Consider the following 288,358-nt stretch of genomic DNA (forward strand, 5'->3'; position numbering starts at 1 on the left):
TTCTTCGCTCAGACAGGACGGAGTTAAAGGAGCAGCTGCTTCGGGGGCTCTGGCTCACTCAGGCCGGGGGCAGGGAGGGGTACGGAGTGCAGGGCGAGCCTGCGGTGGCAGAGGCTGGCGTGACGTTGCACCAGCCTGTGGCGTGCCATGCGTTCTCCCAGGGAAGTTGTCCCTGGATCCCGGGAACCTGGCAGTGGTGGGCTGCACAGGCTCCCGGGAGGGACGGTGTGGAGAGTGACCTGTGCTCGCACACAGGCTTCTTGGTGGCGGCAGCAGCAGCCTTAGCGTCTCATGCCCGTCTCTGGGGTCTGCGCTTTTAGCTGTGGCTCCCACCCGTCTCTGGAGCTCCTTTAAGCAGCGCTCTTAATCCCCTCTCCTGGCGCACCAGGAAACAAAGAGGGAAGGAAAAGTCTCTTGCATCTTCGACAGGTCCAGACTTTTCCCCGGACTCTCCCCCGGCTAGCCGTGGTGCACTAACCCCCTTCAGGCTGTGTTCACGACGCCAACCCCAGTCTTCTGCCTGCGATCAGACCAAAGCCCGAGCCTCAGCTCCCAGCCCCACCCGACCTGGAGGGTGAGCAGACAAGCCTCTCGGGCTGGTGAGTGCCGGTCGGCCCTGAAACTCTGTGTGGAAATCTCTCCACTTTGCCCTCAGCACCCCTGTTGCTGTGCTCTCCTCCGGGGTTCCGAAGCTTCCCACCTCCGCCGCCCGCAGTCTCCGCCCGCAAAGGGGCTTCCTAATGTGTGGAAACCTTTCCTCCTTCACAGCTCCCTCCCACTGGTGCAAGTCCCGTTCCTATTCATTTGTCTCTGTTTATTCTTTTTTCTTTTGCCCTACTCAGGTACGTGGGGAGTTTCTTTCCTTTTGGGAGGTCTGAGGTCTTCTGCCAGTGTTCAGTAGGTGTTCTGTAGGAGTTGTTCCACATGTAGATGTATTTCTGATGTTTCTGTGGGGAGGAAGGTGATCTCCGCGTCTTACTCCTCCACCATCTTCTCTCGAAAAATATTATTATTTTTTTTAATAAATGATGTCACAGAGCTTGGTCTTTTGGTTTTGGTTTTGTTTTTTTTACTTAGTGAAATAATTTTGAGAATCATCTATATTGTTTGTGTCAAAAGTTCACTCTTCTTTTAAATTCAGATATAATTGATATATAATATCATGTAAGTATAAAGTGTACAGAGTGTTTATTTGACACATTTGTATATTGCAATGTGATTACCACTATAGCATTAGCTAACACCTCCTTCAGGTTATATAATTATTATTTTATTTTGTGGTGAGAATATGTAAGATCTATTTTCTTAGCAACTTTGTGGTGTATAATGTAGTACTCTTGACCATAACCACAATGCTCTTCATTAGATCTCCAGAACTTATTTATCTTCTGATTGCAAGTATGTATGCTTTGACTAACATATTCCCACTTTCCCCACCCCCCAGCCCTTGATAACATCATTCTACTCTCTTGTTTCTAAACGTTCAGCTTTTGTAGATTCTATATATAAGTGATGTCATACAGTATTTGTCTTTCTCTGTGTGACTGATTTCATTTAGCATAATGCCCTTAAGTTTTATCCATGTTGTTGCAAATGGCAGAAAATACTTCTTTCTTATAGCTGAATAATATTTCATTGTGTGTGTACACATCTGTGTGTACCCACATCTTTGTTATCCAATCATCCATTGACAGACAGTTATGTTGTTTCCATATCTTGTTTATACAACTCAATGACAAAAGACAAAAATCTGATTAAAGCACTGCACTAGAACTGAACAGACATTTCTCCAATGAAGACATACAAATGGCCAACAGGTACATGAAAAGATGCTCAACATCACTAACAATCAGGGAAATGCAAATCAAAACCAAAATGAGATATCATCTCTAACCTGTTAGAATGGCTATCATCAAAAAGAGGAGAGATAACAAGTATTGGCAAGAATGTGGATAACAAGGAAGCCTTGTGCACTTGCTATTAGTGGGAATGTAAATTGATACAACCACTGTGGAAAATAGTGTACAGGTTCTTCAGAAAACTAAAAATAAAACTACCTTATGATCCAGAAATTTCACTTCTGGTTATATATCCAAAGGAAATGAGAATGGTATTGAAAAGATATCTGCACTCCCATGTTTATTGCAGCATTATTCACAATTGTTCATTTCTTTTACCAGTAGCTAAACTAGTGGTTGTCTTAAGACCAGACAAAGCAGATTTCAGAGCAGAGTTTTGTCAGGGTTTATCAGAGTTTCAACACTCCACAAAACTGCAGCAGCAAACACATTCTTTTAAAATTTAAAAGGAACATTTGCCTAATAGATCATATTCTGGGTCATAAAGCAAGTTTCAATAAATTGAAAATTATTCAAGTTATACAAAATGCATTTTTAAACATAATTTGTTCTTTCATTCACCTGTTGATATACAATTTAAAAATCACAAATATTTCTCAATTTATAAGGTATAGGATATTTAAAAATCTGGATAATTGATAAAAAAGCTAATGTGAAATCCCCAAGAAACATGGATTATTATAAAAGTGTCTTTAGATCAGTGACTTATGAATAACCTCTTTTAAATAGGAGGAGATAGAATAGAGATAATAAAAAAGTAGGCAATTCTCTCCTTTTAAAAGTTACTGATTTTCTATTTAAAAGTAACCAGTTTTTCATACATTCATAGAATGAAGAATTAGACTTTGTTCCTTACCACTTTGGAGTGAAAACAAGGTAGGTGATTATCCAAATCAATTTTACTTGAGGCTGATAAATTTTTGTCCAATTTTTAAATAACAGTGTTTTAATGTATGTTCTATAATGTTGTTCCTTATATTTATTATATATACATATTTTATTTCTTATACTTAAATATATCATAATCAAGTATATTTTTAAACCATGTAGTGATTCTAATAATGTTGTTTTATCACCAAGTCCAGTGTCTATATGGAGAGTATATTAAACCAGTTATATTCTGAGATTAATTTTAAACTTTATTAATCTATATTGTTTGTTTATAGGTGATGCTTAATGAAAAATAAATGAATAAGAGTTGACTGATCTAAATTAGAATCTGGTGTCTGCCACTTTCCAGATTTACAAACCGAGAAAATTCATTCATCCTTCTGCTTATCAGAATTTTAGTTCTAAATGTAATGGGAATGAATGATTAATTATATAGTATATATATATATTATTATTATTATTTATTTTTTCTATTACATGATTTCCTAATTGTAGAACCTCTATCTATTGCAGTTTTAATATTTTGAGGCATTTCACTGCTCGGGTAGAATCTCTTCTATTTGTTGCTGCTAATAAATCATATCTCTTGGTGAAATTCTCTCTCATAGTGACAGGTGGTTACACGATTTGGAAGCTGTTGTCATATTAACAAAAGTTATGTGAGCAAAGGCTTGATAAATAATTGCACATTGGAACCTGTGCTCCCGAAAAACTGCCTTTTGAAAGCCATTCACCATACTCTAAAGACCTTTGTATTTTACTACAGAATGACTTGAGGTCATGTGATGAAAAACCCAGAGGATAAGAGGCCATTCACTGTCCACATTCCAGTTTCTCCCAAGCTTCCAGCTGACTGCAACTGTCCGACTGATCTCCAGACATCAACAAGGCAAAACAAAACAAAACAAAAAACCAAAAACGTCAAATTGAGCAAAGTCAACACACAAAATCATGATAAAATAAAGTGTGGCATTATATTTTGCAATAGTTTGTCACATAGACTGGTGGGCAGAATAATGGTCCCTAAAGTATGCCCAGGTTCTAATCTCTAACACCTACAAATATATTGACTTACATTAACAAAAAGACTTTGCAGACTTAATTAAGAAACATGAGAAGGGGAGATTATGTTGGTTTATTCACATGGACCCAATGAGGCAGAGAGTGTGAATCAGAGAAGGAAGTATGTTGACAGAAGCAGAGGTCCGAGTGATGCAATTACTGGCTTTGCAGATGGAAAGGGACAATAATTCAGGGAATGTGGGCAGCCTTTGTGCTATGGACTGAACTTTTGCATCCCCCCAAAATTCATGTGTTAAAACCTAATCCCCAATGGTATTTGGAGATGAGGCCTTTGGGAGATAATTAGAGTTAGATTAGATCATGAGGGTGGGACCATCATAATGAGATTAATGTCCTTTTAAAAAAAGGATGAGAAATAAGAACTAACTCTCTCCCTCTCTCTCTCTGATTCTTCACCAAGGAAAGATCATGTGAGGACATTACTAGGAAGAAGGTCCTTTCCAACCATGCTGACACCTTGTTCTCAGACTTCTGTTAGGGAACTGTTGACCAAAACCAGCCACCTTGGCCAGGACCACTTGCCTGAGTTGTCTCACAACAGGAGGTGCCAATAAGGAACATGGTGTTGACCCAAAAGCTAACCAGGAGAATTCGGGAGGGGCCAAAAGAGGGAGGAGATGGCCAACCTCCCAGAGTCCTTCTTGCTGGAATCCATCTTGGCAGAGAGATGTGCATGCCACTAGGAAGGACACTGAGTCATGCTGGGTCAAGCAAGGTGATTGGCCAGAGAAAAGCCGGACACTAACCCCATTGCCATAAAATCTGAGACTGTGAGCCATGTGGCAGAGAAGTTCTCCTGGGTTCCCTAACCCTGCTGCTCTCCGCCTGGGCACCCCTTTAGTAAGGTGGATGGACCTAGAGACTGTCATGCAGAGTGAAGTAAGTCAGAAAGAGAAAAACAAATACCGGATGCTAACACATATATATGGAATCTAAAAAACTAAAAATATAGAAAATGGTTCTTAAGAACCTAGGGGCAGGACAGGGAAAAAGATGCAGATGTAGATAATGGACTTGAGGTCATGGGGTTTGGTAAGTGTAAGCTGGGATGAAGTGAGAGAGTGGCATGGACATATATACACTACCAAATGTAAAATAGCTAGTGGGAAGAAGCCGCATAGTACAGGGAGATCAGCTCGATGCTTTGTGTCCACCTAGAGGGGTGGGATAGGGAGGGTGGGAGGGAGATGTAAGAGGGAGGGGATATGGGGATATATGTATACGTATAGCTGATTCATTTTGTTATACAGCAGTAAGTAACACAACATTGTAAAGCAATTATACTCCAATAAAGATGTTAAAAAATAATACATAACATAAAGACAAACATCAAAGTCAGGGTATTACTAGTAAAACATAGTCTTGAGATGCAAAATCAAATCAAATGTGTCCTTTGTTCAGGTATCAGTAATTTAATGAAGTGCCTTGTAAAGTTTCTTAACTGGACAAATAAGCTTTTAAGAATCTTAAGGGAATTTACAATTCATCCCATTTCGTACCCCTATATAGAGAGGGAACTGTCTCAAAGAGATTTGAAAGTGTGAATTTTGTCTAATGTGGTGGATTACAATTTAACACATACAAAACTCACACTGTTTTTAAAGGACTTGTATCAGCTTGAACTCAATGGGCTTAGTTTAAATGAAAATAGATTTCTAGGTACTAAATACATCTGGTCATGAAGCAGGCCAAAAAATTTACTCATAACCACACATCATTTTCTACATAAAAGCAAAGGAATCAAAAGTCACCCTAAGAGTCACTGAGAAGAATAATTTTAGTAACCACTTCCATGGAGTAGAACCAGATCTAAATTGTGGAAAATCCCCTATAGTGAAGGAAGGGGGAACTACATTTCTTCCTGGACTTACCATGAGGTTAGATCCTAATAAACCTATTGTTAAGTATCACAAATTGAAAATGCATTTAATACACTTAACCTACAAAACATCATAGCTTAGCCTAGCCTACCTTAAATACGCTCAGAATATTTACATGAGCCTACACTTGGCAAAGTCATGTAACACAAAGCCTATTTGATAATAAAGTGTTGAGTATTTTATGTAATTTATTGAATACTGTACCGAAAGTGAAAAACAGAACAGTTGTATGGGTACAGAATGATTGTAAGTGTATTCGTGTGTACCCTCATGATCCTGTGGCTGAGTGTGAGCTGTGGCTCCTGCAGCTGTCCAGCATCACCTGAGAGGATTGTATTGCATATTGCTAGCCGGGGCAAAGATAAAATTCGGAATTGGAAGTACAGTAGATACTGAATGCCTATCACTTTTGAACCACCATAAGGTCAAAAAATCCTAAGTCAAACAGTAGTAAGTTGGAGACTGTCAGTAGTAAGTCTTAATTGGCTGGACTTCAGAGTTTCTACAGAGAAGAAATTGTCAAATGCCCTCATTTCCTCCCTCCTTAATTTTTGAATGGCAGCGTCTATTGGTCTATTGTTATTTTCCTGCCCCTGTCTCACAACTCTCTGTAGGGTTTTCTGGGAGCAGTTGTCTTTTTCTTGTCTAGGTTTCAGCACTAAAAAGGTGCTCTTTAGGTATATAGCTTGAGGAACCTTATCAGAAGCTGGAATTCATTTAGTTGAATAAATTCTGAAATTTAAACCTGACCCTGATAACATGATGAGATAAGGTTTTGGAAGTCTTGGGAAGGGGTGAGTGAATTTTGCATGTGGAAAAGACGTGAAGCATTAGGAAACAAAAGGAGGATAGTTCCATACTATATAACAGCTGGTATTCAACAAATCATACTCTTGTTTACAACTCCTATGCTCACACTTTGATGATGTGTTTATTCACATAACTTTATTTAACCAGTTGGACATTGCAAGTGTGATGATAAAAGTCTTGGTAAGTATGTACACATCGGAGCTTCCATTTATAAGATTCCCTCTTAGAAGCCAGTAGTCACATAAATGAGCTCCACTACACTACATGGAACAAAATAATTGTCAAACTAAGTCAAGGTAGCACACATAGTCATGACAAATATTACACTGTTGATGTTTTATGCCATTACATTTGGGTTTGATTTGTTATTCAGCAATAGGTAACTGAAACAAAAATAGAAGTAATAAAATGGATAGCCATTCTTTCTACTTTTTCAGGCTCAAATTTAGCCTATTAAATAATTTATGAAGTTATATATTATGAAACCATTGACTTTACTTATGGTTTGTCTCTAAAGGATATGAAATAGCTGCCTAACACAGTGCTGAAATATGGCAGGTATAGAGATAATCATAGCTACCATTCTTTTGGCATTTTGTGTGGTAGACACTGCCTAAAGAACTTCATAAACATTATCTCAATAAATCCTTACATAGGGGCTTCCCTGGTGGCGCAGTGGTTGAGAGTCCCCCTGCCGATGCAGGGGACACGGGTTCGTGCCCTGGTCCAGGAAGATCCCACATGCCACAGAGCGGCTGGACCCATGAGCCATGGCCGCTGAGCCTGCGTGTCCGGAGCCGTGGTGGGAGAGGCCACAACAGTGAGAGGCCTGCGTACCGCAAAAAAAAAAAAAAATTACAAAAAAATAAATCAATAAAAATAAATCCTTACATCGGCTCTTGGAGATAAATATTACTCACTTTAGAATCATTATTTTATTGATGAGAAAGTCAAATTCTAAACTTGTATATAAATTGCTCAAGTTCAGAGCTAGCAATAGGTAGTAGGAATTGGTGTGTGAGCCTGGGTGTATTCTAATTCCAATATCTAGGTTCTTACCTATTTCCTAGTATTACTTCAATGATCCCAGTTCTATTCCCACTGCAATTTTGTGGGCAATTCTTCCTTCATGTTTTTCTTTCTTTTTTTTTTTTCTTTCCTGGTGAGTAAAAATGTGAATTTCTTGGTTTCTGAGTTAGTGAAAGTTGCATTTATGCTTTTAAGAGAGTGTTTTCATTAGAATTGGAAGGGGAGCTTCACATAATCAAAATTGATGATAAAGCTTCTGCAACCCCCCTTGAGTGATCTTGAGTATGTATTTTACAAAGTTTGGGTCCTTGCTTACAAATAAGATGATTGTTTTCTTCTCCCAGTCAATGCCTCCAAGTATAAAGAAAATTACAACTTCCATCTAAAACTCTCCATTTATAAATGACCCTTCCATGAGAATTTGTAATGACTTGATCTCCAGATGTGATAGTATACAAATGTTTTGGATTGATTTTGGTAATCATTTTTTCTTCTATATATTCTTTCTTCAATCTTGCCAGTCAGTTTCAGACATTGATTAAACTGATCCATTAGGGAATGTGAAAATTGGAGATGGAAGAGGAGACGTTGATATGAACTGAATCATCAAGTTAATCTTTTTCCAAACACTAACATGCCTTAATACTAGAAACATCTGCCTTGATAGCCTGCTGGCTTAATAAAAAGTCACAGTAAATTAAATTTTGATTAAATTTTATATTATTCTAATACAGTTGTCTCTCCCAACTTAAGTTACCCAGGTAAGTTGTAATACTCAAATGTATATATTTTGTTTTGGAGAACAAAGCTATGCCAAGGATAAGTATGTATACAAGACACTGCACATAGAGAATATTATTTTTATTTTGAGAACATTCTAAGTTGTGTATTGAAAAAAAAATCTTTCAAAAAAAAAAGAAATTTAAAAACAAATTTAAAGTGCTGACTCCATGTATGACATGAATCTTAGGAGACATACATTCATTACTTGCACCACAAGTAAAGAAGATTTATGGAGGCAGTGGCTTGGGTTAGAAAGAAATAGAAGAAACTCTAAAATATTGATATTAACAGGATTAACTAGTCAATTCTCTTCATGTATCAACGATTTGGTTTTGGTCTATTTCTCATGACATAGTTTGCATTTTATTACAGCTATTCTTTCATTAAATATGATACTAAGAGAACAAACACAAAATATATCTGTCCCCATTTTTCACCCTTCAAAGCTTAGTTGTTATTTTTATTCTATATGTATATGTATTTTGGGCAATTTGTAAACCTTATATTGAAAATCGCCCCCTTGTAAAAATTCGGCTTTTTTTTTCATTTTAAGAATGAGTTAAATTTACACTGGTTATAAAAGTAAAAAGAAAGAAAACACTTTGTAAAAACTTATGAGATGTTATTAGCTTCTCTTCTCTTTTAACTCACAAAATCCTAAAAGAAGATAATCTATATGAGAAATAAAATTCCAACATGAACTAGAAGTGAATACTGGTTTATCATTAAAAGTGTGTCTTAAAAAAAATAATAAATACACATTAAAAAAAAAAGTGTGTCTTTTAGGGCTTCCCTGGTGGCGCAGTGGTTGAGAGTCCTCCTGCTGATGCAGGGGACACGGGTTCGTGTCCTGGTCCGGGAAGATCCCACATGCCGTGGAGTGGCTGGGCCCGTGAGCCATGGCCGCTGAGCCTGCGTGTCCGGAGCCTGTGCTCCGCGACGGGAGAGGCCACAGCAGTGAGAGGCCCGCGTACCGCAAAAAACAAAAACAAAAGTGGTTCTTTTAACCCAGTGCGTATCAAATTTTTGTGTACGTCAGAATTACCAGAAAGGTTTATTAAAAGAGACCCTGGGCGCTTCTCCCAGATTATTTGGATTTACTAGGTCCGTGATTGGGTCCAGAAGCTGACATTTCTAACAAGTTCCCAGGTGGTGCTGATGCTGCTCATCTGGGGGCCACGTTCTGAGAACCACTGCTCTTACCAACTGTTTATTCATTAAATTCTCTGACTGGGCACAGTGTACTGTAGAAGCCAAAATACTGTGACTCAGGGTGAGGCAAGATGACATAAAGCATTCTCTTCTTTTGACTATATAGAGATAGGTTTGGCTTTTTTTTTTTTAAATACAAAATATTTGTCAAGTCATAAGCTCTCTCACTGCAGGGATATTATTCAAAATAAATATAAATGCAACACTTTATTAAAGTAAAAGTATTTTTACTATTAATATACAAATGGCAAAGAGTGACAATTTTGATATACTGTAAGCCATACTTTCAATGTCTCTCATAAATACAAAACTTCAACATTTGCAGTATAATTTTTACAGTTTAGACATATATATACAGCATTTCATAGGAACATACTCTATTGAAACAATAAGAAAACTTCGTGGTAGCTAACTTAAGAATATAGAATTTGAATGGCATATATAAGTTAAAGAAAATAAAAGGCAGCATGTTTTAATGTATACTGAACACAGCATAGAATTCACATACCAAAAAAATAAGATTTTATTTTTAATCTTTATTTCTAAGTTCACAGATACCTAACAGAGTTTAGAGGCAAATGCTAAACCATGAACATTCCTTTAAGAATTGGAACAGATATGTTTCCTCTTAACAGTACCATTTATTTTACACGATGCTTGTTGTTCTTTAAAAAAAAAAAAAAATCCTACTTGCAAAACTGAATCATGGGTTCTATCTATGTTAACCCTCTCCTCTGGATTTCTCCTTTGGGTCAGTATAATTGGCCTTAATTTTTATCTACACAATCTTCTTTGTCCCTGCTCCAACACTTCTCATACTAAGATCCTTCTTACCTACTCCAAATGGTCTGCTTGCCTTTCCGGATTCTTTCAGTTATTTGCTCCTCTATTCTCCTATGCCTGGTTGTGATTTGAAATGCTCCAACAGTCATTGCTTTGCTTATTCTTTTCCAAGGAAGGCTAAAACCAGATGCTAAAAGATATACATTTTAATTTTGGAAAACAATTAAAATAAGTGGTAATATTAAATTTGTATGGGCAATCTTTATATTAATTATGAACATCATGTGATCAAAATTCTGAAAATATTATTAAAAAATTAAAGTGGTGGTACCAATTAATGTAGTTAAGGTATTGATAAAATCCTATAGTGAATAATAAACTATTTTTCTAAGAATATTAAATATGTTATCAAATAAATATTAAGCATTGCATATAATATGAATCTATGAGGAGAAATTATTAGCACTCTGTATAATGTTGTTAAATAGCTGCATCGACATGGGAAAATGCAATTTTTAAAAAAGGAGAAGAGGGACTTGGAAGGAAATTATATTTGTTCAGCAACTACTGCATCTAGGCTCAGTTACACATGTAGTCATTGCATCTCAGAACATTATTAAGCCTGTGAGTAGACTTTTTTGAGAGATTTTCATTTCAGGATTGAAGCACTTCATTTCTGTGACCTTCCACAGTTGAATTTTGGCATATGCTAACACATACATATGTGATTTCAGTGTGAAAGACAATGCAATAATGCTTCAAAAGTTAATAAGAAGATTCAAATCTTTTCTCTCTAAAGATAAGTAATGCAAACCATCTCATTTAAAAAATGTATTTTCATCTACTCATAAAGTCTGTTGAATAAGCACTTGGAGGGATTGAAGTTGAGCATTTACATTATTCTCTGTGAAAAAGAATATTGCAAATTTAATAAGTAATTGTAATATGCTATTCCACTATTTCCTAAAATTAAGAAATGGAGATTATTCTTCCTATTACTTCAGTTGTAGATATTTTCATCAGTGTATCTTATCATCAACAATGGAGGATGTTTTATGATCCCCAATCAAATACAGAAGAGGAATAATGTAGACTCAAGTGACACCACAATAATTTACCTTATTTTAAAAAGTGTCTGTTGTCTTTGTCTTACAACTAGTAAAACTCAATTTCAACAATATCTAGAATGTATTTATTGTCTAGAACAACAGGAACAAATTAAGTATATTTTGTGTGTGCATTAAAAGAATTGCTTTGCCATAAGTGGAAATAAGTTACACAGTATTTGTTTCATTGAGATTTTGTATTGAAGGTGAAGTAGTCTGAACTGAGCTTATTCACTAACTGTAAATAAGAGAGTATCATAAAAGTGTCATAGATATAAGCAAAGTATATCAAGAAAGATTGCAGTATTTTTTTCTTTTAATAAAGCAGAATGTCATGCTAATCCAAAGGCACAAATACATCTTAAATATTTAAAATAAGAAGCATAAACTTAAGGTGTGAGTATAAAGTTCCAATTAATTGTTGGCACTCAAATAATTTGATTAATAAAAACTTTCTGTTTATATAAATGTTTAATTCAAAGATCAAGGTTCATGTAAACTTTGCTGGATCAAATAGTCTTTGAAAAAATGTTTTTATAGGTATTAATAGTAAAAACTGAAGTAAAACTCGAGAAACATTACATTAATGTTAGACATTAGTATCAATAGAATGGCCATAAATCAACCCATGAAAATAATAAATGAAAATTCTTACATTTCTTTGCAGACCATTGTAAAATATGTTGATACATTAATTTGTGCCAGTTTTAAAAACAACATACTGCTAAAATGCTGATATTTTTGTTCCCTCTTATATTTTATTGAATATAGATTGTCATTGCCTAATTGCACATAACCTATCAAGAAATACCAATATTTTCAGTGATATCTTTGCTTCTTTGTTTAAAGTAGCATAGGGTTCTGATTATTTAACATTACTTATATTCAGTTCAATATTTTGACATTTTATACTAATGTTTAAGTGTACTCTTAGACAGTAAAAATAGCATTTATACAGTTGTATGGATATGTTTAGTCTAGAATAAGAATGAAAAATAAGAAACAGATCATTTTAGTTCTACTCATATTTTACAATTTAATACACGCCAGCTCTAATTTGGAAACTTTTATAAGTAGAGTCATTTGGAGCATTCCATTGAAATGTAAAAAGAAAAAAAAGATGTTTATCACAGTATTGCCTTGCTCTTGCGGGGCCTAGAGTTCAAGGACAAGAGATAAGGACCACTCAGACAATTGAAACAGTGCATTTGAAACAGTCTGTTTACAGTTAGTTCCAGATTATCTGTTAACTTCAGATCATTACTCCACATTAGTGGCAAGAAATTTAACAGCATACATATGTATATATATGTGTATATATATGTATATATATATACATGAAATATTTAATTAAACTGCTTTACATAGAAAGCCCAAAGAAATGCGAGAAACAGAACTTTCACATTGAGGGAAAAACAATCTTTGTTTTTTATTATGATTTCTCTGCTTTTGAAGTATAGTGTGGATATAACAATAGTAAACATGCTAAATTGCTTTCTCAGTTTTCCTAATTCTTTTACCATAATTACTTTAAAACCTCGTAGCCCTATCCAGGAAAAATTAGTGTCCATGCCTATTGCTTCATGGACACTTTGCTAAGCTTGGTTACTCTGCACAAACCAATTCAAGTATTTTGATTAGTTTTAACACATCCATGCAAAGGAGAAAAAACAGTAAAATAAAGCAAACAAATGATCGGACAAACATAACTTAAACAGCAACAGTCAAATCCATCAAAAGACCAGTTGGATAATTCCTATGTAAATTCCTAGGTAGGCACAGGAATTTTTTTCTTCAGAATATTCCTGAAAATATAGCAAGGAGAGATTCCTACATCATATAACCCTGTAAATTATGGCAAGGACACTGTAGAGATTTAGTGTCTGAACGTGCAGATGGGCAGGTTCTGTCCTCTGATAACCATAGTTTTGGAGAATGAGTTAGTTGTCTCTCCTTGGTTGACAGTTTCAAGTACTTTGTAAATAAAAGTGTTCATGAGTGACATTAATATTACATTTAATATTTGTCAAATAATCTCCATAGAGAGATACCCTAAATCAGGCCACTCTGCACTGTTAAGACTTTCCTCCAATGTTCTATTGGTCTGCGTTCCATAACCAGTGCATGTTTGAGCTACGATACCACCTGAAACAAGAAGTTATGAATGTGATGGGGCCTAAAGAAACCTTTGGCTCTCTAGGGTAAGAAATAATCTAAAACCTGCTCCCAATTGGTATGTATATTTATAACCATACATTTTTTTTTTACCTTACATATAAGTGAAAATCATGTTTCAGCCTTTTACCTCTGGGAGCTTGCATAGCTTGGAAGTTAATAAATATTTTATTCTGATATATATTACTAATAAGTGACATTAGAAAGTTTGTGTTGAATAGTTCAGGAATTTCTTCAACCCAAGTTGTTTATAAAAATCTTAAAATGACTTCTAGCTACAACATCCAGAATAAAAATAGATAGTGGCAATTCAATTGTTTATCATTGACACTTTTATGGCAATGTCTAAATGTCAATTTCTCCGTAATTTAACCACTAAGGATTTTAATTCCCATTAGACAGTTACATATAAGGATTGACCTATAACACTGGGAAAATGATTTTTTAAACAAAGATTATCTAAAACAATGGGCAAAAATGTATCTGAGGATATGATTCAAAGTATTTGAACATTAAAGACTCATTTATTGATAAAATTATTTTAAAGAGTAAAAGGTAATCACATATTTATAAGTATATCAAGACAACATTGATATTGTTCCCATTTCAATTTATTTGAAGCTGAGGGCAGAAATCAATATTATTTTCACTTGCAATACATTTTCTTTGTGTGTGATCCATTGTGAGTGAATATGGCATATATAAGAGATAGAGATTTATGGAATCTTTCTAATCTAATTTTACACACAACTAATATTCATTTAAATGGGTAACAATTTTGATCTGGCACTTCAGCCTATTAAAAATTCAACTTTGAAGTAGCATTGTAATTATAACTTAAAAAGAGTTTTCCAAAGTTTCTCTCAATATTTAACATCTGCTAAAGATAACTGGCTCCTTCAAGCCTAAGTTCCCTGAAATTCTCTGGATGAAGAGTGTAACCTTTATTAAGTATTTTCATCTTAAACTGAAATCCACTTTAATAATCTATTTGCCCAAGATTGGATTAAAAAACATGCAGGGCTTTCTTATATATTTAGCTCACAAAGATTTTGTTTTCTTTGTTTTTTCTTAAACCCCTACTTGTGGAGAGGTTGTGTTATCAAATATAGTTCTTAAGAAATAGAGCACTTTATCCATATAATAAATTGCAGTACTTCAATCATAGAGTCAAATTGATACCAAAGAATTGGTGCCGGTCAGGTCTCTATATTGAAATTCATAACAAAAGAAACAACAACAGCAACAACACAACAACAAAAGGAAATGGACCATGGGCAGGAGCATTTGATCATATGTATATGTGTACAAGCTATTCCAAGCTAGAAGTTTCCCAAGAAATTAAGGTCAATGGAATAGTTTTGGTCATAGGGTCACTGCAATCTAAATGCTCTTTGTAGCATTCGTTGTTAAAGACTCTGTGATCTTGGTGTTATGCTTTGATGTCGTCTTCTTTTGATTGAATGATGTCGTTAGAAACCTTAATTTCTATAGTTTCTGGATTTAGGACTTCTTTCCCATTTTCTTCTTTTAAAGGCAATTTTCTGAAAGAGAATAAAAAATAAACAATTGGCTGAGGCACTTTAAGTGGTATCTCTTAACATTTAAGTTATTGTTTTGTAGAAGAAAATAGAGTACCATTATTAGAATGAAAAAAATAAGATTTGTTAAATATGAAATTGACAGAAATATAATCTAAAAGATAATAATACAATATTGTCTACTGTGAAAATGTGATGTAATGAATAATAATGAATGAAACAATATATTTTTAGGTTTGGATGCACCAAATTGTTCATTATAGGGTGGCTTTGGTTTAATAACCCTCTGATGTATTAAAAATATAATGAAGTGTTTTGGAATATGAAAAAGCCAAAATAATTTTATATGTTAACTAGCTGATTTACTAGTACTCCGTTTTTTTAAGTAAAAACAATCAACAGATGCTGCCATATCTGTTACATAAAATTCAAAAGCTGGGTGAATTAGTAATATTCTTTGGAACTTAATGCAAATAGATATATTTCAGGACTTTTCCACTTTTTTATATTTATTATATATGTTTCTTTAATTGGTCTCTTCACTATTGTTTTTTCTTGATACTTTTGTAATATTTATAGCAATTTGTTGAGAGTTTCCAATTGTAGCCTATGAAGCAATAACAACCTTTGTTTCTTAATATTAAGATAGTTTACAAATCATACTATGATGACAATAAATCAAGATTTCGAGTTTTTTCTACCAGCCTAAACTCAATGCTTTATTATTACATCTTGTGCATATGGCTTTGAAGGCAGTATTTCCTCCTTTGACAAAATAATTTTTTCACATCAAAAAAATTAAGTTACAAATAGAATTCTAATTCACCTCTGTGACTGCAGCCTCACCATTTTATGGAGTAGTGAATGCTACTATGCTAGTTCCTCTGGGGTTTATTTGTAATTTCTTTTATGTTTCTGAATGAGAAGAGAAAGCCATGTCTTCTGAAAGTCAAATTTATTATGTGAAAACTAACCAATCAAAAGTAAGTTATATCATTGCTGGAGTGAAGTAACATCTACTTTGTACCTACTAGGGCAGGCTCTCTTTTATGTTTATTGTAAGTAGTGCATTCAGAGTTCTTTTCTCCCATTCCCAAATACTGAAAACATTGATAATAAAGGATTATAAAAACAATGGGTTATTTCTAGCAGCAAAGTATACAGAAATTTAGAGCTTGAATGGGAGGTTAGCATAATGCTTAATATATCTCTTACTCACAAAACTATGTATTAAATTTGTAATTAACCAGTGCTTTCAACTAATTCTTGGATGGTGTATTTTTGCATATATACTTATTCACTATTTATATTTATGTTAAATTGTATTTTTAAAGATTACTGTTAATGCTATTATTTTTATGTTGAGTATTCTTTTCTTTAATTGAGAACCAGAGTAGTTATTAAATCATCTTGTTTTGGTTTGGTTTGGTTTGGTTTGGTTTCAAAATACGGCCCATTCTATGTAAGGGCATTTTTTTAACTAGTCTTCATACACACCATTATATCGTAGTCAGTGTTAATTAATAGATAGGAATTGTTTTGCTGTGTAATATTTTACTTCATTGAAAAGACTTCTGATTTCCAAAGGGAAGTGTATAGATGTGTTTATTTCACACTATTTCTATTTTAGACTGTCATATTCATATTCAAATCAATAACTAATTTTCTGACACATTTTTATTTCAGTAAAAATCAATCACATTTTGCAAGTATCACTTTCTTAAACAATAAGATTAGTGTAGGAAAATCCAACTTTTTGACATGTTTGCATCATTTTGATATTTTTACATAAACTTATGGGTATATGTGTGAACAGGAGATTTTTCTCTGATGATACAAAATCTTCATGTGAAATATCTCAATAGAAAATGGATTTTAGATATTCACATGTACTTTCATTGAAGAAGAAACAACATTGTTTTTAAAATGATGTTATTTGTCAATATGTGCTACAAATAATGACAATGTGTTCATCATTTTACAAATACTTATCCAAGAATAATTAAGCATTTCAGGATACATACTCAGGTTCTGTTAGTGGTGTGGTTTCATTTGGCTCATTTACTGGGCTCCCATCTTCATGATTAGTAATTCTTTCATCCTCTGTTCTCATCTCCACTATTGGTTCTTTTGATCCATCTTTCCTAGAAAAATAAAGAAAAAAAAAACCTTACCTATGAAATGTAAAAAAAGATGCATTATGGAACATGGTTAAAATCTCTACAAAATCTCGCTACCCATGGATTCTGACCCAGCTTGGTCAGAATAAGAATACCACTAAGAATATTTTTTCCATTTAAATTCATCTAGCCATATATTGTTCAGAAAAAATAGAAAGAAGAAATTCCATTTTGTCTAGAATTCTTTTCCTCATCAAAATTTTGTTAAATATTTCACAAAAGTAGTTCAAATTTTCAATTTGTTTATGCAGTTTCTTTTGGAAAATAAATTAAAATTATTTCATTAAATAAAAGTTATGATATGAAGTAGCTTCTTCCACCTAATTAGCCATACACATACACATTTAAATATATATTTTTATTTTAAAAATAAAATGATGCTATTTTAAAAATAACATCAAATAAAAACATGTTTTATTTGAAAAATAACATTGCTTCTATATCAAAATTTGGAAGATAAAATTTATATAAGATACTTTATACATGTTTATATAAGATACTTTTAGTTTCAAATGTCTCTGAATTTATATGATTTTAACTATAATGTAACCATTGACATGTTTAATATATTTAGGTTTTTAAGAAAATAGTTTAAAAAGAATAATATTGTAACATATATGCATTATTATTTTCACTTATAATTTCTTATCCATGTCATTTTGTTAGATGTCTAAAATCTAAAATTAAGTGTAATTTATAATTTTGAGTAGAAATTTTACTACAAGGTTTTGTAGCACAAAAAAATAAACAAAAGAAAGAAAAACAAGGAAGCCATTTGCTGATGATAAAGAATGAACTGAGATATAAGGGTTGAGAATGATGTACTCATCATACAGATTTCAAATATGGCACACGAAAAAAAATTAAGAAGGAATGGGTGTTTTCAACTACCCAGGAATATAGTCTTACCATACAATCCCACGGTTGTGCCCTATGTATTTACCCAAATGAGCTGAAAACTTATATCCACAAAAAAATCTGTGCATGAATCTGTACAGAAGTTCTATTCATAATTGCCAAAAGTTGGAACAAACTGAGATGTCTTTCAACAGGTAAATGGATAAGCAAACTGTGGTACATCCATACAGTTGAATATTACTCAGCAATAAAGAGAAGTGAACTATTAAGCCAAAGAAAGACATAGAAGAACTTTAAATGCATATTGCTAAGATAAATAAGCCAGTCTGAAAAGGTTACATACTGTGTAATTCCAACTAAATGACATTCTGGAAAAAAACAAAACAAAACTATAGAGACAGTAGAAAGATCAGTGGTTGTCAGGGGTTCAGGATGAGGGAGTGAGAGCAGGACATAATGGTGAAGCGCTGGTCATATTAGGGCAGTGAGCGTATCCTATTTGATACTGTAGTGGTTTCATCATCATATGATGATGGAATTAGTTCTTTAAAGTCAAGTAAACTAGGATTACATTTAAAATAATGCAAACAAAAAAAACCCAACAATGGCTCAAATATTTAACAGACCTCACAAATGCTGAGACCTAAAAAGAAAAATATTAAGGCTAATAAAACACTTTGATCAGGTGGCAGGTTGTTGCTTTTGTTTGAGTATGTAGGTACCTCACATAAACACATAAAATTTTGAAGAAAATCTAGAAGTGAAGAACTCTTTTTACACCTTTAAAATTCAAATGTCTGTTGGAGTTGGTGGTTCAAACATATTTAACAACATCCTCTGTTTTGGGGCTCCAAGGAAGCAAGATCTATATAATAGTAGAGATGATGAAGAAGCAATTCACCATTAGATTTTAGTTTTTTGTGTTTTTTTTTCTTGGTTGTTTGCTGTTGTTATTCTTCAATTGATTCTTTTAAAACATTCTTCATGATACCAATGCTCTTGATGACATAGTGGATGATACTGTTTGAAAAGCATGGCTATTGGTGATTCAAAACATCATCAAGATGAGCAGAAAAGTGATTCAAAAACCAGATTATATTTTTAATTATTTTAATAACAGGTACAGATCTGTGATGAAATGAAACAGAATGCAAAGATAGAAAAGATAGTGAATTTGGATTTTAATTGTATACTTTCTTACCAAAAATAAACGGATAAGCAAAGAACTTTAAACTAGAAAGGATAAAATAAACATTATCAAAAAGAAATGAAGGAGTAACATGAGAAAATTGTGAGTTGTCCTAAAATCTTTTTTTTGGTTTTAATGATCTTTTTTGATTTTTAGCTTGCTAGCATACAGTACAGAATAATACAAAAGGGTAGAAAGGGAAAAGTGGCTCTCCCTTCCACTATCTGTAGGATATTTAGTTATCTATCAGAGAGACAATTACTCTTGCAAATTTTTGCCTTGTTTCCAAGAGATACTGTAGGCATATGCCAGCATGTATGTGTGAAAGTGAATTATTTTTAAACAAAGGATAGCATACTAACTGTGTGTAATTTTGCCTTTTCAGTTTACACTAGGTATTAGCTGGAAGCCATAAAAGAGCATTTAGAGCTGCCTCAATCTTTTTCATGGTGCATATTTTCCCATTGTATATATTCACCACGACGTATTTGAAGTCTTTAACTGACAAACATTTAGGTTGTTTCCAACTTTTCCTATTACAATAAATACTATCTGAAGCACACATATAACCTACATGAGTCTAATTCCTATTCTGTATAAATTACACTTAATTATTCTTCTAGTGATATCAGAATAATTACCAATATGGAATTATAAAGAGTGACAAAGCAATATTTTGTTTAAATTGGCATAAAATGTATGCTAAAATTTATAGAAAATTTTACAATTTATAAACTGGTAAACATAGAAATTCTGGCCAGATTTCTAGAACTGATTATTAAGCAGAAAATGATGACAAGTGTAGCAGAGCAGTTGAGAGGATGTGTCCTAGGACCAACCTGGCTGGCTCTCCCAACTCCCTGCATAAACATTTCTGGCTTGGTTAGTAAAACAGAGAAGCTAAAGATACCAAACTAATTTCTGCTGTGTCCTTAGAATAGTGCCTTACATACATGCAGTACTCAATCATTGTTAACTGTCATCACCATCCTAGGAGGGCAAGGAGGATTTATGTTAGGAAATATACTACTAAAACTTGCAACTTGAACAAATTAAATAAGAGCAAAGTGAAAATATCTTGATGCAAACTGAGAAAGAATATTTTATACAGTTGATCAATTCTTAAATGAAAATGTAAAGTTCATATAAATAATGGCATCACTAGCATAATCCAAACTTTGGGATAGATTGGGGAAAATATTTGCAACAAATGCAACATCAAATGATTAAGGGTCACATTATATAATCAACAAGTGAAAGAAAAGTCAAACGACTCTATGAAAATGTGTAAAAAATATGAACAGGAAATTCCAAGAAGAATAAAGTGACCAAAAGAAAATCATAAAACAAATAAGCTCAGACTCAACCCTGATTAGAAAAATGCAAATTTTAAATGATATTTTTCACTTATTGTATTGAAAAATAAACTGATAATAGTCAGTGTTTGAGAAGCACTGTAGGAAATATATGTTTTGTGATTATTTGGGATGAGAATTGGGAAATACATATTCGTACATTTACAACAGGATTGATGTAAAAATGAAGTTCAAAACAGCATAATATACTTTAATATTATAAAGATATTGAAAGTCTTATCTAAACTTTAATAATAGAGAAGTGGAAAAATACACTATGATATATAATATTACGGAATACTGCTTATTTATTTTAAAAAAGAATCAGAAATTCATGTACTGAAATGGGACATTTTGAAGCTGCATTGTTATGTGAGAAAAATTGCACACACACACACATACATATATACATATGTACATATAAAAATCAGTGTGTGTATGTGTGAGGGGAGGTGTATGTTTGTGTGGTGTGTGAAGTCAGATGTAATTCTTACCTTTGCTTCTCTAGCTTTTTTCATGATTTTTTCTTTATTTTTGAATTTCTGTAGTTTGAAAATTATATGCTTAGGTGTAGTTTTTTTGCTTAATTTAGATTTTTATCCTTCTTGGTATCTTCTGAACTTCCTGGATCTGTGGTTTCATGTCTGATATTAGTTTGGGGATGTTCTTAGTTATTATTGTTTCAAATATTTCTCCTGTTCCTTTCTTTCTTTCTTTCTTCTTCTGGTATTCCTATTTTGCATATGTTTAGCCTTTTGTAGTTGTCCTACAGAATTAGGTATTCTGTTTTCTTTTTTTTTTCAGTCTTTTTTTTGTTTGCTTTTTAGTTTTGACTTTTCTAAGATCTTCTCAAGATTCTTTCCACAGCCATGTCTAGTCTTGCTAATAAGCTGATCAAAGGGATTTTTCGTTTCTGTTATGGTGTTTTTGATCTCTAGCATTTATTTCAGATTCTTTCTTAGAATTTTCACCTCTGCTTACATTTCCCATCCCTTATTCCATGCTGTTTACTTTATCCATCAGAGTTCTTACCATAAAAAAATATATATATATTGGTCTGATGATTTCAACATCCCTGCCTTATCGAATCTGGTTCTGATGATTGCTCTGTCTCTTCAAACTGATTTTTGCCTTCAGTATGCCTTGTAAGTTTTTTCTTGATAGTGGGACATGATGTACTGGCTAGAAGGAACTGTTAAATATAGGTCTTTAGTAATGAGGTGGTAAATTATGGTGTAAAGAGGATACATTCCATAGTCCCATGATTCAGTCTCTGTCTTTTAGTGAGTCTGTGCCCCCGGACTGTGAACTTCATAATTTTTTCTCATTTTTTTCCCCTTTAAGTGGAACAGGATGGTTAGAGTGGACTTGATCTGGGTAATTCCCTTCTCCCATGTGGCAGTAAAGGGGGCCAGAGCTATGTATCCCTCTTTATGCATGCTAAAAAGCCATTTACAGACACACACACACACACACACACACACACACACACACACTTGACTAGTTACTTCCTATTCTTTTTTATATTTTAGTTCTTTCACAACTTGCTCAGCTAAGTCTGATTAAGTAAATTCATTCTTTTTTGAAAAGTAGTATTTACAACAGAAATTTCTTATTTATCTATTTGATTGTTTTTTAATCGAAATGTGTTTCCCATCACAGTAACTAGTTGATGGCAAGGACTAGTTTGCTTCCTCACAGTTGTATCTCTGGAGCTTAGATAGTGCCTGGTTATCTAGGTGTTCAATAAATATTTGCTATTGCAAATTAATGCTTGGGTAAATAAGAGTATACATAAAGTTTGGTAAAATAGTAATCTTTAACCATTTTATAACATAAACTATGAGAATTCAAGATAAATGCTAATTTACATTGAAAGCCAAATAATGGAATATTCTAGGACTTTACACAATGCCATCCTGTATGCCATTGACTTTAATTTCTCTTTTTTTCTGCAATATAACGATCTTTAAATAAGAATGCTCTAAGTGTTTAGTTAATGTGTTTTGTAAGAAATCTACATAGTCTTATAACTTGTGATAACATGAAAGGACTAGTCTTAGAATGCTTGGGGTCATATTTAGAAGCTAGTATATATCCAATTAATCAAATCAATTATGCCCTATTTTTCATTGAGGTTTTATTTTATTTTTTCCAATTTGAATAATGAATTTTTGAAAAAGAGTTGAAAACTGTTTTCCTAAGGCAGAGGAAATTGTGATTTAAAAACCTATGATGGACAACAAGCATGGAATGAACCATGTGTTTTCATCTTTCCAAGTCTTTAAGGTTAATTAAACTTGGCAGGAATTACAAACAAAAGTGTTGGTGGATAAATTACCAATTAATAAAGTCAAATAAAAACAAACAGCAGAACTTAGATGTACCTCATTATTTTGCACATGGTCATCAACATCCCTGTAATTAATTAAGACAAAAAAGTGAAGGTCCTTTTTGATTTCTCTCTTTCTTTCACCCCAAAGTTGAATCAGTCAGCAGTACTTGACTCTACCTCATCTATATTTGGGTGCTATACACTTTTATATGCCTATAGTACTACAGGCTTGGTACAGAAGGCCATCATTTTCTACCTGGAATATTTCAAGATTTTCCTACCCAGTCTCCCTCATTCCAAATCTTTCCTTTTCACCTACCAACCTTCCAGTTATCCTTCTTCACAAGTAGCTAAATAAACCGTTAAAAAAACTTTTAGTTGCTTTCTATTTTAAAAATATTTCCTTACTTTGACCAAGAAGATTTAATACTTTTGTACTCAGATAATTCTCCCACCTGATTGGTACCACTCTCTTTCCCTGCCTCATTCTACTCAGATCCATTTTGCCTTTAAGTAACAAGCTCATTCCTGACTTAATGGCTTTTGTATTTATTGTTACATTGCTTAGAATGTTCCTCTCCTTGATCATTATATTTCTGGCTCTTTATCACTCACTCTTCTGCCTAAGTTTCATCTCCCTGGAGAAGTCTTTAATGACCCAACCTCTAGTAACAATTGTCATTCTGTTTTTCATTTTTCTTAGTGCTTATCACTACCAGACATTTTCAATTTTAGTGTTGATTATCTGTCTTCTTACATTGAAACAAGAATTCCATGTGAACAAAATTCTTGTTTGTTTTATTCACCACTTTATCATTGTATAGAAGTGCTGGTTACCTAGTATTTATTCCATTGAGTTAATAGCAAAGCAACAATGAAGATATATAAAATTCAGTTTTGAGTCAATGTGTGCATATATATATCATATGTATATATGTATAATTATGTTATATAGTACATTGTTTTCTTGATATGTGAAAAAGTAACTAAAACTAAATTTGGTGATATGTTTATTTAGTTAACAAGACAATTTAAAAATACAGCAAGTTATTAGGAAGTACAATATGTTTCTATGAGGAAAGCAAGAGATATTGAATAGTGAATTGTTTCCACTATATTCACTATGTCATACATTAATATCTCTTTCAAGTATGAAGTAGAGCCTAATTTCTGTTTGTTTTTGCTATGTGCTGTGTCCAACAAGTAAGCAGGTGACATTTTGATTGTAATATTTAATGTAATTTTTAAATTGAAAATGTATACTCTTTAAGTTATTATCCCATGAAGTGAAAATATTCCTTACAGGATATCCATGAAAAATGGTCATAGACAAATTGCCTAGAAAGATTGAAATGGGCTTTGGAGAAACAAAACAAAACAAAAAACAATATAAAAACAAAACAAAACAATGTGGCCATGCAAAATGGATTCTCCTATATCCCTAAGCCTAGAAAATAATGTATGAGACTGTACATGCCTAAATATATGTATCAAAAATGAATAGAAATGACTCAACAATAAAATGAAATGAATTGCTGACACATAGAATATCATGAATGAATTCTAAAACATTATGCTGAGTGAAAGAAGGCAGACACAAAAAAGTACACATTGTAGGAAACTATATCAAGCTTTATAAGAGCTAAAAATTATCTATGATAAAAGAAATCAGATTATTAGTTGCCTGGGGCAGGGGGAGTTTCCTGGAGTAGTGTGGGTTGTCTGCATAGGAACATGAGAGAACTTTTGAAGATGATGCTAATATGGAAAGCTTTTTGCATTTCACTCTAAGTTTTGCATGAAGAAAACATAAATTTTGAGCTCTTTGTAGTGATATACAAAGAGTCTAACATTACTTTGATGCAGATGTCTGATACTCACAGATATGCAGCTTTTCCTTCTTCAAGTTCTTTACTTTTACCACTGGAGCCACTTTTCTTCCCACACATTCTCCTGGTGATGCACATCAATAACCCACATTGTCGAATAAAGAAGCAGCTGACGTCTGTTACCACAAGAATTAACAAGAGTGCAGCGACTCCCAGACCAATGACCGCTCCAAGCCCAAGACCATTAAAAAGTGTGTCTTAAAAATAAAAGAAAATAATTTTATTAAACCCCAAATTAGAAAATATTATACAGTTATTTAAAAAAAGAAATCATCTTATCCAAGAAATATTCAACTTAAGAGACAGGAAAAAATATCTTCATTAGCATACTTCAATTTCATGATTTCTGGGAGCTATTTTCTGGTTTTCAATGTTTTAAGCAACTGACATGTTAAGGATTTGAAATATTTCTTACAAACTTTCTTTAGAAGAAACACCCTAAGTAACTCTTCTTTCCAATATACTTCTTGATTACCTTTGGGGAAGATAATGAATATTTTATCATAACCCTAACTATACTCTACCAGAAAGTCAGAGCCATTAATAGATCATCACTTTGTTAAAAGAAAAAATATAGTTAAAACTCCTGTAAGAGAAGTGTTAAATAAATGCTCTATATGGAATCATTTTAGTTTTAAGATTTGGGCTTGCAAATGATGCTGGAGCACTTTGCTTTGACAGAGAATGCTCTTTAAAATATCTGGCTAGAAATATTTTAAAAATCATCATTTCAGAATAAATGGTTTACTTGTATTTTTCCAGTTAATATTTTAACAAATTATATTAGACTAGAAGCAAACTTTTACAGAGTTGTGGTAATTATGACCTTTCTGAAGTCATATCGTGGAAAGGTAGGGGAAGATGGGAGCCACTTTTCTGTGACATATGGTTGCAGGAAATTACAAGAGCCATGGAATTCATGAAACAGGTGATGGAGAATAGGGTGGAATAGGCTGACTGACAGAGTAAAAATGGCAAGAGTGGCTAGTACAGCAAAAATGAATCAAACTTTATATGCCTGTAGTCGAATATGAGGGTAGATTACACAGCTATAACAATGTAGATAGGAAAGTGAGCACAATGGAAAGACACAGGATTAAACTGGTGACTGGTGATACTGTGTTATCTAGAGGGAAAAAAGAGAATTATATGACAATTTTATAGAATTGTTCAAAATGATCAACATGATCATGTTAAAATTTGCCTATGTAACATAAAATTATAATTATCATTTTTAATCATAAAATATAATTTTCACTCAGCATCATAATCACATGCTCAGTCTGTGAGTGGTGTGCAATGCAAGTGACAGATACAGGGAGAGATGCAAATTTGAGTTTTGAGAAAACCACTTCTGAAAAACATGCATATGTAAAACAAAGATTTTGTAAGTTATATTTTTAAAGTTAGGTCCAATATATTTTAATCATGACTGAAGAAATTGTGATCCAAAGGAACTGATATAACTGTCCTTATGTTGAATCTTCCACTAACAGGCCAGTCTTGAATAGGCCACACCTGTCTGAATCCTAGTTTATTTTTCTGAGTCTAATGTCTAAACTTATTTTATTTTTTCCAGGAAATGCATGTTATTTATATTTCTTAACACTCTCAGAGCTTGCAGGTAGATTAATAAAAATCATTCTATTTGTTACATGGTGCCTGGCACTTACACAAGCAGCTTTGTTCTTCACGTGTGCTAGAACACACATATTCTACAGTGTCCCCATGATGTTGCACATAAGAACTCTTTAAGCACTGAATCAAAAAACTTGGAACTCACATGCCCAAGAAAAGCGTGATTTTGATTATAATTATTTTATTTCTGATAATGAGAAACAGGTGATAAACACATGACAGTGGTGGAGGAAAAAAAATTTTCATGCCATTTTCAGAATCTCCTTCCCCTATCAAAGTTTAACATGCTATTTAGATGCTTTCAGTGTAGAAAAATTGCCTAGCTCATATCCAGAGAAATTGTTAGCTTCCACACAACTGTTATCACATGAACCCATATTAAGGAAAAACTAGAGAAACAAAAATATTTTTCAGCCATGGAAATTTAGTATCTTTTTTTATGCAAAGTTCCAATATACAAATGGACAATGAGATTCTAAATATTATTTAATAATTTTCAAAGATGTATCTATATACATAATTTAAAAAAATCTAGTGCCTCATGCTATAAAAATAATATATCAAGCACACCAGGATTTCTTTTAGTGATTTAAGAAATCATTTTATGCATTTTCTTCCATTATCCTTTTTCAAATATAAATGATTCTCATTTGAATATACTATTACAATATAATGAAGACAACTCAGCTATGAGATATCTTTGTTTATATGTAAAGCAAAAATATGTTTTACAGTGTTCATAAGTAATTATTTTGGATGTACTTCACATGATTCAACAACCAAAGCTCAGACAAGAATAGTAGAAAAATACATCTCCATTTGAGCTTTAGTCCATCTGGATATATTAACTCAAACGACATTTGAACGTTAATCACTTCTTTCTTACTTCATTTAGGTTCCTCTCACATGCAGACATAGTTCTAGACAATAAATCCCACAACTCAGTTATGATATATCTGGCCCAATATATAAATCCCCATTTACCCTTTTAAAATGTGAAGACTCTTGCTTTGTATTTAAATGCACTGGATCTGGTGTCAGAAAATCCTGGTTCCATCACTTACTCCTATATGTCCTTGGTTGAGTCATTTAACTTTTCTCTAAGGCTGAGATGCCTCTTTATTGAAATGGGGACATTTAGGAAAACAACCACCACAAACTAAGTCATGAGGTTGTTGGAAAGATTTTTGTGAATATAATAATAACACCTCAAACACTTTTGCCCAACACTAAGTAAAAATTTAAAGAGTATTATTATTATTACTATATTATTATTATTATTATTATTATTACAAAATTCTAGTGAAATGAGATTTTGGTGAAAAAAATAGACCATTTAAAGTTAAATTAGTCCAGTAAATATATTTCTTCATCAGCAACTTTCAGAATCTCTTGTTAAGCATTGATTATTCTCCTGAGAAAAAGATAATTTTTTAAAAAAATGACTTAGCTTTAGCTAGTTAGCTTTTAAATGATAAATATTTTATTTGTGACTTTTTTAGCATTAAACCAGTATATTGATCTTCTCCATTCCCAAGTTAGAAAAAGCTCTTAGAAACATTATATTTGTAAAGCACCTTATAGTAAGGGAATATTGACGCTAAAATAGCTATTACTTTTTTCTAGAGAAACAATATTATACCTTCTTAACAATCTTAACAAGATTACAATCTTGGAAGATTACTAGAAGTTATTTTTTATGAAAAACCAAATATATTTTTGTCATTGCATAGAATAGGCATGGACGTCAAATAGATTTATGTTATAAATATTTAATTATGTTTTCTTTTGAAAGATTTAAAGGAAAATATTTCAGCTTAAGAATGTATTTAAATGCTCACACATTCTCATATCCCATGAAAGTAGGCTATAATATAAAAGCTAAATTTTCTGTTCTTTTTTTTCTTTTGACACCAATTTAATCTATTGTGAAAGTTCACTTATTTGTCTTTGGACTTTTCACAAAGTCATAATCATGTGTAACATTACATCACTAGGATTTGGGGACTAACAATAATTTAATTCCTCAATAACATACAAAAAATCTTTCTTTAAATTATGGTTTTAATAACTTAACAAATTGGAACTGAGCATAGCAATCATTTAAAGGATTTTATTTATTTAATTTATTTATTTTTAAAGGATTTTAAATTAATCTTTTCAGTTTCCCAGAATACTTACACGTGTGTTTTATGATATAATTTTTATTAAACTCCATTACCTAAACAAAAATATTTTTAGGTCTATCTTCTAGATAAGAAAAATGATATCCAGAGAGTACAGTGACCTAAGTCACAAGATAACCCTTAATACCCTTAATATTAGATCTGTACAAATGAAGACTATTTAGCTTCCGGTTCTATATAAATATATTGGCCTCACAACATGGCTTCTGGGATCTTAGTTCCCTAACCAGGAGTTGAACCTGGACCACAGGAGTGAAAGCACCAAGTCCTAACCACTAGACCACCAGGGAATTCCCCGGTTTTATACCTGTGTTCAAGTCAACATTTTGTACTGGATACTCAGCTTCAAATAATCAAAATATAGAAATAAAATTAAGTGACTAAATTAAAATGTATAATTTGCTTGCATAAAAATGTCAATATCCATTTTTTTCCCATACAACTAGTGGAAAAACAACTATTTAAATGAGGTATAATTATGCAACTAATTATTTCTTGCTTTTATGTATTTTTCTTGAATTCTTATTTTCAGCTTCTATTTTAGTGATCTTTTGCATTGCTCTTTTGAAAAGGGATTTCATATTAGAATTGAATAAGAATAAATAATTTAGGAATCAAAAATTTAAACATCTATTTTTAGGTACAGATGTTATTATTGAAAACAAATATGAGAATCAGTCTAAATGTGTTTTTACAATCTCCCTCCAAGCTGTACCTCTCACACCGTGAAATTTAAAAATTGGCTAACTAAACCAGTATGTATCCCCAGAGCTTTATGTACTTGCAATTTAACAGTCATCAAAATATAAAATCAAAGCAAGAAAATAAGAAAAAAAACTTCATTTCAAATCCGTCGTATGCACGTGTTTTCATGTTTCTGTTGTAGAAATTAACTCATTGCTAAAACACTACATTAATTTCCCATTAAATATACTATGCTTATATTAGTTTTTCAAAAACCACTACAATTTAAAAAGTAGCATTGCTTTCTGACTCCATAAGTAGTTCAGTTTTTTACTTAACTCTTTTTCTATAGTTTGAGAATTACTTTTAGATGTGGAAAGTTGTGATAAAGATATGGAGAAAAAACTTTTTTCTTAATTTAAAGTGTCCTAAAATGGAGATTTGTTTGTTGCTTCCAAAATAGTGGTAGTTATTTTCATAAGCGATATTGCTAAATACAGTGAGTTTAAGTGTATTAAAGATAAAAAGAAAAGCCCTTTTTGGTGTTCATCATGACATTAACTAGATACTATACCCTTCCACAATAGAGGTAGGTCTATTTGTCTCCTGTTTATACATTCTTCCTTCATTCGGCCTAGTGTAACATATTTTCAAATATCAAATGATTTCTGGAAAATCTAGGTATAAATCTATACACACGTATGGTTCATCCTATGTGGAAAGATGAAGCAGATGGCTTCCTGCATTTGAGCTCCATCTAAGCAGTGATGGTCAGCCATTCAACTACTTTAAAATCAAACATCTGGGTTATCTAAAGACTTTTGTGTCTACACAGTTTCATTATTTTTTTTAAAGGACTATTTATTCACTTAGGCTTCACAAACATTTACTGAGTGCTACAAAATTAGTGCAGTATTAGAGGGGTTTCCTGATACGTACTAAAATAAGTTAAAAATTAACATACATCTTTGGGCTTATCATACAGCTATTTAAGTCCCATTTTACTTATGAAGCATAAATTCCCCAAATTTAATTTCATTCATTGGATTCCCCAAAACACAACAAAGGAATAAAAGGGTAAGATTTTTAGATTAAGAAGGGCCTAGATTTAATAGTAAGAGCTTCTAAAATTATGGTAATCTCCATGCACTATAAAAGGTATGCTCTAGAGTAATACATACTTTTAAAAGAAAATGCATTGCACTAATTTAAAAACCAACTAAAGATTTCACAGTTTCTTGTTGTGTTATGTTAGACAGCTGTTTTCCAAAATCACTTGCCACTTACATACTTGCAAATTATCTTAAATTGATAAGTTAATGTTCTGTGATATTTTTCCTAGGAACACTCAAATCAACAAAGAATAGGAAAATATAATAAAAAGAGCCAAAGTGTAGAAATGAGACTAGGGTCTAGACTATGTCAACAGAAAAAAAAATTTTTTTTAAAGCTTTAAAATTTTGATAAACTTTACAGCTTTAAAAACAGTGGGGATAGTGAAAATGAAGTATAATCACAATATTCCCCCAGCATAGATGAAGCTGCAGGCTTTACAATCCTTGACATAATCCACTTGTCAAGAAAGAAAATACTATTTTCCAACCCTGAGGAGCTGTGTAGAGAAAAGTCACATTTATAAGACTTTCTATTTCCTACGGGGGATACCTGACCTGCTAAACATTACCTAAATTAGGTATGATTTGCCTTTAGGATTGATAGATTTCTCTCAGTTATACTAAATGAGGAATCAGCTATATTCATAGAAGTGTCATATTTATGTATTTTAGGTTTTTAGAAAAATGATTCCAAGTATCTACTTTTATATATTTGAAACAACATGACTTTCAAATCACTTCTGCAGGTGTAATCACAAGTAGAAAAAACAAAGAAAACTTTGATTCAAGCATGTTATAAAATTCACTATTAAAGAGGGAAATGTTGAAAACTGCTGTTATAACAAACTGAGCACAATGTCCCACTCTTTCCATTTCTCCACGTACCACATTTTTCTTCTATGTCATGACCATGGGTCTCCAGCATTTATAGTGACTGCTGTTAATCCCTGAATTGATGGATCCATTCCATTTTTTTAACATCTTTATTAGAGTATAATTGCTTTACATTGTTGTGTTAGTTTCTGCTGTATAAAAAAGTGAATCAGCTATACGTATACTTATATCCCCATATCCCCTCCCTCTTGTGTCTCCCTCCCACCCTCCCTATCCCATCCCTCTAGGTGGTCACAAATCACCGAGCTGATCTCTGTGCTAGGATCCATTCAATTTTCATTCATATTTAACATGTTTGTTTGAAACAAATGTTTGAACTTCTGAGGTTTCCAATGTCTGGTCAATGCCCCTTTAATTGTATTAAATGGAAAGAAGGAGAAAATCATGGCAAACTGTATCAGCAAGGATGATTATATCATTTTCCATTAATCCAAAATGTTTAAAAAATTCAAACAACAAACTCAAGAGCAACTATGATTGGAGTTTATATTCTTCCTCCAATCCGAGCTCCTTTTTTTTATTGCTTCTCCACATACATCCAGAGAAAAATTGAGTCTCTCCTCCTATGATATATGTTTTTCTTTTAAAAGTATTTTACAATGTATCAATCCTTTGAAAAAGATGCAATGTACAATTACAAAACATAAAAAAAATAAATTAAAATGATATAAAATAAATATTGATTGAAATTCTAATATTTTTTATCTCTACCATGGTATTGCTCACTCATTTTGTGGCCTACACACTACAATCGGTTATATCGAAATCATAATTATAATTTTATTCCATTTCATTACTGATGAAATGTGGATAACAATTCCCATGTATCCTAGCTAAAATATTCTTTGAGAATCATATATGAAGGGTACTTTGGGAATTCCAAGACACTGTACATATATTACTTTATGCTCACTTTGTTTATAGCTACCTCTCATTACTCATCATTTGTTTATAGTATCTTCTTTTAAAAAATTAGAACTTCTTTTACCCAAAACCTTCTTAGATTTTAGCAAGTATAAATATTTGAATATTGCTAGCATACATGAACTAGGATGCATAAAATAACTGTAAATACATGTTTATATTTTACAAGTGTTTTTTCTTGTTTTTGATAAACACACTTCTTTAAGGCCTAAGGTTTAAGTATATTTTCATTCTTCTAGTTTTAGATGTGCATTCCACTGTGACCAGAACTCAAGAAGACTTTAGTTTAATATCATTCTTTTTTTTTTTTTTTTTTTTGCTGTACGCGGGCCTCTCACTGTTGTGGCCTCTCCCGTTGCAGAGCACAGGCTCCGGACGCGCAGGCCCAGCGGTCATGGCTCACGGGCCCAGCTGCTCCGTGGAATGTGGGATCTTCCTGGACCGGGGCACAAATCCGTGTCCCCTGCATCGGCAGGCGGACTCTCAACCACTGCGCCACCAGGGAAGCCCCATTCTTTTTTAATTTATTAATTATTCATATTGTAACTTATTTTTTGGTCCCTCCCTTACTTCTACATGTCAAATTAAAATCTTTTTTTTTTTTAAACTTTGAAAGACTGATGTTAAAATGAATGACAGAAAGATAATTATTCATAATGCTCTTATTGTCTCTGACAGGTGACATTGACTTTTGCTCAGTTCGGGGAAAAGAATATCTATACATATATTTTGGTATTCTTTTCTTCTGTAATTCATTTTGTCCTCTTTAGCTCACCATTAATTTTTAGTTTTTTGGTTATCTTTATTGTTATTTTTATTGTGGTGGCTATTTTGCACAATATTTTAGGAACATTCATCTTCATTTTAGTAAAAATTAAGATTAAAACTCTCAAAAGATTATTACAGAGTGGATCAAAGTCTTCTTCCTAAATTAAGACTGTACTTTCTTTGTGTTCAAATCTTTTACTCTGAAATATCGGTTTCCTTTTGGACAATTCATAGTATTTATGAGATAAAGCATATACATCATTCAGCTTTCTGACAAAATGCACTTATTAGCAAATTTTTAAGTGCATTTATGTTCATTTTATTCAGATATTTAATTGCTTACTGAACTAGCTGTATGAAAACTGTGGGTACAATGTGTAATCTCACATGTTTTTCAGTGAACAATTTAAAGAAAAAAGTACATAATGTGAGTAAATCTGTGATGGCTGTGAAGAGTATTGTCATCAGTGAAGAGAAAACTGCAGGATCTTTTATAAAGGATTGCATTTTGGGAAAAGAATATTGGAATTTTAAAATGAAAAAATATTTTATTTTATTTTTATTTATTTCTTTATTGGCTGTGTTGTGTCTTCATTGCTGCGAGCGGGCTTCTCATTGCGGTGGCTTCTCTTGTTGTGGAGCACGGACTCTAGGCGTGCGGGCTTCAGTAGTTGTGGCTCGCGGGCTCTAGAGCGCAGGCTCAGTAGTTGTGGCGCACGGGCTTAGTTGCTCCGCGGCATGTGGGATCTTCCCAGACACAGGCTCGAACCTGTGTCTTCTACATTGGCAGGTGGATTCTTAACCACTGTGCCACCAGGGAAGCCCTAAAATGAAAAATCTTAAAAAATATATTAAAAACCAAAACTGTTAGAACCTTGAGAAAAGTACATACTTATATGTAATTACACCAATTTATAAGTGCTTTGTGACCTGTCTGAGGGATTTTTAGTTTTTAGTGTCACACAGAGGTAATTAGCTGTGTTTTAAATGAACATGTATTGCGTTCATTGGAGCTCTTTCTATATCTCGAAACAAATTATAAAAGCCATGCTGGAGATTAATACTTATGTGGAAGTTCATTGTGATTTTCTAGCTTTCTGGTTCTTTGATAAAACTCTTTGTAGTATCCACACATTCACTTAGGAATTTAAAATTTTTAGATTTCAAAAGATATAAGTAAAATTCACCAATAATTTTTCAACATTACTCAAATATATCAATAAACCTTGTGCTATTGTTTAGATATGTTTAAAATCTTCAGGCTATTTTTGGTACATCTTCAAAGGGTGGTCATGTCTTTTCTGTGTGTACTCAGTTAAACAATATTGATGTAGACAGTTTATTGCTTACTTCCAAATTTCTTTTCATACAACCCTATTATTTGGGGATGGGGTGAAGATTGCATTTTACTTCACCTATTCCTTACTACTGTGTCTCTATTCTCTAGTCATTTTGATCTTTTTGTCAAAATGATTTTACATGTATAACTAATTTTTTAATATAAAACCAATGTGAATCCAAAATTTCCCTTCAAGTCACTTCTCCCTACTAAGAGGTATTCTTTGGAAGAAATGGGGTCAGGAGGTAGCACTGATAAACCAGACTTTTTTTAAAACTAAATATCTGATTTGGGGGAAGAAAAAGTAGCTAAGTGAGGAAAATTGGTTTAGTAATGGAAAGGGAATCATAAACATGTTTATAATATAACTGACATTAATAACTGTAAAACCGTATACTTTTTTTCTAAAAGTGTCTTTTTCTATAGATGTTTGTTTACAAAGGTGGAATTATAAGTTAAATATCTTTTCAAAATATCATCTAGTCCTTTATATTACAAAAGTGATCTTTTTGCCCAGGGATAAATTGGTCAAAGACATATAATCACCCTTCAATTTATCACAATGTAATTAAACAACTTTGTCAAGCAGTTGTGAGAATAAAATAAGAAGAAGGAAAAGGACTCTCTTCTCTGGGAGTTCTTAATGTATTGAGAAGGGTGAGTAAGACATGTACAGTCGAATGCTTTCCTAGTGGTGAAAAATAATGTGACCTGAGCAAATAGGTGGAAGAAGCATATAATTTGATAGTTAGTGGTCAAGGAAGGCATGACAGAGAAGATAAATTCTAAGATGATGTTGAAGAATAAGAAGCTTTCTGTCTGATGATGAGTCCCTTTCAGCCAGAACATGATGTGAGCAAAGATGGAGATGTATGAGATAATACAGTATATTTTGAAATTAACAGATATTTATGGATATTAGAGATGATATTGGGGGTAACTGGTGGAGGATGTTGATTAAGTGATAAATTGTTAGGTTAAAAAGAATGGACTCTGCAATTGAATAAACAAATAAATAAATCAACAGAAACAAAATAAATAAACACCACTTAAAAAAAAACCTAACTGTGATCTTTTTCTAAAAGACGGTAGGGAGTTGCTAGAGATACATAGGGAAATAGAGCCTGTTTCAATGGTTAGGAGGGGGCTGGTAGAGGCCTGGGCTATGGCTGTAAAATATCTGTCCAGGGCTTCCCTGGTGGCGCAGTGGTTGAGAGCCCGCCTGCCGATGCAGGGGGCACGGGTTTGCGCCCCGGTGCGGGAAGATCCCACATGCCGCGGAGTGGCTGGGCCCGTGAGCCATGGCCGCTGAGCCTGTGTGTCCGGAGCCTGTGCTCCGCAACGGGAGAGACCGCAACAGTGAGAGGCCCGCGTACCGCAAAAAAAAAAAAAAAAAAAAAATCTATCTATATATCTATCTATATATCTGTCCAGTCTTCCCTGTCTCTGATTCCATACCCATTTCCATAATACATGTAGACATGTCAATTCCTGCTTGATGTTTAGATTTAAGAAACTAGGAAATAGACTCAGTCTCTTATATGTGATTAGTGACTGAATTAACATTAGATAATTTATGTCTATAAATATATTTCAAAAATAGACACTGTATAATACTATAAATTTATATAAAATATATTCATAATTAGTATAATGATTTTATATACTTCTAAATGGAATAACATTTCAAGTGGTTCATAATTTTCACCGTTAGTTGTTTTTTTTTTAATGTCCACTCAATCCCCCTTAAGGTTTTAGTATCTATCTTTTTAAAACAATTCCTTGTAAAAAGTGAATAATCTAGAATATGAAATTATTATTCTTCCATGGGAATATTGATGGGACCTTGTCAAACGTCAGTATGAGGTAAAGTAACATAGTTTAATGTAAGAAAGGAAATTAAATAAAATAAACTGTGTTATTTAAAAAAAAAGTTGGCTAAAAAGAAATAGTATTGTAGATAACAGCACTTTTTTGATAAATGTTTCGAATAACTGAAAACTTAGAAATGAACGTTTTTAATAATTGTTACAAATCTGGTGCAACTATAAATTGTGGGAAATTGTGAAATATCTATAGTCCTTGTGCAGCAGAATATCTAGGCTTTTGTCTACACTGACATTTCAAATTGCTAAGTATGTTGGAATGGAGAACACTTGTCACAAAACCCTGTCAGAATAATGGGATAAAGAGGTATAAAATACTTTTATATGTGATACTTATTCAAACTGATACATTTGAAGTTTATTCTCACCTCACTAACTGTATACTTTCTCCATATGCAGTTTAAATCTTATGGTATATGTTCAATTTGCTATGGTGGAATTGATTCAGTTATTTCCCATAAGATAATGAAATTTTTACTGGTTAGTAGGAAAGGGAGCATCTTAGATTGAAGTGAATATGATCAAAACAGATATTGGCCAGTGTTAAAAAACTGAGTAGTTTAAGTTTTAGGTCCTTGTTTCAACCATTAACTGGCCAATTTCATTTTTTCCTGTTAATGTTAAAAGGCTATTCCATATATTTTAAAAAAAGGAAATTAAACTTTCTCTGCACAAACAGAAAATACTTTTTTTCTTAAAGACTATATTACAAAATTGAATTACACCCATATAAGATTAAACTACAACTGATATTTTACAAAGTGCTTGTTGAAATTCCAAACTGTTAACCTATTTATAAAATTCTTAAATATACATACCTGTGAATTTTATAAATGTATAAGACAGTAAATGGAAAATGTGAACAAATATATGGATGGTATTATTTTCTAAGGAATTTATAACATATTAGGTTTACAAAATTTCTGTTTTTACACACTCACTTTATTGTGTCTTAGAAACTTCAATTTCTGCATTGGGGTTTAATACAAAATTAAATTACATTATTAAAACTAAACATTCTAAACATGTAGGGCCACTTATATATTATTACCCACTGCAACTGAATGAATATATTGTATACCATCAACCATAAAATAGAAATGTAGATTTTCACTTAAGAAAAATAGAGGCAAGATATTATTCATTTGGTGAATGGATAAAACATGAGACATCCGGGCAATGGAATATCATTCAATGCTAAAAAGAAATGAGCCATAACATCATGAGAAGACATGGAGGAATTTTAAGGCATATTACTAAGTGAAACAAGCCAATCTGAAAAGACTACTTACTGTATGATTCCAACTATATGACACTGTGGAAAAAGCAAAATTATGAAGACAGTTATAAAGATCAGAGGTTGCCAGAGATTAGGAGAGAGGGAGAGGTAAAGAGGCAGGCAGAGCACAGAGGATTTTTAGGGCATCGGAACTATTTTGTATTACTCTATAATGGTGGATGAATGTCATTATACATTCATCAAAACCCACAGAATGTGCAACACCAAGAGTGAACCTTAATACAAATTATGAACTCTGGGTAAAAATGGTGTGTCAATGTAGATTCATTGATGGTAACAAATGTACCATTATGCATTTTAATAATGTGGGAGGCTATGCATACATCAGGAGTGGAAGTATATAAGAACTCTGTACATTCCTCTCTATTTTGGTGCACACTTGGAACTGCTCGAAAAAATAGAGCATATTTTAGAGCAGAAAAGAAACCAAAGTTAGTATCTTTAAAATCTTCATGGGACTGGCTAACGTGTCTGAATCAACTGAGAGTGTCCATAAGTACAATATTCATAAGTACTAAAAAAAGATGACATATTAAGTTATGAATAACATACAGGCAAGTCAATTATTTTCAGCTACCTGTTTTTGTGGGAAGAAATCCACCAATGAACCATACTGGACCCTGCTGTAGAGAAATATTTCTATTTCCTTAAGTAAACCTTCCTTCATGTCTGAGCCATTTGATGGAACAGTAAGTCTCAGGATAGCATATGAAAATCCAATAAATTGTTTTCTGTTTTCCACCAATAAGCACCAAGAAGTAGAATATTTTTCCTGTCATTTTTCAAGAGCATCAGTGAGTTTTGCATTTAATCTTCCATGTAACATATATATCCAGTTTAGCTGTGGTGAAATTATATAGAAACAACAGCAAATTGAAGTTTGTCATTCAGAGATTCTTCAAAACAGAAATGCTAATTTGAAGAGATAATTTTTAGTTTTGTTTTAATCACATTTAAACAGAAGAAAAGGGTACATTTTAATATGACTTTTAAAATAATTTAATATTTCTCTTTGTATTAATAAATGAGAAATCAGTAGAGAAGCAAGCATATAGCCACTATGCAAATTATGTATTGAAGCTGTTTATTATGATTTCTTAAAATGTATAGATGCTGAAATGGAAATTTTTATTTTGTTTTTTATTAGATAGTAACTAAAATATTATTTTATATTAATTAAATATTTATTTCTACAAAAATATAAATAAAGTCATTTTATAAAGTGTTTTCAGGCAATGTGTAAAAATAAGAAAATAGTAAAATTTAACTTGATATTCTTTTAAGGCTATAAACTCACTGTGAGTTTATTACACTGATCTTGGGAATGCAGCTATATGTACAAGTTGACCTGAGAACCATAATAGCTGCTTAAGAGAAGTACCATGACTACTCAAAGGAATGGTAGTTGGTGAATACACAGCCTTTCCTTTGCCACAAAGTTTTTTTTCTATTGTTCAATCAAGAAGAAATCAAAGAAACTAGATTAAAGATATAAGACCTTATAAGTGATAGACAAGAGATTTAGGTATGCCTTCTTTGATTTGGTGTAATTTGATAAAACAAACATATGAGGAACACTGAGGGTGTAAGTTCCTTGACTGTGTCAATGACTAGTCATTCTTCTTCTCTAATCCTCAGATTGTTGATATAATAAAATAATGGTGTTTGATTAGAATATTAGAATACATTTTCTCAAATCTCTTTAGTTTCCTCACAGTGGCCCCAAACAACAAAGTAATATAAAGCTAACAAAGTAATATAATACGGTGACAGTCACCATGAAAATTTCCAACAATCCCCAGATAGTTCCCATTTGATACCATATCATTGTTAAGGAGCTTCAGAAAAAATAAATACAAGAACAACAGAAAAAATCAGCTTACCTTTCTCTCTCCCCCAATATATAAAACTTCTGTAACTAATGTATCAATTGAAAGAAGTTCAATATTATAACAACATATAGATATTATATGAAAATTTTCACTTTGAAATGTATGCAAACATTTTTAATGAGTGCTATATATATTAAGACATGCATTTGGGAGAGGGCTGTTCTGGAGTAAGGAAGATTAAGTGTGCCTTAAAATAATGCAAATCTTGAAAACGAATATATTCCCTTTTGTAATTTCTACACTATTTAATTTTTAACTGGCAATGCAACACTTAACTGTGTTTGTAAAAAAGAAATATATATTCATGTCTAAACCACCAGTTTTATTTCATTTTATAAAAAATAACTGAATAATTTACTTATTAAAGAATTATCATTGGAGGGACATCCCTGGCAGTCCAGTGGTTAAGACTTTACCTTCCACTGCAGGGGGTCCGGGTTCGATCCCTGGTCAGGGAGCTAAGATCCCACATGCCTCAGGGCGAAAAAAAAACAAAACATAAAACAGAAGCAATATTGTAACAAATTAAATAAAGACTTTAAAAATGGTCCACATCAAAAAAATCTTAAGATAAAAAAGAATTATCATTTGGACCCAGGTTCAGCGCTAAAACACACAAACACAAAGTAATATGATGTTTTATAGAGGGCACTGGAACTCCGTTCTGTGACTTCACTATGTAAATCCCTCAACCTCTTTAGGCCTCACTTTTCTCATCTAAAATATGAGAGAAATGCTACTTCATAGTAAATGAAATATTGCACTTAAGGCATCCCATACAGTGTATATCACAGTACATGTTAAGAAATAGAAGCTGCTCTGTTTTCATATTATTATTATTTGTAAACTTCCAAAGCCATTTTTGTTTCATACTTTGGCTGTGGATGAACTGAGAACTTTAATGATCTTCTACAACTTTATTCTCATGGTGCTCAAACTGAATTATAGCAATATGTTAACCAAAGGAATTGGAGAAAATCACTTTAAGGATTTATGTCTGCTTTCATAAATTTTTGCTGGCAAACGAGACTACTCTCCAATTATTACATTATTTAAATGATTACACTAATGTGTTTTATTAAGATATCATCTGATTATTATGGTCTCCACTAGTAATAAAAGTTTCTAAGAAGAACTTAGAACTAGTTTACTACAAAAGTAACAGTATTTGGTATTTTTCCTAAATTATTTTTCCAGTATGAGCCGGCTGATGATTTATTATTTAAACCAAAAGAGAAATCACTCAATGATCATATGTTTATTACATCGAGATATTGAATCTGATCAAGTTAGAAATGAAAACACACAAGACAGAAAACGTTTATACCAGTAATAAAGAAAACACATATAACAAAGGTTTTCCTCAGTTTTCTTTATTACAACAATGAAGACACAGAAATACAGAAAATAAAATGACATTTAATATACTATGAAACGCATGCATAGGATTACACATAGTGCTGGATATTATGTCAGGGATTTTAAATAAGAGATGATACTGAGGACAATACATATATAACATACATTTTATTTCAAGAAAATAAGCTATGATGAAAACAAATGCAATTAAAATGATCAGCAATAGTCACTTTAAAACAGAAGTGTTACACATAAAATCAATGTAAGATGTGAGATAAAAATATTCTTGAAAGAAATTCATGAATTATGGATGTTCTTTAAAACAGTAATTTTTAATTGCTTGCTTTTAGGGAAAAAAAAGGATTTGCTGGAGATTTATTTTGTAGTCCCATTTAGTACATAGATAAAATAAAATAAATATGGTATAATTTAAAATTATGCTACCTCTGAATATTATGCAATATTTGCAATGTAACTATATTTCTATTACTTAAAATGGAGTGATAAATGAATTTAATTTGAACATACACAAATTAAGAAACTTTGCAATATATCTAGGTTTAATACAACCAACATTAGATTCGTTCACACAAAATTTAATTACACTTGAGTGAGCATATCTTTAAAAAGTAGGTCAAATAATAGTCTACTAACAAAGACATGAGGACATCTTTTGCAGTTCAAATCACCTCAGATATACTAAAAGAACTTTTGAAAATATGTGCTTTCCTTGGATATTTTGTTTTTCAATTTTGCTGAATAGTAGCTAAAAATTGATGTTATAGAAAAATACACTCTTTCTGTAATATTTAGGGACAAGTATTTCAGGCTTCCAATTAGTTAATAGCCATGAAGGAAGGGAGGATGACTATAAGAGATGTTTATCTGGTTCATAATCTTAGGTAAGATAAAGAAACTAAAGGTATTTGGAAAACAAAGAATTGATATTATGCTCCCATCTCTGCTTTATTTCAGAACAATTAAATTAGATTTATATTTACTGAATCCATTCCCTTACATAAATATTGAGATGCTGCTTACTTTTATAATCTTTATGTATTATAACAAGTTTTTAAGCACCATGTAGTAAAGAGAGATACTACCACTTTTAAACATTAAAAATGTTAACTCTAGAAAAATACTCTAGTTTAGATGGTGATTTGGAAAATAATATGTTAATTAGATATTAAATTTTTTTTCTTTAGTTAAGACCTAAAATTTATTCTGTTAATATTTTCTGAATTCTAAGATTATCTATCGAGTGTTGATAGTGATTAAATAATACTCCTTTTTAAAAATGACATAATCAGCCAATTTAGATATAGTTTTTACCAATTTCAATTTATATTGAAATTATTTCAGCGCTATTTGTAGGATATTCATATCACTAATCATTTGAAATATATAAATTTAAGCTACTCATTCAACACATTAGCCTTGTGGAAGGATTTGTGACATATATACATATCACAAATTCTGAAATTTAACAATTTAACAGAGATTAACAGAAAAAGAAGAAATGCATTGTATTTATTCATGACCAGAAATTGAGAGGGAGGAAGAGAAAGAGGGAGGATGGGGGAATGAGAGTGGGAGGGAGAGATATTAGGAAGAAACAATTGGAAGGAAGAATGAAAGGGTATAAAATCAAGTAAGAGAAAGCCTACTTAATTTGTACTTATTCAAAAGCGGTTTAAAGGATATTACATTGTGCCCCACAGATTTGAACCATAATAAAATACATAAAATGACACATTTAAGTATGAACTTCGTGATCCTGTATCTTTATTCATTGAGTGAAATCCTAATGCATAAGGGCTAAAAAATATATAAATGACAATATTTAATTTAGGTAGTGTCATAACAGCTTATTTATTTAAAGCTCTTAATGCTGCTAATATCATAAGCAAAAACAAATGGGTGGAGATTTTCAGATAATTTTACATGACTAGAAATATTTCTTAGTTAACTACTACTACTATAAACTGAAAATATTATATATAATATTAGCTATTTTTGAAAGCTAGGTCCAAACACACTTACCTATTGTATTGGTGACGTAAATATCCATCTTGAATTACTAAAATGATTTGTAATCTAAAATGATTTGTAATCTAAAAATTTTATTCCTTCATTCTTAGTGTAGGTGTACCATATGAATAAATAAAATACTTTTCATGTATCTGAAAGTACTCATCCAGATCCAAAAGTACCTTGCCTAATTCTCCCTTGCATATTCTATTTTGTTCAATATAAATGAATAACCATAAATCCAACTGTCCAGACTTGAAAACATTGTGGAATTTTCCTTATTTAAGTTTTAATTTAAGTTAAATATAATTAATGGGAATTCTTAAATAGAAAATGTTTGAGTTGTGTAATGATTTCCAAATTAACCCAAATTGTATAGCCTATGAACTACTATGCATAGTTGTAATTTTAATTATTAATTTTAAAAGAAATGCTGAATACTTAAAAAGTCAAAATTATCTGCAATAAAATTATTTGTGCAATTATATGTTTTATGTAATTGACATATATAATGTTAATCAAATGTCTAAGATTTATTTATTTATTTAAAATTGTTAAACAATTGAGATATTTTAGGCTAAGAAAAAAAAAGAAAAAAATTTTTTAAGAAAAATGAAGCAAGTCTTTAAGTGTTTCAACCTTGTTCTTGTCTACCAGTAATTGATGCACATATGTACACTTGCATAATAGTTTGGGAAAGAGTATGGGTATAGAGTTTATAAAATCTACTTATTCCCAATGAATAATAGCATTAGGACAGAAAAATAAAAATGACAATTTACTTAAAGTTCTTCCATGTAAGAAAAAATTTCATAGGAAAAAGATTTTACTACTACCTCCTAGTCTTAATCTGTTAGGATATCTAAAATGTGGTTTGATGGGCCTTATAGCTATATGATAAATAATTAGAGCTTGAATTGGAGTAGAGAGACATGTAAGGCTGAAGGATAAATGGAGAAAAGAAGATAGACTTCAAAAAATTGGGAGAAGAAAAAAGGAGATTTCAGGTTTACATAAAAAAATTAATCATGATGCTTCACATGCAGATAATGGCGATTATGCATAAGCAAATCAACCTAACTTTACAACTGGTATAATATGGTCAAAACAAACTTTTAAAATGATTTTAACATTGGCTGATAAGATATACACATCAATAAACATAGGTACATATTTATGATTATACACAATGAATAACAAAACTCACCTTACACACAAATTCATATTTATACATTTCAGACACAGAATTTTATTTAAAAATCCACTGGATGAAAAAGAATTTTGGGGTGATACTAGGGAGAATTTTTATGTCTTGCTTATCAGTCACATTTACTTAAACCTACAGCAGACATTAATTAGACAAAAACGTGCTGTCAGTTAGACTTTATGGTTGCATATAACAAGAGTAAAGCTCAAGTAATAAAAGAGATAATTCAGCAACACTTACATATTATCAAGATATAAAAAAAATCCAAGAAGGTAATTTACAATCTCTAAGGTTTCATTTTATGAAATGCAATAGCTGAATTGTTTATAGTTTTGTGCTTTCCTATTTCTTATAGACGTAAGACAAAGCACAGAGTCGATTATTTTATGTCTGAGAATTTTTTAAACTTTATGCATATCTTAGAACTGTAAAATAACTGTTAATCTAAGAATAAACATTTAGCCAAAGGATAAATAGTTCATTAATTTTAGGATTAATATCTTGATCTGTACTTAGATGTTTAAAAAATCTAAATGAACCACTCATTAAGTGTAAATCATTCTGCTAAGATATGAGAATTTCAATTTTAGGTTCTTTTCTGAACTGTCCAAATGTCAGTCTAGGTATCATGCAAACCAGACTGAGTGTTCTTCTTATCACTGGTGACTTTGAGTTACAGAATATAAAATTTCAAATAAAAATCAACTTTGTTATCTTACTAAAGACATATTACATGTTCTTCAAAAAAGCATTTTGTAATCATGAACTAAATCAAGATAATTTCTATGACTTTCTCACGGAAATATTTACAATTTATTGGAGAGATCCAGTCAGGTTATAATGAATGGGAAAAATTGTTCATGGAAGTGTTATTGGAACTCCTTTCTTTCCCAGCACTTGTTACATGTTACTAATCAACATATCTACAAGTCTTATCCAAACTCATGGAATATGATATGCAATCATGGATGTAGTATGCAATTATAATTAGTTATTCAATAAACAGAACATTGGCTCTTTTAATTTTAAAAATCAAACATTCCCAATAAATAGGTTAAATCCCCACACTGCAAAATTGGAATTGGGAAATCCCTTTGTCTCAGCAGGGGAGAAAGAAGTGTGTTTAATCTGTGGATGGGGTCACTTCTGCATTCTACAGGTCTGTTACTAGCTCAGAAGAAAAAAGTACAGCAGTAGACAGCAAAGAGTATGGAAAAGATAAATTACAGAAAACAGACTACCGAAGGCAGGTCTATCTTTAGACGTTACGTGATAGGATCCTGTAGGTATTTTTTAAAGACAGAGAATACTTTCATGCAACAAAACAAATTGATTTTGGTGAATGAATCTCAAAGCCCAGAAACCAATAATTTGATTTACCATGTAAGCTACAGTCACTCTTGTTAATATATATATAACTCTGATTGCCTGCTAATTGTCCTGAGTGAGTAGTAAGAATCACTTGCTAGCATGTGGCTGGGAGTAGAAAGCACAAAACACTCTTTTCTCATTTTGCGATGAATGAAAATGTGAAAACAAAAATCATTATTTATGTTACTCCCTCAAATCCAGAGGAATCTCCTCTGAGAGCTGGAATCTAGTAACACCTCCTTCTCATCTCAATTTCCTCTTCTTGAAAGTAGTAGCTAAAATATTTATTTCTCTCTCTGATCCTTGCAAAGAAATTGACTCAGGTGTCCAGGAAAAGGTAATAAATAAGTATACATATTGTTAGAACATGAATACTTGATGCCACCTCAAAACACAATTCCAATCTAGTGCACAGGGTGCAACTTTTTAAACATATTCAAACTTAATTTTTATTTATTTTGGGGCAACTTCAGAAGATATTTTCACTTAATGAAAAAAAAGTTTGGATTTTTAAAAATTGGTTTTCAAATTGAAGAAAAAGAGCTCCGTTTCACTTTTATTCCTTATGACATTTTAAGTCAAGAAAATAAGGCAGCACAATAGGATACACATCTAATATAATAAAAGTTATCAGGTTTATATTTTATATAAATGGTAAACAATGAAATATTATAAATGTTTATAAAGTTGGAAACTTACATTTAAAAGAATAACAATCCAAAACAATATAAAAGATCCATAATTCTATGTAACAAAATTTCTACTTATACAGTGTATGGCCATGGATATTGAGTTATATTTGTAAAATAATCAAATGAAAGATTATATATAGCAAACGCTTGAGTTCCAAATAAAAGTGACATGATATTTAATAAGCTCAACTTTAGAAATTAAAGAAAAATTTAGAATGAAACAAGTTACGCTGTGAGCTAGTATTTGGAAGAAACAATCCTGGTTCAGTTTCCTTCTGTGATTTTCTGACAAATACTTTAAAGGTCAACAATTTGGGGAAGGGAAAAAAGGCTAACTATTCATGGGTAAGGATAGGTGCATAATTAGTTGGACCTTAGAAAATATTTTATTATAATTTTAGATTAGCCTTGTAAATTTGCAGGGAATAAAAGGAAATAGATGATTTAGCAACATTAAAACACGCAAGACAAACTTATGGCTATAATGAAAGATAACCCAGCAGCATTCCGCTGCCATGACTGGCTTCCATTTTCACCTTTATTCGCTTCACAGCATTTATCTGCATGATGAAAATTATTTTTGAAAGTAGAACAAGAATAAAATAATTAAGGAATAAAGAATAGAGTTACAAACATGAAAATAAAGGAAAAGAAAAAAGTGACAGTAGGAAAGAAAAAAAGAGAAAATAATTAATACAAGATGTACACAAAGCCATTACTAATTACTTACAAAAAATTATTTTGATACAAGACAAAGAATTTTAAAAATCTAGTATAAGACACTTCTAAATAGTTGTCACATATTAAAAACATAACTCAGTTCTATCATTGATTACTTAAATGTGAACATCTTAAATATTTTTTAATGAAGATACAACTTATTAGAGAAAGGTCACCAGTCATTCCACTGTGCTACTGATAAATTCACACTGTTACTTAAATATGAGCTCATCATATTCTGCAATGTTTGCTGCTAGATTTTTTCTGCTATCGTATTTTCCTATAAAACATATTAATAAAAGTAGTTATAGTTTTAATAATGAATGAAGTACCAAGAAATATAATTGAAAATGATAAGTTCACACAGTGAAAATTTTCAAAAGAATAAAAGCAAGGAACATTAACTCAACTGGCCATAGGTATACTCTAGACATACGTTATCGTTGCTCATTTAAAATAATTTTGAGAAACAACGATCATGAAAATAATTTACAGAAATTTACTTTCGCATTATGTACTAAACCAAATAAATATTGTTTTGCATGTATCATTAGTATTTAGATTTGACTGAGATTTTCAGATAGTTAAAATGAAGTTTTTCCCAATTAACTGAACTTCAATTTCACCATTGTTTTAGAATTTCTTTAATTTAAATTCTAAAACAATCATAACCTTAAGAAAGCATTTTAGTATTTGCCATGCACTTGAATGTTTTGTTTTCCATTCATGTTGAGTTATTTGGAGATGAAAGGGTATACTAGTCTTGCTGGAACTAGACTTGAATGTTATCAAAATAATTTTACTCTACTGTTCATTATAAGTATAATCAAAAAAGTCCATTAAAATAAAAATTAACTGAAAAAATTTAGCAATATATTTATTGGTGGTGATCTATGTCACTTCTTGGTATGGAAGCAATTATTTTCCATCAAATTATATTGAGAATCTATGTTAAAATTAGGCATGTTTTCAATTCATAGTAACAAGGGAAGACAAAGGAAGCAATTTATGAAGGGTTTTGTTTTGTTTTGTTTTTGGTTAAAACAAACAATATTAAACATGTCCTAAAGCCAAAAGAAATGGTGAAACTATTTTTCAGAGTCATTTTATCTCCAAGAATTTTTTAAAGCATTAGATTATACTCATTCTACCAAGTTAGGAATATTTTTAGTCATTAAAATTACAGAACAAATCAATAAATATCATTTTAACAGCCACTAGTTCCATAGATGGTTTTGTAATCAGTTTTACAAGAATTAATTTGTCATCACTACCCAATATTTTCATTGTTTATAAAATAAAATGAGATGGAATTATGCTGTATGAATATTCCAAAAGAGAACATAACTGTGATTTTGCACACTCTGTTTCTATGTGAATCAAGGAACACCACTTTCAAAATAAACACATTTAATAAGTGAAGAAAGGAAAATATTATTAATCATAAAATAGTTTTCACATCAGAATCATGAACTATGGAGAAATGCGGTATCCACTAAGATACGCACATAGAAAAGCCATTATTATCAATAGAATATATGACATATGAATGTAAGGTAAGCCTATTGTTAAAAAATAGTCCCTCAGTCCAACAAATAAATGTACTCTAGATTTAGCTTGCTGCTTTACTCAAAGAGTTAAATATATCTGAATGCACATAAGTAATGGGTTTTTAAATTCAAAGTCTGTAAACTTTATTTGGACAGTTTACAATGCATGCTATTTAAAACATAAATTAAAATGAAATTAACTTGTAAACTCCATATATTCTCCAAATTAAATAAGGCTTAAGAGTTGCTAGTTTATTATACATAACTTATTTAAAATATGTTTGAATTTATAATGTGTATTTTAAAATGGAATAAGAAATTATATAACTATAAGAGTAATTATGATGAAGGCATATGAAGATTATTTTGCCGATACATAATTTTAACTCTATAGTATTTTGTGGGTTTAAAGGCTCCCAAATTCACTGTCAACTATCGCAGCTTCTAAAATTGTCCCAAGAATCTTCCCAGAGCTAAATCAAACAATTCTTGAACTATAAGGGCACGTCTTTGATCTGGCTTTCCATGAGACCTTAGCAGTCTCTGGATTCAGTCACAGTAAATTAGACATTATTCTGTGACATTTTTATAGATAAAATAAATATTTTATCTTTCCTTTTTCCAGTAAGATGCTCTGGTTTTGTGTCATCTGTACAGTTTAGAGGGGATGAATTCTATCTCCTACCTTTTCAGATAGCTTTGTCTGTACATCTGTATGTCTGACTTTTCCTTGACTGCTTGATCTGTTTCATCAGCTGTGAAACACGTGCTAGCCTTTTTCATCATAAAAGTCCTTCTAACACTATTTTTCCCCCTCTGCTCACTTTCATACAGAGCTTCTTGAAAGCATAAATTAACATGGACTCTAAACCTGCTAACCTCCCATACAATCCTCAGCTCATTCCTACCTAATTTCTCTCCCAAGCACTTCAGCAGAGCTGTATGTAATAAACACATTTCACATCTCTTTCAGTTGAGTTGTTGACCACTCAGCAGCGTCTGAAGGGGCAAATGTGATTGATAAATTTCTTCTGGAAATATGACTGTCTTTTAACTTACAAGATACTACAGTCTTGTGTTTTTCCAGGAACTCTAGTCTCATTGGGGGAGGGAGGGGTTTCCTCATCCTGTATAACATGGTTATACAGGACATGGTTCTTAACACTCTATTCTTCAGTAACTCAAGAAGCACCACTTGAACATTAATGCTGTGCCAGTCACCCTTCTAAGTACTGGTATTGGGTACTGGGAAACATCTATGAGTATCACAGACATCAACTATTTCTCATAGAGCTTAGACATTACTCACTGTGTGGTTTTATCCCCACCCAGGCTTTAAATATCAATTATCTGTTAAGGCTGAAAATATCATAATGTATACTTCCAAGCCATGGCTGTCTTCTCATCTCCATACACACATATCTAACATCTATTTGACATTTCAAACCTAACAAATACCAAACCAATTTATGTTTGACCCTTACTCTCCAAATCCTGCTCTGTTTATAAGATTCTTCATCGTGAGAAAGTCATCAATATCTACTGAATCAATTCTGTTACACAGGCAGGTTAATCTACATCTACAATGTGTCTGGAATTTATGCATTGCTTTCTTTTTCTACTGTTATCACATTTTTTCAAGCATTCATGCTCATCCATCTCTTGCTTCTATCCCGATGAGCAAGATTAATCTGTCTGTAATGTCTATCGATTCATATAATTTCCCTGCTTCAAATGATTTCTTATGACTTTCAGGATCTGTTTTAAAATTATTTACATGGTTTTTAGAAGACCTTGGATTGGTTGGGTCACAGATCTCTCGGTATCCTTACTTTTGTTCACACACCTCCAGGTTCTCTCCCAGCCATCTTTCTCCTGGTTCTTAAAGCAAATCAAATTCCTTCTTCTTTCAGAGACGTCTTCCATATAAGACACTTTCCCTGGAAGTCTTCTTCCTTACAAGTTTCTTTCAGAAAGTCACTTTCCAAGGGAATCCTTTCTCAAGCCTCACCTACCCCTAAAAGTTAGGTATACTTGCCAAAGGCTCTCATGGCAGCACACTGCACCAGCATATCTCTTAGTTGTAATTACTTTGTGGATATTCTAACTCTTGATTAATGTCTATCTTCCCTACTAGATTGTATAGTCTTTCAGTGCAAGAACCAGTTCTGTACTTTTCACAGATAATTTCTCTGCACTCATCACAGTACTTTCCACAAAGCAAGACCCCAGTGAATAACTGAAATGAATGAATGAATAAATCTTAATATTGCAGAACCAGAAGAAAATAGCTTAGGGATTAGGAAATGCAAGAGAAGTTAAATGACAAGAGCAAAGTTGAAACTAGAAACCATTTTCCTTCTAAGCACTGTCCACAAACTAACTTTCCAAAACTGAAACAAAATATTTTTATAGTAAATGCATCATAGCATACTTTAGTTATTTTTGTGCCTATATATATATATATATATATATATTCTTCATATATATGTTCTTCATATATATTCTATCTTTAGTTATCTTTCGGTTTATACTTACTATTGGTTTTATTAACAACAGTTTCTTATAAAAACAGCATAACAGGGACTCTGGGAGTATAATGTAAAGTAACATGCCTGAAATCTATTTTTTTTACAGTTTGCATTTTATCTGTAAAATATAACTAAAATATTGCTTTCCATTTCAAAAAATATTCATTTTTATCTTGATAAAAATAATTATTCCCTCCAAGTGTATGAACTAAATTAAAGATGTAGGAGAATGTTGTAAATAGTGCTGCAATGAACATTGTGGTACATGTCTCTTCAGCAACATAGCACAGGGAGATCAGCGCGGTGCTCTGTGACGACCTAGAGGGGTGGGATAGGGAGGGTGGGAGGGAGGCTCAAGAGAGAGGGGATATGGGGATATATGTATGCATATGGTTGATTCACTCTGGTGTACAGAAACTAACACAACGTTGTGAAGCAATTATACTCCAATAAAGATCTATTTTAAAAAAAAAGATGTAGGAGGATGAAGTTTGCTCTTGCAATCCTCCTTTGAAGATTCTGACTCAGATTAAAAATCATATTTATATCATGTTCCTGATATCTGCAGAGAGGATAATTACTACAAACATAATGCGTTATAATTGTAGAAGCATTTATTGATGTTTAAAACTCACAGAAACAATGAACTTAATAGTTCATTCAACCGTTCTTTTTATTAGGTGTATCATCTTGTAAGGACATGGGATTTGTCATACGATTTAAAGTAGCTCTGACCTTGAACAAATACTTTAGCCTCTCAAAACTGTATCTGTAAAATGAGGATAACTCTTTGTTGCTCAACTCAGATTCAAGAATAAAATGAGACAATAAGTGCAGAAGTACTTTGTAAATTATAAAAAGTGCCAGTACAATATGATACCCAGCTATCCATATTATTTCTAGATACTTCCAACTTCCTAATTTCAAATTATAATTGGAAGCACTTATTAATTAATACTAGCAATACAAAGCCATGATATAAATTACTTTTAAACCATAAAACCAATAGTAATTACTTTTTTATAGAAAGATTAATTGTATAAAGTTGCTCTCAATTAAAAGATGATGTATAACAAAGTCATACTAATGAAATTAATATTAATTTGAAATTACAAGAGGATTAAATAGCATGACTGAACTGACAAAATTTTTTCATCTCAAAAATATTATGTAATACTGATACTCTATTATAATATGACTTAAATAAATCATGTTTATGAATATGCAGCTCTGATGTCTCTATATATAAAGAGTATATGTGTATATATACATGTATGTATAAATTTTAAATTTAAAAATTTTAAATATGTAAAGGAATGATGAATGTTAAAATATGACCAATATGACAACTCATTAACAGAGTTAATTGACTATGAATCAGGACAAATTCTTGCATCTTCACCTCTATAGCCTGTATCTGAAAAAATTTTAATATCCCTCCTGTAGACTTTGACAATATCAGTAGCATAAAATAATGTAAGCACTATCCCTAATAAAGGTAGCCACCAGTGCGCTGTGACCACCAATAATGAGTGTCCTACAACTTTTTGAGCTTCTTTGAAACTCTATTCATAGTTCTTTCTGCAGGTGTATCTGTGGTTGTTACTGCCTCATTGTGTGAGAGATTTTATCTTTCCAAACTCAACTTGCTTAGTCAGGCATGAAGGGGCTCATTTTCCCAGAAGTGGAGGACCAGGCCCCATGTGTTTGGCAGAGAAGTTTTCTCCTTTTGCAAAAGTTTTTTCTGGGCTCAACGAATATTTTTCATGTTGATTTTCAACAGTTTCTCTTATCCTCCATCCTCCCCCTCTGCTCATTCTCTCTCTACCACCTCAACCACTAAAGTTGTCAAAGTGCATTTACAAATGAACCAATCTTTTATGGCAAGAGCAACTGAGAAATCTTTATTAAGACATGTAAATAATCATGATTAGAACCTAGAATTTATACTTCCTTTATAAAATTATGTTTTCAATATTAAGAAAAAATCCAGAGGGGTTATAAAAGATACTGTCATAATTATTTTCAGCCTAAGAAAGCATATAGTTTGCTTACCTTTAATAATGTTGGGTTTTGGTGGCATGCTGAACTCATAGACTGTTGGTTCTGAATATCCCAATCTATTGGCAGCTGTAATTTGAACTTCATACCCCATTGTCCACTGTAGATGCTCTAAAATAATGTGGTCTTTATTTCCCTGCACTTTTTTCTCTAGCCACTGGTCTTCTTTATCTTTCTGTAAAGGCAATACAAATATATTTTGTAAATACCCATACACTAAAGTTGTGATCTTTAAAAAAAATAATTTATCTTGAAATGGAGCAAGTGGGTTTATTAAATCGAAAAAAGGCTATTATCTCATCCACTGGGATAAATGAAGTTTTATATAGATGAAGTTATTTCTAAGATTTTTCCACAAAAAATGTAATTGTTTTTAAATTAGCTGGAGTGATAATTCATAATGAATCCTTGATGATTCAAATGATAATTCACCTCCATAAAGATTTTTAAAAATTTCACATATATCAGTTTGCTGTTTAGCCACTTTGTTGATTATTAATAATCATGTGAACAGGGAAAACAAAATATTATATATAAAAAAAGCTTAACATACCCATTAAAATAATTTCCAGAGACTATTGTTTAATGTTTGGGGCAGGGCAGGCAGTGGGTAGTAAAGTGTCTTACAAATAAAGTCTGGATTTTTAAAATAGATTTAAATTTCCATTATCATTTTTTATTACTATGATGTTTTGGACCTATAATGAAGCAACATACAAGAAAAATTATTACCTATTAAACAAGTTATTAACATAAGAAAATAAAATATGTTACCTTATCCTGAACATTCTATGCTTAAATCCAGTGTCTTTTTCTAAAATAAATGTTTTGGACAACATGCTATTTGAATAACCCCTTTAAAAAACATACTATGACTACAGTTACAAATAATTGAAATAATTTTATGGATTAAACTATCCTAAGCAATGTGAACATTCAGCTGAGCCATATTTTAACCATTTAAAGTTTAAATGGTAACCTCTGCCTGTGTCCCTCATCTCTGTTACAGAAATGAGGGTAGCAGCTGCCTCTGTTAGCTTTCATCAGGAAACAAAGAGGAAAACTGAGTAAATTGTATATTCCAAGGCATTAAGAATCATAACCACTTAACAAATGACAGCTATTATTAAAAAGAAACTATTTCCATAATAACTATACAGAAATGAAATGATATTTTCTCTGAAATCACATATCTAATAATCCATCACTGCCATTGAAAATCTCAATTTCCCAGAGGTGTAATTATAAATAAATTGTAACCTGGAAATAGTGATAGACATATAGATATATAGACAGATCAATAGATCGATTAGTCAATCTTTTTTTAACCTCAGAGCTCAGCCCAGTATTACGTTATGTTGAGCCAATATTTTACAATGTTTATTTGACTAGAAAGAATAATAATGTTTTCCACATTTATAGTGAAAAATGAGGATTTGTTATCTAAAATCAAATTGTGGAAGTTAAATTCATGGTTGCATTAAATTGATGGTACTACAAATATTAAGTATCTTTCAAAAGGATATAAGACCACATTACAGTTCTGGTACCATACTGTGATTCTTTTTTCTGACTTAATTGGTTCCATAGAACTTTTATTACAGAGGAAGTCGGCTGGCCTCTTTTGTTGCTTCATCTAAAACTGGAGATACTACCCCCTCCAAGTGTTTCAGACAAGCACTTAAAATTATCATATAAACAAGAGGCAAATTCCCTTGCTTTCTGAAACTTATAAACTGACTAATTTATTAGACTGGGCTGGTGTCCAGTGTTATGAAGTGTACTGAAAAGCCATTGGAAAACAACAGTTTGGACCAGAAACCTTGTAACTTGTCTAAGTCATTAAATGACTAGTAAAGTTAAGAAAGGAATCTAGGTGTGTTTTTGAATTGCTTAGAATAGCTGTGTCATTAGCCAGGATTGTCCCAACATCCGCTTTCTTCATCAGTTCATTCATCAATTATTCAGTCTTTAGTGGATAGTGAGACTGTTCTAGAACTATGAACACAAAAGTGAATAAAACATGTACAAATCCTTATTTTGGAGTTTACAAACCAACACAGAAGGAAGACATGAGTTCTTTGAAAAACAAGAGGGTGTTTTGGGAGCATATAATAGGGAGAACTAATAGAGTCCAGGAATCAGGAAGGTTTTCTCTGGGGAAGTAATGTCAACTTTGTTGGAAATAAGAAACTCCAGTACCATTTTTCTTTTCATTCATCCTCACCTAGTGAATGAAGATGTGATTCCTTCACAGAAGTTTTGATCCAAAAAAATAGGCAAAATGACTGAAAACCTCAGAAAGATGCACAATCACTGGGAGATGTAAAAACAGACACTGTATGTGTATTGTTTTAAGTACATATAAAAGCACTTCATAGGCATTGACCAAAAGAAATAAAAAGCTTACAAAAATCTCCACTGAAGGGCTTCCCTGGTGGCGCAGTGGTTGAGAGTCTGCCTACCGATGCAGGGGACACGGGTTCGTACCCCGGTCCGGGAAGATCCCATATGCCGCGGAGTGGCTGGGCCCGTGAGCCATGGCCGCTGAGCCTGTGCGTCCGGAGCCTGTGCTCCGCAATGGGAGAGGCCACAACAGTGAGAGGCCCGCGTACCGCAAAAAAAAAAAAAAAAAAAATCTCCACTGAAAAGTAATTTTAGATCATATATGATATATGACATATATACACATACATATAAACAGTAAAATACATATATAAATCGTTGATATATTGTAAATTGTATATAGACACATATGCAGAAAGGAGGAGATAAGGAGTAGGAAGACTGAATGATCAGATAAGGACAAAGTTACACAAAGAAGTAGAGAGTTGCCCCTGTGGATGTCCCCTTACCTCAATAATTAAGTATAAGTTCTAATTTATTATCAAATGCTTGGTGAAAGTGAATATTTGTGTGGAAATCCAGAATTGAGTTTTGCTTTGGATCTGAGTGGAGATGTGGATGAAAGAGCCAGAAATAAGCCAACAGCTGATATCTGGGTTACCCTAGGATACAATTTATTATTCAGAGGGACAAAGAGACTTCACGTCCTTTAGGTTATTCTCCAAAAATACTATTTCTGAGAATTGAGCATTTGAAGTGAAACTTCCTGACAAGCCCAAGGCATGCAGATAGTCTCTTGTGAATGTCCAGTCACTTAACTTTCAATTGTTGAAGCTCTTAGCCTGATAAATTAAAAGCCCCTCCATCATTTTAGGTAGTTGGACTGATGGCATAAGGAACCAAAAGGAGTTCTAATAATTTCCCCAATTTGAATCAATTTCATTTTCCATTCACCATTAGACAAGGAGGCTTTTTAATCCCTTAATTGCTATTCGTAGGGAATAGGGGAAAAAAATAAAGTGGGTGTTACCAAATACTTTCCTAGGCATTAAAATCTCATTTATGCATTTGTAGAGTGCCTAATTTACAGAACTTAAGTGCTGAGGGAACAATTTAAGATAATCAAGTTGCAAAAAGTTCCCCTAGGTAATTTAATGAGATGATTTGCTGAATACGGCTATTATTAATAAGCCAGTTAAATGTTGAAGGGCAGCTACTGCAAAAAAATATGGTCATTTTGCTTTGATATAGTTTCTTCTAAGCAATCCTTTTTGTCAAAACATAGATAGCAGGGCCATATGACCATTAAGGGGATCCTTAAAAGTTATTCTAAAATCATAATATCAGCATATAGGAAAATATTTGCTATCAGCTGTATAGAGAGAAGAGTGGAGGAGAGATGGAGAGGGTTTCGGTTTGCTTATCTGTAGATGACTCCTTGACTGCTTTTATTCATAATAAGAAAATATCTACTAACTTTCTTTTCAAAGTCTCAGGATATACATGGTCAACATCATCTTAAGTAAAAACTGAATAATTATAAAAAGAGAGGACAATAGAGGAGGTGAGCTTGTATTAACCTGATTAATTTTAAAGTTGCTGTGATTGCACTGTGTTACGATTTAAGATTGTGTGTTCCCATGCAAGCTGCCTGGACTTCCAGTAGCCTGGTTCAGCTATTCACTACTTGTATGACCTTACAGAAGGCCCCAGAATTCTCTAAAGCTCTGTTTGCTACTCTGAATATGAGAGGTGATTTAGCAATCTGGATAATTTACACACACACACACACACACACACACACTCTGCTGTGATTGGGAAAATGCAAGGTTTGGAGTTTTTAGGAGAGTTTCAAATTCTAATCTCTTTTTTAATGTTATTATAGTTGATTCAAACTGCCTTTGTTCCAGGTCCTGAAGCTTGGCAAAATTTTGTAAACTGGACCCTACTTTATCGATTCCTACTCTCCATCACCGAGGTACTTCTTTAGGGAAAAATAAGATCTAATTTTTCCTATTCATCACCTTCTGTGTTCTCACATCCCATGAAAATTCACACAGTGCAAGTGTTTTCCCTTGCATTTATTAATTCTTGTATTTATTAATCTAGATACAGGATCATTTATAATTGCATAACGTAGACTAACTCATTTATTGTCATCGATGCATTTATTCATTCAGACAACAATTAGTCTATTTGATGCTAACAATATAAGGATGAATAAAAATCATCATTTTCACTAACAGCAAAGAAAAAAATACCAAAATGTTTAGTACCCTTTAATGTCCATAGCTATTCAATGTTGGAAAATATTTCAAAACTTAAACTGATGGCTTTAAAGAAATGTCAATATACACACCTAGACATAATTAAATGAGAAAAAAGTTATTAATAAACTATTAATAATTTATTAGAAAATAAGTTCCCTCAACAACAAAACCTCAATTCTACTTATTTATTATTTTAATACCCTTTTCAAAATATACTTTTCTTTTTCTATGTCCATTGAGATACAACTTTCCAGACTTTGAGTCAGGCTTAAGAAGGTCAATTATGACCTAGAAACACATGCTAGAGCAGTGTTTCTAGTCCCTATAGTATATTCCTCAAAATTGATGTTAGGTCACTAATTTTATTTAACCCTTCTTAGCTGAGGAAATTTATTTAATGTACCAACACTAAGTGATAGTTATGATCCGATACCTATCATCAAATTTGAGAGAAGACAGTGAAAAACTAATGGAAGCATGTAGAAAACTATTTATTAAATTATACAGAGTTCTTTTGACATTACAATATGAAGTAGGTAAAAATATTCTGTACATAGAATAACTGCTTTAATTTTTTCTATACACGTTATGAGATTAATGTTTATCTTTATTCTCCAAATACATTGTTTAATCTTGACTTATTAGAGATGTTAATTTTCACAATGGGTCCATGGAGGCATCTAATTCTGCTTTTATTACTCTAGTTCTGTTCTAATAGATTCTGTCTTCTTAATAGGCCACTGAACAAAGTTGTGTGCTCTATCTACTACAAGATAACAGAATAATGTGTTTCCTGATTCATAATCTATAGGAAGTTAAACATTCTCTATATTACAATATGATTAGTCTTCCTTTTCCAGTGAAATGCAGGTTTAAATATTCAGATTCAATGTCTGCTATAAATCAACACTCACATAAGGAATATATTATCTCAATTTTGTTTCCTAGCTTATAAAACATATAGTCCTGTGCACAGGGGAGTTGAAAGGTAGGGTCAAAGAAGCAATCAACTAAAACTCATAAGAGTGTTCCTTACTTTCCAAATGTACCTATTTTATTTCTATAGAGGTTATCCAACTAAAAAATGCATTGCATATAGCTAAATAAAATTTTAAGTTGCTCAGCTGCACTTTACTCCACTGTGGAATTCATGCAGTTTGAGGAACTAATAGATGAAGTAGCTCGGAATCATACAAAGAACAGTAATAAGTTATTTTTGAAATAGTTATTTTCAATTACAAGTGCAAATATCAAGGTAAATGCAGCTATAAATATTTAGCAACTGAATCTTGAACATGAAAGTTTTTAATGTGAAGAAGTAACCTGTTTAGAAAGAAAATGTGGAGAAAATTATTCCTCCCCAAGATGGGCTGTTGTTTGACCACATAAATATAACTTTATACTGAATCTTGGAATTTGCAAATTGGGCCTGCAGATCATGATATTTGCAGGATGGAGGAGGTGATAAAGGGAGAGAAAGAAAAACATAGGAATATGGAGATGATTTTAGTGTATTGGAGTACAAGGCATACCACTAAATGATATGGTAAAGATAAACTGGATCAGAATGGTTGTATTTGGAGGCACAGGTCCTAGACGATTAAGATGGGACAGTGAATGAGGAGTCAATACAATCTCCACAGGCAAATTTCAATTCAGCCCTTACTACTGCAAAAGCGTTTCTGCTATAAAGTCTCATGTTTTGTTCCCCATCCCCACAGGTGACCAAGTCACCCCAATTCTGTAAGGTTCAGTTTGTCCATTAAAAAATGTGAAAAAAAATCACTTTATGTATGATTATATATTTTTTTCTTTTTTTTCTTCCAAGAGTTAGCAATACCTTCCTTGAAATACAAAGGATATGAGGAATTACTTTTACAAATCTTACCGTAGAAGCCCAAAGTTCTACTAATAAAACAGTGTTCCCTGCTAAAATGCTAATAAGCTTTAGAGCAGTAACCCAGTAATTGATTATCCATCAATTATAGCTATGTTTGAATTATGCAACCCATCATTTTCATTACGATATTTAAAATGAGATTCGCTAGTAATTTTTGTAGTTAGATAAAGCTGGCTCTTGGAAATTAAGAGGAGAGGGTTGGCAAGACAGAAATAAGATGGAATTGGGGAGAAACTAAAACTTTCTTTTATTGGTAGAGTAAACACAGATATTGAGTAAATAGGCAAAAGCAGGGCATTGCTAACATTAGGCTGGTTGGGGGCGGGGTGGGGGGAAGAAAGGCAAAATAATGGAAGATAGAGATTTACTGAAAACAAAACTTTTTCGTTTTCAAGTTTTAATCTGAGGCAGAGCCACATTAGCTACATGTAAAGGTAAAATATATTGATGACCTATCTAAATCTGAATCACTCAAAATTTTCTAATCTTATTATAATTAACACTTATCTGTAACACTTTACTATCTGTGTCCTTGTATGTTTCACACATAACTTCTCATAGAAGACTAATTCTAATACACATTAAGGAAACCAAAGTAAACTTGGTCAGCATTTTAAACAGCAATTTATGTTTTCAAATATACATATATTTCCCCTTGAATGTCTATTTCCATTTCATGAATCTAATTGGCTCTAAACAGATGTAGTGATACTCCAGTGAACATTTCCATTTCAACAATGACTGGGACCACTATTTGCAATGGAGTGAGTGGCGGTGGGAGAAGCTAAACATACTGTAATGGGTGGTTCTGGATGGGCCACTGTTATGCCACCCAAAGTGCCAATAATGTGCCTTTTTAGATACATAGGATTCATGACAGGTGCACTGTTATGGACTAAATTGTGTACACCCTCACAAATTCATATGTTAAAGTCCTAATCTCCCATGTGATTCTATTAGGAGATGTAGCCTTTAAAGAGGTAATTATGGTTACAAGAGGTCCTTAGGATGGAGCCCTAATCCAAGAGGACTTGTATTTTCATAAGACGAGGAAGAAATACCGGAGATGTGTGTGCACAGACAAAAGGTCATGTGAGGACACAGCAAGAAGGTAGCCATCCACAAGCCAAGGAGAGAGGCCTTGGGAAAAACTAAACCTGCTGAAACTTTGATCTTGGTCTTCCAGACTCCAGAACTGTGAGAAAACACATTTGTGTTGTTAAAGCCACTTGGTCTGTGGCATTTTGTTATGGCAGCCCTAGCAGACTAAGACAGCCTTTATAATGCTAAAGGTAATTACTTTAATGGTATGTTGAAGACTCCATTGTTTAGCTGACCCAACTCCCAACTATAACACCTTTATTTTAGTGGTGGTCATGAGACATATTCTATCTAATGAGACATAATTCTAATTCTGCTTGGTGGAGTTTTTGAAAAATGTGTATGGTATTGCTGGAAAAACAGATAAATTAAGCTTAAACAGCCTATTGCTTATTTTGTTCTTTTTGCTCTCTTCATATTCTAAAGGTAGATGTGAGGGCAACATCTTAGGAACACAAGATAATCTATATGAAGACAAAAGCCAACATGCTAAGGATGAAAGAACATCAGGAAAAACAATTTGGACACCTGACTGTATAGCTGAACAAAGTCACAGCATTCCTACGTATGCAGGCTGTATTAATAAAACTCACTAATAGATGAAGAAAAGATACAATTTGAAAGAATAAATATTTGCTATCATCAATTGAAATGAGTGATTCTGGTTAAACTCAATATAACATTTGTGTTATTTCCAATATCAACTCTTCAAAAGGCCAAGACAAGCACAGCTTTTAGTTTTAGTTAGAAATTATACATATAGAGAGTATATTAAGCATATTTTTACAACTGGTCATTGAATCTCAGGGTTCACCATGGGATTTTATTGAGGTTACATACAAATTCTTACCATTCATCTGGATTTAGTACCATACATTTTTCTGGGTGCAACTGTAGGCCACAATCTGCATTCAAGTTGTTTTCTCCCAGTTTAATTCACACTAATTTGATTTAAGTGTGTGACCCTTACAGAGAGACTCTTTCCCTTCCAAAGAGTTTCCAGATGGTCAAATAAGAATGGCCAAGAAACCTGGCTTGACTACTGAAACACCATCAGATTTATAGAGAGACAAGTGATCCTTTCAGAGTTGTTTTGGAAGGGAGGCATGAAGCCTCCATAGCAGATTAGCCATAAAACACACACAGCTGTTCATCATCCCCAGCTTGAAACCTGCAACAAAGAGGGGTCCTGGGAAGGGATATCAGTTGGAAATGTAAAAGACTGAACTGGTGTCTAAAATTAATTGTTGACGTGTGCTACTCAAAATTAGACTCCTTTTTACTATCCCTCAGAATTGAGATGTTTGGATACTACGTATAAAATAGACAACTGATGGAAACATACTGTACAGCACAGGGAACTCTACCTAATGCACTGTGGTAACCTAAATGGAAGAGAAGTCCAAAAGGGAGGGGATATCTGTATGTGTATGGCTGATTCATTTTGTTGTGCAGTAGAGGCTAACACAACATTGTAAAGCAACCATACTCCAATAAAAATTATTTAAAAAAAATGAAAATATTTAGATGTTTGAATTTAAGAGCAACAACATTATAATTTAGAAAATTGTGGATTTGTGGGAAAATAGTTAAAATTCATCTATGTACTATTAAGGAGCAATTACACTATTTTCTAAAATATAATAAACTTGGAAAGTATTAATAAGTGTTCAGTAAACATAAACATGAAATTGATACATTATGGGCCTAATCATAAACATTAGTAAAATAGAAGGTAAAAAAAATAAATTAAAAATAAAATGATCCCTAAATTTCCAAGGTTTGCCTGATGTGGAGAAAAAAAATAAGGAATATTTTTCAATCTGTTTTGTGAGGCCACCATTACATTGACACTATAAAACAACCAAACACACAAAAGTAATCAAGCCAACTGGAAGCCAGAAAAAATTTTAAATTCGGTGTTACATTTCAAAAATTGCAAGAAATGAGTAGGTGTTGGAATACAAAAAGATGTATGTGAATTAAAAATGATAGCTGCACATAATTTTGTCACGGAAACAAATTTAAGGGAATTTATTAAATGTATTAAAGTGAATTTTGAAAGGATGGAAAAGGAAAAAAAATAAAATAAATAGAATTGACACAGTATTATGGAGATAATCATAATCATTAGTAAATAAACTTTACAAAGTTTAATTAAAATTGTCTTTCACTTTTAACATATTCCATAGTAGACACAAATACTCAATGGTTCTTATGGCAAAGTTGTTAACAGAAATCACTTCTAGTGGACTTTGAAGTCATTTTCAGATGAAGGCAAAATCTATCAGGTGACTTTCTTCATCACTCTGCAACTAGAGGACATCCTTCATCCCCTGCATAGAAGACAAGTCCCAAGGCAGCTTTGAGCTGTCCAAAATCACATATTAGTGCTAATTAAACTTGAAGAAATCTATTCCCTCTTTCTCAAGTTAAATGTGGCCATTCTTTTTAAAATGTTGATTAAGGTGATTTATTTTATAAAATCCATATTAAATAATAAATATATTTTGATTTAATAATAATTTAATAATTCATGAAAATGAATAATAAAGTAAATTTGAGATGTGATTTGTTTATCCTACCTACAGTAACTAAAGTTGAGAAGATAGCTTAGCTTGAAGTTACCAAAATCAAGCATAGTGGAAGGTGAAATATACTGCTAACCTTGTCAGAAAACAGGGAAAGTGATATCTCATTGCTGAAATGTTGCTAAGTTTAGAAATCACAAGATGAAAACCATAGCATTATTTTGATTATCTACGCTTAGATTTTACAAAAAACAAACAAACAAGCAAACATTCTACAACATATAATGATGAATTTCAGCAATGGAAAATTAGCATTTGAATTCCTATGAAAACACTTTGTCATTGTTGTTACCTAATATGCATTCACTTCTGATATATCTATGAATTCAATGCAAATTTAATGCAACTTGAAAACACTATGCAAAGTGATAATAAACAGGGTACTTACACTTCTATATTTCACAATGTATTCCAAAATAGGGGCCCCTCCATCATCTTGTTTGGTGATACTGAGTTTAAAGCTCTTCCCACTGCTTGGCTGTCCATGTATCGACGGAGGACTTGGTTCACCTATATATGCAATACAACATTCTTGATATTTGCACAGACCTCATATATGTAGAGAAACTGAATTTTAATTAAAAAAACACTGTCATGTAATCAAAATGTATGATGTTATCCTGGGTTTATCACTTCCTATTTGCCCTTTATTGTGATATAAACTCCATCCTCTTTTTACCCATCCAAGAAATAGAAACATTCATAAATCTGGAAGTATCATGCCAAAATTGTGAAAACTCAGAACTAAATATAATGTTTATATTGCAAATGCTCTGAGAATAGAACTCATTACATTACACAAGTGTACAACTTTATTTCTTATATTAATAGTCTACTATCTTTTTTCTAATGTAAGTAGTTTGTAAACATTTTGTAAATATTTATGAATATAAACATATTGTCATCAAACTATATAAAATATATACCTACCAGGAACTACAATAGCTTAGCAATTAGTTATCTGCTTTAATAAACAGATTTTAGCTAGATGCAGATTTTAATAAAGAAATTTTGTAGTATCCAATCCATAGGCGGGTTTCAAATCTGTCTTTTTTCTTTTTTTTTTAAATTCTAGTTTCATGAAAATACTTCCTTTTAGTGTTATTATTCATATGGAGATGGTCTTATAATAAAGATGTTTGTAATATTTTTAATATGAACAGGGATCTACTGAAGTGGAAGACTTTTCTATATGAAGGGTGCCATCACTGCTTGGCAACTTGGAATGGGAATTCTCTGTCCTGTGTCACGTATGTGATGTCCTTGGGCATGCACTGGCATCCTTTGCCTCTGTTTCCTCCAATTCCCTATGGATATGGATATGATAAGGTAACACTAAGAAACTTTTAGTAGACATGATCTAATTTGCAAGGTTCCAGAAAACTGTAGTACCTGGCCTACTCAGAGGAATGCCAAGACAGACAAACTAAACAGAATATAGTGGAGAGGACGGCATGCCTCCCAAACTAGAGAATCTGGGGTTTTTCTCAGCAGATTACCTTTATTTCCAATACAGTGTTGATAAACTTAAGCAAGTGGGTATTTTATTTGAGAAAAGGCAAATCATTAAAGAAATATGACAATTGAGAGTGCTGGCATGCAAATAAATAGTAAAATAGCCTTGTATATATAGTACAACCATATAGAAGTAAGGTAAATGGAGAAATTATACAGTGATTGTTCATTAAAGTTAATTAAATTAGTGTGAAGGTATTATGACATGACATGATTTACATGCAACATAATATATTTTCCATAAATGAATTAAAACTACTCCACAAAACAGTACAATAATGCCTTAAAGTAATTCAATAAGAGAATATGAGAAAAACTATGAAGAGTGGTGCTGCTGAGGACTACAAGCAGTGAAGGGATAGATCTCCATTTAAATAAGGCAAAGTTGTTCTAGAATCATTTTAGTCTGAAAGTAGGATTATGAGTCAAGATGTACTTGCAGTCATCCTGGTGATAATAATAAAGAGGAACTGAAAAAGACACTGGCATCAGGAACGGAGACAAGAGAACACATCTGACATTTTACGATAACCAACAGAAAAGTACTGGTCACAAATTAGGATAAGATAATTATTGCTGCCAATTTTCCTGCCCTAATATAAGTATATGATAGACAGGGTTATGTATAGATTATATAATGGTGTTTGTTTAGTCACACTCAAGTTTTCTCACATTTTAAAACAATTTATTCAACATAAAGGAAATCTATACTGTTTTAAGTCTGTCTAACTTCATGTAAATGCAGTTGACTTCACTCCAAAAGAGGATAGTAACAAGAAGGAGGCTGCAATAGTTATTCTTCTGCAGTCACCACTGCAATGGATTAATTTACTAGTACCTTTTTCTCACACTTAGGGTCTACGTAATTCATGGAATAAAGGCAATGGTCATGCTTCAGCAAAAGACTAGAACATTAAACATGTCTACTCTCTCACAGAATATAGTCTGAGCACTACAATTTAATTAATCTGACTGAATAAGTAGGACACCTTCCTGATTGGACAATTTCCTGAGAGCAATTTTACTGTATATATTGCAGTGCACTTTTCTGTTTCCCTTGCTCCAGCACAATGTTACTTTTTATAAATCTGAGATGCCACCATCTTCAGAAACCACTTCAACAAGGACATAATTCACTTCCTCAAAGTGTTGAAATGTCTCCCTGCATTTTAAAATTCCACTTAAATTTGCAAGTGAAGAGCATAGCAACAAAGAGCAAAACAGAGAAGATTACTTACGAACTGGTAATGTTTGGAAAATTTCTATTTTACTGTAGTCTCCTTGTCCTTTTCCATTTACAGCTGCAACTCTGATTTCATAAGTTGTATTTGGTTCCAGGTTGCTCAAAACAACAATTGCTAAAAGAAAAAAAAATAGGCCTATGATTAATGCATTTTAATAAGTAAAACAAATCAAACTATTACAAAGCTGAGTGAACAATATCACTGTAAATCTTTCCATGAAATACCTGAAAAAAATAAGAAATACACATAAGAAGAGAATGATTTGTGAACAATCCTCTTCTTCATCTCTATTTTAGCTTTCTACCCACATGCAGTAACTTTCAAAGATAAAAATTAGTAGCTCCTTTTGTGATACTTACAACTCACAAAGTAGAAAGTAAAATATTTTCTTTCATCTTTTTAATATTCAATTTTTAAAAAAGGATTTAAATAAAGCATCTTTACAGAATGCATTCTCAAATACTTTGCCTACTCAAAACAGATGATTTCTACAGAAGTTAATGGAGATATAGAATTCAATATCTAGAAGTCTGGCCTCCAGTATAAGGTGTTTGAGTCACATCAAAGATGTGTCACTAAGTTGACTACTATAATAGTGGATCATTTGTTCAATAATCTCAAATCAAATCAAATCATTTTTAACACTAGCTTGGAGCTTGTCATCTCTTGTATTTTCTCTCTGAATTTCTTCTCAATTATATACCATACCAAGCCTGGATTCAATATGACACAAAGGAGAAGAAAGAATCTGAAAAAGTACAGGGATATAAAAGTTTATTAGAAACATCTCTTGGGAGTATCAGCCCCTTTAATTTGCCAGAAAGTTTTAAATACAATTGCAGATTTCAAAATTTTGCATCTTTACAAATTCCTATGGTGGAGCTAAAAAAATTCCATAGTTGCTTCTATCCTTACTGTTTTTGCTAAAAAGGGCAAAAATTAACTAGTGGAAATGGCAATGCCTTGATGAACAATCAAAAGGAAGTTATGTCTGGCTTACAAAATAACTTAAAGTCAGATGATCAATTCATAATAGAAGACATAATCAATCATAAAATAAAAGATTAAACCATAAGTAACCAGGATCACATTTGTAGGACTATTGATTAACATGAACAATGACTGAAGACGATACACAGTCAATAAAATTCCAATATAATTTATTAACATGTTTCTGATAATTAATATATATTCACTAAATAACATTTTTCATTTTATGTTGAATGAATATACTTAATGAATTTGTTTTGATACTTCCTTGTGCTCCCTTCTTTTCCCTAATATTATCATATATACCAGATAAATATTAATGGCAAAAATACAGTTCAGATATCAACCAGACCTTATTTAATGCAGTACAGATGTTTCAAAATCATTAGAAAGGATACATTTCCAATTAGTGAAATTTATGCTTGCATTTCTCAGTTTCTCTACCTTGTAAGAAAACTGAACTTGCTTTTGAGAGTGCATGGCCTTGTCAAGCCTCAGATGAAAACACATGGTGTCAAAGCTAAGGAGGCCAACTGGGGAAAAATGGATTGGCAGGGAAATACAACTGATTAGAAGCTGCAAGGTAAATCAGAAAATTAAGACTTGAATTCAATTAGTTCTGACAAGCTAACAACCTGGGAGCTTTTTCAGGAAATCCAAACCCAGTTGTCCTGGAGTCAGTGAAATACATAATATCAGCCCAAGAAAAAGAAGACTACAATGGAGAGACCGTTAGTGGACAGATGACACTGGTCATGAAGATTATGGAAAGGGAGAGGGAATAAAACTAAGAGTTAGGCAGCTAAAATGCTAAGAAGTTGGAATCCTATTGACCTTATGAGAGAAAGCTTCCACTCAAGGTCAGCATACAAAGGAATTCAAGAGTTAAAAATTCATCATATTTTATCATTTAATCAGTTAATAAATATAGCAAATTTAAAGCCAAAGTGAGCTAGAGCTGCAGAAATTAATGCCTTATAAAAGTGTGTTTATTCTTCAGGGCTTGTAACAAAAATGCTTGGGCCGTTGGACAATCAATACTGTCATGGAGTAGTTTGTATCTGATTATCCTATTCTTTACCCTAATGAAGAATGACTTGATGTAGCATGGACATATGAGAGACTCCAGCAGGAAGTAACCAGACTGCAATAACCTTTGTAATAAGACATTTAGTGATGCAGACTTTAGACTCATGAAAGAAGTCATGTGGCTCTGGGCCAGATTCCACCACTGACTGAGATTCAACCAGGTCTTAGGACTGAGGTGGTCTCTCAACTTCTAAAAAGACACTTTTATTAAATGTAATAGAAACGAAGTATAAAAATAAGTTTAAAGAAGGTATAGATAAAAAATTGTGATTCATGAAATAATCACCCCTGTATATCAATTATTTATGCAAGTGGGGATATTATCTACAGACTGTGAAATAATACAAAATAATGGATCATCTAAAATTTATTCATCTTTAACTTTCTGTTTAATGGAAAAATATTTTATGTTTACAGGCAAAATAGTCTTAGTGATATTTATAAATCTTAACATTTACACAGATAATCTATACAGAGAGTCTCTACAAGAATATATGAGAGTTTGCCATAGATGCTTTTACTGCTACAGATAACTTTGGTATGTGACATGCCTCTCCATATTCTATGATGTAAAGATGCAGCTGTTACCATCATTTTAATATTATGAGATAGACTGTAACTCAGCTGTGTGGAACTAGTAATGCTTAGATTCAATTGTTTGTCTTTATGTAATCAAACAAGAAAAGCAACAGAATTTAAAGCACACAATTTTAATTGTAAATAAAATTCTTCATTTCATCAGAAGTGTGGAGATCAGACTGTTCATCTTTTTAGGTTAAAAATGCATAAAAATAGAGCTATCAAAGTATCAGAGCAGATCAAATCAGGGAAAATTGAGGAAATTACTTGGATTAAACAATTAAAACAACACACACACACACAACACAAGGCAAAGCAACTCCATATTTTACTTGAATTATCTGAGTGATTCTAGACAAACCTCTTTCTGGCTTGGGTTGCCAGCATTCCTCTTTCTCTAACATTTCATAGGGATTGTGAGTTTTGGGTGTCCCTCTACCTCTGGCAAGGGGAAACCTATTTCTTTAATTGCGTTCTGATCAAGTCAGAGATGATTTTCCCCATGTTTCCTCTTATTTTTCTGTTCTGTGTCAAGACTCTCCTCTTTACTGACTGAGTTTCACAGCAGGGCAGTTTGCCGAGGAGAGGAGAAAAGAGGGCAAAATGATGACGGAGCTGTTATGACAACATTGGGCTAAAACACTTAAATGTAAAGTGGATGAGGGAGGCCTTATAGAGGACCTTCCAAATTATAGGGGAGAGGTGTGGAAATAAGCCTATTAATGCCAGTTTTACAAAATGATATACAAGAAATCAGTCTGTTTTTGAGTTCTGACTCTAAAGGTTTTGGTACAATAACCCTTGTTATGAGGCTTATTAACATTGTGTGAACATAAAGATTACTGTGTGAAATAGAAACAACTCCATAAATTGGGACTAATTTAAAGAGAGGGAAAGGAAAAGATTCAGGGGAGGCAAAGCCTACGTCTGTAATTTGGCTTGCCTTTCTTTAATGAGAGGATGTATACATGAAATCATCCATAATTTACTGGCATATTACCAAACATAGGGTTTCTGAATACACAAGGTAGGGCTTAAAAGCAAACCACCACTTGAAATTCAAATGCTGTGTACTCTATAATAGAGCACCTCAAATTATGAAGTTAGTTAATGAAAGACGTTCTTTCCCCAAGTGTGTCCATACAATAGAACAACAGAACCACAAACTAAGGTGTGGGAATGGGTTCTTTCTCTACAATTTATTAGAAATTCAAACTCAAAAATTAGGTGAAAGTAGGTCTAGATTACAAACCATTAAAAGTTCTTTAAGGACAAACGGCATACATTAAGGTCTTTCATAGTTATATTCAGTCAGCATGATTTGGAAACCATACTGCAATTCTGAAAATTATAAACAATCATGAATTTTTCTTTGACATGGCAACAGGGACAGGTTCTATAAAAAAGCTAATTTCCCTCACTAATATAATGTTTCTGCTTGATTTAAATATAATTGAGTTTCATAAATGGCCATTTTGTCACCTGGCTATAAATGTAAAAAGTACAGCAAAATACTGAAATGCATAAAAACAATGACATTTTAACTGGCAAATGAAAGGGAAATAGGAACTTTTTAAATATTATTTTTACAAGTATGGAAATGATATTACTAGAGAGAAAAATCTGAAGTTGTATTCTCTCTTTAAGAAGGGAATCAAACTTTATTAAAAGAAGTTGAACAAAATAAGTTTAGTTTGTTCAGATAATGAATTATAAATTCCTCCCTTTGGCTGTCAAGGGAAGCAGAGGCTACAGAATATTTACAACCCTTGGAGCAAAATAAATTACATATTTACAAACTAATTATGCTGAGCAAAGGTCTAAAGTGAGATTAAATTTAGCCATGTTTTCTTAACTCTCTTAAACCCCAGATGTCTCCATGCATTTTTCCTGTCAATCAATGTAGGGAGATAAGGACTCCCTCGATGTAGAAGTGTTGTATCATCCACCTAAAATGGTACTGTTCAGGTTGTCAAGAACTGTGAAACATGTCAGATAGCTATGGGAAAACACAAAGCTTGGCTAGGATAGAACTGATCATTCAAAATTACACTTGTTGCTAATCTCCTTAGATAAATCTGAAAACATAATGGAATCCCTGAAGTTTCTCACCTGAGATTCAGCTTTTGTTCTCTAAACAATTAAAACAAGACAAAAAAAAGCTTTCTCTTTGAGGGAGAGAATTCTGACTCCTTTCCGCAGAAGTTTGCAATAGGCTTGAAAAAAAATAAAAGTAATTTTTTACCTTTTTATCCCTAATGTAGAATTTTTTAGTACTTTGACTCCAGTTATTCTTTACATACATAAGAATGACTTCAGGGATAGTTTCATTATTAATGAAAAGTGTTTTTACGTTTTCTTAAGCGGTTTATGTAAATAACCATCTCAGTTCAATTGAATTTTCATTTATTTTTGAAAATACAAATTTTTATTTTTGTACAAATTATACTATGTTTCAAGATTCCATTAGTTGCAAAAGAACATGATCTCACCTTTTTAAAAGTACCTTGGAGACATTTATGGATCATAATATAGAACTTGTATAAATATATATTATAAAATAAATAACATTTGTGGATATATTTTTATAATAAATAATTCATATGAATATATACTTTGATGAACAGGAGAAAGAAAAATTAACCACATGATTATGTGCTGTTTGCGTGGGGCTTTTATTCAATGTATTGATGACACTATTTTAAAATCACAGCTCATCATTTCTGAATCTTCATAATTATTTCTTTACTATATTTCTTTTTATGTTCTTTTTCAACATGAGTATAAACTATGTATAAAAACAATATGGTCATTTAACAATTGAGTTTTAACTGATGCAAGATTTTACACAGAAGTACTTGTTGTCCCTTGAAATTAAATGGCTTCTTCTTGAAATATACTCTCTTTGTAAAAACCTTGATTTGAAAACAGAAATGTTCCATCAAAATTATTTTCATAAACTAATCATACTTTTTAAATTTAAAATATGATATTTATTATCACATAGAAATTATTCATCTAAGGGGAGTTCAATTGATTTTTTTTTAAGATCCACTTAGTATGTAAAATATGAGAGATATATAATTACCAAAAATTTTCTTCTATAGTCTAAAACAATAGGTTTTTATAAAATACCCATGAAATCTCTTGATGATTAAAAGTAATCAGAATATTATTTTTCACTCACAAATATGCTAATTTCTCCAAATGTCTATACGAACAACATTCTTTTTTACGTTATAAGCTTTTTTGTTTTTTTTTCGGCAGGGAGCATAAGTTAAGCTTTTGTAATTAAATACTCCTCTCTGTACCATGGCTATAAAAACTCTAAGCCTCATTTTAGTTATTTAACCTCTTAATAATATTTATAAATATTTTTTCTGTTATTGATATGTCCCCTATTTTTGTATTTGAATGCTTCACTGTGAGAAGATTTTATTGTAAGAATCTTATGAGCAGAACATACATCATACATATCATATATATTATCTCCAATCCTCTCAAAGCCTAGATATTTCAAATGCAGAATGAGAAGTCAATAAAGAGTTTTTGAGTTGACATTTTTAAAAAATATGCAAAACAAAAGATCATTTAAAAAACTGATCGGGGGGGACCTTCAGTATGGCAGAGGAGTAAGATGTGGAGATCACCTTCCTCCCCAGAAATACATCTACATGTGGAACAACTCCTACAGAACACCTACTGAACACTGGCAGAAGACCTCCAACTTCCCAAAAGGCAAGAAACTCCCCAAGTACCTGGGTAGGGCAAAAGAAAAAAGAAAAAACAGAGACAAAAGAATATGGACAGGACCTGCACCTCTGAGAGGGAGCTGTGAAGGAGGAAAAGTTTCCACACACTAGGAAGCCCCTTAACTGGTGGAGACGGGGGGTGTTGGTGGGGAAGCTTTGGAGCCACGGAGGAGAACGTAACAACAGGGGTGCAGAGGGCAAAGCAGAGAGATTCCTAGACAGAGGATCAGAGCTGACCAGCACTCACCAGCCTGAGAGGCTTGTCTGCTCAGCCGCTGGGGTGGGTGGGTGCTGGGAGCTGAGGCTCAGGCTTCAGAGGTCAGATCCCAGGGAGAGGACTGTGGTTGCCTACGTGAAGACAGCCTGAGGGGGTGAGTGTGCCACATATAGCCCGCAGGCAGTCCAGGAAAAGGTCTGGACCTGCCTAAGAGTCAAGAGACCATGGTTTCGGGGTGCACGAGGAGAGGGGATTCCTTCCCTCTCTGCCCACAGAAGGCAGAGCACCATCTGAAGGAGCTTCAGAGACGGACATAAGCCACGGCTATCAGCCCAGACCCCAGAGATGGGCATGAAACGCTAAGGCTGCTGCCACTGCCACCAAGATTCCTGTGTGCAAGCACTGGTCACTATCCACACACCCCTACCCCTGGGAGCCTGTGCAGCTCACCCCTGCCAGGGTCCTGTGATCCAGGGACAACTTCCCCAGGAGAATACACAGCATGCCTCAGGCTGTTGCAACGCCACACTGGCCTCTACCACATTGGCTCATGCTGCATTCAGTACCCCTCCCTACCCCTGGCCTGAGTGAGCCAGAGACCCCTAATCAGTCACTGCTTTACCCCCTCCTGTCTGGGTGGACAACAGATGCCTGAGGGCAGCCTACATGCAGAGGCGGGACCAAAGCCAAAGTTGAACACCAGTAGCTGTGCAAACAAAGAAGAGAAATGGAAATTTCTCCTTGCAGCCTCAGGAGCAGTAGATTAAATCCCACAATCAACTTGCTGTACCCTGCATCTGTGGAATACCTGAAGAGACAATGAATAGTCCCAAAATTGAGGCGGTGGACTTTGGGAGCAACGGTAGACTTGGAGTTTGCTGTCTGTGACTGATTTGTTTCTGATTTTTATGTATATCTTAGTTTAGTTTTTAGAGCTTGTTATTACTGGTGGATTTGTTTATTGGTTTGGTTGCTCTCTTCTTTTTTATTTTATTTTAATTGGAACATACATATCGATAATTACCTTAAATGTAAATGGATTAAGCGCTCCAACCAAAAGAAAGAGACAGGCAGAATGGATACAAAAACAAGACCTGTACATATGCTATCTACAAGAGACTCACTTCAGACCTAGGGACACATACAGACTGAAAATGAGAGGATGGAAAAAGATATTCCATGTAAGTGGAAATCAAAAGAAAGCTGGAGTAGCAATTCTCATATCAGACAAAATAGACTTTAAAATAAAGACTATTACAAGAGACAAAGAAGGACACTACATAATGATCAAGGGATCAATCCAAGAAGAAGATATAACAATTGTAAATATTTACGCACCCAACATAGGAGCACCTCAATACATAAGGCAAATGCTAACAGCCATAAAAGGGGAAATCGACAGTAACACCATCATACTAGGGGACTTTAACACCACACTTTCACCAATGGACAGATCATCCAAAATGAAAATAAACAAGAAAACACAAGCTTTAAATGACACATTAGACAAATGGACTTAATTGATATTTATAGAACATTCCATCCAAAAACAACAATACACTTTCTTCTCAAGTGCTCATGGAACATTCTCCAGGATAGAGTATATCTTGGGTGACAAATCAAGCCATGGTAAATTTAAGAAATTTGAAATTGTATCAACTATCCTTTCCAACCACAATCCTGTAAGACTAGATATCAATTACAGGAAAAAAACTGTAAAAAATACAAACACATAGAGGCTAAACAATACAATACTGAAAAACCAAGAGCTCACTGATGAAATCAAAGAGGAAATCAAAAAATATTTAGAAACAAATGACAACAAAAACACGACAAACCAAAACCTATGGGGTGCAGCAAAAGCAGTTCTAAGAGGGAAGTTTAGAGCAATACAATCCTACCTCAAGAAACAGGAAACATCTCAAATAAACAATCTAATCTTACACCTAAAGCAATTAGAAAAAGAACAAAAATATCCCAAAGTTAGCAGAAGGAAAGAAAACATAAAGTTCAGATCAGAAATAAATGAAAAAGAAATGAAGGAAACGATAGCAAAGATCAGTAAAACTGAAAGCTGGTTCTTGGAGAAGATAAACAAAATTGATAAACCATTAGCCAGACTCATCAAGAAAAAAAGGGAGAAGACTCAAATCAACAGAATTAGAAATGAAAAAGAAGGAACAACTGACACTGCAGAAATACAAAAGATCATGATAGATTACTACAAGCAACTATATGCCAATAAAATGGACAACCTAGAAAAAATGGATGAATTCTTAGAAAAGCACAACCTTCTGAAACTGGACCAGGAAGAAATAGAAAATATAAACAGACCAAACACAAGCACTGAAATTCAAACTGTGATGAAAAATCTTCCAACAACAAGAAGTCCAGGAACAGATGGCTTCAAAAACAAATTCTATCAAACTTCTAGAGGAGAGCTAACACCTATCCTTCTCAAACTCTTCCAAAATATAGAAGAGTTTTGAAGAGTTTGGTATCACCCTGATACCAAAACCATATAAAGATGTCACAAAAAAAGAAAACAACAGGCCAATATCACTGATGAACATAGATGTAAAAATCCTCAACAAAATACTAGCAGACAGAATCCAACAGCACATTAAAAGGATCATACACCATGATCAAGTGGGGTTTATCCTAGGAGCACAGGGATTCTTCAATGTACAAAAATCAATCAATGTGAAACACATATTAAGAAAATGAAGGATAAAAAACAATATGATAATCTCAATAGATGCAGAAAAAGCTTTCGACAAAATTCAACACAGATTTATGATAAAATCTCTCCAGAAAGTAGGCATAGAGGGAACCTACCTCAACATAATTAAGGCCATGTATGACAAATCCACAGACATCATTCTTAGTGAGAAAAACTGAAACCATTTCCTCTAGGATCAGGAACAAGACAGGGTTGCCCACTCTCACCACTATTATTAAAATAGTTTTGGAAGTTTTAGCCACAGCAACCAGAGAAGAAAAAGAAATCAAAGGAATGCAAATTGGAAAAGAAGAAGTATAACTGTTACTCTTTGCAGATAACATGGTACTATACACAGAGAATCCTAAGGATGCTACCAGAAAACCAGTAGAGCTAATCAGTGAATTTGGTAAAGTAGCAAAATACAAAATTAATGCACAGAAATCTCCTGCATTCCTATACATTAACGGCAAAAAATCTGAAAGAGAAATTAAGGAAACACTCCCATTTGCCACTGCAACAAAAACAATAAAATTCCTAGGAATAAACCTACCTAAGGAGACAAAAGACTTGTATGCAGAAAACTATACGACACTGATAAAAGAAATTAAAGACAATACAAACAGATGGAGAGATATACCATGTTCCTGGATTGGAAGAATCAACATTTTGAAAATGACTATACTACCCAAAGCAATCTACAGATTGAATGAAATCCCTATCAAACTACCAATGTCATTTTTCACAGAACTAAAACAAAGAATTTCACAATTTGTATGGAAACACAAAAGACTCCAAATAGCCAAAGCAATCTTGAGAAAGAAAAGTGGAGCTTGAGGAATCAGGCTCCCTGACTTCAGACTATACTACAAAGGTACAGTAATCAAGATTGTAGGCTACTGGCCAAAAACCGGAAATATAGATCAATGGAACAGGATAGAAAGCCCAGAGATAAACCCACACACATATGGTCACCTTATCTTTGATAAAGGAGGCAAGAATATACAGTGGAGAAAAGACAACCTCTTCAATAAATGGTGCTGGGAAAACTGGACAGCTAAATGTAAAAAAAAAGAAATTAGAACACTTCCTAACACCATACAGAGAAAATAAACTCAAAATGGATTAAAGGCCTAAATGTAAGGCCAGACACTATACATCTCTTAGAGGAAAACATAGGCAGCACACTCTATGATGTAAATCACAGCAAGATCCTTTTTGACGCACCTCCTAGAGAAATGGAAATAAAAACAAAAATAAACAAATGGGACCTAATGAAACTTAAAAGCCTTTGCACAGCAAAGGAAACCATAAATAAGACAAAAGACAACCCTCAGAGTGGGAGAAAATATTTGTAAATGAAGCAACTGACAAAGGATTAATCTCCAAAAATATACAAGCAGCTCATGCAGCTAAATATCAAAAAAACAAACAACCCAATCCAAAAACGGGCAGAAGACCTAAATAGACATTTCTCCAAAGAAGATATACAGATTGCCAACAAACATGAAAGGATGCTCAACATCACTAATCATTAGAGAGATGCAAATCAATACTACAATGAGGTATCAACTCACACTGGTCAGAATGGCCATCATCAAAAAATCTACCAATAATAAATGCTGAAGAGGGTGTGGAGGAAAAGGAACCCTCCTGCACTGTTGGTGGAAATGTAAATTGATACAGCCACTATGGAGAACAGTCTGGACGTTCCTTAAAAAATTAAAAATAGGACTACCCTATGACCCAGTAATACCAGTACTGGGCATATACCCTGAGAAAACCACAATTCAAAAAGTCATGTACCACATTGTTCATTGCAGCATTATTTACAATAGCCAGGACATGGAATCAACCTAAGTTTCCATCAACAGATGAATGGATAAAGAAGATGTGACACCTATATACAGTGGAATATTACTCAGCCAAAAAATGAACGAAATTGGGTCATTTGTTGAGACGTGGATGGACCTAGAGTGTGTCATACAGAGTGAAGTAAGTCAGAAAGAGAAAAACAAATACCGTATGCTAACACATATATATGGAATCTAAAAAAATATATATGGTCCTGAAGAACCTAGTGGCAGGGCAGGAATAAAGATGCTGACGTAGAGTATGGACTTGAGGACACAGGGAGGGAAAGGGTAAGCTGGGACGAAGTAAGAGAGTAGCACTGACATTTATACACTACCAAATGTAAAATAGATAGCTAGTTGGACGCAGCTGCATAGCACAGGGAGATCAGCTCAGTCCTTTGTGCCCACCTAGAGGGGTGGGATAGGGAGGGTGGGAGGGAGACACAAGAAGGAAGGGATATGGGGATATATGTATACACATAGCTGATTCACTTTGTTATACAGCAGAAACTAACTCAACATTGTAAAGCAATTATACTCCAATAAAAATGTTAAAAAGAAAGAAAAAAGTGATCCAATAAAGGACACTTGCTAAATCTACAGTTGTTATCCTTTATCATTAATTTATTGACTCTTTTCTTGTGTTGCTGAATAATTAAAGCACATTTTACTTCTCCAAGTAAAACTTTTTGCCTGTGCAAAAAATCCACCATTCAATTCCCATTTGATGGTGTGTCACTGAATACTTAGACTTGACCAGTTTGGGTGTACTCTACATTTCATAGATAAATAAATGGAGGCTCATAAGATCAACCAGCCAATAAATGCAAAGCTTGGATTCTATCTTAAAGTTAAATCTTTGTATTGTCCCACACTTGTATCCCAGCCTGTAAAACCAGAGTACGGAAAATCACTTGTAAGCAAGGAATCTAAAAAGTCCTCATAAGACTGAACATGAGAAAAATGTATTCTCTCTTCTCAAAGACATTAATTACATATAAAAATAAAAACTATAATAAAAATGATAATTCTGTATATACTTTTCAAGATTTAACCTAAGCTTTTAGAGGGCACAACCTCTTTCTTAGAATATTTTACTTATTCCTGTATTCCTGGATTCTCATCAGAATGAACAATGTAAATCCATGCTGATGATCTTCATAAATTCTCGTCACTATAAGCTGGATACAACTCAGTGATTTTTTTCTTTATAGTTCACAGGAGCACATTATATTTACAGCAAGATGCAATAATGAGAATTCAGAGCAAATCAGATTAAACAGTCTGATTTTATTAAGAGTTCTGATTCTGGGCTTCCCTGGTGGCACAGTGGTTGAGAGTCCACCTGCCTATGTAGGGGACACGGGTTCATGCCCCGGTCCGGGAAGATCCCACATGCCATGGAGCGGCTGGGCCCGTGAGCCATGGCTGCTGAGTCTGCGCGTCCGGAGCCTGTGCTCCGCAACGGGAGAGGCCACTGCAGTGAGAGGCCCGCGTACTGCAAAACAACCAAAACCAAAAACAAAAAAACAAACAAAAAAAAGAGGTCTGATTCTTAAGCCTTTCACTTTAGAAAAGAGACATTTACCAGACACTTCTGCCTATTGCGCATTTTGGCCAATTTATTCTTTCATTTTTATGTATTTTTAAATACTAAATTAAAAAGTTTATTTTATGTATCTCATTAAAGGTTCCTAGCCACATTTCCAAATAAAGAGGAATGAACTGGTCTTGCTGTATCATTTATGTTCTCTGTTACACCAAACCATACAGACAGTCCAGAAATTCCCTTACAATGCAAGTAAGATTCTGAACTAGTGCAGCAAGTGCCACTTGCAGTTTTTTTCCCCAGAGTTTTTTTTTCTAAACTTTTTTCTTTCTCCATTTTCAAGGAATTTACATACTATTTAACTCATATTTAACACTCAAAATTTCTCCTAGAGGGCCATATTTTTCTCTGTAGTGAACCCAGACAGCTCCTTTAGTTCTAATCAATTGCTTCCTATTTTTCAATGAATTTCAGGATGTGGAAACATTCTACTTTCTCTAGGTATCTGGGAGCGTGTATGTTCCTTTCTATATCTTGTTGTTTAAGTGTTTCAAATATATTAATATGAATGCTTGCCATTTATATTTTAGGTGTTTTCAGATCCCTAAAATCTAGTGACAGATATTTTATTTGTAAATAATATATTCAGCATTCAACACAAATATTACATTATATTTCTATATAGCTATTTTGAAAGGTATTAAGATCTTTTGACTTAGAGCATTTTAAAATATGTTTTTTTTGGAGAATTTAAATTATGAAGCAGATAATTCCATGGTTAAACATCCATGTGCATAATTCACTTTCTTATGAATACTTCCTACAAACTGAAAATGCTCATCTGAACAATTCCACTGGAATCCATCATAAAAATTGTTTTAAAAAATAATCTGAATCTTAACTTTTAAAGCACAAAGAAAGATTGTCTATATGTTAAAGTTTCAATGAATATTAAGAAATGCAAATGTTAAGGGAGGATTCTAGGAAAGAGGTGGAGTCAGAAGCACCAGGAATCTGTCTCCCCACCTAGACAACAATTGTACTGGAAGAATCTGTTTGATGAAGATAGTTTGGAATTCTGGACACTATTAAAGTCCTGAAACTTCTAGAAGAAGACATGGACAGTAAATTATGGTAAATTTTGGTCATTTCAGGTGTCAGCAGCTACCATCCCCACCTCAGCCAAGTAGTAGCTGTACATGTGTTCCTGGAGCAACTTGTACACAGCTTGTGGGAGCCAGGGTGGGTAAAAAGCACCCTGTCTTGAAAATATTGGGATCTTGCTCTGATCTTTGGTTGTTGCCTTTGATCACAGAGGTGGGGAGCTTTTGATCACAGAAGTGGGCAGCCACTGTTGTTGCAATTCCCCACATTTGTTGCTGCCCCTTCTCCTCTGGCTGAAATGACTCCCTGGTGATTTAGAAGCCTGGCACACTGAAAAGACCTTAGGTTTACATCTTGGCACAGACCCAACCTACAACAATAATTTTTAAAAAATCAAAATAACCAATAACAATAAGAGTTAACCAGGGGGAAGAAGGAGAATCTGATTTCCAGAGTTACCACATTATTACATTCAAATGTCCAGTTTTCAACATAAAATCACAAGGCTTGCAAAGAAACAGGGAAACATGGTCCATTTAAAGGAAATCAGCAGAAATTGTCCCTGAAAAAGACCTCATGGCAGATATACTAGACAAAGACATTGAAACAACTGTGTTAGACATGCTTAAATAACTACAGAAAGATGTGGACAAAGTCAAGAAAACAATGTATGACCAAAATGGAAATACCAATAAAGAGAGAAAACCTAAAAAGAAACCAAAACATAATTCTGAAGCTTAAAACTCAGTAACTGAAATGAAAGATTCATCAGATGGATTCACAGGCAGATATGAAAGAGCAGAAGAAAGAATCAATGAATTTAAAGATAAGACAATGGAAATCCTTGAATTAGAGGGAGAGAAACGAAAGATTGAAGACAAGTAAACAGAGCCCACTGTCCCAGGGACCAGTGGACATGGACACAACCAAGTGGACAAATAGCACACTGTAAGAGTTCCAGAAAGAAAACTGAGAGAAAGAGACAGAGAATACTGGAGAAATAACTCCTGAAAATTTCAGTCATGAGTATTAACATTCAAGAAGCTCAATGAATTTCATGGCAAAGGAACTCAAAGAAGGTCACACCAAGACACATTATAATCAAATTTTCAAAACACAAAGAAAAAGAGAGAATCTTCAAAGCAGCAAGAAAGAAGTGACTCATCACATATAGGGGATCCTCAATAACATCATCAGCGTATTTCTCATCAGAAACTTTAGAGAACAAAAGGCAGTGGAATAATTTATTTAAAGCACTGAAAGGAAAAAAACTGTCCTGTATCTGGCAAACCTGTCTATCAAAAATGAGGGAGAAATTAAGACATTCCAGATAAACAAAAGTTGAGGAAGTTTGTTACCACTAGACTTGCCTGAAAAAAATACTCAAGGGAGTCCTGCAAGATGAAATGAAAGGACACTAGACAGTAACTAAAGCCATATGAACAAATACAGTTCTCAGTGAAGATAAATACATGCACAATTATAAAATAGTACTACTGTAGCAATGGTTTGTAACTGCACTGATTGTTTTTGACATTAAGAGACTATTACATTCAGAAATATTTTTCTAATAGCTAGTATTATTGTGACTTTTTTTCTGTAACTCCAAATTTTGTTTTCTACACAATTTAACAGACTAATGTGTTTAAAATAATTATCCCAGTTCATGTTTGGGCACACAATGTATAAAGATGTAAAGTTGTGATATCAACAATCAAAAGAATGGGGATGGAGCTGTAAAGGAACTGAGTGTTTGTACATTATTGAAGTTAAGCTGGTATGAATTCAAATTAGACTGTTACAATTTTAGAATAAGTGAAATCCCATGGTAACCAAAAACTAAAATAGCTATAGGATAAACATAAAAGGAAATGCAAAAGGAATTTAAATATCTCGGTACAAAAAGAAATTGACTAAACACAAAAGAAGACAACAATGCAGAAAATGAGGACCAAAAACAGCTATAAGGCATATAGAAAACAAATAGAAAAATGATAGAAGTAACTCCTTATTGGTAATTACTTTAAATGTAAAGGGATCAAACTCTCCAATGAAATGACAGAGTAGGCAGAATGACTAAAATCATATTATCCAACTTTAAGCTGTCTCTAGGGAATCACTTTAGATTCAAAGACTAAACAGAGACTAGGTTGACAGTGAAGGGATGGAAAAAGATTATCAATGCAAATAATAACCAAAAGAGAGCAGGGATGGCTATATTAATATCAGACAAAATAGACTTTAAGTCCAAAAATGTTACAAGAGAAAAAGAATGACATTATGCACTAATAAAATTTACAATACAGCAAGAAGATGTAACTATTATAAACATTTACATACTACTGAAATATCATCATATGTGAAACAAAAACTGACAGAAATGAAGGGAACAATAGTTTTAAAATAAGAGTTGGAGACTTCAATACACTACTCAATAATGGAATAATCAAACAGATGATAAGTAAGGAAATAGAGGACTTAAACAACAAAATAAACCAACTAGATCTAACAGGCATATATAGAACACTACCTCAAAACAACAGCAAAACATTTTCAAGTGCAATGGGGCATGTTTCAAGATAGACCATATGTCAGGCCACAAATTAAGACTTAAGAAATTTAAAAAGACAAACAGCATGCAGAGTACCTTCTATGACCATAATGAGATGATGTTAGAAATTGGTAACAGAGAAAACCTCAAAAATTCACAAAATAGTGGAAATTAAACATCACATTCTGAAAACCAAGGAGTTAAAAAAGAAATCATAAGGGCAGCTAGAAAATACTTAGAGATGAATGTAAATGAAAACAACATATACCAAAAACATAGGGAAAGCAGAGCTAAGGGGGAAATTTATAGCTCTAAATGCTTACATTTAAAAAAAACAGGGAAGATGTCAAATCAACAACCTAGCTTTACAACAAAAGGAATAAGAAAAAGAACTGACTAAACTCAAAGCTAGCAGAATTAAGGAAATAATAAAGATTAGAAGAGAGATAAATGAAACAGCGAATAGAAAAACAACAGAGAAAATTAATGATATCAAAATTGGTTCTTCAAAAAGATCAACAGGGCTTCCCTGGTGGTGCAGTGGTTGAGAGTCCGCCTGCCAATGCAGGGGACACGGGTTCGTGCCCCAGTCCAGGAGGGTCCCACATGCCGCGGAGCGGCTCGGCCCGTGGGCCATGGCCACTGAGCCTGCGCGTCCGGAGCCTGTGCTCCGCAATGGGAGGGGCCCCAGCAGTGAGAGGCCCACGTACCACACACAAAAAAAAGATCAACAAAGTTGAAAAACCTTTAGCTACATAGACTATGGCTAAAAGTAGTTGAAAAATAAGATTAAAAATGAAAGTGGAGACATTACTACTGATTCTACAGAAATAAAACAGATTATAAGAGAGTACTATGAACAACTGTATGTCAACCAATTGGATAACCTAGATGAAATGGACAAATTCCTAGAAACACAAAATCTACCAAGGCTAAATCATGAAGTAATAGAATTAAAATACTTATAGCTAGTAAGAAAATTGAGTCCGAAACACAAAATATTTCATGGCAAAGGAAAAGCTGTGAACTCAATGGCTTCACTGATAAATTTATATTTAAAGAAGGACTAATACCAATTTTTTGGTAAATTTTCTTTAAAAAGAGCAGGAAACACTTCATAACTAATTCTATGAGGCCAGCGTTAATCTAATATCAAAACCAGACAGATATTGGGACTTCCCTGGTGGTCCAGTGGTAAAGACTCCATGTTTCCACTGCACGGGGCAAGGGTTCAATCCCTGGTTTGGGGAACAGATCCCACATGCGGCATGGCATGGCCAAAAAAAAACACCACAAAACAGAAAATCAGACAGATACTATCAAAATAAAACTACAAACCACTATTCTTTATGAACATTGATGCAATAATCCTCAACAAAATACTAACAAATCAAATTCAGCAGCGTATTAAAAGGAATATATAAAATGACCCAGCAGAATTCATTCCTGGAATGCAAGCATGTTTCAACACACAAAAATTAATCAATGTAGTGCACCATAATTATAGGATGAAGGAAAAAAACCCCACCATGATCATCTCAATTGATGTAGAAAAATCATTTGACAAAATTCAACACTCTCTCATGATAAAAATACTCAAAAACTAGGAATGGAAAGAAACTACCTCAACGTAATAAAAGCCATATGTTAAAAACCTACAGTGAATCATCCTCAATGATAAAAGATTGAAATATTTCCTCTAAAATCAGGAGGCATAAGGCAAGGATGCCTGCTTTCACCATGTCTGTTTAACACAGTTCTGGGAGTTCTAGCTAGAGCAATTAGGCAAGAAAAGTTCTTTCTATGTGTTTCTGTGTCACAACAGGAACCAGCTGTGGAAATTAAGATCTCTGGCAAAATACTCCAGATTGAGGCAGCTTTACGGAATACATTCATTTTTCTGTCTTGTGAAAAATACGCTGTCCATTGACATGTCCAATTGCACAAGCATGATCTTTTACCTAAGGAGATCTCCTTTCTTCTTTAATGTTAGGTGAGCCAGTTGCAGCAGCACATGTCATAAGTGTTTGGATAATGCCTTTTGGTATGAAGAGTGGGCAGAAAATTAGGAATAATTATGACTGCTTTTTAGAGGAAGATAATTATCTCTATTTTCTCAATAGTCTACTTAAGTCTAAACTTAAAAATGCTACAATATGTATTTTAAAAATTTTAGTAGATGGCATGAAGGTTTATTAATATAAACAGAATTAGGTTTTATAAGACAGATAATTAGGTTATAATTACATAACATTAATTCCCAGAAAAGCTTGTGGAATCTCTGGAGACTCCAAAGAAAGAAGAAAACAACCAACTTGCTTAGGTGGTTTTATTTAATTTAGCTTGGTTATGGTGATAATTCACAGATGTTTGGAAACAGTTAATAACATAATTTTATTTTAGCATAAGCAAAGTTCGTAATTAAGTGGTACATTAATTCATCTTAGGTGATACAGAATATTCAAAGGTCTATACAATATGGTACACAGGTTCTCAGATGTGCAGTCAAGATGGAGAGATACGACTCATATCTTAATACTTATATTATGAGGTGATCACTGGAAAAGACTGATATAAGCAATATTTACTAAAGAGTTGCAAAAGAATGTAAAATATTTCTACAAAAAATAATCAAATAAATTGTTACAAAGAAGCTCAAATTTATATTGGGCCTTGAAGGATGGATAAAAAAGAGTAGAAGGAGTAACAGAAACTCAAGCATGGCCATAAGAAAGTAGAATGCACATTTGGCACAATGAGTGGACTGGTTTTGATGTGCCAAGTGTTTTTTTAAGGGAACATTTTGAGATAAAGAAGCAAAGACACATGAAGCACACACATACACACGAACACATAATACATATTTGCATATACATATATGTATACTTAGTATTGCCACTCATTTATTAAATGTGATTATTTGAATCATAATTTATATCATTCAATTGGAGAAAGAGAATTATTTTTCAGCTTACCTTTATGCATACTAATGGCTGATCTTTTATATTTCTTGGAATATGAGAATCCTATTTTAAATATCACTGCTGTATACAATAGTGATTTTTAAAAAAGGGCAGGAGCAAAAATCAAAGCAGTACATTAGTAGTTTAAAATGTTTACCAGACCTTAATATGTAGAAAAAGGAGCACATGAGGTGGCAACAGTAGGAAAAAGTAAGAGCATTATCTCCATGGTACACACATGATACTAAAGAGCTGAGAACCAGAGTGGTACCAGTCTCTGAAACCACTTCTGATCATGCCAGTCCACGGTGTTCATCCTCCCCTTGGAAGATGGTACTACTGAAGAAGGCATTAGAACATTTCCAATGAAAGAAACTTGAGCCATTTAGTCTATAAAGGAAAAGCTCTATACTCTCTTTAAGCTCTGAGTATATTTATATACAATAATAGAGAAAATAGTGTTCATAATAATAAATTTTAATAATATAAAATAAAATAATTTTTAATATAGTTAAATATTGTTGGACATGATTTCAAAAATTTTAGGGGAACAAAATTTAAATATGTCTTCTAAAGATCCCTATCATTTAAATTCACTATACAAATAATCATGATGGTTAGCCCATAGGGATTTCTCACTGAAATTAAGAAGAATTTGTAAGCTATATTCTAGCAAAGATCTTATTTACACTAAACACTAAAGTGTCCAGAAGAGTGTATTTTTCAGCAGTGAAATGGGTTCTAATGTTTTAAAGTGTCTAGGATCTATGAATACTTTCATCCACCTGTGGATTAAATTCCTATAAGGCACTCATGAAATATTCATGTTTCTTTTCTCACTCCTCACAAGCATCTTCCCTATATAAATTAATTTCATTTCTTCATAACCTTTATATCTGTGATTCATAAAATTATAACCACACAGAAAGGCTCATTTATTTTACTAAAATTTTTTTAAATTATTTGTATAAAAGCTCTGTCATTACAGCAGAGACAAGGCTGAGTACAGAATTTTGTATGAATTTGTGTCTTCATCTTGATATATGTGAGGAAGTTTCCAGCAGACAAGTAATTTTACTTAATACTGCTATTTCACACAATTTTCCCCTTAGTTTAGTTCCCTCTATACTTTTTTCTACATAATTTAAATTCATTAAGATTTCAATTATATATGTTTGTAATTTAGTTCGGGTTCTTTTTATGGGCGCACTGGAAACAGTCCAAGATATTCTTGTTTTGAATTTTAACATACAGACCTCTTTCCCCTACATGCAAATTCTAACAGATTTCCTTTAACTTAAAATGTGAAATGACTGTGGATTACATTTTTCTTCCTTTTTTTGCAATTCATAAGAGTTTATTGCACTTGTATTTAACTTAGATGATTTTTGCAGTCAATTTCTCTTTTGCCTTTCACCATGTGAAATATAGCCATTTAGAAATGATAGCCAATTTTATTTAGGCATATTTATGTTGGAAATAGTATAATCATAAAAATATTTATTGTAAAGAACCTTAAAAAAGCATTGGAGCTTATTAAGTTTTAAAAATCTGTAGCAGCTTAGAGCTGACACTAAATAATGATTATTTTAAATTATTTCTAAAATTGTGAAATTGAATAGTATGACGTGTGGAGGGAAATCCAGTTTCACTCAGGCAACTATAAGTAACATGGATTCAAAAAAACATTGGAATAAAAATCTTAAAGTGTAATTTGAAATGATGTTAAAATATCTTTTAGCTATTGGGAAACTACAAGATTTCTAAAAACCCACAAAAAACAGAAAACAAGCAAGCAAACCAGAACACCCTTTTAGACCTATTTCATCACAAGTGGTAGGCAAAGAAGTTTGTTGAGAAATGATATATTACATGAAGTAGCTATCACAGATTCATGTCATTGGATCACATGAATTCTTTAAACATTGTTTATGAAAGATATCTGCTAATAAATCACAAAAGAAAATGTATAGCAATATATGTTTTGAGAACACACATAAAAGAAAAAACACAAAGATAAGAGAAAAAGAAAAAAAGAAAATTCATTTTTTATAGTTAAACCACTCTGTGTGTGTGGTTTGAAAGGAGGGCAGACAGAAAAGACCTAAAAGTATCATCATGTTATATGCAGTGATATCTTCTGAGGTGCATTTCCAAAAAAAATTAAAAAGGAAGTTTTTAAGTAACATAAAGACATATCGATTATTTCTTTATTTTTAGTGGCACCATAACACAACATAGAAAACTCCCCATAAATTTAGGAAAGTCACAACTTAGATAACATCATAACATGGCAAAATGCATGTGAAGAAATATTTGTGTGGGCTTACTCTAGTTAAAGTTTGATACTCATTCTCATTATTTTTACTCTATATTTTATTTTATTTTATTTTAATTTATTTATTTTTTTGCGGTACACGGGCCTCTCTCTGTTGTGGCCTCTCCTGTTGCGGAGCACAGGCTCTGGACGCGCAGGCTCAGCAGCCATGGCTCACGGGCCCAGCCGCTCCGCGGCATGTGGGATCTTCCCGGACCGGGGCACGAACCTGCGTCCCCTGCATCAGCAGGTGGACTCTCAACCACTGCGCCACCAGGGAAGCCCTACTCTATATTTTAAATAATCACTGGCCTTCTTTTTAAATACTAACAAAAGCAAAATGTTTCATACTCAACAATGATCAAGGAAGAAATTTTATAGGCAATAACTTTCACAAAATGTTTCCATTAACAATTACTTTCTTTCTGAGTTTTGTAATTCAGATTAAAAGAAGCCCAATCCTGTATATTTTCATTAAAAAATTAATTGACAATTAATAAAAATATGACCTCTTACATTATTATGGACTCCGTTTAGAGATGTAGCACCGTACATATACAACATGTTCCTCAATTACCAATGAAGAATCCAAGAGCTATTGAATAACCTGAAATCTATTGCATAACTAGTGGGGTCCTAAACAATAAAATTTTAGGTGGATATCAAATAGCATGCTTCCCATTATAGAATTGGTTGGATCAAATTACTTTATGGATTCTAATAGGTTCTTTTATGCAATGCAGAAATATCTACCAATAAGCAGAGCTGCCATATTGAATAATACTGACCTCATAATAAATGTAAATAGCTCTTCTTGTAGTTGTATATGATACAATATATGCAACCTTACACTGTGTCCATAGCAAATGGCCTTTGTTATTCTGGTTCTTGTTGAGAAAAACTGTCAAGTTTTGAAGTTTAAGCTTATATTCAAAATTTCCTCTGAGTATGCATATGACACTAGCCAGTTTCCAAGATAATTGTGATATTTTTTCCTCACTAGCCACACAATAAAGCAGGGAATTTAGCTTATTATAGGTACTAATCATTAGTCAGTAAGAAACATTGATATGCTCATTTTTCTAAAGGGGAATTGTCAATATTATAACCATCAATATATTAATGAATTAATTTTAATATAATATTGTCTGTGCTTTAAAACTTGAAAAAGCCCAAATGTAAAAAATATTACACAAAAACAATAAATATCTGTATATAAAGATGAGATGGCAAGTGGAGGTAAACTGATTAGACCTACAGAACTCAGGAAAGTCTCAGAAATTATAAGTCCAAAACATGGGAACAAAGAAATGGATGATCACCAAACATTTGAACAACTGTACTTTCACGTTCTTGTCTCAGATTTAAGGGAAGATGAATTCCTCTCTCTCAACAGAAGATGAAAAGTTTATTAACTAGATAAAATGAACCAAGGAAGCTTAGACTATGGGGTTATAAATATGAGGGAGTTTGGAGCTGATGAGCTGGCAAAAATTTGTGGGATACCATCTAACATAAACTGCTTTTCCACAAAGCTCCAGTAGTCAAATATGTAGATAATAACTAAAAATCCTCAAAAAAGATATCTACAAACAGCTGACGTTTCACAGACCTTTGTTTATGGGGAATCATAAACCCATCTGATCACAAAGCTTGAGAAGCCCTGCCCTTGCAAACAGGGCCTAGTGGTGTTTTTTTCTCTTTGAGGTATACACATCCAGACAAGGATCACCAAATATTTGAGAAAAGTTTCCAATATGAATGACAGAGAATAAAATCAATAACAATAATAACAACAAAATAAGTCTAGGAAAAAAATTAGGGAACAGAAACAACTTTGAAAACAGACTATAATTACAATTAACAGAGAGAGAATATATAGTACTCATGAAATACGAAATGATCAGAGAATGAAAGATTTAGAAATTTTAAAATTGACAGAAAAATTGAAAAATATAAATGTTAAAATGAAAAAAAAATATAGTAGAGTAGCACTAATCTTCAACCTATTTCAATTTAAACTTCTATTCAAAATCAGTTTGCTGATCTATCAGACACAGGCATGTATTATATAAATCCAAACACACACTTCAAAACAATCTTGGAAAAGATGCTTATTGAATACTACTTTTCAAAAAAAAAATGAAAATGGCTTTCTCTACCATATAAATTGATTTTTTTCTTTCAAATTTTAATTAAACAGATCCTTTGCTAAAATTAAAGCCTGGATAAAAAGTTTGGAATTATATGTAATAATGAAGCATGCTCATAATTTTTTGTGTTTTTTTTTGTGGTACGCGGGCCTCTCACTGTTGTGGCCTCTCCCGTTGCGGAGCACAGGCTCCGGGCACGCAGGCTCAGCGTCCATGGCTCACGGGCCCAAGCCTCTCCGCGGCATGTGGGATCTTCCCAGACCGGGGCACGAACCCGTGTCCCCTGCATCGGCAGGTGGACTCTCAACCACTGCGCCACCAGGGAAGCCCGCATGCTCATAATTTTAACTATAGTGTTTACAAACTAAATACTATAATGTTAAAATTATATCTAAAATTTAAATATACACACTGAAATTGCATCCTGCAAAGCCACATTGAAGGTTCAGTGGAACTACACAATGACAGGACTAAAAAATCCAACTGTGTATTTATTTCCAAATTGTAATCAATAACTACATCCCTTTATTAGTGAAAATGGCAAGAATTTGGAAAAATAAAAGTTTCAATGGAATTTTATTTAGATAATGCTCTTATTTTCAAATAAAGGTTATCTCCCTTATTTTCAGGAACAAAGGAAAATTCTACTATAAGCTTAGACCCAAATAAAGCAGAGCATATAATAATTTTGGTAGACATGGAAGGACTTCTATGTGTGATTCTAGCTGGCTAACCATTTCACAAATCAAAAGAAAGAGATTATGCTATTTGAGAGAACTGTTTTATGTTCTGTTAAAAAGAACTTGATATTTTAAAGTCTTAATTTTTCATTTTGAGTTTGAAGACTGAAAAATGAGTAGCTGTTTTGCAAGATTATGATTTTCTCTTCATTTGTGCCCAATGAGGTGTATAGACACACTTACAAAATGTTAAATGATATGGTAATGAATGTCATGTAGCCCTCCCAGCCAAACAGTGCTACACCTGTAAAACATGATTTTCACTCAAAATTAAATGTCAGAATGACTCACATTCTATATTTGAATAGTTTAAGTTTTTGATTTATGATTTATTCACAATTATCTATGCTTTGAAAATTAGTTTTGTGTCACATCAGTGATTGGGATGGTCAGTAACGCGTCAGCTAAATCTTGGAGAATATAATAATAGGTCTAGGCTTCAACTGACCCCTAAGCCTAGGACCAGGTGCAGAGTGAGCAAGTGTAATTCATAGGAAATTAATTAGTGAGTCATTTAGAATCAGAATCTACTAACAGGAAAATTATGATGCTAAAATTTTTCTGCTGAATGACATTACAATCAAGTAAGAACTGATATTTATTTCTATGTCACGATATCAGCAATTAGAAGCAGATACATGAACAGTATATAATGAATTACAGATATTTATGAACAAGGAAAAGTAACTAAACATCCACTAAACTAACGTAAATTAGAAAAACATAAAGCCACTCTGAGGGCAAAAAAAAACGTAGTAGCTGAAACGTTCATGACCATATGCACGTGTCTTTTCATAGATAAACCTAAATCTATCTTTTAACAAATGCCTAAAAGGCAATGAGTATAATTATGTTTTAAAAAGCTCTTAAAGTTTAAGATGAATGATTAGCACAAACTATAAAACAAATACACAAAATTAGCATTTTTTTCACTATTTAAAAATATATGAGTGCCTTAAAATATATCTTCAGAGTTTCAGCATAGGGTTACTTACACAGCCAGAGAAACAAGCTTTCTAAGTACAATTACAGATTATACATATCATTTTCAAAAGCCTGTTTAAATGTACATATTATCTCACAGAAAAGAAAGGCAAACTCTAAACTATCAAAATTGAAGTGGACGGGGAGATATGAAACTAGAGGAGTGGCCATGGAACTGCATTTCTATCAATTTGGCAGTCCTGTTGAAAACATCACTGGTATTCAGATAACTGGGAGCTTTCACACAGGCTGATTTTGAATATCATCACTGGGGAAAGAAGATATGAGAGAGATTTGAGGATGGGACTCCTGCATGGAGCCAGGAACGTCTGAGTTCTTGGATGAAACTCAAAGTGTGAGCTAGAACACACACACACACACACACACACACACAGAGAAGACTACTGGCAACTACAATTTGTCTGGCTTGGCCTTGAACCAAATCCTAGTTTGATTGGGCGGGGTGAGGTGGGTAGATAAATATTTGTTTGACAATCAGTAACTATAAACCTGCTCTCATAGTACTCTCATAGAATACCTCAAATCAAGAAATTAATTTAGGGTGCTCTGGTGCTTCCAGCTTTGTAATGCTCCAGGGTAATTTCCAGAGGCAAACAGATATCTTCTGTGGAAGAATACACCCAAACCTAAGGCCTTGCAGGATTCCCAGTAAAGAAGATAAGCAAAATAAGAGATCACAACCTAAAGCCATAAAATATACTAGTAAATAAGCCACTCTGAGTGAGAGTCTGCTGAAACAAGCCAATGAACTAATAGAAATTATGTAAATTAAAATGTGATCATTGAATTAAAAACTTAATAAGAGGTTGAATGGCAGATTAAACATAAGTGAACAAAGAATGAGTGAGCTAGTAGACAGAGCTGAATAGCATAATAAAAGAATGAAACATAATAAAATATATGTAAGGAGATATGGTATTCTAAGCTTTCAAATAACAAGTTTAGCATGTTACTTAGATTTTCAGAATAAAGGAATAGAGAATGGGAGAAGAGAATATTCAAGAAGGTAATGATATAATATTTTCCACAGCTGATGAAAGATAGGGATTTTCAGATTCAGAAATCAAACTGAACCCCAAGCAGAACAAATACAGAAATCCACATTAAGACATGTACTATTTATTAAAAAAATGACAACTAACAGCAGACTTCAAAACAGTAACAACGGAAGCCGGAAGAGAATAAAATATTCTCCTTAGATTACAAAAGGAAAGTAACTATAAAGTTTGATTGTATACTCAGCTGAACTGTAATTTGAAAACAAAGTTGAAATAAGAACATTTTTAATATAAATCTTTTGAGAATGAATGAAAGCTATGGATCTCCCCTCCAGAATATGTATATATGGACAATTACAAAGTTGAATACAATTTTTGAGATTCTCACTATCTCTGAAGCCTGTTCTCTGCTTCAGTTCATATAACTTTCACCCTTAAATCAAGCTACACCAGAGAGGGTGTACTTGGGCCACATTCTCTAGCTCCTTTATAATAATGTTTTTAGTAAATTACCCTGATTCTTATGTCTGTAATGCATTGAAGCACAAAGGAAATAAGCTACTATGTAATTATTTTTGTCTCAGTTGATATCCTTTTGAAATCATCAATTACTACATCATACAGTCTCACAACTCACACACACACAATATTTATCATATATTTTCTGGACTTTACTGTCATTCCGTAGTCTAGTCAACCATCCATATATGGGGTGGAATGAACAAACATGCTTAAAATGTCTGCCTTGTTTTTCCTCCCTTTCCTTCCCTTCAGCTTTATTCTTTTCTAATAATAAACTTTCAAATAACAGTGATATTTCACCTTTCTAATTCATATTTAACTCTGTCAGGCAAATTACCCCTTAAATTATCTATAAAACTACCTCCCATTAGCTATCGAAAACACATCACAACAATCACACACACACACACATACACACATATATATAACTGATATTCTACAAGGCAGTAATTTGTGTTCCACTTTCTCAACTCTTAACTGAGTGAAAGATACAAAGTCCATAATAGTTAATAGTGTAAGCTTTGGAACCAGATTTCCTATCTGGGTTTGAATTTTAGTTTCAATATTATTCATCCATATGACGTTAGGGGTAAGACACTACACATTATAGTCTCAGTTTTCTCCTTTATATGGATTGCCCTCAGCTTTATTCTCTGTAAAACAGAATATATTGATACTACCAAATTCTTCAGTTTGTTGACTATTGACTTTATTTTCAGTTCTCACCAAAATGATTGCAAAAGAGTGAATATTTGGGACTGAATTGTATTCCTTCCCCCCCAAATTTATATGTTGAAGCCCTAATGTGATCCTTTTGGAGGTGGGGCCTTTGGGAGGTAATTAGGTTTAGATGAGGTTATGAGGGTGGAGAAATTAGTGTTCTTATAACAAGAGGACTAGAAAGCTGAGCACGCTGCACACTTTCTCTCTCTTTCTCTGTCTCCCTCTCTCTTCTCTGTCTGGACATGGTGAGAAGGTGGCCACCTGCAGGCCAGAGAGAGGGTCCTCCTAGGAATCAAACCATATGGCACCTTGACCTTGGACTTCCAAGTCTCCAGAACTGTGGGAAATAAGTATCTGTTGTTTAATCCACCTGATCTAAGACATTTTGTTACAGCAGCCTAAACTAAGACAGAAATGTTAGTTACCTTTAATGTTACATTAATTGCCTGATCACTGATATTTTGCCTCAGCAAGGAGGAACAACATGATCATTTTAGAAGACTATCTATATACAGTGTGAGGTGGAATGAATATATTTTCAGAGTAATTTCACTCAAAACATCATCGACAAATCTTCTTGTACTAAATGAGAATTTGCTCGCTTATTAATATAAACCAATTTTGTTTCTCAAGTCAGCTAATAAATGACTTGGAAATATCCTAGAAAACATTTTGAGGGCAAAGGAACCATATTTAAATGTTCTGATGATTTATTTGACAGAAATATCTTTCAATAGAAAAAATTGAGAAATAGTGCTAAATAAATGAAAATCATAAATTCTTAGTTTTGTGTATACACATATTCATAACTATATACAGATACCTGCATTGCAGAATTTATTATACCTCACAATTCAAACTTCAACAAGATTTTGATCTATGAAATTAGATCAGCTTTTGGAATTTTATTTAAAATAGATACATAATAAAGAGGATATTATAGTAAATATGGAGATGTCAGCTAAGATTCCCATTTGCTGCCTAGCTGGGGATAATTCAGGCTGTAGACGGTTAGGGTCTGTCTCAGGTGCAAAAAGCTGTCTCTAACACAGTTGTACTGTTCCCGGAGAAGCTTGCACCTGAGTAAAGAAAGAAGCAAGGGTATAAAGGACTGGCCATTTTAGCCTAAGGTGGACATTATACAGAATGTAATACTCCTCATTCCAGACTTCCTTGATGGGTGGGCTGAGGCATTATCATGCCTCCAGTACAGTCCAACTTCCCTCCTGCCTGATCAAAGCCCTAATTCCTTTTACAAGATACCCTGCAGTCCAAACTAAATCTCTGTGTCTGCTACTGGATAATAAAATATGGAACAGTTGATACCAAAAGTAGAGGTCTCTGATGAGGCAGGAGATTTGATAGGGTATTCATCAGTGAGTTTGATGCATTAGACTTTTGAGATGTACAGAGGAAAATGGAGTTTAGGCACTAAATGGTGCACAAGGCTGCCATGCCAGCGTTGAACTGGGACCGCAGCAAAAAAGGGCACTGCAACAGGTCCAAGCAGTGGTTCAAGTTGCCCTGCCACTTGGGCCATATGACTGATGCAGTGAACCTAACGTTGTTTGATGTATTAGGATGGGAAGAAATATTCTGTGGCATTTGTGGTCATTCCCAGGGGAGAATCACAATGAAGTCTCCAGGTTTCATGAGCAAGGTAATACCATATTCTGTGCAGAATTATATACCTTTTAAAAAAATTCCTGGCATGTAATTGAGCAAGAAGAAATGACCGGCTAAGGGATCACAATCAGACCACATGGCCGTGTAACTGGAGCTGCCCATCAAGACCTGCCTACTGACCCACTACATCTTAAGGTCATGTTGCTCAATAACCATTTATTATAAGTGAAGTGGTCCATCCAAGATGGACAATGTTGCCTTGAGAGATCCTCATCCAGTTGACTGAGGTTTTGTGGAGCCTGCACTGCAGTTCAATTACTCCATTTTCCCAGCTTTGTTTCTCCCCTCTTCTTTCAAAGATGTCTATCCCTAATAAATACCTTGCTTCTTCTGTAGACACAAATGTATTGAAAGGGGGATATATAACAGATTCACCTTACAGAGACTCAATAATAAGGTGCTATAAAATAACCCTTTCCCTTCTCCCACCTCTACCAAATTTCATCATTCCCTCTACCCTCTGCTCTCGTATATTTTGGCACTTGAAATACTGAAATGAATGGGCATACTAGTTCCACTCATGGAATTTATAAGCTAGGAGAAAAGATAAATCAGAGATTTGTAGTATAAGAAGTAGAATATGATATAATGTAATATATTAAAATATAAATACAATATAATGTAAGAAATATGTTGTTGCTTGCTGGAGACTCATTCTGGGGGAAGAGAGAATTTTAGTGTGAAAGCACTTCCAAGAAGGACTGATTGTGAGAGCACATTGTAGGTTGGCCAGGGTAAAAGGGTAATTCTAGGCATTGTTAAAAGGACATAAGCCTGTCTGGTTGGAAAAATGTGAGCAAGGTTGAAGTATAACTTTTAAAGGAAACCGTAGTGACTCAATGAAAATATGTGTGCTTAAGGTAGAAAGTTTAAATCTAAACTATGTTATATATTCTAACATTCAAATTATTGATGTAAATTTTACAGAAAACATGACTATGATTATGCATTCCATATTTTATATTTCTATCAACATAAAGCATTTGTTATTCTGATCTATATCTCTTTATGTTATTCTATATCTTTACTATATCTTTACAAAAATGGTACATCTCTTTGCTAAAGGAAGAGCAAATGCCAGACACACATTTTCTAGATTGTTAGGATTGGTTCCAGTGGGATTGTCCAGCTTGTCCCTGGCTACCCTTTGCATTTATGTTTTTCTCTTAGTTACATATTTACATTCCTGCCTGTTAACCAAATACTAGGGCTACAAGATGAAACACTTAAAGATTTGAGTTTTTATACATGAAATGAGATCACCTTATCATTTGAGATATACAGTGTAAATTCAACATTAAATTAGATTACTAAAGTGCACTTAATCTCAAGTCCAGCAACAGAAAGTTGTGTGGAAATGCGTGGGCCTGCTTCTGCTGTCTTGGAATTTTCAACTGCAATAATTCATAAAGAGAAGAAAGAGATGGAAAATACTAAGCAATTGAGAAAATGTTAGGCATCCCCCGCAGAGTTGAATAAGAAGAGGCTGAACTGTCTCTGGAACCTCAGTCCCAACATTCCAACCCCCAAGCTCACTGCATCACACTCTGTATAAGCAGAAGATGACACGGAGAAGAATATCATTCCATTGGAGTAGTGCACCTTCCTCCTAGGAGAGGTCTCTCTTCCTTTCTGGCAGGTGAGGATAACACAAACGGATGAATAGATCCATTGGATTTGTCAGCAAAAAGTGGAGGTGGAGGGACTTTGGTATTTCAATCCTCATTTGGAATTCTTGTTTTTACAGAACATTAATCTGTCTTCTGGAAGAGGAAACCTGTGAGGCAGTCTAGGTTCTTATATTTCAGCTTAATAAGGATGTGGAACTTTTCCTCAGGTCAAATGGATACTCCATAAAGTTGATGGACTATAGTTACACTCAGGGCGAAACCTACTGAGACAAGGGCGAGGAGGTCAAGCTGAGCAGTGTTCCATCTGAGGACACTCTCTCTCCAAAAAGTCTTCTGGTGTGCTTGCACCCCACACATGCATTCTCAGGAGACAGGTATTTAGATGTGGTCTCACAGAGAGCACAGGTGTCAGGCACAGCCTGAGGAGAATTACAGCACCAGAAAAATAAGAGGTATTTGACTCCTTTTTTCTCTCCGAGAGAAGATGTAGTTCATGCCACCTTCCCACTCTCAGCTCCCCAGGATAAGATCCAGCTGTATGGGGGCCAGAGAAAATATGAGTGCTAAATTGGACTTTATAAGTTTTAAGTTTTGCGGGATTTAACTGAATGTATTTGTACTTGAAGAGGACCATAAATCTATAGTGTCTGCTAAAGATGTTAAATAACAGAAAAGGAGATTTCCCCCAAAATGATGAAATGAGTAATTGGATTAAAAAATTGTGTTTGTACTACACTGAGTTGAAATCATGTTTGGTTACATGATTGTAACCTGATTCAAGGAACTTATTAACATATCTTTGAAAGGAGAGTAAGCTGCGAAAAAGAAAAAAAATGTATCAGTGCAGATATTTCCCTCATGTAAAGGGGAGAAAGCTCCAGCCACGGGACTTAAAGTATTTTGGTCTTATTGGCAAGCTTTAAGCTGTCCCAGTCTGAAGCCATTAAATGCCATATTCATGTGACTTCTCTTTCTGACATTAGAGACTCACCAAACACACTTCGGACACATTTTCTTTCCTACGTAATATACACACGTACTCATTGTATAGACTCTGAATGTCTCATTTCTGGGATAGTGATTTCTCACAGTAAATCACCAAATGTTCTTTGCTATTATATACCACTGTTATAAGCATGGGAATTTGCCTCTGAGCGATGTATACATGGGGTACAAAATCAGGTTTATGAACTTGAAGAACTTGGCCAGTCCAAAGCCATGATAAATTCTCCATGGTGTTGCAACTTTGTAAGAAGTCTTGGGAAAATCTATTCACCTCCTCCCTCTAACCCAGGGTGGAGGGGCAGGGTGTGGCAGTACTATTCTGCCGAGTGTAATTTCTATCCTGTTCAGACCTCACATTCCGTTTCTTCATGTCTGTGATGGAGTGCCCACTATCAATATTCTCTACTGTCAGAAATATCTTCTCTTTCTGTCTCTCGCCTTTCACCCTCTCTTGTTTTCTCTTTCTTAAAAAAATATGACTCCTACATCTAGGATAATCATTTCTTTTACTAGCGTCCTTGAACTCACTCATTCATTCTTTTCTGCATGACCTTTATGCATCTTCTCTCCTGAATCACATAGCATGTACACAAAGAACATTAACTATCCAGAATTTCTCATCATTAAAAGCAGTGGTAAGAGCTGACCTGTTTGGGGGCATTATTTGAAGAATGTGTAAATGATTCATGATTGATTGACAAAATTCCCAACACTTCTATCAAAAACCTATAGCTACTCTTAGTCAAAACTGAACAAGCAGGTGCCAACACAGGTGAGCCTCAAATGATTTTATCTGTTCTGTCTCCATTGTCCACTAGGACAATTCTTCCCAGGAGGGCTCATGCCTTTTATAGAACCTTCACACTACATGTTAGGGTCAAGGCAGAGCCAGCAAAGGAGGAACACTCTGCAGCAGTACTTTCCTCACTATTTTATACTGTCGTTTTGGGCCATGTATTGCTTTTACTATACAATATAAGCATTTTATTTCCATTCAAGGAAACAAGCTCATAAGTGTGTGTGCAATTAACAGAGTCCAACTCTGGTAATTCAGTATTATTCCCTAATTTAGTTTCTTCTAATAATGGAGAAAAAAGTCACATATTCACATGATGAAATTCTACATAAGTGAAAAGAACTGTTGCAAAGTGTTCTAACTTCTCATAGCTAGCTAATTCTATTATTCAAAATCTTATGACACGCAGTAAAAATTTGAGTTTTCAAAACATAATTTTGAAGGAGATTTTCTTACGCAAGGTCAATTTTTATAGATGGCTTCATGAGTATATATACAAGGCATACATTTTACAGTATGACTTTCACACCTACTTATGAAAGAAATATTATTAATAAATAGAAAACACACACTTGATAATATTCAGCCATCAAATGTAACATGTCAGCAATTTGTTTTCAAACACCCAAGTTTTAAATACTAACTTTTCCCCTGGAATTAAACTTTGGTGATTTTGCTAAACTTTTTTTTTTTTTTTTTAATTTTATTTTTGGCCGAGCCGAAAGGCTTACAGGATCTTAGTTCCCTGACCAGGGAGTGAACCCAGGCCCATGGCAGTGAAAGTGCCAAGTCCAAACCACTGGACTGCCAGGGAATTCCCAAAACTCTTTAATCTTTACTAAAGATGGAAACTTTTCTACTCTTTATTAAAGTATTCTTAAGAAGAATAAGACAGTGGGAACGTCTTTCCAATCCTATCTCATGAAAAGAAAGAAAAGTAGCATGTTGAAGGAAACTAAAAAGCTAATCACACAGGTATGTTGGAGATCAGCTTGAATTAACCAACACACTCTGAAATCATTGACTCACTTTGAACTCCATGGGAGCGTACTATTTTCCAGGTTTCTGATGCCACTTCTTTAACATCCACTTGATAGTGATTAATAGGCACACCTCCATGGGAGTCCGGCTTGCTGAAAGAAACCTTGGCTGTGGTCTGTGACAGCTCTATAATCTTCACTCCATAGGGATTGGATGGCACATCTACAAAGGAATAAAAACAAAGGAAATATAACCCAGGTAATGTGGATGGCCATTATTAAGACTTATGGTGCTCTGAGCACTAGGAATAAAAGACAATTGCTGCCTATATCACTTAATATATTTGAAACACAAAGCTTGCATAAACCGCTGAATGATCTCTTCAAATTGCAAGAAGGTATATATTAGTCAATCTTTATTACTATAGAAAATAAAGAGTAAAATATTCAATATCAAATTTCATTTATTGGGAGAATAATTTTACTTCTGCCTTTACTATACAATATAAGCATTTTATTTCCATTCAAGGAAACAATCTCATGAGTGTGCATGTGTGAGTGTGTGTGTGTGTGTTTGTGTGTGTGAGAGAGAACATGCAGGCACAATTAAAGTATAAGAATAGATTTTACTGAATCATTAGCATAAAGAATTATCTTTTGTGAAAATGTGAGATTTACTTCCATTTTGTTTATTAAAATTATATTAATAACTTGGTGGCAAGTGTTAAGTTTAGATAAATTGTCATTATGAAGTAAATAAAACTGTAAACTATCTTTTAAAATTTTATTTAAGTATCAGTTAATTAAAATAAAGTTAGATATTTAAGTTTAATCCCTGTATTTAAAGGAGACAGCTACAAAATTCTTCTTCTATGTGTTTTTGTATTAATCCATTACTCACATTATTTCAAACTCAAGAAGATATCCTGGGTGAAATTTCATTTTATTTTCTAGTACACAAAGCTTTATAAAGAATCATCTGAAAGGTCGAACAGGCAACAGGAGAAAATAAGAGGGAAAAAAGTCTTGATAAGGAAATCGATGAAACCTTTGCTCTGGAAACATGAGTAATTAGAGGCATGTTAAACATTAAAGGAATTTCTCTCGGTCCTTTCTGTCTCTCAATCTCTCTCTCATTTTTTTCAATATCACATTTGAAGAAAATCATAAAGATTGGAAATTTACACTTAGTTTATGTAAATTATATGCATGTGTTATATAAATATGTGAATAAAATATATAGTTCCATCTCTGGAATTAGCTCTACAAAAACAAAAATAAAAAAAACACTTGATTGAAAATAATGCAGTAAACGTAAATTTTTGTTCTGATATAACCAAACATTCATATAAAAATCTCTAATGGCTGTCAAAAGTCAAATGTGCCTTATTTGCTAAAGTTAAAAGAGAGCACTGTAGGTCAAATAAAAATACGCCTTATGAATGGTACTGGGCAAGAGCCAAGAAGGCAGGTTTATGGCCTTTTAGATATTAATATTGTAAAGAAATGCAACAGTGTACAGTTCAGCTCTAATTAGTAACTGTAAATTATTTGGAGATCCTATGAAGTGCATTATGCTGTAACTCTAAGGTTCAGAAATAAATGTGCAGAATACTGATGCATCCCAAAGTCATATTGCTATTAAAATCTTATCTGGAAGTAAACATTTTAAATTATCTTAATAATTTATTTAAGTTGTCATAAACATGATCATAGTTTTAAAAAGTTTCTTTAATCCCTGGGTTATAACTATAGGTTCTTTTCATCTGTAGGTTTGATCTAAAGTTTGAAGAGGAGGAAAAGACACACACACATTGATTGTTCTGAATAACACTACCAATTCCTCACCTCATGCTGAGTGACTCTCTAATGTCAACTAGGTCTAGGTTGGACATCACAGCAATGATAACCTTTAGTTTGAGGATACACTTCAAAAGGAAAGGTTTTAAGTACTAGGGAATGAGAAAGAAATGTGATTCTTCTGGGCTTTTACTTTTGACCATATGGCATGTATAGGGTTCTGGGTTCTTACCCTCAGGGCAGAAGTATACACCATTTGCTAAGCTGTACACCCTGACATGGTACACCAACCAGGTTTTTATTCATAGCACAAAAGTACCATCACCAAAATATAAGCCAGTGGGCATCTTTTTCTAGCCATATAGTCTATTTTCAGACCTGTTGACTCTTACCTTGGTTTTTCATTTACATTTATTTTTTATTGGCCTCTTCTTTCTGTTACCTGACTAAAAAGCAAAGTGTGCTTATGATTTGCAACTCTAAACTCTTCCTAAATATTTGTTTCCATTCTGATTTTACATGTCCAACCACCCACTGACTACTAAATTATGAATTTCTTGTAGAAAGGGACAAAATACTTGATATACACAATTTATACATGCATGCATACATACATATATACATATATGTATCATTGAAAATACTGATAGACTATACTCAGTCCTCAGGAAATACATGATGTATTAAATATTTCAGTAATTAAAAACAGTACACAAAGGTATAGAGTATGTCCAAGTGAATAGTGCCTGATGTAGAACCAACATCTCTAATTCTTCTCTCCACTTTCTCAATTGTTTTGTAATCACATTCATCCTTGACTCTACCTCCGATATACATCAAAATTAGTCACAAAGTTATTTTCATCTTTCCTGCATTATAATTCTTATATCCATCTTTTCCTTCCTGTTTCTACTGTTAACTCCCAAGCCCAGGCCCTATCTGCTTCTACCTGCAATGCCATTATTGGCTCTCAGCTTCCTTTTCTATGGACAGCCCACCAAATTTCAAACCATATGGCAGGTAATGCAAAATCAATTTTTCTAAAGTACCATTCTGATCACGTCACTTCCCTGAGGAAGATATTCAGGAGCTTCCTCCTCTTTACAACAGCAAACTTAGACTTCAGTCTGGCTTTCAAGATCCTGAAATATCTAAGCTCACTGGGTGTATGCAAGCATATTGTAAAAGATAATCAAACGCAGTCCAGTGTTTCAAATAGGGCTTGTGGATGTGAATTCCATATGCAGTGCTCCCATCATTGTTAGCATATTTTTCTAAATTACATCGTAGCACCTTTCATCTTAATAATTAATGAATGCCACCTATCCCTGAAAGAATAAATAGGACAATGATGCAAACACATATTTATTTACTCTTCCTTTTCACCTCGACCGGTACCAATATAGGGTTCGATGAAGAGCCTGGATATATATAATCAGAATCTATGGATCCAAAGTCTGGTCTTGCTACTTTTGTCAACTTCAGCCTTGGACAAGTCTCTTAATCTTTTCAATCATCAGTATTTTTCTCCCTAAAATAGAGATTAGAATAATATCCACTGCTAGGATGCTATGAGTATTAAATAATGAAGAACACATAAAACAGAACTTGAAATATACTAAGCACTTAGTAAATATTAGTCATCATAGTCTTTGCTATCCTTCTCTGGTAACCATTCTCTTACTATCACTTTATTTTGTATTCATTGGCATCTATCAATATTTTAGTCAAATGGTAGGTAAAATATACAATACTGAGGTTCAGCTTAGAAATATCTGCTGTGTATAATAGCAAAGACTTGGTGTCACGGTCTAAGAGTCAGATAGGAACAGTCTCTGGAGTTGCTGTATGATTCTAGGCAAATTAAACTTATTGGGTACCAGTTTTCTTATAAGCAAAATGTCAAGTTGCTGTTGTAAGGGTGAGTTGATGGATATACATCAAAGGACATTTACAAATATTATTCTCAGTTACCCTTTCTTTAAAATGACTCTCAGGGTCTAAATAACATTGATAAGCATTTTGATATTTAAACATATGCCTAAGTCATAGTTTGATCAAAGTATAAATGAGAAAACTTATAAAAAGTCTGCCTTGGTAATTACTTTATATTGTAACAGGTAAAGGAACAATAAGAGGAGTTGCTCCTCTGACTTTAATTCTGATAAAATAAAAGAATACAATTAAATAAAAAAGAACTAATAAGTAAAGTAAAAGTACAAGAAACTTTATGAAAAAGGAAGAGGGCAATAAGCAGATATATGCATAGATGTTTGGAAATAAAGTGAAAATAATACATCAAATATTATGTTCCCCCATCTAACAAAAAAAAGCATCCCAAAGTGAAGATGCCCCTATAAGGCAAAATTCTGAAAGCATATGCCCAAAGATATTCATGTAGAAGAAAAGAAAGAGAGTTGAAGAATATAATGCACCTGCAAAAGATATCTTGGATGAGTAAATATTTTAAGTTGAAAAATTTCAAATTGAAGATGAATCATGGGATTACAAAACAGTATTTCCTCAGGATTCAGGATAAGGTGAGAGTCAAAAATGTTGAATACAACAGCAATATAAAAGATGATTTGTGGATGTGTATGCATGTGTGTGTATTTTAAATCTTTAAACTCTCTTCCTCAACTGTGTCCTCAATTATCAGAGAATAAATAGACCTTGATATCAAAAGTGAAAAACAGAAATCATCAAGTAAGTTCACTCAAATTGTATTCTATCACTTTTGGATTAATGGAAGTACACTCTCCTCTTTCCCAAGACCAAATCCTCCATCTCTGAATGGCGTTACTTTTACTTTTTTCTTCTGCAGAACACTGCATCACCAGGTAGCTCTTCTCTTCCCTTTTTTTTCTCTTTTGGAGTTTCAGTCTCTCTTTCTTCTCTGCCTTATTACCATGAACTATAAAAATCTCCCAAATGACAAGCTCTTCTTTTGTTTCCCTGTCACACTGCTTGAATAGATTGTTCCTAATTTCTGTCCCAACATCTTTACTTCTGGAACTTTGGTTTACTAGAATGCTGGGAAGCTGGCAACTAAGGTAGGGTTCAGAGTCACTGACTCAGCTCTTTCCCCACAGGTGAGGATGTGGTCTTGCTAAACTTAGATCAATAGGAACAGTTTGATATTTGTCAGCCTTTGTAAGTGAAAGTACTGAAGTGAATATTTTTCTAGAATGGTGTTTGAAACCTTACCTTAAATATTTTCTAATGATACTCCACATACGTTTCCATCATCTTTGCTACTCCCCTTTATCATAAGAAATGGAAGGCTAAAATCTTTATTTCCCAGGTTCACTTGTTGCTATGGTTGTTAGAACCATGGAGGCACTTAGGATGAGCTGCACATCTTAGTGGTTTAACATGCTGAAAGAGTGTGTGTGACATCCCTACTCTTCTGAGGAGGTGCCCGTGGACAAAGAGACCTACAGATGTGGATGATGGAAGCAGCTGGACTCCCTATTCCACAGTCTAATCACACAGTTCCTGGTGCTGGTGGCTGTGATATCAGCAGCAGGGCAGCTTGGCTGCAGGGCTTTCTGACCTCTGATTAGCAGTTGCAGACTTGATCTTGCACCTCACTTGAGGTATATTATGACCTTGAAGCCAGAAGATTGGTAGCTATCTCGTGCCTTCCCTTTTCCCTGCTTCTCAAACGACTTCATAACCACCCAATTCTCTATATTAAATTATTTTCTCCTAGGTTTGTTCATCAGTCTCCACCTGATAAAAAGTCTCAAATATTAAGGGAATTATCATATAAAGAATTGAGCTTCCTAGATTTAGCAAGACCCAACATGCAGAGTGTAGCTATCAACTGCATGCACCTCAGGGATGATGCTGAGATGGGTTCCATCTGCTTCTGCTCTGAGCAGCCACCTTATTTCCAATAAATTTTATATATTTTTTCCTATTTCAATTGTGAGCTTAATCTAATGTTATAGCCAATCTGTAGCACATCTGAGGCCCTGCAAATTCCTCACTTCATTACCCAAATGCCAAATCAAATCATTATCCTATTGATCTTTTAACAGAATTTGATCACATATGTTTAAAATTTTCTCCTCGCAGGTAGTTACACTAACTCTCTAAATAATTATTTTCAATTTTATTTGTTCATATACTTAAAAATCCATCAATTAAACTGAGGTACTCCAGGGATCTGTCCTTGATTACATCATTTACCTCTTATACTCTCCATTTAATCCAAGGTATTAATTATTAATGATTTCCTCAATTATACCCAAGTCTTGACCCTTGTCAAAATTCATGGAGTCCCATGTCCCATTATTAATTGTGCATTTCAACTATGATTCATAGGCAAATCAAATGAAACACACTGAATCCTTTATACATTCAATAATTCATGTAAATCTTCTGTATGCCAGGCAATTTTCTATGTTCTGGGATAAAAATTGAGACAGCCATCACTTCTCTTATAGAGATTACATGCTAACTACATAAAAATAATTGTAATGTATAAATTATTTTATACAAACACTGTGGTCAAAATTAAGCAGACAAGTGAGATAGTTTAGGTGGGGATGGGAGCAGAATTGGAGTGTTGTAATTTTGAATTTTGTGGACAGAAATCTCTTTGTTAAAAAAGTAATATTTGATCAAGGACTTAAAGGATAAGAAAACAACTCATATGAAACTGCTACGAAGAGAAAATTGTAAGTACAAAGATGAAATGTGCCTTGAGGGTTTAAAGAAGGGGGGCAGTCTGTGGAGAGCAAGATGACCAAGGTGTGGGGAAAGGAGATGGAATTCAGAGAAGGCCACTGGGGGTGGAGTGAAGAGAAACCTTGTGAAGCATGATAGGTCTTTATAATCACTATGGCTTCATCTCTGAACAAAATAGGAAGCCACTGGAATGCTTTCAGCAGAAGAGGATTATGCCTTAATTACTTAACTATTTGTTTAATAATAAGAAGCCCTTGAGATCTTTTATTTAGGCTATACTCCAGGGGGGGCATAAGCCAAATGGGAAAGCCAGTTTAGGACTTTATGCAAAAATATACATTAAAAACAAAACCAAACCAAACCAACAAAAACAGCTAGAGTACAGAATATAGAATATAGAAATTTCATGAGAATAGTAAGACCCTGTAAACACCTTGTTGGTAAAAGAGTCAATAAGACTTGCTAAAGTGTTGGGTGTATGGTCTGATTAAAAAAGTTGATCAACGATGACTGTGAGTCTCTTGACCTGAACAACTGGAGACAGTTGCCACTTACTGAGATAGGAAAGAATGCCAAAGGAAGATATGTAGAGGTGAATACAGATTAGCTTTTGATATCTGGACATTTGGAGATTTGCGTTGGCTCTAGAACATCTTTGTGGAGAGGGAATTAAGCTTGATATAAAAGTATAGAATTCAGGGAAAATATCCAAGCTGATGACATATTTTGGAGTTTTAGAGTATAGGTGGTATTTAAATCATAAAAATTAGAATAACAAAGGTGTGAGTGTAGATAAAATAAAAGAGACCCCCAAACTGAAGTACAGTGATTTTTAAAGTTCAGAGAAATATGGAACTACTAGGAATGAACACCAAAAAGAGCCCGATGAGGAAGAAGAAAAACCAGGAAAGCATGGTGACATGACTGCTATGTTGTGGGTTAGGGAGATGACTCAAGGAGAAAGACACACTCAATTGTGTAATTTGCTGCTAGATGAAGAAGTATGAGGATTGAGAATTGACCACTGGATCGAGCATAAGAAGGTCAGTGGATACCTTGATAATAGTAGGTTTTACAGAGCAGTGGAGGTAAAAACAAGACTGAAAGTGTTTGTGACAGAATGAGAGGAAAGTAATTAGGTGCAGCAAATATAGTCAATTATTTTGTGAACTTATTAACAGAAATGATGCAGAAGTGGAGAAATGATGCAGTAGCCAGAAGGATTCATAAGGTCACAATAATTTTATTTAAGACAGAAGGAATTATTTTCCACTCTAGAATAAGAAAGAAAGAAAGGAAGGAAGGAAGGAGGGAAGGAAGGAAGGAAGGAAGGAAGAAAGGAAGGAAGGAAGAAAAGGACTTCCTTGGTGGTTCAGTGGTTAAGAATCTGCCTGCAAACGCAGGGGACATGGGTTTGAGTCCTGATCTGGGAAGATACCACATGCTGCAGAGCAACTAAGCCTGTGCGCCACAACTACTGAGCGTGCGCTCTAGAGCCCGTGAGCCACAACTACTGAGCCCATACACCACAACTACTGAGTCCATGTACCTAGAGCCCATGCTCTACAACAAGAGAAAACATTGCAATGGGAAGCCTTTGCACTGCAACAAAGAGTAGTCCCCGCTCGCCGTAACTAGAGAAACCCCACGCGCAGCTACGAAGACCCAACACAGTCAAAGATAGGTAGATAGATAGATAGATAGATAGATAAATTTATTTTTTAAAAAAGAAAGAAATAAAGGGAGGGAGGGAGAAAAAAAGAGAAAAACAGAAAAGAAAAGAAAAGAAAGAAAAAAAGGCTTATTTTTTTATATTGACATTCACCAGAGCAAAAGAAAAGCAATCCATTTCCCTAATTATATATATATATATATATATATATATATATATATATATAATATATACTCTCTCTCTCTCTCTCTCTCTCTCTCTATATATATATATATATATACATATACATTTATATATTAGGCTATTTAGAGAAAGATAGAAATAGAAACATAGAAATCAAGATAGTTGTTTCATGATAAGTGGATCATGTTGCTTTATGACTAAAACTCCAAACTTCCCTTGCTGTATATATGATGTAACAGAATGTAAACATGATGAATGTTTTTAAGGAGATCCATAATTTGTTTTCTTACTGACTTTCTATTCATATCACCACCACTGACCCACCCACAAGATATGCCATCCAGTCCTCCATTAAATGCTCATGCCTTTTCCCATCTTGATTCTTTCCATCTTTCTACTACTTCTTCACTGGATCTGTTTCTACTCCTTCAGATTCAGTTAAAAAGTCAATACCTGTTTGAAGCTTTCCCCAAGAATTACAATCATAATTTCATTTTGTGTTCCTAAGCATTTGATTCACACTTCTATTGCAACTCATATCTTTTATACTATAGCTTACTTGGAAAATCAGTTGCTAAGTATTATTCATCTTTGTATTCCCAAGATCTAAACCAGTGCTTAGCACCTACCAGAATCACACTTTATGTATGCTGAGTGAGTAGATTAACAAGTGATTCAGAATTGATACAAGCATGGATCCCTAAAAATAATATCTAGTTATATTAGTTTAATTTTTTTCAGAGGAGTATGGGAATGAGGAAATTAAAAGGATGTCATAAATAGTATTTGAAGACAAATAAAAGCTTGCCTTACAATATAGGAAAAAAAGAGAAAGATGTAGATTTTCCAGACTAGATCATAAAACTGATCATGTAGAAGAAATCTAGTTTTGTATTCAGTTGAAGAAAGTGTGTTTTCAAGTGAACTACTTTTAACCTGCTTTCAAGTTTTACAGAACAAGGGTCTGGATAAAATGCTGTCCAGGTACAAGGGCAAGTAGATTGACTATAAGTCCATATCTACAGAATTCTGTTCAATTGATCCAGTTTAACCTGTAAGATGGTCTCTATTCACAAAAATGACTTGTATAGGCTTATCCATGACCTAGGTGAAAAAAAAGATGACTGCTTCATGATATTTGTGAATTAAATCAATCTAAGAAAGAGAACAAAAATACTGGATTTGACAGGGTCTCAGTAGTTTAAAATGATGAGTTCAAATAGGCATGATTAAATTTAATAGGGGTAAGTACAGAGTCCTGAACTGAGGTTAAAAAAAGGAATCAATTGTGAAACATAGCAGAGGAGACCTCATTTAATAGCAGTTTGTGTGAAAAAGATGTAGGAAAAAACACTGGAAGGAAAAATGTGGCAAAGTCAAATGAAATTTTATATTACTTAATAAAATACAGTGTTCAGAATAAACAAGGTCATTATCTCATTATCAGATTTTACTGTGCATTCATCTGTGATGTCCAGATCTGGGTATTATATCTAAAGAGACCTCAACAATATGGATTATTGTTTATAGTTTATTTCTTATACCCATAAGAAAAGTGACAAATATAAACTATAATTTGACTGTAATAGTAAGTCACTAACACTTGTCGAGCACACACCGTGTGCTAGTGCTTTGGCTGCATTTCCTCACTTAGTCCTCGCAATGGTCTTCTCAGGTAGATCTTGGAGAGGCTTCCGTGGCATGCTGAAACCCCCTTCAGATCCAAGGCTCCCTTTCCCCAGTGCTGGAAGTGTTAACTGCTGACAGCTTACAGCAGAGTCCCTCCCCTGAAACTGCCCAGGAGAAGGTAACTTGATCAGAAAAGGGTGTCAATTAATAAAGCAAAGGTGAGATCTCCATATTAAAGTTTACTATGAAAAGTTTACAGTTAAAAACTAAGTATAGCAATGATGAAATGAATTAAGAAAGTTAAGAAAATTATGCATAAAATCATTTGATGAGGTTGAAAAGATAAAGTCTTTCAGGAAAAGCTCTTTAAAATCCACATGTACATATACAGAATGTCTTGTCAGATTATGATCTATTGGAAGTAGAAATCTATAAAGAAGAAATGATAATTGTTATATGGTTGCAATTTCATTTATCCTTATGTGTTCTACATTTTTAATTTGCTCCAAGATAGGCATTTAAATTAAAAAAAAAACAAAGTATGCTTCCTAGCTAGGAAGTCACCAGGAGGTACATTTTTTAAAATTTCATGATGAAATCCTTAAATAAATTCTCTTTCTGTCTCAGTCTCTATCTAATTTTATTTTTATTTGCATGTTGATAAAACATTAATTTAACAAAATTAGTTATCAGTCACATGTAAAAAATGTTGTGTTTCCCATAAAATTATAGAAAAAAATGTATTTATTTCAGTTTTCTGAAGATGAGAACTAGACCAGAGAGGACTGGACCAATCTTTGCCAATGAATATGAAGCCAGAGTTTAATAGAAGGGTTTTTGTGATTTAATCAAAGCACAGTGAAATATCTCTTATTTAAAAAAAAATCATTCTAGAAATGAACAATCATAGGTTCCTTGGTATTACTTTTGTGAAAATGTAAAAACAAATATGGGGTTAAAGAATAGGACTTGACCCATTAAGGTCATACGTAGGAAATGGTACCATAAAAAGAAATGCTGCCCTCTGGAGCACTTTGATCTAGCCAATATTTTAGTCTACTCATTATTTAAATTGTTATAATGATAGATATAACAACAAATGTGTTTTTACATATTTTTTCCTAATTTGTGAATGCAACTTTCTTCTATAAAATAGGTATAAATATCACATGTAATTCATTGAACTACTATGACAATTATGAAGATGAGTACTCATGATTCAATTTAGCTAATCATTTCTATCTCTTCTTACTATAACTTTATATAGCTGTTCTTTCCCAACAGAGATAATGGCAAAATAAGTGGGAGGCATGGAGGTGAATTATGCAGCTCATGAGTATGAGTGGCATCCATATGCCTATTTCTATACCCTGTTATATTTTCACTGTTACTGAAGACTGTATCTCCATTGTTAAGAACAATGCTATCATCATACTTATTAAGAGATTTAAAAGAAATGTCTAAATAAATTGCTATATTTTAGAGTGAAAATTATACCTGCATATTTTAAAACATTAGTAGTGTGTGAATAAATGATTATTTAATATGAAAAATGCTCTTCTTAATATTTTGAAGCAACTTACAGGATCATATATCAAAGTATGTATGCACATATGAAAAAGATGCGGCTATTTATTAAGATAGTCACCTGTGTTCACAAGTTATGTTGCTTTTCTAAAGCGGCTCTATCTTATGCATATTTGTTTATTGGCCTTAGTTTCTTTCCTTTTTATTCTTTTTCCTTTTAAAATAAATGTATATTTATAAAAAAAAAATTGCAAGAATAGTGCATGGAACTTTTCCTTTTAATCTGAACTATTTAAAGTAAGTTGACATGATGCTAGCTTTAGCATTTACTTTCTGCAACACATCCTCCTACATAAGATCTATGAAATAATTAAATTGCCATCTAATCGAAAGATCACAACCAAATTTTACCCTTATTCCAATAATGTCCTTTATAACAAAAGGATGTATGCATGGAATTTATTTGTTATGTGTCTTTTCCTTAATCATTCCTTGCTTTTCATGGCTTTGACACTTTGAAGGCTAGTTATTTTGTAGATGGTACCTCAATTTGGATTTGTCTTATATTTCCTCACACTATATTCTGATTATGCATTTTTGGCAAGAATATCACAGCTGTTATTCTGTGTTCTTCCCATTGCCTCTTTTTGATAGTATGAAAGTTTAATTTTCTCATTGCTAATGATATTAACTTTGATCACTTAATCAAAATGGGATCTGCTAGTTTTATCAGCCGTAAAGTTACTATTTTTCCCTTTGTAATTAACTAATAATTTGGGAGTAGGTATTTTAAGACTATATTGATTTTTTTCTCATCTAACTCTCACAACCTCTTTACCAACCATTGATGTTCCTTAGCTGAATTAATGTATATTCTGATGTTTGTTAAAGTTGGATAATGGATGTTTCTAACATACAGCCATCCTTTTTTTAAAAAAAAAAAAAATTCTTTCTTTATGGCTCAACACATTATTCCAGGCTTATCTTGTACTTCTCTGTCCCACTCCTAGAATCAGCCAATTTTACAAACAGCCCTGGTTACTCCCAGTGAAGAAGGGTACTTAGAAACCAAGATCTATCTGCCAAGTGTGCTCTTTCGTTATTGGGATGTTGTAGCTCCCAAATCATCTCAGTGTGTAGAATTTGCTCAGAAATTGTTTTCTAAATCACATTCCTGACAAAGGAAGCTCCTTGTAGAAGTGGCTGAACACACACACACATGCACACACACACACACACCACCTTCACTTCTTTTCTCGATTCATCTATGTACATAAAACCAGAGTACCCCCAATAACCAATCATCAGCCCAGGGTCATTCTAATTTTTGCCTTTTCCCTATCTCTTCTCCAAAGGTGAAATAGCTATATTAGCTATATTAGCCATGCTAACCCTACCAACTTTGCAGAAATGAATCATCCATCACTGCCCCCACTCCTTTATTTAAAACTGTCCTTACTCTGATCAGGTTCTAATACTCCTCTCTGGGTTGCTGTTTCTGTTTTAAAACAGGCACATCCTTTTCACACAGCCATGGCTCCAACACTGAACCACTGAAGACCCCTTAACTCCATTTCACTCCCTTCAGGATCTAGCACCCTATGCCAGGCTGCTGTGCCCTACCCCATTCACATACAAATGCCTACCTTGCTCAGAGGTATGACAATTATTCAGGAGGGAAAAAAGGAAGGAAAGAAGGAAGAAAGGAGGGAAGAAAAAAATATTTTTGATGCAAAATAATTTAAAATGTAGCTTTTCCTTTTTTCACTGACTATGTAGTACAAAATTTCATGCTAAATTTTGCCTGTTTTAATTTATTGCTCTTTGGGAACAAAGTAATATGTTACAGTGTAAAATAAAATAAGTCAAATAAGATTGACCTTTTACTAGGTGAAATAGGCCAATGACATATTGAATGGTGGTGTTAACATATATTTTGAAATATTTAAATTTCTATATGTTTCTCATAATATTTCATTTAAAATCACATTATACTTTTAGTGTTTCAATTCTGTAGGAAAGGTTTAATTTTATAAGCATTAAATAAAGTAGTCTCCTCAAAGGAATCATATTCATAAATACTGATATCTAAACGTATGTTTCCCACCTAAGATACAGTGTCTAATTCATTTTTATATCTTCATAACAATTTCAGTTGAATATATATTTTCTGAAACAAAATTTTAGCCTGTATTAGTCACAAAATTTTGGAATATGAGGATAATTGCAGTATTTGAGAAATATTTCCAATAACATAATAACTCTTATCTTGAATGAACATTTTCTGTTTTTTATTATGGTGGGAAAGAGGGAAACTCACTAATTTCAAATCTTCATTAGAAAGATATGTATAAAATATATTTTTTAATGAAAAATACTACTGTAAGTAATGTGAGATATGAAGGTACATAGACATTAGTATTTCCTTGAATTTAATAAGATTGTTTAAATATCAACAGTATAATGTTCTATTTTTCATATTTTCTTAGAATTATGAACTCTCAAAAACTGAAAAAATATATTTGGTCATTTATCAAGTTTTACCTTATAGAAAACTGGGTCATATACATTGCCTCATAAAAAAAGGCAATATATAACAGTACATCAGTATTAATATAATTATACATAAATATATATAGTAATATAATAATCATATGTCTAGTTATTATTTATAAAAAGTTCATACTAATTAAAAGAACATTGCCTAATTTACTAAGGCTTGGAATTAATATGAGTAATGAATTCTTCTCACCATTACAGTTGATACTTCAATTTACTGTCAATGAATTTGATGTGATTTAACATGTTTCATTTTCCTAGAATTTAATTTGCTTGTATTATGGTTTATTCAGATGCCTAAATGTGTAGCATCTACTTCCAATGACTTTCACTGAGATTAGTTTTCTAATGACTTCCTGGCAGACAGTGCACAGTGGTTTATTTCCTTCCTTATTTCATCCCTCCAGCCTCCTTTCCCTTCTATCTTTACCTCTCATCTTAACTTTTTCCTTCTTGTTTCCTTCCCTAAAACCCTTTCACACAATCTTTCTCTCCCTTTTCCCCCAGTGTAGTAAAATAAAACTTGAATTGGAGTATAGCAGGTTTTCCAGTTACATAATAATTTGATTATTATTAGCTTTGTAAACTTTTAAAGTTCCCTTTTGATCTTTACAACTAATGACTTATTTTGAGATATATTTACAAATCAAAAGAAATAAATATCATTCATAACAATATAAAAGAATAGCTACATATGTGAACTCTGAAAAAGTTTTAAAATATTTTCATGGAAGTTATTTATTCTATCAAAACATAAGATTACAGTAATTTTCTGATATTTCTTGACCTGGACTTAGAAGACAATAGATCACATTTTTGCATCATCTGAACTTTGCAAAGCATAAAAATGGATACTTCCAGATTCCTAATCAGTCTTGTAAAACATAATGGCAAATTCTATAACTATATGTGCTTGTATATATTCACATAAATATAAATAAAAACATATCAGGATTTCTAGTTAAAGTAAATTTTAATCTACATGATATTATTTTTATATCTTTAAGCTTTAAGGGAAGAACTGGAATGCTTTTATATATACAAAATGAAACACTTCAGTAAGTTACATAACTCTAAATTTTCTATTTAGCTTAAAAATAAGGTTACTATTTGTTCTTTCAAATTTAGAATTTTAAAATAGATTAATTTCATTTTCTCTAAAGATATCTTTTGATTTTATTTTTTGACAAGATTCTTACTTTACATGAAATGTAATTTGATGTCTTAAGACATACGTTTCCTACTTTTTTAATAGATGTGTCATATATAAAGTTAGGGGAATTAGAATCAGGGTTAAAATTAATCTTGAAGTCCTCACTATATATCAGATACAACTGTTCTAAATTTTTAAGCAGCAGTTCTTTGTTTCTAATAATAACCTGTATCAGGATTATCAAAATGTAAATGCTATTTGCTTCCAGAAATATTTTATGAATTCTCAGAAATTACTGTGCTATACTTACCAGCCAAAGCAAGAATATATTCTTGAAATCTTGTTCCTATACGGTTAGTGGCTGTGCAATTATATCGTCCAAAGTCATTGTCAGATGTAGGTGCAATCTAAAATAATTATAATAATAAAAATTCACAATTTTAAAACAATATCACAGAAATTTTAAAATAGCCTCTAGCATGCCTTACCATCTTTACACATATTCAATTATTCACAACTCCCTGCCGTAACTCTTTTTTCTGTCCTTTCAAGATGTAATCCATGGATCTGTACTACCCATAGGTCCAGGTAAATTATAGTCTACCAATTTATTAAGTAAATGCCAGTATTTTGTTACATATATTGAATAGAAAAATCATTAGATATTTACCTATGAAAGTTCAGAAAGTAGTACACAGTTTGGAAAATATGTATTCTGTAATTGCTACAGACCTGACTTTGAAAATAGGAATCTTGTACTAAAAGCATTGTTAACTCTTTGTTTTCTAGGTTGTAGCCTAAGATCAGGCAGATTTAAAGTTAAGAAAGGCTCGAAATATGTCAGCTTTCTCTTCCTCTTATGACTTTATTGAACATAAAATACTAACAAAAGACGAGGACCCATTGAAAAGAAAAATCTTTCCAGGAAGGCATTTTGCAAGGAAATATTGCCCTTGTGTAGCAATTCCTGTAGATAGGCACATTATCTTGATATCTAATAACAGTATCTTGCCTCCATTTCTGTTCAATTCCTATAATTCTCTTTCAGTTTAGGTGGAAAATAGCTGACCTCAGTCCTTACACATTTGAAATCCATAATTAAGTTAACATTCTGGGATTCTATTGCTGAATGGTGGGACCAACCCTGTAATTATAATGTACCGAAATTCTGAAGTATCAATTCAGAAAAGAGATTTGATGATAGTAAAGATATAATTTTCAATCCCAGTTACTATTATTAAGAGAGAATATGCTTACAACAAGAGTTGCTGTTAATTTCAAGTCTGTCCCCAAAGGGAGAAATGGTTTTGTGATAATGGGAGGGTATTAACTAAAAGTGCAATTTTGAGGTCCATTGAAGATGATAATTCTGAAAGAGTACAAAAAAGCTGTGTCATTCATCTTCTAGTCAGCTGTCCATCTAGGAATAGATCATACGTTTAAGGACTAGAGGCTTTAACAGCTCTTATATAAGTACTTCTAAGTGACTAAAATATTCATTTTTCATACATTCAGGTTTTAATAAATTAGGTTAATTTAACTCTAAAATAATTTTACTACTGAGAAATGAATTTGACCAAAAAAATGTCTTTATTCTACAGGCATATGAGAAAGTCATTTGTATACCCCATAGGGAAGAATGTGTACTGAATCACTGCAACGCAAAGACACGATGGCCGTGACAAAGAATCCTGACTATTGCACAGCTCCTCAAGATTAATGAAGTAACGTAAATATACGTATTTTAACTGGAATAAAACTTTAAAAAGCTCAATTCAGTTGTTTTTCTGTTCTTGGGAGTTTGCCTATCAAAAGATAAAAGCTTTATAATTCTACCTGAAATAATTTCTTTATCGTGTTTTATGATTAACAAATACAGAAAACACCCCTAGTAGCACAGACTATTAAAAACACACAGATCTAGACACCTGGGCCAACTCATGTGCCCTGCAGTATATCTGGTGTATTCTAGGAAAGCAGTAAAGTCCAATAGTGGTTGTACACCCAATTCCAGCACAGTGAAATAATAGATAATTTTATCAAAATAATATACAACAAAGATACATAATATATATTTATTTTAAATATTTAAGTGTTTAAAATATGCAAATTATTGTTGATATTTATCTAATAAGTGCTAGAAACATCTACTTATGATACCATTTATTCATATTTTAATTGCAGTCAAAATAATTCAAGTTTACTTCAGATGTTGGGCTTTGATAGAATATAGCAGAATAACAAATGTGGTTTTGAACACCAAAATATAAACTGAGAGTACAACGTTAATAAAGGAGTTTGCAAGTCTTCTTCCTAAACCTTCAAAAACTTGATTTCCTCTTTCTGTATATTCCATGGTGAGAAAATCATTTATTTAACAGTTAGCATCTTTACTCAGGGCAAGGAACAATACAGATGATCCAGAGCAGAATATTATTCCAATCAACCTATTAGAAACCTCCTGCATCAAATTTTGTTCATATATTGAAAAGTTGTCCTCTTACCTCAAGGGAGTGCCTAGGCAAAACAAATGAACAAATTTGGATATCCTTTAGAAATGCATTTATTGGCAATAACCCAAAGGATTTATAGACTGTTTTGTTACTTTCAAAAAATCGCAAATTAAAAAATGAGTATATGTATTTAATCAAAGAACCTCAGTTTTCTGCTATGGTTAAATACCTAAAATTTCAATTGAATCTGGCCAAAGTCTTTGTGAAATTGAGCTCCCTGTCAATTTGCCAATAGTTCTTCTAATACAGATACAAAAAAACAAACAAACCAAAAAATAAAAAATAAAAAAATTGAAATTGAAATAGCTTTAGACAAAGTGGCTTAATTACCAAACAGTCAGCTATCCAAACATTTGGGGGAAGTGATAGCTAAATCATTCTATCAACTAAATGTTTCACTAAGTCCATTTATTGGGTGGAAGTGTTAATATGGCACCAATGTGAATACCTTTAAGTTAATGTGGTATGGATCTCAAATGTTATTCGAAAACATGCATCTTTAAAATTTATATATATTGAATTAGTAGAGAAAATGTAGCATCTTTTTAGCTAAAAAGGTTGTTTGAGGAAGATTCCTAATTGTTATGAAAGCATCATAAATTGGGAGGCTTGATGATCATTGTCATAGACTTATATAAACTTTGGAAATTGATATACACACACGTAATCTGCAATTATTAAATTAAAGGTATTGTATTCAAACAGAATTTAAAGGCCAGGCACTTGGCAGTATAAAAACAATTATCTACAATCTTAATGTAAAATAATAAAATAAAATGAGGCAATGAACAAGTAAATCTGGTTTATTTAGGAACATGTAAATATGTAGCCAGTAGATAGCATTTATATATACCAGTCTAAGGAGCAGGAAGGTGTAACCACAGACTCAGTGTCCAGTAGCAACACTGAAATTAAACATTTGGCCCTCAATAACTGACAAATTACTCATTCTTTCTCCCTATATTTTTCCTGATATAATTGTGTTTTTTTTCCAAAAATAAATTCATGAAAAATAGTGGCTTTTGCTATATACCCATATTACTATATAAGTAGTGAGACATTAACCATTAACAAACCATAATCCAAATGCATAAAATTTCCCTCGAGTAAGTAAACATGAAATATATACAATAGGGTATATGTATATTATAGGATAGAAATATATATTATATATTAAGATACTAAGATATTTAAACATGTTCTAAAATAGTAGATAACTGCTAAAGTAATACAATTTGTTGATATGTACATGAAGACTTACCTCTAATATTATTTTTCTCCCTGCACTATATGTCTTTAAATTAGTGGTGTTTTTAGCTGGCAAGACTAATTTCTCTCTTCTCCAATGGACTGATGCTGGTGGATTAGATTTCACATCACAGCTTATATTGATTGGATTTCCTTCCCAAGAGTAATAAATTGTTTGGTTTGATATGAACTTGGGAGCATCTGTAAAGCAATATAATATAACATTACAGACCTTTTATTTAAGAGAGTCATTTAATTAGTATAAACAATAGTAATCATTACTGACTACAAAAAGAAGCCACAGCAATTCTAATTTCATATATTTACTATGTGATATCAGAAATAATGAAAATATATCATTTGACTGTTTCATCAAATCATTTTAACATTAATATAAAAATATTCAGTCAGCCAATTATTAAAATATGAAATATTGACACTCAGAGTTGTTTGATTTTAATAATCTGACAAAAATTTCCATGAAGTAAATTAATGGCTCTCTACATATGTGAAATATATTTCTGAAACAACTCATAAAGTGAGAGTTTAGGATAAAACAAAATTTGTGGTCTTGTGTCATTTTTTTAACTTTGTCCTAGTCATATAATTTCTTCTATAAAATATTTTAAGGCAGATATAAAATCTAAATTGAAATGGCAATATCACAACTAAACAACAAATATTTTCCTGAAATGTCATTTCCAGTTTTTAATAACCAGGTATGTTTAATTTAATTTGAATATTAATCAGCTTCTATAATGCTGTGTCAACTGTCAGGCCCCTACACCAGACCTCTGTAATGATAGGTAAGAGAAAATAGAAAATACATTATAAATGCATTATATCATTTTATTGAAGAAACCTAATTTTGAAGACACAGAGACGGTTTTTAGTCGTGTTCCATTCAAGAACTATGACATAGCCCAAATGCCAAGCAACCATAACTTCTCTGAGTCTCAATATCTTGACTGTATAATTGAGAGGATTCATTTTACAAATTTCTACATAACATACTCTTAAGTGGTAGCTAAAACGTTGCTGGTATTTATACTGATTATTGTTGCTACTAATATTAACTATTTAAAATTTAATATCCCTCATAAGTTATCAATTTCAAACTGCCTAAATTAAACCTATTGTTTTACTACTCAAATTACTTAAAGATGATCTTCTACTAATTTTGTTATATCAACAGATTATATATCAGATACGTAATATAAGAATTATAATCTCCAGTACAAACGCACAAATAATTATTTAAATATTATTGTCCTATACATGTTTTACTGTATTTTTTAAATGCCAATCTCACATAGAAGCATGAAATATTCATTGAATGCTTTCTATATGACAATAAGCTTATACATTTTATTTCATTTCATCTTTTTCATGACTTTGTGAGGAAGGTGTTACTTTGTCATAAGCATGAGGGATCCGGAGTAAGAGCTATCAAGCTTTTTCTAGTACAAAGTTGTAGGCGTGGTATGTGAATCTGGGGCAATTTTAACTAGGGTCCATTAAATTTCTATTCAACCCAGGAATATTATAATATTCACTACTAGCAATGTGTTGGTGATGCGGACTTTATCATACATTATTGAGGAGAATATATTTGGGACAATTCCTCAGGAACACAAAAGCCTTAAAAAAACTTTGTAATCTTGATTTTGCAAACTAGTCTTAGATATCTCTCCAGAGAAATAAGTAGAAATACTATCAAATGTTAATATAAAGGACTTTTAGCACATTGTTATTTTAATAACAAAATCTCAAAACAACTTAATGTCCCACAAAAGAGGATCAGATAAATAGTGACACATATTGGCACTTAAGTGTGCTAATATTACACAGATGTATCTGCTTATGGTTTTCCCTTAGCTGCAATGTGTCTGTCCTTCCCTTTACCTGGCTGCGTTCAAAACTAAGCTCCACGCTAACTTAACGCAGCCTTTCCACAACCTTCAATTGTGGGTTAGTTCCCTTACTTTGTGTTCCCACAGATCCTATATTCTCCCTCAGCATGGTCATAGAAATTGGAATGATCTATTGATATATGATTGTTTCTCCACCAAATGATCTGAATCTTATGGTTTTAACAGATAAAGAAGATATGGTATATTGGAGTGGGGTCCCTGCCAGCTCCAACGCCACCCTTGCCTCGAGTCGTTTAACCCACCTGTTAGCAATCCCACTACTGGGCATATACCCTGAGAAAACCAATATTCAAAAAGAGTCATGTACCAAAATGTTCATTGCAGCTCTATTTACAATAGCCCGGAGATGGAAACAACCTAAGTGTCCATCATTGGATGAATGGATAAAGAAGATGTGGAATATATATACAACGGAATATTACTCAGCCATAAAATGAAACAAAATTGAACTATTTGTAATGAGGTGGATAGACCTAGAGTCTGTCATACAGAGTGAAGTAAGTCAGAAAGAGAAAGACAAATACCATATGCTAACACATATATATGGAATTAAAGAAAAAAAAATGTCATGAAGAACCTAGGGTTAAGACAGGAATAAAGACACAGACCTATCAGAGAATGGACTTGAGGATATGGGGAGGGGGAAGGGTAAGCTGTGACAAAGCGAGAGAGAGGCATGGACATATGTACACTACCAAACGTAAAATAGATAGCTAGTGGGAAGCAGCCACATAGCACAGGGAGATTAGCTGGGTGCTTTGTGACCGCCTGGAGGGGTGGGATAGGGAGGGTGGGAGGGAGGGAGACGCAAGAGGGAAGAGATATGGGAACATATTTATAGGTATAACTGATTCACTTTGTTATAAAGCAGAAACTAACACACCATTGTAAAGCACTTATACTCTAAAAACAATGTAAAAAAAAAAAAAAAAAAAGAGGTCCCTTCAGGAGTTCTGGCCGCTGACTAACGGCCCGACCCCAGCCGGGACCTCCTGGTAAGACTATAACTAGTGATGTTTGTACAACCAAAGACTCTATTTTGTGCTTTAAGGAGAATAAAATTGACTATGTTTTTTTTTAAAAAAAAGAAGATATGGTATTGATATATATATATATATATATATATATATATATATATATATATATATACAAAATGAAATGTAACTCAGCCATAAAAAAATGAAATCTTGCCATTTGTGACATGTATGAACCTAGAGGGTAGTATGCTAAGTGATGTAAGTCAGACAGAAAAAGACAATTGCCATATGACTTCACTTACATGTGAAATCTGAGAAACAAAACAAATAAACAAACATAACAAAACAGAAACAGACTCATAGATACAGAGAAAAAAATTTCAGTTGCCATGGGGAAGGAGATTAAGAGGAACAAACTTCAAGTTATAAAATGAATAAGTCTCAAGAATGTAATGTGTGTATAGATGGCCTGAGGAATATAGACAGTAGTAATAATCTAGTAGTAATTTTTATGGTGATAATTAGACTTATCCTGGTGATCTTCTCCTGATGTGTAAAAATATCAAATCACTATGTTGTACAGCTGAAACTAATGAAATATTGTAAGTCAATTATACTTTAATAAAATAAGATTTGTCTTGGTCACAATTATATACCTGATGGCTTACACAATGTAAGATGCTTACTTGGTTCTCTAAAACTGTACATTAAATTTACTGGATATTAAACTGTCAGTTAATTTTTAATTCAGTAGTTCAGTTAAATTGAACAGAAGGTATTTTCAAGGAGAAAAGGAAAGAAAAAACTTTTTCAAGACCTGGGAAGATTAAGTGCAAAACCTAAGAATGTATAACTAATTAGGGTGCAACCGTAAGAGAAGCCAAACTTCCCGATATTCAAAGTCAAAAGTTAAGCTATATCTATATCCATTTCTAGCTCTAGCTCTATCTATAAGATATTTTATTACTGCTTAATCTATATGAACTATAACCTCTTTAGCATTATAATATGCTAGAGAGAGGTTTATAAATAATGTATTTGCATGTAATATATATACCTCAATATGAAAATCACACACATTAATGTAACTATTAATACCTGACTCACAGTCTACTCTGTCCGCAATATAGCATCTGTGTGTATGTGTATTATATTATTATAACTTAACCATAAACTTAGGGCATAATTTGGCTTTTCTGAAAAGCAAGCAATTGCCACTAATTGCTTGCCTGATGATCTCAGTGGGAATTTAATTTGGAATTACTGATGCTGCATGCAAACGTGCTACAGGCAAAACATGCTATACTGAAAGCTACATTTAAAAATGTATTTGAGGTGTGAGGCAGGAAAGTACTGATAACTCCTCTCTACAATAAAACAGAAACTAAATTCTTGTACATTGTATGCTTTGTAAATATCAAACCAGTAGCAAGGCAGCCGTAGTCACTGCCACAAGGTTGGCATGTTAATGAAATCGAACAATTGTTATTGGGCCACTTTTTGGAAAAGGATGTGCCTCTGGCAGAGGCAACACGTGAAGACTTCAGGCTAAACAAATGTAGCCGGATCTCGGGTTGGTAAACCCAAAATTGTAATTTTCAGAAAATAAGGCCTTTTCAGAAGAGTAAGGCTTTAACATCATGAGAGGCTTGAAATGTTGTATGGAGGAAATACATTTTGGCAGTTAAAAAGAAAAACAAAAAGCCTAGAAGAAGGAAGAGGAATATGCCATGAGTAGAACTGTGCAAAGATCAGAATTGATGAGATATATATATGCAGATAGGAAGATAGGCATAGACAAAGTTTCACCTTGAAGTTGCATTCTTTGCATTCTTTGTCTAGGTTTTGTGCCCTGTATTCTATGCATTGGGAAGATTAATTCCTGACCCCATTAACTATAAAGCTATGGAAACATCTCTTAAGGTACTGTATGTCCCCTCAATCATATTAACTTCCAAATTAAAATATTTTACAAATTATAATGAATATAAATAACTTTATTGGAAGAACAAATTTTTTATCTGAGAAGAGTTGAGAAGAAAAATAAGAGAAACTTGAAAAGTAACAAATTCCAAATATGCCATTCAAGCTCCTTACTGTCTATGTCCATGGCCTGCTTTTAGCAAGAATACTATTAGGCCAGTTTAGTAAGAATAACATTATCCTTGAAATTTAATCAAGTTCCTGTTAGTAATTTTCCATCCATTGACTCTTGTCATTCTGCTCATTGGCTATAAATCCCTACTTGTCCTTGTACTCATAGTTGTGTTTAATCTTTCTGCTCCATTGCAGCAGTCTTGACCCCTACTGCAACAGTTTTGAATAAAGTTTTGCTTACCATTTTTAACAAGTGTCAGAATAATTTCTCTTTGACAAAAGAAAGGTACTCCCAAGAAAGGTAATTAAAAACAAACAAAAATACTTGCTTCCCTCTCTTTAAGAGGAAATGACAAAGACAGATCTGAAGCAAATGTGACCCTGATAAGAACCATTGAGTTGTTTTCTGTAATTTTGTACATGTGAAGTGTTTGTTAGAGTTAGAATTATTTTTTAAATGTATCACACACACAATAAAAAGTATACCCCAACCAAACTTTCAGACAGGAAAGATGGGAGATTTATACCCAACTGAGTGAATTCATCAAGTTCTCATTGCAAGAAGAAGAGATTTTTGTATTTATAGTATCTAAATGTGAACCAAGCTAAACTTGCAACACTTGTGCACACGGTCATTATAAGTTCTGCAGAACTGGACTGATCTCATAAGATCTAATATCTGGAAAGGAACATGGGAATCTTTATTTTACATACAAGAAACTTTGTTCTGGGATACTTGGGAAGGCTGTGGCAGAGCCAAGATCACAGTCTGGCTCTTTATATTCATTTCATGAAATCATACCGCTATGCCAATTATTATATTACTAAGTATAAATATATTCTCAGGGACTAGTTTCTATAGATCATTAACAATGTTACTCAACATTGGAATTAATGTTTGAAGTGATTATACCAAGTAACCAAGGAAGCATTTTATTAAGTCCTGTATACTATATTTAAGCAATAAAGTAAAAACTTAATGCAGATTAGAATGATTTTAGTGAAAACACTGCACATTAGTACACCCACTTATGTCCAGGTGATGCCAAGAATGTGAGATAATTAAAATCATCAGTTTTCCAATTTCCATGCTGTTGTACAAGAAGCTAAGATATAAAAATAAATATATTCTGGGGAATGCCAGTCATTTTCCCCACCCTGGATTTTATGGCTAGAACCATGTTTTGGCAACATATTCTTGAATAAAGAGTGCTCAGATAAAAACTCAGGAAAATTAATCTTACATATGAAAAAATATAATCTAAAACTAGAGTAGGAGAAAGAGAAAGAGGGAGAGGGAGGGAGGATGGGAAGAAAGGAGGAGGAAAAGAAGAACCAGGACAAGAAGACAATAAAATATATTTTCGCCTGGTTGTATAATTTACATTTTACAAATGTTTCCTGATTTCATTCTATGTTCTCTTCTGGGTATTGGGAATCAAACATTGAACATGAAAGAGATGCTTCCCTCACCATCTTGGAGTTTTACTCAATTATATATGTTCTCTCAAGATTATTTATTTTATAACTGAAGGTAACTTGAGATAATTCACAGGTATGTTTACATCAATCTCAGCAACAAGACACAAAAAACTGAAATAATAAACTATAAGTTTAAGATTGTGAGCAGAGAGATAACACATTGTTTCCATATCAGAAAGTCAAAGACAATCCCCTAGATTCCAGTTTGGTAACTTTAATATACCATCTATTTTGAATTAATAAGAAATATAATCTAGTGTATAAGGTTAATTTGGTTACTGCTTATATACAATATTTGTATTTCAAAGGTAATTTTAAAATAGTGCTGTCTAGCTTTCTTGTGATTAAGAAATTATGAATATGCTAACTCATAGTACTTTTGCTCTTGATCATGACAAGTAAATTCTTACACTAAAAAAATAACAAAAAAAACAATTGCCTAAAGTAAATGGAAGCTATCATCTGACATCTCAATAAAAAATAAATTTCATCCCCAAGTGGGCATATTTACTAATATCTTAAAATATAATTGCCTTTTAAAACACTTAATTATATTTTTTATTTAAAAATGAATTTACTATATATTTTTTACATCAAGAAAATTCACAGGAATTTCCCAAGTAGAGCTCAATATTCAACTTATTAGGATATTGATTAATAAATTAGGTTATTATCTGTTTCCAAATCACTGTTGAAACATTAAGATGTGAAAATATATTACATTGCTTCCATCATTGTTAATTCCAACATGTGCTGGGCAATCGCCAATTTGAGTATGGTGTCTTCATATCTGAACCTGATAGTTACAGTTTATAGATATTTTGTTAAATTATATTTCACATGTATTTTACTTGAGTATGTACTGCCCCTATTAAAAGAATGCTCTAGACTATAATGAAGACTAAGGGGATTTTGTTAATAAAAATACCATACATAGGATATAGCAAAAAATGCTAGACATAGCTGCAAAAATATCTTCCATATTCTAAAAATGTCAAACATAAATACTAGCATGTTTCTCATTCTGCACCTTTCTCAGCAGTGAAATTCTGATTCTTTCATATGTAAATGAATATATATGTATATTCGTATATTCATATATATATATATATGAATTCATTCTACAGTGAACACAAATATGCATTATTTCAAGGGAATTTTGAGTTACCTGTTTTATTTTTTGGGAGACATTAATTATTCAGAATTAAATTGTAAATGCCTTAATTTTCATGTTTTAAAAATTTAAGTCACTGCACATGAAGTAATATGCTTGAGAGAAAAAAAAAAGTATTATATTTTTTCTTATGTTTTCAAGAAAGCTAAACTCATCTTTAATTCTGACAGTATAGTGGTATCATATATTGTACTCGATCCTTTAAACAATGGCCTTATTTTTATTTGAATTTCTAAATTAGATCCATGTTACCATGAAAAGGGTGATGCAATTCTGTTTTTTCTACATACCTTACTCTTACAATAACTGGTTTAAAATTTAAGTATTCTCTATGGGATATTGAGAGTAATTTGCATTTTGTTTATGTTTTGGTTGTATTTGGTTTGATATTTTAACTGTTTATTTTTCCATTTATTCCATCATCCACTTCAAACACTGCTATCATAAGGTGCCTTGCAAAACAAAATAGTAAAAATTTTCTAAATATTAATGATTGAACTGATTACACATTTCTAATCAAAATAATATCAAAGTCTGTGTCTACTGACACTAAGCCCTTAGCAAATGCTGGATATAATTGTTTAGCTCTAAAGGTTTTGTCACCCTGACTTTTCCTCAACAGCGTATTTTGAGTTTATAGGGGAAAGAATCAGATGCCTAAGGCTTCCTCTTAAAGATTCTGAATGTGAACCTCTGGGAAGGGCAGCCACTGCACTAATTATCCAAAATTATTATTGTGTGTCTATTTTATACTAAGCACTGTTTAAGTGTGGGGAATTCAGGCCAACAGGGAATCCTTTCTAGTGGATCAGGCAGATGCAAAAATAAATAACTATACCGCAAGGCAATGCATAGCACAACTGAAGTGGAATGCATAAGGTTCCTGTCTCAAAAGGAATTAGCATTGGCCCTAATTAGGATGTGCAGAGGAGGCACAGGGAAATCTTCCCAAAAGAGGATGAATTTTAACCTCTAACATTTGTGAGCATATGAAATGTGTTGAACACAGTGCTAAGTGCTTCCCATGGATTGTCACAAATCTTACAATCAGAATCTGGACACACACACACACAATAGTGGATGAACTACACTGGAAAAGAGAATTTTGCAGTTGCTGTTTATAAGTAAAATACTGTATTAGAAACAGCTTCAGGCCTGCCATTGAATTTAAGTTCCACCTCTGCCAGATAACAATGAAGTTGCCTTTGTTTTCTGTTTATTAATTTGGATTTTAGGTTTTCTTTTCTTTCTTTCTTTTTTATTATAGAATTATTGAGTTGAACTGGTTTCCTTAATCTCTAAGAATCTACTAACATAGAAAACATGAGTCTGGCACAAATTTTAAAAATGTAGAGAGAGTTATAATATTTACCAATCTTATATTTACCACATATTGGTAAATATTATCTTTGGCAGTGAACCATATAAAAGGTGACATTTGCTTTTGGCTAGAATTATATAAATCTCTTGGGTAATGCTAATTGTTTCATGTCTTTTAGTCTCTGGTACATGTACTCATATGAATATATATATAGGTATTGAATATATTGAATATATATATGTATTCATGAATATATAATGAAAATGAAGAATAATCCCACTTTACTAAATATCATTTTAATAAGTTAATATCTTTAAAACCAGAGAATTCACAAGAGAAAATAATACAAGAGGTCCTAGGTGGTGAAAATATTGGAAAGTAGATTATTTTTAGGCTTCCATATCTTCTACTTAATGGTTACATGATTAATAAAAATGTACATATTACTGCATAGATTGTAAGAAGGAGATCTTATAAAATTGGATGTAAAGTGAACACAGACTTTAAAAATCAAGGAACTGTGTTCTCTTCACTATTACCACAATGGAAAGATCTAAGGAGACATTATTTAGATTTAATTAAATGGTAGCTGTATAGACTAGAGCATTTCAACATACTTCTATCCATGACCTTAACTAAATCTCTATTTAAAGTTGCCAGCCTAAGAAGAAACAGCAAAGCTTGTCAGGATCTGAATCTGTCACTTCCTCAAAGTTGGAACCAGGAAACTCATATTCCAGGCACACCAGGAGACGTTAAAGAAACTTTTAAGACTGCCTTCAGACTTGATGCCGAGTTACTCCTGCTTTGATAAATGCCCTATCTTATTTTATTCCTTTCCTTTCCTTTCCTTTCCTTTCCTTTCCTTTCCTTTCCTTTCCTTTCCTTTCCTTTCCTTTCCTTTCCTTTCCTCTCTCTCTCTCTGTTTCTCTTTCTCTCCTTATTACTGAGACTTAGAGCTGACAGCAGTCATCACTGCATTCCTGTCACTATACAGGATTTGCTGACTTGATTACTTGCTTAATACAATCTTTTCACCTTCTCTTGTCATTTCCTCTGAGGCTCTGAAGTCTTTTTTTCTTTTTTCTTTTTTTCCTGAAAACACAGGGTGGTTGGTACCTGTGACCTGTTTTAGCTCTTGCTGAGTGCTAGCTGGATTCCTGAATTCTGCCAGTGCATGAGAAGGCTGGAGCTGATCACAAAACACAACACAAGCTGTGGGAACTGAAATATAAAAATCTTTTACTTGAATTTTTACAGGTTCATAATTAATTAAATCAGGCAGCTCACTTTACAACCTCACTATCTACAGTACTATCCATTTTGTGAATAAAATTGAAAAGCATTATTAGGGTAAGCTTTACAATCAATGAAAACTAAATTTAAGTCTTTTAAAATCATATTGTTAACATAAATATGTATGGTCCTTGTAAAACAGTATTGGGATTACAGCAAATCTGTCTTGCATGCTCTCCAGAAAATTTACAGACTTCAGTGAAAACACTGTCCTCTCTTGTAGTCATCATACTTCATGGTATAAAATTTTCAAATTTTTCTTTAATATTAAAGTTTAAGAACTACAAATACTAGCAACAATACTTTTATTTTGTAATAGAATATTCGATTTTAAAAGTTTTGACATTCATTCCTCACCATAAATCACAGTATATAAAGATACCATTTGCTTCTCTCCATGCTATTATATATCTGGTCAAAGCCATATTCATTACCTGGTCAATTTTAGAAACCCCATCCTTACTGGCTTACTGGCCTACTAGTTTCTATTTTAAGATAATGCTTAAACCTTTCCGAAAGATTCTCTTCACACCTCTTAAATCAAAAACATTTATGATGGTTTATAAAGTTCGACACTAGCTGGCCTATGCCTGCTTCTGTGACCTTGTCTCCATCCAGATCCAGATTAACTTTGTTCCTTAAACCCTAACCATCCCTGACTCTTTCCTGCTTTCAGTCCTTTGTACCCCGTCTAATCACTTTTTTGTATATTTCATCTTAAAGTGGTTGTGTGTGTTCCATCCCCCTAATTAAAACATAAGTTCCATGAGAGTAAGGATGATGTTGCTTTTCTCACAGTCTGTACAGCACCTGAATTTATATTTGACACTCAGTAGATACTCAGTAAATAATAGTTAACTCAATGAATGAAAACCCAGGACAAGTATGTATTCTAGATACTATCACTCCATTTAACAGAGGAAGAAAAGTGTGCCAATGTTTGCTTGACTCTCCTAACATCACGGAACTTAGTCCTTCAATCCTGTGTTAATCTATAGTAATACCTTGCTTTTCACAGACTCTTATTGCCTATTTTGTGAAGAAGCCAGCCCTTTAAATTAGCTAAGAATTAACTGCACATGTTTTTTTCTTTTAAATGTCTAAAATACCTTGACACTTTTTTTTTACACTTTTTTCAGTCATTGAATTTTCTCATTTGATTTATGCAGAAGGAAACTACCAAGGGAATAAAAACTAATATATCCTTTGGCACATTTAGAGGATAATTCAATTAATAATTTCATAGATTCAGTTCTACTGTATGTTCACTCATATGCAGAATCAGCTATGGCAATTAACTGGGTTCAGTCCATGTGTCATGAGAATTCTAATGGTTACACGGAATACTAAATTAGATGTGTGCTTACTGCCAACTAACCATAGCACTGGGTGTGCATTTTCTGTACTAAATTTGAACAGCCAAGTTATGCATAAATCTCAGCATATTTTATAACTCTGGAGTCATAAGTGTCATTTATATTAAGATATACCTATATGTGACTTCTTAGCATATGCTGAGTTTCTCTTTAATTTGTTGTTAGTGATTTAAGTATTAAATCACTGTTTAACTTTTCTACTGATCATAAGAAAAGTTTTATCATAAGTAAGGTGAATTATTCCTCCTTCTACTAATACTCTTCTTTTCTCTTGTCCTAATCTCTTTCCTCCATAAAGCATACATACAAATACTAATAAAAGTATTGTACTACTTATGGCTATTCTGTTCCCTATTGTTGCTTTATATAATTGAAATCTCCAGAAAAGACTACAGTATTTTAAAGATTATATTATTATTATGCACAATTTCATGTGTAAATTTAGGATACAAAGCTTAAGTGAATCTCTTTCATAAAAAATTCTGAATTATCAAAAGAAGGATGATTGGTCATACAGATATACAGTGTTAAAGTCATTTTACAAATAACAATAATATTAGTTTCTTCAGAATCTGATTTAGCAGTAGCACATTCTGTAACTTATGTAATTTGTGCTTATTAATGTCAAACAAATTTAAAGTTGGTCACTATCATTAAAATTGAAAAGAAAACTATCAAGTAAAATGTAAATTGTTTATCTAGTGATTTAATTTCATGTCTAGGTTGTTAATTTTATATGAGGTAAAAATAGTTCCACAGGGCTTCCCTGGTGGCACAGTGGTTGAGAGTCCGACTGCCGATGCAGGGGACATGGGTTCATGCCCTGGTCCGGGAGGATCTCACATGCCGCAGAGTGGCTGGGCCCGTGAGCCATGACCGCTGAGCCTGCGCGTCCGGAGCCTGTGCTCCGCAACGGGAGAGGCCACAACAGTGAGAGGCCCACGTACCGCAAAAAAAAAAAAAAAAAAAAATAGTTCCACAAATTTAATTCATTTCTTAAACTCCCCAAGTCTATCAAACCCTGATGACTTTAAAAAAAAATCAAAAGCAAATAAAAACACTTCCACTATTGTATCTTAAAGTCCTTGATTGTGCATTCTAGAATGTTGCTTATTTTATGCATAATGGAATGACTAGGTCACAACAATAGAAAACAAGCAAGAAAAACTCAGTATTATTGTCTTCATCATCATCACATCATCAACATCAACATCATCATCATCATCATCCTAATAAAAACAAGACTGGAAATAATGATGACGATAATAGCTAACATGGTGCTTATGACAGTTATTATTTTAAGCATGTTATATAATTAGCAAATTTAATCACAATGAGATCACATTATTATTATTATCACCATTTAACCTTTAAATTTATCCCCTTTTAACTGAAAGACTGAAAAGTAAGGAATTATATAAACCTTTTCTACATCCCTTTAAGTCTCTTAATTGAAAATTGGTAACAAATTGGCACATATTTTTAACTTTCAAATAACCACAGTATTATTTAATAGGACTTAGATCACAACTTCTTTCTGCTTAACTATTGTTTATGTTGACAAATATTTTATATCTTTAATGCATACTTAATTAGAACACTGTTTTACTTAAAGGGGTGATAAACTATCATCAAAATTTAATTTTTTACATAATTGAGCAAAATAATTTGTGCCAGATGGAATAAATAAAGCAATTCAAGTTATGATTAGAAATGAATCATATGTGATACCTTTTCAGAGCATTGAATCATAGTAAATAAAACCAAAAAATGTACAGCCTCTCCTAAAATAGAAGTTTATTGATATGAGTTTCTCCTTTTAACAGCATTTTTTTTTTTTGAGCTAAAAAATGTGTACTCTTCTTTTTTTTTGGTTTCCCCATGATGGATATACTGCCAATAAATATAAAGCAGCTGGTCCTATACTATTATGTACAACATTTATATTACAAATAATTGATAGTTTTAAAAATCAGTTAAATTAAATTAAAAGTATATAGAAGCAAGAACCCATTGTAAACCATAGTGTGAATGAAAAACACCATAGATAACAAAAATTAATCAAGGAAGCATTTTCTTAACCTTTTATGTTTATTTTAAAAAGTTTATTGACAGTTTAATTAAATAGGTAACCACATAGTCTCTCAGTCACCTACAATTTTAATTCACCAAGTGAACAAATCTGTGAAAGTGACTTTGATTTTGCTTTCCCAAAGTAGAACTCTAAATTTAGAAAAAAAACAAAGTACACATTTTAGAATGTCTATTACATGCAAAAACATCTTTGGGATTTCCCCAAGAGCTTCCGAAAAATCACAAATATGTGTTTCTTTTTTCTTCAGAATAAAGAGAGATGTTAGAAAAAATTAGGTTTGTCTCTGTGGACATTACATTATAGTGGAAAAGTTTTTACTCGTTCTGGGAAAGAACATGTAGTTGTGTGAAATCAAAACATTTTAAATAAAATTTCAAAATAAATGTGCATGTATTCAAATGAAATTTTTATCTTGGTTTATTAGGATATGAGCTGGAATTTTTACATATCTAATTCTTATTTTTGAGTAAAGACCTAATATAAAGATCTTTTTTAAATGAATAAAATAAGCAATCATATTGAGGAATATTGCTCAGGGCAAGAAAAATGTTTAAATCAATTGTTTTAGCACTGACGATTCAAGAGTACTGGAAACAAAAATTAGTCATATTATGAAGTCTGAGAAAATCACAGAAAAATATAAAAGTATCAAAAATAGGCTACCTTTTATGGTATTGAACTGACTGCATTGGTAATTGCTCTTATTACCTTAAAAGACTTTTTTAGGAGGTCCAAGAAAAATCAAAATTTCCTAAACAAACAGGATTGTCATGGAATTATTTGTATCTAACAAGAACTATTTGAAATTCTACTGCTTATGAAGCATTATGAGATACTAATAGTGATAAAAATAATTGTTTAAAGAGGTTAATTGTTCTTATCAAGATTTCATCTTCATCAACGGGACAGAAACAGTTTATCTTGTCATCAATACTAAAGGAGAGAGGACATTTTACTCCAGATGACCATATAAATATGAAATAAAGGGATATATCTGAATAAACAGAGTAAGTCAAATGAGCCATATAGGTTTTAAAATTGCATAGATACTGAATCAATATTATGTGATTTTCAGGTTCCACTTCTTTAAGATACTGTGGAAAATTTTACATTTCTAAGAGGATTTTTTTTCTTTATTGTATATAAGAACTGCTTTTATACAACTGCTCAGTTGTATAATCTCTATGACACATATTTAATTATAGGTGCATTAAATTATATGTTGTCCTATACTTTCAAAGCTGTTCCATATAAGTAGATTCCAGCTTCCTAGATATATTGCAATATTTTGTATCTTTCAAATATTTTGAATCTTGAAAAGCACTATTAATACACTATTTCTAGTGTTATACAATAAATATTATGAAATCAAGTAATTATTATGAAGCTTCTTAAATGGAGATACAAAAGTGTCATTTACATCTTTAATGTCTTTAAAACAACTTCTTGAAAAGTATGTTGGTTTTTCTTATTCCATATGTGATGACTATACAAGCAAGTCTAAAGCAATTTAGAGAAATGTGTAAATATACAAGCAAGTCCAAAGCAATTTAGAGAAATGTGTAAATATACCCATTTTTACAACCAAAATATTATTTTAAAATTAACTATCTGAAATTTCACTCATAGGCAGTAACTTCAGATATGGCTTATTTTATTCAGTGAATATTCTCTCCAAAAGCCCTCCTAGTAGAACAGGAGTACATTTCCCTGCTGGATTGATGTTAGGCTTAACCATGCGACTTTTTGAATGTGACATGAGCAAACGCTTGAAATTTCCTTTCATTATTCAGTTGTCCTCTTGTGCTTCTGCCATCACCATGGTGTAGCTTCTTCCATACAGTTGCTGCCTCCTCGGTCTGGTTTCAAGTGTTACTGGACCCATAACATGGAGTTAAGCACTGCTGCTTGAAGCAGAGCTCCCTATTCAAGGACCACCTGTGTCAGCCAGTTCCAGTTGCGTATGAGATCACTACTGTATGTCACTGAGTTTAGGAATGTTTATTATGTATATTTATTGTGACATTAGATAATGATGTACCTCACTACACTGCTTTATTTTTTTCTCCTTAGCCATTTTCACTGATCCTTATATATGTTGTTATTTTGTCTGTTTTTCTTAATATAAATTTATTTATTTTATTTATTTTTGGCTGCGTTGGGTCTTTGTTGCTGCATGCGGGCTTCTTCTAGTTGCAGACTCTTCGTTACGGTGCCCGTGCTTCTCATTGCAGTGGCTTCTCTTGTTGCGGAGCACGGGCTGTAGGCACGTGGGCTTCAGTAGTTGTGGCGCCCAGGCTTCAGTAGTTGTGGCTCATGGGCTCTAGAGTGCAGGCTCAGTAGTTGTGGCGCACAGGCTTATTTGCTCCACGGCATGTGGGATCTTCCCGGACCAGGGCTCGAACCCGTGTCCCCTGCATTGGCAGGTGGATTCTTAACCATTGCGCCACCAGGGAAGTCCCTATTTTGTCTTTTTTATCATTGATTTTCCTTGCTAGAATGTAAGGTTCATAAAGTCAAGTGTTTTTGTTTGCTTTATTATAATTCTACATGCTCAACACCTGAAAAAGTGCTTGGTGTGTAATACATTCCTGATAAATACTGTTGAATGAAAAAAATATAATTAAGATCCTAACTTTAGTATGCTTAAATTCATAAAATCATAAGTTTAGATCCATCTTTTCCTCTTTACACATCAGGACACTAAAGCTTGGGTAATTTAAATGAGTTGACCAATGTCCTAGGATTAGACCCAGCAAATTCACTAAAATCTAAGAATAGCTCGTAATACTATGACATTTAAACATTATTTTAGTAAAGCCCAATATATAAAAAACTAGTTTACATCATCACAAACTGTGAGCTGGCTTAAGTCCATGGATAGGTATCAACAATCCATGGACAGTATGAAGAAAAGCTGTCCTTGCCTTTGCTCCACTGAAGTTAGATAATGAAATTTGAGGATTTAAGGATTTATGGCCACAGAGGTCTGGCTGATTGGATTCAAGTTGTTGGACTGGTCTTTTTCAAGAATTAAGTACCTTAACTTTGGATGGTCATGCTATTCTGGACTATGGTGTCAGGTAATAAGTCCAGCAAGGTAAACCTACTGGCACCACATCCTAAGGAGGGGGAGGAAGGTGGGAGAGCCCTGTTATGGACTGAATGTTTGTGCCTCCACAAAATTCACATGTTGCAGTGTGATGGTATTAGGAGTTGTGGCTTTGGAGAGGGGATCAGGATTAGATGAGGTCATAGGGAGGAGCTACCATGAATGGGATCAGTGCCCTTAGGACTCAGGAGAGAGCTTTTTCCTCTGCTCTACTCTCCATCATATGAGAATAGAAGTAGAAGACAGCAGTCTGTAACTGGAAAAGGTCCTCACCAGAACCCAAACATGCTGGTTCGCTGATCTCAGACTTCCAGTCTCCAGAACTGTGAGAAATTAATTTCTGTTTTTTTATAAGTCACCAGTCTATGGTATTTTATTATAGCAGCCCAAGCAGACTAAGACAGACTGTAAGCAGTCTGTCACAAGGTCTTAGCACAGTTTTCAGGATCTTCAAGAAGACACAACTGGGCTTCCCTGGTGGTGCCTTGGTTGAGAGTCCGCCTGCCAATGCAGGGGACATGGGTTCGTGCCCCAGTCTGGGAAGATCCCACATGCCGCGGAGCGACTAGGCCCGTGAGCCATGGCCGCTGAGCCTGCGCGTTCAGAGCCTGTACTCCGCAATGGGAGAGGCCACAACAATGAGAGGCCCGCGTACCGCAAAAAAAAAAAAAAAAAAAAAAAAAGACACAACTCAGTGATGTCAATAAAGGCTTGATATGATGTGATCGCAATGTGCAGCCTCACCCTGTGAAGTTCTGCATTAGTTCCATCTGTGAGGTGGTCTTCTCCGTCCAATACAGAAAGCTCATTCCTATGAATGAATTTTTGTATCTCCTCCAAATTGATATGTTGATCCCTAATTCTCAGTGTGATGGTATTTGGAGGTGGGGCCTTTGGAAGTAATTAATTTTAGATGAAGTCATGAGAGTAAAATCCCCAACATGGGATTAATGTCCTTAGTGAAAGACAAAGAGAGAGGAGGTGTATCTCCTGCGAGCATGCACCAAGGAAAGCCCATGTGAAGACATACCAGCAAAAGAGCGCTCACCAGGGACCTGACAATTCTGGCATCCTGATCTTGGCCTTCCAGCCTCCAGAACCATGAGAAATAAATGGTTCTGTGAAAGCCTCCCAGTCTAAGATATTTAGTTACAGCTGCCCAAGCTAGGACATTCACTGTACTAGTGGGAACTGAGATCACTGCGAAAGGTCTTCATTCCAGAGGAAGGGCAGAAAGCTGTGGCAAATTGGATATAGAGACTGATATTTCTGGACAATTAGGTTAAGCAGGTGCCAAGACATAGTGATAAATCCAGTAGTTAAACACAATGACTATTTCATTTGTTTGTCTGATATTGGTTCATTTCTAAGATTTATCCTCTTAAGGGTTAGATATTTCCTAAAATTCCTTAACAACTTTTCATCATCATAATCTCTGAAGTACATTTTCACAAAATTTAATCTGAATCAGATTATATCTGTCAGAGACAGACAAAATGTGATAAAACTAGAGTAAGTTGGGCTTCCCTGGTGGCGCAGTGGTTGAGAGTCCGCCTGCTGATGCAGGGGACACGGGTTCCTGCCCCGGTCCAGGAAGACCCCACATGCCGCGGAGCGGCTGGGCCTGTGAGACATGGCTGCTGAGCCTGTGCGTCTGGAGCCTGTGCTCTGCAACGGGAAAGGCCACAGCAGTGAGAGGCCCGTGTAATGCAGAAAAAAAAAAAAACAAAAAAAAAACTAAAGTAAGTTATAGTATCTGTACACATGAAGAATGTGATATTTCAAATTTCCCAAGGAGGTCCATGTAAAGTCTGGGTTAAAATAATACAGGTGAGTGGTAAAAGATTTTTTCACCTTTCTCTTTTAATGATCTATTCTTATCTTCTGGATATAGACATAGACTTTATATTTCTTTCAGATGTTCCTTGAAATTATCATGAAGGGTATAAAATCTAAATAATTGCTGACATTAGAACCAATTTACTTCTGCAAATAAGCCATCTTCTTTAAAGTCTGAACAATTTAAATGTATTATGGTGAGTGTATAGGGTATGTTCATAAGACAAGAATTTAATCACAGGTATAAAATGTTTGTCTGCTATGAACAAGGAGTTTTCCTAAGTGTTACTGAGATACTCTCTTTAAATGTTAAAACTATGGTCACATCTTACCTACCTCATCCTGTACATGTAGCAGAGCATGCTACTGGAATTAGTTATTTTGAAAGACTGCAAAACTTGAGGAAATAATTGTGCAATAAAACAAAGTTTTATTAATTATATGGAATACATGTTAAGTATAGAAGTAACATGAATATGTGTCATAAAGTTAATTAATATCTCTATATCCTTAAGAGGTTTCTGATATTGCTAACAACTTTTATACGGGAGAAAATTCATTTGAATATTGCTATTATCTCTAACAAGAAATAAAAGCAGGTGCAGAGAGCTCAATGAGAAAAAAATGCAAATGAAAAATTCAATATTTCTTAGCAGGCATTTTTACCATGTAAGTCTTAAATTAATCACATAAAATAATTAAGTCTAATTAATAGGTAATAAGTAATGAGTACCTACTCACAAAATTTGATTCTAATTGCCATCAAATGTACTATGTAATTGGTGCTTATTGCATTCAACTACATATCACATGCTTGTTATCTCCTTTGTTTTATAAATTGGAACTTTAGTTCAACTCATGCTTCTTAGAAAGGGTAATGCCTTTGGAATGTTGAAAATGAACTGGCAGGATGCCAAGGATCTGCTTAAACTGAAATACAAAAGAGGTTTTGAACAAAAAAAAAGAGATAATCTCCTAAGCACCTTAAGTTTAGTGGTACTATAATAAATGTGGTTGGTATCAAATTATAAATGGCTCAGTTCTTTTCCACTCATTCTTAACAATATTACACTGTAGTTTCTTGAATCACATAGTAAAGAATGGTAAATGTTTTGTGACACTGTATAATTTCTTTGTAATGCTCATAATTTCTGTACTGTTTTGAATCAAAGATGGAAAATAAAAACATTCTTACTATTTCTAACATACAAATATTTATTTACATCAATATCTTTTCAAGGTATTACATGCCATTGCATTAAATTATTACTACTATAAATTTGTCACTAAATAAAATATCCTATTTTATAACAACACAGGCTTTAATTATCAAGAAATAAGCTGATTTGATAAGCTAAGTATTTATCATGGTTGTTATGCTGCCCTATCCAACCAAAATTTCTACTAGTCTTCATATGAGAAGATAATAAGATTTACAAATAGTAGCACTGCAGGCATAAAAAAGTGTTCCAACCTTCATAATACAATGACACTAACAAGGAAGTTACTTGCAAGTGAAAGAGAAGAACAGGCTAAATTTTAAATTACAACCATGTTCACATGTTCCAAATGATTAATTCCATACTCAAAAATAATAATAACTATAGACAAAAGATAACATAATGGCATTTACTTTGCTCCTACCACATGAATAAAATCTGAATCTTAGCTATTAATGATATTAAGATGAATAATTATTTTATTTTCTACTTAAGTATAAATTTATCTTTTACTAGAATATTTATATAACATAAATAAATTTTCATCATAATATTCATCCACTTTAAGCATTTTTTACATGATTCAGTTTTAATAAATTATCGTTAAGTACCTAGAAGGTAATAATCTCATTACCTACAATAGAGTAGAGGTTGGGCACATATATGGGCAAACTTGTATCTTGCTAAATGTAGCATAAAGTTTGAAAAGTGAGCTGGGCTCCCAGCAGCGTTCTGGAATTCATCAGTAAATTTGATTGTGAAAAATGGAGCATCTTGAGTAAGGCATATGAAGCAATACTGTAAGAGTCTGGGTTAATCAAAGAGGAAGCTACACTGTCAGAGATTTTCAAGTAATTTGTAACAGATATTTAAAAGAGATTCATCATGGGGAGAAAACAAGAGGCCATAGCTTAAATACAGGATTCATGTATAGGTTAAATCCACAAGAGAAACTCCTTTCATTTAAAGATTGAAAAAACAAAAAAGGAAACATGTCAATAGAATGCACGAATAAAGTTTGATAGTGTGTTTATTAATCTTAAAATATAAAACATTTTCCTTTGCTTCACATGAAATTCAGCCTATATCAGGAGAATTATTCCCTTTATAGGTAAAGGATACTATTAAAATTCTGAACCTCTAAACTCTAAAACTCAGCTAAAGCCATCCTATCTCTCTATTTATTTATTTTTAATTTATTATTATTAATTTTTTTTGCCACGTTGCAGGGCTTGCAGGATCTCAGTTCCCTGACCAGGACCGAACCCAGGCCACGGGGAATCTTAGCCACTAGACCTCTAGGGAAATCCCCTATCTCTCAATTTAAAATTTGAAATGGTTCACATATGAAGAACTTACTATACTTTCTAGGTAGATTAAGTGTGGGTATAGATAAAAATGTCAAATTAAATAAAATTGACTGCACAGAAGATTTATATACAGCAGGAGAAAAAAGAAGCTCAACTTCTTACTTTTCAGGACTTTGCAATTGAACAATCTTTTGATCAGGGTAATGGTTTCTTTAAGGATGTATGATTATGAAAAATAAATATAAAATTTGAAAAGAAAATGAAGGGAGGAAATAAATTAAAAATTGCTGAAAACTGAAACTAAGACATTCATACTCTTGTTTCCAGGAACTAGGGAAACCAAAAATTCTTATGACAAAGTTTTCTTAAAAGCAGAATATATATACACCTTTCTGTTTCCATAATGGCAGGACAAGCCTGTGATAGCCCAACTCCCCTACTGGTAATAATTAAAAGGACTAGAAATAGCACAAATCAAGCAAAACAATAACAACAACAACACTCTCCTAAGGCTTCTGGAAAGTAAACAAAATCAGGGATTGTGGAGGGGAATGAAAACTAGTTTCTTTTTTTTTTTTTTCACCCTCATTGCTTTGTCTAGAGGGCAGGTACTAGACAAGGAGCGTCAAAGTGATTCTGGACCTAAAACACATCCAGAAATATAGAGGGTATGCTGGAAAGAAGCCAATACAGGTTGAATACTGTGGGGGTAATCCCAGACAGGAGTCAGAGAAGGAGACGCCATAATTTTGTAAATAAAACCACAGAAATCTCAGCCTAAAGTCTGAGCTTGGCATGCATAGAGCAGATACAAAACTGTATAGCAAAGGCATTAAGAAATCAACTGTGAGATGTGGATCCCGGATTACAGGAGGCAACACAGAACTTAGAGGTGATTATCTACTTAAAAATACATTTTTCCCATATGGTTGTCAAGACGCAGAGTCTGCACAACATAATATTTACAGTGTCCAGGACACGATGAAATATTCCTCAACATTCAACAAACCAGGAGAATATGACCAATTCTAAAGGGAAAAGACAATTAACATATGCACATCCCAAGATGATTCAGATGTTGAATCTACCAGATAGAGATTTTAGAGCAGCTAATTTAACTTTGTTACATGAGGTAAAGAAAAAACACATATAGAATTAATGAATATATAAGAAATCTCAGCACAGAAACAAAAAATATAAAACAGAACAAAATAAGAAATTTAGAGCTAAAAAAATAATATCTTAAATAGAACAGAAACCTCACTGGATGGACTCAGTAGCAGAAAAGAGATGATGCAGTAAAAAATCCGTCAACTTGAAAAGAAAACAACAGAAATCATCTAATCTGAAGAACAATGAGAAATAAGATATATAAAACTGAACAGTGTCTCAGAGATCTTTGAGCCAAAACATCTAATGTGTGTAAGTAAAGTCCTAGAGATGAAAAAGAGATTAGGACAGGACAGATGTTTGAAGACATATGATAAAAAACTGCCAAACATACTGACAAATATAAATTTACAGATTCAAGAACTTCAGTATACCTCAAACAGGATAAACCCAAAGAAAACCATACCTGGGCATATCCTAGTCAAAGTTATGAATAACAAAGATGAATAAAATAACTTGAAAGCAGCTTTAGAAAAATGACACATGGGCTTCCCTGGAAGCGCAGTGGTTAGGAATCCACCTGCCAGTGCAGGGGACATGGGTTCGAACCCTGGTCCTGGAAGATCCCACATGCCACGGAGCAGCTAAGCCCATGCACCACAACTGCTGAGCCTGTGCTCTAGAGCCTGCGAGCCACAACTACTGAGCCCGCGGGCCACAACTACTGAAGCCCATGTGCCTAGAGCCCATGCTCCGCAACAAGAGAAGCCACAACGAGAAGCCCGCGCACCGCAACGAAGAGTGGCCCCTGCTCGCCGCAGCTAGAGAAAGCCCGCACGCAGCAACAAAAACCCAACACAGCCAAAAATAAATAAATTTAAAAAGAAAAATTAAAAATTAAAAAAAAAGACACATGGCATACAAGGGATAAACAATTCAAATTACCACGGATTTATCATCAGAAACCAAGGAGGCTAGAAGACAGTGGAGCCATATCTTTAAAGAAATGACAACCCAGAATTCTTCCCAGGGGAAAAAAAAAATCATCAGGAATAACAGAGAGGCCATTTTCAGATGAAAATTAAAAAAAACAATAATAGACTCTATCCCTAACAAATAGGACCTACAATAAATGGGGAAGGAATTTCTTCAGACTGGAGGACAATAATATCAGAGGAAAATCTGAATCTTTAAGGATGGAGGAAGAGTAAAAGGAAATGGTAAAGAGATGAGTAAATAACATTTTTTTTTCCTCTTCAGTTCCTTAATATATCTATAACTCTTAAAACAAAAATCATCATAATTTCTGGTGAGATTCTCAATTAATATGAATGCAGATATAATACATATGATATTAATAATAAAAAAAGATCAGTGTGGAGCACTTGTAAAGGAACCTATATGGTTGTCAGGTTTCTACATTTAATGTAAAGTGTCAGATAATTAACTCTGAGAGAACATGAACAGCTATTGAACGTTAAGTACATCGAGTCAGAGATTAGCGCAGAAAATGAATAATTCATGAGGAAGACATATGGAGAGAGAGAATGGGAGAGAGAATAATGATCCCCCAGTGATATTCATATCATAATCTCCAGACCTTTTGAGCATGTTACTTCACATGGGAAAAAAGAGCTTTGCAACTGTGATGTAAAGGATGTTGAGTTGAGAGAATTATCCTGGATTACCCAATGTGGGTCCAATGTAATTGCAGGGAAGTCAAATATAGAGAAGATGTGAGGAAGGAAGCAGAGTCAAAGTGATACGATGCGAGAAAGACTCAATCTGCCAAAGCTGGCTTTGAAGTTGGAAGGAGACTGCAAGCCAAGGAAGGTGGGCAGATTCTAGAAATGGAAAAGACAAGAAAAGGGAATCTCCTGTAGGGCTTCCATAAAGAAACACAACCCTACGGACACTTGATTTTATCCCGGTGAGAATTATTTCCAACCTCTGACCTCAAGAGCTTAAAATAATATATTGTGTTGTTTACAGCAATAAAATTCTTGGTCATTAGTTATAGCGACAATAGGAAACTAAGAGAAGATAGCTATAAATGTGTACTGTGTCACTGAGCCTCAAAATATATGATGCAAAAATCAACAGGATTACAGAGAGAGAAAAAAGTTCACAATCATGGTGGAGGATTTTAACAATCATCACTCTAATAGAACAAAACAAATTCAGTAAAGACACAGAAGATTAAAGAACACTAACACCCACCTTGATCTAATGTATATTTATAGAGCACAATATCTGCAGAATATATATGTTTTTCAAGTACACATTATGTATTCACTAGGTAGATCATATGCTGGGACATAAACCTCAATAAATATGAAAACATCAAAATCATATAGAGTGTATTTTCTAAGCACAACTGTATTAAATTAGAAATAAGTCACAGCAAAATATCTATGAAAACAATAAATATCTGGAAGCTAAACATATCTTCATAAATAACTATTGACCAGTGATGAAATCACAAAGAAATGTAGAAAATATTTTCAACTGAAAGCCAAGAGAAAGACAACATATCATTATTTGTGGCATGCAGTTAAAATGCTTAGAGAGAAATTCCAGAAAAAGCTGAATAAACCAATATGCAAGACTTTAACAGCAAAGGAGGAGTGCATCTGTGATCAAAAAACAACTTATAGTTTGTTAGCAATCAGCCCTTGAAAAATAGAGTATCCTAAGTACTGTATTTTAAACACTATACAATAACTTATGAGGATGTAAAATAATTCAACAAAACAACTTGAAATGAGAAATGAAATTCTCACTACATATGTGAAACACAGGACCATTAATATGAGGAATAAACAGATAAAAATCTAAGGTGATGTTGATCAATTACTTATAACTAATATAATTCAGTTTACATTGTGTTTTGGGTTAAACGCTGTGTAATAAAAGGTCACAATTTTCAGGATAAGCAACATTAAGACCATTAAACATATAGCACTGTGAAATCTCCCATAACCGCCACTAGATGTCTCTAATAACTGACTTTGGCTGCATTCCTTCTAAAGTTATGCATTACATACTACAAAGTGAACTACTGTATTTTGATTTTCCCACGAAAATTCATGTTTTTCAAAGCAGAAAAGTTGTTTTAATAAACATACAAAATGAAAATAACTTACATTCAATATCAAGGTACATGCTTTTCTGGTGCCCTCCGATTCTACTTGCAGCTTCACAGTCATATCTCCCTGAATCTGACAACTTCACATCTTTAATATGCAGTGATGAGCTTCTGTGTTGCCCTCTGACTTCGATACGTCCATCTGGGCTCTGTTTACATTGATTCAGGAAAAATAAAGATTTTATGCGTATTTTGTGTAAAATGATGATGAAACATATTGCATTTATCATAGACACAATAAATGAAAATAAACTCTTACCTGTATTCATTTTTTATTTCAAAAAAGCAGTGTTTATTTATACTTTACTATTTTTAGCTAATCCATTTTACCAGCCCACTTGCTTACAGGGACACTGACTTGTAAGTAGTAAAAACTTAAACATAAGTTTTATCAACCTCTTTTATTTATTATGCTTTTTGCTTTTTATAAAGCTAGTATGTTCTTCTCGGAAGGATTTTGTTGTCTTTCAATTGTGTTCTTTACAAACATAGCAAAATGACAATAATGCCTATTCAATTCTGGCTAAAACCTACCAGTGAAAATGATATTCCTGCTGTATTTTAGTTTTCTATTTCACTAAATAAGGAGAATGTATCAAGATGTATGACAATTAAAGATTTTAAGAGGAATTTATAGTTTTCATTTTTGAATGAATGAAACAGCATTGCTCATAAGCATAATTGGTACTATATGCATCATAGATACACTATTAAAGCACAGCATTCTTAGGAAGTCATTGGAAACAATATGGAAATTATTAATCACTTAACTCCACAAATATGACTCAAATCAAGGAATTGCTTATAATCCAATAACATATAGATTATATTTCAAATAAGAATTATTGTGTGCAACATAATTATAGAATTTTCTTAAATCAAATACCTTTATAGCACACATATTTAAAACAAGAATAGTTTATTCATTGAATTTTACTCTGTACTATCAAGAAATATAGTGACCTTTTAGCACTTTATAACTCATCGGAAACATCTGCTCTACCATTATTGAACTGATTCTTTTTAATATTTGAGGTTTTAGTGTTCAACAAAATATTGTATATCATACATTCAATTGAAATATGTATGTTATTATAAACAGTATAATGGTTGTTTAATTTTCTATATGACAGATTTGAACAAATTTCAATACATGTGTGTACTTTGCATTATTAAACTAATGTTTAACTATTTTCCTTTATTAATATTAAAAGACTATCTTAAAGCTCTTTTTCAAACATGTTGATTGGGGCACAATATGGTTACTTTTTTTTGCTTTTTAATTTTATATAGGAATGCAATCATTATACAATCCTATCACTCACTCATAATTCACTATCTGGAAAATGGTCTTCAAAAACAAAGAAATAAACAAAAGCATATCAGGGATGTATTATGCAACTTAGATCAAGATTTCTATGTCAAAAATATGTTCCCCACCTCCCAAGTATTGCTAAAGAAATAGTAAGGTGAAGTTTTCAAGCAGAAGGGCATTCTCTTCTGCCAATTTTTAAGATGTTCAGTTGCCAAACCCATTTACTTAATTGAAAGAAAGCAAAATGTAAGAATCCACAGAAGTTAAAAATCAGAATGAATAAACCCAAAAGCAAAATGGACAATTGTTCTACAAGGTAACTAACTGCTGTTCCATAACTAAATAGGTATTCTTTGGTCCTTATCTCACTGCAACTCTGTTCATCATTAAATCCTATTGAACTATATCCTTCTTTTCTTGTGTGCTGACTTCCCTTGGCTTTCAAGACACTCACATGATCCTGATTTTTCTCCCAGTTTTGGTTGTAGTTTCCTTGGGTTTGGTTTTGGTTACAGCCTCCTTTCTTCCTCGGGGCCTCTGTATTCTGTCCTGGACTCTAGTGTCTTTTCAGTCAATACAATCCACTTAGGCACTCTTATCCCTGCCCACATCTACACTGATGATCTCTAGTCACTCTTTCTCCACCCAGGATCCTTCTTTCCCTGGAGCTACATAACTAGATATATCATATGCAGGGCAAGTCCATTTGACGTATATCTCAAACTAGCATGTGCAGATGAATACATCACGCCTTACCCAGCATCACCTGCCCTCTCCCAGTTGTCTTTCTATGAATGATACTAATTCTTTCCCATGCCCCATGCTATACCATGTCCTCAGTCTTGGATCAGTTGCTGAACATTTATTCATCTATTTATATTCTGAATAATGATAAATCTCAGTTTATCATCTTGCTCGACATTATGATTTCCAATTTTCAGCAACTGTGTTTCCATAGACCTATCTGCTCTCTGCCTCTCCATTTACAGTTTTAGTTGTGCTGCTAAGTTGGAAGGATATTGACAGGCGTCTCTGGATTTCAGAGAGAACAATCACATTCAGGCTGAATGTGACTAAAAAAGACTCCCTGACTCTGCAAAAGCCTTCAACATTATGTTATTTCCTATGTTTCTCTTAGCAAAAAATCATTCCAGCTGCAGAAATTATTTCTTGTGTAACTAAGAATAAGTCTTTTTTTTTTAAAGCAAACTTTTATTTCTCATAACAACTTTATGAAGGTTTCACATCCCTGGACCTCTTACTCTATAATTACAAATAACATTGTATTGCCTCCCAAGTAAAACCCCAATCCATTAGCCTGATGTTTACGGACTTCCATATGGTATTACCTTTCTGTTTAAGCACAGTTTACAATTTGGATACTGTTAATTTGGATTCCATTTAATGTGAATTATTTGTATTGTCATGAATGTCCTGTGCTTTCTAAGCAGTCTTCACACATCTTTCTCAAATCTTTCCCCCTTTATCTCTTCCATATTTACGTGGCAGTATTCTACCATCATTCTTTCAATTTCTTGGCCAGATATCAATTCATACTCAAAATAATCCCTGGTTGACTACTATACATACAGATATAATGTCCCTGTGCTTTTCTTGGGACACATTGCTTTTTCTAGTCTTACGGGAACTTCAGATTTTATCCTGCAGTTTGATATTATAGTTGTACAAATGTGAGAATATTTTTATGGTACTTTGTGTGAAAGTAACCTGGACTAGTACTTAGGACAGAATCATTACATTCTAAAATTTTTATAAAGCAAATTAAGATATAGTGAAATGTACATATAATTGAATAAAGAAAATGTAATCCTTCAGCTATACTTTACTATGGATTAAAAACATGACATTTAATACCTTAATTAGAATGTGGCAAGATACATTAATAATGACGCGAAGCAAATTGTTCCTTCTTTCATTAGGGAAAATATTGTTCTTTTGCACATTAAAAAGTAAACTTACCCACCTTAAAAATCAACAGGTACTTTTGTTATTATGATACGGTTTTTGACTTGTGGAAAACTATCTGTGTGTGTAAAGTTAGCATGCTATTAGTAAAAATGGTTTTATTTAAAAGTTTTTAATAATATGCCTAAAATTAATAGAAATTCCGGAAGACTAGAATTTCTTCTGGAACGTGTGTGATTCACTGAGAAATTGTAAGTCATTTTCAGAGTTGGCATTGGCTTTGTAATAATGTACAATATGCATTGACTAGAAAACCAAAGTCATTTCTCCTCATTTCTGACATTCCAAAGGACATCTTTCTCTTTGTGCTACAAAAAGGCATTACACATATCTGAAAGAAAATTCATTATATCTTGGCTTTGATTCACTACCTACTGAAGATTCACTTAAGACATCTGATATTTGATTGAGACAGGTTAATGGGCATATTAGTTCTCCATCTAGTATTTTCAGTTTCTATCACTGCATTAACATGATTAGAAAGTGTCTGACTGTACATTATTATTCCAGTCCTTTACAGAAGGACTCTCTGAAATTTAACTTGATATTATATCTGCCTTTCTGGAAGGTCAGCTTAAGAACTGCTTGAATAGTATTTCAATATTTTGATAAAATAATTATTTATAGAGTTTATTGTCCTTTCAATAATCCCTTAGTCAAATATCTATGTGATAACTACCATCTTCAGTTTAGTTCAAACATAAATATTTTGTTGTAAACTTTAACTGTTGGGCATTTGAATTTATATAATGTGTCCTGTTTATTTTTGTGGCTTTACCTGACTAGACATTTACTGTCAAATTTGGGATCCAATTGTAGTGCACAACACATCTGAGTTGGAAAGTATTCCTTTCTTTCTTCTTCCTCACACTCTTGTCTTTGAACCTTTTTACAGTCATTGACCCTTTGGCCTTTTGAGAAAATTGTGGATCATGTCACTTAGTTACTCAACATTTTTTTCTGTATATGTGCAATTGTTTCACAATAAGCATCCAGGCACTGGGGATATAAGCTGAGCAAAATACAATAATTTCCGCTCTTCATGGAATTTAAGTTTAACCGAGAAGACAGATATTACTTCTAAGATATAATACAAATAAACTCAAAAATACAATGTAGGATGGAACAGGATGGAAAGCCCAGAGATAAACCCACGCACATATGGACACCTTATCTTTGATAAAGGTGGCAGGAATGTACAGTGGAGAAAGGACAGCCTCTTCAATAAGTGGTGCTGGGAAAACTGGACAGATACATGTAAAAGTATGAGATTAGATCACTCCCTAACACCACACACAAAAATAAGCTCAAAATGGATTAAAGGCCTAAATGTAAGGCCAGAAACTATCAAACTCTTAGAGGAGAACATAGGCAGAACACTCTATGACATAAATCACAGCAAGATCCTTTCTGACCCACCTCCTAGAGAAATGGAAATAAAAACAAAAATAAACAAATGGGACCTAATGAAACTTCAAAGCTTTTGCACAGCAAAGGAAACCATAAACAAGACCAAAAGACAACCCTCAGAATGGGAGAAAATATTTGCAAATGAAGCAACTGACAAAGGATTAATCTCCAAAATTTACAAGCAGCTCATGCAGCTCAATAACAAAAAAACAAACGAACCAATCCAAAAATGGGCAGAAGACCTAAATAGACATTTCTCCAAAGAAGATATACAGACTGCCAACAAACACATGAAAGAATGCTCAACATCATTAATCATTAGAGAAATGCAAATCAAAACTACAATGAGATATCATCTCACACCAGTCAGAATGGTCATCATCAAAAAAATCTAGAAACAATAAATGCTGGAGAGGGTGTGGAGAAAAGGGAACACTCTTGCACTGCTGGTGGGAATGTGAATTGGTTCAGCCACTATGGAGAACAGCATGGAGGTTCCTTAAAAAACTACAAATAGACCTACATATGACCCAGCAATCCCACTACTGGGCATATACCCTGAGAAAATCATAATTCAAAAAGAGTCATGTACCAAAATGTTCATTGCAGCTCTATTTACAATAGCCCGGAGATGGAAACAACCTAAGTGCCCATCATCGGATGAATGGATAAAGAAGATGTGGCACATGTATACAATGGAATATTACTCAGCCATAAAAAGAAATGAAATTGAGCTATTTGTAATGAGGTGGATAGACCTAGAATCTGTCATACAGAGTGAAGTAAGTCAGAAAGAAAAAGACAAATACCATACGCTAACACATATATATGGAATTTAAGAAAAAAAAATGTCATGAAGAACCTGGGGTAAGACAGGAGTAAAGACGCAGACCTACTGGAGAACAGACTTGAGGATATGGGGAGGGGGGAGAGGGAGCTGTGACAGGGCGAGAGAGAGTCATGGACATATATACACTAACAAACGTAAGGTAGATAGCTAGTGGGAAGCAGCCGCATGGCACAGGGAGATCAGCTGGGTGCTTTGTGACCGCCTGGAGGGGTGGGATAGGGAGGGTGGGAGGGAGGGAGACGCAAGAGGGAAGAGATATGGGAACATATGTATAACTGATTCACTTTGTTATAAAGCAGAAACTAACACACCACTGTAAAGCAATTATACCCCAATAAAAATGTTAAAAAAAATACAATGTAGGAACACCACAGTTTCATTTTGGGGGTGTTAATGGAGGGGTGGGTTAGAATCAGAAGTATGTTCCTTGTTAAACCGAAGTGTGGATTGGGATCTGGAAATGGTGAAAGAGGGGCAGTGTTGTAGAGAGAATTCTGGGCATATGCCACCAGAAGGCTTATGAGAGAACTGAGAGAACCCAGTAGGTGCAGAGAAGAGACTGTGAGAACGTGGGCTCTCCTGACATTGGGCAGGCTGATAGAGAACACATGCAGGACCCAAGACACATGCAGACACACAACAAATTTTACCCTTTGACTAAATGTTATTTTTTTCTCATTGTATGATATGCAGTTTTGGGGGAGCGATTCTTTTTATTATATATTATGTTTGAATTATTTTCAATGGCATTAAATCTCTATTGAATGCAAATTAAACAGCTTCAAATACATAGAGGTAGCAGCAAGGCATAACTGCTAAATGTATAAAAAAAGAAAACAGACTCTTTCCAAACATTATTGGCATTAATTTACCCAAACTGACTTCTCAAAATCATGATAAAGTTTCATTACATTCACTAATTTCTGCAAAGAAATTTAAGCAGAAAGATTGTCTTGCTCTTATAAGATTTCTATATTTACTCTTAGTTTTAATGTCTTTTTCCTCTGGGCTTGATCCCACCTTCCTAAGTGTACTCCTATTTTGATGTCATGAAATAAACTTTTGTACAATTACCATTCCTCCTAGCAATGTAAATTGATGAAACAAAGAGTAATATGTCCAATAAAATTTCTTAACTTTTGTAGTTTCTTCACTGGCTCTAGGGCCCTTTTCTCCTCTTTGCACATACAGTCAGTAATTTATTCAACAAATAGGAATTGAATATAGGAATGAATAACTGCTAACACATACAATAGGTGAGAGTTAGATGCATACTAAATATTTTACATTTATTAGTTCATAATACTGCTATGATCCTCTTAATAGTGCTATGAGATTGGGACTAATATCATCCCCATTTTAAAGATGAGCAAAATGAGGCACAGAAACATTAGATAACTTGCCCAGGTCCCACACAGCTTATAAGTGATAACAGTGGGATGCCCAGACTGTCTGGCCCTGGAGTTCATATTCTGAATTACTTTTGCCATATGGCTCACTACCTGGGCCATAACTATGTGGCTGAGTTACATACTGTACCATAGCTATGTGACCAGCACTATGCTGGGTTCTGAGGACAGAAAGATGGATAAGAAAGGCAAAGCCTTTAGTCTCAAAGGTTAAAAGGCTTAGAGGAAAATCATAAATTTCATCTGACATAGATGAAATTAAGGAAGAACACCTAGTACAGTCTACAGAGGTGAGGAACAATTACTTGCAGATATTTCTGCCTGAACAGGGTCCTGAAGGATAAGTAAGGCAGCAGATTGGCTGCGTAATTTGCAGGGCCCACTGAAAACTGAAATGTGAGGTCTTTTGTTCAAAAGTTACTATGAATTTTAAGACAACCACAGCAGCACTTTAAACCCAATGCAGGGCCCTGCTGAGTGTTGGGCTCTGTGCAACTGTACATGTCACATAACCATGAAGTCAGCCCTGGCCAAGCAAATAGGAGGAAAGTTAGGAAGGAAATGGGAACTACATAGGCCTGGACTAGAGGGGAAAATGACATGTTCAAAGAGTTGAAAGAAGCTCCCTAGAGCTGGCATATCCAATATAAGGTGGAGAGAGGTAAGATGTGAAGTGGCTGGAGAGACAGACAAGAATGCCCAAAAGAGCCTCAAAAGTCAAAGGAACATTGACAAAAACATGAAACGATGCTCAACATCCTTAGTCATCATGAAAATGCATACCAAAACTCCATACTACTTCATGCCCTCAGGGATGGCTATAAACAAAAAGACAGGTAATAACAAGCATTGGATAGGATCTGGAGAAAATGGAACTTTAGTGCACATGTGATAGGAATGTAGAACGGTGCAGGTGCTTTTGATAAAATGTCTGACAGGTACTCAAAATGTTAAACACAGAGTTACCATATGATTCAGCCATTACACTCCCAAGAGAATTAAAGATCTATGTCCACACAAAAACATGTACTACATAAATGTCCATAAGAGCATTATTAATAAATCCAAAAAGTGTAAGCAACACAAATATCCATCTACTAATGCATGGATAAATAAAATGTACTATTTCTATATAATGAAATATTATTTGTCAATAAAAAATATGAGGTACTTACACAAGCCACAACATAGATGAACCTTGAAATCACTATGCTAAGCGAATAGAAGTCAGTAACGAATTCCACATTTTGAATGCTTCCATTTATACAGAATTTCCAGAACAGACAAATCTATAGATACAAAAGTGATTGCCTAAGGCTGGCAGGTGGTGGTAAGGTGACAGGGGAGTGACAGTCAAGTGGAGAGGGACTTGTTTTTTGAGGTGATGAAAATGTCCCCAAATTTATTGCGTTGATAATTGCACAACTCTGTGAATATACTAAAAGGCAATTTATTTAATTTTACCCTTTGATGGGTAAATTGCATGCTATGTGAATTATATGTTAGAAAATATTAAAAATTAAAGCCAAAAGAAAGAATGAGTGTTTTATAAAGAACTGGAAAGGATAGGCAAGGTTTCGGGCAAAGGAGTAGGGAGAATGCATTTATTTGAGAGCATCATTCATGCCTCAGGGTAGAGAATAACTTTGAAAGGGGGAAGAGACAACACCAATAAACATACTGCAATGATAGTGTTCTGGGAAAAGGTAGAGGTAGATGAGATGGAGAGAAGTGAGTGCATTCTAGAAACATACTGAGGAAGAATCCACAGCATTCAGTGAATGTTTAGATGGGAGCTGGTGATGAAAGAAAGGAGGAACAGGATATTTTCAAGTTTCTGTCACAGATCCCTGGATGGGAAATCTGATTTATTATTAGTAGATTGCTGTAGGTATATAAAATTATACATATATATGCATATATTCACATTTGACCATAACAAATCATATTTTAATAACCAGCATACATTATATTCCATATTATATACCCAGTACTTTACTATTTGAAATTGAAATGCTATGATAATCAGGCCAAAAGCAGAATAAACTTTTCAGATATTTTAACTCAAAAAAATTAGAAAAGGTGAATTCCAACTGATAATTGTCAAAATGCTGGTTTTCAGAATATGACCTGAATATTTTGTATTGGTGCCTGTGCGTGCTGCCTTCTTTATCTTAATAGTAGGTAAGACCAGAGACTACAGAACCAAATGGGAAACTTTACATCCTGTTTGCGCCATCTATAAGCTTTGTAACTTGGAGTCAACTACTTAATTTAGCTGTACCTCAGTTTCTCTCTCTGTATAATGGGTTTAAAAGTACAGCCTTTATAGTATTATGAGGGAGATTAATGATTTTAATATTTGAAAAGAGCTCAGCACCTGGCAAATAAATTGGCACAAAACATCTGATATCCAGACCTAAAAGATAAATATGTGAGTTTACACAATATCCATTTCATTGTGAGGTCCAAAGGCATTCTGTCTCAAAGGGAAATGACACCTCTCCTATCTTCTTACCTAACAGTGCATTACTGTTGCTAGACTTTTCTCATGATTCCTTGAACCACATGCCAGTTATTTATTTATAATATTATAAAATATTTATAATATTTTATCAATGAAAATATGTAAGATAGTAAAAAAAACAAAATTAAAATCAGGATGAAAAGCTACTATAGGACAGCAAAATTACTAAATAAATGATAAAACACTTCACATATAAATGATTAAATTGCCAAATAATGAGATTTATATTTTATTTCATCCATAATACTAATAACAAATCCCTAGATATTGAATTTATCTGTAATTGCCACTATGTTTATGGATGGTTTGACTGTATCCTTGACCCTGCCCTTCATCAGAAGTACCTCCCTGCTTCCCAAATGACTTTGGTGTCAAAAGCCTTGTCTTGTAGGCTTTATACAGACATAGGCTCTGTGTCACTATTCAATGGTTTTAAATTTGTGGATTCTAATGACTATGTATCATTTCCAAAATGTATATATTAGTTAAAGCTGTATTAAGTATCCTGACCCCATGTCTATATCACTATTACTTATGGTCATTCATTGTGATTGGAGTTCTAAGCAAATAAATTAGGTGAGGAATGTGCTTGTAGTATGGCTGATCATTTTAATTTTGGCAACACCGTTGTTGACTCTGAATGACAAGATACTTATTTTTTTGTTGTTTCTTGAGTGTATGTGCAATTTTAATCAAATATGAAGATAATAGAACAAAATATTTGATATCAGTGTTGTTCAGAAAACTCAGGACATAGGAATTCAAGCCATAAGTATGGGGCTAGTGTAGAAAGCCAGTAGGTTTTCAATCCATTTAAAATGTCATTGCTTCCCCCAAGGTTAAGAAACCATGAAAAAGAGGTTGATCACTATTGTTTCTGAATTTCCAATTTTTCTGTATATCCTTCATAATGGAAAATAAACAAAGAAAGCTCCTTATTAAAAAATCGATAAGGGATAAAGAAGCCAAGAAGAAACTTAAATCTAAAAGTTACCTCCTATCTTGAGTTAAAATTTAGTTTCATGGCACACAAAAATGAGAAGACAGAAAGGAAGTCTGAAAGAATGAGGCACATTATACACTGAAATTCTTCCTATTCAACATTTATTATAAGATGGTCAGGTGTATTGTGGTGATTTATGCACATAATTGAACTTACCTTGTGAATATTGATATCACATTATTACACCATACTGCTCTGGAAGTAACATAATGACTAAAATATAGATTCCATTGTTTCAAAGCTTTGAAGAAGCCATAGGTTTGGTTCAATGTTTTTTTAATTCAGATTTTAAAATGTTTTTCTTTGTAAAAAACATAACCAATTGGAAAACAGATGAAGTGCAATACTAAAAATATTAGAATTGGAATGGCATAACATTGATAATGACTGAGGCTGTGATAGAACGTGGGTTTTCATTATACAATTCTCCAGTCTTTGTTTTAAATATATAGCACACATTTTAACATGGGAATTTTTAAGCAGCATAACCAAGATGGGATGTGTTCCTTCATCCGATTTTCTCAATTGTTAGAACATACAGAGCAGAGCAGAACCCAAATTAAAGTCTAGAGCATGCTGCTACAGCCTACTTACAAACCCATAGATTTTTGTATTGAAAGCCCTGAGGTTTTGCTGTCATTATTTTGCAGAGTTATCACAGTGCAAGTTGCCTAATACACAGTACATAACTTTTGTTGCTTTTCCCTAGGTCTGGTTAGAATTACTTAAGTTTGTGTAGCCTCAGTGCTAGATACATGATAAATATTATTATAATCAGTGATGTAGTTAGTAACAAGTGTCTCAGCGGTATGGCAATCTTGTCCAAATTAGAGACAAATGAAAGATTTTTGCAAAGCAAAAAGCACAATATGCAACAGCAATTAGTACAATAATGTTTTTTTTTGTTTGTTTTTTGTTTTTTTTTGCGGTACGCGGGCCTCTCACTGCTGTGGCCTCTCCCGCTGTGAAGCACAGGCTCCGGACGCGCAGGCTCAGCGGCCATGGCTCACGCACCCAGCCACTCCGTGGCATGTGGGATCTTCCAGGAGCGGGGCACGAACCCGTGTCCCCTGCCTTGGTAGGCGGACTCTCAGCCACTGCGCCACCAGGGGAGCCCCAGTACAATAATGTTAAATAAAATGTTTAAAAAATGCCTGACACATAGTATATATTCAATGTTAACAATAGTTATTATCCTTTTCCTATAGTATATCTTTATACAAATTCCTACAACATGTTCTGTAAGGGAAAAACTACAGTGTGAAGAAATACAAAATATTTTGGGAACATTCTTTCTTTGCTCTATCTAGTGAGACAAATAAGGGCCCTGTTCTGAGCCTCCTTTGGCCAACACTCACTCAAAGCATGAAAAAGACACAGGACTGCTCTAAGTATATGTATGTTTTCTTCCTGTCTATGTTTCATTTGGATAAATTGTATTTTTCTGTCTTTGATTTTACTAGAGTTTTCTTCTGCAGTATCTAATCTTCTGTTAATCCAATCCAATGTCTTCTTTTTTTTTTTTTTTTTTTTTTTTTGCGGTATGCGGGCCTCTCACTGTTGTGGCCCCTTCCGCTGCGGAGCACAGGCTCCGGACGCGCAGGCCCAGCGGCCATGGCTCACGGACCCAGCCGTTCCGCGGCATGTGGGATCTTCCCGGACCGGGGCACGAAGACGTGTCCCCTGCATCGGTAGGCGGGCTCTCAACCACTGCGCCACCAGGGAAGCCCAGGTTGGGAGTCCACCTGCCAATGCAGGGGACGTGGGTTCGTGCCCCAGTCCGGGAGGATCCCACATGCCGCGGAGTGCCTGGGCCCGTGAGCCATGGCCGCTGAGCCTGCGCGTCCGGAGCCTGTGCTCCGCAATGGGAGAGGCCACAACAGTGAGAGGCCCGCGTACCGCAAAAAAACAAACAAAAAAAACCAAAGAGCCAGCCAGGCATGTTTCTGTAATATAGGAAAAGACAGATCCAACAATGTCTTTTTTACTTGACATTTTTTTGATCTCTAGAATTTTGATTTAGTCTTTTACTTTGTCATGTTTCTCTGTATTATGTTCATGCTTTCCTTTTACCTTGTAGTACATATGCAGTATATATATATAAAAAAAAAAGATGTTCCTATCTACTGTTATTTGTGTCAATGGATCTGTTTCTATTGATTGATTTGTTTTTTTCCCTATTATGGGTTATATTTTCATGTACCTTGTATACGTCATAATTCTTTATTGGATGCCAAACATTGTGAATTATATACTTTGAGTTACATGAAAACAGTTTTATTCTTCTGAGGCTTTTAAACCTTGTTAGGCGAGCTGGGAGCAATCTTTAGTTTAGGACTAATTCGACCACACTACTGAAGCAACATACTTCAGTATTCCAGTGGTTCTTTCTGTGGCCTTGCATAGTTTCCTCACACACACATACACTTATCAATACTCAGCTAAAGACTCTTGGGGAAAGTGCTGAAGATCTCTGGAGCTCTATCTGTGTGAATTTCTTCTCTACAGGGCTTTCCCTCTCTGGTACCCCATCCTGTGATTTCTAGCACCCTAAGTCATTCAAACTCAGAACACTGGCTCCTCAAATAAAAGAGTCAGACTCTTCATCCCTGTGCTACAGCCTGGAAACTCTCTACAAAGTACACTCTACCAATCATAGGGGTCACATCATTTGTTTCTCTCCTCTCATGGATCAATATGCTATCCATCATGACATAAATTTTGTCTGTTGTCATTGTTTAAAGTCAGAGTATAAATCAAGCCCTTTTTTATCTAATATGTCTGGAAATATACGTTCTAACAAGTATTTTAAATTGTCACTAGTCCCACACTTAACATCAGAAAATGCAATGCATTTACCATCTAGTGACCAACTTTTGTCACATATATGAGAATTCTTATGGTATACAACACATCGCTATTAACAGAATCGCTTTTATCAGACTAATACCACAAAGTAGAATAGTACCTGGAAATGTATGTGTATATTTTTCCTTCTTTTAAAAAATCACATCATTTCAAATACATATTAAAGTACATAAAACGTAGGATATATAAGAAATGTTATGAAAATAATGTGTATAATTACTGTCATATGTACTGGCAGTGTTATAGCAAATATATGCTCCTTTTTTAACACACAGCTATGCTGAGTGACTCATATACTTTACTTCAGTGGCTCATTTTAGGTGGGAGGCTCAAGAAGATAAAAAAATATTTCTTATCTCTGCGTTTTGAACTTTTCTCAGGCTGTCTTACAGTCTGACAATTATGCAATTAACCTAATTATTTTAAATAAAAAGCACTTTATTTATTGGAAACATTTTATATTATACATGCACATAAACACCAAAAACTAACAATACATAAAAACACAGCTTAATCAAATCATTTTGCTACATAGACAAAGAAACAAGCTACCTCTAAAAGATGGCTAAAAATTAAAACTGTGTATAATATACACGAACTCCAGTGAGCTGCTTTAGTTTGGTTTTGGTTTTGGATTTTGTTTGCTTTGTGGTAAAGTATCTATTCATAAAGAAAAGACAAATTAAAACAAATACTGCATATACAAACTAAACTTTTTATAGTTTAGAAGTCTTCAATTAAATGAGAAGGTACTCTCCAGAAAGGATCTAAGTTATCAAGATAATAAAATAATGCATAGGAGAAAGAAAGGTGGAAATGTTAACAAAATTTATTTTTTACCAAACGCCAAATGGTGTATTAAGACACTTTCAAAGTGTGGAATAAATGAATCAGTGATACAACTCTAAACCATAGAAAGGAAAAGATACAGTGTGGTCTTTGTCAAAACATTAAAAGAGAAGGTAAAGCCTGTATTTCTATATTATATTCTTTTATAATAAAACAAAATTATGGCTCAGACAGGTCTGTGATGAATCTTTACATTGATATGTATCAATCATCAGGAGATAAAAATTTACAGACATTATCATTAAAGGGGGGCATGGTGTAAACAGAGAGCCAAGAAGCAGAGACGGTGTGGGAAGTTTTATTACCTTTGCTACAACAATCAAAAATGATAAGAAACAGCCCTCAACAAGTTTCTAATTGTGTGTTGGGATATTCAGGTATGGGATGTGTAGTAAATAATTATACTACAGGGCAGCTTGTTGTAAATTATATGAGAAGGTGTTAGAATAGTATACTTCTTAGCACAATGTGCTATCTCAAGATGCTGATCAAAACAGCCAGCCAGGGGCTTCCCTGGTGGCACAGTGGTTGGGAGTCCACCTGCCGATGCAGGGGACGCGGGTTCGTGCCCCAGTCCGGGAGGATCCCACATGCCGCGGAGTGCCTGGGCCCGTGAGCCATGGCCGCTGAGCCTGCGCGTCCGGAGCCTGTGCTCCGCAATGGGAGAGGCCACAACAGTGAGAGGCCCGCGTACCGCAAAAAAACAAACAAAAAAAACAAAGAGCCAGCCAGGCATGTTTCTGTAATATAGGAAAAGGAGATCCAACATCTCTCTATGGCACACACAGGAAATGTGTGCAGTTCTATTGCTTGCTAACCTCCTGCTTCTATAAAATTTGTCTATGGAAACTCCTTAATTATCACCATTTCTATCATTTGGTCTCAGAGGATATTTAATTTATGAATAAGCAAATTATTAATTCACTAAGCAATCAGAGGATATATAAATTTATTCAAATTATAACTGAGTATGCTACTATTTCTTTAGCATTATGTTTTTTTTCTTTTAAATTTTTGTCCCAGTAGCTTCACACCTCCTATGACTCAGATAGATGCAGTGTACTTCAAAACTGAATGCAAATATCCATATAGTAAGTCAACTCTAGTGTTCTGTACACAGTTTAAGTTCTTATCTGGTTTCAGATTTTGTAATTAAAAGAATAGTGGTCTGCAATTTATACTTAGTTTACCTAAAGAATTCAACAATTAACCTAAACACACACATAGTTAAAAATCAATAGTCTTACTACATAGACTTCAGGTTGGCAATCAAGGACTCTCTCAGCAAACTCAAAAGTGCTGGAAACTGCAATTAGTACATCAAAGATTTGTGATAGTTTTCACTACACTTATGACTCACAATGTACATTCAAAGTTGTAGATGGATAAAATACATACACTATTGAAAATCTTCCAGCACCAAGGATTGATGGAGGAAATGTGAAATCTTATTTGGTTGAAATTAATTGATCTTAATAGTAGGATTTGAGGAAAAAGTGAAGGTAATAGAGATTTGAAGAATGGCCTATCATATAGAGCAGTGTAGGTAATAAAAGGGATTTCCAAATGATATGAGAAGCTATTGGAGGCTTCTGAAAAAAAGAGTGATATTATATGACTTATTTCAAATGGACCAATTTAGATATTTTAATGAGAATAACAGGGAGCAAAGGTGAATGCATTAAAACCTCTTAAAAGTTATTGCAATAGTCTAGGCAAGTCACTATGCTGGCTTGGACTAGAGCAGTAACAGCTGTGTTTTGAGAAATTATTAATTTTTTTAATATATTTAAAATAAGGCTAACAGGAGTTACAAAATTTGAATGTGTGTATAACAATCAATAAGTCAAAGATTACATAAAGAATTTTAGACTATATTACTGGAGGGAAGGAATCACCATTTAATGAAATTTGGATGACTGACGGAAAAGCAGAAGTAGAGATAATGTAGAGTTGGACTGGATACTTTCAGTTTAAGATACTTATTTAATATCCAAATGGAGCTACCTGGTAGATCATTGGATACAGACAACTAGGATTTAGTGGAGAGGTTTATGTTTAAAATTTGAATTTTACTGAATCCAGCTGGTAATTAAAGCCATGATGAGACTAGATGAATAAGTCAAGGGAATAAACATAGTTAGAGAAAGGAATCCAAGAATAGACGCCAAACTAGGACCCTTGATAATTTAGAGATCAATTAGAAGACAAAGACTGATAAGAGAAAAAAACAGGAAAGTATACCATAAGCCAAAGACCATGCAACAAGCAGAAAAGATCATTTAATTGTATCAATGCTTCTCTTAAGCAGAAAAGTAAAATCAGGACTGCTAATTTGTGATAAAATTTAGAAAAGTGAATGTTATTAGTAACAAGCTTTCCAAAGAGTTTTAGTGGAGTCATGTGGTCAAAGCCTGACTGGAGTATATTCAAGAGATAATTCTAGGAAGAATTTAGAGAGAACAAGATTAAACAACATTTTCAAGGGATTTTGCTATGAATAGAGGATAGAAATCAGATGGGATTTGGAAGCCAAATGTAGTAGCTATCTACCTTTCTGATATTTGCACAGACAAAAATATATACTCATATATGAAGGATATGTGGGTATAACTATAATTAACCACACTGTGCATTTCATATCCATGACTCATTTATTTTGGACTGGAAGCTTGTACCTCTTAATCTCCCTCACCTATTTATTTCCTCCCCCCACCCAATTCCCCTCTGGCAACCACCTGTTTGTTCTCTGCATCTGTAAGTCTGTTTCTGCTTTGTTATGTTTGTTCATTTGTTTTGATTTTTAGATTCCACATACAAGTGAAATAGTATTTTTGTCTTTCTCTGTCTGAATTATTTCTCTTAGCATAATACCCTCTAGGCAAGAGTTGCATGTTGGCAAGAGTTCATTCTTTCTTTATGACTAAGAAATATTGATATGTCATGTCTCCTTTATCCATTTATATATGGATGGGCACTTAGGTTGCTTCCATATCTTGGCTCTCGTAAATAAAGGTGCAATGAACATAGGGATGCATATATCTTTTCAAATTAGTGTTTACATTTTCTGTGGATAAATACCCAGGAGCGGAATTGCTGTATCATACAGTAGTTCTATTTTTAGTTCTTTGAGGACCCTCCATACTGCTTTTCATAGTGGCTGCACCAATTTACATTTCCACCAACAGTGCACAAGTGCTCTCTTTTCTACACATCTTCTCCAACACTTGGTTATTTTCTGCCTTTTTTTTTTTTTTTTTTTTTTTTTGTGGTACGCAGGCCTCTCACTGTTGTGGCCTCTCCCGTTGCGGAACACAGGCTCCGGACACACAGGCTCAGAGGCCATGGCTCATGGGCCCAGCCGCTCCGCGGCATGTGGGATTTTCCCAGACCGGGGCATGAACCCATGTCCCCTGCATGCGCAGGCCAACTCTCAACCACTAAGCCACCAGGGAAGCCCTGCTGCCTTTTTGATAATAGCCATTCCAACGGGTGTGAGGTGATATCTCATTGTGGTTTTGATTTGCATTTCCCTGATGATTAGTGATGTTGAGAATGTTTTCATGTGCCTCTTGGCCATCTGTATGTCTTCTTTGGAAAAATGTCTATTCTGGTACTCTGTCCATTTTTAAAATTGGGTTGTTTGGGTTTTTTTGATGTTGAGATGTATGAGTTATTTGTATTAGATATTAACTTATCATATATATGGTTTGCAAATATCTTCTCCCATTATGTAGGTGACCTTTTTGGGTTTTGATAGTTTCCATCTCTGTGCAAAAGTTTTTGAGTTTGATATAGTCCCATTTGTTTAGGTTTGCTTTTGTTTCCCTTGCCTGAAGAGACATATCCAAAGAAATATTACTAAGATCAATGTCAAAGAGTTTACTGCCTACATTTTCTTCTAGAAGTTTTATGACTTCAGGTCTTACATTAGTCTTTAATCCATTTTAAATTTATTTTTGGGCATGGCGTGAGAGAGTATTCCAGTTTGATTCTTTTGCATGTACCTGTTCAGTTTTCCCAACACCATTTAGGCTATCTTTTCTGTATTGTATATTCTTGCCTACCGTGTCATTGATTAATTGACCATATAAGTGTGTGTTCCTGTTTAGGCTCTCTATTCTGTTCCATTGATCTATGTATCTGTTTTTGTGCTAATGCCATATGGTTTTGATTACTGAAGCTTTGTAGGATTGAAATCAGGGAGCATTAAAACTCCAGCGTTGTTATTCTTTCTCAAGATCATTTTGGCTACTTTAGGCCTTTTGTGTTTCTATACAAATTTTAGAATTATTTGTTCTAGTTCTGTGAAAAATGCCATTGATATTTTGATAGGAATAGAATTGAATCTGTAAATTGCCTTGGATAGAATGGTCATTTTAACAATATTAATTCTTCCAATCCAAAGATATACTGAACCCAGTATATCTTTCCATCCGTTTGCATCATCTTCAATTTATTTCATCAGTGTTTTATAGTTTTCTGAGTACAGATCTTTTATCTCCTTAGTTACATTATTCCTATGTATTTTATTATTTTTGATGCAATGGTGAATGAGATTGTTTTCTTAATTTCACTTCTTGATAGTTCATCATTAGTGTACAGAAATGCAACAGATTTCTGTATTTAATCATGTGTCCTGTAATTTTACTGAATTCATTGATGAGTTCTAGTAGTTTTTAAGAGGCATCTTTAGGATTTTCTATGCATTGTATCATGTCATCTGCAAGCAGTGACAGCTTAACTTCTTCCTTTCCAATTAGGGTTGATCTTACTTTTCTTTTCTGATTACTGTGTCTAGGACTTCCAATACTATGTTTAATAAAAGTGATGAGAAGAAGCATCCTTGTTTTGTTTCTAATCTTAGAGAAAATGCTTTCAGCTTTTCTACTAGCTGTGGGCTTGCCATATATGGCCTTTGTTATGTTGAGGTATGTTCCCATGAAACCCACTATATTAAGAGTTTTTATCAAAAATGGATGTTGAGTTTTTTTCAAAACCTTTTCCAAATCTATTGAGAGAATATGATTTTTATTTTTCAGTTTGTTAATGTGGTGTATCACATTGATTTGCAGATATGGAACCATCCTTGCACCCCTGGGATAAATACCACTTGATCATGGTGTATGATCCTTTTAATGTATTGTTAACTTCAGTTTGCTAATAGCTTGTTGAGTATTTTTGCATTTATGTTCATCAGTGATATTGGCCTGTAATTTTCTTTTTTGTGATATCTTTGTCTGGTGTTTGTATCAGGCTGATTCTGCCCTTGTAGAATGAGTTCAAAAGCAATCCTTTCTCTGCAAATTTTTGGAATAGTTTGAGAAGGATAAAAGTTACCTCTTCTCTAAATGTTTAGTAGAATTCACCTGTAAAACCATCTGGTCCTGGACTTCTGTTTGTTGGGAGCTATTTTATTACTCACTTAATCTCATTGCTGATAACTGGTCTGTTCCTATTTTCTATTTCTTCTGGTTCAGTCTTGGAAGATTATACATTTATATGAACTTGTCCAATTCATGTTGTATATTTTATTGGCATATTTAATTGTTCTTTATAATTTATTATTGTCACTTGTATTTTGATGGTATTGGTTGTAAATTCTTTTTCATTTCCAATTTTATTTATTTGGGCCCTCGCTCTGTTTTTCTTGATGAGTCTGACTAAAGGTTTATCAACTTTATTTATCTTTTCAAAAAACCAGCTCTTAACTTCATTGATCTTTCCATTTTTTTAATTCTCTATTTATTCATTTCTATTCTGATATTTTGACTTCTTTTCTTCTGCTAACTTTGGTTGTGCTTGCTCTTATTTTTCTACTTTCATTATAAGTAAGGTTAGGTTGTTTATTTGAGACTTTTCTTGTTTCCTGAGGTAGGCTTCTATTGCTATAAACTTCCCTCTTACACTACTTTTGCTCCATCCCATGGATTTTGGATTGTTATGTTTTTGTTTTCATTTTTCTCCAGGTATCTTTTGATTTCTTCTTTGATTTCTTCAGTGATCCATTAGTTATGTTATGCTATGTTATGTTATGTTATGTTATGTTATGTTATGTTATGTTATGTTATGCTATGTTATGTTATGTTTGGAATCCTGTTGCTTTTTGTGTATCTATTATAGATATTTTTGGTTTGTGGTTACCATGAGTTTTATATATAGCAATATATAAATATATATTATTTTAAGTTGATGATCTCTTAAGTTCAAATGCATTTTAACAACCTTGCACTTTTACACCCCACCCCACATGCTTACTGTTTTAACATCATATTTTACATCTTTTTGTTTTGTGTATCTCTTAACTACTTATTGTGAATTTAGATGGTTTTATTACTTTTGTCTTTTAACCTTCTTAGTAGCTTTATACATGGTTGGTTTACTTACTTTACTGTATATATGTCTTTACCAATGAGATTTTTTTCCTTTTAGAATTATCATATTTCTAGTTGTGGACTTTTCTTTTTTGATTAGAGAAGTCCCTTTAACATTTATTTTAAAACTGGTTTGATGGTGCTGAACCTTTTTAGCTTTTGCTTGTCTGAAAAACTTTTGATCTCTCCATCAAATCTGAAAGAAAGCCTTGCTAGGTAGAGCATTCCTGGTTGTAGGTGTTTCCTTTTCGTCACTTTAAATATTATGCCACTCTTTTATGGGCTATGGAATTTCTGCTGAAACTCATGTCAGCTGATAGACTACATGAGTTCCCTTGCGTGTAACTTCTTACTTTTCCCTTGCTGCTTTTAATATTCTCTCTTCATCTTTAATTTGTGCCACTTTTATTGCAATGTGTCTTGATGTGATCCTTTTTGGGTTTATCCTGTTTGAGACTCTTTGTGCTTCCTGGACCTAGATGTTTGTTTCCTTTCCCAAGATAGGGACATTTTCAGCTATTATATCTTCAAATATATTCTATGCCCATTTCCCTCTCTCTTCTCCTTCTGGAAGCCCTATGATGCAAATGTTAGTACACTTGATGCTATCCCAGAGGTCTCTTAAACTGTCCTCATTTCTTTTTATTCTTTATTCTTTTTTCTGTTCGCTTCAGTGATTTCCACTATTCTGTCTTCCAGCTCACTTTTCTGTTCCTCTGTATCATCTAATCTACTGTTGATTCCTCTATTGTACTTTTCATTTCAATTATTATATTCTTCATCACTGTTTGGTTCTTCTTTATATTTTTTAGCTCTTTGTTAAAAACTTCTAACTTCTCATTCTGTTCATCCAATCTTCTCCCCAGTTCTTTGAACACCTTTATAATCATTAATTTGAACTCTTTATAGGGTAGATTGCCTATCTCCATTTAATTCTTCTTCTGGGGTGTTATCTTGTTCATCTGTTTGGAACATATTATTCTGTCACCTCATTTTGTCTAATTTTCTATTTTTATTTCTATGTATTTGGTAGGTTGGTTACATTTCCTGACCTTGGAGAAGTGGCCTTTTGCAGGAGACATATTATGTGTCCCAGCAGCACACTCCCCTCTATTCACCAGACCTATATGCTCTAGGGGTGCCCCCATGTGAGATGCCTGGGTCCTTCTCTTATGGTAGGATGACTACTGTGAATGGTCTGGTAGGTGTGTCTGGCTTGGGTCTGGTTGGTTGCCAGGCTCTGCCTTGTGCAGAGAATGCTGGCCTCTGGGGCAGGATGGGTCACAAGGTGGCTGGCTACAGAGACCCAGTGGTTCCTGAGGGTAGTTCTGACCTACTGATTGGCAGACCTGGGTTCTAGGGTGAGTGGTTGTTGAGCCAGGGTCCTGGATCTCTATGTCAACTTGCTGATGTGTGGGGCCAGGGCCCAGGGTGTCCTGGGGCTAGTGCTTACCCATGAGTGGGTGGAGCCATGTCCTGGGATCTCTGGCTACAGGACCCTGGGGGCCCTAGTGCTGGTTTCAGTCCCCTGGTGCACTGGGTTGGTTCCTGCCATGGCTGGCTGCAGGGCACAGCGTGTCCTAAAGTTGGTGCTGGCACACTGGTGGGTGGGGTCAGATCCACGGGTGCCTGTATAACTATGTAATATCTAAGTATGGGTGCAGACCATAACTAGACTTATTGTGGAGATAGCTGTGAAATGTGTAGAACTGCTGAGTCACTATATTGTTTAACAGAACCTAACATAGTATTGAAAGTCAATTATATTTCAAAAACAAATTCATAGAAAAAGAGTTCATATTTAGATTTGTGGTTACCAGAGGCAGGGGTGGATGAAGGCAGTCAAAAGGCACAAACGTCCAGTTATAAGGTAAGTACTAAGGATGTAAGATACAACATGATAAATATAATTAACACTGCTGTATGTTATATATGAACATTAAGAGAGCAAATCCTGTGAGTTCTCATCACAAGGAAAATATTTTTTTCTATTTATTTAATTTTGTATCTATATGAGAAGTTGGGTGTTCACTAAATTTATTGTAATAATCACTTCATGATGTATATAGGTCAAATAATTATGCTGTATACCTTAAACTTATACAGTGCTGTATGGGAATTATATCTCAATAAAACTGGAAGAAAAAATAAAATTAGAAATACAGGAAAAGGGACTTCCCTGGTGGCTCAGTGGTTAAGAATACACCTGCCAAGGCAGGGGACACGGGTTCAAGCCCTGGTCCGGGAAGATCACACATGCTGTGGAGCAACTAAGCCCACGTGCCGCAACAACTGAGCCTGCACTCTAGAGCCCGCAAGCCACAACTACTGAGCCTGTGTGCCACGACTACTGAAGCCCACACGCCTAGAGCCCGTGCTCCGCAACAAGAGAGACCACTGCAACGAGAAGCCTGTGCATGGCCAAGAAGAGTAGCCTCCCTCACCGCAACCAGAGAAAAGCCCTCATGCAGCAATGAAGACCCAATGCAGCCAAAACTAAAATAAATAAACTAAAATAAATAAATTAAAAAAAAAGAAATAGAGGAAAAAAGGATATGTAGGTATGTATGTACTCATTTTATATATAATATATACATAAATGTATGTTGTGTATAAGTTACATATTATGTTAATTATATATTATATGCTATAATATATATAAAAGAAATAAAATATTTTTGAATGTTGATGGGAATAATAAATAAGGTGGAGAGTAAAAAAAATGTTGGAAATAGAGAGATAAATTATTGGATTAATGTCTATAATATGTTAGAGAGGATTGGAACTAGCATCCACATAAAAACCTGAATATTACCTTCATGGTAATATATAGGTTCAGCTATGTTTGATGTAGATGTAGTAATAGGAATTTGTTACAGTTTTCTTTTGATTGTTTTTATTTTCTTAGTAAAGAGGAACCAGTTCACCAGCTGAGCTTTTTTAGAACAGAGGAGGTTTATGAACTTGAGGATAGAGGAAATGTATCTAAAACTGGTGAAGAAAATGAGCCAGGAAAATGTGGCATGAGTACTGCAAAACACAAAGAGCATGCATTAAGCTATGGGTCACAATTTTAAAGGGAGATCATTCAGAATGATTGTAGTTTTCCTCCAGCTAACTTCAGCTGTCTTGCAACATGTGTGGAATAGGTATTGAGGTTAATTAAACCATGACTGACATTTTGCTAGAAACAGTTCACAAAGCAAAAAAAGATCCAGGAGTATATATGTGATAGTGATTATAATAGACAATGAAATTTAAGCTGGGGAATAAAAGAAGTGAACAAGGTGGGTGATTTGAGCAAGGGAAAAGATGGTAGGATCCACAGATATTAAAATTACATCAGTTTTATATATTTGATGGAGTATAAATGTTTTTCTTATAAGTAGATACACTATTAAATATGCATCCAAAATAATCTGGCTTCCAAGAATGAAGAACTTAGAAAGTTGAATAAGAAATTTTGTGGATTACAAAACAACAGCAATGATGCTGCTCCAAGATATAGATCATGACAATACATAGTAGCCAAGGAAGAGCCTCACTAAGAAGGTTTTATCCCCTCAGTAAACACAACTACTCAATAGATGGCTGAACAGAGTTATTACTGAAGATATCTTTGTTTAATATATTTTATTTAAATTTATTATCTGTTAATCCATGAGTCAAAGCAATGAGGGCATTATAATAACTGTGTTAAAGTACCTTTCATGAAAATGTATTCAATTTTACAAATTAATTATTGTTTAACTAACATTTTTTTATGCACTTGTTTTTGCTTCATGCTTAAGCTTGGCAATGGAAGTCATCAAATGTATTATTTTTTTTTGCAAGTTGTTTATTAGAATATTTATTGAAATATTTTCAGATATACTGTGTCTACTTGTACAGCACTTCATTCAAATTTATTTCATTTTGTTTTTTGAATTTAGTTCCTGTTTTCCACTAAAATTTCAAATAATAAATCAAAATTACATTTAGCAGAAAATTTGTTATTTTTGTTAAGTCGATTAATATTCATTGAAATCTACATTTTTTTGTAGCTACATTATTTTATATTTTCTTCAGTGGTAAATTTCTTCATAAGATAAAGTAAGTACCACATGAAATCTGTAACAGAATATGGCATTTACAAGAAAAAATAATATATTTTCTGCTACAAAGCCAAAGAAAAATCACTTTCAGTATGTAAATAATGTTTTTTTTTCCCAGAACAATTATGGTAAAATTGTGAACTAATATCATATCATCCTACAAACAAGATGATAGTTTCTTTCAATTGGATATACTTATATACATTTTAAAATAATAGTTCATTAATAACTGATGTTTTTTAAAAGAACCATGAAATTTTTAGTTTTTAACTATTTCCCAGAATTTTCTCAAAAATGTTTTTTTAAAATTACATGTTGAACTTATGACTAGATTTCTTTGATAATTTTTATTTGAGGTGTGGGCTGGAAAAGAAATTTCTGAGAGTTGTAAATGATTGAAAACCCACCTCTGAGCAAGCTCAGAAGCATCCAGGAAGATTTCCAACATGCCCAATTATAATCTACACCCTGCGTATGTCAGATGAGGAATAGAAGTATCCATTTTGCCTATTGCCCAGCAGGGATCTATAATACTGCTCTCAGAACACTAGTAGGAAAAACTGCATTAGAAAGACCTTAATAATGTCATTCAAATACAAAATCCTTCAGAAAAGCCCATTACCTCTGAAAAAAAAAAAAATACAGGCATTAAAATCTACAGGTGCCAGGAGTATGCTCTTTAGCATTCCTCTCTACAACCAGAAACTGACATTGTTTTTCCAATGTAAAGACATTGCCAAAGTAATCTTAGCTTTTCTTATAATTGTTATATGGAAAAACTATATAGAAGAAGGAAATTGCAAACACACTGCCTCACTATATTAAGTTATTAGAAAATCATGAATTGAAAAATTAGTAAATACATGAATTTAAAAAGGGCTTAGCATGGAAATAAAAACTGTATCTTAAAATATGTGATTATCTACTGAATCAATAGAAAGATTTATAGAATAGGGAAATAGAGTTTGAAGGGGATTTATTTTATCAATGATGGAACTGAAAAATACATCAACTTCCCTGAAGTCACAGAGAAGGTAAATGGCAAATCCAGAAATTGAAACAAAGAATCAGTGTTGCAACTACCACATAATTTCAATTCATTAAGCTCTGTTTTATACGAACTGGGAATACCAATGCTAACATGACTAGAAATCCATGAGTTAGACAAACTAATTCCTTTTATATATCTTATATATGTATTGGATATCAAGATCACATTAAGTTGACTGTGTGTATTTTTATGTGTGTGTGTGTGTGTGTGTGTGGGTTTGTGATGCAAGACACATAGTAATTTTAAAGGTAGTGGTTCTCTACAGCGTACAAACACAGGAGCAATTTCTGGGGCTTTTCAAAATATAACTCTCTAATCCCTGTCAAAGATACTGGATAAGAATATCTAGGAGCCAGGTGCAGTTAGAACTCTGGGAGAGAGGCTCAGACATTTCCCAGGGAATAAGGCTCAGTCAGGTACATGTGTATACAGCTCCTTATGTGATTCTGATGTACAATCTTGGTTCAGTACCACTCACCCCCTTCCCCGAATATTAACTCAAAGATTTAATTTCACAGCAAGGCAGAATATCAGGGTAACAAAGATTATTTAAGATCTTCTAATACAATGTCACATCAAATGAAAGGATTTTTTTTTTTTTTTTAGACATTGATGATCTTACAAATTGTGATAGAGAAGTTCATGGGACTGGACATTCTGTCATTTGGAATTTAATACATTCCATTATCTATAACCCCTGAGGCTTTGAAAGTTTCTGCATTTTTGTAATTTCCATCTACTATTTTATCATACTACTACCCACAGCAAGCAATCTGTCTAGTTCAACTGTACATGACTGTCTTTAAAATATTTGAACTGGAACTTTTATAATAATGTACAGATACCTGAAACACTACAGTCTCTCTTAAATCAGTAACTGTGGATTTGTTAGTCTCATATTGTAATTTCTATTTAAAGAGAAAAAAGAAGTTGAAAATTTTAAGTTGTCTCCTATAATACAAAGGTGTTGCCAATTACACCATTAAATATTTTTTAAAGTTTCTTTTTAAATCAGAGTCGAAGAAATTTTCAGCCTAGAGCAAATTGAAATAAGATATTCTAATGAGAGTAGATAGATATACTTTCCAAAATGCACCAATACAGAGGACTTTCAGAAGAACAAGTTGAACTGGGTCTGTGATAGCACAGAAAACTATGCCACAGCTATATGTGTAGCCTTGTAGACGTCTACTTATATACTTAAAATTGATATTTTGCATATGAGTTTTCATATATCAAAATTGCATATTCATAAATAAAATATTGCTAATTTTAAATATGTTTTGATTCCATCTCCTCTCCTAAATTGTATGCACTATGAGTCAGAAAACTTTTTTTACATTGTTATATTCTTTGTGCATAGTATAGCACATGTAAACACAAAAGCCCTCAATAAAATTTGTTGATGGTTGTTAAAAGAACTTGGGCAAATGATAAAGGAAATGTTAGTGACATAAATTCCTGTCACTGTAAAGATAATTTTACTGTTACATTTTATTAAATTTAATTTTCAAGAACTTGTATTTGCTTTAGAATGAAAAAAGGGGGAAATACAGAAAGGCTAATGTAATTTTCACAGTTTATATATAAAAATATCTAAGAATTTTTAGTAGAGATTTTCATATAATGTGAAAAGTTTACTCCATTATCCTCTGCCCTCCATTAAAAGTGGTTTAAATAAATCATTTAAAAACATGAACTTTCCTTAGGTCCAAAGCTGTACCTATGCAATAAAAAATAATATCCTAGAGCATAAAACAATATAATAATGAATGCAGTAATGTAATTATAAATATTTTTACACTAGGAATTTAATTTTTTATAAAATTTAAAACATATTTTATTCAGGTGCTTGTATCAAAGAACTGCCCATCTTTATTATTACTAGAAATTCCTTTTGTCTTGGTAGTTTATTCTGCAAGAACATTTGAAGTAAGTATTGTCCAGATCATAGTGCCTCAATTCATGGAGAAAAATATTTACTACTTATATACAATTAAAATAGAAACACTCTGGTACAACTATGACTTCTGTATGTAAGTGCAAAGCTAAATGTTAAAGTAGACTATAATTTGTATTTTTTTATCTTAAATTTCAGTTTAAATACATCTATTTATTCAAAGGAACAGAAAGCAAAATGGACTTAAAGTACTAAAGTTAATGTTGAATCAGTAGGCTTGTTTTCTTCGACACAGAAAAACACATTTTTCAAATGAATGTAAAAGAACAGAAAGTCCTATTATTTTAATCACAAAGTTTGAGTTGATCTAAACTTAGACCATTAACAGCATTTCATATTTTACTTCAGCAAAATAGAAAAACATTGTTTTTGAAGTTAAATCACTATGCTTTAGTTATTGAGTTTATTGGCATCATTTTGAAAAGATCATTTGGTGTTAAGGATTGAAATTAAATAGGTTTTTGTTACTATGATTTGTGAACTTTCTACCCATTAACTAAAAATGTAGCATATTTATTTACTGGAGGGAAGTGCTTGACCCCCCCAAATAAAAGAAAGCATAACAGGGTCTGTCCTCAAAATTTTGTAGCTAAACTTTGTATCATGTTAATTCAAAGTATGTTTGAAATGAAAGCAGTGTTTTAAAAGCATGGTGTGTGTACCAGGAAAGGTGCACATGCTAAGTTTAGGTATTATTTTTAAAACAAATTTTTTTTTTTTGCGGTACGCGGGCCTCTCACTGCTGTGGCCTCTCCCGTTGCGGAGCACAGGCTCAGGACGCGCAGGCTCAGCGGCCATGGCTCACGGGCCCAGCCGCTCCGCAGCATGTGGGATCTTCCCGGACTGGGGCACGAACCCGTGTCCCCTGCATCGGCAGGTGGACTCTCAACCACTGCGCCACCAGGGAAGCCCCTAGAACAAATTTTATTTTATAGTTTTATATTTACCTTGATGTGCACTTTAAAATGTAACATATTTTTGGTTAGAATTAGAATGAATAAAAAGCTAGTTTAATTTAAAGAAAAAAAATTAAGTTTATAACAGTCCAGGATGCACATGAATATGGAAAAGAAATGAAACTGATGGTCAAATGACTGAAGTTTGAGAAATTCTGCTTTAAAACAGTTACAAATTATTGCTATACAGTTCAAATATTTCTTATTCAATGTAGAGTGAGATTAATTTCTAGTGGAGGTAGGACTAAAATTTACTCTGTAGGACAAATATACCAGAAATAAAATAATTATAGATTCTGTATCTTAAGAGTAGATACATGACTCATGTGAGATGTCATCCACCAAACAATATTATAAGCACTTTAGAATTACATAAAACAGTCTATTCACATAGATGAGATTGGTTACTGTTATGTTTACATTTTTGTAAGAATTTTAGAGATAAAAATCACTTCCTGTAGATCTTTTACTTCCATTTACTCCCAAAATGACAAGCAACAAAATTCTAAAAAATGTTCAAAATTAACCAATTTTATCATATGAAATCATATCTTGAAAATTGATGAAGAACTGGCATTCTTAAGCAACCTGGCTTTGTGGGGCATACAATTTCTTTTTCTTCCTATCTTAATGACTTGTTTAGGTACTTCTTAGAATGTGGAAGTGTCTCTTCCAAATCAATATTTATTGCTACATAATATCAGAGGTGAAATAGGGCCCAAAAGGAAGCAAAAACATGACCTACTTCCTACAAAGGAAAATTCTGGGGAGAGTGGGAGAAGATAGACCTGGGAGAGAGGGAAAAAGAAGATGATGATGTAATAAATCTGTGGTATTTCTAGTCTGATATTGTGTCTCACTGAGTAAAGACCAGGCTTTACCTCTCAGAGTAATCTGAAAGTCTATCCTTATGCAGGATAGGAAGTTACAGCCCTCATCTCTAGTATTTCCCTGCAATGATAGAGATTGACACATACAGTGATTAAGATGACACTCAAATGCAGATTCCCAACATTGTCAACTTCCAAGAGGAATGCAATATATAGTTACAAGATTTGGAATTTAGTATGGTAAGACAAGTTCATATATGAGTCATTGAAATGACATTGCTAGAGATTATATCATAGTAAACGTCTACATATAGCTATGTCAAAGATGCAAAATCTACAACAACTGTAACAACATTCTATTGTTTTGTGGATGATATTATTCATACAATACATATGACTATGCTCATACTACTTTTTATCTGGTTTCTTTGGGGCAGCAGTCGTTGTCACAGAATTAATATGATCATTGTCTCATTTCTAAAGTATCTAAAGACTAAATACCTCCAAGGAAAAGAGAAGATAACACTTTTAAGTTCAATCTGGGTCTAAGATATTGATCTGCATGCTCTCATTTCATCTTTAGAAACTTTTCCAGGGAGGTTTTATTATTATCCTAATATAGACGTGCAGAAACTGAAATCAGGCAGGAGAATTAACATGGTAAATGACAAGCCAAAGTGACAAATTTGGGATTAAATTTTGACTTGAATGACACTTCATGCCTTCCCATACTAATTTAACAATACTCATAATTGTACATCTACTAATATTTATTGATCAATAAGAATGATAATAAGGGATCATTTAAGGAAAATGGTTCAAAATAGATGACAGAGGTTTATACCAGGGACTTCAAAACACTCTAGTCATACAATCTCACATAATCCTCAAATCAACCCTGTGAAAAAGCATGGCTTTATTTAGAAAATAAAGATTTTTAATGTAAAAAATTTAGATTGCTTAGTGTTTAAATTGCAAAACAATTTACAACTTTTGAGTCATAGCTGAATTAAACACATTCCATGATATTAGCTTTGGTTCTGTCTTAAACTTTATTGTGTGCATTTAACTATTATTACAGTTATGTATATAGCATCTATTAAATGAAGAGGTCAGGGCTTTCTAATTTTTATACACAAATGTATCTTAGGATGACTCCAAAAAAATAATGTGCTAAAATTAAGCTATCAATTTAATAAAATTTTTGATAACCCAAGTAAATTGATATTTTAATGAAAAATTACCAAGTTACCACTAAAATAAATTGCCCATATTTTTTCAATAAATGTATAATTAAAAGTTAGTGAGGTAAACCTGTAAATTTTTTTAAAAAGTAAAATAAAGAACAAAATATCTTAAAATAACAATGGATATTACAAAAATATTTCTAAAGCAAGTGCATACTGTATTTTTCTTACATATTACATGTATTTTTTTTAATTTTTCAGGAGAGTTTTTTAAATTACATATATTATTTTAAATGTAGGGAAGATGCATTAAAGTAGATTATAGAGAAAATAGTTATGAGTTTAAAAGAGTTCTGTGTTTAAGCACTATACTTTTTGTTGTTGTTTCTGAAGGATATATTATGCAAAGATACTTTACACTACACCATTAACATGCATAGTCCAATAGTGCTACAGAACTATAGCTGCAGAAAATATCTACATGTGACTACATTAATTGAGACCCCTTTCTTTGAAAATCTACAATGATGAACATATTTGCTAAATATATTTTCCTATTTTTGGATGGAGTTATTAGTTTGAAATATATTATTGATGATATTTCATTATGACCTACACAATTATCATTTTCATTGATAGTAATGAAAAGTTTTGATTGTTTTATTCTGTGATTTCCAAGCCCCTATCAAGGTGCCAAGGTGCCAAGTAATTTGTCAAGAGTATTTTTCTGTTGAAAGGATAAGTTGTTCAATTTCATTTGACTTAGAGCTCGAGAACTGCTTTCCAATGTATGGATGACATGGAGAGCATCCATATAACACCAACTGATGAGTTTATTAAAGTACTCCTAGGTCCTGTGCTTGACATACTAAATCAACCTCAGAAAGTGGGATTCTAGAGTCTGCATTTTAACAGGCTCTCCAAGTGATTCTTAAGGCAAATACAATCTCATGTTACTTTTCATGACAAGAGAGATATAATCACAATATACTCTATGGTAATGTTTAATCAGACTTTAGTTATCAGACTTTATGGAGTCTATTAACAATTTGAGTTTACTCAAAATAATAGAAACAAGATAAATTATGCTTCAATATTTATGCAATATGATAAAGAAACAAAGTTTATTGAATATTTACAATATCCTAAAGACTTTCATATGCATTTTACAATGTACTCTTCATCTAATACCAATAAGTGAAATAAGTATTGTTATCCATATTTTAAAGATGAAGAAACTCATATTAAAAAGACTTCACATAGTATTGCCAAAGCTGAAGCAACATAAATGGCTGAGCTGAGATTCAAAGCTACATGTGACTTACTTCAAGGCTCAGCTCAACTCTTCCATTTTTGAATTTCAGCTGTTGAAGAAACAAGGAATGTTAGGAGAAAGGAGGCTTACCATCCAGGAAATAAGGCAGTGTTCTTAAAATAATTTTGGAGAAAAGTCAGGATAGGAAGTGAGTAGTCTTAATTTGTATATCTACTGGATAATAGTTGTGTTTGGAAAAACAAAAGTGTATTAGGGTTTCTATAATGGTTTTGTGACAAAGCAAAAGAAAAACAAAAAGATGTGTGCTTTAATAGACATAGTCCTTAGCAAACAAAAACTAGGTGATTATTTTTCACAACTGTTATCAAAGAAATTTCTGTATGTAGTTTTGGTTGCTTGGGGCATAGAATAAAATATCATGGTCTTCTGGTTACTTGATAACGTTTTATTGATAAAATAACTGAATATAATATACCTCTCATTATTGGTATGAACATAAGGAAACATCTATTAAATGAAGAGTAAAAGCTATGTTTGAGAAGAGAACTTTCAGGAAATATATAGTACAAAAAAATAATGAAAGTATGAGTTAGGAATATAAACGTATAATTAATAAGGGTGCCTAAACATGAAAATCATTATTCTTGAGTGATTTTGTCCAAAGAAAAGTACTAAACTGACAATGAAAACAGTTATCTACAGTTATATATATCTAATTTTTTTGGACAATTTTAAAGAAGTTTATGGAGATATAACTCCTTTCCAGATTTGGCAATGCACCGTAGTAGTTAAAAAAATATGAAAGCAAACTCTATGTCATTTTTCTGGTTTGCCAGAAGAATGCCAATGTCATTTTATAAATTTGATTTTCAACTTTCATATATAAAACAAGTATATCAAAATAGTGTAACTATTGCCAAAAGAAGTATGCTCTTAAAAATGCCATCATGAGGAGGAAATGGGGCTAAGAAGGGTGATATGCAGGAATACATTATTTCTAAAGATAAATAGTAAATGGCCAGGGAGAAGCCTCTTTGTCAATTTATGGAGTTAGCATGTTGTTAAAATTACATGATGAGTTGGAGGGATAGAAAGCATATTTTGAATAAACTGAGTTCAAATTTTTCTGCTATCAATGTTGGTAAGTCAAAGGTACTTATATTTTAGAAATAATTTTCTTCAACAGAAATTGATTTGAACAAATGAAAGAGATTTTAAGAAGGTTGCTCTTTAACACTGAGAAAGAAAAGAGATCTAAGTGTTTAATCTGATAATTTTTACATGTGTGAAAATGCCAATTCCATCATATTCTTAATCCAGTGCCTTTTTCTTTCTGTTTCAGTTTGGTTTATACTTGGGGCCTTATATAAATAGTTACAAAAAATAACGATAATGTAAATCTATGGAGTGCAGTGAAATATAAGATAATGTTTACTTGATTTCTTAGGAACTTGAATGCATCTGATGAAAACTCACCAATTTACATGAGAGTGACATTTACCAAAATGCTGTATTTTGTTGTGTTTGTACGTATTGGTCTTTATCAGGTTATAGATTGTATAAAGGCAGAAACCTACTGTCCTACTGCATAAAGATAATACTAAAGAGTTAAGAGTTAAATGACAGCCAGAATTTTGTGAATTTAAATTATTTTCATTTTCACAGCACAAGGTGGAGGAATTGTAATTGCAATAAGATATTTTATAGATACAGTTTATACCAAAAGTTTGCATGTAGGCAAACTTAAGAAACAATATTAAAAACCTAAGATTTTTGGCTCAATGAAAAACAACTTTAAATATTACAATTTGACTTTTTTCTCCTCTGAATTTATTTTTAGGCTAACTGTGGTAGAGTCACCTTTTTAAGAATTAAGCCATTTATTGCATTCCTACAAGTTACTTGATAAATTGGAGTCCAATGTGATATTTAATTATATGCAAAACACTGAAAATATTGGTTTCACCCAAAAGTTCCATAAGATGGTATGGAAAAACCTGAACGAACTTTTTGGCCAATCCAATACAATAGTTTTGAAAAACACTATATATTAAATTGCTGTTACCTTATCGCCTTCGGAAAAAGTGATGCCATCCACTGCTCTTTTCCACGTGATTTCTGGAATAGGCTCCCCTTCTGCTTCACATATTAGTGTGACTTGACCATTCTCATATGTAGTCTCATTTTTAAGCTGTATTATGTGAGGCTGTACTGTAAAAAATATATACATTACTCAATCTGTATTGGAGGAAATATTACTATTCATGGTGACAATTTAAGTACCCTTTAGCATAGTATGGAATTATTAACTTTGAGCAGATATAGTGTCATGCTTTGCTTTATAAGAGTGCCAGGAGAGTTGCAAATTGTAGGAGAAAAAACTAGAAAATAATGCTATTGATTATGATTACAAAAATAATTTTAAGTGGTTTAGAAACCAACATAAAAAGGTATAATTCCTTCCAAGATTTTGTCAATTAAAAGCCACTTTATTATTTTTCCCTCAAGCTAAAAAATAAAATTTTCCTCTTGTAAAGTCACATGAGTACTTCTGTGTGTATGTCTGTGTATGGCATCTGCTTATGTAGTGATTATCTCTTAAACTTTAAAAACAAAAACCAAAGAAGAAAAATAATGATTGTATTCTGAATATATAGTAAGTGTAATTATGTGCAATGTTTAAAATATTTATCAAGTAAATATATATACATACTATTTACCTTTATTATTCTAGCTTATTTATTTTGACCTCAGACTACCTTAATATTATTCCATATTGTAGATAATTGTTTCTTTACAGTTATGACTTCTATAAAAACCAAAACATCATGTCTAGTAATTTAAATTACATTAATATTAAAAGTTACATCCCTCCACAAATTTACATATACCAAAGAGCTTTAAGTTTTTAAAGTCTGTATTATTGGCATTTCTTAAGTTTTTATTTGTTTGAACCTAAAAGTGATAAAAGCCAGCACTTACTATTTCAGAACAAGTAACAGGTTTCTTTTTAATCACCAAATGCAATCAATTATGAAATATAAATAACTTGTTCTTAATCCTAGAAAATTAGATTCCTGATATCAGAAACATGGCATATATATTTTTACAATTCAGTGTTTACTCCATTGACTTTAATGGATTTAGTTTTATTTCCACTTTATATACATGCTTTTGTGTCAAACACAATACAAATCTGTTCAGTGTTACTATACAAAGTGATTATACAGTGATATGGCATGTTATATTTCATTCATTATTTTCTATTTGAAAGGACAAAAATATTAGAAACTTTCTTTGTCTGTGTTCTTACTGCCAGATTAATTTTTAAAAGTAACTAAATATTTCATATGAGCTCATTTAGGTAGATTGAGATTATTTATCCTTTGGAATTATCTCAAACACTATCATTTCTAATTATTAATTTATTTTTATACTGAGTCATATTTAGCATTTACATTTTATAGAGAACATTTTCTTAAGCGGGAAATACTGATGGAACAAATTAGATGCTTTCTATAATTTTTAATAATTTTAAGTTTGTTTACTCTTCCCTCTATGTGAACAATTTTCTCCTGGCTCATAGCTTTGCGGATTTCTCATCATTAAAGATTTTTATGTAAACACATCTAAACATTACCCTTCTGAGCAACTTTCCAACACCATGATCTCCAAAATAACAGCTCTTTTTACCCAACACTACCTGATTAATCTAGTTTCACTTTCTTCTTAGAACATCTTATTATTCCAATTTTCTTTTTTAATATACTTTGGTATATTCTTTATTGTCTGTCTTATTTTGTTTGAATATAAGCTTTATGAAAATCTTTCTAGTATAGAAAAACATTTCTGTTACAGCTACTACAGGACCAGCTGTCAGAGGATGTGTCCACACATGTATTACCATTTGTCTTTTGGTCTAAGTAATATGCCTGCTTCTGCCAACTGCAACCACTGGTCCTTCTTACTCTTTTTTTTGTTGCTGTTATAACACATAACACTACTTTATTAGTAACCAATTACTCAGTGTTCAAATTTCCCTGGTTGTCTCATAAAACCTTATACAGTTGATTTGTTTGAATCAAGATCCAAATGAGGCCTATATACTGTGATTGGTTGAGGTTCCTCTTATGTCTATTTTGACCCATATTTAGTTACTGCCCCCACCCAATTTATTTGTTAAAGAAATCCTGTAGTTGTTTGTTTGTCCTGTAGTTTCTTTTTTTTAAAAGTTCAATACCAGATTCATGTATTATTTTATTCTTTTTTTTAATTGGAATATAGTTGCTTTACAATACTGTATTAGTTTCTACTGTACAGTAAAGTGAATCAGCTATAGATATACATATACCTCCTCTTTTTTTTTGGATTTCCTTCTCATTTAGGTCACCAAAGAGCACTTACTCTTATGGAGTACTCCCTCCTTCCTTCCCCTTTCTTTGTTGTGAAAGCTTTTTGATAACAATGTTTTTAAAAATGGAGAAAGCATACTAAATATTAGTAGTGCCTATAATTTTTAGTCTTTGCTTTTTAAAGAGAACAATCACATTCTAAATATTTACCAGCAAAAATTTTCCTCTTGCAAATATAATAGGGGCTAAATCAATAATTAAAAATTAATTTACCGGTTTTCTACTGTTTGTAAGCTCCCCAAAGAAGGCAATATGGCTCTTAGTAAATATGGAAGATATTTATGTACATTTCCTTTTAATAAAATGAAAAGGGAGTATTTAATTATGGTTACAGGTCAATGTTTCCAAAGTATAGCCTTATAGGTGAGCTCTTTTGAAGTATTAATATATTAAAAGTAAAACTGATCCCAACATATGTCATTTAAAGATTTATGAAGATCAACCCATAAATAATATAATAGATCCCAATATGTATAATTTAAATGAATTTTCTTTCAGCCTCTGTTATTAGTCAGCAAATATTTTACAAAAATTTACATGTATAATCTCATATAATTCTTAAAATAATTCTATCTGGTTGCTGCAATTTTAAAATATATTTTAGAGATGAGAAAACTGAGACTTAGGTTTGGAAATTTAAATAGCTCATATAAGTGACAGAGTAGAATTTGACTCAGACCCCCCTCTAGACATTACAGTTTTAACTACTATGCTGTAATACTTACCAAAGACTTGGAGAAGTACCTGTTTTTCATCTTCTCCTGCCTTGTTTGTGGCCCTGCAGACATACGGGCCCCCATCACTATTGATTATGTTCCTGACAGTGAGTTCTTTATTGCTTCCTTTCAGTATGTACTTTTCATTTTCTTCAATAAATTTGCCATTCCTAAAGAAGAAAACAGAGGTTGATCTTCATAAACCTGACTTCATAACTTAAGATCAGATCATACTCAACTTTTTGACCTGTAACTGTCAATATTTCATGGCTGCTGTCATTGACAGATAAAGTTATATTCCAGTCAAACATACACTTTTACTAGCTCAATAGAATTTAATGCATAAATATTAAAATTACACTTGTAAGTTGTTTTGACTTTAGAGACAAAAATAACGTTTGAGCTGTGTTGAAATCTTGACACTCATCTTAGGCAAAAAACACTTTTATTCAATTTTCACTTTGATAATTAGCAGAAAAAAAAAAGTTTTATTTTCTGATTTAAATTCCAAACACACATTTCATGTTGGTGAGTCAACACATATTTATGAAATGTACTTCTTTACTAGGTTCCAGGGACACGTTTAATATAATTTCTACGGAAACACCCTTCAAAGGCAATTTAAATAAATAATGAATTTATATTGCACATAGGTACTGCCAATAAAAGGGTAAGAGGAAAGAATTACATGAAAACAGTTATAGAAATTATGCTGCGTATAACAATTTAATTCATTAGTGAGGAGAAGAACTTTTTCTCAGATATAAGTATTTTTAAGTAGTTTCCAAGGTCTTTCTGAACTGAAATAGTGTTCATTTTTTTTCAATTCGTTTTGTTGTTCATTAAAACAACATCTTTTGAACTTTACAATAACTTATAGTAAAAAAAATATTTTACATGCATTTAAATCTGAAACAATTTCTACAATTCCCCTTAATATGTGTGAAGTCTTATACTGTATATTCTTTTTCATGTTATTTTATTTTCCTCATCTCCACTTCCTCCTTCTCCTTTTCTTTCTCCTTTTTTACTTGTCAACATGGTAAAATGGACAATTAATTGATTTTAAGACCCACAAATGTAAAAATTTAGGATCTACCTTTAGGGGTGGGGGGATTTACTTGTCCATACAAGTGTGAATTAAAAAAGAGGAATATCTAAAAGGATTATTAAAAATCTTACCTAGAATGAAACAGAATATTTTTTCTGATACTCTAAATGATCTTTGCAGTGAATTCTAGTTCTTCTTTCTAAAAAGTACTGCCACATATCTTAACACAGTCCTTGTCTTTCTATGACTCAGTAACATCTATTTTTCCAGTTTTTATTGACATGTGTAAATACAACATGAAATGTGCAAAAATTCATGAGTGGTGAAAAATTAGGCCTCAATAAATACTAGTGACAAAAGTATATAGTGCTCTGTACTTTTCTTGGTTTTTTTTTCATATTTTCACTAATCAAGTATTTAGAAGTATAAATAATGACAAGATTTCAGAACTTTTGCCTAGAATTTTATGTATGGATAAGGCTTTCACCACAATTAGTGATACAATATATTTCTTAATCTAGTCAATAAAAAAGTATTCATTTGTCTCATTATCATTATCATCATCATCTAGAAGTTTCAGCAATTTGTGGCTTAGGAAACATTTTCCCTATATTATTAACCTGGTTAAATACAATTAGTTCACAGATGTGCATTTTCCCTCTCCACCCTCATTCACAGATCAGATAACTAAATTTTAAGTATGATTTCCTCACCCATCAATTCACAGATGAAGAGACTTAGGTTTAGTTTGTAATATAAGCAGCAGGTTAACTAAGTTCTAGTGTTCTTTATGATAAAGAGATTATTTCTGTACTTCATGTGAAATATTGTGCTAAAGGTCTGAAGTATAGCAAATGAGTGAGACAGGGTCACCTATCATGAAGAATTCATAGTCTGATTGATAGTAATAGAGGGTAATATAGATCCCATTAATGCATTTATTCATAACTTTGTGTGTGTGTTGGGAGGGGTGGGGTAGGGGATCTATTATAATAGAAGAGAATGGAAAAGATGATGGCTAGAATACTCTGGGAATTTTTGTGGGAAAAAAAATCCATGATCTGAGCTTTGAAGTGGATAGTTAGGTCTTGAAGAATTTAAAGGAAGTCAGGTTGTAAAGATTATGTTCCCTTAAAGAGCTCAATTTAAAAACATCATTAAAGAATAATAACTCAAGTAATAGGTCTTAATACTTCTCTCTCAACAAACCCATTATATAGAAAGTACTCATTGTTATTCATAGTACATTTCTGTGGAATGTCAATGTCTGAAAAAGACTCCCAAAGGATTCTGATGAAATTCCACTGGGCCATCCTTTGAAATTCTAACCACTTCTCTAAATGCCACTTTTCCAGGCAAAAGAAAGTAAGGGTTAGGATTAGAGGATTCATGGAAATGATAAAAAAGGGAGAACAATTCCACTCATGACCATAGTGGAGTAACAAAACCATATTTACTCTCTCATTTTAAATAACACGAACACTGGACACAGAGATTAAATAACAGTTTTCAACCATTGGTCAACAGGTAGCACATGACAGTGACCTCTGAGGACCACCATAGTTTACTACCGGAAGGCAGTTTCCAGGCTGCCCCTTAGAGAGGAAGAACCCATACAGAGTCAGGCAGTGTATCTGAATTGGAAGACAGAATTCTCAGTTGATAGAAGTTAAAGTGGCTAGAATTTGCAGGTAAGAAAATGTGAGAAGAAGGCACAAGAAAGAGAACTACAGATATCTGCAGAGGTTTCCAACCAATCTCTAACTGAGTACTAATCAGTGAGTGTACTCCAGTAAGATTTTCCAAGAGTAAGGAAAGGACCATTGGAAAAGATAAAGCACAACAATCCCAGGAGCTCACAAAAGAGCAGGAATAATTTGCGTCCTTATCATCCAGAGTAGAAAGACCTCCTAAAACACAAATTTAAACACATTAAATTGCCTCCTTACAAGAATACTGCTTCAGTAATGAAGCCAAGTTAATCTTAGACTGCAGCTTGTTCTGTATCCACCTAAAGCAGCCTAAAAGCAACCTCAAGAAGATCAAACTTTCCCCATGTAATTTAACTCCATTCAAAGCTAAAGTAAAAGAACATGAAAATATCCAACACCTCAAAACATAAAATTCTCCATGTCTGAAACCCAGTAAAAAATTGACAGGACAGTAAATAGGTAGGAAAATATGACCTATAACAAGGAAAAAAAATCAATCAATAAAAAAGATCCAGAAACGATACAGATGATAGAATTAGTAGACAAGACCATTAAAATAGCTATTAAAATATATTTTATATGTTAAAGGAATTAAAATATGGGCATGGTAAGAGAGAAATGGAAGAGGAAAAAAGGCCTCCATCAAACTTATAGACATAAACAATAGAATGAAGAAAAATACTCTGGTGGGATTAAAATCAGATTAGACATTACAAGTGAGTTCATTCCAAGGAACTCAAGGTTGTTTTAGCATTTGAAAATCAATGGAATTCACCAATTTAAAGGGCTAACAATAAAAATCCATATGGTATTCTCAACAGAAGTAGAAGAAACATTTGAATGGAAATGAAGAAAGTGATATTAAGAGTTTCTGCTTTTACTCCCACTTTGGTTTCCCGGTTCTCTTTGTGAAAATTTCTTATTTTTCCTCAATATTTGGTCTTCAACTACCTTCTTTACTGGTTTCACTCATACCTCTTGGAAATATTATCTCTATGCAATGGGTAGTGTCTGGATTTTTCTCTCTGCACTGCTGCCCTAATACTTTTTGGAATTTTTTTCACAAAGATAACATGTCTATATCTACAGATAAATATGTCACAATGAAAACTTCCCTCTGATACCAATTTTACCTCTGTTAAGAACACTATCACATACTCCCATTCTCGCATTATATATTATATATCCAGCTACTAGGATAATTATTATTTTATTCCATCCAAACGATGAGGCTAATGCCATGTGAAAAAATGGAGGTGCAAAATCAGGAATTTAAATTATTCAATTATATTAGCCTCTGAATCTGATTTATTCTAGTCTGTATGATAATTATATTTCCACTTACATATGAGAATTTTAAACAAACGTTAAACTTTAAGAAAATAGTCTAAACTGAAAGTCAGTCTCTCCGGAAAGATAAAATGATGAGGATAAGACTCTAGACCAATATTTGTTCATTGTAATGAATGATCCAGGAGCTTTTCCTTGCTGTGATTAGATCTAATATTGACTGTTAAGGATACACACTAGAAACCAGAAGTCTCTGAGATACATGATAATTATCTGGGGTGAATATGTTAATGCTTGATGTGTAATCCCTTTAAAAATACCAACAGTGAGTCAGAAAGGAATTATTGTCTGCAAAGAACTTCTAGAAACACCTGTCTGAAGAAATATCTTGTTTATTGATACCTGCTATGTTAAAGCAATAAAGGTTTGAAACTTGAAGATAGTATCAGTAAATGTTCAGAAAGTAATAAAAAATAGTTTTGAATTTCAATTATTCTCCTTAAAATATTTTTTTAAAACCTAATCCTTATTATGGACACTTTTGCCAATTTGAATATAAATTTCTAATTGTTTTCTTGTGACTATTCTTATAGTATATGATTTATGAAGTATAGAAGTGATTCTATAAATATTTACAGATTTGCTTGAGTAGTAACCTCAATTAATAACTAATACATATTTAAAAACTGTCCATTTTTAAACTTTAATTGTCTCCCTTTTAACAGTGTGAGACACAACCTAAAAGAGTGGAATATTTTGTTATCTGTTTGATGTTAATAGAAATCAAATAGCATTTAAAATTCAAAAAAAATATAAAAGTGAACTGTAAAACAATAGATTTAGAATAGAGGATTTATTCATTTGAACATTTTGTTACATAACATTAAATTTATTGAAATTTAACTCTACACAACTAGCTTTTTCTGTAATAACACGGTACACAAATAAAATATACAATTATATTTAATAAAATATAATTATGTACACATACAACAGTGGTGCCATTCATACTAGAATTCCCACTTGTGGGTACTCTCTAGTAGGAACAATAAAATGGATGAATTTGTCACAGGGCTCCTGGGCCCATTTTGGCCAGAAACATGCCTTTTAGATAAAATGACCAGGGCTATGAGCACAGCCTTTGACTTGTGTTAAATCATTCTGTTGCTTTCTTTAACAAGTTAATTTAACCAACTTAACTGAAAACAAAAATCATTTTCAACTGAAATTCAAAAACAATGTTTCCATTCTGGACAGAATGATAAGACTGTAAATATTTTTCCGGAAGCCTGACTACGGACACAAGCCAAAGGGATGTGGGTGCATAACCTACCTGTACCAGGAAATGGTGGGCTCAGGAGAGCCAGAGGCTCTGCAGGAAAATGTCATCTCCTCTCCTCTCTCTGCTGTGGCATTAAAGGATTTCTGAGGCATTGTGATTGCTGGCGGCACTGAAAAACAGATGAATGTAGATTAAATAGAGATGAAAAACATTTTACCAACACCACTGGGACATTTTTACTGTTTTTTTTTTTTTCTTTTAAAGCTAAGCTTTACAACTTCTGCACTTATATCAAGAGGACTGACTTGGTTGCATAGTAAAATGACTAAAATCACTGATCTGCCTTCTAATGTACAATAATTAGATAATTCACTGTAATTCTGTTTTACTATTTTTAATCTATTAAACTAGACTAAAAATAAACTAGACATTTTAGCAAATATATATATATATATATATATTTACATATACACACACTTTTATGAACTATTTCTTACATAAATACAGACAATACCACCCTGACTTACATAAATACTGAGATCTACTTGGAGCATAAATGGATTTCCTATTTAGGTTCTCATCGGTGTATGTACTTCTATAAGCAAGCATTCAAGACAGGGCTTTCAAATTAAGTGTCAAACCATAATGTTCTTTCTGATTAACTACACTTAATTTCTTCAAACAACTATACAACATTTTATGAAGAGAAGTTGCTTAATCCATAGAGAGTATGAAATAGATTTTCATGAACAATTCAATTTTAAAATTAAGCTTCCCCAATTTCTAACTAATTACATTGCAAAAACTGTATATGTTGCACATTTTGAACACGTTGAAACTGTTACTGAAATACACTGTTTGCAATAAACAAATCAATGACATCCATAACAGAAGCTAAAATTTCAAAGTAAAGCATAAATTTTTATTTAATGTACACTTTTATGATTTTTCAATTGAATATGATGAAATGATATTCCTATAATTATTTAATATATTTGATTTTACATATCCTAAACAATATGACCAGACAGGCATTTAGAAATGTGATTTTAATTAAATATCTCTACAATAGCATTCAGGTCAAAACTGATGTTGATTATCACAATTGATGGTGGGGATAGGAACTGATATGTACCTTAGTAATTAAGCACAATTAATCAAGTTTCTGCCTTTATGAATTTAGATACAAGGTGCATGACATGTCATGCTGTCTGTAAAGTAACATAATAATTACTAGTATTACAGTAGGACGGACTTTTCTTTTTCAGATGTTAACTCTGCATTTTAAGTCATTGAAATTTGACTATAGTATTCTATAGTATTCATGTAGATAGAAACATTTTCAAACGGAGAGCCATATGCTCCAGTTCTTGTCCTGTTATTGTTACTAATCTAAACAAGTTATTTATTCTTTATCATAATTTTCTTATCTATAAAGTGAACTGTAGATGCTGGATAATCTCTAAGAATTAACAAATCTTAATCTCTGTGTTTTATGGTATGTTAACTCTGCTAATGACATATGTGTTCTTACTTGTAGTGTAGATTAGTAGAAAAATATTAATATTACATGTTTAGATACTTTGAGGTACTTTGAAGAGTAATTCTAGAACTATTCTGAAGAAAAATAGCATCAAAATCTGCAGAGGTTTTCACTAGTTCAGATCTTAAGATGTTCAGGCAGTTTGCTAGCTACTGTTTCGACTGTACAGCATTTTTACATATATTACCTTATTGCTTCTGAACTCACTGTTGAGTTGGATTAAATAATTTTAAAAGAGGTAACAATTATATTTCATCTGATTATTTTTTCCTCACAAGACCAGCATCTACTCTATTTTATCTTTTTAAAAATACTTTTGGCATTTGACTATATCTGAAATGTCCAGTTTTAATAACTTTACCAAGATTTATGTTCTGTACCTGTTAAGTAGTCAATCCTTTGAAAATTTCTGTTTTTATATTTTAGCTTCAAGAAGCATGGGGATGCGTAGAGAAGTAGCTCCATAATTTACTTACATGGAAGCTTTGGTTCACCTTCAAGTTATAATTCCCCTCAATGGCTGCTTATGCACCAAAGACATCACTAACTTGATATCTTAACCCCCCTTCATCAACAGTGGAATCCAGCTAGTCTATGTATCTTCTGTGTCTTGCAGTCTTTTTCTCCACCCACTTTCCTTCAAATGTTTTTTGAAAGATAAAGAATACGGTATTAACCATGAAATACTTGTATGGTTCTGATTAACAAATACCAGTAATTTCTACAAATTTATTCAGGATAGGGATAACAAACTCCACTCTATCATTGTCAGGAAAGCAACTCTTTTCTAATTTATTGACTATTCAGATTTGTCCTAAATGTATATCATCAAATATATTCACATGTAGATCCTTTAACTGGCAGAGGACTGCTCATCTTAAGACTCAGCCTTTTCACAATTACCTTTTCTTGTTTTTACTTTTAAGGCTGCATGACACTTAGACATTCACATAAGAGAGGACTTGGGGAAGATAGCAGAGTAGGAAGTACCAGGCATCTGTCTCCACACCTACATGGCAACTGCACTGTCAGAATCTGTCTAATGTAACTATCTTGAAACTGTGGAGTCTATTGAATGCTTACAACTTCCAGGCAAAGACATGGAAGATAAGCTGTTGTTAATACTGGTCAGTTTCAGCTGTTGGTACACTGGCAGCTACCTATCCCCCTCCCCATCTGAGGCAGGAAGCTGTGCACGTGTTCCTAGAGTAGGTTGCACAAAGAAAGCCAGGATAGGCAAAAAGGACTTTGTCATTCAGATATCAACGATCTGTGCACTGATCACTGACTGATGCTTTTGATCACAAAGGTGCAGATGAACAGGTAGTGGCCATTGTTGTTATACCTCCCACAATGGTGAGATCCAGGGGATTTAATGAACTCTCATTCTTTTAGTACCCCCTTCATTTTTCTCTTTTTACCATTTTGGGAGGCAGACATTAAAGACTATGACATTCAAAAACAACTGCATATAACGGACATATTAGAAAGTGACCATGCATGTCCAGGGAAAGGTGTAGGCTTAGAAAATACCTGAGGATACCTTAAATTTACATCTCAGGCTGATCTTTGGCATAGAGACAGCCTTCAATAATAATAATAATAATAACAAGTAACAGTAAACCCTGGGATTGAGAAAGAATCTGATTTCCATAGGAAGCACTTATTATGTTCAAATATCCAGTTTTCAGAAAAAAATATCACAAGGCATACAAAGAAATAGGAAAGTATGGCCCATTCAAAAGAAAAATTAAATCAATAGAAACTGTCCCTGAAAAAGACCTGAGGGAAGATATGCTTGATAAAGACTTTCAAACAACTGTCTAAAAGATGCTCAAAGAACTCAAGAAAGAAGTGGAAAAACTCAAGGAAACAATATATGAAGAAAATGGAAATACCTATAAAGATACAGAAAACCTAAAAAAAAGCCAAAAAGAAATTCTGAATCTTAAAATTACAATCACTGAAATGAAAAATTCATTAGAGGGATTCACAAGCAAATCTGAGTAAGCAGAAGAAAGAATCAGTGAATGCGAAATAAGGCAATGAAAATTCTTGAATCTGAGAAACAGAAAAACAAAAGCTTGAAGAAAAGTGAATACAGCCTAAAAGACCAGTGGGACATAATCACGTGGACCAACAATCACACAGTGGGAGTCCCAGAAGGGAAGTGAGAGAGAAAGGAACAGAGTGAATATTTGAAGAAATAATGGCTGAAAAGTTTAGCTATGAATATAAACATCCAAGAAGCTCAACAAACTACAACTAAGATGAATTCAAAGAGGACCAGGCCAAGACACATTATAATGAAATTTTCAAAAGGCAAAGGCAAAGAGAAAATCTTGGAAAGCAGCAAGAGAAGAGTGATTCATCACATACAAGGGATCCTCAGTAATTATCAGCAGATTTTGCATCAAAAACTTTGGAGGACAGATGGCAGTGGGTGGATATATTGAAAGTGCTAAAAGGAAAAAAAAAAAAACTGTCAACCAAGAAACCTATATCCTGGAAAACTGTCTTTCAACAGTGAGGGAGAAATTAAGACATTTCAGATAAGTAAAAGCTGGAGGAGTTTGTTACCACTAGACCTGCCCTGCAAGAAATGCTCAAGGGAGTCCTACAAGATGAAATAAAAGGACACTAGAGAGTAATTCAAAGCCATATAAAGAAATAAAGAGCTCAATAAAGGTAAATACATGGGCAATAAAAAAGCTAGTACTACTGTAACAACAGTTTGTAACTGCATTTTTTTCTACATGATTTGAGACTAATATATATTTTAAAAAGATATTAGTATGATTTTAACTATGTCTTATAATTCCAGATTTTGTTTTCTACATAATTTAAGAGACTAATGCAATTTAAAGAATTGTAAATTCATGTTTTGAGACACAAAATGCATAAAGATGTAATTTTGTGATATCAACAACCGAAAAGAATGGAGTTAAGCTTTAAAGGAGCAGAGTTTTTTATATTTATTGAAGTTAAGTTAGTATAAATTTAAAATAGAGTGTTATAACTTTAGGACATTAAATGCAATACCACCAATAACCACAAAGAAAATAAGTATAGAATATACACAAAAAGAAATGAGAAAAGAATTTTAAAGTTCCACTACAAAAAACTGACTAAACAAAAAGAAGATAGTAATGTAGGAAATGAGAGACAAGAAAATCTATAAGACATTTAGAAAAACAGCAAAATGACAGAAGTAAGTCATTCCTTATCAATAATTACTTTAAATGGAAATAGATTAAATTTTTCAATAAACAAACAGAGATTGGCACAATGGCTAAAAACACATGACAAAATTATGTCCTATCTATAAGAGATTCACTGTCAATAATGAAGACACAAATAGATTGAAAGTGAAAAGATAAAGATACAATAACTAAAAAAGAGAAGGGGTGACTATACGAATAGACTTTGAATCAAAAAGTTTATAAGAGGAAAAAAACATTGTATATTAACAAATGCTTCAATATAGCAAGAAAATATAACAATTGTAAATATTTATGCTCCTAATAGTAGACCATCAAAATACATGAAGCAAAAACTGACATAACTGAAGGAAGAAATAGTCCTACAATAATAGTTGGAGACTTCAATAATACAGCCTTGATAATGCATTGAATGACCAGACAGAAGATAAGTAAAAAAATAGAGGACTTACACAACACAATATACCAACTAGTTCTCACGAATATACAGCATACTCTATCCAAAAAAAGAGAGTAAACACATTTTCTCAAGAGCATGTAGGACATTCCCCAGAAAGCCCATATGTTATGTCAAAAATTAATCTTAACATAAAGAACTAGAATAAAAGAATAAATACAACCCAAGCTAGCAGAAGAAAATTAATAATAAATATTAGAACAAATTTTGTTTAAATTGAGAATAGAAAATAATAGACAAAATTAATGAAACTATAAGTTGGTTTATTAAAATGATCAACAGAATTGACAAAACTTTAGCTAGATGGATTAAGATTTAAAAAGATAAAACTCAAATTATTAAAATCAGAAACAAAACGTTAACAATTCCAAAGGAACAGAAAAGGATTATAAGAGGACACTATACAAAAATTAACTCAGAAAGAATCAGACCTACAAACTATAAAACTCTTAGGAAAAAATATAAGGCAAGAGCTTCATGACACTGGATTTCGCAATGTTTTCTTCAATATGATACCAAAGGTGTAGGCAACAATAAAAAAAAGAGAGTAAAAAGGCAACATGTAGAATGGGGGAAATATTTAAAAATTGTATATCTGATAAGGGGTTAAAATCCAGAATAGATAATGAACTCCTAAAATTCAGCAACAAAAAAATATATAACCCAATTCAAAAATGAGCAAGAGGACTTAAATAGACATTTATCCAAAGCAGATGCACAAATGGCAGATAAGCACATGAAAAGATCCTCAACAGCACCCTTAGGGAACTGCAAGTCAAAGCTACAGTGAAATACCACCTCATATCTAATAGGAAGGCTACTATTAAAAAAAATAAAATACAATAGCAAGCGTTAGTGAGGATGTGGAGAAATTGGAACTTTTTGCATTATTGGTAAAATGGAAAATGGAAAACAGTATGGTGGTTCCTCAAAAAATTAAAAATACAATTGCCATGTGATCCAGCCATTTCATTTATGGGTATATACTCAAAAGGATTTTGAAAAAGGCCTCAAAGAGATATTTGCTCATCCATGTTCATGGCAGCATTATCCATAATATTTAAAAAGTGGAAGCAATACAAATGTCCATAGATTAATAAATGGATAAACAAAATCTTGTATATGCATAAAATGGAAAACTATCCAGCCTCGAAAAAGAAAAGAAAATTCTAACTACTTGTTGTAGTGTATCTACAACATGATTGAACCTTGAGGACATTATGCTAAGTGAAATAAATCGGTCACATAGAGACAAATACTCTATAATTCCACTTATTGTGCACTTAGAGTAGTCAAAAACACAGATACAGGAAGTGGGATGGTGGTTGCTAGAGGCTGGAGGGAGAGGTGAATGGGAGTTACTGTTAAATGAGTATACAGTTTCAGTTTTGCAAGATGAAAAGAGTTATGAGGATGGATGGTAGTGACTGGTGCACAACCTTCAACAACAAGGGAATACTCCTGCACTGCTGGTGGGAATGTGAATTGGTACAGCCACTATGGAGAACAGTATGGAGGTTCCTTAAAAAACTACAAATAGAACTACCATATGACCCAGCAATCCCACTACTGGGCATATACCATGAGAAAACCATAATTCAAAAAGAGTCATGTACCAAAATGTTCACTGCAGCTCTATTTACACTAGCCCAGAGATGGAAACAACCTAAGTGCCCATCATCGGATGAATGGATAAAGACGATGTGGCACATATATACAATGGAATATTACTCAGCCATAAAAAGAAGTGAAATTGAGCTATTTGTAATGAGGTGGATAGACCTAGAGTCTGTCATACAGAGTGAAGTAAGTCAGAAAGAGAAAGAAAAATACCGTATGGTAACACATATATATGGAATTTAAGAAAAAAATGTCATGAAGAACCTAGGGGTAAGAAAGGAATAAAGACACAGACCTACTGGAGAACGGACTTGAGGATATGGGGAGGGGGAAGGGTGAGCTGTGACAAAGTGAGAGAGAGGCATGGACATATATACACTACAAAACGTAAGGTAGATAGCTAGTGGGAAGCAGCCGCATAGCACAGGGATATCAGCTCTGTGCTTTGTGACCGCCTGGAGGGGTGGGGTAGGGAGGGTGGGAGGGAGGAAGATGCAAGAGGGAAGAGATATGGGAACATATGTATATGTATAACTGATTCACTTTGTTATAAAGCAGAAACTAACACACGATTGTAAAGCAATTATACCCTAATAAAAATGTTAAAAAAAAAAAGAGCTGCTGTACACCATTCCTGTTAATGTCTTTAATAATTCTTTAGAGTTAAAAAATGAGGAAAAAACCCCGATCTCATACATGTCAATAAGATTAAAAATAATATTACAGAGTTCCAGCTCTGGGTAAATTGGAGAAACTCCTCTACATTTGTCTCTATCACTCAATTTGTCTGTAACACTTAGACAACATGCATGGATAATCGGTTTGAGGATTCTGAAATGTAAATGGTAGCAGGCATTTTGCTAATTGAAAAATATCAGAACTTGAAATAGTAGGAGACAATCTATCAGAGAACAATTTTTTTTTTCTTCAGAGTCCCTGGACTGAACTGAAGGCAGTCCAAAACTCAGAAGTGGGAATCAGCATGGCCTGAGAGAGGTCCAAGAGAAGCCTTCTAGTTCAGGTTCAACAAGCAGGAAAGAGGTCTCCTGGTAGTGACAATGGCAGCAGGGATGGAGCTTGTAAGTGTCTGTCTGAGACAGGACCATCTTCCTCTTTAATCAGAAGAGTTATGGTCCCAAGATGGCAAAGCAAATATATCTACTGCTTTTATCTTTCTCTTTCCTCTGGCTCACTGACCCTGAATGAGGGCACACTGGTGGTAGAGAGGGGATAAATAAACCCCAGTTTTCTGATTATAGGACTGAAAAATGAAGTCTCAAAAATAGGTAAGTAGGTGAGAGATAAAAGACTAGGAAGAGGGCTTCCCTGGTGGCGCAGTGGTTGAGAGTCCGCCTGCCGATGCACACGGGTTCGTGCCCCGATCTGGGAAGATCCCACATGCCACGGAGTGGCTAGGCCCGTGAGCCATGGCCACTGAGCCTGTGCTTCTGGAGCCTGTACTCTGTAACAGGAGAGGCCACAACAGTGAGAGGCCCATGTACTGCCAAAAAAAAAAAAAAAAAGAAAAAAGAGTAGGAAGAGCTTGGAAAAGGAACCACATCAAGGTATTTATGAAATCTTGAGCTCAGCCCTGAGCTATCAATGTGTGGATATAATCTTAAACAGCACAAAGACGTTGAGAACTGAACTAAGAGACATCCTACCCCACAGGTCCTGGAATGGCCATTGGTTCATATGTGAGACAGATCTGAAAATTAGTGCAAAAGTTTTGAAAATGAAACTGATTTTGAATCCACAAACCACAGAAGGCTGGTCACAGTAAGTGGTCTGAATTTAAATCAATTGATCGCCTGCAAAAATAAAAATATCAACATTCTCCAAAGAACTGAAATAAAACCCAGAATCTCATAATATTCAAAATCCAGGATATAATCTAAAAAATGTTGGCCTATGTAGAACTAGGAAAATCTCATGTTAGTGTTAAATGCCAGTGACATATTGAAACATGCTTTATTATCTAAAAACTACTTTAAAGTAAATATTTTAAACATCTTCCAAAGGGTAAGGGTGAACCACCTCAGAATAAATGGAAAGACAGTTCCCATAAAGACACACAGTATATTAAGAATAAATGAATAAATATTAGAACCAAATTTATAATAACAAAGATATTCATGGGTGTGATAAATGGATATGACAGAGGGAAGAGTTTCTGAACTTGCTGAATTACCAATAAAAATTCTCCAATCTTCAAAACAGAAGGAGAAAATATTAAAGAAAGAAAGAAAAAAAAAACAGAGCTTCAGGAACCTGTGAGACAACACCAAAATGTCATCAAATCTAAGAAGGAAAGGAGAAATAAACATCATAGAAAATGTATGCATCTACATTTGTATATGTATACCTATGTATATGTATCTATAGAACTAATGTCTGAAAACTTCCCAAATTGGCAAGTTTTTGAAAACACAGATTCAAAACCAGCTGTAGCCTTGAAACCCAAACAGATAAGTCCAAAGACGTTCATGCTGCAGGCATGGCATAATCAAACTGCTAAAAACTAAAGATATACAAACACAAAAGTGTGTTATTTATAGTACAACAATAATTCAAATAACTGTGGATTTTTTATCAGAAACAAATGGAGGCCAAAAGAAGGTGAAACGATATTTTTAAAGTGTCAAAAAAGACAGATCTGTCAAAATAAACTTCTGTGTTCAGCAAAGATATCTTTCACAAATGAAGGTAAAGACATTATAGTTCTCAGATAAAAGGATGAGTAATACAATGTCTGCCAGTAAACCTGATCTGAAGCAATTGCTAAAGGGGCCTCTTCAGGCAAAAGAGAAATTCATACAAAGAGAAATTCTATCAGAGGAAACATCAGACTTCAGGGATGAAGAAAGAGCAGGAGAAATGTTAAATATCTAGGTAAATATAATAGACTATTCTCCCCTTGAGTTCTTCGAAATACAGTTAATGATTGAAATAAAAACGCTTAACATTGCCTACAAGGTTTTCAGTAAATTCGGATGTAATATAGAAGACTACTAAGACATAAAGAAGAGAGGAGTATAAGGATCTGTATGGTGCTACAATTTTTACAATCCAATTATAGTGGTAAAACATTGGCTCTAAGTTAAAGAGGCACATCATATTCACAATAGCAGGCACAATCACAAAAAACAGAAAAATGTATAGACAGAAACATAATAGATAAAATAAATTAGAACACTAAAAATATTCACAAAACCCAGGAGAAGGCAGAGAAGGGGAAATAGAAGGATAGAAAACAGAAAGAATAAACTGAAAACAAATCAAAACAAAAACTGCAGATCTAAGATAAATGTAAATGGTCTAATCTCATGAATTAAAAAGTATATACTATCAGAATGAATAAAGTAATTAACTCAACTGTACGTTCTCTATAAGGAAGCTATTTAAAATATAATAATATAGGTAGATTAAAAGTAAAAGAATGGACAAATATATATCGTTCAAACACCAATCCAAAGAAAGTTGGAGGAGCTATGTTAGTATCAAACAAAGTAGATTTCAGAGCAAATAAAATTACATGATATAAAGGGGAATACTTCATAATGATAAAAGAGCCAATTTTCCAAAGGAAGTAAAATGCCAATCTTTACATGTGCATTCATCTCACAAAAAAGCATATGAAGCAAACACTGACAGAACGGAAACAAGAATTAGATGAATTCACAATCACTCTTTGTGACTTCCAATCTAAGAAACTAGAAGAAGAACAGCACAATAAATCCGTATCAAACAGAAGGTAAAAAGGATACTACAAATAAGAACAGATATCAGTAAAATAAAAAACAGAAAACAAAAAAGGGAGAATTCAAAGAAACCAATGAAGATTCTTTCAAAGATCAATACAATTAATAAACCTCTAGCAAGACTCACCAGGATAAAAGGAGAGATAACACAGATTGCTAATATCAGGAATTGAAGGTATTTCACTACAGATACAACATACAGTAAAAGGATTTTAAAAAATGAATAATACAGACAAGCCTATGTACACAAACTCAACAATGCTGAAGAAATGGGACGTTTCCTTGAAAATCACAAGCTAGTGAAACTAATTCAAGATGAAATAGGTAACTCAAATAGTTCTTTAACTACTAAAAGAATGTAATATGTGGTTAAAATCCTTCTGAAAAAAAAATCTATAGAAGCAGATTGTTTATCCTCTGAACTTTATCAAAACGTTAAAGAAATAATACAATTTCTACACAATCTCTTTAAAAACACATGAGGAGGGAATATTTCTTGACTCATTTTATGAGGCCAGCATTATAAGGATAACTTAACCAAAGATAGTACAGGAAAAGAAAACTACACAAACCAATATCACTCATTTAGGTAAGCACAAATGTATTCAATGAAATTTTAGAAAACAAAATTCTGCAATACACATACAAAAAAATACATCACCGTCAAGTGGGGTTTATTCTGTGAATTGTAAAACTGGCATGATACTGAAAAATCAATTAATATAATTCAACTTATTAACAGTTTAAAGAAGAAAAAATATTCAATAATGTGAATTGATGCTGAAAAAGCATTTGACAAAATTCAACATCCATTCAAGATAAAAACCCTTCACAAGCCATGAATGGAAAAGACTTCTTTATCGTGATAAAAGATATCTTGCCAAAAATTTCCAGCTAACAGGCAACATTCAGGTAAAAGAATGAATACTTTTTTTCTAAAATTGGGAACAAGTAAGGAAGTCCTCACTCAACCCTCCTATTTAACATCATACTGGAAGGCAAATGCAGTCCTAAGTAAGAGATAAAAATAAAAAGCATACAATTGGAAAAGAATAAATAACTTTAATACAAGTTGCAGATGCACTATTGTTTTCATTGAAAATCCAAGAATCTACAAAAATATTCCTAGAACTAAAAAATGTATGCAGTACAGTCACAGAATATAAGAAAAATACACAAAAAAATCATATTTCAATATACATACTTGCAAGAAACAACTGAAACCAATTCTTTTTTAAAAAAACATATCAATAGTTTCAAAAATATAATGCTTAGATACTAATCAAACAAAACTCATGCATGGGATCTGAATGCTGAAAACTACAAAAAGTCAAATGAAGAAGCAAAAGAACAAAATACATTAATAAATGGAGAGACATACCTTGTTCATGCATTTGTAGAATCAACAAAAAAAGTATAAAATTTTCCAAAACTGATATTGACCCTATAGAATTCTAATGAAAATCTCAGCGGTATATTGTTTCGTAGACAGACATGTTCTAAAGTTTAAATGGAATGCAAAGAAACTAGATTTTGCAAAACGTTTTTGTAGAAGAAGAGAAAAGTCATGCAAATCGTACTACTTGATTTTAAGGTATATGTAAACTTATGGTAATTAGGGCAGTATGATAATGGTACAGGGATAGACACATAGATTAGTGGAATGGAAGAGTCCAGAAATAGATGCCTATAATCCAACTATGTTTTAACAGTTTTATTTTACAAAGTGCAAAGGCAATTCAATGGAGACAGGATAGTCTTCTAACAATGGCTTTTCAACAATTGGATATCTATATGCAAATAGGTGAATTGAAGCACAGAACTCACTTCTTATATAAAAATGAGCCCCAATCATATATTAACACATATATGTGGAATCTAGAAAAACAGTACAGATGAACTAATTTTCAGGGCAGGAATACAGACACAGAGAACGGACATGTGGACACAGGGAGGGGGGAACGGGGGGATGAAGTGGGAGACTGGGATTGACATATATACGCTGCCAAGTGTACAACAGATAGCTACTGGGAACCTGCTACATAGCAGAGGGAGCTCAGTTCAGTGCTCTGTGGTGACCTAGATGGGTGGGATGGGTGGGGGAGAGAGGTGCCAGAGGGAGGGGATATATGCATACATATAGCTGATTCAGTTTGTTGTACAGCAGAAACTAACACAACATTGTAAAGCAACTATACCCCAATTAAAAAATAATAATAATGTGTGAGACAAGAGTCCTGCTAAGTTTTCTACAAAGTGGCCCATTATATGCATGTGAGGAAGATAAGAAACTACCACTCTGGAAAACAAAAAAAGCCAAAAGGCTGATCTTAATTATTGAACTGCCCCGTATTGGTCTAAAGTATTTTAGAGTGGATTGTGGAGGCAACATTTAGGGGGATTCTCAGCCTCACTGGCTGACTGTGCTTTATTAAAATCATTGAAGCATAAAAAAATGAACCCCAAATGGATCAAAGACCTAAATTTAAAACATAAAAGTATACAAAGTTTAGAAGAAACTTGAGAAAAAAGTCATTATAAATTGGGGTTAGGTGTAGACGTCTTAGACATGATACCAAAAGAATGTTCCATAAAAGAAGATTAATAATTGGACTTCAAAATTAAATTTTTTCTTGCTTTCTGAATGACACTAAGAGAATGAAAAGATAAGCTACAGTGTAGGGAAAAAGAACCTACAAATCACAAATCTGAGCAAGGAATTGTATTCAAATATATAAAATAATCTAAGTTCAACAGTAAGAAAATGTGCAAAAGATGAACAGAAACATCACTAAAGAGGCTGTTTGGAAGGCAAAAATGAATTTATAGAATTTATAAAGGACTCTTGAACTATAACAGTGAAAAAATCCAATTAGAACATAGGAAGGATATGAAGAGACATTTCACTCAAGAGGATATACAAATGAGAAATAAGCACATGAAAAGATGCAGGAAACATGCAAAGAAGCAGGAAACATGAGACATGATGAGGGAGGAAAAAATAGTCAACCAAAACTGACCCAGAAATGACATAGATGATAGAATTAGACAAAAATGTCAAATTATTATAACTGCATTCCATATGTTCAAGAATCTACAGAAAAATTGATCATGTCAGAGACTTAGAAGATAATTAAAAAATAAATTTGTACATATTAAAACTAGTGTCTGAAATCAAACGTACATGAGATAGGACTAACAGTAGATTAAACACTGCAGAAGAAAAGATTAATGAACTTGAACATATAGCAATAGAAACTATCCCAAAAGTAATACAGAAAGAAAAAAATAAAAACTAAAAAAAAACCCCAAAAACAAAAAACAGAACATCTGGGAACTGTGGAATAAGTTCAAGTGGCCTCAAATATGTGAAATTGGAGTCTCACAGGAGTGTGGGACAAAAAAACAATATATGAAGAACTAATGACCAAAACATTTCCAAATTTGGTAAAAAGTATAACTCAAGTTTGTCAAGAAAACCCAAGTACAAGAATGAAGAAAATTACACCTAGGTATATTGTATCCAAATTGCTTAAAACAAGTTATAAAGAACATTCAAGAATCTGCAAGGACTAAGTGGGTGGTACACTTTATGTACAGAGCACAAAATAAGAATGAGAACAAACTTTTCATCTGAAATCACTCAGGTCAAAAATAATGGCTCAGAATTTTTAATTTACTGAAATTTAAAATATTGTTAATTTAGAATTCTATAGCCAGCAAACATTCATTTCAAATATGAAGGTGAAATAAACATTTTCTTAGACATTCAGTAGGTGAAGTTAATCATCCCCAGCAGACCTTCACTGTAAGAAATGCTAAAAGAAGTCATTCAGGCATTTGGGAACTGACACCAGTTGGAAATCTTGATACACGTAAATAAAGCACTGTGGAAATGGTAAATATGTAGATAGATGTAAAAGCCTTGTTTTATTTATTAATTAAACCATGTTAAGAGCTAAATGATGATTTAAAGCAGAAAACAACAACAGCAACAACAAGAAACATATAGTATGAAGATATGGTAGGAAGAATAATGCCCCCTCCTCTGCAAAGATGTCAGTGCCCTAAGCTTAGCCATCTATGAATACATTAAGTTACAGGGCAAAGGGACTTTGCAGATATAATTAAGATCCTAGACATTGAAATGGAAGAGTATCCTGTATTATTCAATCAATGAGCCCTAAAAAAAAGAGAACTCCAGCTGGAAGAGGAAGTCAGGAGATGCAGCAGAAGGGAAGTCAGAAATATTCCAGGTCTGAGAAGGCTTTAAGGCACTGTTTTTGGCACTGGAGGAAGAACCCAGGGGGAGGCCTCTGAAAGCTAAGCACAGCCCCTCCAGGTGATAGACAGCAAGGAAAGAGAACCTCCATCCCACAGTGGAAAGAGGGTGAATTTTGCTGACAACCTAAATGATATTTAGAAGAGCTTCTTCCCAAGAGCCTGCAGCAAGGAACACAATCCTTCCACCACCTTGATTTTATAAAAATTGCAAAACTAATTATAGTATTATTATATTTTTTAATACCCTGAGCAGATCCCAGCTGAGCCTACTTGGATTTCTGACTTACAGAAACTGGAAAATAATAAAGTTGCATTGCTTCAAGCAACTGAATCTGTAGTAATTTGTTACCAAGAAATTTAAAAACTAATGATTTGATATAAAAAAATCGAATGACAACAGCACAAGGGCTAGAAAAGGGTATTATTATTCAATATGTGAAATAGTATCATATCACTTGAAAAATGACTGTGAAAATCAACTGCTAAAATAACAGAACAATAAACTATAATTAATGAGCCAAAATAGAAAATTAATGATGGATTAAAAATACTCTGAAATCTAAATAAGGCAGAAATAGAAGAAAAAGGGAACAAAAAACAGATAAGAAAAATAGAAGAATAGCAAGACTTAAATCCAACTAAATCAATAAGATATTTAATATAAATTGTGTAAACATTCCAATACAAAGGCAGGGACTGTTAGAATTAATACAAAAAAAGAAATAGACCCAACTACATACTGTCCTTGAGAAACAATTAGGTTAAGGTTAAGATTAAAAGGAAGGAAAAATATATGCCATGGAAATGCTAATTAAAAGAAAGGTGGTTAGTTTTACTGATGTCAAAGTAGGTTTCAGAGCAAAGACTATTACCAAGGATAAACAGGATCACTTCTTATTAAAAAAGAAGTCAAGAGGATATAATTCTAAACTTCTATGCATATAACAGAGCTTCCAAACTCATGAAGCAGAAACTGCTATAATTACAAGGAAAAATAGACAAATCTATATACTTTCATTAGAGAGTAAACAGCCCCCTCTTAATAACTTATTGAGCAAGTAGACAAGAAGTTAAAAAAGGATAGAAAAGACTAGATCAACATTATCAATTGACCCTAACTACTGATGGTTACCAAAACTCCAACCAAGCCAGCAGATTACACTTTCCGTTCTACTGTACAGCAAATACATTTGAAAAGATCTAAATCCAAAAAGTGTCTTTTCGATAACATTAGAACCAAATTAGAAATTATGACAGAATAGTATTTGAAAAATCCCCATGTATAATATTTGGAAACTAAATAACACAATTCTAAATAACCTATAGGACAAATAATAAAAGGGAAATTACAAATGTTTTGAACTGAATGGCAAAGTGTACACAACATGTTGAAAGTTGTGGAAGGAAATTAAAGGTGTACATACAGCGGATTCTTGAGCATCAAATGTATTCATTAGAAGAGAAGAAAGGATTCAAATCAGTGCCTTGAGGTTTAAATTTTAAAAAAAAACATAAGAAGATCAAGTTAAATCACAGATAAGATAAAACAATAAAGATCAGACTGGAAATTGATAAAATATAAACAAGTAAGATTTAAAAAAAAACTAAATCTGTTTCTTTGAGAGACCAATATAACTGATAAAACTCTGGCCATACTGATCAGAAAATAGGGAATAAAGGACAGTGAGAGTGTGGCCGACCAAAAGAGCAAGAGAACCATTCAAGACTTTTGTTTTTCAAAATGGGCTGCACTAAAGGGTAACTAAAGTTACTAAAGTTACTCTTGACTTTATTATTTATTTGCATCATATCCTATGATTTTTGTAAAAGTATAAGTATCCAGAGCATGTCTCTCCAAAGTAATTTAGACATTAATTGTACTGAAGGTCAATCATTTCCACAATGTCAGGTGGTAGGTTGGTAGTAACTTTTAGTTACTGTTTGATTCCATGGAATTTTAAAAATTTTCATTATTACAGTATCTCCTGGCCCTCTACAGATTTCTTGAAGTTTTGTTGTTGTTGTTGTTGTTACTGTTGTTCAGATAGTGTTGTTATTATTTTACATATGATAGGATTCACTTCTGTATTTATTGACCAAATGTTAGAGAAAAAATATAAAAGAACAATTCCTACATGACCAAGAGGTGCCATTCAGAAGATAGGTGAGTTCAGAGTATGGTTCTGATTCAAACAATGAGAAAATTCTGCCTTCTCTTTTAATTGGGGATTAAAAGTAATATGTTGTAAAATAAATACACACTTCTCTATAGGCTTTCAAATATGACATTGTCCCACTTTAAGTGTACTCAGGAAATTCTGGGCAGAAGAGAAATAAAGATAGAAGAAAAGGTAAGAAGCTATATTAACTATTCACACCAATTAATTATTGGTGCAGAGGAGGAGACAAAGACGTGCCTAGATCTTTGTAGGTTATCTATCAATCTACCTAATTTTCTATTATCTGAAAATTCTAAAATAATGATTGAATAAGTATTAAGGAGAAAAAAATATATTTTTTCTTTCCTTGTATTCCCAGATTGCTAATCTTTGAAATTAAGTGGGATAATTAGGAAGAAAAATGTTTTATCAAATTAGAAAATATTCTGGTTTTGATAAACGCTTACTTTTTGACCTTTCAGTGAATTATATATTATATAATATTGTTATAAATTACCAATCCTCTCATAACTTGCAGTCATTAAACTGACTTAAAATATCTCTCTGCATGTTTGAGTCAATTATCTTACTGATATACAAGAGGTTGGTTTACTGTCTTTTATGTTTGTATATATGTTTTACATTATATAACATTGCATAAAAGTTAAAGAGAAAATGTCTGACTTCATTTTTAATAAAAAGAAAAGTATCTTCTCCTAATTTTCTTAACTTTAAGAACTGGCTAGAAATAGGTAGGAATATAAAATACACTGCCTGAGGGAATAGAGGTATACATTCAGATACCTACTTGCACAAATATCTCTGGCCATTGTCATCAACTGTTGATTTTAATGTTCGAAGGAAAACTAAAGACACAACTGCTTTAAAATTATACTTCTAGGTGTTTTTCATCTATTCTCAATTGTCCCTGCTTCCATTATCCCAAGTCTGAGCCAGCAGTTAGTGGATCATTCTTCACAAATTTACAAAAGATTCAGAAAATAATGAATCATTATACTTTAAAATAACATTTTACAAAAATAACACTCTAGGGCTTCCCTGGTGGCGCAGTGGTTGAGAGTCCGCCTGCCGATGCAGGGGACGCGGGTTCATGTCCTGGTCCGGGAGGATCTCACATGCCGCGGAGCGGCTGGGCCCATAAGCCATGGCCACTGAGCCTGTGCGTCTGGAGCCTGTGCTCAGCAACAGGAGGGGCCACAGCAGTGAAAGGCCCGCGTACCGCAAAAACAAAACAAAACAAAACAAACACACTCTATTGGCTGTATTTTTTAATTTAAAAGTTATTTCCAGGTCTTTTCATCATTTTTTGAGTAGTTTGGGAGAGCATTTTATTTAACTAAGGGCTAGGAATCTGACGGAGAATGGGCATGGGTTAAAGCAAGAGAAGTAATTTTGATCTTCTTTTTAAAAATTTACCCATGATTTGTGTATAAGTGTGTGTGTGTGTGTGTGTGTGTGTGTGTAGTCAATTATCTAGTAAAAAGAGTTCAGAAATGTATAGAAAAGATGGCCAGCAAATTCAGCAAGTTAATAAAAATGTAATAAGGTATAATAATAAAATCAAGGTAGCCACTGGGAAGTTAATGAAAAGAAAGGTTTTAGGCATTTGGAAAACTTACCTAAGATCCAGTAAAGAGCAGGTATGAACACATATAAATATGTTGAAAAATATTGGGAAAATACCAGTAGTATATCAATGTTTGGTAGATGAGTGAAGTCAGTGATTAAAACAGAATACTGAAGTCATGGGGCAAGACTTCTCTCAAATTATCAACCAGACCTACCTGTAAATTAACCCACATTTTCACCCATTTTTGATTCATTTCCTCCAGGCTCAGCATAAAATATATCCTCTTTATGTTCAAGGTATATCTTCCTTACAAACGTCCTAACACTCCAGTCACTTCCTCTGGTCCTCATTAAACGTTTTTCTGTTTGTTTGTTTTGCGGTACGTGGGCCTCTCACTGCTGTGACCTCTCCCGTTGCGGAGCACAGGCTCCAGATGCGCAGGCTCAGCGGCCACGGCTCACGGGCCCAGCCACTCCGCGGCATGTGGGATCTTCCCGGACCGGGGCACGAACCCATGTCCCCTGCATCGGCAGGTGGACTCTCTACCGCTGCGCCACCAGGGAAGCCCCTCATTCAACTTTTTAATGTTTCCCATTTAATAGCTGGTTCCAACAAGCTGAGGTAATAGGTGCTGTACCTTCAATACTTTTCTTATTCAGTTAATGTACATGCACATTTATTCTTTAAGTCATTGCAGTCTGAATGTTACCCATCCATGCAAATGGTATTGTTCACCATACTGTCTCTTGTAAACTCATAATTGCCAAATTCACCAGATATATTTCAGTTCACTACTTATTGATCACTTCTGCTTGCATTTACTACTTTGGAAGCCTAGAACCCACATTAGAAGTATTGAAATTAAGCCTTTATTGCTCTTGCCTCTGTGACACACTTGTAAACACAACGGCTTTGTTTCAAACACTATCTGATTATATACCTTCCTCTTCATTTCTTTGTCTTTCAGCACAGACCCTACTTGTCTCTGACTTGAACTCATTTCTTCTCCCTGCCTCCATCCTTCTCTCTCTCGGGTACCCTGCTCCTAAATGGCAGCTCATCTTTGTCTCTTAGAAGAAAGTCCATAGCCCCGCATTATCTGGCCCCTCCTGCTTTGCAGCTACATCTCCTCCTAATCCCCAAACAAACTGGCTAACATCACCATCACTCCCTCCCTAAAACTTTCATATTCCTGTAACAGTTAAGGTATTAGATCTTTTCTCACATCCTACACTCTCTTTGCTTTTGCAGATGCTATTTTATCTGTCTACAATACATTTCCCCTCTTTGTTCTACAAAATAATACTTTTTCATCAATAGATTTATCCCAAATACCAAGTCTCTTCTTGTGCTACATTAGGTTCCCCTTCTTATTATAAAACAAGCTGTTTTATAAGAAGGTTCCCCTTCTTATTATAAAAAATGCTCTTACTATATACTTTTGTATTCAGCAGCACCATAAACAATCAGGGACTTTAGGAAAGTTGATTATTTTAAGTTTTTGAGATAAAACTGTAAGTGCCTTGAGGGATACAATGCTCTATTAGATCTGTTAGTATTCTGAGCCTAACAAAGTATGAAAAATATAGCCAGCGCTTCTCATTTACCTGCTGAATAAATATATAAGTGCAATACAAAATAACATCAAAACTATAGTCAAAAATATTCATTCAGTTGAATTCCCAATATATTGATAAGGTAATTAAAAAATTTGTAAGAAATTATCACCGTCAGGGGAAAGTGGGATTATAAGATGTCTGAGGCATACTCAGGGAAGTAATTTCAAACGTATTCCTAGGTCAGACAGCATTTAAATTCCTTAAGAAAAAGCCACTGGCACTGAATTTGTCTTCTTTTCTGTGATAACAAATAACTCTAAACTCTCAGGGCTTAAAAATGTGTTTTACTTCTTATTTACGTTATGTGTTTGCACCTGCAGATCAGCTGTGACTCTGCTCCACGTGTCTTCTCCATGATGCCCAAGGTAAAGGAGAAGTCTCTGTTAGGGTCATGCTAGTTTCATGGCAGAAGGAAAGTACAAGAGAAGTAATATGTGATTCTTCTTGAAGCTTAATTTCAGCCATAGTGTATATCATGCTTGCTTATATGCCAATGGCCAGGGCAAGTCATATCATCAATTGGGTGGAGTTGCATAATCCTTCCACTGGAAGCACCACACCTCACACGGCAATGAGCAGTGGTGTATAACCTCTTAAAGGGAGGGGGAATAAAGATTTATGAAAAACTATACACAGGCATTGAGAAATATCGTAATAAATTCATAGAGGGAGTTAAGGGAAAAAAAAGATCCTTAATATTTGGTATGGCTGGTACTATAAACTAGCAAGGATACCTTTTAACTAATTGTTGAAAAAATAGACTATGCATTGGAAGAAAGGAAATGTGAGGGAAAAGTTGCAAAGAGCAAACAATGGAAAAAAGAAGAGCTTCTTCCAGAGCCAGGACTTGGCAAGAAAGCAGTGAATGTGAAGAAACAGTTGACTGGAGTATTTGGTTGGGACTTCAATATACTTAGAGATGAAAGGAGTTGAAAAAGGTCCATGATAAAGTCCAAATTAGCAAGAATAAAGATTAGTAGCAAATAAGAGAGAGGTATGCGTTATAAACTGGGGAGAAAAGCATGTAATAAGTCAAATATTGTAACTGAAGAAAAATAAGATAATGTGGATAAAGTTGGTGCTTTTATTTTATTATTAATTTTTGCAACCTCAAAGTTTTCATTGAACGTCTGCAAGAGGTTTTGTAGGAGGTAAATAATAAAGGATACTTTTACAGAGGGCTCAAGATTTAAAAGGAGTAGGTAAGCAGGGCAAGAGTCAATAAGACTGGAGAGAATGATTTGTCTGACTGAAGTAAAGGCAAAATGTGAGAGAAAAGCACAGCTGTCTAGTGGCATTAGTCAATGCATTCCCTTGACAGGGTCCAACTGCATCATCCAGAAAGGGGAAGAAATCGATGGTTGATTTTGTGAACACTGTTACTTTGAAGAAATTCGTTCCAGGAATTCTAAGATATGGGAGTTCGTGACCATAACAGGGAAATGTGACTAATAAGAAGAAGTGGAGATAAAGCAGTGTTCTAGTAAAGAAGGTCAGATTAGGACATATAATTGATTCTGTTAGAGGAAAAGTGGGAGTGGAAGGAGGATGGTTTGTTTTGGAGGCCAGTGTGATGCAGTCACAGCAGGATATTACATACTTGATTGATGTGAGTTGCACAAAGAACACATTCCAGTGTTTATCTCCTTATGAACCCCAAAATAATAAGTATAGACATAGAAATAAATATTCCAGATTGAATGCAGATCATGATAGACTTGAAGATTCAAACTTTGTTAATTGAACCCACTCATACCCAAATAATCCTTCAAGAAAAATGTAATCACATTTAAACACTCACAGATAATCTAGTGTGGAGATAGATTAGAACATGTTATAACTATATTAAAGTAGAAATTACAATAGCAGAATGGATAATAAAGGCTTAATATGCTACACCTGCCAGATGACGTTTCCTTTTTCACATCAGACTCAAATTAATGTTTTAGTGTAAAAATATATGCATAATTTTACATATACATACATATATAACATACAGCATAGTACATATTTATATACTGCTTCCTATAAACTTAGTCCTTTTGTAAAAACTTTATATTATTAACTAATATTATAACCCACATTTTCATAAGAGCATACTGAGCACAAGGTCTTGCCCGTGACAAAATACACGTATATTTCCTACCTTAGATTCTTTCGGAAACAAAGGACAGTAGATGGTTAAGTCAATACTGAAGAAACTAAATAGCCACTGTAAGCTACCTTTGTTTATTGTACATAATAAAGAGGGAAAGATATTAGAAATACTTATAGATATAAAAATAGATACATAGATACAGTTACAAACATAGTACTCATCTCCATATTTAAACCTATTCTTCATGCACTGAAATCTTCCGCTTGGGTTGAAGGCCAAAACTTCCATCGACGATAGCACTCGATAAATACCAGATTCTGCACACCAAAAAAGGGCTCTCAAAGTCTTCTCTCAGAAGGCCTGGCACTTTGGACTCACCCATGAGCATGTGCAGTTTCTACCCACCTGCCTAATAACCATCTGGTCTATTCCATTATGTTATCCATACATCTCAATTAATTATAGACTTAGAGAAGGAGAGAAAAAATTCTCAGTGAATTAATTCTCTTTACCTTTCAGCATGAATTTTGTGGTTAAAATACCTTCACTCCAGGAAAGGAAAAAACAAATAACTCTTTTAGCTCTATATGCTATTCCTGGTGTTGATCTCCAGTCTCTTCAAGAAACTGGAGAGATAGGTCATGGTGGGAGGTGCATAGGATATGGAAGAAGATACTGATTTATGTTTCCCCTTCCCAGCCTTAAGTGATAGAAAACTCATTGCTAACTCTTTAAATTCATATTTTGTCTATTCCAGAAAGAACAAATTACATTCTGCTTCTAGAACCCTGTGATTATGGTTATTTCTAATTTATTTTAAAACAGAAGAAAAAAGTCAAAGTGCATTTGTGTGGTGTTACTACTAGTATTTCCACATGGCTGAAGCACGGGCTACCTATGAGCGGATGGTTAGAGAAGGTAGCTGATGATCATAAAAAACTTCCCATACCATGAAGAGTGGTTTTTATTTTGTCTTGAAGGTAATGGGAAACACTGACAATTTTAAGTGTTGAAAGGTTGATAGGACAGAAAGTTGGAATTGTGAAATTGAGAGTAGAGAAAACAAACAACTTACAGCCACACAAGAAAAATACAAAAGAATTGGAAAGGGCATCACTCATGGAAAGCATGGTAGGGAAAATAGAGTATATTTGATAGATGTTAAAGAAATACAGTGCACATCTTGGTGACACATTGGATTACCAAAATGGAGATAACTAGGATAACATTAATCTATCTTCTGCCTCACAGAATGTCATGTTAACCCAGGCATGCAACAGAGTAAAGAAGCCAAATTTGGAGGAAGAGATGTAATCTTGATGTCATAAACTTAGCTACTAATATTAATAATAATTAATATTTCAAAGGGTAACTATGTATTCAATTATTTAATTTGGTAAAACTTGCAAATACTGTTAATTAGTTGAAGCAAGTAATTAATGTAATTTAAAAGTAAAATCTAGTATCATACTTTACTGTATTTCATTTGACATACTTTCAACAACTACAAAGCCAGAAAAAGGCAACTACTCCCTTATAGGCTCTTTGTAAAGGAGGATGACAATGTTAAATAAGTCCTCCTGCCCTTGAGGCTGTAATACAATGTAACAGATGCTACCCTAGAGCTGAGGAGATTTCCTCTAGGTATAGAAGAGGTTCATTAGGGAAGTCTTGAGTGCTGAGTTTACATGGTTGCCCTTTTAATAAACATATTGCTAAATGCAACACAAAGATACATACTAATTATTATCTGCTTACCATTAACAATAACGATGATATCACGGAAGTCAATTTCTCCCCTAGCCTCCACTCTTCCTTCACACCTGTATATACCTTCATCACTTTTATTGATGTTGAGAATCTGCAAATTATTGTTGGCTAAGATAGCAAACCGATCTGTAAGGTAAGCAAAGGGGAGGAAATGATATCAGTAATTGAAGGTAGAGTCCAACATGCTTTAAATTGCTAAGTGTTAAAATATGGAACTTGTCTGACACTATCAAACTTTTCATCAACAAACAAATTCAAATTTGAAAGTAAAATATAATTTCATGACTTCAACTTTTCCACTCTACACTGCCTGGTTACACATTTTTTTTTTTAAAAATACATTCAAGGCCTTCCCTGGTGGCGCAGTGGTTGAGAGTCCGCCTGCTGATGCAGGGGACGCGGGTTTGCGCCCCGGGCTGGGAGGATCCCACATGCCGCGGAGCGACTAGGCCCGTGAGCCATGGCCGCTGAGCCTATGCGTCCGGAGCCTGTGCTCCACAACGGGAGAGGCCACAACAGTGAGAGGCCCGCGTACCGCAAAAAAAAAAAAAAAAAAAAATACATTCAAGACTCTATTTCCACATAAAATGGTTAGGCTATTATTTCCCCCTTGGTACTTTGAATGCAGAAATAATACACAAAAGAACAAAGCCGAGAGATCAGATATAGCAGACACAAAGACGTTTTGACTGTAAATATGTAGCAACCTGGGTAAGGAAAAGGGTTAGAAAATTGATTGAATATCCTTCCTCACACAATAATTAAACTAATAATTGCACATACCCTGAGAAGGCAGCTAAAATATATAATAATATTCAAGTCATGTAGAGGGCATATGAAATGGTCATAACTCAGATTTATTTGAAAGATTTTTTTTCTAAATGCAAGATAATCCATTTTAGGAAGGAACAGATTAGACTTCATTAATTTTACATTGATTCCATTTTATGTGTGAGTATATGCACATGCATAAATACAAAACTAAGCTGTTATAGGGCATGCATTAGCTGATTATAGGGCATGCATTAGCCATAACCTGGCTAGCCTAAGTAGCATCTCAGCCTGACAGTATTTTCCATAATGCCTGGCTCAGTTTTTAATCATCACAATTTTGTTGCAGTCTTTGCAGTCTTAACACCTTTCCCCTTCCTATCAAGTAAAGAATGTTCTCATATCCAGTTCTGTTTTGAAACATGTTAAAAATGTAATATCCTAAATTTCATTAATCAATTCATCCATAGATATCATCGAACATCATCTGTTTGCTAGGTACTGTATTTGGATACATTGATGAATAAGAGAAAACATCCTTGACCCCTTTGGGACTTTTGGTAAGGTAGAAATGTCATTAATTTAAGGTACCCACCTCTGGATATCTACTGTTAAAGCTACTTTTGGGGACTGTTCCAGTATTTATTGCTCTTCCCCTATCTGCTGGCTTAATAGAGGTATTAGGGCAAACACAGAAGCCACATGAGAAAATGGTCCAGCCTCCCTCAACCTGGATCACTGAAAGGATGGAAGGGTAGAATCCTGCCTCTCCCCCTGCTGCCAATTGGACTTTGCATGAGTGAGAAATAAATTGCTATGACATTAAGCCATTCGTATTTGGGGTTCATTTTTCACAGCAATTCCTTAAGTCAAAGTAGAAGTTTGGGTTTTAAATACAAATAAGGAAGTTATCAGACTATAGAAGGTCATTAAAATAGGTGAGCATGTGGTTATTGATTGCCTAAGAGACAGTTAATAAGGAATGGAAATGTGTAGATTCTGAGGCTACCTCAGAAAGAAAATACCAGTTACAAGGCTACAGATACATAATTTTCAGCCCAGGAAGTATAAACTTTCCCAAAATATTTATTTCACCTTTTGAGTGACGCTAAGAAGAGATACAAAAATGTTTATGCAGATGCTTTCCCCTGGTAAATTTTCTCACCAAAGAAGAGACTGGAGAGAAAGAAAGGCAATCTGCAAGAAATATAACTTAAGTCCCGGAATAACTCAGAACTCTTAAAAATGCATGATATTTCAAAGTAAATGTAAAAAAACTATTCAAGTGTGTTGCTGGAAATTAGAATGAGCAGCAATTACAGTTGACCCTTGAACAACACAGGTTTGAACTGTGCAGATCCACTTACATGGGAATCTTTTTCAATAGTAAATACAGTACTACACAATCCGAAGTTGACTGAATCTGAGGATGCAGAACTGAACCACAGATATGAAGGAACCTCGGATAAGGAGGACCAACTATAAATTATACTTGAATTTTTGACTGCATGTCGAGTTGGTACCCTAACCCCTGTGTTGTTCATGGGTCAACTGGATGAATTAAAAAGTTCAAATTTAGAGAGGGATGCAACGAGTCATAACTAAATCATTGTAATATTATATTTTCTAACTCACTAAAATATGTAACATCCTTAACTAAAAATTCTAAGTATATGTATAAAGTCCATGGAATGTTGTTAGCAAACTCTCAAACCAAAGAACATTATTAATATGTATTTACAAAAAGCATTTGAAGAAAGCACTGCTTCAATCAATCACACATAACTATGGATATTGGAACTATTTAACTATTAGAGATGATCTATTTATCTCAGTTTTACAGACATCCACATTTTCATTATTGCAGTAAGAAAATAAATGAAATCAAATAATACACAATAAGGTGTCTGCTTTATGTTTCTTTAAGCGTTATGTTTCTTTAAGCAGGTTATTTTTTAAAAGTCCCCTTTTCTTCTCATTCCACAGCCACTGAATGGTTTGCTTCATCTACTCCTATGCCTTCAACCTATATTTTGATGATTCACAATTTTTCTTCAGATCAGATGATTTCTGTGATTCCAAAATTGTGCAAGAGTCAACCAGATGTACGAACTTAGAAGGGTTGTAGATACTTCAATCTCAGCATGTTTAAAATTTGGCTCACTAGCTCCACCTGAAATTTCTCATACGGTACTCTCCAGTTCTGTCTTCACAGGTCTTTACATTGAGCTAGTTGCCCAAGGCAAATTCCTTGAGTCATCTTTGACTTCTCCATCTCTCTTAGTGTGCATGTCAAATCAAACCCATATCCTATCACTTCTCCCTTTATCATTTCTTAGTCTAGAATCTACTTTTCCCTCAGCAATTATTTCATTTGGATTTGAACTGTTCTCATTGCCTGGAGCTTGGCCTTGACTCTCATCCAATTCATTCTCCTCACTGAAGCACTGATATCCTTCTCAATACATATTAGGTCATGTCACTGCCTTAATTAAAACCCTTTAGTGATGTCACCTTTGGATAGATTCTAAACTTCTCAATAGAGACGTCAAGGCCATATTGACTTGGCTCAACCTTCTTTTCCAGTTTCCTTTCTTATTAGTCTTTATTTACAAATCCTAGTTATTGTAAGTGTTCTAGTTGTACTTATTCATAAATTCTAGTTATAATGAACTTAATTCAGTTTCTGAAACGTGCCACTCATGCTTTCACCTCTGGGCCATTGCATATGGTGTCCTCTCCTCTTGAAAAGTCCCCACCATTCTCTAGCTGGCTAATCCCTTTTCATCTTTAAGGGTTGCTTTTCTCTCTCAGCAGGCACCTTGAACACTCTCCTCTGCCCTAACTAGTTCAGGTGCTCTTTCTTTATCATCTTCTATCACTGCACTTTCCTTATCGTATACCTCAATATACCTTGTTTTCATTGATTGATTTTTTCCACTAGATTATTAATATGTTGAGGGTAGTGGACTTGTTCATGGTTTTAACCATGAAGCGCCACCTTCTAGTACACTAGATGAAATATACTAAGTGTTCAATAACTGTTGAATGACTTTTTATACTGGAAGTAGATTTCATACAAATGTTATTGAACAAGATGATTTTACCCATAGTTTTTGGTGCCAAAAGGGTACTTCATTAGAAAATGCTCAAAACATTTAGGAAGTTTCAGAGATAACTTTCAAAATGGCTGAGGTAGAATGGCAACTGCAATAGCATATCCTTCCATCAGGGTTGAGACTAAAAGTCAGGATATTCAACTTTTATAACAAAATGTCACCTTTACTCCCTAAATACTTGGATTCTTTAGCATATGGATTTCCTTTCAACAAACAACATGGTAAACCTCCACTTTGAGTAGTCTGTGGGAACATTAATTCTGCATATTTGTCACACAGCTGCTACCAAAAGCATGGTTAATAAGATGGACATTTTCAAACCTTCATTGTTTCATATGGAGACTTTAAACTTTATTCCTATGCCACACTAAGGCTTCAGAAAGTTATCTGTACACACTGCATTATTCTAAATCCCCATATATGTTCCTTTCATGGTTGTAAACCTAATCTTATTTCATTAGTTTTAATAAAAGGATCACATAAAGTATAAAAATCTGAAGAATATTACTTCTTATAAATCTGTTATGAATGTAAAAAGTGTTTGATAATGAAGTATGTGGCAAGTTTCTCAAATATTAAAAGGTTAGAAAAGTTTGTTCATCTTCACAATTCCCCTACATCCTTTACATCCCAAAGTCAGAACAAATTTTACGTCCTTTTAAAAAAATTCTATTTTGCCTTCCTGCAACTCAGCGTTGTTTCTATGTTTAACTGATTCCCAAGAATTAAAAGCTCAATGAGAAGGAACAAGAAAAATAAATGTTATTTATTGAGAATCTGATATAGAGTCAAATATTTTATTCATTCAGTTAACAAATATTTATGAGCCTATCTTACCTAAAACTCAAACCGTTGTTCAAAATGCATATAGTAATTTACTGTTTATGGATGAAGAATCCGAATTAGGTACAGAGCAGTTAGAAAAGTTGTTTGAAGCTTTAGGGACAAGGAAAGAGTAGAGCCGTAATAGAATTCCAACTTCACAGCATTTCATCCTTGGATACTGGGAAAAATGTGTAAGCTGTAGCATAGAAGCATCACTCCTCCATCAGCACTGTACTTGACCATCCATCTTTGCTTTGAGGATTTAACTGTCTTTTTTCTTTTTTCAGACAATTAATCATTAGATTTTATCCCCAAATAAATTACAAAAAGTAGATATTATAGGGCAACCTCCAGTGTCCATGGATGCCAATGAATGAACTGTCTTTAGGCTTGAATTCCATCTGGCTACTTAACTGGGGGGATCATCTGCTCAGGGAAGATGGAGATGCTGATTGATGCCCTGGGCCCATTCAGTCAAGACCTTGCCAGTGCCTGTTGCACACACTCTCTGCCCAGAGGCCTACAGTCAGCATCGATTTAACTGTCTTTTAAAAAATAAAACTCATTTCAAAACCATCTTGTAATTATGGTTTACAGTAAACCAGATGTACACTTGAAGCCTAAGATGTAGGTAATCTGAAAATGTTTAGACATTGTCATTTAACTGCTATGAAAGAATTGACTTTTCTTTATTATTGAGGGGAAGAAAGCATAAAATATACTGTACAATTTACTCATGAAATTTATTAGTAAAACCTAAAGCAGTTTTCTGAAAATAAAGTAAGAGGAAATAAAGTATTATATCTCATTAACTTACTATAATAGAAAAATGAGTTTTAGTAAATAACTGACAAGCAGTGAAAATGCCAAGTCCAGAAAAATTCTCTCAAAATTAAAAAAAAAATTACTATCATCATCATGATACTTTCTCTGTACATATTCAAAAACAGAAACCCTCTGCCTTCTCTCCTTTATGTTGTAGAAGTTTCATCTCTTAGAAACACAAAACAAAATCATCCAAGATAGAAAGTATTTTAAAAGATTCAATTATTTTGTACCTCTCTGCAATGTAAGTGCAATGAAAAATATTCTAAATCGAAAATGCTCCCAATTCACAATGATAAAGTAGCATAATGTAAGCAAATCATGCATCAATTTCAGATGTCATTTTATTCTGGAATTTCAGCTCAGTCTGAATCAAAATCATGAAGACAATTGAAATGAATGTACTCTTCTTTCTATTATCCATATTCATCTTATCATAATATTTAGAATATGTAGGTATCTTTGAAAGAACAGTGACAGAAAAATAAATAGGATTCATATAGATATTATTATAAGTTTACACATAATAAGCCCATGGGATTGTTTGAATTGTAATATGTAGAATTTCAATGGATCAGGATTGATTCCTTTATTTGTTTAGTATCCTTGAACTGTTTGTATATAATTTTTTCTTGATCTAGAGCAGGAGTCAGCAAACTTTTTCTGTAATCTTCAGAAAATAACTATTGTAGGCTTTGTAGGACAAACCATCTGTGTCACAGCTGTTCAGCTTTGTTCCCAAAGTAGCCATAGACAATATGTAACAATTGGGTTTGGCTGAATTTTCATAACACCTTAAAAAAACAGCAGAGGAGCTGAATTTAGCCTGAGGGCCATAGTTTGCCAACCTCTAGTTTAGAGCTCTGAGGTTCTCACAAAACAGTTGTTTGAGGCTTAGGTTCAAACAATCTAATTGCTATATTTACTTAGGTAGATTCAGTCTTTTAAAAAATTGCAATATTTTTAGAACATATAACTTAGAGAGTTACCAAAATACTAACTGTCGGAAATAGTGGTGACTTCCTCATTATGATACAACCAGCTGACAACAGGTGCAGGTGAACTGCTGACTCGGCAAACCACTTCTGCATTCTCTCCTTGTTTGAACTCTTGAGGAGACACCACTTCTCTGAAAGTGAGTTTTTCTGTATGAAGAAAGTAAAACAAACCATACAAGTATTAGTGCTTATTTCTTCCAATAGCATATTTCAGAATCCGTGTTTATTGATGCTGTAATAAAATAATTAGGTAAATCTAGATCCTTTAAAACCTTAAACCAGATCATCTAATTCTCCTACCCAATAAATTCCAACTCACTGAGAATAAAATCCAAAGTCCTTACAATGCCAAACTAAGTCCTGTATGAACTGGAGTCTGCCCCACAATTCTGATCCCAATTTTTCTTCTCTCCTCCTAGCTGCTGCTTTGGGTAGTTCCTTGAACACTCCAGATTTGTTCTCATTCTGGGGCATTTGCACTCTCTTAAATTCCTTCAAATTTCTGCTCAACCTCCACATATAAAATAGCCATCTCCCTACGTTTGTAAACCGCTTAATTTCTTTCCTATAGAATTCTATAGCATATATATATAGCATTTAAGCACTAGCTTTTGCTTACTTTTTGTCTGTCTCTACACACTAAAATGTTGGCACCAAGTGGCCAGTGATATTTTCTGTTTCAGTCACTAATGTCTTTAGGAATTAGAATATTGTCTGCCATGCAGTAGACATACAATAAGTGTACTGAATGAATGCATGAATATGGATATTTATGCTTGATGAGAAATTTTCACAAAAGTAATTCATTGTTCTTGCTAAGAAAAAACATTTTTTTTTTACCTTCACAAATAAAGCACTAGGGATCTTCCTTTGTATCATTTCAAAGGACACTTCTTTCCAGATACTAGTCTATGAAATGATGATTTCAACTTAATTATTTGTTATTTATGAAATTGGTACAGTAAATGGTCATATAAATAAGTAAAACATCTTTCCTTGAGGAGCTTAGAAACTAACAGGAGGGAAAAAGAAAAAAAAAAAGAGGTCAAATCAGGAAAAATGAGGGCAACAATACTCCAACAGATTGCCCCACTCATCTAAGGGAAGCCTTGCTCTGGTGCTGCTTTGGCCTTTTTACCCCATATGCTATTTCTAGAATAACAAAAACAAAGCTATAAGGAAGAGATGTCTTATGAGCTAATATTCTAAAACTTTTTATAATTTTTCACTGGTAGAAATGCTAACTACTACAAATTAATTGTAAGGCAAAGTTCTAAGCATGAGGTAATGTAGTCCTCAAAGCAACTATGTATGATGTGGGTACTACAATTATATCTATTTTATAGATGAGGAAATTGAAACAGAGAGGTTACAGGATTGCTCAAGGCCACAGGTGTAAGTGATAGAGCCTGGTTTCAAACCCTGGGAGTCAATGAGCTTCAGTGTTCCTAAACAGGTTAACAATTCCTAAAAGTGAGAAGTTGGAAAGGAATGTAGGAAGCAATCAATCTCAAGTCGTAAAATGAAGTGTAAGTGTAGAAAACCTTGCTACTAAAAATGCCTGGAGTTGAAGAATCTGGTTAGATGTTATTCTTCATTAGATGAGTTTTCAGTTTTTACTCTGTCTAAAGCCTGTCAGCTGACCCTTCCCCAGTTCTCATTCTAGATTGGTCACTGTTATCACATAGGTAATTTTATTTGTTCTAGTCATGATCCTTTTTTTTGAAAGTGAAAAATAGCACTCCCAATAAATTTTATATCACTAAATAAAGTACTGGTTTCTATTTACCCAACAGATTCTTAACGGCATCAAAAAACTAAAACATTTTCATCTATATTATTTAACCAACAGAATTGGCTCCATCTATGTATTTATAATCCACTATAACCTATTATAGATTTTATTTTAGAGATGTACTGTGGTAAAATAGAAATAAGCTTATATCTGTAAAGGTCTTAGCACATTGTCCATCACATAGTTCTTAATGAGTGTTAGTTTCTATTGTTAAGTACATTTTAATTTGTATTTTTTATAAGAACGTATAATTTCAATCAATAAAACTTATAAATACATGACTTACGGTAAATTTCCAAAACAACTGTGGCTTCTTGTGTCTGTCCTTTGGCATCTGTTGCTTGACAACGATATATCCCTGCATCTTCTATATTTGCATTGTAGATGGTTAATCGTGATCTAATACCTTCCTTTTGCACTGATACCCTCTGTGTTGAAATTATCTTCTCTCCTTGAGGATTATACCAGTCTATACTCTCAGGTTCACCAACTGCTGCAAAGAGCCATGGAAAAGAAATTTTGAAAATATGTTCCAAGTGTTTGTTTTGACACTGGCATTTACTATCGTGTAACAACTTTAACAATTTAGAAAAAAATGTAAATGGAAGACTGGAAGTCTGAAAATCTTACAATATCGAAAGTAAACACAAATGCTAGCACACATGTTATCCTTATTTATCCAACATTGAGGTTTCAATCTCGTTTGAGTAACAAAACCCAGAGGAAACTTCCAGTATGGTATTTAAGCTATGAGAGTGTAAACTTTACCACGGAAATCTATGGATTATTACTACACAAGTACTGAAAGTGCCTTGGCAGCTGAGTCCAACATTAATTCCACTTAATAGGCATAATCGAAACAGAAACACGATTACTAACGTGATTTCACCTGCTCAATTCTTTTTGCTAGGGTCAGGAAATAGCACTTTTTCCCCGATACAGCAGAGCTCATAACAACGTAAATCATTTATGAAATAAACTTTGGCTTTTGTTAATACAGAATTTTGAATTAATTTCCCAAGTTGTTAAACTTGTATAGATAAGGCCAATGACCATTTTTTAAATGGAGCCCTAATCTTCTCTTTTCCCAACTGAGATGAGTAGCTTCACCATTTTAATCTAAAACTGTTAACTATTTAATCATATGATAATTAGAATGCATTGAAATGATACTTATAGTGCTAGGCAATTACAACCAAATCATTACAGGGTAAACATTTATTTAAGTTTTCCAATTCAGAATCTTGGTTATTATCCTCTTTGTAAAAGCTGAAGCTTCCTGTGTTTGCTTTTAGTCACCAAAAGGATGTATTTCACCTAATTACTTGAGAGATAATTTGTGGAAGCAGCATAAACTATTAACTCAACAGTATCAGGAGAAAATGCATAAAGTTATATAACATCTTCAGGACCTTTTATAAGAAAATTATTCCTTCTCATTTTTTTTTTCCAAGATATGGCTTTAGAAACAAATTGTCTTCCTTCCTATATCAAATTAGACATGATGGAGAAAAAAGTATGAAAGAAGTTTAGTTAAATCTTAAATGAATCTTAGTTATGTTATCTTCAGTTTTTCTGAACAGAACCATAAAACCATAGTAGTTACAGGATAATTCATTTGGGGGAGGTATTTGTTTTAATTCCCTCCTCTATCGAGAAGTTACAGAAGAATAATTTAAATGTGCATTACTTTAAGTTTCAGCAATAGAAAACCTCATTTTATACAGTAAATTATGCAGGATATTCTGTGAAATATTTTGGACATTTTCATTCTTAATGATATGGAATAAAATTTCATGGAGAGTTTATTCTGTATTTTCATAGAGCAGTCATAATTCTCTTTTTTCTGGCAACTCAAATAATAATTTCCAATAAAACTTTGCATGTTATTTTACTGAAAAGACTGGGCTCTTGGATTAATTAATAAGTAGCATTAAACTTATTTTCTTGAAAATGTAATATAAAAATTCATTTGCTATACATGACACATTCTTATTTAGTTCTGTGAGGGTATGACTGAACTAGGCTGGGTCCTGGGACCTGGGACACTTTGCTGCAGAGCTTGCACCTGAACAAACCTCTCCTGGCGCAACAATATACAAAGAAACTATAAGGGACTAAAAATAACTGCAAGCATGTCCAGCTGGGACAAATTATGAACAAGATACAAAAAGGCCAAATCCCAACTGCTACATCTGAGGTGCTGGGAGCAAAAGCGTGGTACTATGCCAAACTATGCGTGATTCCTGCACACAGCACCACCAAGGGGGTGGGCAGACCACCAAGCGGGTGGGCAGACCACTATACCTAAGCCAGCCCACCAACCGGACCGACTGATCCACCATTACCCTCATCCCATTTAAGGGATCAGCTCACTCCACCTCAGGGAGCGAGTAAGGGAACTTGTTACTTGTTTTCACTCCCTTGTGCTGCATCAAGAGTCCCTACAAAGCCCTGCCTGAATTTCCCCTCTGGCCTCTTATCAATTTCTATTGATTAAAGAGTCCAGGAACCCAGGTCAGTAACATGACTAACTTCTAGTTGAATTTTAAGACATATTTATTTTATTGAGTTTTAGATGTCTGTGTTCAGGAAACTTTAGAATCATATCAACATAGTCACCATTGTGATAGAAAAGTACATGCAAGCGTTTTGATTTGCATTGGTTTCCCACATCTTTATTTTTAGATTTTTGTTTTACTACTGTATTTAAGATAAATAAGGCCACTTCCATGACAACAGTACAGCTCTTGATTATACGTCTTTATATAAAAGGAAAAAATGTTTAATTGTTCTGCCTTATTATTAAGGGCAAAACTCAGCACCACTGAATGACATTAATTCGTACTTTTAAATTATGTCTTAATTTGACCTTATGAATTATATACATCATATAATTTATATCACAAAGATAATGCAAATCCAAGAAAATAATACAATTTTATTTTATTTTTCAATTCATTTTTAAACTATTTCATTATTCTGTGATCTTGTGATTTAATTGAGCTGTGTGTGTGCATTTGTGCATATAAAATATGGATAGGGTTTAGAAACAATGAACTATATTCTTATGCCAAAGCTGTACTGACATAGTAAATGATGTTGAACTAGTCTCTCCCCTACTCTCTACTTTTATATTTGCCAATATATAAAAACATGTGTCAACAAGACCTATCAATTCAGACCTTTATTAAGAAGGCAAATATGTGAAGAATCATGGCCTCAATTAGTTGTTCATATTATCTGATATTATTTTTAGATATGTTATTATAACTGCTTCTTTTTTTTAATTGTCATAATAATTTAAATAAGCCATGCCATTCTGAAGACAACTTTTATAATGCATTTTATGTCAGAAATGCCTATTTAATCCAGTTTTGAATTGCTAAGTATAATCAGGAATGGAAACAATTTTAAAATATATTAAAAAGCAATTTTGTCACTAAATGAATATTTTTAAAACTTTATATATGAAGGCTTATATGCATGAAAATGAATATGATGAATTTAAATTTTGGCACTAAATGAATATTTGAAAAACTTTATATATGAAGACTTGTATGATGAAAATGAATACGATGAATCTAAACAGCAGTAGAATGTGCTCATTCGTGAGTTTTACAATATGTTGAATAGGAATTTGTTGCTTAAGTAGTTAATATCTTCTAGAAGAATTCTACATGTGCATGATTAAACTAGATGAGGTCCATAATAATTTCCCATAGGCACTATGATATATAATACCTCTAATTAATAGTCACAAAAATCTTGCAAAACCTTTGATGATTAAATATCTACTTTTTAAAGGTTACTTTTCATAAGGAAGGATGTGATATGCTTTGTCCTAAACTTTTCATTGAAGTGAAACTATAATGCAGGGTGCCATATCTAACTTATTCATAGCATATTTACGAAAATGGTTAAATTATAACATTTACATTCATACTAAGGTTACTATTTAGATAGAAATAATATTTAAATTGATGTAAAAGTTATCATGAATACACTATATTTGATGTTATTTTCAAAATAAATAATCTAGTTTATTTAGTAGTCAAAATTAGTAACTTGAAAGCAACAAATAAAATTCAGTGTTTAATATGTAAAATATGTTCATTAACACTCTTCCAATCATTATAAGCCCAATGATAATATACAATTTTATTTCTAGAAAATTGACATTTAACTACTTAAATTTAGTCAATATATTATATTAATAAAGAATAAAACAAGTTATCTGAAAATATTTGTAGAAATACATACCTGTACATGTGAAGAATTTAGATTCTCCCACACTAAGCTCTACTTTGCTAAGTGAAATTGTCACTTGAAGAAGAGCTGAAAAAAATATTTGAGTAAAATTAATTATGGTTTTAAACATGGATACTAAGATTTTAATACATGGTGTCTATACCACATGATTGAAATAGCAATTATTTACCCTCTTATGCTTTTATTACCTGTAAAGAGAAATGAAAGTTTTGTAAAATACAATTTAACAAATTATATACATTATATTATTATGCACCTTACAAACAGACCAAATACAGGACTCATTCAAGCTATGTTGAAATTTTTAGTTAAGAAAATGATCAAATTCATAGACAGCTGTTCCATATTCACAGACTAGGCATTCTGTGTACTACCAGATTTGACAATAGCTATGTAAAATTTTTGCTCAAATTTTGTAAACTTGCTTAAAAAGAGTAAATCCTACACTGTTATTACAACAATTAAAAATTTAAGTCAAATACTTTTTGACTACCTACTAAAATATTTCCATGAAAGGAGACAAACAGGTGGCGCAGTGGTTGAGAGTCCGCCTGCCGATGCAGGGGACACGGGTTCGTGCCCCGGTCGGGGAAAATCCCACATGCTGCGGAGCGGCTGGGCCCATGAGCCATGGCCACTGAGCCATGGCCACTGAGCCTGCGCGTCCGGATCCTGTGCTCCGCAACGGGAGAGGCCACAACAGTGAGAGGCCCGCGTACCGCAAAAACAAAAAACAAACAAAAAAAAGGAGACAAACACAGGGAAGAGAGGGAATACTACCACATAAGGAAAGCGGAATAAGCATTTTTTTTTTTTCCACATGATAAATAAGTTAAGTGAAGTATCCAGGGCAATGGCAATAAAATAGAGGAGATGTTCAAAAAGTTTGTTGTCAAATTTGAAATAAAACAGCAGAATATCCTAAAACTTTAGAAGATAATTAAAATTATGTTTTAACATTAATTAAACTATTTATATTTCTAATAATATGGTGGACAAGATAGTGTTACCACTCCCCAAAACCCTGTTCCACCATCCTTTTCCCCCCGAAATACATAGCTAACCTTTCAGGAAAGTAATGGTGCCTCAAGGGAAAAAGAAAAAAAAAAGAAGAAGAAAAATCTAAAAACTAGAGTACAAGCCTACACTGGGAATTTGTGGATCATAGTAACTGAAAGGCTCACAGATTGCAGAGAATGGATCCAAGCTTGGCTAGAAGAGGGGATGCTACAGAATACCACCAAACACTAGACCAGGATAAGATTCACCCTTAGTATAAGAAGGGTATAGAATAAATTAGCCTACTGACAAAAGAGAATGAAAAGGAGAGCTGTCTTTTCTGGCCTGTGTAACGGACAAATGTTTCTTCTTAAATAGGTTAACCATGGTTCTGCCATATTCCAGGTTTGGGATTTTAAAATTGTAGATACATGTTCCTTGGGAAACCCCAAGCTGAAAATTAAATTAAAAAGCACTCTCACATGTAGGGCTCACAGCTAAGTGGCAGAAGCAAACATAAAAGCCCTTCAGAAAATTCAGAAGAGCTATCTAATAGGCCCAGACTCCCCAAGATTTTCATAAATGAACCTCTCTTTAACCTAAACTCACATTCTGACATTATAAAATACACGGTGAAATAAGGCACTGTGAGCAAGAATTAGTTGAAATAACCTAGAGAAGAAATAGACCCATGAAATTTCAAAACAGGGAATTAGACTAAGAATGTAACATAGCTATGTTGACAATGTTTAAAGAAATAAAATGTGAAATCAAAAAACATGAGAACAGAAGAAAATATTTCTCAAGAAAAACTTGTCAAACATGCTATTTAAGCTCTTTAAAATATTTCCTTGAACGTCCCATACTTGACTGATGAATTCCTTCTTTTTCTGGAAACCTCCCTGAGAAACAGGATGGGCTGCATGGCTATCTTCTCTCATGTCGGTCTTGGTCCTATTTTTATTGATAATTTCATCAACACTCAGAGGGTACCTGGCACATTATAGGGGCTCAAAAAGTGTTCTAGTAAGTCTAATATTTCAGAGAAAAACATGTAAAGAAGAGCAAAGAATTCAGAAAGAATAAGGAGAAAACTAGAAGAAACAAGAGAGTGTCTACTATAAACAATGTCAATTCTAGTGCAAATTGACAGAAGAGGCCTTTTTCTTTGAGAAGTAACGAATCCCCTTGATGAACTTAGTTTAAGTGTAATGAGGACAATAGAGGGAAATTGCAGAAAAAGTCAAGGAATTTGAGATTGTCCTCTTAAGAAACTTGAATCTATAAAGATGTACAGGGTTTTGGGGATCCACAATTCTGGGCATGTGGTCAGGGATTTTATAAATTAGGGAAAGTTTACTCATACTTATGGATAGAAGGGAAAGAGGCAGAAAAGAGGTTATACTGTTGAAAGAAAAAAGGGAATTGTGATTCAGTTTCTCATTCTCTTTTCACTCCTCTGACTTTCTCCTTTAAGACATCACCTTATTTCATGGCATCAACTTCCTTTTCTCTTTGGATCTTCAGTCTGTGCTTTCCCAAAGTCTAATCCTGCAATTTCTAATCCTCAACTAGCATTCAATTGGATAGCATATTTTAATTTCAAACTCTCCATGTGCAAACTAAACCCTTCCCCTTCCACCAAAAATTGCTCACTGTTCACTATTCCATTTTTGTTCATCACCAATCAATTGTAAAATCTTGGATATAACCTCTGAAACATTACTTGTATGCATTCTTGTTTATTTCCAACACTGTTTCCCTAATACAAGCACTCATTAATTTTAACCTGAGATATTTCTTTTACTCTGAGATAGTGATGTATCAGATTCTATATTTCTTTTTCTGACGTTTATCTCTTCAACTTTTCTTCCCATGGGAGCATTTTTTCAGGCTGCTGCAAGCCTACGTTTCTAAAACTGTTCAATTTTACCTGTCTACTCAAAAATCTTCAAAGTGCATTTGCTTTGTCCAATTAATTATCAATATTATACACATTTTCATAGAAAGAAAACTAACTAACTTTTCCAAGTTTATTTCCAATTACTCCTTAATGCTTTTGTGGCTATAGACAGCTACAATTAATCATCCCCCGCTTCCCCACTGACGCACACTTCCTCACCAATGTGTGTTTGCTCAAAATATTTCCTTTCCCTTCATCTCCCTTTCTCTTATCTCCCCATCGCTGGCTACATTCTATCTTCAAAATAAAACTAAAATATCAATAAATTTACAAAACATTCTTGGATAGTTCCATCTATAATATCAACAAATAAATATCTTTGATCCAGAGACATGCTCACTAAACAAATGAAATGTACATTGTTGTTAATGATATTCACTTCTCTACTATATTTAAATGTGAATTTTTAGAAGTGAAAGCTCATCACCCTCACTTCTGTTTCTCCTAAACTGATAATATATAAATGCATGGCAGAATAGTGAACAAACACTTACCAAGAGCTTATTGTACACTAGGTACAGAGCACTGACAGTACTGACAATATAAAATTTTGGAATTACTTCATTGACTTAAATTGAATTTAAAGATATCAGAGGTTTTGAGAAATGTCTGCCAATTATTACGTAAGTAATTCCCACCTTTGACCTTTTGAGTTTACAGAAAAGACAAAACTTGAAAGATGTAGGCATTTTAAAAGTCAAATACAGTTCTGAACAATTTTACGCAGATTTGCTGATGGGTATAATAAATAACTTACATTCATTGCAATAAAATGAAATTAAGCTTGAAATTAATTAATTTATATTAAAATACTTGGCAATTTTTTTATTCAGAACAAACTATCAATTCACCCATTAATCAAGACCATATTTTTATGGGCATTTTGGTGTCAGGGCACATGGCTATAAATCAGGGATTAAAAGTATATAATAAAAAGAAAACATAATTCTCTAGTTTAATACATTTCCCAAAGGCTAGATTTGCTCTAATTGACCTCTACAGATACATTAAAACATGTGCTTAGGAAAAACTTGAAGAACTAAAATTTAAGGTCATGCCTTAATCATTGCTCTAGTGATTTAACATCATTTCTTGTGATCATTTCTGACCTGTGGCCACCTCCAACAGACTCATTTTGGACCCAAATGTCAGAAGAAAATGAAATAATTTTCTAATGCCAAAAATTGTATTCAGAGAAAGCTGGGCAGGACTGATATATTTATATCTATCCAGTTAATCTTTCATTCATTTCGATGTTTCAATTTAGGCACAACAAATGAAAGTGGATGTGATGTGGGGCCTCTACGTCATTTAGAAAAAAAGATACTAAATATTTCTAATCAAAATTTCTATATAGGATTGGGTGGAATTCAAAAAATACAATGGCATTCACTGATGCTGAAAAATCTAATTTTGATATTTTACTCTTCTTAGGTATTTGGAATAGATATAATAACTTTGAAGAAAATTGAGAAGGATATAATGTTATATAGATTGAATCACTTGATATTAGCAACACTATTGATTAAATGATGGCATTACTTAAAACCAATCAAAAAATCATATTTTTGTATTAGAATTGGGATTGGATAGTCAGTATCTCCGCAAGAGATTCTCATTAAAGTAAGAAATAATTTTAAACCCATAGAATGAAAAGTTAGAGGCATGATAAATCTGTCTTTTTTGAACTATCCTCAAAGAAATATATGTAATAATAACCTTAAATGTATAGTTGGGTAAATTAAAAATTGTTTACCAAAATCAGTAAGTATTTATTGAATATATAAATTTTTCAAATCACTCTTTTTAGATACTATGGTATACAAAAATAATAAGTTACAATTCCTAATGTCAAAGTATTTCTAATTTATTTGGTAAGGCAACAACACTACATAAAAAGAAGAATGACAAAACAAGATGATGTTTATCAATTATGACCATTATGAGCTTTATGATCAAGAATACTGCATAGAGGGCAATAAAACTTGGAAAAAAAAAGTTGGAATAGATGTTGTAATAAAAGGACAGAAAGAGGGTAGACATTCCAGGTAAGGCAAAAAAGTTCAAGGAATATTCAGGGAATAATTAGTAGATCAATATAGATGAAGTTGATCTCATGTAGAATATTGGTAATATAATTGGAGAAATAGTTTTGAAAATACATTGGAGGATCTCAAATGCCATGGTAAAATTTCTGGACTTAAATTTTTGTCCATTAATTATTTATAAATAGAAACCAACATGACAAAATTGGCATTTAGTAAAGATTAGTCAGAAGATAGGATGGCTGACAAATTGAATTTAGGGGAAAATTTAGGGTATGTTATGATGAGTATCTGAGTTGGCTGGTGGCAAAGAACATGGAAAGGTAGGAATGGATGTAACAAAAAAAGTAAAAATAGGAGTTATCTCTGGATCAATTAGAACATTACTGAAAAAGGGAAAAAGTCAAAGATGTTAAGGTTTTCTGCTTCAGTGAAACAAGCATCACCAACGTAAAGAATTTCAGGAATAGAGGAAAAAATATGGAGCCATAATTTATATCATAAATGAAAATTACTTCTCAAAATAGAACATAGACAACATTTTAACAAAGATAACTGCTATCATAACAAAGCTTAAATTAATATTTGTAATTTAAGTAAGCATGCAGATTAAATAGCAGATATTCAAAGGGGACTTTCTTAATTTACAGGAATATAAATAGAATGAAGTGTTTGGCATTTCTAAGTTCCATCAAGGGACCTAGAGAGCCCACTGTAATTTGATACAATATTTAACAGTGGCATTTAAAGTGGCCAGTTTATCACCTGCAGAAATTTTAAAACTGACAACTTAATTGGTCTACTACATGCCTGACACAAAGCAGAGTTGAATTCACTTAAAATTCTAACAGACATGCACAGATAAGGCACTGATTTATTTTTGTAGGATGACTTGTAACATTTATAAAGCAAGAATTTTTTTCCCTTGGCTTCCACATCAAGGGAGTTAAGAGAATTAAGATATCTAATAATTATAAAAACTCTCAAAGAGTCTTACTCATAAAACGTTCTTATAAATTACTGATTATATCAAATGAATATGATTTCCTCATTTTTTCATTGAAAACTGTACCCACTTTTAAACTGTACCCACTTCAAGAAAATTATGTATGTAATTTATTAATTACTCACTTTTTATTATTAAATTTTCATGTCCATATATTAAAACAGTCTATGTGTGATCTAGTTGATTTTTTTAATTGCTACAATGTTCAAGAAAATTCAGAACTTTTGGAACATTTAAGAGAGAAATACTCCATCATCAAATGTTTTAGGAACTCTGACGACTGTGAACATTTGATCAAACCTATTTTTTAAGGTCTTCCCTGGTGGTGCAGTGGTTAAGAATCTGCCTGCCAATGCAGGGACATGGGTTCCAGCCCTGGTCCTGGAAGATCCCAAATGCCCCAGAGCAACTAAGACCGTGTGCCACAACTACTAAGCCCGTGTGCCACAACTACTGAGCCCGCGTGCCTAGAGCCCATGCTCCTCCACAAGAGAAGCCACCGCAATGAGAAGCCCACGCACTGCAAAGAAGAGTAGCCCCTGCTCTCCACAACTAGAGAAAGCCCACGCTCAACAACGAAGACCCAACGCAGCCAAAAAAATAAATAACTTTCTTTTTAAAAGCTATTTTTTAAATAAATTGCTTCACCTAAGTTTACCAAGACAAAAAGTTAAAACATTTTAGTATAATTCCTTTTCATCATTGTACTTTTTTCGTATTTGAACTCAATTGTCTTCAATCTTCCTGTACGAAGTTAGGAAAACAGTCTCAGTTGCTAGATCACGTGGGCCTTTTTAAGAGCAACTGGTCTACCTCCTTAATGCTTCTCTTTCTATTGACTCCTTCCTGTTAAGCTATAGACACTACAGCTTCCCATCCTAAAAATATATATAATAATAATAAATGAAACAAATGAAAAAGAAAACAGAACAGCCAAATAATATAAAGAGAAAAAACATCTTTCCTCTTCTTGTCTCTCAAATTACTATGGTATATTCTACTTTGCTTCATTATATTATTTCCGCCCAAAAAAAGGGAAAAAATAGAAAGAAAAAATAGAAAAAAAGAACACTCCAGGTCCCCATTTTTTATTCTATCACAAATTACTCTTTATTCTCCATTCAACTAACAAGCTTGCTGTTCCTAAGGTCAACCCCAAACTTCTAGTTTTCAAATCCGATAACAATTTTCAGATTTCTTTTTACATTTGATTTAATAAAGGATGAGATACTGCTGATTATTTTGTTCTTTACTGGTCCCATTCCTTGATCCCTTACATATTTATTCTCAACTCATTTTTCTGATTATGGTATTTCTATTTCAGTCTTTTTGGTTACACCTCTTTTGCCACATATACCTTAAATATTTGTGTTTCTTAGTAATCTTTTACTTATTTTATTTTCTTGGAATTCTGTATACCTTCTTCTACTTTGAGCACATGTGTAATACTATTTTCTATATGCAGAGCACTGGTTTAAGCAGTGTCCCTAAAATATCTCATTTAATCCTTAAACAGTCCTACTAAGTAGATATTTTCATTCCTATTATAAAGATAAGAAAATTGAGGCAAAGAATGGTGTCAGGACTTACTAAAGGTCACTCGTCCAATGTATATGGTGAAGTCAGATTTGAATCCAGCCATTTGTGCCCAGTGTCTATGATCTTAACTACTTCCTATACCCTTCATTAAAAAAAATAATTATGCCCAGTATAATCTGGGCTATTATAAGCCGTCAAACAAAAGTCAGCTTCTATTTGCTCACCATTCCATCTCCTATATATTAATTATAGACAGAATGTGTATTTATGTGTATTATCTCCCTATCATCATTTTTGAGGTCTAGAAACATATTTGCTAATAGCTATTATGCCTCTTTACTTAAAAAAAAAAAAGTTTCTATTTCTCAAAGTCAGCATATTAAAACTCAAGATATGCTGTATTATCCCATGCTTAATCTTTACTGTAAATTATCCTATTATTATCTATTGAATCTATTTTGCCAGAAAAAAAAAGAAATATCTAAAGTTCTCTCACTCTTGCCTCTAATAGAAAACTCATAAAGTTCAACTCATTCTTCCTTTAAATATCTCTCAAATCTGCTTTTGTTTTGCATCCTCATTGCTTTAGTTTTATTTCTCACCACTGTTAGCCTGGTATAGTGAGTGATCTGTAAAATTGAACAAGGTCAGGTAATGGGTTTATCAGAAATATCTGAGGGTGTGTGTGTGTGTGTGTGTTTATGTATGCATGTGTTTTGTTTTTATTTGCTTCTGGCCCCATTCCTGAAAATCCTGATTCAATATATCTGATGTAGGGCCTAAGATTTTTTTTATTAAGTAGCTTCCAGGTGCTAAGCATTGCTATGTAGAATGTAGTTGCCAGTCCAAAACCATTGACTTCAATTAGGAACTTGTTTATAACATAGGATCTCAGGTTTTATTTCATACTGACTGAATCATAATCTATAACTTAATAAGACCCCCAACAGTTCCATGTGCACATTAAAATGTGGTCAACACTGGGTTGTGACAATCCAACATGTTTATCATTCGTAGTACAATATATTTCCCGTTGAGTAGGAAAAAATCCAAACTTTCACACTTGTCATGAAAGATATTTAACAAGCTGGATATGACTTAATTCAACTTTATTTCCTGCCACATTCCAAGTATGGGAGAAAAATCAAACAAAACAAAACACACACAATAGTTAAATATCAAGAAACTCTGCAAATAGGCTCTATTTTCCTATTTCTTTTTGAATTGTTTTTTCTTATTCAATAGAGCCCTTCTCCTTTTTCTCCTCTAAGGGCATGCTTATTACTTTCTATTAAAGACTTATGAGTCCTCCTCCAGGCAGTAAACCACACACTTCAATGTCTTGTAAAATCCTGCAGTATTTTCTCTTAGAGCACTTAAAATATTACAGTGATGTATGTTAATAAGTATTTTATAATTTTTAATAAGCAGAAATTCTTCATATGCAATTATATAAATATATGCAATTTATAAAAACTTTATATTCCCTTGTTCAAGTCAACTTATTGCTATTTTATTTAAAATTAATGTAAAACTGAGGAAGGTTGTTTGTTTTGAGTTTCTGTACTATTTCCCAGTAGCAATTAACATATACTCAATTTTGTTCACACATCTGTTTCTCCACCAGAGTACATATACCGGCAAAGCCCACAACAATTCCTGGGAAATAAAAATAGAATCTGTGCAATGAAGTCTAACCTTTTTTTTCCTTTGTGCTTAGTCTAATTTCACCTGTTCATAGGGTACCCTGTGCAGAAGGCCTGCACCTGGCACTTCAGACCAGAATTCCCAGTGTGAAATTGCTGCACCTGACGCTTCAGTTGGCTGACCCTGTGCAGAAATGCTGCACCCAGCACTCTGATCTGGAGTGCCCTGAGCAACACAGCTGTGCCCAACCGGCAAGAATGCCATCCCCTCCCCTGCTGACAAGAATCCTATAAAGCATCCCCACCAACGGCCTTTTGCAAAGAGTGTGTGCTCTAGAGCATGAGCTCACGCCTCTACATTCTTTGATCAAAGAATAAAGCTTTCCTTTGTTTCTGAACCAAACTTGATCTCTTCTATCTGCACAAGCAACATCAAGAAGAAGGACCCTTATTGAGGATCAACTCATTGGAGGTTTGGGGGAGGGGATTGGTAACAAATTTTTGACAACCCAGATGGGACTGACTGTGGCCCTTCTGCCTGCGTTCACCCACTAGACTACAGACATGCTCAAGCTTCAGCAGGACGATGGCTAAGGTTTGGGCACTTGGATGCCTCCTTTTTTGGTCGTTGAGGCATCAATTCACAGTTTAATGCTGGCTCCAAATTTCCCAAACCAAAATCTATTTGGATCCAATTTTGTAGGATTTGCATGCCAACAAATCACTCCAACTGTCCCCTCAGTAGTTGGATCTCTAAATTATATCATCATTTTGCAATTGGGCCTGCTATGCCAGAGACAAAAGTAATGGGATGAAATTCCCTATGTCTAGTTTTTTTATGGTCTTTTATCAGAGCACAGGCCTTTAAAAGGGATGTGGGCTCTCCTCCACTGAGGTAATAGTAAAGGAGACTAAGCCTTCCATCAGTGCTTGACCTGCTCCCTGATGACCTTCTTGATCTCCTCCCTAGCACTCCTCCTACTGTTCCCTCCATACCCATTTGCTTCATATAGCCTGAGTTGGGTCACAGGCCCGAGAGGTCCCTTCCATACCAGTCCCCTCTCCCAGAACCCTGTCCAGTAAGTATATGAAATGGGACTCATTACCAGCCAGTGTCCAACAACCTGCCAGGAAAATACTCCTTGTGAGGCAGGTTCTGGATGGAGAAGAAGGGCTCACACAGATACCTGTCATTTACCACTTCTGATCTGTATAACTAGAAGAGTCATAATAAAGGGTTGAGGGAAGATCCAAAGGGTTCCTGAATCTGATTAGGGGAATCTTTCAGACCCATGGCCCCACCTGGGCTGAGATCCAGAGCCTCCTCAATGTACTCCTAACAGGGGAAGAAAAGGCCATAATCCTTTTAAAAGCCCAAGAGGAAGCAGACAAAGAGAACAAAAGCAATGCAGGTCATGCTATTTTCAGACCAGAGAATCAAGCAGTCCCAGATAACAATTGAGACAATGGAGAAAGGGGTGGAAAATAGGGGCTGCCCAATTATAAAAATATGATCCTAAAGGGAATCCAGGCAGCAGGAAAGAAACCTGTCAGTTGGAATAAGAAAAAGGCAATCAATCACAACAAGTGGAAAACCCTTCGGCATTCCTAGAGAGCCTTAAGGAATGCCTCTGATTCTATACTAATAACCCTCAGTCATTGGAAGGGAACGCAATCCTGAGGTAGTATTTCATTTCCCAAACTGCCCTCAACATTAGGTGTAAACTTCAGAAACTGAAAATACAGCCAGATACCCCTATCTCCTGCCTGGTGGAGGTTGCCTACCACGTGTTTAGTAAGTGAGACGTAGAGGAGGAAAAGTCAGAGGATAAAAAGGCCCAGAGGCAAGCCTGCCTAATGGCTGTTGCCCTCCAATATCAACTGGTTGACACGGAAATCTGAACTAAACACCCACGGACACTCTCGACTCCAGTGAGTGACCCCTGAATCACCGGGATAGCAAGCCAAGGAAATCAGGACCCAATCAGTGTGCCATATGTAAACAAGAGGGACACTGGAAGGAAGAATGCCCTCACTCCCTCGAAGGGGGATGGAAATGGCAGATCCTGGTTACTATCCTCAAGGGCAGATGGTCCAAATAGATGAAGAATGATGGGGCCAGGGGGCTCCTAAACTGGCACTCCAATTGACCCCCAAGGAGCCCAGACTGACATTGGACATAGGAAAAAAGCCCATCAAATTATTATTTTTTTATTATTATTATTAATTTTTTTTTTTTTTGCGTTACACGGGCCTCTCACTGTTGTGGCCTCTCCCATTGTGGAGCACAGGCTCCAGACGCGCAGGCTTAGCGGCCATGGCTGACGGGCCCAGCCGCTTCGCGGCATGTGGGATCCTCCCGGACCGGGGCACGAACTTGTGTCCCCTGCATCAGCAGGCGGACTCTCAACCACTGCGCCACCAGGGATGCCCACCCGTCAAATTCTTAGTCAACGCTGTTGCCACTTAACTGGTTCTGAACACCAGATCAGGCAAACTCAGTCACAAGAGTTGTAAAATTATGGGGGTATCAGAGAAGGCCTAAGAACAGGCATTCACAGAGCCATTAGGATGTAAATTGGATGAACATATTCTCACCCATTCCTTCTCACATGTTCCCTATGTCCTATACCCCTGCTAGGAAGGGGTATCTTATATAATTGGGAGCTACTATCCACCTAATGGGAGACAGACTGAAGACTGCTGTTCCCCTAGACAGAGAGCACAAGATAATAATGTCAATGGCTGAGGACAAACCTTCCAGGACAGAGCAGGTTGATCTCCCAGGAGTAAATCTCAAAGTCGGGGCCTAGGGATGGGTGGAACAAGCTATGGGAGCCAGTCCTGTGACAGTCCATCTAAAACCTGGACATCCATGGCCCGACAGAAAACACTACATTCTCCATTGAGGGGCCTTATTGGTCATTGCCCCTGTTATACAGGGCCTAATTGACCACCCTTACTGGACCATGCCAATCATCCTGTAATGCCCCTGTTCTCCCCATAAAGAAACCCAATGGAGAATACTGGATGGTAAGACCTCAGGGCAGTCAATGAAGCCACCAAAAATATACATTCAGTAGTTACCAATTCCTATACCCTGCTGGGATTCTACTGTCCACCAGGACCTGGTAATGTGTATTAAATGGAAAAGATGCCTTCCTCTGTATTCCATTAACAATACCACTGGACAGTCCTGCCCCGAGGATTCAAAAACACCCCCATTGTCTTTGTGGAAACTTTAGCTAAAGACGACCTAAAAAATCTACATCCTGGAGGAGGCTTCCCTCCTCCAGGATGTAGATGACATTCTGACTGCTAGCTTCACTAAGGAGACCTCTGACGAAAGTACTGTAACCACTCTGAACCACCTAGCTGATAACGGACATAAGGTGGCCAAGAAAAAGGCCCAAATATCACAAACTAGGGTGACCCACCTAGGCTTCATTCTCACAGAAGGTCACAGAAGCCTACCACAGGGAAAGAAGGAAGCCTTTTGCAGCCTTGCCTCTCCTAAAACTAGCAGACGGCTTACGGGTTTCCTGAGGATGGCCAGGTTTTGCTATATCTGGGTCCCTAACTAGCTAGGCCTCTACATGAAAAGTTGAAAGGAAAGATGATAATTTTGAATGGATTTCAGAATGTGACAGGACCTTTCAAGAATTAAAAATGCCATTACTTCATGCCCCTTTCCTAACCCTCCCAGATTTAGCTAAATCCTTAGACCTTTATATTCATGAGAGAAGGGTAATGGTCCTTGGGGTATTAGCTCAAAAACGTGGACCCTTACTTGGGTGGTTGCTTATTTCTCTAAACAATTAGATCAAAATGCAAAGAGATGGCCTCCTCGCCTACAGGCAGTAGCAGCTACTACAACCCTGCTAAAAGAGGCTGAAAAGTTAACGTTTGGTCAGCCAATCACTGCATGGACTCCACACCAGGAGGCTTTACTGATTTACGAGGAAGTAAGCTCTAAGGGAACAGAATGGCTCTCCCCCAGATGGCTAATTCAAGTTCCTGCTATGCTTTTAGACAGCCCAGTGGTTACCATAAAAACTGTCACAGGCTAAATCTTGCCACTCTGCTACCCACAGAAATGGGACCCCTGGAGCATCACTGTGTAGAAACCACAGACATGATCTATTCCAACTGCCCTAACCTAGGAAGTGAGCCTCCCCAAAATGCTGAGGAGGAATTGTTCACAGACAGGAGAAGCTTTATGAGAGAGAGAAAAGGCTGGCAGGATATGTAGTAATCGCCTAAACCAAACTCATAGAGGCACAAAGCTTACCCCCAGGGACTTCTGCCCAAAAGGTGGAGCTTATAGCCCTCACCTGGCCTTAAAGCTCTGGACAGGGAAAATCTTAAATGTTCACACAGATTTGTGGTATGTGTATGCCATCCTACATGCACACAGGGGTTTTGGAAGGAAAGGGGTATGGTTACTGCAGAGAATAAGCAGGTGAAACACGGCATAAACATACTAAAACTCCTAGAAGCAGTGCAGCTTCCAAAAAAAAAAGTGTCAGTGATTCACTGTAGGGGTCATCAAAAAGGGGATGCAGAGGTAATAAAGGAAAACATGAAAGGGAACAGAACTGCCAAAAGGGTGGCCCAAAGTAACTTGGCAATTACCCCTCATACTAAGAGGCCAAATCCATCCAATTACTCCCTAGTCTATACAAAGGAAGAATTAGACAAGTCCAGAAATGGGGCTTCAGTAGAGATCTAGGAAGCCATGGGTGACTAACTAATGAACATGTGTAATACTTCTTTCTCCAAACTGCAGCTTGTCAAGCCATTAGGGAGGCTCATCAAGGAACTCACTATGGGAAGGAAGCCCAATATAATTGGTTAGTTGAGGTCACAGTAACTCCTGGGATGAAAAGCATAATCAGTCAGATAGTTGAAACATGCCCCATCCGCACAGAACCCCGCCCCCCACCAGAGGCCCCTAGATAAGGCCCATTCAGATCTGAGAGGCATATCCTGGGGAAGACTGGCAGGTTGACTTCACTGTCATGCCAAGAACTTCAGGCAGTTTTAGGTATCTCTTGGTGCTGGGGGAAACGGTTAGAAGCGTTTCCCACTAGAAGTGAAATGGCAGCCGAAGTAGCTAAAATATTGCTAAAAGAAATAATCCCCAGATTTGGGCTCCCAGGATCCCTACAAAGTGATAACGGCCTAGCACTCCAGTCTCAAGTGACAAAAGGGATGGCAAGTTCCCCAGGCAAAAAATAGACCTTGCACTCAGCCTGGAGACCCCCAATCATCAGAGAAAGTAGAGAGATCCAATCAGACTTTAAAATGAACCTTAGCCAAGTTATGCCAGGAGACTCAAGAAAAGTGGGTTAACTTACTCCTTATTCCTCTGCTCTGCATGCAGTTAGCTCCAAGAGATAAGTTAAAGTTCAGTGCATTTGAACTCATGTATGGTAGACCCATTACCCAAGCCCAAGAGAAGGGACAGCTGAGCCCCCTTGAAATGGAACAACTCAAGTGTGCCTTCCAGGTAGGAGAAACTCTCATGGAATACAGTAACCAGGTGCTGCCCACACCCACCAACCTGGCCCTCCATCCCTTGTGGCCAGAAGACTGGGTACACCTAAAAACCTGGGAAACTGGCAGCTGCAGGGTCAATTCACTCCTACATGGAACAGACCCCACCTGGTGAGTCTCACCGCCCATTCTGCCCTGAGGTTGCAGGGATCACTCTGTGGGCACATCACCCTCGAGGGAAGAGGCCTCCAAGCCCCAAACTCCAAAGACACAACCTGGGACAATGGACTCCCTTGACTGCTTGTGTGAACCTCTCTCTGACCTGAAGCTTTCCTTCCAAAAAACAAGAGAAGTGTGACCAGGGAGATTCAGCCCCGCAGTGAGCCTCGACATCAGGGAACACTTCCCTGCAGGCAAAGGACCTAGATAACTTCATTTATAGGAAAAAAAATTGACATGTATTATTCTTGCTAATGGGCCGCAATTCCTAAATCGTCTGGTGTCCTTTGTCTCCAAAAGGTTAGACAAGTGGTGGCCGCTCAGGGAGATGAAGAGTTAGGGCTGAGGTGTGCAGACAACAAAACACTTCGAAGGGCAGCTGGGGAGAAGTTCTGCTGCTCTACCTGGGGTTATGACCAGCCCTAAAATCAGCAGGGAACAGACCTTTGCCCCTCAAGAATGAGGAAGAGGATAAAAGACAGAGGGGAGATTTGTCACTGGCAAAGCCCATGAACAATTCCCAGGGAATAACAATAGGATCTAGGTAATAAAGTCTAACCTTGTTTTTTTTTCCTTGGTTGTTAGTCCAGTCTCACTTGCTCATACGGTGCTGCGTGCACAGACCTCACACCCGGCCCTTCAGACCGGAGTTCCTCACGTGAACCCGCTACACCAATACCTTCCTCAGCTTGGGGACCAAGCGCAGCAGCTGCGCACAACACTCAATCCAGCGCAGCCGCAGCCGCCCTGAGAGAACTCCGCCCCTTCCTCTCCCTGCCGAGAGGATCCTTATAAAGCAGCCCTGCCTATGGCCTGTTCAGGAGAGCGTGTGGTCTAGGGCCAGCTTGCTCCTCTGCGTTCTCGGATCAGAGAATAAAGCTTTCCTTTGCTTCTGAGCCAAACTCCTTCTATTGGCACTGGCGCGAGCAACACCAAGCAGAAAGACCCTTGATGGGCCCATAACGTATCTAGACTTGGAAAAAGGAGCATAGCTTATCCATCTTAGGCTGTCCGCCCAGCAGACTGTCTTAAAGAGAGTCCATGCTAAAACATGTGTGCATAAATGAAGTGATACTATGGTAAACTGAAACAAAAACAAATGAAAAATTTCTTATTCGTGTCACTCCATGAATGTTTCTGTTGGTTGAATCCAATAAAAAGCAGCTTTAAATCAGTTTTATTCTCTGTAGACTATTCTATTTTTGAGAAGGTATATTTTCCTAAATTTATAAAAGTTTGCGTAAATTAAATTAGTGACATATTAAGGGACATTTGAGTAAAAAGTTTTGCTGCCATGGATTGTTCAGTAATTGTGTGTGGGGGGGGTGTGTTTTTCAAATTCAAACATGCATTTCACATGTGAACATAAAATATATAAAAATGTAATCCAAATGACCAGTGCTCAAAAGCTAACTGATGTCTAAAAGAGGCCATGTGAATGAAAACAAAGGGCAAATAAGGACAAAAAGAAAGAAGGAACTAAAAGTGAAGGTGAAAACTTTTGTAAGGAAATGTCAAGAAACGATGAGCTTGGGAAGACCATAATGGTGGGGCAATATATTTTATGATCATTACACTCTCATCTGTCACTGAACCACAGCGTTGGGCAAAAATCAATCACTTACGTACTGAGAATTTCCCACACGTCAAGCACTTAAAAATCTGAGCTTATTAAGAAGTTAAAGTGAGTACATCGTAACGGAGGGGAAATATTTGTGAAGTGAATTTCATGCTGATTTAAATATAATTTTGTTTTGAAAACAGACAAAATGATATTTTTTCTTAAAATACATTGTTTAAAATAACATGCAATGAACTTAAGAAGGAAATATAGAACTTGAAACTCCAAACCTAATGTAAATAATTTTATTGCATAGAAATGCTCAGCAGTTTATTAATAAAAAGAGATAATCATATATGATACCTTAATATTTATAAAACAGGAAGGAATAAGACCATCTGCCTCATATTGTAAAGTCAATCCTTTTTCTTAATTCACTTAAAGTAACTAAAAGTAGAAAATATTCCTTTCTGTCAGTCAGGTTGGATGTCCTCTGAGTGATGAGTGAAGCAGCTTGTGTTTACATGGTAGTAGGGCCTGCAGTCCATTATAAGACCACGAACAGCTCACTCATCGCTTATGTTCAGTGTGACACAATTAGAACTAAAATACTGTGAATTGGCAGCTAAGTTCTACATCCAATCCAAGTTTATTTCAACAGATACCACTTAGACATGTAAGTTATTAGCTGCCTGACGAAACCAGCATAACACATCATGTGAATTTTGAATCACTGCTAACATAATGCATTAATAAATTAAATTAAGGGACAGTGTTTGCATTGGAATTAGTTCCTAAGTCTCTGGATGCCTATATATGGGCTTTGTCTACACCAAGTGTACAGAGTTTCTCTCCAGATTAAGGCCAGCCTAAACCTTATTTATAAACCTGACAAATCAGAACTCAAACATCTGTTATACAACAGTTCAGCCAGAATGTTCTGCCTTCCTTCCTTTCCTGCATGGTACTATATAGCACTAGCTATGCAACCCTTACACTGCTTACCAGCATACCTTGATATACATTATCAGAAAATGTGAACCCCATCAGCCGATTGCAAATGTTACTATGAAATAGTGCGGAAATAAGAAGAAACACATTTTCCACAGCTTTAGGAACAAAAATGTTTTAAAGTAGAAGCACTAAAGAACCAATGAAAGATGTTACCCTTAATGTGAGAGTATACAATTTCCTCTGCTCGGTGCAAATCATAAAACTCCTGTAACATGAGCACATTATGTAATACAGTCCAAAATATTTCTATAGGAATACATTCCTTTAAAATAAACAATTTTGAAAGAATAGTACAAGGCATGAGCCATAATGCTTTTCTTTAAGATTTGCAGTAGCACTTGGTAACCATGATTACAAGAATAAAATTGACATTTGTAACACAAAGATATATGCAATGATTTATTCATTAATTGAGTTGTTCACTCAATAACCATGTATGGAATCACTGAGTAGATTTGCTTGAGCACATGTACAAAGTTTGCTGTTATGTAACTATAGGAAAAATATTTCACTAGGCTGAAAAATGCCCGCTTTCTTGAAATAAGAGATTGACATGTTTTAAAAAGCCAACAGCAGTTCTTTTTCTGAGGCCTTCAAATCAATGGTAGAATAACTTTATATTATGGCCAGGGGCATTTATGTTTAATACTAAGCATTACAAAAAGAAAGCATATTTTACAAATGATTTTCTCAAATGTGTTCATAAAGATATGGAGAAATTTTAAAAGGGCAAATTAGTTCTGATGTTTAAATACACAGAACCTTTTTGTTCCCCCAGTTAAAGCATTTTAGGCATCTCAGAATTTTATATTATTATATCCCGAAGGTGCCTATAGGGTTTCTAGTCCAGCAATCTGAAGTTACAGGTGAGAAGAGGGACCAGAAGGTTTATCTGTTTCTGAAGGCCTCAGGATAATCGAGAGGTGGATCTGTGCTTAGACTACTCATCCCAAGTCTGAACTAAATTTATTTTTTTAATTAATTTCTTTGTAGTATAGTTGATTTACAAGGTTGTGTTGGTTTCTGGTGTACAGCAAAGTAAATCCGTTCTACATATACATACATCCACTCTTTTTTAGATTCTTTTTCCATATAGGTCATTACAGAGTACTGAGTAGAGTTCCCACATTACAAACTGAAGAATAAAAACCCTATGATCATCTCAATAGATGCAGAAAGAGCTTTTAACAAAATTCAGCACCCATTTATGATAAAAACTCTCCAGAAAGTGGGCGTAGAGGGGACATACCTACCAAAATAAAGGCCATATATGGCAAGCCAACAGCTGACATCATTCTCAATGGTGGAAACACTGAAAGCATTTCCTCTAAGGTAAGGACCAAGACAAGGATCTCCACCCTTGCCACGTTTATTCAGCATAGCTTTGGAAGTTCTAGCTACGTCAATCAGAGAAGAAAAAGAAATAAAAAGAACCCAAATTGAACTAACTTTAGATCTCTAAAATTCTATTTTGCTATTTTGCTGAAGAATTTGAGTGAAGGAGCAGATTAGGTACCTCTTCAGAATGGAGGAAAAGTTGACATGGGGAATCACAGAGAGGAAGAGAGTAGATAACGTACCCCTTTTCCCATGGAGCTCAGTGAACCAGAAGAGAGATGAGAATTATGGAGTTGCCAGGATGCATAGTTATACAGCATGACTTCCCAGTTTGGGCTAAAATAATAGAGTGAGAGGTTCTCCAGGGTTGAGAGGAAGGCTGAAATCAGAGAAATTAGATCTCACAATTGTGTGTGCTCTGTGTGTGAACAGGGTAAGGGACTCTATAGATAGAAGTTAGGCATCAACCTAAGACAGCAAAGAAAAAATCAGTGTGGCACAGTTAGTACAAAAGAGAACCGGAGTTAGTATTACCCTGCTGTCTCTGACTCCTGTGTGGGGTGGGAAGGTGTAATGCCCCAGAAATCCACACACGTCTCATGAAGCAGAAAGCAGCTTTGGCCATTAGGCTTGCTGTAGGGGCTCCCTTGATGATAGGTTAATCCAGGAGTAGGACAGAAAATGTAGTTAACTCTGAGAAGTCATCAGCACCGGCAGTGATTGAGATGGAGCTGAGGCAACATGAGAGTCCCTTGTCCCTGATCAAGTCATGAGTACAAACCACATATTCACCAGCAGTTTATCTAAAGATACCAGCTCAAGAGGTCAGGAATCCAAAACAAAACAAAACAAAAAAACAAGAAAACAACTAAAAAACAAAACCCCCAAACAAAAAATCTGTAGCTGAAGCAAGGACCCAAGGAGGAGCATGTATCTCAGAGCCCCAGCCCGCCCCCCACACCCCCAAATAGCGACAAGTTTACATAAGTAGGTTTCCTCCCCAGGAGACACACAGATGTGTCTGGGGAAGGTGATATTAAAGACCAAGAGCTTACCTGAAAGATTACTGAATTAACTGTACGTACTGGAAGAAACAAAGATTCGGTCTTTGGTACTTTCTTATATATAATGTGGGTATAATAATAGCAGTTCCATTATATTTGTGAGGATTAAATGTAACGCATTTCTGTTACTTGAATGTCTGATACAAAGTAAATACACAGTAAATGTTAACCATTGTAATTGTAACCCCTCCTCTTAACTGGCTCTGCAGGTGCTCATAATGACAAATTTGGTATCTCCTTTTATTTGCTTGTTTTACATAAGAGAACTGCTCTATGTTGTGTACACAGCTAAGATTGCCATTCAAAACTGCATCTATAGTTTTTCTTACCAAATAAACTGAAAAATTCTTTGCTCAATCCAAAGTTAATTTGAATTTATTTAAGCAAACTTTGTTCACCTCTACCTCAGTCCATTTGGGCTGCTATAACAAAATACCATAAACTGGGTAGCTTATAAACTACAAACGTTTATTTCTTAATTCTGGAGGCTGGAAGTCCAAGGTCATGAGGCCAGCACGGTCATGATGTCAGCATGATCACGTTCCGGTGAAGGCCCTCTACCAGGTTGTAAATTGCCTACTTCGCGTTGTATCTTCATGTGGTGGAAAAAGAGCGAGGGAGCTCCTTGGGGTCCCTTTTATAAAGCACTAGTCCCATAATGAGGAACTCATCTTCATAAACTAATCACTTCCCAAAGGCTCTACTTTCTAACACCATGGTATTGGACATTAGGATTCCAACATGTGAATTTTGGGGGGACAGAAACATTCAGACCATAGCAGTCCCCACTCAATAATGTTGACTGATATGTTAAACTTTCCAGCCCTACCTGGGAAGGCTGTACAATAAACTTTAGACTTTGTTGACATATTCAAAAATAATACAATATGGTTCTCATTTCCATAATAATCTATTTCCCTTGTGAGGGGTAGGAAACTTAGTGCAAAATTTGAAGTTTTATTTTTATGAAAAAAGGCTATTGCCTCAGTCACTGTTTGCAGAAAATTGTGGACTAGATAAAGCTTATCATAATGTAATAAATATACACTTGAAGTAAACAAATTTCTAAATCAATGCTAAGAAAAATTATAAGAGGATCAAAGTGATTCATTTCTGTCTAACTAGTATGGTGATAAACACAAATTAAATTATGTCATGTGCTTCGAATTCTGTCACATGTAAGTATGACTCCTTCCCCAACTGGTGGCCCTGGAGAGTTGCTATTTATACACTAGAAATCTCAGACCTTGTTTCACACAGCCCTTCTTCTCCAACATGGCAAGCTGACAAGCCTCCTATTCCTATCCTTCTCTTTGATCTTCCATAATTAGGTTATTTTCCTTTTTTTCCCTTTCTTTGCATCTATGGCTCCTTTTCCTTTTTCTTTTTTTTTAACATCTTTATTGGAGTATAATTGCTTTACAATGTTGTGTTAGTTTCTGCTTTACAACAAAGTGAATCAGCTATACATATACATATGTTCCCATATCTCCTCCCTCTGTGTCTCCCTCCCACCCTCCCTATCTCACCCCTCTAGGTGGTCACAAAGCACCAAGCTGATCTCCCTGTGCTATGCGGCTGCTTCCCACTAGCTATTTTACGTTTGGTAGTGTATATATGTCCATGCCACTCTCTTACTTTGTCCCAGCTTACCCTTCCCCCTCCCCATATCCTCAAGTTCATTCTCTACTAGGTCTGTGTCTTTATTCCCGTCTTATCCCTAGGTTCTTCATGACCTTTTTTTTTTTTTTTTTTTGCGCATACCACTCTATCTAACGTACCGCATAGGCAGGGTAATTACTTGTTTACATGGTCATATTTCTAATTAGAATACAATTCGTGCCGAGAAAGAACAATTTCTTACTCAATTTATTACCCCCGTGGAATACTGCAGGCATCTATTACACTTCTTAAAGAATAAATGAATACATGAATTGAATGATTTTTTTAATCACCATATTTAAATCTAAATTTTCCAAATAAAAAAGATGCAAATCCATTCTTTACACCTGTCCCCAGACAGGAGAGAGTACTTACTTTACTTACATTTTTAAAACATTTCCTAGAATCAGACAATTTTATTTAAATATCAAGTAAATAATGAAAGAAACAAAACAAAACTGGTAGATCTCAAAACTAAAATAACACCCTCACCTATCTATTAATGCTTTTCATTCAAGCCTACTACATCTCAAGCAACTGAGCTAGCTGTGTGGATGATAAAAATATTTCACTTTGATAATAAGTGATATTCTGTTAAGGTACTAGCTTAGTACCTTAACAGAAGTAAAGATTATTAGTAGTACACATTGAATATATATATATATATATATATATATACTTTAAAATAGAATGTTAACAGTAAGAAATACATATTCTATAACTCAAATAATGTTCAAGTTGCTTTTCAATATAATTAAATTATGTTAATATACATTATAATTGTGCTTTAAAACTTCATCAGTTTGTCCCTTTAGACATCAGTCCAAGGGGCAGGAAACTGACCAGAGCCCAAAACGATCAGCCAAACCAAGAGCAAGAGGATGACACATGCATCTATGGTTCCCCTCAATATCTGACAGCTTACATAGGTGAGTTCCTTCTCCCCACCACACATGTGTGAGTGTAGCTGGCTCATAAAAATCAACAGTTACATGTTCTTTCTGTTATGTCACTCATTCTTGGATTCTTGATTTTATCTTCTGTACCATACCATTCGGTCTGGTAAAGATTTATAAGACATTGTTAGATTTCTCGGGCCCTTACAGTCTCAGATGGCTAACAACCTGCTACAATTAGTGCACAAAGATTCCACAGCATATTCCCTGGCTTCAAAGCTTCCTGGCATTTCTGTCTTCCACACAGAATGGGGAATAAAATCATGTAAACTGTTTACCTCACTCTCCACTTCACTGGCAGAAGGGAGTGCTTGGCTGTCAGTTCTGTGATTACTCCAGTGACCAGCTTTTGTTGCTAACCTCCAGTGAGATTTGGTTGTATTCCAACTCAATCCATCACTTAATTTTACAAGCCAAAGTGTTTAAAGTTTAATTGCAATCCCAAGCAAGTGGTTTCTTTTTTTCATAACTTGTTTATCTGAAAGACTGGAACAGTGCAAGGTTATCTTCTTACATACAGAAAGCCCATAATAGTTACTCATTAAGGACTGGCCATCCTAAATTACTGCAGAGTTTCATTCTACTTTAGTAGCTTGATTAAAAAGATGAATGGTTGCAGGTTCAATTCAGAAAAGCCAAAGAAGGGAACGCACAATGACCTCTTCAAAGTTGGCCTTGGCAAAGAACAGAGGACCCTTCTAGTGTTAATGAGTACATACCACTCAAGATCACTACCCTTTCTATAATGTTTCATGAAATTGGATTTCCAGGGTATTAGAATCTCCTCTGGATGATGATCTCGGGTATTTCTAACACACAGAAATGAGTTATTCTAAATGTTCTTTTACAGGTTAGTATTTAAATCTCTAAGCTGAGTAACTATATATACTTGAAATATACTGTAAACTTTGCTCTAGATTGGACTTGTATGAGCCTCTGGTCTCTGCATTTGGATCCATGGCACTCCTAAAGAAATGCACCTGATTGTACAGAGGTGGAACTTTATGTCATCAGCAAGTGAAGAAAGGATTCTATCTCAGTATCTTAATGTGGGAGACTTTCCAATAATCAAGGGTATCCAACAGTTCATTGTGTTTGCAGGAAGATCTCAGCAGTCCATGACCAACTTTATGCCATCCAGGTAAAATAATTTACCTCTATATGCAAGAAAAGGGACTAGTGTGGTCCCCAGTAACATCTATGGTATTCTAGTAGTTGAAAATATTATTTCTGCCCTCATACTGGTCTACCCTGCAGTGGACTGAATGTATGTGACCCCCCCACCTCCCCAAAATGTATATGTTGAAATCCTGATTCCCAATATGATGGCAGTAGGAAGTGGGGCCTTTGGTAATCAGGTCATGAGAGTGGAGCCTTCACGATGGGATTAGTGATCTTATAAAAGGGAGCCCAAACAGCTCTCTTACTTTCTTTCCACCATATGAAGATGTAACATGAAGTAGGCAGCATGTAATCTGGAAGAGGGCGCTCACTGGACCTGACCATACTGGCAGCCTCATCTTTGACTATAAGCCTCCAAAAACATGAGGAGTAAACATTTGTTGTTTAAGCCACCCACTGTATGGTAATTTGTTATAGCAGCCCAAACTGACATACCCTAATACAGAGTACCCTACACTATTAAAAATTTCATTTCAAACATGGCCTAGGTAGGCCTACATACTTATATTAAGGAAGCAGTTACCTCAGTGCTTCCTTAGCTATAGTGTCAGTCATAACCAGGGCCCACGTTTAAGGGCAAACTTTTCAATGAAATGGTATTCTTGGGGAAAGGCAATTGCTGAAGGAATATGACATCCTGGAACATTTAGGCTTCATTGCCACAGCCGGGAGTAGGGAGGGCATAGCTCAGCCTATGCCAAATATAATGGGCACCACAAATATGTATGGGAACCAGCTACATGCCAATTAGTTAGTAAGGTTACCTCTTTGAAGAAACTAAAGAGAGCTCACTGCCTTTGTGAAGTTTACAGTCTAGAAAGTGTGAAAGGCAGTCAAACTTGGAAAATAGGTAAATTACGTATTAGAAAGTGATCAGGGCTATGGAAAAAAAAGAGAGAAAGTATAAAACACTCTTCAAAATACTTGGACAGGGTGTTAGAGTCAAATGCTTCCAAAGGCATCCTATCACATAAGCTGAAACACCATTGGCTGAAGGATACAATGTAAGGTTAGCAGCAGATTACTCTCTCCCAGCCATAGTGCTGAAGATGCAGAAGTAAATGGAGACAGCTTAGAAGGTTCATATCATAGTAAAGCCCTGCTTGAGTAAAACAGTCAGCTTTAGATCCCGGGAGGGAAAGTCTTTAACAAAGGGCAAAACCAGAAGCGCTCTTCAGTGTCTTCAATAATTAGGGCACACTTCACAGGGAGGTCTGAGAGCTACTGATAAGCTATGGCATGTTGCAATATAGAAATGCACCTGATACCAGTGCTAAGACTAACACCATTTCCAAAAGGCATAACAAGATATTACAATCTCAACCTTAAAAGTGTTGGTAGGATACCAACACTTCTGCTGTGTCCCAGGCATGTTATCAATATCATTCTGATAGCTTGGAGTTTATTCTATCCAATATTTCACCGAACTTTTGATGCAAGAACATTCTTGAAACTCCTAATATAATATATATGCTAACTACTACCAAGGGATAGATTGAGGGAACAGATGTTGGGAATACCATTTTGTCTTTTCACAGCAGATATACAAAGCCAACCTTGTCAAAGGTGGAGACTCTATCACCCTGAATCAGGCGAAATCAAGGAAGTGGTCCTCTCATTCTAACACCCTGCACACACTTCATGCATGTTTATCCTGCCTTAGAGGTATCTTGCTCTTAACTCCAAACTTAGACTGGACAACTGAACAGGTGAAGCTTATTGCATAGTAAAATAGGGCCAACTTCAGCAAATGGCATGGTAAGAAGGTTATGGTCCAGATGACTGGTTATGGTATAGTCGTTAAAACCAACCTCTTTCCAAAAGATCCTCCACAGAAAGGAACATGAGGAAAGGATATTGCAATTGGTCATGATGCCGTTTTCTGATCATCAACCTCCATGACCTAGCTGACAAATAAAAATCCAAGCGACAAATGACAGCTTCAATTACAATAGTCAATCGGCCTAGATTCTTGATGCAGAGTTACGAGTGATTGGGAGCTTAGTTAGGTTTTGGCATCAGGCTTAAGCAAGATATCCTGGCTAACCATAAAAATAAAACACAAGTAAATAAAAAAGAAAATTTGGGACTACTTTGGTTTTCAGACTCCCCAGTTGAACCCTTGTCTTGATTCTTGCTTCTGATCAATGCTTTTGGTGTGGCTAAACTTTGTATTCTTATCTTTGATTCTTGGACTTGGGCATCCAGCAAAGGTCTTGGATTTTATAATCCCTATGTGCTTTGAAATTTCTTATATCCTCAGATGTGAGCCAACGTATCTCTTTGAAGTCTGATGTCAAAACTTGAGTCCATAATCACTAACAGCTATCTCAGAAATCTAAGCCAATGGCCTAGAACCGCATTATCTAAGCTGGTTCCCAGATATCTGCAAGTTAAAAATGTGGTCATTTGGAGATGGAGCTGGAGAAGACCTTCAAGATGGCGGAGGAGTAAGACGTGGAGATCACCTTCCTCCCCACAAATACGTCACAAATACATCTACACGTGGAACAACTCCTACAGAACACCTACTGAACGCTGGCAGAAGACCTCAGACCTACCAAAAGGCAAGAAAGCCCCCACATACCTGGGTAGGGTAAAAGAAAAAAAGAATAAACAGAGACAAAAGAATAGGGACGGGACCTGCAGCAGTGGGAGGGAGCTGTGAAGGAGGAAAGGTTTCCACACACTAGGAAGCCCCTTCGCGGGAGGAGGCTGCGGGTGGCGGAGGGGGGGAGCTTCGGAGCCACGGCGGAGAGCACAGCAACAGGGGTGCGGGGGGCAAAGCGGAGAGATTCCCGCACAGAGGATCGGTGCCGACCGGCACTCACCAGCCCGAGAGGCTTGTCTGCTCACCCGCCGGGGCGGGCGGGGCTGCGAGCTGAGGCTCGGGCTTCGGTCGGAGCGCCGGGAGAGGACTGGGGTTGGCGGCGTGAACACAGCCTGCAGGGGGTTAGTGCACCACGGCTAGCCAGGAGGGAGTCGGGGGGAAAAGTCTTGACCTGCCGAAGAGGCAAGAGACTTTTTGTTGCCTCTTTGTTTCCTGGTGCGCGAGGAGAGGGGCTTGAGAGCGCTGCTTAAAGGAGCTCCAGAGACGGGCGCGAGCCGCGGCTATCAGCGCGGACCCGAGACGGGCATGAGACGCTAAGGCTGCTGCTGCCGCCACCAACAAACCTGTATGCAAGCACAGGTCACTGTCCTCAACTCCCCTCCCGGGAGCCTGTGCAGCCCGCCACTGCCAGGGTCCCGTGATCCAGGGGCAACTTCCCCGGGAGAACACACGGCGCACCTCAGGCTGGTGCAACGTCCCGCCGGCCTCTGCCGCCGCAGGCTCGCCCTGCATCCGTACCCCTCTCGCCCCAGGCCTGAGTGAGCCAGAGCCTCCGACGCAGCTGCTCCTTTAACCCAGTCCTGTCTGGGCGGGAACAGACGCCCTCAGGCGACCTACGCGCAGAGGCGGGGCCAAATCCAAAGCTGAACCCCGGGAGTTGTGCTCAACATCATTAGAGAAATGCAAATCAAAACTACAATGAGATATCACCTCACACCGATCAGAATGGCCATCATCAAAAAATCTAGAAACAATAAATGCTGGAGAGGGTGTGGAGAAAAGGGAACCTTCCTACACTGTTGGTAGGAATGCATTGGTGCAGCCACTATGGAGAACAGTATGGAGAGTCCTTAAAAAACTAAAAATAGAACTACCATACGACCCAGCAGTACACTACCGGGCATATACCCTGAGAAAAGCATTAACTCAAAAAGAGTCATGTACCACAATGTTCATTGCAGCAGTATTTACAATAGCCAGGACATGGAAGCAACCTAAGTGTCCATCAACAGATGAATGGATAAAGATGTGGCACATACATACAATGGACTATTACTCAGCCATAAAAAGAAACGAAATTGAGTTATTTGTAGTGAGGTGGATGGACCTAGATTCTGTCATACAGAGTGAAGTAAGTCAGAAAGAGAAAAACAAATACCGGATGCTAACGCATATATATGGAATCTAAAGAAAAGGTTCTGAAGAACCTAGGGACAGGACAGGAATAAAGATGCAGATGTAGAGAATGGACTTGAGGACACGGGGAGGGGGAAGGGTAAGCTGGTAAGCTGGGACGAAGTGAGAGAGTGGCATGGACATATACACACTACCAAATATAAAACAGCTAGTGGGAAGCAGACGCATAGCACAGGGAGATCAGCTTGGTGCTTTGTGACCACCTAGAGGGGTGGGATAGGCAGAGTGGGAGGGAGGGAGACGCAAGAGGGAAGAGATATGGGGATATATGTCTACATACAGCTGATTTACTTTGTTATAAAGCAGAAACTGACGCACCATTGTAAAGCAATTATACTCCAATAAAGATGTTTAAAAAAGTCATTTTAAGTTTTAGTAATTTTCTAGTGTTAAGACACAGCAGTTTTCTAAAGATTGGTTGATTTTAGGATGATGCTCTTAAATAGTATTTATTGAGGAGTTACCATGTAAATAATAAATCGTTCTAGGCACTGCTAGATTACAAAACTTAAGCAGCTTGAGTTTGAATTAAGTAATTGGCATTGGTTCATCGACCTCACCATTAATAAATGAAGGATACATCATAAAATGTAATATTTACACTCCAATAGGAAACTTTGTAAGACAATGCCATGAACAGATTCTTTACTACTCAGTGTTTCTGGACATTTTCTTTAATAACAAATATAAATTTTAAAAAGAGGGGGAAAAAATGATGAGATGATGCTTAATCTAATTTAGCTGAAGACATGAGACATACCTACCCATATTGATATTCAGTAAAGAATGTAAGAAAGGGAAGGGGCAACAGCAACAACAAAAAAGAATGTAAGAAAAGTGCAGAATCAAAGTGTGATAGTAGTAAAAAGAGGTTCACATTAATACTGACAGTATTGTGGGATGACTTTGAAAGAAGCAGTGCAATAATCTAGTTATTCAGCAATCAGAATTAGAGAGAAAACAAAAACACCCCTAGATCATGGAAAGAATACAGTCAAGAATACAAGGAAGAGTGGAGGGAAAAGTCGGTTTTCCAGTGGTTTTTGGCACTGGGAGATTTGACAGTTTAGAACCAGGCTGTGACAAGGCTCTAATGCCATAAATAGGTTGAACATCAATATACACGAGAGCGTTTATGTGGAAGTCTCGGAGCAGGCCTAGCGGCAGGAAAATGACATCTCTTCAGGGATAGGGGAAGGTAAAGAGTGAGGAGAGGAGTGGGAAGAAAGAAAAAGAAAAGTTTTGGAAGTTTGACAGAAGATGACTTCATTTTCACTTTAATTTTGGCTACTAGTTTTCCACTCTAAGTTCTGAACACAATTAGAGTGTATGGAAATGGGAATTTGTATTTGTTTAATTGCTTGATTATAAAATGCATGATACTTAAGCCTTTAAGCAATTCTATTCCTGTCACTCTTCTTTTGTTTTATTTCAATCTCTTTTCTGAAAGATTTTCCTGTGTAGCTCTTTTGTGTTTGTTTTGGCATCTTCTATAATCTAAGTGTTTTGCTCTGGTTTTTTTTTTTTTCTTTTTTCTTTAAAGAACATAGTTGGAGAGCTAGTAAAGCAAAGATAGAGTCAGCAGTATATAAAATTATCTTGTTAAGAATACTTCTAGTTAATTTATGTTAGAGAGAGATAGCACTTAGCTTTTCTTTAATGACATATAATAAAAAGAAAAAATCACACTGCAGTAATTATTTTTTTTCCCATGAGACAGCATAGTTGAGTTAGGTGTTAAAAAGAATCATGCACTTAGTTTAATCTAGTTCTGCATCTGTGGAGAACATATTATCTCGTAAACAATAAGCAATTATAATCATGTAATATTGATAACTGTAGAGAAAAATCTATGATCAAATTTTTATGTGAATGAAATAAAACCATACCAGAAAGGGAATTTATTAGTTACTTTTATATTATCTAAAATAATCCTTATAATTATACTGGATGAAATTGAATATACTTAATAACATATTTACAAATTAAGTGAAAATTTGGAGTTGAAATTTTCTATCAGAGATTACAAACAGGTACTCTGTGGATATAGAATGGCTATTAGAAATGTTCAGTTTGGTCCACAACATTGCTTTAAAAAATGAATTTGAATGTCTTCTGAGAAGTCATTCACACTCAGGTTTGCAGGAGTCTCTATCCTTCTTCACTAATGTTGCCTGCCAGGGTCTGTATAGACATTAGACTTACTGACACATGTATTTTATATCTTAATAATATGTTTGCTTATTTATTTTTCTTTGTTGGAAAAAAATGTGAGAAAGAAAAAGATTGATCACTACTTTTATATATTTTTTAAATCATTCTTTCCATCAAATGAAAATTTTAAAAATATGTGGCATATGCCGTCACATTACATACAAACTTAAGTGGATTTTTTTTTCCAGTTTGCTAATGAGCAATGACAATAAAATTCCAAGAAAAAGTAAGTGACTCCCTAGGCAGCAAGCAATGATCAGGATCAAAGTACTTGTAACAAATTTGCTGCAAATATAATTTTTCATAGCATCCATTTAGTTTTTTGGCAACTCCAAGTCTACCTTCTTCCTTATAAGCTTTGTCTTGCCCAATTAGCTTTCAATGGTGCTTGAAATTCCCACTTGAAATGCCTTATGTTGACCTGTCCATTTTAATCAAGTTAAATATTACCTGGGAAGAAGATATATTAGCTATCACTTAGGCACAAATTAGTCTATCTGAACCTATTACTGCACATTATCAACCAGGATAAAAGAGGGCCTTCGGGCTCTTGAAATCATTCAAATGTCAGACCATGGTGAGGCATGGTACACTTCGTGGAAAACAATACAATATAAATCCATTACTCTTATAACCAGTAAGTATATATTGCTGTGTTAAATCCTATGTAATTTTATTCTGTAGTCCAATGCAAGTAGGAGAAATCACAGATTTAAAGGATTTAATAGAAGAAAAAATTCAATTATGAACACTTCATCCAATTTACATTTTAACAGTTGTTATATTTTACCTGCAGAAAAAATTCTTGTTTCCTGCAAAGGCACTATATTATAGTCCTTAAGAATGGGGGGGGAAAAGTAAATCTGTAAGGGGGTATTGATGGGGTGCTAAAGTACTCAATTTTATTGTCCCTACTAAAATATTTTTTTGTACGACAGATCATCATCTTAGCAAAAATTAATCAGGAAACAAAGAAAATACTACTTTACTGAATGTACACATTGGCTCTAAGGTACATCTGAAATTCAGAAGTGTGAAAAAATGTTTATAATATAACTGAAAATGGAGTTCTTAATGAGGAGTTCCAATTACTTGCCTTGATTGGACAAATAAGAAGGGAGGTGGGGCAGGCAGGTACTTTTTTAGTAACTGGGGAGTACAGCAGCTCTTCTGAACCACAGTTCTGTGGGAGAATTGAGCTCCAGTGCCCTAAGGCATTACATGCATTGTATTAACTTCTCTCTTATGCAACAAGAATGTGTTAGCTACATACCATGCTTGAGAGAATTACTCAAATAATTTTCTATAAAACTTAATTCTCTTGTGGAATATCAGTTGAAAAGGTTGGAATATTGGGTTATTGAAGAAAGGATTGGTTCCAGGTGCAGAAAACAAAATATACATTTAACAAAATGTACCTCCTGGGTAAAATTACTTTATCAGTTTGATTTATTATTATTCTTATTATTACTATTCTTTACCACATAATTGGGAAAGATAAGATAAAGGGAGTTAGAAGGTCATGGGGAAATAAAGGTTTTCTCAGAAATGGCCATTATCCAAACTTGTAGCTACTCTTCTATTCAGAGACTCAACCAACCCAGTAGATATATAGACATTTATTTTAGTATCTGAAAGATTTTTTTTCCAAGTAGACTACATGTTATTATCTAAGATGAAGTACAAATTTAATCAAAGTCTTAATTTCTAATTTGAGAACACAGCATTCTGGTAAACGGAGTAAGCCATAATCTCAGTGGACTCTATACGTTCATAAGAGAGCAGGGACTCTTAAGCACGACAATTTGTTCTGTGAATCAAGGAACATTTAGAAGAGCACTGAAAGATTATAAAGGGAAAAAGTAAAGTTACTCAAAGAAAGTAATATTCTTTAAGAGATAAAAAGGTATCAACAACTAACCTTAAATGGATAGAAAGCAAAGAAAAGTGACTTAGAGATCATAATTTCAGTTACCATTACACATTTCCTTAGTCTAAAGAAAGATTGCTGTTTTATGAGAAGCTGAAGTCAAAGCATGGGGAAGAGCTAAGCATATGGACCAGAAAGTCAGACTCTCACCTCCTGAGGATTTATACCCTAAAATGGAAATAATATTGTCTTTCTTCACCTCAGGGAACTCCATACACACATGGGGAATGGTAATTTCTATTTAATTGCATGAACAAAACCTCCAAGATCTCTCTCTCTCTCTCATACACACAAACATTTTCCTTCTCATTACCACATTCTGTCAGCCCTCTGTCTATCCACTCCCCCTGCAACTGTAGGACATTAAAGTCAGTTTAAACTCATATTTAAAAAAAAAAAGAGAGAGAGAGAGATGGAGAGAGAGAGAGAGAAGACTATTGTGCAGTAATGAGCATTAGCAGAAAAAAATTCTCCTCAAATTTAATCAGATTCAACTGGACAATCGAAGAAAAGCAGGTGTGAATAAGAATGAATTTGCATTTATCCTACTTTATACTTTAATACTGTAATTACACAGCAATATGAATCTACATAGAGCAAGCATTGGTTACAATAAACAATATGATTACATGGTTACTCATTTCATTCAACACAAAGTTGCTCAGGGGATAAAAAATAATTCATCATAAATTACAGGGTAGTTATATTTCACTTTCACAGTAATTATTTTAGGAATACTTAGGTAGATTTTCATTCATCAAAAGCACAGTTAGTGAAACACAGATGTTCCAGAATGAAATGGATTTTAACTTTTAAATTAAATTCAAAGATTCATTTTGAATTTTCTTCTTGTCTGTACCAGATTTCTCTAAAAGAGTCAAACAACCAAAATCTCTCTGTTTAATTAACATTCTTTAACATATTAAACTTTGCTATAGTGACAGAACAATGGGAAGTGGGCCCATTATTCAAAGACTAGACACATACTAGCTATTTGGCCTTAGAATTCTGAGTCTCCCCAGCCACGAATAAAGTTTGCATCCATTGTACTCCAAAAGATAAACTGAGGTCAAGACTTACATCTTTCAATTCTATAAATTTTTAATGTACATGTTTAGTGTCTAATAAATGGCGTTAACAAAACTATAGCAAGCTTGAATGTAGTGCTGAAGATAAAATAGAGGGATCAGAAGATTCAGTCACAGAAATGGTAACATTAGGCAGATAAGCTAAAGTGGCTCACATGGGTGATAACAATGATGTTGTCATTAAATGTACAAGCTATTAAAAGTAGTGGAAATATCAGTCAACATCAGTCATCTACCAAAAGTTTTTAAAAAAATGTATTTTTGAAATTAAAGAACTGGAACCAAATACTGAATAAGGAAATTACACTGGACTAATAACTTTTTATTAATTCATTGTTTCTTGTAATTCAGTGTAATTATGGTGAATATCCAGAAAAGGTAGGAAATGTGAAATAGGTGAGAAAAAGAAAAATAGTGCAGATTTATGTGAAATTGGTTATTACCAAAAAATACACTTGTGCTACAACTAATTTATTTAAAAGTGCAGCCAGAGTTCTATGATTACATATATTTATAAATTTATAAACATAATTCTGTAATATATCTTTCTATTTACAAAGCTGTCTGTATCTTCCCATGTTTCCAACTCTCTCATCTATCATCCACCTACTTATCTCTCATCTAGTATACTATTTATTGTTCCATATCAAATAATCCAAACAGAATAGCTTAAAACAACAAATATTTATTAAACAGTTTCTGGGATCAAGAATTCAGGGGTGGCTTAACCAGGTCGTTTTGGCCAAGGTGTTTCTTGAAGTTGTAATCAGGATGTCACTTGGATAATTCACTTCCAAAATCGCTTACTCACATGGCTGGGGGCAGGGGACCTCAGTTACTGGTTACATGAGACCCTTCATAGGGTGCTTCTGTCCTCCTATTCTGTGGCAGCTAATGTACCCCAAAATGAGGATCTCAGAGAGAGCAGGTGAGGAGGAAGTCTCAGTGCCTTTTGTCCCCTAGTTTCCAAAATAGCACATTGTCTTTTCAGCTCTATTCTGTTTGCTAGAAGTGAGTCACTAAGTACAAGCCACTCTAAAAGGGAGAGAATTAGCCTCCATACTTGAAAGGAGAACTATCAAAAAATGTAGGGGCATATTTTAAAGCCACCACATCTACCATCTATCTACTCAAATCTCACATCCTACCCTCTACCTACTTACTGTCCTTCCTTTCTTCTTATGTCTCATAAACTAACCACCATTTACCTCTCTACCCATCTTCCCATCTTCCTATCTCTCATCTACCATCCCCCTAACTTCATTTCTCTCTCTCTCTCTCTCTCTCTCTCTCTCTCTCTCAAGAGAGAAAGGAAGTATGCAACTGAGGGTTTCATAGGAAAAATATCTGAGAAATAAAAGTATAAAATAAACAAATATCTACGATCTCTGATATTTGTAACATAATTTTGGGAAAGTGGTGAAGTGAAACATTTAGGCACATGTTTAAAGAGGCAACTTCTGGTATTTTGGAACAAAGGAAAGGGAAAACGTGACCCATATTATCTTCATGTCTCTTTCCAATAATCTTACTAAAGAGATGGCATATTTAGCCACTGGAGCTTTATGCCATTTATATGTCTCTTTGGGTGATGAAGCAACTTCTCACGTACACCCAACAACAGGGGAAACATGTATGATTATGTCAAAGGAGAAGGCACATTCATGTTCTCAAATAACTTACAAAAAAATAGCAAAAACATGATGGTTCAGACACTTAACATATACGTCATCAATCTTACATAAACAAATGGTGTGATAAAACTGAGAAAGTTCATGGAAACACAAAGGAGTTAGTCAATTATCTTGGCCATGGAAGTGGAGAGCGATATACAGAGAAGTGTTCATAAGGTTTTAATATTTGATCTCTGAATAAAGAATGAGTGATACAGGGAGAGAAAAGGTATCCAAGCAGAGAGAGTAGCAGAAGCTTGGAGGAATGCATGTCCATGGAATGTTGTCGTGATGAATAGTGTGGCTGGCAAATAGAAAAGTGGAGAAACATGCTAAGAAGTAGTCCAAGATGTTTCTCAACACTCTTTCAATCACCACAACATTGTTCTTGCAAGTTGTACCTTCCTTGGATACTGGGTATTCTCAACTTATTTTAGATGGTGATTGAAGAATTTTGACGACTTCTGGCTCTGCCTGTTACCGAAGAGGCACATTACTTGTCATGGATTCAATACAAAAGAGAAGTTGGGGAAACAGTTAATCAATAAAGTTAAAAGATATTGCAAAGAAATACTGTGATAGAGCATGTCCTCTTCTGTGGCATTTAAATATAATTTTGGAATTTCATACGGAGGTTATATGTAAATTTAATTCAAAATAAAATTTTTAAAGGCGATATTTTTTCCCTGAAAAATTCACATAGTTCATAACAAAATCCCATCCTCTTCTAAAAAGAAAAACAGCAAAGTCCTTGAGAGTTTACAGTGGCATATGACAATATGCACAGATCATGTATTTGCTTACTTCAACTTGTCAAATGTAAACTAACCAAACATTTGCAATCACTATGGTTTTTGGTGTGTCTATTCCTTCCACTAAGTTTTATTTTTCTTTCCTTATAGGTAGAACTAAAAAGTTTCCTTTCATATTGAAAGGAATTTAGTATTTTGGCTGGCTAGCTGAAGCCTTTTAAAAGTGCAGAAAATAAGATATTCTGTGCCCTTCTAGGACTTTCCACCAACTTTGATCTGGTCTCACATTAATATGGGCTGTCAGAAAAACATTTTTTATTCTAGACCCAAGTTATTAACTCTAGTTGCACATTAGATCACTCAGGAGGCATTTAAAATATACCAGTGCTTGGGTCCCATCCCAGATCAATTAAGACAGAATTGGGTGAAGGGATATAGACATTAAAAAGCATTTCCTATGTGGTTCACTCATGCATCTTGGAATTAGAACTGTTTCTATCTTTCTTGATGCTGTTTTGTTTACATGTAAGATAGACTCTTACTTTCCTTGAATAGAAACCATCCCTTCTCTATCTTTCTGTTACCAGTCTACCAAACACATGTGTGCTTTATTACCTAGGGAGCAAGCTGTGGCTTTTGCCAGCCATTTACATTTCCATCTTCTAATCAGCATCTGAGTGCTGGCAAATGGCCCTAGACTTCTTAAAAAAATATATAGTCTCAGGTATTTCTCGTTAGATGATCATATGACTACACCACTGAGGCCACTAATGTCAGGACTAGGTGTCAGGACCAAAGCCAAAGCTAGCTAACCATAATACGGAGTACAGCTTTGAAGACTTAACAATAAAATAAATTCTCATCAACTGGTTAGCTCAAGCATGTCTGTACTTCTTAAAACCCCAAAAAGGGAAATACTGCACCAAACACATTTCAATCAGTAGTATTTGAAGCTCTTCTAAACGTTATGAGATATAATATTTCCCCTACAAAGAATTAACAGTATTTTATAATTTCGTAAAAAGATGTAACTCTAATTTTCAGATGGCCTGGAACATATGTATGTGTTCGGAATTATTTCTTCCTGTGGTTCTAAGACTTTTGCTCTTTACTGATAGAAATATTGAACATCCGGAATACTGAGTTTCATGCAACCATTGCCTGAGCTGACATTAGATTATTTTCTTTGGTTTTTAAAATCTTGGAAGCGTCTGATTTACAGGTTTTCTGTATCTCTTTTAAGAGTCCGTGCTTTATGTCAAAAATACTTCTGTGTATGAAGAATTAATTTAGGTATTTATGATGCCTTAGCTGATAGTTCATCTGGTATTATTCTCTTATTTATTTATTTAAATAAGAGAGTCTAAAATACACAGGGAAAGTTATCTTTCTGTATATCTTGTCTTCAGTCATTTCTTCTGCTATTCTTATTTCTTATTCTTATTTCTTCCTATACACTTCTTTCCCTTGGTGATGATTCCAAAAGCCTCAGCTCTTAGTTACATATTAAAAACAAATGACCAGTAAGCATTTGTCAGTATACTTCTTACATACTGTCTTTGTATTCCTGTCACCCAATATAGTTCCAGAATTCAATGGGTACACAGCAATTGTAGTATAATGGCTGACTGAATGAAGGAGTGAATTTCTACAGTCTTTTTCTGAGATCCATAATTTTAATAATTCCTGAATCTTTATTTGATAATATTAACCTTCAAGCTCTCAACCTAGATTTCTAGACAGACCTTAGTTTTACAACTAGCAATATTTGTTCTTCCTTCTTGTACTATCAATTAGTGTAGATGCTAACCAAGTAATGAACTCAGTTTTTGAACCCTCAGGACCAAATTTTATTGATCACAAATATAACACGTTTAAGCAGATATTGATTAAGAAGATGCTCAATAATATGTAAATTTTTCTACTAAAACATAGACTACGTTTGAAAAATTAAATCAGAGACTCTATTTCAGTTCCTTAAATTACCTGGAATAAACGCTTTACAACCTGGCACATGCTTCGCATGAATGGAATTGGCAAGATTTCCCTGACAGCTTGTCATTAGAGCCTATCCACCATCTGCCCTACTGCAGTGGGGTAAAGCACATGCGACTTGTACTGAATAAATCTGGGTTACAGCTTGAACTCCCTCACATATCCTCGGTGAACTTGGCCAAATTAATTAGCATATATGCATTTTAATTCCAAAAGTTATAAAATATGAAAAGCCACAGCTATATGCTATACATGTCATAGGAGAACTTAATCGTTTAAGTAAACAGGACCAATGTATATAAACTGTGAAAATACTACACAATGCTTTTATCATCATTTAGAATGTTGTAGTCAAGGTCTTTTCTCATAGAAAAATTATGAAGAACCTATGGCTATTTTATAAATTGTTTTATAAATAATTTCCAAAAGCACAAGATAGTTTTTAAGATATTTTTTAAATGCCACTTTTTGTTTTAGTCATTGTTTTTCTGACATTTTAAAAGTCAGGTGACTTTTTCTTTTAATTTCTTTTTTTTTTTTTTTTGACTTTTTTTTGACTTTTTCTTTTTAACTGAAGTTGTTTGGGACACATGATAGCCCAAAATGTATCTTGGATTTATTAATAATACTCAACAAATAGAGAATACTATGTGATGATGCCATTTATAACAGCAATGATATTAATAATTGTGATATTTATTTGGTACTTATTTGTGCCAAGGACTGTTACAAAAATTTTATAAATATTAAGTCAACTAATCCTTACCACCCTGTGAAGTAAATATAATTATCTCCATCTTTTCAGATGAGAATTGAGACACAGAAGATAGATAACTTACCCCAGTTCACTATAAAACCTTAATAAGTCATGATATTTTACTGGGTCGCAGTTGATATTAAGTGATATGGGGATTCCCTGATATCTCACGGGATTGATGTGGGGAAAATATGAGACAGTAGATATAAAGATATAAATTTATAAACTGTTATAAATAGCACAATTTTCTGGACGAATAAATTGTCAGGCAAATAATTTAGGGGGTTTCTCCAGAGACAATTTGGATAATTAGTGAGAGAGCCAGAACCAGAATCCAGTTTAAGTACTTTCCACCAATCTGGCTCTCAGGAAAAGAAGTAGAAAAATAAAGTAGCCTTTCCAATGGCTGGATATGTAACAGTGTAGTACAAAAATCAAGTTTCTTTTTGGGAAGGGATTCGTGCAGAATGCAGGTTTTTGCTTTTTCGAAAATATTTTAGCAAATTAATCTGATATATTTTTGTATGTTAATATGATTTTAGTAGTTAGAACTTCCTAAACTTTTGGGAGATGACATTATGCTTTTGAATGTTACTTTTTAAGTATGTATGCCACCCCCAATGGGAATGGTTTACAATTCATAAATGGTTGATAGAAATCTGTTGGGTACTTGATATAGTCCCTTCTAAAACAGTTTTAATTTTCACCTTGCTTTTAACCCTTCTTCAGTAGAGGCATTTTGCAACATTAAAAAATATATATATATATATATATATGTATATATATATATTTAGCTCAAACACAATATCTTCTAGAAGAAACAGAATGTAGGCGATGGCATTGTTTAGGTGATAGTGTCATTTTGTGTGTTTGTGTGACATACAGAAAGAGAGGAAAACAGCTAAATTTTTTCTTAAGGTAATTGCAGTTTGGAAGGGAAAAAAATGTAAACTTACCTAACATAATTAGCATATATATATGTGAGTTAAAAGTCTCTCTGACCTTCATCTTTAAAATGCTCTTCCATAAAATGTACCTAAATTTAATTTGATGGTCTGTGTGATACTAGCAAATTCAATGCTTAAAAACACGAAGGTTTACATTTTATAATACCACCCTAACGTTGAACGATCACAACACTGAGTCATTATAAGGAATATCTAATAATTTCTTCAAAGGAAGATAATTAATTTTTACGAACACTGGCTCGTTGCAAAGCATAATACCCTATGTGGATTATGAGTAACAGACTGTTTGCCTACTGTTTCCTCCCTCAACTACATTTTTTCCCTCTTAAAATTTTCTGCTCCAGATGTCTGCCTGGATGAGCATCGCCTGAGGATGGTTGCTGTGGCATGCACTGTCTCCCTCTTCATACAGAAACGTTTTAATTTTTTTGAAGTATGGGTTGCAAATGCCTCAGGGAAAAATTCCTCACCAGCCCTTTTAGCATTGGGTTTGCTCAACATCTGAATTTTCAGTTTGCTTAAATGTTTAAAGACTAAACATTCTAGAGGCAAAGCTAAAAGAGATGAGAAAGCTCTGTGTATCTCTCTCTTTTGTACAATGTCAACCCCTCAGATTATTGGTCAATAAATGCTGACATTAGGAAATATTCTCATATGGAGGAAATTGGGAATCTAATTTCATTTAGTCCAATTGTATCTAGAGATTACAAATGCTTCCATTATCTGCTGTCATGACCCACAAAGGGGAATTGCTCTGAGCAGATTATGCCATGAGATTGAAGCCTTTATCAGTATTATAATATGAGAAGCTGTCACTTTGTAACCCTAGGAAATTGAGGTAAACAACTCTCTGAACTTCCAGTTGATTATGTCAGGGGAAAATGGCCATCTTATTACAACTTTTTACAAGAAAGAATATCTTCCTAATGTTTGTACTAAAATGACTAAAGCTTCAAATTTTACATGTTTTACCCTCATGAAAAGTGCTTTGATGTAGGCATGAGTTAAGAAACGCTAATGTTAAGAGGAAAAAATATTCAAATGCCCCTATTTTATTCAATGAATAACAAAACTGTCCTTCTAAAATTAAATGTACAACTCAAAACCAAAGTGTTCATGATTATAAATGTTTCTATGATTTCACCTCGATCTGTTTTATTTTTGTATATAATAATATATTTGATCTTCCCTTCTAATGCTCTAAAATAAATTCTCCTCCATAACTAAAAGGTAATTTGTAAAATTTCTAATGTACAGCTTCAGAAGAATACTTCTTGGCTAAGAAAAAATTCAAATTTAAGTATCATTTTGAAGAAAAAATAATGATGTAAATCCAAATAGTTTTCTTATGTTTCATCCCAATGTTGAATGTTTATGGCTGACTTCTATACTAAATGAAGGCAACTGATATCCATTTTGTAAATTTATCATGGTGATGTGGCTTTTAGTTTTAAGGATTAAAATGCATTGAGTAAATATTTCAAACTGTTTTAAACAATTGGCAGGTCTTTCAAAAGCCCTGTTCTATTCTTTCAGTATCTGCAATTCAGCATTTAATAATGTCTAAAACTTCTAAATAACACTAAATATGAATACTGTTTAAAAAACCCCACTTAAACCATACCACATTGCATGATTTGATGAATAAAGTTTATTTTTTATTAATGCTCTTCATTAGGATAATACACCTGTACAGCAAAATGAATTTACATTTAATTCAAATTTCTTAAAAGGCAGGTCTCAAATTAATTTGGAGAACTGTAAACCTTGAACTGATTGCTGCCCAACAGAACATGTGCTTTGATAAGGAGAAAAGAAAATATATATTAAATAGATATTCTTAATCTGGGAGATAAACCCTCTATTCAAATGCAACCTTGAGGCTGTAAATTAAGCTAAAATATCATTTAAATGGAGACTTACTCAGAGATTTGGAAGTTGGGGCTCTGATTTTAACAGGAATTGAAAATTCTACTTCTGAGTTGAAATGTAAGATAAAGAGTAGTCACAATGTTCACAATTATGCTATCATTTGCTCTGAAATACTTAAATATGCTGAGAGTTTTAAGTCCCACCTTACCTATAGCCACAGCTTGTTATAGAAAGTAGTTAGGTAGAACTTTTCATCATGAAGAACCTAGGGGTAAGACAGGAATAAAGACACAGACCTACTAGAGAATCGACTTGAGGATATGGGGAGGGGGAAGGGTAAGCTGTGACAAAGCAAGAGAGTGGCATGGACATATATAACTACCAAACCGTAAGGTAGATAGCTAGTGGGAAGCAGCTGCATAGCACAGGGAGATCAGCTCGGTGCTTTGGGACCACCTAGAAGGGTGGGATAGGGAGGGTGGGAGGGAGGGAGATGCAAGAGGGAGGAGATATGGGGATATATGTATATGTATAACTGATTCACTTTGTTATAAAGCAGAAACTAACACACCATTGTAAAGCAATTATACTCCAATAAAGATGTTAAAAAAACAAAACAAAACAAAAAAAAACAAAACAAAAACAAAAAATGATATGAAACCTTAAAAAATTTGAGACCACAGTGACAGTGTGACCTGATCCCTCAGGGCTCTCTGCAGGATTAAATCCTCTACTAAATGGGATGCCTGACTAATGAAAGGATTATGGAATTAGGTAGTCATGCCCATTACAGCTGTATTATTTCTGCTCATTCTCCTGAAAATACCAACCATGTGCCTCCAGAAATAGGATTAAATATCAATCAGCAATTAATGACTCAGAAAGCAGAGAAACCAGGGATAGAAACATAAATAATGAGCAGAATTCTCAGGTTAACAGGTTTGGCCCTAAGGAAAACAAAACAAAAAGAATCATTAAAAAAGAACAAATATGATAGAGAAATTGTGTTAAAACAAGACTGTTTGCTTAACTCTAGCTTTCTATCCTAAACCAACTCTGCCAAAGTGCCTAGGGTAAAGATTCTGTTGTTGTTTTGATATTATGGGTTACAAGGAAAACATGAGGGCTCCAGACTTGATTTGTAAAATGCACACACTCACATGCACACAGAACAAAATGATGTCTGTGGATATTACTTGAACTTGAGAGTTTGCTATTATGTATGTTTATTAGGTCATCAGCTATGCTGTGACCTAAACAATCCTGAACAAAGTATGTTATAAATACTACACTGTCATAGCTTAAATCCAAATTTCCCAAGTTTAATAGATTTTATTTTGAAAATGCCTACGAAAGTAGAAAACAGTTACCTTTCAACAGTTTGTATCGATAATTACTTTACCTGAGCACTGTACTCAGATAAAATTGTACTTTAGTAGTTACAAAGAAATTACCAAGTTTCATAAGTGAAGATAAAACTAGTAAGTATAAATACAAAGATATAAATTATCTTGAAAATAGTTTTCTCTCATTTATCAAAATTGACACTTTTATCTATTAATGGTGATAGATATTTTTGGATATCAAAAATCTCTGACCAAAAAAAAATCTCTGACAAAACATATTTTTATAAAGTACCATTGTCAAAACATAGAGAATCATTTTCACTTTATATTTTATTTGGTTTAGATCTTTGTTTTTTAGATCTTATATATATCTACTGACTTTATTGAGATTCTATCTTATGGGAAAGAGGAGCCATGAAGTTGCCTAATATCTATCTTCGTGTGAATATTAGGAATCATAAAAGGGAACTGAATTTATCTCATTTTATTTTACTTACAAATGGATGTGAGGAGACCATTATGTAATAAAAATCTATTTGTTGTTTTAGAGGATAATTCTTTCATAGTGTTTAATTTGCAAGTATTTGACCATGATTTTGTAGAATCAAGATACAAATCCCTTTCACATTTACAAGGAAACATTGATAGCTGTGAAAAATATCAAACATTCAAACTTTAAATAAGAGGAGCACATCTTTCATTTAATGTATTTATGAATTCAAACATATTTATTGATAACTGTGAATTTCTCACCGTGGAAAATTGAAAGATGACACAATTCATACTCTCCAAATTCAATGATTCAGTAGAGAGTATAACACATGTCCCCAAATATCTAGACTATATATGACTATGATCAATGTCAAAAGAAAGAGGTAATACCTCTCTAGGTTTAAAAGACAGAGGGTATTTTTTGTGTTTTTGTGAGGGGTACCAATCAGGGAAGTTTCATGAGGGATGACAGGATTTCATCAGAGAAAGATGCAATGACAGACAGTGAACAAAGTCCAAGAGAAAGCAACATTCAGAGGATTCATGCTCATGGTGACTAGGTATGTTAAGAATGATGATAGATGCTTGATTTCTTTTAAGCATTCATTAACTCCGTAAGTGCAGATTACATGGCTATGATATCCCAGGCAAGAAAATAATTAATTATAAACCCTCATAATAAGTATATTGCTTTACTAATAAACACAATTAAAAAAAAACAATAAAGGCTGTTGTGAGGATATGTAACAAGGGGACTTGATCTAGTCCAGTAAAGATAGAGGTTGGTGATGGGTGGTCCTCAGAGATATGGACCTCTGAGCTGAGATCTGAATGTAGGGTAGAAATGAACTATGCAAACAAACAGTTGTGGGGAGATGGAGGGGTGAATTTTCCGCTCAAATCCAGAGATGAAGCTGCTGGATAAAGCTGTATCTATATACAATTATACCTCTATACTTTATAATTAAGTGAGTCAATTAATTCCTTTCATCATATAACCAGTGTTATTTGAATCTTCTGTTACATTCAGTATAAAGGTCCTAATTGATTTAGAAGTGTATTCAGCACTTGACTCCTTTTCAATTTATAATTTTAGATCTCTCTGGAGAGTTTAATAAGTAATGAATTTAATGTAGAATTTTTAGAAATAATAAAATGGACTAGGTGCATCTACTGATGTCGTTTTTCAATACCTGTCAATTTAATTTACATATAAAATAATAATTAATTTAAATATTATTCAATCAGAGGAGAAATAAATAAAACTATGGATTTAATTCCCTTGGAAACTTCTTGAATATTTCAATCCCAGGTACTTCTTACTTGTCAAAACTGAAAATATAAAATACAGAAACATTTATATTTCATTAAGTTCTAATGAAAATTTAAATTGGTAAAAAAAAAAAAAATAAAGCTATGTTTATCTCTGCTACCAAAGCATTTCAATACTTCATCTCCTTTTTTTCCCCTGTATACCTGTCATAAGATTACATAAGACGAAAGATGTTTGAATAATTGGTGTCCTATTTTGATTTGATGTCCTATTTTGACTTACCAGGTGGATATGTGGAAATTACTTGAAAACTCTTTTGCTACAATGCTTTACTTTTAAAATTGTAATACACTATAGAGGATGTTATGTCTTTATAAACATAGCTACTATAAAACTATAAAAGTAAAATATGGAACTAAAGTACCATTAGCTGCAATTTACTTATTACTGAATATCTACTTGAATTGGAAAATAATCTGCTGCACAATTTATTTATCATTCATTTAAATTCTCAGCACAATAACAGCTATCAGGTCAGACATTTCATATAAGGTAGTAATCTTATGGATCAAGGATTCTTAACTCTGCTTAAAAGCTCCTACTATTCCAGAGAACAAACGTATGGACACCAAGGTGGGGGGGCAAATGCAGAGCAGGGGGAATGAATTGGGAGATTGGGATTGACATATATACACTAATATGTATAAAATAGATAACTAATAAGAACCTGCTGTATAGCACAGGGAACTCCACTTTGCTGTAGTTTTGCTGTAGAGTAGAAACTAACACAATATTGTAAAACAACTATACCCCTATATATATATATATATATATATATATATATATATATATATATATATATATTTTAAACTCCTACTATTCCAGATACTCATTAAGTCTTAGGGAAACCCTGGACTAAGAGGTCAGGGGAAAAAAATAGTGCACATATAGTTCACACCATGGATAATGTGCAAATAAGTAAATAGTGCACATATAGTTCACACCATGGATAATGTGCAAATAAGTAATGTCATCACTGAATAGAGTTATTATAAAATTGAAAATCAGCAACTTTGCAGAGTGTTTTAACAGAAAAAGTTCTCCTTGGGGGAAAAAAAATCAATACTTCAAACACTATCTAGGAAAAAAGTTTATTCAAATTGAAATTTAAATTTCTTTCATATATGTATGCCCATTTAAACAATATGTCATTGCATATTTTATGTTCTTACAGAGAGTTTTCCATGATCTTGCCTCCAAACTAAGTTTGATACTTACATTAGTTGCTCACATAGTGTCTGGTTCTTTTTCTTATCATTACACATTCTAGCCTTTTCTTGTTACTTGTTTTCCTTATTACACTGCAAATTTCATGAGAGCAGGACTCTTATCTTGTTCCTTCACTAATCATGCTACCTACTGAGCAAGGTGTTTTTCTGACATATAGTATAATGTTAATAAATGCACAGATAATTACTGCAGGAAAGCCCAACATACATTTTATTCAAGTGGTGATTGTTAATTTTTCCAATATTAATAAGGTTGCTTTAGGCAAATATTAGTGAAATGTCTATGACTACTTTATAGAACTACTCAATACTCCTCTTCTTCACTAAGGGCTGTATATCAATAGACCATTCATAATTAGCATGAAAATGTTATGAATTAATATGAAATAATGAATACATAATGCTCTAAAATATTAAACCTACACATAAATTTACTCAGAATTCCTAATTTATTTTTCAAGATGTATGTGAAAATTATGAACCTACGTATGCTATTAAATAAAGTGTGTACTTTCCAGTACTCTATATAGAAATTATACCTTATTTTAGAAGGCTGGGCATGTATATTGAAAATGATATTCAGTATGATCACCAGATTTAACTTCTATTACTGAACATCAAACAAAAGCAATTGTTATTTCTGGTTACTATTTCTACGTAGCAAGGAGAATATGTATCATGACTCAAGTTACTAATTTCAAGAAAAAAGTAAAACATATAACTTCTTGTGGAATACATTCTATTCCACAAGAGATAGAAAGAATACATTCTATTCTTGTCCATAGATGGTGATGTCAAATTTTATTTTCATGCAAAAAGTACACTGAAACAATTCCACTTTAAGTACACTTGATATCAGTGTCATGACAACAACAAGAAGAACCCTAATATTCTGATTTTATCTAAACAATATAAATACTTTGGTATTGATCATTTCAGGAATTAATTTGATTAAAATATCTATGTAGAAAGAAAATGGCATGTTAAATTAAAATGGCTTACACTGATTCCAAGGAGGTAAGAAAAATATATTTTTGACTAATCAAAAATTTTGAAACCATATTCTGGGAACTTTGAATGATGTTAAACTTAAAAGGAATGTAAACTGGAACTTTATGGGAAACAGAAGAATGGTAGAACACCTTTTGTTATTGAAGCTATCAGCAGAAAGTTTCCATAGTAAGGAAAGTCAGCATTTTTCCTGACTGTGAGCAATACGTCATGGGGATTACACAGATGACAAGGCAGAGGGGATTAAAATCAAAACTAAGTCTAGAAGGAAGTGATGGACAAAACCGACAACTATTTCTCACACTTAACTGAGACCAGAAAAAAAGAATTCCCAGAAAAGAAAATCCGTTAATATTTTAGGATTAGCACCTAAATAGGTCTTTGCACCTAATTGGAAAAGTAGGTATATAAGAATTTTCAGAGAAATCCCAGGAATCCTCAGAGTATGGAAGTTTTCAGGTCTCCAAGAACCAACATATGTGACATAATTTTATCATCAAAGATACCAAAGACTTCTGGAGTGTTTTATGTCCAGGTTGAATACAGCACATGAGTTAGTTGACTGTTGGGTTAAGGATGAAAATAATCTTATGTAAAATTGAAACAATCACCAAGGAATGATTTTAAAAGCTAAAATCTCTTTTTAAATCTTTTAAAAATAATGTTTACACTTCATTTTTTAAAATGCAACCTATGGCATGGGGGTAAATATTTGCAAACCACATATCTGATAAAGGGTTAATATCCAAAATATAAAAAGAACTTATACAACTAAATAGCAAACACACACACACACACACACACACACACACAAAACTAGTAACCCAATTAAAAAATGACCAAAAGACCTAAATAGGCATTTTTCCAAAGAAGACATACAAGTGGCCAACAAATGCATGAAAAAGTACTCAGCATCACTAATCACTAGGGAAATGCAAGTCAAAACCACAATGAAATATCACCTCACATCTGTAAGGATGTCTGTTATCAAAAAGACAAGAGATAACAAATGTTGGCCAGGATGCGGAGAAAAGGGAACACTTGTACACTGTTGGTGGGAATGTAAATTGGTACAGTCACTATGTAAAATAGTCTAAAGGTTCCTCAAGAGATTAAAAATAAAACTACAACATGACCCAGCAATTCCATTTCTGGGCATATACCCAAAGGAAATAAAATATTTATTTCAAAGAGATATGTGCACTTCAATGTTCATAGCTGTATTATTCACAATAGCCAATGTATGGAAACAACCTAAGTGTCCCTACATGAATGAATGGGAAAAGAAATATTTGAGATACATATATAGATATAGATATAGATAGATATATACTTGTGCATATATCTATAGATACACAATGGAATACTATTCAGCCTTTAAAAAGAAGGAAATCCACGGGGCTTCTCCGGTGGCGCAGTGGTTGAGAGTCCGCCTGCCGATGCAGGGAACACGGGTTCGTGCCCCGGTCCGGGAAGATCCCACATGCCGCGGAGTGGCTAGGCCCGTGAGCCATGGCCGCTGAGCCTGCGCATCCGGAGCCTGTGCTCCGCAACGGGAGGGGCCACAGCGGTGAGAGGCCCGCGTACAGCAAAAAAAAAAAGAAGGAAATCCTGTCATTTATGACAACATGGATGAACCTGCAGTGCATTATGCTAAATGAAATAAGCCAGGCAGAGAAAGACAAATATTAATATTATATGATCTCATTTATATGTGGAATCCTAAACAAACTAAACTCATAGAAACAGAGTAGAATGGTGGTTGCCTGGGGCTAGAGGTAGGAGAAATAGGAAGGCTGGCAAAAAGCTACAAACTTTCAATTGTAAGACAAATAAGATCTGAGGATCTAATGTATAACATGGTGGCTATAGTTGATGACCTTTTAAGTATAACTGAAATTTGTTAAGATAGTAGAACTTAAATACTCTCAAAAAAAAAAGTTAACTGTGTGAGGTTATGAGTTAATTAACTCGATGGAGGGAATCCTTTCACAATGTAACGTTATATCAAATAACCACTTTGTATACTTTAAATATCTTACAATTTTTTCAATTATATACCTCAGTAAAGCCGGGGGAAAATATGCATGTAATATATACTTACATATATAGCAATAATTAGTCCTGTTAATGGATATTATTCTCCCCATAATAAGTTTAATTTGCCTAAGATCGAATATATATATATATATATATATATATATATATATATATTTAACATCTTTACTGGAGTACAATTGCTCCACAATGGTGTGTCAGTTTCTCCTCTACAACAAAGCGAATCAGCCACACATACACATATACTGCCATATCTCCTCCCCCCTGCGTCTCCCTCCCTCCCACCCTCCCCATCCCACCCCTCCAGGTGGTCACAAACCACCAAGCTGATCTCCCTGTGCCACGCGGCCACCCCCCACCAGCCATGAACCTCACGTTTGATAGTGTATACATGTCCATGCCACTCCCCCACTCCGTCACAGCCCACCCCTCCCCCTCCCCATATCCTCAAGTCCACGCCCTAGTAGGTCTGTGTCTCTATTCCTGTCCTACCCCCAGGCCCCCCATGACCATTTTCTTTTTTTTTTTCTTAGATTCCATATATACGCGCTAGCATACGGTATTTGTTTTTCTCTTTCTGACTTACTTCACTCTGATAGACTCTAGGTCCATCCACCTCACTACAAATAACTCAATTTCGTTTCTTTTTATGGCTGAGTAATATTCCATTGTATACATGTGCCACATCTTCTTTATCCATTCATCTGTTGATGGACACTTAGGTTGCTTCCATGTCCTGGCTATTGTAAATAGAGCTGCAATGAACATTTTGGTACATGACTCTTTTTGAATTATGGTTTTCTCAGGGTATATGCCCAGTAGTGGGATTGCTGGGTCGTATGGTAGTTCTATTTTTAGTTTTTTAAGGAACCTCCATACTGTTTTCCATAATGGCTGTATCAATTTACATTCCTACCAACAGTGCAAGAGGGTTCCCTTTTCTCCACATCCTCTCCAGCATTTATTGTTTGTAGATTTTTTGATGATGGCCATTCTGACTGGTGTGAGATGATATCTCATTGTAGTTTTGATTTGCATTTCTCTAATGATTAATGATGTTGAGCATTCTTTCGTGTGTTTGTTGGCAGTCTGTATATCTTCTTTGGAGAAATGTCTATTTAGGTCTTCTGCCCATTTTTGGATTGGGTTGTTTGTTTTTTTGTTATTGAGTTGCACGAGCTGCTTGTAAATTTTGGAGATTAATCCTTTGTCAGTTGCTTCATTTGCAAATATTTGCAAACGACTATATTTTTAAAGCATCTAAACCCCACGCAACAGAAAAGAAGCAAATTGGCCTTCGGATACCAAACACATGACTGCCACCAAGTGGTAACTCAAGTGGCAAACATTGCTGTAGAATTCATGCACAATAATTACTGACTGATTCTTCTAATAAGGGACATAAAAGTATTTCGTTCAGAGGCTTTATAACTAGATTGTTAACATTAATTTTAAAATTAATATATTTCTTGTTCTTAAGTCATTAATCTCAGTTTGTTTTCCAGTGATAAATATAAATGGGTGTCTGTATATATTTTCTTTTCAGTAATTATTTTCTCACATTTATGTCAGGTAATTTGAGTGTAATAAATTTTTTAAATATGCACGACTGGCTTATATTTAAGTAATTCTAGTATTACTTAGATGACAGCTATATAGTACCCTCAACCATCTGAAAACTTCTTATAAACCACTCTTTGAATCAAGTAGTATCATAGAATTTAGTGCAAGATAAGTGGGGAGAAAAAGCGTAAAATTATCTTTAAAATTATGCATATAATAAGGATGAAGTAGATATGCAGAGTGGTATTCCTGAGTTAGAAGCTAAAAAAACTGAGAGCCCTGAGGGAAACAGAGGCAATTTTAGGTGAACAAATGAACAAAGCTGGTTTTCGTAATGACATAAGAACAGTCATTACTACATTCAGTGTATGCTGTTTGGTAGGCATAAAACATACAAATACATTTAAAATGTTTATGAAAAAGGTAATAAATACCTCCCAATAAGGTTAGATACTTAAAGAGACACACATCAGGTTTTTGTTTTGTTTTGTGTTTCGTTTTGTTTCTTGTTCTTTGATATATATATATGTATATATATATATATATTTTTTTTTTTTTTGGTAAATCTTCACTCCCTAATAGATGGAAAAGAGCCGTATAAAGATAAAGATATCGCTTGGGTTAAAACCACATAATATCAATAAATAATATCCTTTCATGATTGTTCCTCAAATCAAACAAAATGATTCTATATGACATTTACTTCGGTGAGTAAATCTTTTCAAGTTTTCAGAAGCAAGGTATGTTAAACAAATCTTTTCCTAAATTTTGCCCTTACAGTAATTTCTAACAACGGTTAAACCTGAAAACTATCCATAAAACACAGTGAAACAGAGAGTTGTTAATTATCAGTACTTTATAATAATATGCATTCATGCTATTGTATAACACTACAGTAAAAATAATCCAAGTCTTTTGCACTTATACTTAATTTTATAGTCTGCTACTTTCTCAAAAAGTGCATATCTCATACTGTTTTCCTAGGAAGTAGATGATAATGACACATATATTCCTGCAAGTTTTTTTCTGTCAGAATTTGCCCACTAAATTATAAAAGAGAGAACGGTCATAGGAATTCTAAAGTAGTTCAATTTATTAAGCAGTATTTTTGATGTTCCATGCACATCTCTTTTTTATGAAAAGTTCTGTTAAATTTACTGCCCCCTCATGTGCTAAATCAGCTCTGCAGAAGTTAGGCAACCAGGTACTTGTGGCATTGTACTTTTAAATTTTTCTTAGTGCAAATCAATATACCACTTCTAGGTTTTCAGCAATGATTAATTTCCAATCACTATTCTTGCCATCATTCTTAATTGTTTCGCAATTTTGTGAGTATGTCAAAATTTTAACATCCAGAACACACTGGAGTAATGTCTTCAAAAATATTTCATAATTGCACAAATTATTACTACACATCTCTCTCATTTCTCTTGCTGTAATGAAATATTTTCTATTCACCTACAACTATGGACATCAAATGGGGGAGCATGCCCTGTCCATGGTTCTGATCTTCATAGGTCTTATCAGGAATGTTACTGAACCAACAGCTAAGCACATTATATGTACTATCAATACATAGGTTCTTAAATTTTAACCCCCAAAACAAAGCTTTCATTAAAGCTATGATTTTCCAGTTTTCTGGTTCTCACATAATCTGGGAACATTTTGGAGGATAACATAATTCAATTTTGACAAAATTCTTGAAGGTAGATTATGGCATAGCATCTTACTAGCAACAAAAATTTTATAAGGATGGATAAGACGACGAACTTGGTAATTTTCAAGAGTGAGATGAGGGGAGAGTGGAAAAGAAAGGGATAGTTGGAAAAGAAGAAATATCACAAAAATATTTGCAAATGAAGCAACTGACAAAGGATTAATCTCCAAAATTTACAAGCAGCTCATGCAAATCAATAACAAAAAAACAAACGACCCAATCCAAAAATGGGCAGAAGACCTAAGTAGACATTTCTCCAAAGAAGATATACAGATTGCCAACAAACACATGAAAGAATGCTCAACATCATTAATCATTAGAGAAATGCAAATCAAAACTACAATGAGATATCATCTCACACCAGTCAGAATGGCCATGATCAAACAATCTATAAACAGTAAATGCTGGAGAGGGTGTAGAGAAAAGGTAACACTCTTGCACTGCTGGTGGGAATGTGAATTGATACAGCCACTGTGAAGAACTTAAAAAACTACAAATAGAACTACCATATGACCCAGCAATCCCACTACTGGGCATATACCCTGAGAAAACCATAATTCAAAAAGAGTCATGTACCAAAATGTTCATTGCAGCTCTATTTACAATAGCTCAGAGATGGAAACAACCTAATTGTCCATCATCGGATGAATGGATAAAGAAGATGTGGCACATATATACAATGGAATATTACTCAGCCATAAAAAGAAATAAAATTGAGCTATTTGTAATAAGGTGGATAGACCTAGAGTCTGTCATACAGAGTGAAGTAAGTCAGAAAGAGAAAGACAAATACTGTATGCTAACACACATATATGCAATTTAAGAAAAAAAAATGTCTTGAAGTACCTAGGGGTAAGACAGAAATAAAGACATGAACCTACTAGAAAATGGACTTGAGGATATGGGGAGGGGGAAGGGTAAGCTGTGACAAAGTGAGAGAGTGGCATGGACATATATACACTACCAAATGTAAGGTAGATAGCTAGTGGGAAGCAGCTGCATAGCACAGGGAGATCAGCTCAGTGCTTTGGGACCACCTGGAGGGGTGGGATAGGGAGGGTGGGAGGGAGGGAGACACAAGAGGGAAGAGATATGGGAACATATGTGTATGTATAACTGATTCACTGTGTTATAAAGCAGAAACCAACACACCATTGTAAAGCAATTATACTCCAATAAAGATGTAAAAAAAAAAAAAAGAAATATCACAGAATAATATTTCTACTTTTAGGATCAAAGCACATTGTAATTTGGTGGTGCTTAAATATTTATAGGTCTCAGGCTTGGATTTAATGATCTAGTAGAATCATATAGTGAAACAAATAACAGAGACAGAGAGAGGGAAAGAGAGAGAGAGAATTTTTTAAAACATCTTTGAAAGGTATATAGATGAAATAACCATAAAGGATGTTCTTTTAACTTATTAATTTTCATTATTTATTATTATTATTTAGACAAATAATGGCATTTGAAGACTACAAATAGAGCCCAATCCAGTCACTCAAATCTGGCACTTCATGGCACTTAGACAAATTATCTAAAATCTCTGTGCCTCACATTATTCATTAGTATATGGGGATAATAATAATTATATCATACTTGTATGTATGTATATTTTATATAAATCAATATATCTGAAGCTCTTAGAACAGTTCCCTTGCATATAATAAATACTCAATATTAGATATATCACTTTTTGTTGTTGTTATACAGGATTTGGTATGATTTCCAAAAACTCAACCATGTGACTATTCATATAAGTATAAATACCTTGATTTGTAAACATGTTTGGGATAGTTTATTTAATTTGGAGGGGCATTAAAAATCCTTGTCACTTTCATATCCCCAGCCCAAGAATAATGACTGATACGAGAATGCATTCACTAAGTATTTACTGAGCTAGTTATGGAATAGATTCATATATAGTATGAACAAAAGGGATTCACATGCAGAGTAAATGTGATAATGAGATAAGAGCTTTTCTCTGAAGACAGACTATCAGAGTGCTAATGCCAGATGTACCACTTCACAGCTACTCGCCCTTGGGCAAGTTACTTGACACTCTTGACTCTGTTTTCCCATCTGTAGGAGCTGTGGCATAGGGTTTTATGAGGATTAAATAAATTTATGCATGCACAGTACTTAGAAATGTCCATAGAACAGAAAATCTAATAAAAAGTATTTATTAGCATTATAATGCCTAAAATGTCAGCCAATCAACTTTTTATAAAAATGATAGCTTCTTACAAATACTTTTATAGTTCATTGTCTTACTAATGGTGTTTCAGGTATAATTTTGACATGAACAAAGTCAGTAGATATATGCAACATGTTTCTATAAGTTTAAGTTATTAGAATCTATAGTAACCAACCTAGCTAACCAAACATAGGTTATTAAGATAGTAAAATAATAATGCATTTGAGAATGCATTAGAGTATATTTTATTATTTTTAAATTAACTTGGTAATTTAAAATCCCCTGAAATACCACACTAATTCCTCTAAGCAAGTCCAATATGTTTTTTGGGCAGCAATTGGTAAGAAAAGTGATAAAAGAAGCAAATATACACCATTATTATTAATCTAAACCGTTTCACAAGAACACACACAAATATGGCACACACACATATTCTGAAATACACAAAAGTATAATTTAAATTATATCTAATATTTAGAATACACAAAATAATTTAAAATATATTTTAACTTATGATGAAAACTTACTTAAGTTTAAAAAAAATGAATGGGATGCTTCAAACATAAAGTACAGAGTAAAAATATAACACATAATTCTGACCCAGTACTATGATACAATGTTTTGCTATATATTATCCATATTGTTCTTTTTTTAAAAAACAAACAAATAAAGTACTAGAATTGCAGCAGATGCAGTCTTCAATCCCTGTCAGTTCTTCTTTCTTCCTTCTTGGGATCAAATATTATCCTGAAGGTACGGTTCCTGTGTACAATTTTGTCTTTAGGCTACATATAAAATTTAAACATGCACCATATACTATTCTGTGTGTTTTAAAACTTTACATGGATAATCCTATTTTAAATACAGTTTTGACATTTTAACATTTCACTCAATATTAGATTTTGAAATCTTTACATCATGATTCATGAAGATGTGCTACAGTCATTTTTACTGGTGTATATTATTGCCTTGTGGGAATAAATCACAGTTATTTATCCATTCCCTTACCTGAAAGATACTTAGTTTGATTCCACTTTTTTGTTATTACAAGCACTGCAATTACAGACAATAAAAATGTACATATCCATGAGTTTCTGCAGAGTAGACACCAACTAGGAAAATGTTGATGTGTTGGAAATGTGAATCTTCAATTTTCTTTCTAGGTTTAATAAATTATATGGATTTTTACTCCCATTAGCCATGTATAACAAGTTCTGCTTTCTGAAAACCCTCCAGCACTTGATGCTATTAGCTGCACATATTTTTGCCAATCTCCTTGGTGTAAAATACTACCATTGTCAAAATGTGCATTTGTCTGATTATTGTTGATACATAATTGTTCATTTACCTTTCTTTTTCTATGAGTTCTCTTTTGAACTTATTTGGCAATTTCATATTAGATTTTTTCCTTTTTATTATTAATCTGTGGCTTTTATATGTTCTTTATCAGTCCTTTATCAGTAACATGTTGTGTGTATCCTCTCCTTGTCTATGATTCATACTTACCCTTACCGTTTATAGTTTCTTTAATCTCATGTAAGTTTTTACATTTATGAAATCAAAGTTAGTAAGTCATTGGTTGTATTGTTTTAACTTGTTTATCTTTCTTTTACCTAAATATCAAAAGAAAAATCTATATTTGTCTAAGTTTTAAAGTTTTGTTATCCATATTATTTCTTTAATTCGTTGGGGAATATTTTTCTTTTTAATGTATAAATAGGGCAAGAATACACCATTTTCTTCCATTCAGATAGCCAATCTTCTTGGAACTATTAACTGAATTATTTCCCCCATATTTAGAATGACTTACCAAATTAATACAGCTTTTAATTAGTCTTAATATCTGCTAGGACCTTCTTTTCTTCTCTAAAATAACCTTTGCCATGTTTGGAGGTTTACATTTTCAAATTAATTTCAGGTTCAGAACTTCATTTTCATTGAAAAATCTTTTTGAAATATTGTTTGGAAGTGCATTAGATTGATAAATTATTTTATGAAATTATTTATCATTGTGTTACAGTGTCTTTCTATCAATGAATGCAACTTTCTACTATTTAAATCTTTGGGAATTTAATTATATTTTATACATCTTTATAAAGCACTTGCACATTTATGTTTCTGAATTCCTTATTCTATTTGCCATTTTAAATGCTATCTTTTGATTTGAAATTAATATTCTTTTTTTTTTTGGCTCTATAGTAACTATGCTTTCTGTATGAGAAATATACTTTAAGAGAGCTAACTGAACTCTTTCACCAACCATAATAGTTTGCCCTATAGACTCAGAGCCAGCTGCCATGTTGTGAGTGCTACACGGAGAAGTCCATGTGACAAGGAGGTGCGGGAAGCCTCTGACCAGCAGCCAACAGGATCGGAGGATCTCAGCCCTGTAGCTCACAAGGAACTGAATCTTGCCAGCATATACGTGAGTGAGCTCAGAAGCAGATCCCCTCCCCCCCAGCTGAGTCTTGAGATGGACAACAGATGTAGCTATGACCTTGACTGCAGTCTTGTGAAAGACCCTGAACCAGAGGACTGAGCCATGCCCAGATGCATTCCTCAGAAACTGTGAGATAATTAAATGTGTATTGTCTTAAATAGCTACATTTTGAGGTTATGTGTTATATAGCAATAAATAATGCAATTCCACTGTACGAATAAAACAATTTTGACTCACTTGTTGATAAATATCAGGGTCATTTGTTTTTTGGGTTTTTGTTTTGTTTTTTTGGGTTTTTTTTTTTTGGCTATTACAAACTATTATATAATGCACATTCTTGTTCCTGTCTCCTTCAGAGCATGCACAATAGAATCTGTACTATTTATATCCAGGGGAAGATTTGTTGGGTTAAAGTAAATGAGCAAATTTACTAGGTATTATCAAATTTTTTATCAAACTGTTTTTGCTTTTTTGCATTCCCATGCAAATCATGTGAGAATGATTTCTTCTTCATATACTTACCGATATTGGTATAAACATATTTTTTTTGCCAAATTGATGGGCTTGAAATGGTGTCTCGTTGTTTTAATCTGCATTTCCCTGATCATGATGAGGCTGATTATCTTTTAATATATTTATTAACTAATGGCCAGTCTATGGTTATGGTAAGTATCTAGTACTTCCTTCATCTTGTGTTTCCTTTCATCTTTATAATAAACTAGTAGAGCTGGACAAATGGACAGCACAAATTTGGTGGATTAAGAGTATATGGAATGGCGAAATATGTATTGGTCCCTTAAGGAGTGGGGAAACTGCTGGGCAAATACGTGGCTTGATAATTTTCATGATCCTTATTCCTCTATTTCTTTCACAACGAACATGTAACAAATCGGAAAATCCTAGTGAGTTTACCTTGAAATGATATTTAGAATCTGACCACCCCACACCATTTCCACTGTTACCATACTCTTATAAGCCAATTCTCTCTCACCTCTGCCTATCTGCCATAATGTCTTAATTGTTTTTTCTCTTTGAATCTTTGATTCCATTATCAATAGAGTAGCAAGTTAGGTCATTTAAAAACAGAAGTTCAATCAACATAGCAGCAAAATTATCTATATATTTAGTAATTGATCACTCCAAGATATGTTAGATCTCATATATCTGATCAAAATTTATCAATGGCTCCAATTTTTACTCAGAGTGAAAATCAAAGCCCTATTCTCAGTCCAGCAGCAAGACTAATCATTGCCATATCTTCTTTGGTGTTTGTTCAAATACCTATCCTGACCCTCACTCTGGCATACACCATCTTGCTTAATTTTCTATTTTCATTTCAATAACCCTTACTTACCAGTTTTTAGCTTATTGTACAACTTACTTGTTTTTCTTTATTACCTCTCTGGACTCAGTGCAATAGATGCTCCATGAGTACAAGTATTTTATCTGTTTGTTCACCAAGATATATCCAGAGTAATATGCTCTAAATGAATAGCTGTTGAATGAATGAAGGATCATAAATAATTTTATTAACTAGTAGTCTTCTGATTTTTTGGTAGGACAGTGTATATGATGAGAGGATAACCAGAGAGCATCTCCTAGTTGTATTGACCAACTACTTATACCCCAAAAATGTCACTATGTAGATTGTACAGCTCCTGCAGCACTTTGCGAATATTGCTAAGTGACCAGTATCCAGAGACAGCAGCTATCACTCAAGGTTTACACATTTTAAATAGGTGCAACTCCTTGGAAGAGAAATTACAAAGAGTTGCCCAATCCTACTAGCTGATGTGGCCCTGACCCAGGTCCTAAGTTTGGAGAGCACAGCAAGATCTGGATTTGACCTCCTGCTGACTTTCCCTGGCCAAGATGACTTGTGAAGGTAAGACTTGTATAACTGGCAGCCACGCAGGGAGTCCTTTCAGGCATTGGCTGGCTAGTGTGGCAGTGTTATTACTTGGAAGTTTTATAAAGTTTCAGGGATAGAAGATAAAGATGCCATGGGATAGATTATTATGGATGGAAAGTGTAAAGATATTTTTAAGAACTATCATTGAGATGGCTAAAGGATGTTCTGGGATCTGTGAATTCAGATGAAAGTGTCCAAGCCTATCTGACAAAAAAGTATAGTTGAGATACTGAATTATAAGACTGCCATTTCTAATGTGATTGAGCTACATTTTGCAGAGTTCCAAATGCTGTATGGTTTATTATTTTCAGATATAAAGCTTATTTTGTCTTTAAGCAGGTTTTTATTTCTGAATTACAATTGCAAATATAGATATCTCCAGATGGTCCTATGTGAACTCACAGTCAGTTCACTGGGGCATTTCCTTCTTCCTATTCTCAAGGTTAGATGGAGCTTTATATATCCTTATTTCTGGAATACGTACAGTAAACCTCATAGCATTTAGTCCAGCAAAACTGCCTGTCCTAAAATTTTCCTGTTCTTATCTTTTGAACTTTGCAGTTAGAATTTCTAAGGAATTCTTAGGAACACTTAGGAATTTCTAAGGAATTCTTAGCAACACTTAGGAATTTCTAAGTGTTATTCTGAATTGTACTTACTCAGAATTGTCTTAGGCAATGTATATTAACATATCTTATGGACACCTGTTTCTCAGTTTCTCTTTGTGTTGCTTATTCTAAAATCCTATACTAAAATGTATTTTAAATGTCACTATGGATGATAGTAGATATGTATCCCTTTAAATCCTTAAGTGTTTTGACCTTATTAGAAATCAACATTGGAATATTATTATTGGAAACTAAAAATATTGGAGATTTTATTCAATTTTGATTTGCTGTATATTTTATAATTTTAAATGAATCTAAGGGTAAAGATTAAAAAATTAAACAGAATGTATTGTGAAAAGGGATTTTAAAGAAAATAAATGGACTTATGGCTAGTATTAATGTTATAATATGCAGACATATTCTGACACCTGTGTTAGATTGTTTAAAATTATTTTAATTAACTAATACATTAAGGTAAAAAAGGGCAACTATGACTTTAACAATGTGAGCTTGAGTGAGTTTATAAACATTCTTATATATGAATTTCATCACCTTCAAAATAAGTAATACATTCTAGACTACTCTAAGTACTTTCCATAATTTTTAAATGATTTGCCCTGCTGTGTAAAGGATCTGGCCTTTCATAGATGCCACTATAATATATAATGAATCAGAGTTCTTCTTATATTTCTATTGTAGTTGGTAAGGTTTTATTATTTTAATTTAAAGATAATGTGCAAGGAACTTTTTCTATTTCATCATCAGCATTAATCACTTTAACTATCTTTAAAAGAAATGATATTATTGACAATGTTTTCATATATAAGATTAAAATCTATTAATTTTCCAAGAGGCTTCCCAAGATAAGGGCATCTTTCCAGGTTCAGTCTTTGCCTACTAATCATATATTAAATATAGGATTTTTCTAAATGGTGTTTCTGTATAAATGCTAACCTCCTTTTTATTTTTCTTTTGGATTTAATTAAAATTTAAAATATAAAATGAGGACTGTTAAGTAAATCTTATGGGTGACATTACATATTACTTCTAAAACATATTTAGCACATATTTATGTGTGTTTCTTCAAATATTACAAGTATTTGTACAATAAATTAATTATTTAAAATAGTTCCTGTTAAAGGGCATCTGTTTGAAATATATAAGCAATAGATAAAAGAACAATATCTAAACATTTGTTTACAGTCTGCCCAGATTATCTTTAAATATCCTACATACTACAGTTACAACTAAGCTGTCTTAATCACAGGGGAAATACAGTAAAACCTGAAGTAGAAATGAGTCACAATGAGTAGGATTACTTCTCTTTTGGAGAAATTCATTTTCTATTCACAGTTGAATACAAATGTGAAAACCCCTTAAGTCTTTTTTCACAGTATTTGACAACACCCATGGAGGGAAATCTTGTCTTTGACTTTCTGCGCTGACTCTCAAATTGCTGCACATTTGTGTGGCTGGATTGAAAACTCAGTGTCAGTGGCTTCATAAGAAAAGCACTTACAGTGCTACTATGATAAATGTTCTAGGGAGCTCTGAACTTCCTTCTCCTCCAGCCCTGTCATGCACCGTGTTCAGTGATTTCTTTCTCACTCTTATGGATTATATTTCAGATCCCTCCAATTGTGTTTGAAATGTGATGATTGCAAATGCTTTTTCTGCCTTATTTTCATTTTTAGATTATGCTTTATTCTCCTTAAGCTTGTCACTTTATTTACATTGTATTTAGTTTGGCAGTGTTGTGAGATAAAGCATTGGTTTCTGAATCTTATTAATAAAACCATTTTCTCTTTCAAACATAATGCCTCACTCAAACTGTAGCCTGAAAGAAACTTTCAAAGCAATGCTGTTTCCAAGGTACTGACAAAATTTGCTGTATATCATATAACATTGCATGGCACATTAATTCAGTCTTCATGTTCTGCTGTTTTATAAATTCTTTAGAGGCACTGCATGGCTCACAAAAATCTAATACCAGTACTCTCTAGGCTGGCTATTACTGATCTGAAGACATGTATACTTGGCTTGAGAAAGAGAAGGGCAATATTTTCCACTCCAGTTTTTAACCATTTCCTTTATATATCTAAAAATTGTGAGCTTTGTTGTGAGAGAAGAAAATAAGTATATCCTTTTAGGGAATATAACTTGATGATCATGATTTAAAAGTGAAATATTGATCATATCTAATGGTTTTCATTGATCTAAGATTAAAAATCAGAACAATAAGAGAATTTTTAAATTAGTAAATTTTATTGAATCTGCCTTTATTGCTTGGGTATTTTTATGATTCTAGAAATTTGCTAACTAATTTTCCATATCATTTGTATAATAATCAAAAACCATGTATGAAGTTTTAAAAAGGTGATTAAACACAAGTAAGGTCTCATCAAGGCAGTTTAGTGAATAGTGTGGGAGCTAAGAGTGCACATGTATGTACATATGTATGTTGTGTAAAACGAGAAGGAAACTAAGATAAGTTCTAGGAAAGTTACCAACAGAGTATGTAATAAGTAAAATGTATGATGGAAGACAGAATCTCTCTAGAAGGATCTCTAATAACTTTAATTATGGGGAAGAATTTGATTTAGAGTTTGAAGAATGAGTTTGATTTCAAGAAGAACAGGCAAAATAGGCAATGTTTACTAGGAAGACAAGTTTCAGAAGGATTCTCAAATAAATTTAACAATTGATATATAAATTGTAGTGTTTTATATAGCAAGTGATAGTCACTGACCATTTTGGTAATTGTTTTAGATAAGGTGTATGCATTAAAAAGAATATTTTGAGAACACAGTCTGAGAAACTGAGGAGAAACTAATGCAACAATCAAGTAGCAGTGAGGAAGGGAGAGGAGTGCCTAGAGAATAATGAGTGTGGATGAAATGCAGAACAGAAATAAAATGTAGAAGGAGAATAGGGTTCAATGGCAAACTTCAGAAAACCCCTACATCTGTGGCCACAATCTCAAAAAATAGATTATTAAGGTAATACATCTGAATTTTGAAGCGTGATATGATATATTAGGTACTTTAAAAATGGTATCCATTTAATCTTCATGATGGCCCTGCAAGATAGGTCCCATTATTATCCACTGAAGAGAAAATGTGATTCAGAATCAGGTGACTTGCACAATATTACAGGATTTTTTTTTTTAATTGGGGTATAGTTACTCTACAACATTATGTTAGTTTCTGCTGTACAATGAAGTGAATCAGCTATGAGTATACATATATCCCCTCCCTCTTGGACCTTCTAATTCAGGTCTATGTCTACAGTCCATTCTACCACAACATGCTACAAGTTAATGAGACTGCCAGTGAGAGAGGGTGAAAACCAAGTGGATGTAGACTAGCAGAACATTAAAAAAGCAGAAGGGCTTCCAGGGTGTCAATCGTTTTGTGACACAAAATACAATTTAAAAAATATTGAATTTTGTGATCTTTCAGATATTGGCAATATTTGAACGAACAATATCAGTGGCAGAGTAGAAGTAAATGTCATGTTGAAAAGAAGACAGCTATCATATGAAAAAAGAAAGTATTGTCGGATGCTGCAATGCAGGCATTATATTCAGACAGTCTAGCATGTGAATTCTCACTACAATTTAAAGGGATTAGAGCTGTTTAGCATTTTTGAATATCAGTTAATTTATCCACAATGAGGAGAATAATCCCTACCCCACTGAAGTTGTTATGTGAATTGAGATAATTTTATAAAGCACTAAGCACAGGTGATTATATGATAGATAATTTTATATATCAGGATTTAAGGAATATTCTTAAAAAATTAATATGAGAGAGACTTGTATGTATATATGACTGTATTTTTATATGAATGTATGGGTTTATACTACATCAACAATATAATACAAACATGTCATTTATATATCTACTAGTATTGGCACTAATGACTATTTACTATACAAAAAAAAATTACACAGTCATTGTATTTAATCACTGCCATATGGAAAATATACTGTTTTCCCTATTTTATAGAATAGCCTTCTTGAAGTCTGAGAGATTAAGTCATAGTCAGTGACCATCAGAAGGACTTAAATTTATATTCACCAGGCTCTTTTCTTCTTTGCTTGCCTAATTGGTATTGCAACAATGACATCACAAATTAATCAACGGAAAAGAGCTTATTGCTAAATGCCGATAGTTTTCAGCCAGAAAGAATAGGGAACACTAGGCATAGAGGGAACTTTCCTCAACATAATAAAGGCCATATATGACAAACCCACAGCCAACATCATCCCCAATGGTGAAAAACTGAAACCATTTCTACTAAGATCAGGAACAAGACAAGGTTGCCCACTCTCACCACTATTATTCAACATAGTTTTCGAAGTTTTAGCCACAGGAATCAGAGAAGAAAAAGAAAAAAAAGGAAACCAAATCGGAAAAGAAGAAGTAAAGCTGTCACTGTTTGCAGATGACATGATACTATACATAGTGAATCCTAAAGATGCTACCAGAAAACTACTAGAGCTAATCAATAAATTTGGTAAAGTAGCAGGATACAAAATTAATGCACAGAAATCTCTTGCATTCTATACACTAATGATGAAAAATCTGAAAGTGAAATTAAGAAAACACTCCCAGGGGCCTCCCTGGTGGCACAGTGGTTGAGAATCTGCCTGCCGATGCAGGGGACACGGGTTTGTGCCCTGGTCCGGGAAGATCCCACATGCCGCAGAGTGGCTAGGCCCGTGAGCCATGGCCACTGAGCCTGCGCATCCGGAGCCTATGCTCCACAACAGGAGAGGCCACAACAGTGAGAGGCCCGCGTACCACAGAAAAGCAAAAAGAAAGAAAGAAAACACTCCCATTTACCATTGCAACAAAAAGAATAAAATATCTAGGAATAAACCTACCTAAGGAGACAAAAGACCTGTATGCAGAAAATTAAAAGACACTGATGAAAGAAATTAAAGATGATACAAATAGATGGAAAGATATACCATGTTCTTGGATTGGAAGAATCAACATAGTGAAAATGACTCTACTACCCAAAGCAATCTACAGATTCAATGCAATCCCAATCAAACTACCACTGGCATTTTCCACAGAACTAGAACAAAAAAATCTCATAATTTGTATGGAAACACAAAAGACCCCGAATAGCCAAAGCAATCTTGAGAACGAAAAACGGAGCTGGAGGAATCAGGTTCCCTGAATTTAGTCTATACTACAAAGCTACAGTAATCAAGACAGTATGGTACTGGCACAAAAACAGAAATATGGATCAATGGAACAAGATAGAAAGCCCAGAGATAAACCCATGCACATATGGTCACCTTATCTTTGATAAAGGAGGCAAGAATATACAGTGGAGAAAAGACAGTCTCTTCAGGAAGTGGTGCTGGGAAAACTGGACAGCTACATGTAAAAGAATGAAATTAGAACACTCCCTAACACCATACACAAAAATAAACTCCAAATGGATTAAAGACCTAAATGTAAGGCCAGACACCATCAAACTCTTAGAGGAAAACATAGGCAGAACACTCTATGACATAAATCACAGCAAGATCCTTTTTGACCTACCTCCTAGAGAAATGGAAATAAAAATAAACAAATGGGACCTGATGAAACTTAAAAGCTTTTGCACAGCAGAGGAAACCATAAATAATACCAAAAGACAACCCTCAGAACGGGAGAAAATACTTGCAAATGAAGCAACTGACAAAGGATTAATCTCCAAACTTTACAAGCAGCTCATGCATTTCAATATCAAGAAAACAAACAACCTAATCCAAAGATGGGCAGAAGACCTAAACAGGCATTTCTCCAAAGAAGATATACAGATTGCCAAGAAACACATGAAAGAATGCTCAACATCATTAATCATCAGAG

At 33.9% G+C, this 288,358-nt stretch overlaps 1 protein-coding gene across 1 annotated transcript; it reads right to left on the bottom strand.

Annotated features, from left to right (window-relative positions):
• Positions 1-46,139: 46,139 nt before the first annotated feature.
• NCAM2 (neural cell adhesion molecule 2) lies at positions 46,140-224,027 on the bottom strand. The gene is made up of 15 exons (XM_022574728.3): positions 223,602-224,027; positions 219,625-219,831; positions 217,547-217,690; positions 210,994-211,131; positions 186,934-187,051; positions 181,557-181,717; positions 178,485-178,630; positions 144,473-144,623; positions 118,997-119,184; positions 115,533-115,629; positions 100,051-100,224; positions 66,068-66,187; positions 63,703-63,824; positions 53,101-53,281; positions 46,140-46,804 (listed from the first exon to the last, which is right to left on the bottom strand). The coding sequence occupies exons 1-15, from the start codon at positions 223,717-223,719 to the stop codon at positions 46,698-46,700; spliced, it is 2,172 nt and encodes a 723-aa protein (XP_022430436.2). The 5' UTR covers positions 223,720-224,027; the 3' UTR covers positions 46,140-46,697.
• Between the last annotated feature and the right edge of the window lie 64,331 nt (positions 224,028-288,358).

Source organism: Delphinapterus leucas, chromosome 4 (assembly GCF_059928025.1).
Source record: "Delphinapterus leucas isolate spDelLeu-1000000601 "Yukka" chromosome 4, BTC_Dleu_Yukka2, whole genome shotgun sequence".
Taxonomy (NCBI): domain Eukaryota; kingdom Metazoa; phylum Chordata; class Mammalia; order Artiodactyla; family Monodontidae; genus Delphinapterus; species Delphinapterus leucas.

Coding starts and splice junctions, on each gene's coding strand:
- NCAM2 (XM_022574728.3), bottom strand. CDS start 223,719: ATGTTTAAAACCATAATTAATTTTACTCAAATATTTTTTTCAGCTCTT. Junction 217,691..219,624: donor AGTTGTTTTGGAAATTTACC/GTAAGTCATGTA, acceptor TTCTTCATACAG/AAAAACTCACTTTCAGAGAA. Junction 211,132..217,546: donor AGTCACCACTATTTCCGACA/GTTAGTATTTTG, acceptor CTTACCTTACAG/ATCGGTTTGCTATCTTAGCC.